The sequence below is a fragment of the Calypte anna genome, chromosome 1 (assembly GCF_003957555.1).
Source record: "Calypte anna isolate BGI_N300 chromosome 1, bCalAnn1_v1.p, whole genome shotgun sequence".
Classification (NCBI taxonomy): domain Eukaryota; kingdom Metazoa; phylum Chordata; class Aves; order Apodiformes; family Trochilidae; genus Calypte; species Calypte anna.
Window position 1 is genome coordinate 124,261,051 of NC_044244.1, and position 288,358 is coordinate 124,549,408.

Consider the following 288,358-nt stretch of genomic DNA (forward strand, 5'->3'; position numbering starts at 1 on the left):
TGTACTGGATAGGCAGACTAAGGGTATGTATGTCTGTCTGCTGGATGTGGAGGTGTGGAAGCAACATAGCTCTGAGGGCTATGTTTATTTTAGGTGCAGGTTTCTGATGCCCACCTGCATATTGCATACATAAAGCTTAAACACAGGCAAATTAGATGTGCCTGTGTGTGTACTCATGCCATCTCCCCAGGCTGTTTGTCTCCAGTCAGTCTTTATTCCTGGTCAGTTGTGCTTGCCCCACTAACAACTGAACGGGTGGAGTGAGACACACAAGTTGTCTGTGTAAGAGATGCAGAACTGGCCCCTTAATACTGGTGACTTTTTAGAAAATGGTACCCTGAACACTTCCAGGGACTCTCTGCATGCTGAAGGGCTACAGTTTGTATTAATCAGCATTTCTGTGCCAGGGCAAAGGAACTTTGCTCTGTTTTAATCGAGACAAACATTCATGTCCCTTGTTGGCAACAGATGAAGGTCACAACTGAAATTCTAACTCCAGTTCATGCCTATTGTGTCTGTTGTATCTCTGTAGTATGTGTAGTTTGTACCAAACACCAGGTGTTGCTGTGCTCTCTGCAGCAGCCAGCTGCACCAGAGCAAGGCTGTGGTGCAGTTTGGAATATCCTTGTTTTTTGCTAGTGGTTACTATGTGCTTTTAAACAACATTTCCATTGCTGTACCATTTCCTTCACTTTAGATGTGGTGAGATGGAGTTAAATTGAACACTGAAATTGAAAGTCTCTAGTCTACAAGACTCAGTACTGGCTGGTGTGATTAATCTGAAAAACTTGCATGAGACAGGAGAGGGATAGGGGTTATGAACAATACAGCATTTGTCTTCACTCTTGGTTTTGGTGGGTTTTGTCTTATATTCAGTATTTTGTATGCATTTCCTTTTGTTGACCTAATAAATTCTCTTCATAACACCCTGTAATTGTTTGGGTTGGGTTTTTTTATGAACAAACCTCCATACTTCAGCACTCAGTTGTCAGCTGCTAAAGCTTTAATTTAGTTGCTGCATGCTGTCTAGTTTAGTGAAGATGGAACTTAAAGCAAGGAGAGTTTTAACATATTGAGAAGCACATAGAGTGTTGACAGGGCTTCCACAGGAATGCCAGTCAATACCACACACTTAAGGCATGGTACAAAATGACTGGGAGAGCTGTTGCATCTGCTGGGGGAAAACCCTGTCCCAGATTGACATTCATAGATCTCAGTTCCTATTTTAAGTGTTACCACTGTGGTGATGGTGTCTCCCCTGTGCATTTCAATACAGAAGAAAAAAAAGATGGGTGGAACTGCATTATTCTTACTTTCCAACCCAATTCCCACTTCATGCTGTGGTTGTTTCTGCATCCAACTGGTTGTGCTAGCAGAAGCAGAAATTCTGGTCTCCAGAAGTATTTGTAGAAACCTCATGCAAGACAAAGATTTGATTCCTTTCCTACTTAAGATAAAACAAAATGAGAGATTACTTTGCCTGTGGTGCTTTGAACTATTTCAAAGATGGTTTAATCCTCTTCATGAGATTGGAAATAGAACCAGATGAAATGTTCCCTAGGAACTATGTGCTAAGGCCTGAAATGGAGGAATACACTACTGCCAATTTAGAGTTGCTGCCAAATAATCTCTATACTGTGCCTGAATTTTAGGGGATGGGGCTGTAGCTAATAGTTGGCCAGATGTCCCATTTTTCTGGTAGTTCAGTGGTACTTTGAGATTTTATGTTGCAGTTCTTTTACTACATCTCCTGTGTCACATTATCTCTCTAAGAAAGATCTCCCATAAAAATGTGATCATGGAAGTGATACAACTGAACATAAAAATGTCTCTTAAGTCCAAATATCCAAGTGTCTGTTCACCTTTCTTGCACACATGTATTATGCTGCAATCTGAGTAGACTTCTTTTTCCCCCAAAATACAATGTGCTGCCAGCCTCTTGACTAGAGGCTGTGATGCTGTAGACTTGATTATTCTTTGCTCAGAATGTTGCACCTTCACTTTGAGTTAAACCAACTCCTTGTATATTCCTGCTCAAAGGGAATTTTTCACTTGCTGGTGGTTCTGTTTCTCACAACCTTTTCCCAGCTCCAGCAGAAGGAGTGACACCCTAAGGCTGCAAATAGAAGTTGTTATACCAACTATTAGTCTTAATTTCAGAAACTGTTCTCCGGTCTGTGATTGGTTGAAGAGGCTTTGAAGAATAGAGAAAAATTACAATAGGTCTTCTTTACTGAAAGTATTCTTAAATTTAGAAAATAAATAGGAACTGTCAGAACTGTCCCAGTACAGATATAAAATACAAACAGAGCTATGACTTCTATGTGTCCTACTGAAAGAAAAACTGCTTACTCTTATGCATTGGTGACACTGTCAGGAACACTCATCCTTTTAGAATCATTTCCCTATAAAGCAGCTGATAGGTTAGTATGCCTGTGTGTACAGGCAAGCTGAGAAAGAGATTAAGCATTTTTTTTATCTTTTCATCAGCCTCACTGGTAAGTATTCATTCTTCATGATGGTAGTCTTGTAAAATGGCTATCTGCAAACATCTTGTACTTACAAGATGCTTTAATAAAGATGCTTTAATAAAAAGTACCTTAAATTTCTGTAACTGCCCTTGTGAAATATAAAGGTGTATATGATCCATATGTATTTGTTCACTCAAGTCTTCTTCTTGCAAAAGCTGCTCACTCAGCCATTGTATGAAGTACATTTCAAATATGGTTGCCTCAATAGGAGTGTAACTCTTCTGAATAGAAATTAAGAAAAGCAAGACACTTTGATTCAGCTGCTGAAATTTGGATTTTTTCAGTATGATTTTTGGCATGCTGTTCTGAATGGTTTTGCTGAAAGAATTATAGAGGGGCCAAGATTATTGCCCAAAATGTGAAATAGAATATGTCAAAAGGAAACATACAGAATCCCATTTTCCTTCTGGTTTCTTAAAAGTGTAAGTTACTGGGGAGTATAGTATTTAATCAATAATACGTTCAAGCTGCCACAAAATTCTGTTTTCATGTTTGTGTGCTAATTCTTAAACCACCTGCCCTGTCTAACCCGCTTTGTTGTCCCTGTGATCCTGCCTGGATACTCCAAAGGAAAGAAATTCTTATGGGCTTTCTCTTCAGTAGAATATCAGCCTGTGAGGGAGCATCAGCTGCTCCTGAAGGGTGGTTATAGCCAAAGCATGAAGTTCAGGGCCTCTCATCATCATTTCACACATTCCTACATAGCTGGAATTGCTGAGCTGATAGGCAGAGATGTGTGCAGGGGAGCTCTGGGTGGGTAGTTGATAGACCATGACATTGCTGTTTGGGTATTCTCCTGGTGCCCTGCCTATGGCAGTGGGAGAATTGCTTGGACTTGGTCCATACTTTGAAGTAGGTAAGCACATGTGTATCAGCCTCAGCTATTAATTTTGGCAGGGCAGAAGCAGCACAGAAGTCCTGCTTGACCTGAAGTGGTGAAAGAGTTGTTTGTCTTAAGCTTTGAGTGTGTCATCAAGATTCTCTGTGCATGGATTCTGTTAATTACACAGTCACAGAAAGATATTTTTTCCCCTTTAACCACAAATTATTTTCTTCTGAGAAGGCAAGCAAGCATAGTAAGTGAGAACAAACACAGTTCTTGAAAGGAAAATACTTCTCAGCCTAATGATGCCAATACTACTGCTGGTTCCCTGAACTACACTAAGATCTTTTGCCTACAAAGCTTTCTGAAAAGCCAAAATACACAAAAACTACTGTTCCCCATAACTGTTGTTTACAACCATCCCAAAGAAATACCTTTGTGGGGATGAGAAAAGTGGAAAAGATTGGTTGGGATTTTTTATCCATGTAGAATTCAAAGTGCTCCTTCTTAATTTTCAGACTAAATTTTTAATTAAAGCAACAGTTCACCAAAATCTGGAGTCAATAAAGATGTGAGGCACAGGTCTATCAGAGGGTGTTAAACATTTAAGTTACACCCCGGTCTTGGGATGTCCCTAAGCTTCCCCTTATTGGAAGGTGGGAAAGGCTGTCAGAATAATGCCCTCTAACCCTAGTTAGAGGAAGCTAACTAGATTTCTCATTTTTAGATTCTTTCCAGATGCTATACTGAAGATCAAGATTGGAATACCAGTCCTGAGATTCATCTTTTGGCTATACCATGCATCTTTGTTCCAAGGTACAAAAATCACCCCTGTGGCTCAACTGCACCAAAGTTTACTGCCATCAAGGTCTGCCAGTAGTTCTAAAGTGTTTGATCACTTCCTTGCTGAAAGTCAAAAGGAGTCAAATTAGAAAAGCCCTACTGCTAAGCTCTTTATTGTAACCCAGTTTATTTGTCTCTAAAGGGCTTAAGGGAATTGCACTCGCTTGTGCAATCAGATGAGCAGACCCAGAGGTAGCAAACTCCACAGGCTTCAGCATTCATACAGCAATATTGGTACCACTAGAAGCAAGTGTAGGAACACATTTTTGTAGTACTTGGATCCTTCCAGGATTTTCCCTGCTCTGGTATAAAACCAATCACATTGCATTTCTTCCATCAGCCAGCTTTCTCTTATTATGAAACATAGAAAAGCAGGCATTCCTTTTCCTTGCTGAACATAGGAAGGAAGGGATTAGCCCAAGATTTGTAATTATTTTTTCATCACTACATTCTCTATAAAAGTCTGGAGTCTGCAGGTTTGCATATACTGTGCCAAAGAGCATAATTGCACACATCAGGTTCATACCCTTTGCTTCACAGAATCAGAGTGTTAGGGGTTGGAAGGGACCTCTGGAGATCATCTAGTCCAACCCCAAAATTCCAACTTTAGCAGGAATCATATGACCAAGATTCAGACAGCCCTTTTAATCTCAATATATACAAACATCAGCAAGAAATCCAGGCCTGGTATTTTAATTAATTTTTATTCTTACATAACTAAGTCTCATTTACATCCTTTGCTCTGGACAGGAAAAGATTTTTGGGGTCATCATGTCCAGTTTTTGCTATTTCCAGCAAAAACATTGTCTAATCCATTTCAGAAACTAATTAGGTTCCACTTTGAACCAAATTCCATTTCTTGTCACCCTCACTTCTACTAGCTAAGGCTGTATGGCTTACTTCTCGTTTGAAAAGCATAATAAAATACCAAGATTGCCACAAGTTTAATTTGTCCTTTGTCAAAAAGCTCCAAAAATCTAGATGCAGGTACAGATCATTTTTTTTTCTTTTTTTTATATTTTATTTTATTAATTATGGTTCCCCTGGGCAGAAGGAAAGGAGTTACTGTTGCCACAAAAGTAAATGCTTGCAGTATGTTTTTACTTAAAAAAATACACCATTGAAGGCCATGCCTCTGGTCTGTAGCATATTCCATGAAGTGGCTAAGTAGGTTCCCATCCCACTAGCCTGCTTTCATGCAAAGTGATGAGGTTGAGCTAGAAGTTCAGTCAGTTATTCTGCAATGCACTTGAAACACAATTTTGATGAGTTGCTCCAAACAGAAGAATCTTTTCATGACTGCAGAATATAAAATGCAAACAGACTGTAAATAAAAAAATAGTAGACATTACATAATTATTACACCTGGGAAGACAGTAGTAATCATGACTTTTAAACAATTTTCTATGCATCTGTTGATGAATTTATCATTTCCTGTAATGCCAGATCACTGTGCGATGGAGACAAGTATTTCATTTGTAATCATAGAATCACAGAATTGGCTGGGTTGGAAGGGACCTCAGAGATCATCGAGTCCAACCCTTGATCCACTACTGCTGTACTTACTAGACCATGGCACTGAGTGCCACATCCAGTCTCTTTTTAAATATCTCCAGGGACAGAGAATCCACTACTTCCCTGGGCAGCCCATTCCAGTGTCTGATCACTCTCTCCATAAAGAAATTCTTTCTAATATCCAATCTAAACCTCCCCCGACACAACTTAAGACCGTGCCCTCTTGTCTTGCTGAGAGTTGCCTGGCAAAAGAGCCCAACCCCCCCCTGGCTACACCCTCCTTTCAGGGAGTTGTAGAGAGTGATGAGGTCTCCCCTGAGCCTCCTCTTCTCCAGGCTGAACAACCCCAGCTCTCTCAGCCTCTCCTCATAAGGTCTGTGCTCGAGTCCCTTCACCAGCCTGGTTGCCCTCCTTTGGACCCGCTCCAGGACCTCGATATCCTTCCTGAACTGAGGGGCCCAGAACTGGACACAGTACTCGAGGTGTGGCCACACCAGCACTGAGTACAGGGACAGAAAATGAAATGTTGAAATGTTCATGATGGTTTCATTTGTACTGCTCTGCCACAGAGCTGTCTCAGCAATGCCACAGCAAGTTGGTGGTCCTGGTTTTGGGGTCACCCCCCTGGATGTTTTATGGGCAGACATGAAGTTCTTCTTTGGCAACCCCTTTTAGAAGCCCTGCAACTGACCAGCACTCATGGTGGCTGGTTTATCATTATATGGAGATCCTGTGGTCTTCATTATGTTGTGGGGGTTTGGGGTTTTTTTTTGTTTTATTTGTTTGTTTTCTTGGCTATTTCAAGGCTTGCTCGTGCTCTGAAAGCCATGGTTCCAAGAGGTAGTGTGTGTGACATCACTGGGTGCCATGGCAACAAGCCATGATATCATAAATGCCAGGTGATTAATTCATTTCAGGGACACACCAGAAAGAACAGCTGCACTGTGCAATGTGAGAGTCCTGACTCCAGAGCTGCTCTATCTACCATCAAAGAAAATAGGGAAAAGGACTGACAAAACAAGTGCTCAGTGCACCCTTCTTTTCTTGTTTTGTTGAGCAGATGCCTCTTGAAGTCATCCACGGTTCCACTCTCAGCACATAAACGTATCTCAAGAGTGCAAAAGTGCTTCTATAGAGAACCCTTAAAGAGATTAGTTATTTGCCCTTTACAGCTGTGTTTTACAGCAGACCTGCTCCAGGAAGATGCCCTATACTTTCCCTGTCAGCAGCAGTTAAATCTTATTTGGAAGAAGAAAAAGAGCTGCCCTGCTGTAGTCCCTTCCCTTCAATAGCTCTTTTAGTCTCACAGTGTTCCTTGCAGTATTCAAGTCTAGCAAAATGAAATCTGTTTCTACAGCATGTCTGTGCCTGAAGTTTTTTTTTTTTTTTAATCAGTAAATACACTGATTATAATTAACTGCACAATTGGCTTGTGTTACAGTGTGGAAACTGTCATTCCAGGCATAGCCTGCAGTGTGGTAGCTCCCGTCAGCAGAACAGAATTGCTCCCTTCAGTCCAAGAGGATACTACATCCTACTAGAATGAAACATAACAACAGTTTATATTGTTGAAAACTTTAAAATACTGTATTAAAAAACAGTACAATTTTGAACAATTTTGGTTTGCTAGTGTAACTTCCTTCATGCCAGTCTTTTGAAGTGTGAAGAGATGTAAAACCACTGTAATGATGGAAAACATACAGGTGAATCTCAAGTACAATGCAGTTGCTTTTTTTTTTTCTAGTATGGTGCCCAAAATTATAATAATAATTGTGAAGAAAAAGTGTCAAAAAAATTGTATTGCATTTGCTGATTTTCCAATATTATTTTAATTTTCTGCTTTCCAGAAATAAAATTTGAGGGGTAGTTTTTATACTTCACAGCCAAACAAAATGTTGAAGAGCTTAGCAGCCTTCCTTTGCAGGGCTTGAAATAGCATCTGAATGCATGCTGATTGAAGGAGTAACACCTACACTGCCTCTCCCACTGCTGCCATCCCCATGAAGCTACCTGGAATCAAATGGATATGCACTGTGATGCATTTCTCTGGCATTTGGATATCCAGGGATCCAGCTGAGCAGTTTCCAGGGTCATTTGCTGTCCACCTGTGCTCCTTTCTTTCTCCCTCATGTTCTTTTTTCACAAAGGCTCTGAGACTAATTTGTATCCCTCCACCCCAAAGCAAGCTCTTCTGCAGCCCCATTCTGCTCTCCTATCTCTCAGCTCCTACACTCCTGTCCACCTCCCACACCTAGACTGCAAAATGTTTCCTGGACACTCAGTAGCCAGCAGAGCAAATGAGAAGGACTAATACAGATGACCATAAAAAAGTCAGTGCCTCTGGCACCCTAAATGCTGAAAGCAGCACTGAGGTCCTTCCCTGAGATGTTGGTGGCTAAGGATAGATCAGTCTCCCCTCTTTTCCTGATTAAACCACAAAACCTCCTCACTGCTGTGCAATTGATGAAAAGACTGTCACTGCCAGTTTATCTCTCCCCGCTCTGGGTGGACTCCAGTCAATGAGTCACAGTAAATATCCCCACTTGTTTTGACCTAGCTATTAACCAAAGCCTTTCTAAAGTCTCAGAGCAATGAAACCACCATGATCCTGTTGAGCACCAGGGGAAGCTTTTGTAAGACTTTCCCCTAGTGGGAGGCACAATTACTGGATAGAGAGCCTAGGCTTCACAATCCATCTGTTTAATTTATAGTCTGTCTCAACAGTATATCTCTGTCAGCTCCACCTCTCCAATGGCAAAGGAGCTCAGACGTTTGAAAGACCAACCAGGCAACCATGGTCTATTCCCACCCAACAGATGAGGATGTTGCTAAGGCAGTTTCTCAAGTTAAGAACCATTTTATCTCTTTTTTCTCAGTTTTCAGTCCCTTTGCCAGCTGGCATCCCATTTTCTACTTTTCCAGCGGGCATTGCTTCAGCTCAGTGTGATCCTTCAGAGGGGGAGCAGTAGCCTATTTAGAGTTTAAAACACAGGGAGATTTACTGGCTGGAACCCCGGAGAACAACCTAGCAAGAGGCTGATGAGGGCACTTAGCCAGATCATCTCCAAAATGCTACTGTTAGGAGAACCTGATATGCATGTTAAGTAAACATCAAATATGCAAAACCCAGCACAAGTAAGATGCAGATAATGGCATATGGTAATGGGCCCTATCTCCAAATAAATAACAGGGCTCTCATAACCACAGGCAGTTCCAGGATTTTCTGTTCACTTTCAATGTCCTCCGAATGGGTCATATCTCTAATGTAATGAAACTCCCACAGGCTGCAGCAGAACTAGGATTTAGTGTTGAGCCCTGGGTAAAATGAGAAGAAGAAATTTCTCCTGCACACCAACAAGCAAAAACTCTAGAATAAATGTGATCCAGGAAGCAATTATATAAAGGCGTTGATAATTTCATTTGCATATAAAATAATAGCAACAGGAACGGAAGCTAATTTATCCCATATATACAGAAACCTTGGGTGTTCAGGACTGGCTACTCATTATTCTCTTGTCATATAAAGCAATTCAGTCTGCAGCTGCATTTCTCTCTTACAAATCCAATTCAATCAAGAGAACCGAAACATCATTAGCAAACCCACTGATTTAGCTACCAGTAAAGTGCTGATACAAGCTTCTGTTCCTGCTGCTAATAAATTCCCTTCGTAGCAGTGTTTGTTCTCCCTAGGGATCTCCCATTATTCTAATGGCTACAGGTTTCTAACTTCATCACTGGCATTTTTAAACCTGAAAATCTATAACAGTAGGGTCTAAAACCTGTAGGAGTCACAGGAAAGAAAGACAGACACCAGGGGAGAACATGTACCAACTTGCTACAGAGATGCAGCTACATGGAACTGCAGGAGAAGCAACAGATGATGCCTTAAAAATTGCTGCAGTAAGACCTTTTTTTCCCCCCTTTCTGAAAGACAGCCATCGTCTCCTCTTCTGTTGGTCACTTCCTCTCCCATTCCCCTCAGTGGCCTTGCTTCCAGAGCTTTGCCTCCTTCTCTGTACCTTTCCCTGGCTCCTGCTTGGTTTGTTGCCTTAATTGGGAGCCTGCCCTGTTCCTTTACCTTGGCTCCAGCCTCTCTTCTCCTGCAGAAACGCTCCTTGGAATACTGGAGGTCAGATTCCATTTTCTAGGCTACTTGGCAGGTAAAAAACATTTGGGTTTGTCCTGAATTTTATTTTTTTTAAATGGTACAAAAAGTAGGAATCCAAATCCACCTATGGCAGTAACCCACATTTAATGAAGCTTTAATAGCAATTTTTATTACATTCCTCCCTTGGAATGGAATTTCTACTTTCTGAACATTTCTATCCCAGATAACAAGAATCTTAAAAAAGAGAACTTTATTTTGAAATACAGATTCTACAATTTGTCTTATATATACTAGAAAAGAAAGATAAAATTATTACTAATGTAGGATACTTGATGCTTTCACTTATTTACTTTTTGATCTCTCCTAGTTGGAGAATGAATATATATAGGTGACCAGTGTGTTCTGCTTTTTTATTTTTAATCATATGTACATGTGTTTACAAAAATTCAGTGACTGGATTGAAAGCAGGAGGAAATTCTTATGTTTGGAATAGCTATATGCATTTTTTTAAAGAAAATAACTCATTTTGTTTATTAGTCTAGGGAATAAGATGGGATGAGAACATCATCTCATTTTTATTTTTCAAGCTCCTTAGTTGCATTCATGCTGGTGGGACTTTCCTGACTGGCTCTCTCTTATCCCACCAGAGTGCCTCATGCCTTTTTGTATTCCTGAACGTCACAGTTCTGGCAGGTCTAATGCCTTAGACTTTTTATGAAGTCAGAAAGAGGTGAAGTGTTTCCATGATGCCAGCAGACCTGAAGCTTCCAAAACCACACCTCACAGAGCTGACAGAGGATGTCTTGGCCCTGTTTCTGTCACCTACCCACCAGTGAAGAACCTGTAGGGCTGCACCAGCCCCCATCGCTCCCACAGCCCCTGACACCCATCCTCTGCAGCCTGTTTCTCCAAAGCTGCTGCAACTTTGGGCACACTGAGTGAGTTACACAGCTGCTGAGTCCCTGAGTCATTCCAACCCCTTCTCCAACACATTGCATTTTTTGCCACAAACCACAGCTCTGAGCATAGCCGTTTGCTAGAACTGGATCATGCAAAGAGTGAAGTGCAGCACAGAGGCAAGAAAGCAACCCACCCAGCACAAAACCCTGACCAGCATTTTGAAATATGTAATTGTACAGAACTAAAGCTGGGTAGCTCATTATGAGAGAATTCAACTCAGCTTTATGACTTAGGCACCATTTGTGTTTACAGAGCAGCATTAAAATCTGTAGTAAGTTACGAGCTTGTGCCTATTGACACAAGTGAAAAAACGAAAACTAAAATGAAATCATCTGGCTGTTACTCAGCCTCCACTGCCCAGCTGGATCAGGAAAAGTGTTAAAATGAGGCCTGCAATTTTTCTTCCTGGTTCTTTGAGCTTGATTTTCAGTTTGCAAAAAAAGGCACCTGAGAATGTTCTTAAATGCTCTCTGTGCCTCCCATCAAAGGAGTTTTCTACTTCGGAAAAAGAGAGTGAGCCTTGTCTCAAAATGTGCTTTTGCCAGGAATTCTGTCCTGATTAGGCTGCCTTGGAGCACTTTCTTGGGTGGGTGCCATACTGAAGTTATTGGATGGTAGCCATGTGTTCAACACTCTTAAAATACAGTCTATTCCCTTAATTTGCAACTCAACATAAAACTTAGGATAAGTCTGTTGATACTACTGGAGGGTGGGGCTAACATACATATGTATACAATTACTTTCAGGATATTGCAATGAATGCATACGTCCCACAGAAGTTGCTCTGAAATTGAATACTAATGAACCTTGGGTATGCATTTTGCCCCTGTCTGGTTTCTTCATTTGCAAATTATTCCACATTCAGTTCTCTCCACTGGTACAGATGAAAATGTTGGATAATCCATACATTTGAGCCAGTTCCTCCAGAAGACAGGCTGGCCTCTCCAGACCACAAGATCCTAGCCCACAACATAACAAGAACTTCATGAAGCACTTCAGTAAACCTTTACAGCCATGCCTGCTAGGCTGAACCTATCATCTCTGACCAAACTCAAGTTTTTGATCCTGAATGTTTCAGAATTAGAGGTGTGGAAAAAGGTCTTCACCAGGATCCTTTTATTGTGACTGGCATAGCAGGAGGGAAGACTTATCCCTCCATCGCTTTTCTCATCCACATTTCATGGATCCATAGGGGCAGATGAAATGAGGTGGGCCCCTCATGAAAGGAACTGTCGTACCAACTTTTTTTCTGTGTATCAGGCATCCATTTTCAGAGATGTGAGTTTACTCTTTCTTTCACTTACAAGCTTTCTGCTATGTATAATGCTTTGCTGAGACCATCCACCCTTTTTCAGACCTTACTTTTCCTCCTACATGGTATCAAGTGTGGGTTTACCTACGTGGCATGTAGGAAGAGAAAGACACAGAGGCAAGTGTGTGTGTACAGAATAAAAAGAGCTATTGTTATTCTCCTCCTTTTCATCCCTCCACAAACCCAGATCCCTCATGGATGCTCACAGAATGGCCTTGCACGTGAGTGTAAAATACTGTTCTTTGGGTAAGGTCCCTCATGTAGAGCTAAATGAAAAATTATTTTTTAGTTGCCAGAGGTCCTAATCTAAACATTAATCCTTCTTTTTCAATGATACTTCTAATTAAGATTTTTTGTCTCTTTAAAATCACAGTGACATTGCTTACTCCACAAGTGACTTGAGATCTATGAAACAGAGAGTAATCTATCTTTAACACTGTAGATGTATTTAGTACTCTGTAATTAACAGCAAAATGATAATCACTAATTTTCATATAAAATTAACTGGTTCATTGGAAAAAATTATGCATTCTGTTGAATGCATAATTATATATATTCTAAAGCAATCACTGCTCATATTTACATATTGAGAAACACTTGCTAGAAATACAACCTACTCGGTAATAAGAAACTGGTGTTGATTTTGAAGTGTATTTGTTCCTTACACTATCATACCTGAATGTTAAATTCCAGCAGGAGTACCTACATGCTGGCTAAACTATCAAATAACTTCTCATTTTTTATCTTTTCCTTTCTCTCTTTACGCACAGAGCACGGAGTACCAGTGATGTGAACATTTTTGTTCAGCATTTTGCTGGATGAACTTTGCAAACATCTCTTCACACTGAGCACTGAGACACAGTTTTGGTAGCAGCAGTTGGAGTCCAATGCCAATCAGCTTCACATAAAAGGTACAAACGACATAGGAGAGCGTGAGTCATTCTCCTTAATCTACACCAGGATGCTGAGTTCAAAACATGGGAAGGTCACCTCTTCTTTGCACATAGATGACAGTACAAAGTGATCCAATTGTCATCTTGTTTCTCTTTAACATCCATGGTCTCTGTAATATGGCTTTGAAGAGAAAATCACATAGGAGAGAAAAAAACCCTGCATGCCTCTACTGTATATGGAATCACAGAAGCTCGAGACAGAGGGGATGGAAAATCCCCCTTGAGAAAGGCCACAGAGAACACTCACTACAACTAAAATCAGATTTTATCACTTCTCGTTCCTTTAAATCCAAAATACATTCATGTTAATATTGAAAGGGAGGCTGGTTTATGATTTTATAAGGTTTTGGAGATTCACAGGGTTTTTGCAAAATGAAGTATAGGAGTGACACTCTAAACACTCTAATCCTCTGGAAACCTGCAGTGACTTTTACACGTTGGCACTGCCCACACAATCATCAGAGGTTATATTCTCAGTTAGCTTAGCTTCACTAATTCACTAATCACCTTAGCTTCACTATTAGCCAGGGGCAGGGGACTTACATACAGCCATGGTAGGACACAACATGAGCTAAAATCATGAGCTAAAATCCCACCAAAGAAGGTGTCCCCACTAGAACATGTTTTTATTAAACTACTGTCTCTAACCTCACTAAATGTTTAGTCAAAGCTAAAACATTAAGCAGAAGCACTACCTTTGAATCTGTTCTTAATTGGGAAAGTTTCTATATCTAGGGTAATCTGTCTAGTTAGAGAGCCTGAGGAAAGACAGCAGAAGTGGAAAACAGAAATGAGCAAACAGGTAGCTGCAGCCACCATGCTGTTCCCTCCACTAAGAAAATGGTGTCCAGTGAAGAAATAGGAAGACAGATGGAGCCTGGTAAATTGAAAAAAACAAAACAAAACAAACAAACCACTATATGCAACCAGCCTTCATTTGTTTTCAAAGTGTTTCATCATTGATTGCTGGAAAAGATGAAATATACAGGGAAATACGATGTTTCAGACTGAAACGTTGCCCTCAGTCACAGCTGATGAGGCCTTACAGTTGCATTTTACCTCTCATGGAATACTCTTGATGTTGAAGCTTATCTTCAGTTTTCTTCTGCAGACCAGATGTCCCCTTTAAATCATCTCTAGAGAAGAACACACCATCTCAGACCATGTTAGGAGAGACAGCAAGTATATTGCTACAGGGAGTGAAAGTGTTTCATGAAATACCTGGCATCATCTCACTAGCATTAGGGTAACACTACAAATAGAGAAATGTTTGCAGGTTGTTACCCAAACTATGGAAAAGGCTTTGAGCACCTGGCATAGACAACAAATGACATTAATTAATGCAGAATTCTAACTCCCACCTTCTCTTGGCTCTAGGTGGCTTTATAATTCCTTGATGTCAAACTTGTCTTCATCAATCAGGTTTCCAGCATGATTGATAGCTGGCCTTAAGCACCACCCTAACTGCTAGAGCAGCCAAGGAGCCATTCATAGAATCATAGAATCATAGAATCATAGAATTAGCCGGGTTGGAAGGGACCTCAGAGATCATCTAGTCCAACCCTTGACCCACCGGAGCAGTTGCTAGACCATGGCACTGAGTGCCACATCCAGTCTTTTTTTAAATGTCTCCAGGGACGGAGAATCTACCACCTCTCCAGGCAGTCCATTCCATAGCCTGATCACCCTCTCGGTAAAGAAATTCTTTCTAATATCTAACCTAAACCTCCCCTGGCACAACTTAAGACTGTGTCCTCTTGTCTTGTTGAAGGTCGTCTGTGAAAAGAGTCCAGTTCCCACCTCGCTACAGCCTCCTTTCAGGTAGTTGTAGACAGCAATGAGGTCTCCCCTGAGCCTCCTCTTCTTCAGGCTGAACAGCCCCAGCTCTCTCAGCCTCTCCTCATAGGGCCTGTGCTCGAGTCCCTTCACCAGCCTGGTTGCCCTCCTTTGGACCTGTTCCAGGACCTCTACATCCTTCTTAAACTGAGGGGCCCAGAACTGGACACAGTACTCGAGGTGTGGCCTAACCAGCGCTGAGTACAGGGGAAAGACTAAGACTCACTGAATTCAGCTAAGACTCACTGAATTGCTGCACACTTCAGCCTTTATCCTTTCTGTTTTGTACTAGATAAAAGAGTAAGAGCATGGACCAGAATCCAGTCATAAACCTTTCCCAAACTTGGGAAGTACCCGTATCTATAGACACCTTAGTTCTGAAAATAAACCCATTAGTTTCTCTTCCTACTAGAATTTCCAGCTAAGTATTCCTGCCTTCTTTACCTCATTTGAGTACTGTGATGTATTTTCACTTAATGAAACATAACTGCTGACATCAGACCTGTCAACTTCTCTCTTCACTTGTGAGAGACTCAGTATCTCTGTGAGTGGAAATCTCCATTGACTGTTGAGCTATATCCAATATTTGGACAGCTGTTCTTTGCTTTACTCTTTGGAGAGAAAAATGACCTGAGCTTCTGAGGATAAGAGAAAGATAATAAAGGACAATGAGTCATCTTACTGCATATGTGTTAATATGGACAACTCCTTCTACACTCTCATAGGAATGTTAACCCCATCATTTGGTGTAAGTATGTAAACTCAATCCAGACAGCACTGACCGTGTTGACCAACTTCTCTTGAGCAACCAGTCCCACAGATTTCAACAGTTCAAGTTACCCATAGGTGCAAACACAGTCAGCATCAGGGACATATTTTTCAGCTGATCCTAATATTAGTCAAACAGTATGCTGCAAGAGGTTTGCAGAACATAAATTTAACTGAAGAATTTATTAAAAAAATAAAATTAATTTATACCTTCATTAGCACACAGCATGGTGCTTTTGCCATTTGTCTTCAGTTCCTACCATATTTCAGAGCTATTTAGTGCCACTCTACTTAAGGGTTATGTGCTATTTCCATAATAGTTCTAATTTTTCAAAGGTATGGAGCTCGTCAACTTTAATTCCCAGTGGGGACTGGAAACAGCTTGCTAGTGATCAGCTTTTGTTAATTTTTTTTCCCTATCTTTACAAAATGGCTTAATCAATCCACTTACTACCTCCTAGAGAACAGGCATTTACTCTCTGATTCTGCAGTGCTAGCATGGTGTTGGACCCACAGTCCTTACCAGAAAAATGTGTATGTTCCCTAATCTATGTGAAAGCCTTGGATGATTTTGGCCCAAGAGACTTGGATTTTTCTTTTAATGGAAAAAAGTCCACAGTTTTAACATTACAACTTCATATATGGGTGCTGACACTAACCTACTTGGGGAGCAGGGACTTGAAATTGCAAAGTATAAACTAATTTCACTGAAAGGAAGTGTTTACACTTTTGTCACTCTTTGTGTTTTATTAATATGTTCTAAAGTAATTGATCTTATTTACAGGGGAATAATATGGGTACATAATGTAATAGATCAATTTGTTAACAATTGTGGAAGAAGATGAAATACATTCTTATATTTTATGTAAATAACAGAAAATTAGGGTGCTTTTATTGTGACAAAGGTAAAGGAAACGAATGCCAAGAATCCGGTTAATGTAAATCAGCAAAAATTGATGGATATTAGGCACTGCAGATGCATTTATCATGACTAAAGAGATGGCCTTCGCAGCGGAAGCAATCAAGTCGCTCTCATGATAGAAATCTAACTTAGAAAAGCAACTAAAGTGAAAAAGGCAATGTCGAGGCTCTCTTCCATACACATTGTCTGCATTTAGGAAGTTCTTCACCATGAGGGTGGTGAGACACTGGAACAGGTTGCCCAGAGAGGTTGTGGAAGTTCCATCACTGGAAGTTTTTAAGGTCAGGCTGGACAGGGCTCTGAGCAACCTGATCTAGTGGCAGGTGTCCCTGCCCATGGCAGGGGGTTGGAACTATATCATAGAATCATAGAATCATGGAATCAGCTGGGTTGGAAGGGACCTCAGAGATCATCAAGTTCAACCCTTGATCCACTACCGCTGCAGTTACCAGACCATGGCACTGAGTGCCACATCCAGTCTCTTTTTAAATATCTCCAGGGACAGAGAATCCACTACTTCCCTGGGCAGCCCATTCCAATGTCTGATCACCCTCTCCGGAAAGAAATTCTTTCTAATATCCAACCTAAACCTCCCCTGGCACAACTTGAGACCGTGCCCTCTTGTCTTGCTGAGAGTTGCCTTGGAAAAGAGACCAACCCCCCCCGGCTACACCCTCCTTTCAGGGAGTTGTAGAGAGTGATGAGGTCTCCCCTGAGCCTCCTCTTCTCCAGGCTGAACAGCCCCACCTCATAGGATCTTAAGGGTCCCTTCCAACCCTGGAAAAACTATGATTCTACGACCTGCAATGACATACCCCTGCACAACACAATTACTTTTGCCGTCAACATGTCCTGGTATGAAGGGGGTTTACGGGTAAGCTCCTGGTGGAGAAGCCACGCATGAGCCCTCAGTCTGCTACTTCGGGGTCCCCTCCTCTGGTTTGCCCCAAATCGATGCATTTCGCAGAGTGTTTAAAGAACACTGCAAGTGCAGGTTGTGTGCCGGAACACCACCGAAGTGGCAGCTACCGCAGTGCTATGTAACGCTGCACAGCGGCGGCCGTAGGTGCAGGGGAGGCTGCGAAGGTAAGAGCCGCGTTGTTGGAACACGAACAAACACATCAATGAAATAATGTTATGTTCGGGCACCCAGTGCCCTTCCCACTGCCACAGACAAACAGTAAGAAGCGTTCACTTCTGAAGGTCAGGGATGCCCTTCGCCCCGTGTCCCGAGCAAGCTCCTGAAGCGGAGAGCGGCCGGAGTCGTACCAGGGCCCGCCCGGGGAGCTCCTTCTGGGAGCCGCTTGAGCACGGACCCTCTGCCCTCCGCCGGGATCCCTCCCTCCAGGCCGCGGGGCGGCGCTCCGCCACCCCTGCCCCACGGCGGGCCGGGCCGGACCGTGAGGGCTGAGCCGGGCGGGCCGGGAGCCCCTCGGGCGGTGCAGGCAGGCGGGGCCGTCCCCGCCCCCTTCTTTCCGCGCCGCAGCCGCCGGAGGCGAGCGGAGCCCGGCAGTGTGAGAGCTGCCGCCGCTACCCTCCGCCGCGCCTCCCGCCCAGCCCGGCGCACTCCAGCTCATCCCAGCTCAGCCCAAGCCCGGCGAGGCACGGCAGAGCGAGCCCCTGCCCTCCTCCCCCCTTCACACCGCCCGGGCGACGAGAGCCAGCCATGGGTAAGCCGGACGGGATGAGGGGGAGCCCCCACTCCGGGACCGCGGCCGTGGGCAGGGTGGGAGGGGGGCAGGTGCGGGGCAGCCCCCGGGGTGGGTGGGGGGTCCCCGTAGTTTGTTGAGCGGGTCGGGGGCGGCCGCCTCTCCGCCCCCCTCGGTCCGGGCCACTGCCACAGAAACTCGGCGGGAGTGGGGGGCTCCGGGCCGGCAGGGAGAGCCCGGGGAAGGTGGTGGTGGTGGGAGATGAGGAAGGGAGAGGAAATGGGACCTCGCCATCTGCGAAGCGCGTCCTTCTTTTAAGAATAAATGAGTAATAGTACTACTACAGAATCCCGGAGCGGTAGTTTCTTGGGGGAGGTTTGTAGGCAGCCGGCCCGTGGTGTGTCTGTCTTCTGCTCCTCCGGTGCCGCTTGAAGCTGAGAAAGCGGTGCTGATGGGGGGGCTACGCCGGACGCAGGGGCGGCCTTTTGGGGAGTCGGACCGGGCTGAGGCCCCGGGTCCCGCCGTGGGGCTTGGAGTCCCCAGTCGGTGACTCGGTTTCGCCCCGGCTATCTCTTAAGGTGAAGCGGGGCGGAGGGTCCCGCTCAGCACCTCTGCCCCAAACGCGGGTTCCTCCGGGAAGCGGTTCAGGTTTTTCCCGGGGGTGATGAGCGGTTCGGGAGAGGGGGGATCACCTCGGGAGCAGGGAGGGGGCTGTTCGTGCCTTTTCCAGGTGGGAGGTGTTGAGTATCCCTGTGTGCCAGGTGCGTTTCGGCGTGAACATTGGGGAATCCTGTGTGTGGGATTTTGGGATAAGGTGGCGAGCCTTTCCCTCCTGGAGCTTGGGGTCTTCACCATGGAGGGAATGGATGGGAAGTGGCAGCTTCTGTTCCCAAACTTCTGGGGAGGGGAACACTTGTGTGGGTGTGTTAACGTGAGCAAAAGTGGGGCCCTGGTTTGAGAAGGACTCATCCTACACATGGGTCACTCGGTGGTCAACACACACATTTCAGCATTCCCATCCTTTGAGTGTGGGCCTTTTAGCATAGGCTGCTTCCTGTGAGCTTTGCTTTCAATCAACAGGAGACCCAAATGAATTAAGCAGTAATGAAAGTTGTGAGGTTTGGGAAAAACAAAAAGATAGAAAAAATACAGCTGTGTCTTTGGTCCAGTTTTCCAGCAGTGTATTACTGCTCACAGGTTGCAGCTGCTAAAGCAGAGCTATCGGTGCATGCCCATGTGTTAATATGCACATACTGATGCTGGCACTGTCTCTGGCTTTAATTAAGAAGAAAAAAAAAAAGAAAAAGAAAAAAGAAAAGAATTAATTACTCAGCCAAAGGAAGCTGACAGAATTCCTATGGTTGCTACTTTGTTAAATTAATTCGCATCACCTAATTCCTTAATTTCTAAATGCTTATTAACTGGTTTGTGCCTTGGCTTAGTGAAGATCAGGCTTTTTTGAAGTTTCAAACACCCTTTTCAGTGCATGTTAAAGTACTGATTCCTGCTGCTTCTGCAGCTCTGAAGGCTGAAACAAACCAGCCAGCCGAATTATTGGCACCAATACGCTTTCTTTTTGCATGCATATTCTCATGCTCACTTTTTAGGCTATGCATTCCCTATGTGAACTTTTGATAGTAAATGAAACTGAAAAGCTGATGGCTTCTCCCATGTATGTATCTTAGTAACTTTTGCTTAACCTGTACTTTTACTTCCATGGATTGATGTCAAATAAATCTTGGAATGGGGATGGAAGTGGGAAAGAGAGAAAGGAATGTTTTCAAGTGTCTTATATGAAGAAGTATATGAAACACTTTGTACGCACTTTGTTAGTCTTGCAACAGGGTGTGAAATATATGTTTTATGACTGTATAGAATGTCTTGTCCTGAATGTAACAGTTGGGAAAGGGGGAGTGGAAAGAAGAAAATGTTTCTTGGGTATTTTGCTGCTAGGTGACAACAGTGCAAAACTCCAAGGTTCGTCAACTTCTTTGCTTAGAAAGGTTGTTGGATGATCAAGCCGTGCCTGACAGGGTGACAGTGGTGCAGTCAGTCGAGAGAAGGGATTTATAGCCCAAATTTCAGATTAAATACTTCAAAAAAGAAGTCACAAAAAGGAAGTCTTTGTCAGCTGGCCATGCAGTCCGTCATGAATACAACGTTTTGTTTATGCCATTGCATAACTGCTGCCTTGGCATTGGGTGTGCTGAGGCTGATGTGACCATCTAACCAGGACTTGTGTGGAGTCCTGGCACTTTATCCAGAACTTCCTGATCCAATAGGAAGGGTGCGTTTGACTGATTCTAATTTGGACCATTTGAATTGCCCTTGCTTGCATAAACCTTTTGTGTAGGACTTGCTCACTGTGGCTGAATATGATGCGGTTGTTGGGTTTTTTTTCTTTCTGGAGGTGTTGAAAGCCCAATGTGGCCATTGATGTTCACTGGGCTTTTGGCTCCCTTAGTGCTTCTGGAAGGCAGGAACATTGTGTTCAATGCCAGTTTGGGATTGCATCAGCTGGAGGGGCATCAGTAAATAACCTGGTCAGTGTTTTGTGCATCTTTGTGAGAAAACCCACCTGTTGGTGTCTTACATCATGACCCACACTCTCTCAAATGTAGTGTCTCATCTAGGGGGTGAGTAAGGGGCTGCTATTTTACAAAATTAACAAAAAAATGCAAAACATTTTTCTTCCTGAAAATTTGAAAAGCATGATACAGTGTCATTTCTTGGGAGCAGCCTGTGCTCACAGTGTTACACCTTTTCTTCTTTGTATTCCCACAATCTGTTGCTTTCATATAAGAAAAGTGGTTGGAGCAGACAGTGTATTTATTATGTTTTGGTATTTATTTTGTTAATGAAAAAAATACTGAGGAGAAGAACACTGTGCACAAAGAGTGGATGAAATTGATGCCCAGCTTCATGGGGTTTGTGTCCCCTCTCTCTGCAGTACAGGTGGAGGAACTGCTGCCTCACAGAGCTGCAAACCCAGGGGTTCCCAGAGGCATCACACTGTGCTGTTGCCATCCCCCTGTCCTTCACACCTTCTGCAGCACATCCAGCTCCCCCAGCAGCACTTGCTTCTGAATCCCTACAGCTCTTGCCTGCATCCCAGAGTGAACTGTGACCTTCCCTTAGGTAGTAACCTAAGGGGTTCCACCTTAGGGGCTTCTACCACCCATAGAAATGGTCCTCACTTTTATGTAAAATGTGTCCAATGTAGGTTCAAATATTCCCAAAACCAGGCTTTCTTCTTATAAACAGCTGGGGGCAAATCCTAAAAGAGAATCAGTCCTCTTTCTTTCTGTTCAGCTATATGCTTTGTTCAGGCAGGAGCTGAAATCTTTTGTGTGTCACAGAAATAGTAAAATCTGATTAGTATCAGTCATTAAGGGTGGCTAGATTTCAACTGATAAGTGTTGTAGTCCATAATCTTGCACCTCTTAAATATGATTAACCTTGTCCCTTAAAAAAAAATGTGTATATATATATTAAGTTTATCTTCTCTTAAAACCTGTGAAATATAAAGTTTTATACTATTACCCTTCCAGTATTTCCACAAAACCTGCTTAGGCTATTAATCAGACATACAATCACAGAATGGCTTGGATTGGAAGGGACCTCAAGGATCATCTCATTTCAAGTCTCCTGCCATGGGCAGGGACACCAACCATTAGATCAGATTGCTGAAGGCCCCATCCAACCTGTCCTTGAACATTTGAACACTTAAAAAGTACGTGATTTTGCCTTCTCACTGTAATCCTTCTTAGCTGAGAAGGAGGCGGAAGAGAAAATGTTGTGCATTTCAGATATTTCCCAGTGTCCTAAACAATTGGTGGTTTCATCATATTTATAGATTCTCCCTCTTGCTCTTGTTCTAAACATTTGGTTCAGTAACATAGGAAATCTGCAAATCTGTTGTCCTGTTTACAAATTATGATATATATATATCTGATAGATCTTTAAATGATGCTATGTTTCAAAAAAACTTTTGGGATTAAAGATTATGTCCCAGGGAGGGCTGATCTGTAGCAGTGCTTGATTATCTGTCTTTTTTAGAGTGTTTCCAGAATTTTTTGAGCCAATTGACATCTGCAAGTCACTTTCAGTGTTCAAAGGACAAAGTTTTTTTTTTATAAGTTTTCTTCCATGTCTTGTTATTCTAACAGTCATCATGTTGCAAGCATAATTTTTTTATTTTTTCTGCAGCCTTTGTTTTCCAAGATTAGTGCTATTTAATCACAGAATGGTTTGGGTTAGAAGGAACCTTTAAAGATCCTCTTGACCAACTTCCCTGCCATGTGCAGGGATAGCTTTTCACTTGCTCAAATCCCTGTCCAGCTTACAAGTATCCACAGATAGGGCATCTGCAACTTTAACATTTAGTAATATCTAAAGTTGTTGCTCTAAAAAGTAAGTCAAAAGTCCATTTCATTATAAGATTAAAATAAACTGAAAATTAACCCAGTGAAGCCCACTTGTGGTAGCCTTATTATTCCTTATGCAGCAGCATCTTGTCCTCCTTGAACGGGTACACATTCTTTGTGAGGGTTTTCTTTTCTGTGAGATACACAGCTGGTACAGCCAGACATAGACTCACTGCACATACTGTATTTCCACTAAAGGTATTTGGATATAAATCTTTCTACAAGTGCAACAGCATTGTATCCAGTGAAATTTCATTGAGGTAAAGCGTTTGGAGAGGGAGCTGCTGTGGGCTGCTACATCACCAAACTCCCCACAGTGGCTGTTCTTTTTGGATCTCCTGGTTTTCTCTTTTTTACCTCTCCCACAGAAGCTGTGTGTGCCCTTCACCTGTCCTCAGACACACATACAGGTGGTCCCCATGGATGCCTCCCCAGCACCTGCCTAGGCTGCATGGCACTTTGTTTCTCCATGCAGCTCTTTGTGGCTGTTCCTGCTAGGGCACCGAGAGCTTGCAGAGAGCCATGGGAGCTGCCTTTCTGCAAATCACTCAGGTCCACCTGCAAAAAATTGGAACCCTTCATGACATCACAGTGTTGAAATTGCTGAGGATGCATTTATTTGCTTTTTGTGTACTTTATCACAGGAGCTTTTTACCGCAGGCTGTGAGATTGAGGTTTCCTCCTGATGGAGCACACAGCATCTTGGTGGATGTTTTGGGGGTCGTTCTCCAGGGTTTGCCTCAGCTCACTTGTGGCCAGATTGGTGTGAGCCATCCAGGAAAATCAAAATCCTTTCTATTCTGGCTGATTCCATAAAGTGTGTTTGGGTATACGTGCCTCTGGATTTGAGTTGTGGTGAGCAAATGTAAGCAAAGATAGCTTAGTCTCCATGTGGGACATCAAAGGTGTTTGTATTAAAATAATAGTTCTCAGCCCGTGGGGCTCTGTACAGCTGCAGAAATGTGTGTTGGGAGGATTTTCTGGTCGATACCCACAACAGGCAAAGGACAAAACAGAGCCCTGGTGGCTCTGGTCCATCTGTCTTGTCTGTAACTGGTTCTAGGTCAAATGCAATGTAACCTGTGGCCTGGAGGAAGCAAACTCAGCAGGACAGCACCAGTGGAGGAATCCACATCTTGTGATCCTTTCTCAACTTTTCTTGCAGGTGTGAACCTCTGACAGCTGGGGTGCTGGGATGGCTTTCCTTGTCAGAATTCCCTGTTACCCCTCTCCTGTAAACACCATGTACAACATTGGAAGAGATTTCACCATTCAGTGCAACAAAAAGATAGCATAATATCTACCACTTAGTTCTCAGCTGTCAGATACTTTCTATTGCTTCCCTGTCTTGGTACTTTGGCAGTCGTCCTCTCCATAATTATTTTGTCTCTTGGGTTTTAGGCTCAAAAGCTTGCATGTGGAATTGTGGCTTGGGAAACATTTACAAGCAAGGCAGAGAACTGTGAGAATTTGCCACCTTTTGTTCTCCTGGTTTTTGGAGCAGTTTGAGTAGCAGCAATTTCAAAATGTGAATGGAGCTTATGTTTCATGAATAGGAAGATGTGCCTGATGTGGAACTATTGAGGGGTACAAACCTCAGTGTGTTGCTGTGCATCAGTTCTGTGTGTGTTCGGGTTGTTTTTGTTTTGTTCTGGTTTTGTTTTTTGCCTAGGGGGAAAAGGACTGTGATTCAAAAATAGCTGGGACTTGGTCATGAAGAGGACTAGACTTCTTGAAATATTGGACTGATTTGGATAATCCAATATAAGATACAGCTTTCAAGATATTGTGGGTTTTTTAAATGTTTTCTTAAAATCATAGAGTGATTGTGGCATATTTCAATCTAAAACTCTGTCTTTGTATACATTCCTTCAATACCAGTGAAAATATAAGAATTGCCCTGGTGTAAACCATGTAAAAATTGGAGAGTTGGATTGCACTGAAGGCAAACAAGACAAAACTTGCTCCATTAAGCAGGGTAGCAGTTCACTTGCCCTCCAGGTGCTGGTTTGTCAGGCAAAAAGGACACCTTGTGGGCAGCTGGTTGGGAGTTCCAAAAAATATGGTATAAGATGGGAGTCCAGCCAGGGCAGGATTGCATTTTGAGTAGTGTGATGGTTTTCTTAATATTGAAAACATACATTTGGGTTTGTTTGGTGGTTTTGCTGAGCTGGAGCTGTGGAGCCTGCCGCTGATGGCAAACCAAGGAGGAATCTGACTCCCTTGTGTTGCCAGCAAGGCACAGCTAACTGGGACTCTCCAGAGTCTGTTTTTTGTTTAACCTTTTTTTATACATTTTTGTCAGCTTGCTTGCTAGAAATTTCATGGAGGCTTTTCAGTTCCAATGCCCAGGGTGCATCAGTGAAGCTGCAGGGTGAAGGGGAGCATTGGCTGCCTGCAGGTGCCTGCATGTGCCCCTTGTGAGCCTGCCTGGGAGGCTTTCTTCAAAAGAGATTTCCCACCCTTTTTAAAAAACTCCTTGGGTTTATGTGTGTTTTGCTTTCTGATGGGATGCAAGTGTTTTGCAATGTAAGAGAGTGCTTTTGTCAATTTAAGATGTCCTTTAAAAGCTGCTTCATTTCTAGATTGTGGGAACCTCCATCAGGATTTGACAGAATGAAGTCCTGAGCATGCGTCATACCAACCAACACCATGCAAGTCTGACTTAGTGCAGAACTCTGGCTGGATCTTAAGTACTTTTTCCTAATTATTGATGGAAGTAATTTCCATTTTCTTGTTGGTTGTGTTTTTGTGATTGCTGATTTTTTTTGTGATTGGGTTTTTTTTATGATTGCTGTTTGTGTGTAAACCTGCACCTTTGTTACCAGAACTGTACTGACATAAATGTCAAGCATTTTCTCAAACAAAAGTGTCAGGTGAGTTGTATTTGTTAGGCACACAGCTGAAAACAAGTTTACCACGTGGAACTTCCCTTGTGGAAAATCAAACGCGTTTCTTGAATTGCTTAAGCATGCCTTTCAAAAAAAAAAATGTGAAGAAGAAGAAGAGATGACTAGTGGGATTATTTGGAGCTGAGAACTTTTGGTGCAAGCACAGGGATCTGCTCCAGCACAGCTGTCAAGAGCCCACAACTTGCAAGGTGTGATGAACAGTAACACTTCAGGCAGCATCTGCTTAGGCTCTGTGATGGGTACTGGTACAAAAGCCTTGAAATCTCTTGAAATATCTGACATATTTGTCATGTCACACCAGGGGAGCGTAAAAGAATCTTAGTACATCATCTATTACTGCTCATTCCCCAGCCAGTGAAGTTACTAGGTACTAAAGCTAATAACTGTTTCATTGAGCCAGATTTTTACATAAGCAAGGAATGCAGTGCAGAGGGAACTTCTGCTATGCGTGACTGATGTAGTCCTTGTTAGTAATTATTTCCCTTGTGCTGTTGTGTACCTTCACTCCATAGAAGTTTTTCCCATTCTGTGCTGAAATTAAAGTGCCAATTTCTCATGCTTGGCAACTGTTCGATGAAAATCCTCTTTTTCAGATAATGTCTGGAAACTTTAAGAAGTAAGGATATGGAATGAAAAATAGCTGTTTAAGTCGTTTTGGGTTTTATAGCCTGTAATTTTTAGTCCCTCCCTATAAATTGTTTCTAAGCAGTTTGAAAATACCTGGTTTCTCTTCTCAAGCTTGAGCCATGAGAGCCATATAATAGGTACTTAATCCTTAACCTCCTCCTGAAATTCTTTGAGGTTTTTCATCCCATCTGCCTGTCTGCTTGCAGTGCCATGTTTGAGAAATTGTTGTAATCTACCACATATTAAATTCCTCTTACTCCTCCGTGGAAATCCGTGAAGGCAGAAAAGAACCAGGAAGGAGAAGAAAAACTCTTGAAAAAGCTAATTTAAAGTAGGCATGGCAGACTGGAGGTAAGTATTTGGGGAGTGGGTGGAACTGAAACAAAACACAAATGCGGCAGCAGCGTGAGTCAAGACTCAAATGATATTTTAACCTTAAGCAGCCTGCAAATTTCATTAAAATGTTTCTCTTTTCCTGGAAAACTTTATTTCTGGATTTTCTTAAGTTTACCATGTCTATTGTCATAAAAACTACTGAATGTTTCCCTGTTATGGTCAGCTCCCCAGTGCACCCCAGCATGGCTTAGGCCCTTCTCATCATCCTCACAGAGAGGCAGTGCCAGACCTCATGGCTGGACCTTGTCCTTCCTAAGCTGTTTTCTACCAGGCTTTGTGGGCAGAGGTATGTGTGTGAATAGGTTGTTTGCTGCCTCCCCTTTTTCTGTTGGCATTTGATCCTCCATTGGAGGCTTTCTCCTGAAAATGGTGGCCAAGAGCACTTGCCACTTTTGCCCATGTGGTGAGCTGTGGCACCATCAGCTGATGCACTGGGCATGTCCAGGTGTGTTTTCCACAGACAGTGTCTCTGTGTGATAGGTGCTAGCTTTTTTCTATCTCAAAGTAAGCAATGCACATCTATTTGAGATAGAAAACAGAGGGGACATTGGGAAAAACAGCTTTAAAAAAAAGCAACAGAAAGTCAGGAGGCACTCTATTAACGCGAAATGCAGTGCTTTACTGGAAGGAAGCTGGAGGCTTGGCTGTTTCCACAGTGACAGAAGGGCACAGCACACATGGAATATTAAATGTTGTTGCCAAAACTAATGGGAATGTCCCAGCTGCTGTTGAAGCCTAATGCATAAATGTGTTAATTACTGCAAACTGAATCTTTCTTCTGGTTTTGTAAAAGCATAATAAAAAATGCAGGAATATACCCATGTAGCTAAAGTCAGGGCTATTAACTTCTTCCCCTTATAAAATGTGTTTAGTTGGTGAAACTGTTTTGTTTTGTGCTTGATTAGTTGGTCTTAGGTAGCAATGCTATTTTTTTTTATTTAGAGGTACTTGCCAAATTGGGCAGTAAGCTGGCTCTGGGATGGCAATCTACTTTCTGAATGTTCAGGTACCCTATTAGAAAGAGTTCTGCACAAATGCTTTAGAGAATTAGGAGTATTCCTTGTTGGAATATGATTGAATTTAGCTGAGGGATGAGAATGGAAACAGTGCCTCAGTTTCTGCTCAAAAAAAAAAAAAAAATCCAAAAGAAATCCTACCACCTTGGAAAGGTGGTGTCTCCAGTATATCTCTTCATTAGTTCTTCCTCTGACATGCTAAATGGGTCTCTGTGCAAGACTTCCAAGGAACGTCTTATGGAGACTTTTTAAGAAGATGCAGAAGGAGAGAAGCAATTATCACAGCCAAAATATGAGTTCCCAAAGCATTCCTTCCTCTTTCCCATTTAATAAAGCAGGTTTATGGATAAAAAAAATGACATAATGTCTGCTTTAGTTCTCATCCACTGTAAACCTTAAAATACATGATCCTTAACCCTTTGTTTTTTTTAGGGAAGAGGGTGGTAAATTTAGTAGGAGGGAAGCATGCCTTTTTCCTTCCATATGTGCTTGTGAGCGTGACTGCTCTGCCCACTTCCCACATGGTCAGTAGCCTGTCTTCTGTATGTGTGAAATATCCCTTATGTTAGGTCCTGTACTTTGTAAATAAAGTAAATGTTTTCTATTGCCTTACTCATAAAATATGTCAAGCTTTTCGTTGCATATGCTTCATTGCCCCAACACTTGTGCTTTGCATTTGCATCTGGTTATTAGATCTCTATGGAGAGACATTTCTTCTCCTTACCCAAGTTTAAGCAGAGGAGAGAAATTGTAGAACCACAGAAAGGTTTGGGTTGGTAGGGACATTAAATAAAGGTCGCAGAATCATAGAATGGTAGGGGTTGGAAGCATCCTCTGAAGATCATCTAGTCCACCCCACTGCTAGGGCAGGATCATCTGGAGTAGATCATACAGGAACACATCCAGATGGGCTTTGTATGTCTCCAGATATGGAGAATCAACAGCCTCTCTGGGCAGCCTGTTCCAGTGCTGTTACCCTCACAGTAAAGAAGCTTTTCCTTACATTTTGGTTTAACCTCCTGTGTTCCAGTCTGTGACCACTGAACCTTGTCCTGTCACTGCCATAGTCTGGTCCTATCTTCCTGACACCTGCCTTTTAGATGTTTATAAGCATTAGCGAGAAACCTCTTCAGTCTCCTCCTCACCAGGCTAAACAGACCCAGCTCTCTCAGCGTTTCCTCATATGGGAAGTGTTTTAGCCCTCTGATAATTTTTGTGGTCCCCCTCTGGACACACTCCAACAGGTCCATGTCTTTCCTGTGCTGAGGACTCCAGAACTGGACACAGTACTCCAGGTGGGGTTTGGGCAGACCAGAGGGGCAGAATCAGCCTGCTGGTCATGCTTTGTTTGATTCAGCCCAGGATATAGTTGGCTTTCTGGGATGTGAGTGCATATGTCTGGCTCATGTCCAGCTTTTCATTCACCAGTACCCCTAAGTCCTTTTCCTCAGGGTTGTTCTCTATCCACTTGTCTTGCCCAGCCTGTATTCCTGTTTGGGGACCACCCTGTCCCAGGTGCAGGACCTTACGCTTAGCCTTGTTCAACTTGCGTTTATTTGTCATTTTAACAGTATGTTCTTGTGTCAGGCTAAATCGCTGACATCGCAGCAGTATCCCAAAACTGAACTGATCCTGATCTGCTGTTCCGTGGAGTCCCAGAGACATTCATGCTTTTGCTCTTGGGCACTCAGATGACTTCCGCAGTCATGCTCTTTGGTGGCAGATACGGCTGGTGCTGTGACACTGAAAGCCTTCATGCTTGGCAGCTGCTCTGTGCTCCCCTTTGTCCTGAGGGGGACAGCTGGAAGAATACCCTAGTGACCGCCTGTATCCCAAGCCTCCCACAGCACTCAGGATGTACCATGCTGGTATTTCCTGCTAGGAGATACTGGCAATTAATTTAAAACACTTCCCTTGGGTCATCACGGCTTTTAAGCTTTTGCACTTATTATCTCAGAAACTGCCTTTCTTCCTTGAGTGTGACCTGCCAAGACAGCTGTGTTTCTTTTAAGCACTGAAGTTAATGATGCAAAACATGAAGCTTGGGAGGAGGACAGCAGGATTACAGCCCTTAGCTGCGTGACCACTTCCAGTGTCCCTCGTGTGGGAAACCAGCATGATCAGGGACTTCTGTGGCTGCAGGGCAAAGTGTAAGGCATGGCTTGGGCATCTGTCATCCTTTCTGCAAGGAGTCTTAGAGGATGGTGCTTCTATGGCCTTTCTGGGCTTCGTGTTAAACAAGGGAAGCTTTTTTTCTCTTGTTTTGTTTTTTAAACTTGTGTTCGCGTTCCTTGTTTATTTGTTTCGTTGCTGTTTATGGAATGCAATGGGTGCAGTAGAAAAGACTTTTTTGCAGGTGTAGGAGTAATATGGCATAAAAGGGTCCTTGTGTTTGTGTGTACTGCTGGCATACACTTTGTGTATGATAAACCCAAATGGATTTGCATTTGAGGGTAATCACAATGCCCCCATATTCACTTGGGCATAAGTTGGATGTCAGCTAGTGCTCTGACTGGGCTATATAGCTTCTTTCCTATAGGGGATCACAAACTGTTCACCTGACCTTAAATTGGCTGTTAGCTCACTCTCTCAGACAGGAGCAGGCAGACTTTCTCACTTTCAGCTTTGGTTTGGTGCTCCCTTTCCTGCTGTCTCTTTTCATGAGACTGCGTGTGGTGCTTACCTGTATCCTGTGTAGTAAGAGTCTGCACCAGGAAACACCTTCCCAAAAACCAGTGCTGGCTGCTGTATCCCTGTGGAGGGATGTGAAAGAGGCAGGGCACCAGTGCCAGCAAGCTTCACCACCATCTTTTGTTTCCCTCATAGCTATGGTGACCCTGGATGTGAGATCAGGAATGTATGCAGTGGAGATGATTTAAGGAAATGTACAGCACTGCACACTAATGAATTCAGGTCATGATGCTCATAGGATAAGCACATCAGCTTCCTGCCTCCCAAGTAGTTGCTGTGGTTCTGATGCGAAACCCTGTCAAGAAAAAACCTGCACGGTAATTAAAATGAACTGCTTTAGAGGAGTCTGGTTTGAATTAAGGCATGATGATTAACTCTGTCAGTATTTAGCTTTGCTAAATCTCTCCCTTTCCTTCCATGCCCTTCACTCTTCTGCCACTCCATCAGCTCAGTAGCCTCTGCTGAGATAGTGTCTGTTTAGAGTAGACCCTTCATCTCTGTAGTGGAAACAAGGGCTTGGCTAACATGTACCACAAGCCTTGGTAGGACTCTGTCAGGGATGTAGTGCCCACTGCAGAGCTTGCTGGTGGCTGGCAGGGTCTCCAGAAAGGCAGGACTATGGGATTAGAAAATGAGGGTGGAAAGGTAACTTTATTGTGTGACTAACTGTATTGAATGCTGCTTTACTCATGAGCATCTGAAATATTTAACAAAATTGGACTGCTTGGATTTACTGCATTAAATCCAAGTCCTCTGGGCTTTAAGGGCATTGGTTTTAGTATGCATGTATGGGAAATTCAGGAACAAGCAGGAGTACAACAGTGTTTTAATCTCAAACCATGGAAGTTCTGTCTGGTTGAGGGTTTTAAGTCCCTTTGTTCTGGTTTTCTTTCACATAAGGTGAAAGATTTGCTGTTTGTTTGTTTTTTCTTTATATGTAGAAGAGTATCTTCAAGCCCTCTTGGTGGGTACAGTAATCTCTGACCATGGCTTTTCATCAAGAAAATGCAATAAACCTTTTTTTGAGAAGAAGCATTTGTATCAGGTTATCTTGTCCTCAGGTCACAGCTATGGAGCACTCGCTTCAAAATCTCTCATTACTGCTGTACTACTTGTTTTCCAAGGCATTTTTCAGACAGGATCCATTGGGAGCTGCTGAAAGTTCCTCAAATTCTTATCTAATGCCCCTGCCTTACTCTGATGTGCCATTCAGTGGGGTGGTAAGCCCCTCCATGTCTGTGGAGGTGACAGAGCATATATTCTTATTTTTCACCATAGTTTGTTTTTAGTCTTCAAGAAGTTGATGTTGGCTGAACAACAAAAAGACATAAGATTTTTTTTTTTTTTGATACAGACAAGCAGGATAGTTATACTAGAAGGGCCTTTCTCTCATAAGACATTGAACATCTTTTGTGGAAAAATTATTTGAAATGTATATTGTGATATGATGCCTTTTCTTTAACCTCTGAAAGAATTGTGTATAACATGAAATTGAATCAGTCCTTGGTTTGATGGCTTGTATTGGATGTCCCCGTAGTTTGGGAGTGATTTGAAAGGAAAGCAAATGTATTATGCAGAGAGGCTGTGTTATGGCCTGTGCTGATTTTCCATGTTTCTTCATCTAAAGTTCTAATTTATCTTTGGAAAGTCTGATAAATTAGAGGTCACTAAACATAGTTTTCTTTGGTCCTCCACAATGACTAGACATTGACAATCTCTAAAATTGACAGTACTTTCTCCTTTCTTAAGAGTGACAATTTTGCAAGATGTTATTAATCTCTACTACCCATAAGATATCTTGTGCTCTTTAGAGGATGTCTCTCTGCTGTCTCATTACTTCTGTGCAGGAGCTGGATCAGCATCCTTCAGAGAACTGCAGGCATCTAATTCTTAAGCATCACAAAATTTTACTTTTGGTTCTTGCTCCTATCCAGCCATTGTCTGTTGTAGTCTTACAATACTGAAAAAAAAAAAATCACAAGACCTATTATTTTGGAGGCTTTTGTTTACTGTTTGGTTTCTGAGCACTTAGTGGCTGGTACTTATTTGAAATTCTTCCTTTTCCCTTTTCCATGGTTATGAATAGAAATCTACTCTTTTTTTGAATGGAAATCTACTCTTTTTTATTTTTTTTTAAATTTTTTTTTTCTTCCCCAATCTACCTATCCCTGCTTTTTTATGCTCTTGTATAGGGCTTATTGTTGCATGTCTGTAACAAAGTGCAACCCCTGAGCCAGCAAGACAGATGAAAGCTGTATATTTTAAGGAAGCATAGATGAAAGAAAACTGTGGAAAAAAAAATGGGAACTTTTTTTTTGGTATGTGATTCCTGTTTGGAGACACTTAGGAAAAGTGCCATCCCATAACATAGGGATGGTACATTTTAAATTCTCAAAATATTCTGTGCTGTTTTCCCCATCTTTTCCCTGTAGTGAAAAAACCATCTAGCTGTAAATTTATTGTCCAGTGTAATATGTCTATCTGATACTTCCATACGTTCCCTCTTCAGTCACTAAAGAGGCTTCAGAATTTATTATGGCTTTCTTCCAAATATCTAGTTTTAAAACAATGAATTTGAGGGTGAGGGAATGGGGATTTTCACAGTAGTGTCATTAAGGAAATGTTGCAAAACTGATGTAAGCGTCATCTTTTTTTTGCTCTGCAAGCTCTGTATTTTTCAGACAAACTTTCTAATAACAGGGCAGTGGTTAGTGGGTCAGACAGGCCCAGGGGGCTAAATTGGGTTTTGTTCAGCCAAATGTTAGTGCTTTTTAATCAACACTGAATTCTGCATGCAACACTCTCTTCTTTCCCCAAAGCCATAACAAAATAGAAATGCGTAGTCAATTGGGTCATGCACAACATCTGCCCTTTACTAAAAACAGTTAGGGAGTTATCACAACAAGGGGAAAGAAGCTGCCTATAGCTACTTTTAGAGCATCGTTTTGCCACCATTGCTTTGCTGGTCTGGTACAAGCAGCTGTCCATGAAGATGTACACAAGTCCTCCAACACCCTTTAGAAAGAAGAGAAGAATTGCCTTTTGTGTTTCTTGCAGGATTTTTACAAGAAGGTGCAAAATTCTGGTAAAACTGTGTCTGGGAATTGGAAGTGCGATCAATTTACAGCGCTGTGAAATAACTGAGTACATCATTTTTTTTGCCCTGTACAATTTCCATGGGTGTTAGGCTATTTCACATTAAGGAATTGTTTTTCAAATGTTGCTGCTGCCATCTGTACAGTCTCCAGTAAATGTAATTAATGTGACAGTAGCAATGCTGGAGGTTTTGGACTTTCTTGTTTAAATGGCCCATATGTTCTCTACTGTAGACAATGTTTTAGTTAGGTTATACTGAGAAGTTTCAATTTGCCTTGATGTTGGTCTTTTTTGGCAAAAGGCTTCATGCAGGCCAATTTTATTAAAAGAAGCCCATTGGAATGAAAGATCCTCAGCAGACATCTTATGAAGATGCCATTTGATTTGAAGATTTTTACATCCAGCTGAACTTCCATGTAATAGGACTTTATTAAACTCTTCACCTAAAGCAAGCTGAGTCAGTCTTGTATTTAAAGTTAAAAATTAACCATTATTTACTGGATACTTAGAAGTGAGAAGAAATAGGAGGATCTAGGACCAGATGATGGTAATGCTTTAATGTTGGAAAGAACAAGAGTTAACTTGTCTTTGCCTTGTTTTGGGTGAAGAGCTTAAAAAGAAAAAAGAAAAAAAAAAAGTGCATTTCTTATTTTTAGAGGGCTGATACCTCCAAAATGCTGTATTAGTGGATGACTTTCTTCTGAAACTTCAAAATACAAATAGTTTTAAAAGCGAAAAAGATAGGTTTGCAATGGATAAGTCATGTCTGGGAACCTAGGACTAATTGTCTTCTCATAGTGTTTAGCATTGACTTCCCCCATTTTAAGGCAATCTTCAGAGAGGCAGGGGGTGCAAATGGAAGGATGAAGGGGCTGCTTGGAAAAAATAGGCTAAAATAAGCCAAGTGCACTCTTATTTAAAGAACTAACTCTCAGAGGGGAATTGTGTCTCAGAGTGCAATATGTTAGTGACTCATAGGCAATACTAAATTTTGTCCTGGTTCAGAAATGCCCTAATGTATGTGCCTTGTTCCTAGACCCCCTGGCAGTCATCCTGGTGAGCTCTAGAGGCAATGCTTGGTGCACTTGGCTGGAGAACACGTAAGCGGTCTGCTAGATCAGGGTCTGCATGGACATGTTGGTAGTACAGACACTTTGGAAAATACACACAGAGAGCAGACCAATTTAACACTTTTCAGCAGTGTTTTTTTACCATTGCAAATGCCTGCATGCTTTAACTGACAGGAAAAGTCATATTTTGTATTAGACTTGGAAGCAGGAAAAAATGGTTTGGAGCAGTTCACAAAGCATGACTTGGAGTAATTTTGGTTTGGCTGGCACATTGCATTACAGACCAAAGGAAATCTTTCAGGTAAGCAATTACAGAAATATGTGCTACTCTTTCATAATCCAGAAAAAACTTTGATTATGCTATAAGCATGATCTTGGAAACTGTGATTGAAAATCACTACTGTAGTAGAAGAGAGGTCTCACGGAAATGAAGTATATTGCAACTTGGCAACAAATGATTAAAGTTTATTTCGAGAAATGTCAAGTGAAAGCATAATTACTGGCTTCTAACAGATGACTGAGGCTAGCAATGGGGCAACATATGTCAAAGCTTTGACTTGGAATTTCTTTTTCCAGAGTCACACAATATTTGGTTTGTTTTCTTTTTTTTACAAAGATGTTGTTACCACTGTTACCTATCTAGCAATCTGTCCTATCTAGCATTGTAATAAGTAAAAAATTTGGTATATGGTGGATATAATTGCAAAGTTTATCCTGTTTTGTAGTTGCAAAATATGTTAAATGTGTTAAATGTAAATTTAATTGAAAACAGGGCTTCTGACAGAGTCACGGATGTGTTGAGAAGAGCTGAATTGATTGGGCTGTGGGGGATCATGCTGGTTGTGCTTTTCTGAGTTTTGTTTTTCATTTTTCAGGCTTCCATAAAAATACAAACACAGCCTTAAATGCCAGTTAACTCTTTCAGTAACGAAGAGCCAACAGCTACCTCAGCTGCACCCTTCCTGGGTGATTCCTTGTATGCTTCCCTTATTACATGCATTCCCTAATAACTCTCTATACCATTCCTTTAATGGTATAAATGAACACTGTAATACATACACTATTAAAAAACTGCATTGTATTATGAATAAACTTGAGTCTCTGAAATGCTGAAACTCCTTTAGCTATAGGTGTACATAAACATACATGTAGCAGCTAGGTGGCAGAAACTGTGCCTTTTAAAAATAAAGTGATACTATAAATGTAGTAGTGTTACTTTGTAGTGAAAGTTCAGTTTCTTTAGAAGAAAGAATTCTGATACCTTTTTATTGCCAGAAATGTGTCCTTTGAGAAGATAGAATTAAGCCAGTTTTTTCTGTTTTATTGATGTCATATTTTCTCTGGGTGTCTAAATGGTCAGAAGTAGATTCTTCTGCTGCCTGTCTAAAACCATCTATGTGGTTTTAAAATAAAAATAGCTCAGAGATGTCTTACCTTCTGTCAATTCACTTACCTCTTGTACCTTGTAGAACCGTATACATAAATTAAACTGCTCTTGTGAAAGAAGGCTTGGTATGTGTGTGTGCCTGTGAGAAAAGCAAGTTAAGTTGTTTGGGAGCAGGGACTGTGTTTTGGGGTTGTGTATCACTCATTAGAGTTGAAGCTGACCTTAATTATATGGTCTGGGGCAATTATGGGAAACAATATCAGGGGCAAAAGTTTTCTCTGTTTTAAAATATGCTGCTGTCTCAAAAGGAATGCCTTTTCTTTTAAAAATAAAACAACCTAAAATGGAAATGCAACTAGTAGCATACATTATGCTCTGCTGGGAAATTTTCTAAACTCAGTTACTATTGCAATTCTGTGCATGGCTTGTTCAGTCCTTGCCCTGCTTATCTGCAGAGGTGGCAAGTCATTTTGGTGTGCTGCTTGAAATTCTTTGACCTTCCAACACTATCTTTTTAGTACCTGACTGATGTCCTCTATGGGTCACGTAGGAAGCCAGATAAGACTTAAACTCAATTTTGTGTATCTCGCTGAATTTCGAGACTGAGTCGTCATTAAGGCTGGCAGCTATTGCACTAAAGTGATGAGGGTGAAACCCTGGATTTCTTGACTTATAAAATTCTTTAGGTTTCTTCAGTCGTTTGGTCAAAGCAGTAATACAAACAGAATACAAGCACAGAACTGTCATGTGCTTTGATTAGAGAAGCTGTTGGAAAATAACATAAGAAAGCCCTCAACAGTTTATGAGAAATGGTGGCTCAGTCTTCCTGGGTTTTTCCTCAGTGAAAAACATCGGGTCAGCAATAGAAAAAGGGACTGTCTGTCTTCAGACTGTGTTCATTATAGCAGATTTGTTAGTCTGCAAGCTACCCATGCTGTGTCAACAGTGTAAAAAGTACTTCTGAGTCCACCATGTTATCAAAGTTAGAATGCAGTAGAGTTACAGAAGAAGAACCAGGTTACTTTGTGTCACAGTTTGGGAAATAGATGCCTTGTTGCAGAAATGAGTTTTTAAGAAAATGGCTGAGGGTACAGAACTTCTGTCATCTCTAAATGAACATTTTGTGTACAACAATTCTCTTAATTCTGGAGTTACCATCAAACTTGATTCCCTAACATCCAGGTCTGTGGGAACTGAGAATGTGAAAGTTGTGAGATGGTACATTTGTTGTGACATTTAACTTTCATTAAATGTGACACTAACTCAGAAGACAACATGAAAATTTTCCTAAGAGATAAAATTGTCCAAGAGCATGGTGTCCTAAACAATTATTAAAGAGTACAGTGAATCATAAGTATATTGAAAATCAAGGAACACAGGTCTCACATAGCAGTTGCATAATTTGTAGTGTTATTGTAAAGCTTTCAGCCACTCTTGCTTTTTAATGTCAATTTGGCAATTTTGTACATTAACATTATTGAGAAAGCATTCTGTTTTTGACTACAGAAAGGACTGTCTGATGAAAATGTTCTTGATTATCTACCCAAATGTGTATTTTACAGGAACAAGCATATTGACTTAGCAAAATGCTAAGCTATTCACTAAGGCAATGTGCTGAAGTGGCAAACATCATGTGATTTACAGGAATTTAAAGTCGTATCTCTACCTCTTTCTTGGCTTTAAGCAAATGAAATTAATTCTTTTAGCTCACTTCTCTTTCATTTGTTTATGTATTCAGGATGCTTAGTTGGTAATTGGTGATTGCTATCTTCAAAATGCTCTGGTGCCTAAATGGAGGAGTATGCTGTGGAGGATTCTCTATGGAAAAAACATGACTTAGAGTTGCAGGTTTAATTCATACTTGTTCTTTGCATTCTCAAGTAGTGTGTGTGTCTGCACACTATGGAAGAGTGGTGTTGAAAAGGCTCATAAACCCTGTCTCTTTGGCTTCTCCTGTTGCCTAACCCTCATGCAGAAGATTGGAAAAGAAAACGGTCTGGGAGGAAACAGGCATTGCCTTGCCTTTCAGAAACTAATGTCAATTTTTTCCTGCAGTTTTAGTGTCCTTCCAGCAGTCTCCTGGCATGTTATCTTTCCTCTCTTGCAGGTTTTTTATCATTTCAGAGAGGAAATAGATACAAACCACAAAACAAAACTCCAAAACTAAACAAGAAAAAACCCTGTGGAAAACAAAAACAAACAAAAAAAGCAAAAAAAGCCCACAAAACCAAACCATTGCTGTTTCAGGTTTTTGATTTGGTCTCTGTGTCTCTCCCTGGAGCTTCAAAAATAAGAAGCATGCCCTGGATGCAAACCAGTTGCTGACTTCTGTGATTACATGGGAAGGTGTGCTTGTTGCATGGTAATCCAGAGTGACTTCTGCCTCAACTACTTGGCTGAGGAAGAGCTGGCTGACAAGGTTTAGGGTTTTGAGAAGAGTAACCACATTTCCTAGAGTTTGAATGCTTGACAGCTCTTGAATGGAGAAGCTCTTCTATTCTTCCCTGGCCTTGAGATGAGCAGTCTCCCCCTGCTTTGTCTATCCTTTTTTAAAGATTAATTTTTCCTTCCATTCTGCAAGTAAACTTAGCTGTTCCCTGTTAGTGGCCATTCAAACAAAGGCAGAGATCCCACAGCTGGAGCAGAGGAGCAGCACATCTGCTGTGAGCCCTTCTGAGAGGTGCTAATCCCTGTTCAACTGGTGACTGTGCGACCTGGGTTGCAGAGGAGAGGGGGCAAGCAACATGCAGGGAGATATAGGAAAGGGTGTACACAGGGGGGAGAGTGGAAAGCTGTGGGAAAAGAGGCACTTCTTCCATTTGAGGCTAAAAAAGAAAAAAAATGGTCTAAATGGAAAGCGAGTTCAGATGTGTGCTTGGGACCCCATCAGTCAAGTACTGATTTATCTCTGCATGCAGCTTGTGTATATAGTTTAATCTATTACTTCTATGGGTGTCAGTATACATATTTTACTTTGGATATGTTATCCTAGTAATAGAATGTGGCGTAAATCAAATGGATTTTAAATTCACGTTGTGTCTGTTTCACTGTTAAGTATTCTATTGTTAAATTATTATGAGTTATGGTTTAATATCTATTGGGACAGATCAGGCTACATGGCAAATTGTGAGAGAGAAAGTGTCTGTGACTATTACTCATTATGATTTTAATTAGTGTCTCTTTGTCTTTCTTCCTCCCCCATTTCATAAACCCATCTCAGTCTTAGCTGCAGAGTCACCAGTTTACATGTGTGAGCACCTGAGCAGACTCTCCTCCAGCCTCAAGTAACAACTGCTTATGAAATAAATATGGGATTCACAGTCTGTTTCAAAAGAATTTGGGAAGCTTTGTCAATACTTTACATTTTCTCAAGGACACAGGACACAGTATTTTTCAGGCCAGATTCTGCTGTCCCTTCTTAATGAACAATTTTTATTGTTGCAACAGGGTCCAAATCCAAACGCTTAATGTAGCACATTGGGAAAAAGCAGCAGGATTTGACCCCTTTTTTGGCTCTTACCACGTCCACTGTGAACTTCAATAATGTTTTTTCATGATGTTTGTGAGATAATCCCATTTTTTCGCTGCTTGATTTATTTCTAACAGCTCTGAATGCCAATGAATATGGTATTTTCTGGAATGAAGTGTGTGTTTGGAGGCTGGGGGGAGTGTCAAGCTGTTTTTTGTCCTTTTGTTTTTAACCCCTCTTCCATAGAAGACACAGTGTCCTACAGACAAATAGAACAATGCTATATTCCATTTTAGCATCGAATCACAAGCAGGGTCTTTGGAATTAAATTTGGCAAATTGCCTGGATATGTTCAGTTTTTAACAAGCACTGCTTTGTGCATTAGCACCCTACGCTTCCTCCCTTCCTCCCCCCGACACTGCCGCTGAAGAGAGGAGGAGAAACAAAAAAAACCCCCAAACAGAATAAAAGCATCTGTTAGAGTGAAAATGGGGATGAAAGAAGGGATGAAAAGAGGAGAAAAGATGTATTCCAGAACAGCTGTCAAATTTCTCAAAAGAGCTGGACATAATTTTTAAATTAGTTACACTCCTGAGTATCTGATTACTTATCTTTTTTTCCCCATAACATTAGCTGCAATGCAGAGGCAACACAACTTAGTGCACAGACTGCAGATCCATTTTCCATAGAATGTCTGAATGCTCATTTATCTGGACTTTGAACAGAGCCATGAGCATGTGAATATTTGATGCAAACTTGTTCTTTTTCTTGTGTGTGCAGTTGGAGGGATAGATTAGTATTGAGAATAGTAGCAAGGTAAAACTTGGACAGACTTTAAGGTACACATTTACACTGTGTTTAATAAATCTTATTTTTAGTGTGCTGCTTTTTTTTTAATTATTCTTTTTATTTGCCAAAGGATAAATGGAAGTGTCAAGCTCAAAGGATTATTTTCCTTGAAAGAGATATGTGAAAATATATCTCATGACCTGAAAGAAAGTAACCTGTGAAGAAAAGTAGTATTCTGCCGTTGGTAGGTTGTTAACTTATTGACAAAATGGTAGGTGAAGACCTCCTCTCCACCCTGTTTTACTTAAGTCAAGCAGTGTGATTGATTTTGAATCACCATTAAGGTACCATTTTTGCTTGGTTGAAAGACTGTTTATCTGCTACACTTAATGCAGTGTGCTGTTTCAGTCTACCTACAAATAAGAAAAATTTCAAACAACAAATAAGAAAAATTTCTTATTTAAACAAGGATACATTCCTAAAATGAACTGTCCTGCAGTGGCTGTACCTATTACTGTATTCCTAAGAGGCAGGAATCATGGAAAAGAGTGCAAATAACCTACCCCTTTAATGAGAGAGGAGTGCAGAGGAAGCCACCTTCTCTGTTCTCCAGCTGTGCTGCACTCATAGGAGCTGGGGTCACCAGGCAAAGCTGAAAATTGAGAGCTGTGAAGCTGAAGGGAATTCTTTTGAACTGCAGGCAAAATTATTTCACAGTGAAAATTGTACCAGAGGAATGTATAAGCTCGAATATTTTATAGAGAGAGAGCAAAGGGAAATCCATAGTCAGGTAAATGTCCATAACATATGGTGGGTGTTTCTTCATTTACGTCCTATTTTTGACCCAGAGGTGAGGTGCTAAAGCAAGTATCATTTATTTGGAATCTCAGAGCAGTTCTGGACCATGTGAACTGGGTTCCTTTTGGATGAAACCAGGCTGACATACCCTCCAGTAGGGCGCCCCAAATGTTCCTACCACTGGGAACTTGCTCATTTTGTGGGATCAGGCTGGTTTGAGCTCCTCTCCTTTCTCCTTTCTCCTTTCTCCTTTCTCCTTTCTCCTTTCTCCTTTCTCCTTTCTCCTTTCTCCTTTCTCCTTTCTCCTTTCTCCTTTCTCCTTTCTCCTTTCTCCTTTCTCCTTTCTCCTTTCTCCTTTCTCCTTTCTCCTTTCTCCTTTCTCCTTTCTTTTTCCTTCTCTCTCCTCTCTCCTTCTCTATCCCCTTTCCTCTCCTCTGGAAGTGCCTGCTCTGTGGGTACTGAGGCTTCAGCAGCAATTCTCTGCCCTGCAAGTCAGCTGCTAACATTTTGCAAATTTATTTCTTGGTTGGTTCTCTAGTGACCACTTATGTTGACTTAGCTACAGATAGCCTTTGCACTTCATTTGCACGTGGTTTAGTTATGCATACAATATGCAGTTCTATTTTAAGAAGTTTCATAATATGAGTTTCTTAACTTATTAGAGGATGGGGGGTGGCTGTTTTTAACAATAAATCCATTTAAATTCAGTTGTAGTTTGAAGGAAGAGCACATCATTGAACGAAATTATGATGACTTCAGTATTTGTTAGTTGACTATAAGAAGGTTAAATGATACTGTGTACCAAACCTGCTTTAGAAAGCAACATATGTAACTAGTAAGTAGAACTAGTTACATCTGATCACTCCTGACTATCTGTATGCTGTGTTTTAAACTCACCTGTGGTCTCCCACATGCTGCCCACAACCCACCCTAGTTTTGATAAAAGCCAGAGAGGTGGGGATCCCTCCCGTGGAGATGACAGAGCAAGGGGAGGTCATGGTTGAGCTCCGTCCTGCTGCACAGGAGGGCTGTGTGCTCCAGGGCAGGGGCAGGCATGGCCTTATTAGTTGAAGTGAGAGAAGGAAAATAAGGATTTAAAGAAAAAATGCATTTGAGTAGCATTTAATTCTGAGTGCTTAGCTAGTGACTGCTGCTAATCTGATTCGGCTGTCTTTGAAACCTGATGGAAAGAGTAAACTACTTAGGGTATATGGTATACCGGGTAATCATGTAGGTGATGTATTGATGTAAGCCTCAGCACAGGTTTTCAAAGCTCAGTAGCAGTTCTGCAGAAAACTCAATTATGTCTTCAAATTAGGTTTTGAGTTTACTTTTGTGGAGTGTTCCTCCTCACCACCACGCAACCTCCCCAGTCATGGTTCAGGGTGAGGTTCAGAGTAGTGTTTGTGCAAAGGTAGTATGAAAAGTCAGAAGGTAAAAGGTAATCCACAAGGGAGTGAAGTTACTGTGACTAGTTTTGCCTTGACTTTCAGCTATTTGATGCTTCTTTTGTTTTGTAGTAGTTTCTGTAGTTTGTTTAAATTGTGTTAAATTTGACAGAGCAGACTTCAGGAAGAAGTGAAGCAACAAAGTGATGGTAGAACTGTGGTGCTGAATCGGCCATGGCACAGTTTCTCAAGTGCTTATTCCGGCACAATATTGCAGGAAATATATCAGTATTTTTAGTCGAACAGACATGTACCATACCTTGCTGCAGCCCAGTAGGTGAAACCCTTGTCTCTTGCTGAGCTTGATGAGCGTTGTGGGTCTCTTGCACCAGGTCCAGGTCTTCATGGAGTGAAGGCTGTGCACAACTGGTAGACACAGCCTGAGGGGACGGTGTCCTAGGAGAGCAAGTAGTGTGGCTCATTAGAGTTGCATCTGTAGGATGAAACAGATGTTGATAAGGATTCAGTGTCCTTGCAGAACATCTTGGTGGATCTTTGTGTCAAGTTAGCTCTGGTCTGAGCCTGAAAGCTGAGTGCATTTACACAGTTGGGGGTGCATTAAGTGAGCACATGTTTTGGTTTAGTTTCATTTAAAATAAAGCCATTTTGTGTGCTCTGAGACTGCACCACCATGTAGGTAAAGGTATGGTAATGGAGGATAACTCAGATGTTTATGCAAGAAGTGCACTTGTCATCTCTTCTAAATAGTAATTTTTTTAGAGTTTTGTAGTATAGATGCACCCTAGCTGTTCAGTCCCTGTGTGTTTTTGTGAGAGGACAGTGCTAATTTCCCCTGTTCAATATAGGACTGATGTTCTTTGGCTATTGAATGTGTTCTACTTTTTTGCTTGGGTATTTTTTTTTTTTGGTTGTTTTTGACTGGAGCATGTAACTGAGCTATAACTCAGATGATACTGTCCATCAGTACTAAACCGCAGTGTTGCCCTTGTCAAAACTTGGCCCCAGCTGTTCACCACAGTGGTGTGAATGGTGTTTGAGTGCACACATCTGGTCATTTTGGAACAGGTTTAGTACATTCCTTTTAGTGCTAGAGTTTAATTTGCAGCTGGACAGCAGACTAGTACAACACTAAATTACTCAGTTTCAGATAAATGCTTTCTTTGTGACTGCTTTGTGAAAATGATTTATGGGAGTACTCTGTATCCTGGTATGTTTCTTCCCCTTTTTCCACCACCTGCCCGGAGTCTGACATCCCACAACTCTTGTGTTGGTCTTTGCATTTGCTTGCTAAGTGTGTAATCATGACATAAGCTGACAATAGGGACCATGTGATTAAAGCAATACACTGAAATAGAAATTTAACTTGCATACCTTTTGGCAGTTGTAGTAACTGAGAAGAATGAAAAATGAACTTTTGCAGACAAGTGCCAGCAAATTGTCCCGCATTTGACGGATGTTTTTGTAATCTGTTTCAATACTTTTGAAAGAAAACTATTCTGAAGTAGGAAAAGGGACTTTCACTGTCTGGGAGAGCCAGAAATTGATTCTGGGAAAGCAAAATCAGGTTGTTTCCTATAGAATTGCACTTGAATGTGATTTGATTAGTCAGGCATTTTCCAGGGGGAGGATGTGTGTGAACATAATAACCGACGTAACAAAGATCTGTGGTAACAGGACTGTGCTCCCTTATATCACAGTTGTTGAAGCCTTATTTCTCAGTGCCACTCTCATGAAGCACATTAGCTAGCCAGTAATGGGAGAAACCAGGGAGTTTTGGAGGCATCTTGGTACTCTGCCCTCCCCTGTGCATCACAAAATTGCCTACACTGCAACTGCTTCCATGTACAAGTGCTCATGTGCAATGTAACCTATTCTGTAGGCACACCTAAGGTGTTTGAAATGGCTACTCAATGTTTTTGGATTTTCAAAGTGTTTCCTTAGACACTGAATTGGCTTTTCTGACACTGAATAGAAGCATTGAATGTTTTGAACCCTTGAATACTGGGGTTTAATTTCTTGTAAAAAGTGAATTCAAAATATACCTGTTGATTTTCAAGCAAGATGTCATTGAAACATATTGTTTCATGGTTAAAGTTATTGTATTGCAGGTTTATAACCAAACCTTTCCTGAATGGAAGAATTGCTTCTAAAAAGCTGATGCAAAAAAAACCCCAGAGCAAATACATATGTTGAATAGTTATGTTTGTGGAGTGCAGCCAATACCAGTGTATGGAAAGAATTGCATGAGTCCTAGGAGACATTGAAAAGATCTGGTCACTAATGAACTGTAAAAGATGTTTCAGAAATTCCTGTTTGTTGTGTGGGGTTTTGTTTTGTTTTTTTAATTTCTCTTTCTTTCTATGACAGCTTTAAAGACACACATGTCAAAAAGCTGTGGTTAGAAGCTTCTATGCATTATCTAGACCATTTCAGTACAATTTATTTAACTACATCTTTGAACAAAGAACAGCAACTTCTACAAAATTTCATATCGAAAGATTAATATATGCGAGTATGAAGAAAGAAGAAAAGAGCTTAGTTATACTGTCCTTGAATCAATAAAAAACCCAGACCCTGATTAGAGTCTCTCTTACTGACCTGGAGAAATAATTCTTATGCTTTCAAAATAGTGATCTTTATGACTGAACGAAAAAAAAAAAAACAAACCCAAAGAAACTATTCCGTCACTTACTATCCAGTAAAAGATGGGTAACTGAAATTCGTAAAAGAAATTTTATTCCCTCTCACTCCTTGGATTAAAAAGGAAATTGCCATGTTCCTGTTCCCAAAAACCTGCCAAATTCCCTGGATGGGCCTTTGCATTGCTTTGAAATGCAGGATGTGTTGTCAAGGGGATAGTTCAAAGTCATGAGTCATGGGCAGTGGTGAATTGTTGAAGGTAAGAGCTTCTCCTCCCTTCACACCTTTTTAAAAGCTTAAATTGCTATTTGCCTCTAGTGAGTGCAATTCCTCTAAATTGTACTCTCCTGTCAGCTAATAGATACGGGACTGTTGGTGAAAGCACTCCTAAGACAAAAAGAAGAATCATTAAATCTGGTAATCATGACACTGAAGGAGAGCACACTGATATCTGTCATCCCCTTGGTTCTCCCCCAACTCTTCAAAGTCTCTGTGCAAGTCCCAGCACACTCTTGTTTTGCCTGTTCTGAGAGGTCCCCAGGGACTGATGCTCTGGGCACGTCTGGGTGACCTGTTCTGCTCTTTACACCTGAGCCAGGGATTTGTCTTTGTTCTTTCTGTTGTTCCTCTTCCCTCAGCCACTGCCTCCCCACAGTTTCCTAATAACCAGTCTAAATGTCTTTTTATTGTAATTTTAAGCCAACTGTACTGTCTGTCCCTGGTGAATAGGGAGGATGATACGCTCTCATCCTCTTTGCAGAAACCTTTCTGATGTTCAAAATCTTTTGTCACGCTTCCTTCTTTTCTTTATAGACTGCTGATCTAATGACAAAAGGAGGTCTATCTTGAGTCTAAAAAAATAGAGATATCTAAACCTATGGGTGTGTTCAATAGCAAATACGTAGCATAAGCAGTTGGGAGCAAGCATCTGTGTGCTTTCTGTTTATCACTCTAACCTCGATTCATGTGGCTTTAACTGGTAATGCTCAATTAATAACCCCTAATGCTCAGTAACACCTAACAAGACAGCAGATAGCAGTGACTCAGAAATAGCTGCCAGCAGGAGTTAGCTGCACTTACTGGGTTATTCTTGCCTGTAAGGTCCAAGCACTGCCTGTGGGTGAACTGGAGAGTTGGGCTTGCTCTGTGGTGGCTGGGTTTTGTGACTCTGATGTGTACCCATCCCAGATCTGAGCATCTCTTGGTGCCTGAGCCAATCTCCACAGAATCCATGATGAAACACCCCTCTGCTTGAGCCAGAGTAGGGGATTTTAATGTGACCTCGCTTGAAAGCTCCTGGTCTGATTTTTATGGAGTTCAAAGAGAAGTCTTTTGACTGCTTTGGTTTAAAAGGGCCTGCTGGTTCTGGTAAATGCCCCCATCCAAGATCCAAAAGTGGTGCTGGAGAGCCAGGGTTGAGAGTTTGTGGCTTTTATGGTTTCTTTTAAAAGTATATTAATGAGGTGAACTGTACACTCTGCTAAGAGAATTTCTAGATTGCATTGCCTGAAAGCCTTCCTGTTAAGGAAATAAAAATCACTTTTTAATGAAAGCTTTTGGATTAAGCAAGAGCTTAAGATATTCTTAAGGTTCCTTTAAGCCTGATGAGCTCATATACGTGCATTCAGTGGAGAATGCTTTGCATGCAGTGTCTCTGCAGAATCTGCCACTGATTTTGTGTAGCTGCATGGCTGATATTTAAACAGGTTTATACTGTTGTGTTTTTACTTCTCTTTTTTACACACACCTTTAAAAAAACAAAGCAAAACAAACAAAACCCAGCCTTGCAAACGTTTTATAAGAGGTTGCTGGTTGATGCTTTCTGGCACAAATCTATTACACAATTTTAGGAGTTTCTGTGTAGTGGTCCATGGTAGGAAGAGACTTTAAGGTGTTGTGTATGACCAGTCTTGGGGCTGTGCTAGCACAGGAGTTGCCAGGTACTAAAACTTCTGGCTGTGAGAGGAAATGGTCTCCTTCACACTAATGCCACTGTGGGCTGGTGGATGCTGAGGGGAGGTCTGTCCTACCATAAAAAGTGAGACTCCCAGAGAAGCCTCTGAACTGGCACTTCTACTTGCCTTGGCACCTACACCTGAGCCATGTCTTGTAAGTGGTGATTATACCTGCAATAATCAGCACCTGGCTGTATCGTATTTGGGACCTATAGTCAATAATGTAGTAGGAATAAAAAATACCACTACTAGGAAAGGAATGTGTGAGTAATGTTATGCAAAGGAAGTAAGAAAAAAGGACTAATATTCAAGTGTAGTGCTAAAAAAAATTGGTTTGTGTAAACTTACAGGCATGCCCTCTCATCCTCTGACCCTCTCTCAAGCCACAACATGGGAAGAACACATGGGTAGAAAAGGAAAAGTTTGAAAATGGTCACCATACTTATAATTGCATTACATCTTAAATATTTCAGTAATAGCAAGGACCTGGTCAGCCTGTTTGCAACCAGTTAGTTTACTCTTTTTTTTTTTTTTTTTTTTTTTTTTTTTTTTTTTTTTTTTTTTTTCCTAGCTTTCCCCATGCTCTTAACTTCAGTTAAGGAACTACAGTTCCTTCGAAAGCATCAGGCAAAAATACTTTCACTGTCTGTATCTCCCTTCCACAACTCCTCACCTACAGAAATGAGCTTTCATTTCAGACTGGAGTTTACCTTGGTGTGTATAAACTCTGAAACAAGTCTTAGCTTGAGCTGGACTGGTCACACTGAATTTATTATTCCAGTGGGAATTTATAACTGTTGCATTGAAGCAACTTTGTTTGGTGGTACAGATGTGGCTCACTGGATGTTTTTTATGTACTTTGTTTGGCTGGTAGCAGTTCCTAAGAAGGGAGTGGGTATAATGAAGGGGCCTTATGTATCTACAGAAATTTGAGGTGATGGAATGAACTTGGGAGGAAAATTAGCTGTACTGAATTAGTTTCTCCTACCAGAAGAGGGATTTAACATCAGCAGATGAGGCTTCATTGTGAACCTCAAGAGGATACAGGGACAACAGCTTAACCCCAGCCTCTTTTGGTGAAGAGAGGTTCATTGGAATTTCTCCTTGCTGAATGCCACAGTACTTGCTATGATGCCCAGGAAATACTGTTGTATTATTTGCCATTTTTTCACTTGTGCTTTTCTGCGTGTAATGATGAGCTTCAAACTGAAGAAGAGGGGAATAAAACCTGTGAATAATACAGTTTTATCAGCCTCCTGATGAGCTTCTGATGGCTAACAGTGATGAAACTCGCTTTGATGTCTTGTTCACACTCTGGTCAAGGTGTAGCTGAAGCCCTGATCTCATCTCCATTCCCTTTTCCCCTCAGTGGGGCTGAACCCAGGCACATGCCTCTGCAACTGGAAGCCTGCTCGGTTGGGTTTCTGGTGGCCTCTACTGGTGTTCCTCTGCAAAGGAAAGAAATCATGAGCTCTGCTGTTCCAAATCTGCTCCTTCTTCTAGAAACCTAATAATCAAAGAAATACCTTCTTTCTAAGTGAAGGTCAGAGGGGAAAAGAAAAATATGGAAAAAAACCTTTCTAGGGCATCTGCTGTTTTGGGGAGCCCTTCAAAACAAGACCTACCACCTCAAAAGCTGCATGAATTTCTCTGCTGAGCCATTATGGTTTTGTTGCCTCCTTGAGCAGATGTGGCCTGAGAGAAACATGTCCTGAGCTTCAAAGCACAGCACAGCTTCTCCTGGCTTTGGATCTGGGTTGCACCTGCAGGCTTACTGGGATCAGGCAGCTGGGGTTTTTGGGGGGCATGGGCTTGTGGGCTCCTTGTTGAGGCTTACTTGCTTCAGTTCAGGAGTATCTGTAGTCTGGTTTAGCCTCTTCCTGCTCTTTTAAAATAATTCAAGCCCACGGATAGTTAGAGCTACTTTTAAGGCATCCAGCAGTCACAGATGAAATAAGACAAGAAGCCTTCTTGCTTCAGGTTTCAATCACCCCTCATGTGCTTCTGAACAGCAAACCACAGCCTGTTTGTTAAGGCCTTTTGCCATACATTGTCACTGGGGGAGAGAGGATCTGTGGGTGGTTTGTCCATCATGTTTAATTTTTGCTCTCCTAGCAGTTGTAGTACCAGGAAGGGGTATGGGCTTTTGGAGTGTTTCTTTCCCCCTCAAATGGCCAAAGTTGAGCTCTGGAGGTGGTAGAGCAGAGGGTTAGGCCTTGTCAGATCACTCCATGAACTCAGATGGGTTTCCAGCTACACTTGCTTAGCTGATGAGGATGGCAGACTGATGCAGGTCAGGCTGCCGGGAAGTTGTGTCCCAAAAGCACACGTATTGGTTTTGTGTTGTGTGGGTTGGGTTCATCAGTTTTACCTGTTTGTGAATTGTTAAAGGTTATGTTCTCAGGCTCTTTCTCTGAAAACATGGAGGCTAGAAAATTTGTTTGGCTTGTTTTGTTTGGCTTTTTTAAACAGCTGATCTTTAACAGCTAAGAAGCTGAAGCTCTGATTAAAGCACTGAATATCATGAGAGTTGAAATAAAATCATGAGATGGCAGTGTTGCTTCTAGCAGCTGATCTTTTTGGCTGTGCTTCATTTTCTAGGTCTCTGTGAAAATGCTTTTTTTGCTTGCTAGAAGCCCTATATCGATAAATTACAGCCAAGACTAAATGCATAATTATTTCCACTATCTAACCTGTTTATCACTTATGTGTCACTTCTGCTTTTGCCAGTTCAAGTTCTCAGAGGCACAAATTAGTGCACTTGTTTTCCTGTCAGCTCGCAGCTTTCAAGTACTGTTAAATATGCTGAAATTAACCTGACATCTGGAGATGTGGGTAGTGAGAAAGCGTTTCTATGTTACCAGCTAACTTTAGCCTCAGCTTTCTCTAGGTAACGGTGATGGGTGTCAGGAGGGAGCTCTCACAAGAGCCCTTTGGAGATGAAAGGTATGCTCTGGCAGTGCTGGCTTTGAGACAGCCTGGAGGGACTGGCCTCTTGCCTGATGTGCTTTAATTTAAACCAACCTATTTCAGCCACAAGGGCATCATTTGCCTAGCAGCAACCAGGGAGCTTTTCCTGACAAGTTCAAGTCATCCTTCAGCTCCTTCTGACTTTTTCTCTGCTTAGCTTTTTGCCTCAGTCTCTTCAGGAATGCTGCAAACAGCGTGTGTGGGTCTACCCTTGACCTGGAGCAAGAGTGCTACATCAGGCTGATGCAGGCAGTGTGGTTTTAAGTGTTTGAGATTAAAATGTTTGAGACCCTGCCTGCATGGGCTTGCCAGGTGTATTAACACTCAGCTCATGCTTGCCACCAGAAAAAGGTTTCTGTGAAGCCAATGTCACATGTCACTAGCTTATCGTGGCACTGGAGTAACACTGCAGTGCTTCCATATCAAGCTTTAAAAAAGGCACCAATATACTGACACATGGACCTGACTGGACTAGGACCCAGTCTCAAGTGAGATCTTTCTCTGGGGACCAAAGGCTAACTGTACACTTTATGTACTTGTTTTTCTCCTGAGCTTTTATTCTCACCCGAAACTTTCCTACAGTTTGTATACCCCAGGGGTGGCATCTTGTTGCTTTCAGCCACAACAGTGGCTGCTCTAACTAGAACATATTGCTCTAACATTGAATAATGCTGGTGTCTCTTAAGCTCAGGAAGGCAGAAATATTTGCTGTCAAGGCAGTAAACCAAAGTAGAACAGGAGTAACAGCTTGATTGCCATGTGGGTAACCTCCGTGGACTGCCAGGGTGGGAATTTAGTTTCAATATGTGTCTGGTTTTGCACAGAAACTAACACTCTTTCTATACATGAATGTGTACATTCTGGAGTTTATAACTTGCTCCTGACTGAGGCTGAGTGGTAGCAGATACTTCAGAGCTATGGTAAACCGAGGTTGCTTTGTGTAATACAGTGGCAGCAGCCTCCTGGTCCCTTGTAATGCTGTTACAAACGATGAAAGGTGCTCTAAGAGTATGAACTCAGGAGGAGCAATTACAAAAATTGTGGGTTAAAATAGGCCAATGAAATGTAGAATTACTGTTTCCTGGAAAGGGCTTTGACCGCATTTAGGAAGGACATAAAGATGGTACCTGTGGTCTTCTGCCAAGATCTTCAGTGCACATTGGCTTTTAACAGAATTTAATTTAACAGAACTCAACTTTAAGTGCTCCTAAATAAGCATACAGGAATTCAATGAACTTAAAGGTGGGCTTTTTTCTTTTTGAAATATACAGATAATAAAAGGAAAAATTATTTTAGACATTAATTAGTTGCAGATACCTGCCAATATCTTGTTTTGAGGGTTTTTTTGATTCACTGAAATCTGTGCACTGCTGTTGATCGAACTGAAGCATCTAGCACAGTGCTGGTTTAATTTGGGAAGCTGTAATTTATGGGTAGGAAAGGCTTCAGGATTTTAGAGAAAATTTCACTCGTAAGTTCCAAGTACCCACTAGCTTTAATACAGCAATTCTAAATCCTCAGGGAGTATAAAGGGAAAGAACTGCAAAAGGTGGCCAGGCTCTTTCTAAATAGCATCTGTTTTTGTAGTTCTCTGAGTCAGAGCACTGGGCTAGATAGATGGCTATTGCTCTCACACAGCTGGGCATCGTTACTGACATTTTTAAGCAACACTAAATTCCTGTTCCCATGTTCCCACAAACATCATGCTATAGATATTTTTTCTGTGTATATACATATGGACATGTTTATTTCCTGGGGGATGGATGCACTCTCATAGTGCTTATCTTCCCATGCTATTATTTCAAGTCTAGCTGATGGCTGCAAAAGATAATTCCCCAAACAGGAAGGTGTCGGATCCAGCTTCTTTCAAAGCTTGTCTCTTGCACACTTATCATTAGTTCAGGGGAGGTTTCTTGTTGAGTAACGTGGGGTTGAGGAACCTGAAGGTTCCTCAACACAGCAGAATGTGTTGTTCCACATAGAAGAAATTAATTTTCTTTACCCAGTTGTTACACCTATTTTTTTCTGTCAAGTATTTGCATCAAAAGCTATATGGATATCATCCATACTGGAGATTGGATATAATCCCCATGAAAACTTTCTGGTTTTGTACAGAGTACCTTCAGTGATAGGTTTGTTAAAACTTTGTCACCTTGCTCTCAGGAGTGTCAAGTGAGGAATTTCATCTTGATTTTCTTAAGTGGATTAGCCCTGGTGTAGCTGTGATGCTACTCATTCTTCAAGGTGCCTTCAAGGTTGCAGTGTCACAGTGGTGACAACAATATTGCTCTCAAAATACTCCTGCTAGCAATCTTCAGTATTTATAATAAACAGAATTAAGTGAAGCCATATAGAAAAGCTTTACAGGGAGGTTAACCTTCTGTCACAGTGTAGAGACTTAGCAGATGTGCAACTTTTTGTACTTTAAAAGTTGTGGATTTTTTTCTTTTTTAATTTTTTTTGCAAAAGCCTTGTTTTAGAAACTGTTGCAGCTGTTTGACAATCAACGTGTCTAGTTCAGTTACTTTTGGAACCATAATTCTAGTTTAGTGCTGTAAGAGCTAAGACACAGCAATATTAAGGTGGGCTCCTTTTATAACTTACGGCATTTGTGGTCAAGCAGGTGGAGAGGAGTGAAATCCTGTGCTCAGGATGGAAAATCAGGAGCCTGACTTGGGTTGGTCTCATGGGTTTGTGTTGCCTTGATGGTCTCTATTGGTCCTCTCAAAACTGAGGCTGGATAATACTCATTTCACTGATAAAAAGGAGTTTTGAGCATGTGTGAAGCTTCCACAAACAGGTTACTACAGCATCTGTCAGACTGTTTCAGGTAACAGTTGACAGTGTGTTGCAGAGCTTATATAAACAAAGTTTATACCTCTCTTTAAAAGCTGTTAAAATTACTGTTGTTCTGGTGCAGATGTTGGCTGTTGCAAGCCTATTTTGGCACTGCAGCATTATGATTCAGAGATGCCGTTGTTATCTCCTGCAGTGCTGTTTATCCATCTGCTTTGGCAGTTGTCTCCTGACTCTGCACAGGGATGAAGGGGAAAAAACCAGAAGTCTAGATCTGCTCATTGGCTCTCTCATTCTCATACTTCAAAGGCTACTGCTTGCTCTCCTCACCTCCTGCACCATTTATGTTGTATGTAAATCATCTGATGCGTGTTGTGTTCCTAATAGTTCTCAAGTTATGTGCCAGAGCTGCTCATCACATATCATGGCTGCTGCCATGGAAACAAATTGTTCCTAGTTTCATAGGAAGAATATTTTCTTTTTCTGTGACAGCTTTGGTTATGATGCATCAGAAATTGAGAGACCAGGAGTCATTCTCTTTAACCAGATGCTCTTAGAAGTTTTTTGAGAAGTAAGGAATGGGTGATGCTACTTAACATTTGTTGTTTATCCTGTTCAGAAAATCAAGACAAAGAAGCAGGGGGTGGGGCATTTGATGGTATTTGCTGAATTCTTTTAAGGAAAACACTGGCCAAAAGTCTTACTGCAACACATCATTTTAAAAAATGAATGACTGCCTTTGTCTTTCCCCCAGTCCTCTGAGTCTTCATTACAGCATGACTACTGTGTTCCCATTGACTTCTGTGATAACACTGAGAAGTTGCTACTTATTTAAACCACATTTGACCTTTACATCCTTGTGAACAAGAAGGGATGAGGGGACAAGCTCACATTCAGATAGTGGCAATACAAAGAACCAGAAAGTATGTGCTGAAAAATGCATGATGAAACTCAACAGAGCTGTTTGAGCAACAGTTAATATCCAGACCAAGCTGGTGTCAGAATACCTTCTCCACTTGCATAAAAGAGGAAAAATGCTTTAATTAGTTTTTGTGTTTTTGGGAATCTACTTGATAACCATCCAGCAGCAGGTTAGCTCACAATAGGCAAAGTCAGACTTGGTAACAATGTATGGTGGTAACATTGAGAAGTCGCTAATTATTTAAATCACATTTGACCTTTACATCTTTGTAAACAAGAAGTGGTGAGGGGACAAAACCAACTACTTTCCTAATTGCACTATGCTGTGCACAGGGGAAAGATCTTCCTGCTTGGACAAGTGATGCTCAGCCATCTCATCCCTTCCTGGGGTGCACCTACCTTGGTATTTTCAGGCAGGCTGTGATCTCAGACATCCGATTGAAGTCTCAGGTTTTAATAAAACATGCTGTGATTTCACTACTGATTTATCCTTTTAGTTGAGGGATATTCCCTCCCATCTGTTTCATTTGTTCTGTTCCTGCAACTTTTCCATGGAGCAGAGAAGTCAGCCTAGGATTACAGCAGTTTGCTCTCTTAATTTCTGACATGCCTAGCACAGCAGGAGCTTTTTGTCTACTTGAGCCATGCAGGTGCTCATGCAGCAATACTTTTGCTTATCATAATAGTTTATAGCATATGGTGGCTTCTCAGCAGGACAAGAATACCCTCAGGTCAGCTGCATTTCTGCATTTCACCACATGGAGCAAACATGCATCAAAATGGCTGTGGATTCCCTCCATGCTGCCTTTAGCTGATTTTTATTCAGGCCTTTTCCTGCTGATCTGTACTCTAGGTTCTACCTGTCAGCAAAGCTGCAGCAGTGTTTGATTTGCAGTGAGTGAGCTCCCTGACTTCTGCTCTGTCTCCCTCTTTCAACAGTTTGGACATTAAAGGTACATTGTTTTGAGCATATCTAAATTAAGTACTCAAATTTTCATCCTGTCTTACAGTCAGCAGGAAATGTTCCAGAAAGAATACTTCTTTTATTTTTCAATTGAGGGTTCCAGTGTAAAGAAGAGAGTTCTAATGAGGACAGAAAATTTGCAAGTAAATCATTACATTACATACTAGATAGTGCCCTGCTCCTTTCTCATACTCCTGCTGTCATGAAAGTAATCCTTGATACTGGATGTGGAAATGAAAATTACCTCTTTCCGGTCTTGCTATGATTTACAGCAAGCGAAACTTGACATTGGAACAAAAGAAGAGAAAACTATCAAAAATACCCCTTTTGTCTAACAGCATAAGGCAGTGAGAGGTGCCCAGTGCCCTTCCTTGGAGGACTTGGGCTGCAGGGCATGTGCTGTGCTTCTCGGCCCTCCCATTTTGAGGCAGCTGAGGTGCAGGGCCCAACAGGCACTTCAGAGCTCAAAGTAGCTGGGGGCGAGCAGGTGAAACACTGACTGACTTGTGTTGGCAGATGGGAATTCAGGGATTCATTAGTCATGCTGTAGGCTCTTGTTTTGCAGTTTGTCATGATGAAAAGAGAGAAAAGAGTTGCCTCTCCATAGCTGAAGAGGACTTTTTAAGTTCTGCAGGCTGATCAATTAGGTGGCTGTGTTGCAGGTCAGGGAGATGCATGTGATGGGATTAGGATTATTGGGCTCTTTTAATAATGGAGTGTAGGTTGCTGGACCTTATTTTGGAACAAGCAGAGAATAGTCCAAGGAGTTCTCTTAAATGTGTTTTCTGTAGGTAGAAAGATCTTTTTCAGCTACAGCATAATCATACAGTGATACAACTCCTGTCTTTTCAGATTAGGGTCTATTCCAGGAAAACTCAGTCAGCTGGGAAATAAACATACTTTTTTTCCAGTGCATCTTACATAATGGAACCTTTATAATACCCAGATTTGGGTTCTGTGTCTATTTTATGTGGCTTTCTCCCCAGAAGGTTGTAGTGTGCCTACTTAAGAAAAGATTTGCCTTGCCATCCTTCAGTGATTCACTTATTGGGTGGAAATTGGGTCTAGACCTGTGCTATCTGTCAAAGAAGTATAGGATGTGTGAGGCATACTGTCCTGGTCACATTATTTTAATTTTAGATTGCAGGAGGGAGGAGGAAGACAAACAAGTCTTTCCAACCACCTACATCTTCAGTATTGAAGTCACAAATGTCTAAAAAGGTGTTGGTAGAAATGGTTAGCAATTAAATCATCCATGTAAGTGAATAGATGGGTAAATATATGGTGAAGTGAACGATGCTATAAAGTTAATAGTTGGAGAGACATGAGTATTCATAACCTTACTAATGTCTGTGGCAAAATAAAGGACTCTTGAATAAACTGAATGAGAGCTTACATAAAGTTTGAAGTATGTTAAAAATTGGACAACCTATCTGAGAGGTACACTTCTGTCTGTGGAAGCATGGAGAAGCCTCTGACAGTTCATCCAAGAGAAAGAAGCAGAGCTAACAGGCACCAGGCCATTTTGCATGGGTTGCTTGGTAAAGAGTGGGAAAGTCTTTTAAGCAGTGAGACCAGTCTAAAGGGATTCACTGCTGGCAGCCCCTGGGCTAGAGCTCTCCAAGCTCGGTTTTCACACCTTCTCCTACTGAAGTGTAGGTAAACAGAAGGATTTAAAATAAGTGCTCCTCAGTGTAGCAAGTGCAGTTTCACCAAAGTCCTCCTGTATCTTGGCTGCCTCTCAAGACATTAAATATGATGCTCTGCCTCTTCTGTCCTCAGTTTGCTCTGCAAGCACTGGAAATTTTTCATGCTAGCAGTTAGCCATTACTCTTTGGGTTGTAGTTCTGGTCAAAAATACTCTTCTGGGTCTTATAATAAGGGATATAAACTGCCCTTTTTTTGACAGTTGCTATAAGCATGATACTTCAAAGTGATCCAGGCCCATGTTGTTCTTGAATTAAGAAGAATGAACATTTTTTTTGGTTTCGTTGTTAGCTCTGAGTGTCCAACACAAGCTGCTGACTGCTGAGCCTTTCTGAGAATGGTGCCTTTGGGTTTCCCAAATACAAATAAAAGGGCCAGGTTTGTGCATCTCTTAGGGCGCTGCTTTTGCACAAATATCACCAGTGTCCTTGCAATGCTATGGAGAACCAGCCTGATAAAAACTGAAGCCCCATCTTTGAATAGCTTCTGGATGGATGTATGGTGCAGGAACAGCTTTTGTACATGTGAGTAGGGGGGAAGAACTGAAGCATTTGGTATTTCCAAAATGTTCCAACCATACTGTCAGTGTTGCTTAGCAGCAGAGGGTTTAAAATAGTGGTATTACTCAACAGTGTGAGCCACATTTGCACATGGTAATGTTCTGTGTCCTGTATTGACTTGCTGCATTATAAAAGTGCTAAGTTAATGTAAGGAAAGTGAAGATAGCTCACCACCTCCTCTCTTAACTTGATGAACAAATGGCTGAACATATCTTACTTACATTTTCAGCAAGCTGATGTCCAGTACAGGCATGCCATGGTGTTTTGGTTCCCATAGATGTGTGCATGAAGGCCTCACTTGGATGTAAACACCTTTCTCACTTCTGTGTACCCATGACCAAGATTAACTCTCAACCCAGCAGTCAGTGCTGGTGCCAGAGAGGGCTCTGCTGTAAATGCAGGTGTTTGGGGGATGCTGGCAACAGTAGGGACAAGAGCAAGAGCAAAAAGCACTTGCTGATCTTTCAGCAGCCCGACTTCTTGGCCCTCACCAGTGCATGTTCCCACTACTCATCTGCTTCTTAGGGGGTTTGGTTCTCTGCAGTGATACTGGGAGTATCTGTGGTGTAGGTGCTGGAGTCTTAGCCTCCCACAGAGTAAGCTGGAGGACTTGCAGGACTGCAGTCTACTTGCTGTCTGCTCCAGAAGAGTGGAGTTACAGTGATGAGGGCAATAGATCACAGTGACCAAAGTGAAAAGTTTTTATACAGGTATCAACGAGTTCAAGAGTTCTGTCCTCTACATGATAAAACTAAGTGTGGATGGTGGTAAAGTTGCATGGTAGCCTACTGAAAAATGTTATTTGCTGATATAAAGATGAACGGCCCAGAAAATTATAAATTCAGCTCCTTTGAAGAGCTTCAACACTTGCTTTAGAGCTATAGAAATACATTGCTAATGATCTTCCTAACAAACATGACTATGTATTATTGTATCAAAATATGACCATATTTTAAAGCCCCAAAGTGAATTAGAATAACAACTGGATCTGTCATTAGTGTTTTGTATACCATTCCGTGGAAATAAATTGCTTATCAGATGCAGATGTTTGAAAGATGACCTTAAAATAAGGAAAATATGCTTCTTGAGCAGAACTTTGTTTTTTTTCACTGTTTAAAGCCATGGCCTATTTCTTCAGTGAAGGGTCTTAAACAACCTATCTTAACTACACAGTACGAATATTGTTTAAATTTATGTTTATTTTATTTGCCCTTTCCCTTAACTGTGAGCCATTTTACTATAGGTATTGCCTCAGTACACAGTATATGAACATCGGAGGAGTATGGCCATTACATTTTAATCTAAGACTGGACTGTGTGCAAGGAAATTACTTCATCCAGCCACTTGCAGTTTGCAGGATTATATTTCAAAAAGAAATCTGGTAGTGCTTATGACAAATACCACAGTATAAATTGTGGGAACTAATATTAATTTCAAATGCTGGTTTAATGTTTTTGAGGAGGAGAGCCAAGCTCAGTGGAAATATAAGTGAAGTCAACTGGCTTGGTTTGGGAATTGCAGTGGATTTAATACTTCCTTAGACTTATCTGCTATTGCTTTACCTCTGTATAGACTTAAGATACAAGGACACTGAAAAAAATTATTATGTCACCAGTTGCTTGGAAAGATGATTTTCAGTTGTTAAAAGAAAACAAATTAGACTTCACATTTTAGTCAGAAAAAGGACACCTGGCATGCCAATGGCTGATGCATTGTTTGTTTTTTTTTTCTAAAATTATTATTGGAGACATGGAGATTATATGACAGACCTCATGTTTCTCTGCACACATGCTTTGTGCTTCAGAAAGCAGTGAGTCTCATGAGATGCCAGTTGCTAAGAAAAATACGCTTCTGTTTCCAGTTAGGCAACTGGGGTCTTGTGAAACTTAGAGAATCATAGAATGATTTGGATTGGAAGAGACCTTAAAGATCATGTAGTTCCAACCCCCCTGCATGGGCAGAGACACCTCCCACCAGACCAGGTTGCTCCAAGCCCCATCCAGCCTGGGCTTGAACACTGCCAGGGAGGGGGCAGCCACAGCTTCCCTGGGCAACCTGTGCCAGTGTCTCACCAGCCTCACAGGAAAGAATTTCTTCCTAATGTCTAACCCAAATCTACCCTCTTCTGGTGTAAAGCTATTACCCCCTGACCTGTTGCTGCACGCCCTCGTAAAAAGTCACTTCCCAGCTTTCCTGCGGGTACTGGAAGGCTATTATAAGGTCTCCCTGTAGCCTTCTCTTCTCTGGGCTGAGTAACTCTAACTTTCTCAGCCTATCTTCATAGGAGAGGTGTTGTAGCCCACTCTATCCCACTCATCTTCACGGCCCACCTCTGGATTTGCTCCAACAGGTCTGTATCTTTCCTGTGCTGAGGACTCCAGAACTGGACACAGTACTCCAGGTGTGGTCTCATGAGAGCAGAGCAGAGGGCAAGAATCACCCCTGTGACCTGCTGGCCATGCTGCTTGTGATGCAGCCCAGGATATGATTGGCTTTCTGGGCTACAAGCACAAATTGCTGGCTCATGTTGAGCTTCTCATCAACCAACACCCCCGAATCTTTTTCCTCAGGGTTGCTCTCAATCCATTCTCCACTCAACGTGTATTTGTGCTTGGGATTGGCCTGTCCCAGGTACGGGACCTTGCACTTGTCTTCCTGGATCCACCTCTCAGGCCTGTCAAGGTCCCTCTGGATGGCATCCTGTCCCTCCAGGGTGTCAGCCACACATTGCTTCTGCAACCTCCTGTAGCTTTGTTTCAAAGCTCCTGACTGTGGAGGTGCATTCATAGAAGCCCAACTTTCAAATTCTTCTGCTATGGAGGAGATGGTGAAAGTAATTTCTGCACTACCAGCTTTTTATGTTTGGGCTATATGTTACCCAGCTGATGTAGAGGGTACCACATGCAGACTGAGGATATTGCTGTCCTGTGCTGGCTGCTATACCTCTGAGCTGGCAAAGATTTTTAGCGAGGGTTATTCAAAGGTAGCACTGTGAAGAGGAGAGAGCTTTTTCAACTGGGATCCCTCTCAATTTATTACTCTGAAGAGATCCTGAACTGGAGAGGAAGAAAAGGGGAGAACTAGTAAGGGCTTGGACCAGCTGAGTGCTACACAGATGTTATTTAGCACTTCTAATTGTTCCCTCAACAAGTAATTTATCCATACATGTATATGCATAGGTGCTATAACAAGGCCTTGAAATGTTTATCCTGTATTTCAGAAATACCTTGTTCTTGTGGTTTCTAGTAACAGTGGTTATCTATGACCTGTTTCCTGGATACTTTCCAATGAACACACATTTTGTTTAGTTTGAAGAAAGAAGCTGAATGAAAATTATCTGGGCACATACACAATATTGTCCGTTGTAAGAGTGCCTACCCTTGCTGATAAACTTCACACTGAGATGGGCAGGATTTCTTCCATTTGCTGTAGATTGAAATCTTGCTGGAGCTTGAAGTTGTTTGCAGGTGTTCAAAATTAGCTGTTAGCAACCTTACAGGAGTCACCTGGGATTCAGCAGGGCTTGGATCTGGTCCTTTGAAAGTGTCCTTTCTGTATGTGCTCGAAGTGTATGTCATCTCAAGGCTTGCATGTTGCTTTAGATTGTCAGTTCATTTTCTCTGAGACCTGGCGAGTCCGTGCAAGGAGGAGGGATGAGATGCCAGTTCCTTCTGCCACCTTCAGTAACTGTCCTAAAGGTTTGTTTCCTTCTTCTTTTTTTTTTTTTTTTTCATATCCATACATGCTTATGGTGTTGAATGTAAACCTCTCAAGCTGTTTGCTGTTGAAAAGCGGAAAAAGCTCCGGGTTTGAGCTGCTGCTGGCATGAGCTTGGGTTTGCCATGAGTGTCTTGCATTAGGCTCTGAGGCCAGGCCAAGCAAATAAATATATTTCCAGGTTCTCTTTGGCTTTTGAAACTAGTTTTACATCTGGAGAAAATGCTTGCATGAAATGCTCATTCCCTTTGTGTGGAGGCAGATGTGGACGCTGCACACAAGCCACATACCAGCACCCGGATGTTTGTTCCTCTCTCCTCAGCTGCTTGTCTGAAAGTTTCTGGCTCCTGTTGGGTTTGCAGTGGCAAAGCTGGAGGAACAGCACCCCTTCCTTCTCAGACATGGGGTGATGAATGCTTCAGGGCAGGCACCTCTTCTTAGTGGGACCCAGAAAGCGGACTGTTGTCTGCATGTTCTGTTAGCTCTAGGTAAGTGTAAGATTAATTTTCCTGTCCACCAGGTCAATGATGCATAGTGAACGTGGTGATATTTCTATTTTTAAGTAAGTATTACTTAAACTACTGCATAAATTACTTTGCTGATAAGGCCTATATGAACCCCCTTGGCCCAAGTGCCCAAGGTATATAAGGTCTCTTCTTGGGATTTCTCACCTTGACAGTTCAGGATCTAAATAATGGGAAACATGGCTGCATAACTTTGACTTCATTTCTCTGAAGTCTGGTGCTTTCCCATGTCAGGCTGGTTTCACTCTCTTTGCCAGCCCTGCAGGTAGTCATGAGCTGTGGGGAGCTTTTACGCATGTGATCCCTCCTCTGGGATAAGCTAATCTTTTGCTGCTCCTGGCTTTTCTTTCATCTTTGGCAGGGAGTTTTTCTTCTTAAATTTCTTCCTACAGCCAAATGAACAACGTGGTTCCTTTACTTGTTTTCATTTAATCCTGGGGCTTTGCTCTGTTTCACTACCCTGGAGCAGCAGTTGCTGCTACCTGAAGGGGTATTGAGCCCTGAGTACTTCATTAGTGCTGTCTACATGTAATTAAGGGGCAGGCTAGAGCATGGCATGCTGTGATTTGTTTGTATTCTGTCTCTTTGCTGGCTGCCCAGTAGAAGTTTATGTTCAAAGCACCCATCTTGGTCTCCCATGTCAAGGGAGAGCTTGGAGCGTCATGGTGTTGCAAAATCTCCCCCTCCAAGTGCTCTGAGCAAGTGTGCCTATCTGCAAGCCCCTTTCTGCAAACCAGTTGGTAGGAAAAGCTGAATCTGACCCAGAGCTGAGATCCACACTTTTAACTGCTGGCCGGGGTGTGCTGTTTGGTGCTCTGTTCCTTAAGCCTCACTTTTGCTGGGTAGAAGTGTCTAGGAATCGATCCAGGAGAGCTGGTATTTGCAGAGGTCAAGCCAATGCAAAGTGAATGAAGTGTTTGATGGATAGGTTTTTTTTGATCTGTCTGCATATTTCCTGGTGGTCTTTCATCTGCAGTTGAGGTATCTTGGAGCTGCCAGCACTTAGTGGTCTGCACGAGCTGGGGGATGGGAGGGTGGCAGCAATGCCATCCTAGATGCCTCCTTGCAGCTTCCTGCCTCCTCCAGCCTATCTCATGTTGCTGTGGCAACTCAGAGCACCTACAGGCATGGAGCAGTTGTTGCCAATCCTTGCTTTCACTCTTCATAGTCCTTATATTTTTATGCCTCTCAGTTTATTGCATGTTGTGGGGCTTGTGGGGTTCTTTTGTACAAGGCTAGAAAGTGGTAATTCGCCTAAGACAAGATGCCTTAGGTTACTTTTGGCCACGCTGCAAGTTGTGTTGCATTTGTGTCTGATTAAAATCCCCTCGGGTTTCATTTCTGAGTAAAATAGAGTTTTCCCAATCACACGGTAACAAAGGACTCCATTGCAACATTTCATTAGGAGCCTGTGTATATCACAGTTACTCTCATTTCCAACAAGCAACTCACAGATGACCCAAGGGAAAGTCAAATATGTGTACGCTGTTGTCCAGCTATCTGCAGCTGGCTAGAAAGTGTTTTCCAATCTTTATTCTATGTTCTGTTACATATTTTCTTGCGCTAAATTTGACTTTCTGAATATTGAAAAATTTGAGAGTTATACAGAATGTATTTTGCTGTCATTTTCTTCAAATTAAATACTTTATCTTCCTCTAATTAAGCTCTTTATCATGAGCAATTACCGCCGTCTTATAAAAAGCAATTGCCAAAAGGTTATCTTCCTTGAGTAAGAGAACAGGAAATTGTGCTAGGGATTACAGGCTCTGTGGAGATTTGCCAATAAATCTTCCACATAAAATATTTGTAGACATTGTAATTGCATACTATGCTTCATGCTTGTGCAGGATGCCATTCTTCCCTTGAGTTCATTGTGCTTAAGTCTCAGGGCTTTTACAGTGCTTATGTGTTTAACGTGCACTTGCTGCTGTCATCCAAAAGTAGATTTAAGTTTCCAAGGAAAGAAAATGGTCCATATTTTTCTTATCCCTATTACTAGTAACACAGATGCAGATATAGGCCAGTGGAGGACTGCATGCTTGAAGGGCTGTGGCAATCCCTGCTGCTGGATATGACTGGGGAAAATGCAGACCAGCCTGAGGGGTAACAACTCAGGCTCATCAAAGTAGGTTTGTTTTTAGGGGGCTGCAGTGAAATTTTGGTGTTTTGCTCCTCATTCCAGATGAAATGCCTGTGTGCTTGTATTCGTACAGCTTGTTCTTCTCTCTTTCCTTGTGACTTGGCTTGTGGTTAATAACTATGCTAGTTAGAGGGAGTCTAATTTGGGAATGTCTTCCTATACTAGCTTCATGCCTCTGACAATGATGTTGAAAAATGTATGAAAACTCTATGGGTCAGTATGATTTCTTCCAGTTTTTCTTCCTCCCAGTTCACTCCTGTGATGTTCTTAGCTTGGTTATTTTGTTCTAGCCAGGAGTTTCTTAAAAATTAACATTGAGTATTTGAATACAAAGATTTTTTTGTTTTGTTTTGATCCTTTTTGAGTGAATGGGATGCCCTCTTAATTATTAAGATTAATCAGGCATATCTGTTAAAGGTGTCTCTGGAATAGATGGTGACCCCAAAGGAATAAGGATTTGGTTCAGTGAGATCTTTCACTAACAAACTGCTTTCCCAACTTTGCTAGTTGTGCATCCATCTACAGGATTATTGTTTGACTCCTAATATTTAATTGTATTTGCAGGCATGCATCCGAGTTCTGTGTGTTCTCTTTTGATTTAATGTTTAATTTTGATTTAATGTGTCCAATATATTGAATCAAACTATTAAACTTCACAAAACTGGTGTGGCCAGATTCCATACCAGAAGAGGCTTTATCTTCCTTAGGCTGGATTTATGAATGTGAAACCTCCCTTCTGGGTTAAATTCAGGAAACTTGTGGGGACCCCATCTTTGTGCAGGGGAACCAAGGGTGTTGTCTTCTGTTTTAAATCTGAATCTCTTCCTGGTCCTGAGCAGTGTTATATCAAAGGCAGGGAGGGAAAGAGAAGAGTTTCTGGCATAATGCACTGATGGCAACTCTGTTCTTATAGAATGTCAGGGAGAAGAAGGGTATGGAGGTGAAGCTCCAGGCATGGCCCATGCTTTCACACACGTGTGCTCCCCAGACAGTTTCTTCCTTTCACAAGGCCAGCAGATTTCAGAAGAGAAGCTCTCAAGAAGTCTTCCATGGCCAGACTTTTGGAGTGTGCAGAAATCCTCACCTGAGCTCTGGAAAAGCTTAGACTTCAGGTTCTCATCTTGTCCCACAGCATGGTTGTGCTCCTGGGTCACAGCCTGCATGCAGCAGCCATTCTCTGCAGAACTGCGCTGCCTACCTCAAAGTACAGCTGGGTACCTAAAATGTGTCCCACTGCTTTTTCTAGGCCAGGATGGACCACCTGCAGCTGCTAGCCATGGACAACAGCTATGCATCTTTCACTGTCCAGTTTGTTATGTTCCCAGCAATCAGGCAGTGCTAGGAGCAGGGGTGTGCAGTGGGGAGGTGTGGAGAGACCCTGCTGTGCACCTTGCATATCCGGTCCATTCTGCACAACCCTTTGGTCCTGTTGTCCATCATCTTATCTTTTCCTCAGGTAACCTTTTGCTCTGGTGCAGGTAGGATGTCCTGTGGCTCTTGAAAGGTTAAGGATTTTAGTAGGCGAACTGGATTCAGGAGTGTTGTCCATCCATTGATCCAACTCATGTACTTCAGTATGCAAGAAGCTTTCTTCTCATGTCCCTCTTACTTAAAACTAAAATAGAGCATTTAAGATTGCCTGCAGTGATCCAACTGAATATCTACCTCTACCTCTGTCTCTACCTCTGTCTCTACCTCTGTCTCTACCTCTGCCCTGCCTCTGCCCTGCCTCTGCCCTGCCTCTGCCCTGCCTCTGCCTCTGCCTCTGCCTCTGCCTCTGCCTCTGCCTCTGCCTCTGCCTCTGCCTCTGCCTCTGCCTCTGCCTCTGCCTCTGCCTCTGCCTCTGCCTCTGCCTCTGCCTCTGCCTCTGCCTCTGCCTCTGCCTCTGCCTCTGCCTCTGCCTCTACCTCTGTCTCTACCTCTATCTCTACCTCTACCTATCTCTATCTATCTCTGCCTCTGCCTCTGCCTCTGCCTCTATCTCTCTCTATCTCTATCTCTATCTCTATCTCTATCTCTATCTCTATCTCTATCTCTATCTCTATCTCTATCATCTCTATCTCTATCATCTCTATCTCTATCATCTCTATCTCTATCATCTCTATCATCTCTATCATCTCTATCATCTCTATCATCTCTATCATCTCTATATCTCTATCATCTCTATATCTCTATCATCTCTATATCTCTATCATCTCTATATCTCTATCATCTCTATATCTCTATCATCTCTGTCTCTATCATCTCTGTCTCTATCATCTCTGTCTCTATCATCTCTATCTCTATCATCTCTATCTCTATCTCTATCATCTCTATCTCTATCTACCTCTACCTCCATATCTCTATCTATCTCTATCTGAATATAGAAAATTAAAATAAAAGCTAAATTTGAAGTTTATAGTGTGTTCCTTAAATACAAAATTAACATTTCCCAGCCCCAGTCGCAGACTTTGGAGTCCAGTTCTTCAGTGTCTCAGCAGGCTCCCCAGTCTGCACAGCTACAAGCAGAATGAAGCTACCAGTTACTTAGAAGCCAAAACTGGGCATTACAAAACCTCTGTAAGCTGGCTGCCAGCCTCCGAGTTCATTATGAGGGAGGTCATTCTTCCTTACAGAAATGAATGTAGCTTTTGAGTACATTTTAAAAGTTTCATTTGATCACAATGCAGATGAATTGTTTTAGCCGTGATCGCCTGATGGGAAACTAACTTCTTTCTTCCTGGAAGAAGAAATACCATGTTGATTCTTGCAGCAGCTTTTAGAACTACAGGATGTGATTTCCTTTTTTATTTAGAGAATTAAAGATTTTGGCACTAACAAAGGAAATTTTTCTCCTTCTTGGCTTTTTTTTTTTTTTTTTTTAATACTGAGTAGTCAGGTTTCTTTTGAAATCTGTGAATGTGCAGTATAAGATCTTTAATGTGGCTGTTTCTGAAGCATCCTCTCAAAGCATGTTTATTTACAAATCTTTTCAGCTCTCCCATAAAAACGGTGTACTTGCAAAATACTTTGAAGACTGTATCAGTTCTGGATTTGGCAATGGTTTAAATGTGGGAAAGAAAGAAACTATGGTGGTTTGTTTTTTTTCATGGAGGATAGACTTTCATGGACTAATGGAAGGGTTTGGAAAAGAAGCCATGCTCACTTTGAAGGTGTGTGGTGTTAGGATGAAAAACCACTTCCTCAAGTGATCAAGATCCAAGGAATGATTTTTTTTTCTCTGTGAGGATGGAAGAGGTTGTCCAGAGAGGCTGTGACCATTCTATCCTTGGAGATACGCAGTATGGAACTGGACAAAGGCATGAGCAACCTGCTGTAACTGACCCTGCTTTGGCTAGGGCATTGGACTAGAAACCACCAGGAATCACCTCCAATCTAAATTATTCAACAGTTTTGTGAAATCAATCTTCCATTGTTTGTGTGATATCTACATGAGTTCGTCATTCTAGCATATGACTGGATTTTCTGTATGATTGCTGAGAACTGCGAAGAAATGAGAGGGGGTGGTTACTAGAGGTCAGTAGATGGTTAGTAGAGGTTAGAAGTCTACAGCAGCAACTAGTTGGTGAGTACCTGTAGGCCAGGAGTCCAATGTAGCAAAATACTGCATGTTCAGGTTATTATCCAGCATCATGAAATGGAGGGGAGTGTGTGTATCCTCCTTAGTAACTAACTGAGGATTGTCTTGTTGTAAGTAGCTGTGAAGAGGTATGCCTCGAATTGATTTTCATTATGTGCATAAAAATCAGTTGGTAAATGAAAATGGTAAGTTTAAAGAATTGTGTAGCTTTACTTTCCCTCATACAAAACCTTTCCCAGGACCAGTTTAGAAGAATCCAGTCTTATAGCGCTAGTCCTTGAATGCTGAGAAAAACAAATAGCAGCAATTTCAAACACATCTGCCCCCAGCCAACCTCCAGGACTTTTTCCAAGTAAGTACTTGTTTCAAAACATGATTATATGTTAAAATTTTTCACATGGCTTAAACTAAACACATAAAGTAGCAGGAATACCCACTTCTAATCCTCTGTAAGCCTTTAGATTTACTTTATGGTTGTTGGAGAGGATATCGATTGCCTGCTGCCAGAGAGATTCAAGATGAGCAAAAAGTCATGGTGTTGTAGATGCTTTCCAACACAAGAGGTCAGAAAGGAAAACTAACCTTAAATGCTTCAGCAGAAAATAGATACAGCTTCCAGAATATGCTGTGCTCTTTTTTTCCTAGATGTTTGTTTTCTTGCTATTCTAAAGTAATTAATTCAGATATCTTAAGTTTGTGACATGTATGTATCAGTGCTATCCTGTTGTGGGTCCATAGGAATTCTGGGCCATCAGTGTCAAAGAAATTATAAATCAACTAGGGGTGTGGTCAAGGCTGGAATGAGATAGGTAAGTAAATTTGTTTCCTAATACATTCTGCATACTGGTTTCCTTATGCTTATTTTTTTAAATGGCAGGTGACCCCGGGAAGAGTGTAGGCACTTTTCACTAAAAGTCAAAGTCTCTTGTTTTGAGATACTTCTAAAGAATCATTTTCCTTCTGGAAAGAACTCATCCAAGTGAGCTGAGATATATCTTCTGCGTTGTGGAAGGTTGCAGAAGCCATAAAAAACTCAGTTCACTTCTGAAATGAGGTGAAAAATCTTTGTAGCTGTGATTCAAAAAGCCGTGACTGGATTCTTTTCCTCCCAGACATCTCTTCTAGAAGTGGAAAAGTAATTCACTTCATGTTAGTTGTCCCTAGAGTACCAGGTCTGCATAGTTCAACAAGTCTGATTAAGGTTGACTGTTAAGAATCTTATTAACCAATAAAGAAGAAAAAAAAAAAAAAGGAAAATCTTGGTAGCACCATTTCAACTATAAAGAAATACTATTGTGACTAAATTATACATGACAAAAAATAGCTAGTTGTCTTAAAGTAGATGTTTTTTTGGGGAGAGTAGATGGGGGAGAAGGATAATCTGTTTTATAATTAATTCAACTACCCATAGGTGGTGAAGATAGAGTATAGGAGCAGTTGAAAAAGAGATTGACCTACATTTAGTTTCTAGCTACAAATCCAAGAGAGGGAAGAACTGCAGCTTGTGAGGCACATAAAGTTTTTGATGGATAATGAAACATGAGCTCTCGGTGTAGTGTACTCCATAAAGGAATGCAGCTGATCTTTGGCTACAGGAGTGATGAAGATTCAATACTGCTTGAAAGAGTTTGATTCAAAGAAGTTGCAAGGAGAAGAGTAAGTCTAGAAATGCTGTGAGGGAGGAAGGAGTGAGCTTCTGATCTGATCCAAGAGAAGTTTAAAATATTGCCAGATCAGTCTCTGCGTGGGAGAATACTTCTACCAGTGGACAGAGATTTGATTCATAAGACATGGGCATAACAACATTTGATGCCTGGAAGTTGGAACATAAAATGCATGCTACTAGTAAGTAACACTCTTTATTATGCTGATGATTAATTTATGAAAGAACTGAAGCATAGATTTGGTAGATTCCCCATCTGGCCAAGTTTCTCAAGACATCAGATTAGCTGTCTTTCCCTAGAAGAAACGGTGTAGGTTTGCAGCAAAGGTAGACAACAGTGAGATGGTTCAGGACTCACTGGGTGAAGTCTTGTGGGCTATAATAATCTGGAAGCTTTGTGATCTGGAATAAATCTGTCAGGAACTGGAGTGAGGCCATCAGGTTTTTTTCAGATAGGCTGCTGAACAGCTGTCAGACAGGAGCTGCCAGTTAACATAAAGAATGTGTCCTACGTTGCCAAAATGTCTAAGTGATTTTGGCAGTGGAAGGAAATGTGGGCTTGCTTTGTAGTCTTTTCACCACAGGAATGGATGGTGCACGTTATAATCTGTTCTAGCAGAGCATTTGTTTGGGCACCAAAGGAAAAGTGGGAAAATATAGAACAAAAATCCAGATCAGTGCCCTGTGGAGAAGAAATGGCAAGACTAGATCTTGGAGGCTTCTACATTCAGTTAAGTTCCACTTGTCAGAAAGTTTTAGAAGTAGTTTACTAAATCATGTAGTATTTTCTCTTGACAGTTTTGATTTTTTTGAAGCTGTATGTGTCAGTGCTTGAGAGTAGCTTCTGCTGAACTCACCAAGGTTAGAGATGGGAAATGTGAATTGTATTCCTGTTGTCCAGCAAGCCTTCATTCTCTTTGTTTAGACTGTGCCTATCTGGGGCTAGTGCCCTTTCACAGGTGTCAGACAGAGCTAAGTGTTGTCATCCTTTATACCCAAATGACTGCTTACTTTGTGCTGATTTGGGTGTCCCCTTTTCCCAAACACAACCTCCTAGGGGCTCTACTGCTGTCATGGGAGGTGCCTGTGGTATGAGATGCAAAATGTAGGCCATAAAAATGCTGACAGGGAAACTGAAATCTCTTCTAGTCCAAATCTTTTAATTTTCTTCACTACCCTGTGAAGCATATGTCCTGGAGGTTTGGGGAGTACCAGACTCTGTCTAGCTTGGCAAGTCTCAATGTGGTATGTATTACCTCCAATGCAATGCCAGTAAGAAAGTTATCTCCTGATGTTGCAGTCTTGTCCTCCTGCTTGTGTTGTGATACCTTGACCTGCTGCAGCACTTTACAGCACCGGGTGTTGGGTTGGTTCTCTGATTTATCTCCAGCCTATGACAGCAGACTGAGATCTTCAGGTGACAAATCTTTCATTGGAGCCTTTTATGAGACCATTGTCATTACTCTTTGCAACTTTCTTTCTCAAAAGGGATGGAGATTGCAAAGATGTCAAACTAACCTTAAACTCCTCAGTTTGTAGAGATCTTTAAGTACCCCAACAACACAACACATTCTATGATCTTGATGCAGTTTGTGGACAAAAAAAAAAAAAAAAGGAATCCTAGGTTGTACTTAGACCACTGAGTTCTGCCTTGCTTCTACTTGAAGATACCTCGCTGGAGAGAGGCCTGAGGAAAATACCTGTGCTTGGCAGCAGTGATCAGCTGACAGCAATTCCTAAATTTAGAAGTTGATAGTGAGGAATTACATTAGAATAGTGACTGCTAAGCAAATACTAATCAATTGGAAATTGAGAATTGAGAAGGGGTGACTATACTACATAAGCACAGAATTATTCATATACCATAGGTGTTAAAATGCAACTTTTCTAGTAACACTGAGAACCTGCTGGAAGTCAGTATATTGCAATAATCCATTGCAATGAAGCTCAAGAAAGAAGTTAGAATTAGTATCTTCTCATAATAATCAGTATATATGTGTAATTCATGACTACTCAGCTCTGTAAGAGACATATCTTTAGCAAAATAATTTAGTGAAGCTGACAGGGTTCACACAGAAGAGGGATTCAATGCACTTTCAATTAAGTTTATTTGCTCAGCTAAAAATAAGCACATGCAAACATCACAGGTTCAAGAGAAAACCAGTGAACCAGCTAGGTTCTAAACCAAAGATCTTATTCCCCATCTGTTTCCAAAAAAGGAGCCTCTACCCATCACTGTATTTTGAAAGATCACTATTGTTGGGGATCTTTTTGTTATGTTAACTGGTATCTAATCAAGAGCTACTAAGAGAAGTTTAAAAATTCTTTTATAGGGATTCAGGGATAGTTCAGTACCATCAAAGAACAATAATTGAATTGGATGCAATCACTCATATACTCGTATGCCCCTTCCTTGTTGCTGCTAAGTTATCACTCCAATCTGCAAAAATACCCGAGAGTGTAATATGAAGTCCTTCTTCACATGTGGGTTGATGAGGAAACCCCAGTGAGGTTCTCACATGCTCTGGTTACTTCTTAGTAGTCACCCAGTCTGTGACTCTGTGTGTGTCTTATGCCCTTGAGTTCTGCTGTATGAGAAAATGAAGCAGTAAGGCAAAACCTATCCAAAATTTTACCCTCTTTAACCAAAAATGTGGGTTTCATACCAACGTTTCTGAGTCTTCAGCCTTAATTAATGCCCTTTCTGGTTACTCATTTAAAAATAAGCTAACTCTGACAGTTCCCCAAAGTCTTCTTTGGTGTATAAGAGGCGTGAGGTGTTTCTGCATATGAGATAATTGCTTCCATGAACTCTCATTGAGTTTGAAGAGCTCTCTTAAGCCTGGCAGCATAACTCAGTTGCTGGCATCATAATGTCTTGCTGGACTGGGATGGTGCTCTTGGAGAAAAAACTTTAGGTATTTATTGTGTGCTGGAGGGAGAGAGGGGGGTGCTTTTCTTCAGCTTGTGGGACAGCTTGCTCACCAGAATTAACTGGTGAATTAACTTCCTCACCAGATGAAACAATTCACAAAGAGGGGAGTTTTCACAGCACACAAGCATTTCTGACAGAGGACAGGTTTTTGTATCGGATGCATTGAACAGGCTGAAATTATATCTAATTAATGACTGTATAAGCTGGCCTTGTGCTAGAAGGCCATATGTTCACTCGTGTAGACACAGTGAAGACAGGAAAACAGCATCTGCAGTGATTATGGGTCTGCCTCAGAGCTGCTTCCTCACTGCAAAGCACTTGAAGAGGAAGGCAGCAGCGGTGCCAACCACCTGAAGTAGCAGTGATGCTCACTGATGACACATAAGCAGATACAGCAATATATGAATATTCACCTGCTGCCTGCAGCAGTGTTCTGTCACTGTGGGATGAGGTCCTTAGTTTTGTTGACTAGTTGGAGGCACTTCATATGTGGAACTGTTGGATCATAGTACAAGTGCTTGGATACTCCAAGCAGCGCTAGCACGGCTCATGGTGTATAAGTGAGGGCTTCACTTTAAAGAAAAAAGGCAAGTTGGCATGGATAGGAAGGGCTCACCTATGTGGAGTTACAGGTGGAAGTTTTTCTCCACCCCATGGTGGTTAAGTATCTTTCATCACCAGGTTCACAAATCCTGAAGATGTGTGCCAAAGCTAGCAGGATTGTGTTCATGCATGTACCTACTTTAAGTATCATTCTTTCCAAGGAGGGAAAGCATGGTGTGTTTTTAAGCTGGGCAAATGTGTACTTATATGGAGCTAGAGCCTCTGAGAAAGTACTATGAGTGCTTTTTAGCTGGTTTTCTACTTGAGGACTTCGATATCAGCAATAGCTTGAGGAGTCAATAGGAGAATGTGGGAAGGACCATAGTGAAAACCAGTTTTGATCCATTTTGGTAAGGTGAATGGTGACCAGTTATGTTTCACCAGAGTTGCATTGCTTCGGTGGGGACATGATGCCTTGGATTGTGTAGGCAGAGTTTGGAAAGTTTTTATTGAGCTAGAGGAAAAAAGGCATTTCTTTTTCCTTGTAGTGTTCTGTATTTTGTCCTCTGAAAAGAAGGATAGATCAAATTTTGGAAAACTAAGAAGACCTGTCAATTTTCTTCCCCTGCCATTTTTGCCATTTCAGACAGCTCTGTCTAAATCTGGTTTTGCTGTGAGTGTTACTTTGCTAGAGACCAGTTCCTGAGCTGATGGATTCCATCAGTCTTCTGCTCATGAAGAAGTGTTAGCCAGAGAAGGAGGAAGAGGAGAGGAATATTGCTCAGCTTTGTGGCCACACATACACTCACTTTCTCCAAAGAGAAGCATTCAAGTCCTCCAAAAGGGAGGGTCTGCACTGGAAGATGGGAAGGTTTGTAGTTACTTGTAGTGATCTGGAACCACTTTTATATCCACCTGTACATGGTCGATGGACAAGCGGGATTTTCTGTTGAACTGCAGAAGAAATTGGAGAGATTTTAGTTGTCACAGTGTCTCTGTAGGTTTAGTCCTTAATTATCCTTTTGTGCCATTCTGCTGAAACGCGTTTGTTAATCACTCCAGAGTACTTTAGCTTCTTTCAATATATTGAATTCCACTTGGATGCTTTTAAAAGTGTTTGCGCAGCATATGCCTTTCTCAGGAGTATGGGAAATATCCACAGTGTGAAACAAAAGTACAGTGTTCTGAACCCGGCAACCATGTTGTTATCCCATAAATTAGTACGGGCTGTGCCGTTACGTAAGTTTATCTCTTGTCAGAGTAATAAAAGCTGAGTGTGCTAAAAGACTGATAAGCCTGCCATGAAGGATTACGGTGTTCAAATTCTTCACCTCAAAATAACACTTGTTGCTTTCCTGACTGGTGCTGGCAGGGTAGTCTCTCTTGAGACCTAGCACAAAGCATGAAATAGGAAAGGAAAAAAAAAAAAAAAAAAAAAAAAAAAAAAAAAAAAAAAAAAAAAAAGGCATTTTTTTCCAGGCAGGTCAGGTCTGAGCCTTATACAAAAGGACTATGAGAAAGCACAGCTGTTCTGTATTTCTGGCTATCAAAAATGAACAAAGTGACTTTTCAGTAATACTGTCAGAGCCTCGAGAACCAAGTGCAAAAAACAAGTGCTCCTTCTGTTGGCAGGTGGGGGGTTCAATCCCTTAAAATCCAAAATAAAAAATAATCAAATAGCCAGTTGTGCAGATTCTGAGGGTAGCCTGCGATGAGGGCGAAGGGACGAGCACCCCACAGCTGCCAGCAAAAATGTCTGCTGGCAGAGTGTGTGCATAAACTATCAGTGCCCTTCCAGCAGCCCTGAAAGAAATGGTGAGGGGGAGAGGGGAAGTTCATCCCTGATACCACAGTTCTGCACAATGGGTCCCTTTCTGGGTGTCGGGGTCACAGCTGCTGTCTGGAGATTATGTACAGAAGCACGCTTCTTCTCGGGAGAGTGAGGTTTCCTGGAGGATTAAGCACAGGCTGAAAGCAGGAGGAGTTTTTCAGGAGGGAGACAAAGGAAGTGAGGCCACGGCCATGACAGGCAATGAGCATCAGGGGAGAAGGACTTTGAACAGCTACTGGTAGTTCCTGCTCGAGTGGGTGAGCCTCAGTTGAGGTTTCTGAAGGGGTCCAGTTATGGGATGAAACCCACTGTGGTTTTGGCGTTACCCTACTTGCTTGCAGAGCTTGAAGTGCTGCTTTCCTACTCATGTGGGAGGTGGATGGAGTCTGACAGAGTTCTGCTACCTCCTGCATCATAACTGAAGTAGAGTCATTGCTTACCAGCTCAGGTCCCCTCTAGTAATTCATAAGCAGTGATCAGTGTGGTAATCTGAATCCCCGTGTAAAAGTGTTTTTGCATGCCTCATCTGCTCAGAAAGCAGTGCTTTGGGCATTTTCCTCTGTCACAAACATGGTGTCACGGTGCCTTCTGAGCCTGCTGCTTTGGTCCTTCCTTCTTCCCTCATCCTTCTCAGCTTTGCTTTCTTCTTTTCTCTCTTACCTTGCTATTTCACCTCTTGAGTCCACATAGGCCTGGGAAAGTACCCAGAAAAATCCTGCTACCCATTTATCGTGTGCCAGCAGCTCTGTTTTATGTAGGAAGGTCTTCTATATTTGAAACCAGGGCCATCTGCCTTGTTCCAAAAAAAAAAAAAAACCCCAAAAAAGAAAAAAGGTTTCTTGCAGTTTTCTGTAAGGGCAGTGGCTACAGTTCTTCTATATAACTTTAAAAGGAAAATCCATCTCATCCTATAGTAGTAGTATTTGAAAATTCTCTCCTATTCGTCAGTTACTTCTGAAGTTCAGACTGATAGCACTTACTGCATCAGGTTTCTCGCAGATTCCATATGCCAGCTACTTCTTTTTAGTGGCTTCAGAATCCACTAGTGCTTTTTATAATCTGAAAGAAATGGGTACTGCACATAATGTAGGAAAGTAGAGGTGGAGGCAGAGGAGGTTGACAATACATGCATTCAAATGATGTGAAAATGAAAGTGGGGAAAAATTGACTGTGTCAGTAGAGTTTGTCAGAGGGGGTATTAAGACACATCATGTATTAGCAAATCATAGCAATTTTGAAGGCAAAAGAATGAAACTTCTTAAAAGGAGCAGAAATCCAGAAAGACATGAATCAGTAAGTACTGGGTACCAGCATTTAAATGTAATGTCATAGTTGCTGGTTATTTTCCCTGTTGCATGGGTATTTCTTAAGTGCAGTATGACTGTTAACCTTTAAAACTGCATTCTAGCCATTCTTTGATTCTGTGTATTTCCATTTGCCCTTGGCTCTCTAAAAAAGAACATCATCCAGTAACCTGGTAAAATATAAAGTAATTCTCCTATTGCAAACAGAAAATAGTTCATGCTTTTGATGTTGCATTTCGGCAAAAGCATGAATAAATAGTAGCTGATACAAAAGATGTTGAGAAGAGAAACTTGGTAATGGATAGAAATGGATAGAAATGTACTTCTCACCTCATTCCTGTGTTGATACTTTCATTAGAGCAAAAATGCTGAAGAGCGCTCCCCTGCCAAGGAACTGAAGTACTTTGAAATTTTTTTTTTAATCACAAGTCCTCAATATGAAGAGTACTGATGACTGCCCACACGTGATGAATTGGATTGGAATATAATTAGCATGAAGAGTTCAGGAAACTTTTTTAAAGTTTCAAAAATAGTATATGAGAGAAAGAAGTAGCCTAGCTAAAAATTCATAGAAGTATTACTGCAATGTTCCTTATAGGTATCTTGAAAGTAGCCTTCCTGCCTCTGAAAGATGTAGCACACATGAATGGTAGCCTATTTTATTTGTTAGCAATTTTTGTTCAGATAATTTATGTTTAAAGATATCTGTTACATGTAATTTTCCCCTGTTGTTTAGAGTCCATCTAGAAATCTGGACACATACTGTGAAAGATCAATTAAGTGATTTTGGTGTTTGTGAAAGTAATTTTTCTGGCCTAGCTTATGCATTAAAAAGGTAATACACCTGTCCTACGTTTGTGAAGGATCTTAGCAAACATAAAAGGACAGTGTAATGTTTTACAGGACAGGAAGTTTATGTACTTCTTTTTCCAATGCTGTGTTATAATTACATCTTTCCAAGCATAAACATAACTTTCCTTTCTAAGCCCATTCACTTACATGCACATCAACTATTTTATACAGTGTAGAAAGGTTAAATTCAGGCTGAAGTGTGGTCCAGAGAAGAAGTGAAAGAAGAACTCTTTCTATAATGTTTGCTGCAGAGGAATAGAAATTTTTCCCTTTGTCTCTAAATTTAGGGATTACACTGGCACTGACAAGCAAGGACTTTTAAAAAAGAAAAGAATGAGTTGTGCAGTAGAAATTAGAAATACTAGATTGAAATATCTGCTTTCGCCTTCTTTCTCTGTTGCAGTTCTGACCATACGGTTAGCTTTAAGTGTGCAATTTCTTTTTTCTGTGGGACTGCTCAGGGTTAACTTGCACAGCATATTCATAACTGTGCTTCAGCTTACAGGGGGAGGAAATGGGACCCTGCATGTATTGTAAATAGGTATTTTGTGTCTTGAGGAAAAATCTCAAACAGTTGTAACCAGGATGCCCCAGTATGTATAACACTACATCAAATGATTCAAAACTGTGGAAAAATTACATTTTACTTCAGCATGACATCTCATATATCTGGTTGCTACTTCTTGGATTGGAAGGTTTTGTTTTGGTTGTTTTTTGAGAAGGTCTAAACTCTTTATCTCTGGAATATTCAGAAGAGAGATTAAATCTTTTTGACATCTGTGTTGATGCTATATTGTGGGCATAGCATACGTAGGAAGGAAAGAGGAGTATGGCTTTTGGGCAGAGAAAGATTTGTCTGTTTTTAAGCTTGCCGGGACTTGAGTGGTTCTGGAGTTGCTGTACTTCAGAGCTACATCTCTGTGAGGAAGCCTCTCCGTAGCAGAACATGGGATGTTCCTCTTCAGTTTGTGATCAGCTCATGCAGCACTCCTGGGACCACAAAGAGTCCCTGTGGGAAACATCAGTGCTGTGAATGATGCCCTCCATCCAGGCACTGTACTCCAGCTAGGATGGAATAGGATGAGTAGGATGAAATCCCTCACTGGTCACACTGCTCTGTGCATACTTGCATTGATCTCCTGATCTTGGTCACGGTGTGGCTGATGGCCCAGATCCACTGTTTGCTATTCCCAGCTCTCCAGCCTTGGGACTCAACTCCTTCAAGGGAGTCCTCTGTTTCATGGGGCCCTGTGTCTTGAGAGCCCATGATGGTTTGTTTATTTGTTTGTTTTTCATTTTTTTAACATCTATGTGCTTTCTTTACCATCTATGTGGGACTCTCACATTTAGAGCATAAATTTTAGATTAGCAAATTTCCACCATAGCCTAAGATATCACTGAAAATCATCTCTGCCTTAACTTGATACCTTCAACCAGATTCCCCAACTCAGGGTAGTGTTTAGAAAGTAGTAAAAATATCAATGATCTAGGAAGTCAGTTTTGTTAGACTGAGTTAAAAGGTCAGGAAAGGTGACATGAGGGACTTGTCCTACTTCATAGCAAATCAGTCTCTGAGTGCCAGTAGTTTTGGGTTTTGTTTTTTGATGAGATTAATATAGAAGGCTAGAATCTATTTCTGCCTGTAGGAGCAGGCATAGTATGTCCTAAACATTTTCTGTGGCTTGCTTTTCTCTCTGAAAGCTGAAGTGTGAAGCATATTTTGAGATACTTCTATGTTGTTTGCTTGCACAGAAGAACATGGCAGTAGGTGGGATACTGGAAAAGTTAATAGCACTCAATGTGGAGGTGAGAGATTTGTTTCAGCAAGATAGTGACTCATGATGCCGAAATGAATGCAATGAGGATGATTTTTTTTAGCTTAGATATCATACATACTTCTTGAGGTCTAAGAAAAAGCCAATCAACCTGTGGTAGGAATACTGTCAGGGTTCAATGTCCTGTAGTGATCTGAGCTGTAAAAGCTTGTCTCATCACATGAGAATACAGAGCTCTCTTTCTGGGGCTTTTTGAAAGCAGAGTGCTGCCGTTGTTGGTAGGGTGCTGCCCTGTGCCAGAACACCACAGAGGATGGCAGCATGTGCTGTGTATTCATCGTTGGTCTGAATCCAGTGAATCTGAAGAAAAACTGAATTTGGGGATGTTTCTTTGGCTGTTCAAGTACCATGGTCTGGGGCTCTGGCAACATGAAAGGCAGTGCTTCACACTGTTCTGACTTCTGTCACTTCCTTTCTCCTCTACACCCCAACCTTCCTGAAGAGAAATTGCACAGGTGAGACTTGATACTTCCTAACCAGTAACCAGTGGAGGGCTTTTTTTTTTTTTCCTCAGCCCTCTCTTTTCTTGATCTAAATTCAAATTTGTGACTCTTAGATATCTACAGTTTCTGTTGAGAGATTCCATCCCCAAGAAGCCTGAAATCTCATTGCTGAGTTCACTGGAACTTTTTCAGTGGGCGTTTCTCTTACCACCTTTTCATGACCCATAAGAGCTGCAGGGGTGCAAATACATCTGATTATAAACAGAGCTGAAATGTGTTTTATTACATTTTCTGTGTCAAGCTATTGTGGCAGCTGATTGAACAGTGCTTCCAAAAGACTCATGTCAGAAGGAGTGCTTACAATGTAAAGTTCTGCTAATCCTCATATGAGCAAAAAATCCTGATCTCCATTTTGGTCTTTAATTTTCTCCTGCCTAGGCTGCTTTATTATTCTCATCCATCTGTTAATAACTGCATGAAGGCCCCTGAAAAGCATCATGAGTCCTTCCTCCTTTTCCTTTCACTTGAGACCCTCCTGTGATGACATGTGAAGATCTCATCCACTATTTTGGTACCAGGTTGTGAAGTGCCTCAGAGCATGGAAAAATGCTTGTGCAGGCTTTAAAGGCAATTTACCAGGTGGTGGTAGAAAAATAACTGCCAAGTGATGCATAGTGCTCTCTCTCCAGCCAGATTTCATTAGCCCCCTTTGGTCAGAAAGATGCCTTCCAGTCACGTGTGGCCCCGAGTGCAGCACACACATTATTAAAGTGAAGGTGTGACTATTGGAGATGATGCAAAAGTTTTCCTGGGGGCAAAGTTTACTCGTTACTGGCTGAGCCAGTGCATCAGAGGAGAGTGAGAATCCATAGCAGATGGAGCCTTGGGCTGTAGGCACTTGACACTGCAGAGGAGGTTTTGGTGAGAAGGGTGTGAGAACATCTGCCAGAAGGAGAGCTCTATTTATTGTTAGACCTCAGTCAGTATTGTGCAGTTGCTGTATGGATACCATACCACATCTCTGCCACGAGCTCCTTGGGTCTGGTGGAAATAAGAAGGTGAAATGCCTCTCCTGACAGATAACACAGATTTGCAAAACCCACTGGGGTTGGCGCTCTGTGGGAGGGAGCATGGCACTGCGTGGGCCGCTTGGCACGTGGCAAGGGAAAAGTAGATGGTTGAGAGCGAAGTGTTTATGCACAGCAGAGACTGATAAGTATTTTGAGAATTGCTGATAAAGACACCAGGGGAGTGGAGATGGATCCTGATCCTGAAGAAAAATTCCTGAAGCAGAACGGGAGATGAATCTGAACAAAGCAGACATGTCTCCTACAAGACTCCTTTTGCAGGCTGCATCCCTGGCTTTTTTTCTGAACGGTTTTTACATCCACCTTACTTGCAAGCTGCCTGCCTGGGATATCATTGGCATTCTGCTTTGCTGCTGTAATCTCATGCTGTTAAGGAGTGTGATTTTTCGTTCTGAGCTGTGCTGAATATAGAAGATTACATAAATACCTTGGAGATCTTGGGAGCGGGAAAAAGAAGAAACTGCAAAACCACCAAACCCTTCCTCTGAGAAACATTTTGACAGTGTAACCTTAGGTCTTCCTTTCAGAGAAAATCCTGCTCAATGTAGAAGCAAGGCAGACATGCCTCTTTTAACAAGAAAGCCACAAACTGGCTTCCTAGTGGTCCAGCTGTGCTAATAAGCAATTGCAGACCAGCACACTGAGCTGAGATAGATTTGTTCTCCTGCTGGTTGTTGCCCAAAGATGTTTTGATACAGGAGTGCTTTGCCCTCCTCTTCTCCCCGTGTTGAACTCCTGCCACTTCCATCTCCTTCCTCCTGCCCTCCTCCCCCTGATAAAGATCTGTTCACTTTCTAATTTGAAGCCATTTCATAAAGGCTGTACTTCTGAGGTTCAGCTTTCCTCTTCGTAACCCTCACAGGAAACCAAAGGATAATCCCAGGGGTGGGGGGACTGGTTCGTTTCTCTGTGCAGCAGTACTGCAGTGTAGTTCCTCCTTGAAAACTGGTGTTTTCAGCAGCGTGCCCCTGGTACAGGGGAAAAATTGAGCTGTGGGTACAGGACCCCTTTCTATTTTGTTACTGTGAATGTGTTTGGGTTCTCAGGTCCTCGATGAAAGGGTCGGTGCAAGTGCTGGGGTCAGCCAGACAAGCTCACCAGGAGGTGGACCCCGAGCCAGGGGTTCTGTAGGGACGCTGCCCAGACGCCGTGTTGCTCTTTGCCACACGGGAAAGAGTGGCTATTTTCTTGTAAAGTCTGAAATATATCAAATAATATAATGTACTAGAAAGATTTAATCGGTCGAGTCCTTCTTTTCAGAAAGTGAAAATTTGCTAAATATGCTTGCAACTCCAGAGAGAGAGAGAGAGAGAGAGAGAGAGAGGGGGAGGCGGTGGGGGGAGGGAACAAAACTTCAAACAGCGCTGCTAAAAACAGCCCGGGCTGCTTTTGTTTGGACTTTCAAAAACCCGCAGCAGCTTAATGCCTCCATTGTACGCGGGGGGGAGAATATGCTAATTCGGAGCACATTTCCCATCAGAAGCCCTTTCAGCCCTGTCATCGTTGAGATATGAAGGATGCTAAAAGCGGGGGGAAGGGGGAGGCCCGCGTTACGGGAGCGCGGCGGCCGCCGCATTGTGCGCGGGGAGCGGTGCTGAATGGGCCTGACGGGACCGCTCACCCGTGAAGCCCCCTGGCCCTGGGGCCGCGCAGGTTCCCATGGGCGCCGGATGCCCCCAGCCCCACCGGGACCTTCTCGCTGCCACCGCCACCACCACCACAGGGACGAGCATCCTCGGGGGCACCCCTCGGGGCCACCCCATCCCCGGCCAGGGCAGAGGGGCTGCCGACAAGATATTTCAAGCGCACGGCCGTCGTAACCCATCGTCTCTCTCTTGGTGATGTGGGCAGCTGCTTTCTGCTCCCTTTTAGTGTCGTTTAAGCTGAAATAGCAGATTTTTCCCGACAAGGCTGCCTCCATCGTTTCCCTTCCAAATTGCTGGTGCTGGAAGGGTGCTCACTGGGTGCCCCGGGGCTGAGCTCCCTCAGTAAAGAGACTCCTTCAGCTCAGGAAACGGGTGCCGCTGTGACTGAAGTGGTTTTTCTTCTTCACAGTTATGGAACAGAAGAGAATCTGTGAAATCCTATTGAATCTGTTACCACTCACTTATATGATTATATTTTAGGTTTAAATAAATACATTCATTAGTGTTTGATATATAGTAAAAATCTGTAAGCACTATTCTTTAAGTACTGTGATATATATGTATCTATACACACACTCTCTCACTATATATATATATAGATATAAACTGAGTAGTTTTGTGTTTGGTTTTTCTCTTTTTTCATCTTCTTTCTTCAAGTCACAAAAAGGTCTTAACATGGTAAGTTTTGCCTCAGGTCTCTGACCCTTTAGTTTGGAGCTGTGGAGATGCTTGGTGTACCCAGGAGGACTGTATTTTCTCTTTTTTAGCAAGTGCTGGTGTTGTTTCATTGTAGAGAATTTGGGATTAAATGAGCTCTGATAATGTTGCTATGATATTTGCTTGGAAACAGTTTGAAATAGCAGTGAGACTTTAGTTGAAGTTGCTTGTTTGGCTCTATAAACCTGCAGTGTACTAATGGCAATTTAAACTAAGAAAATGGGCTTTTGATTGCATGTGCAATCTGGAGATGTTCTGTCTGCTATAGAAGTATGTACTATGCTCAAAAACACAGTTTAAACATTTCAGAGGGTCTTAGATGAAATTAAGCACTTAGAAGTACTTTTAAATTAGTAGTTGGCCATCAGTTTCTTCCCTGTACTAATAAACTTAGGAACAGGCAAGTTGGGCTGGTTGATTTTGGCTGGGCATGAGAAGCTACAACCTTTTTCTGCAACCTGTGGGCAAGTCTCTGATCTACGATGAAAGGAGCTCTATTCCACATTCAGCAACATATCTTTGGTCACCTTCAGGACAGTGGGCACATACTTGATGTAGTACAATTTTTGATGCAGAGACACAGTTCCTCCTGTGGACCAAAGAAAGAACCTAAGCTAGAGGCTTAGGTGTTTTTTCTGCCTTTTGATTTTCTCCGATGTTTTAATGATTTTTTTTTCAGTCTATTTATCCCTTCTCCCTTTCTCCAGTTCCTCAGCTCTGCTTTTTTCCCTCTCTAAATGGTGCAGAGAGGTGGAACAGATGATGGTACTTCAGGAATCAGTGGTGGTGATAGTGGCTGTAGTACTACTGAGAGCAAAAATACCCAGTGCCATTCTGAATAATGAATGTAAGGGTCTCCAGAGCAAATATATACTGATAATGTTTAGTGTTTAGTCTTGGGAAGCTCTAATTGCAAAAGAGATGGTTATGAATCTGCTGGAACCCAGAAAGTAGAAATAAAATGTGATGGGAATGATACAAGGAGCAGATGAAGAAAAGTAGATGCTAAATTAATTTAACTCTGACTCATGTCACAGTGCAGAAATTATGCCTTTCAGCTTTTTAAAACAAGTGAATGTCATATTTCGAAAGAAATGGAAAGATAGGAATGTAATAGGCAGTGTCAGGGTGGGATTGCTCAAAAGAGAATCTGGGTGTTTTTCAGGCAGTGGAATGGGAAGCCAGTCCAGAGGCCAGGATCCCACTCTGGCTCCTTTTGGAGAAGCTGCTCCTTCTGCATTGGCTGCAGTGGGATCCCAGACATTGTGCAAGCCCTCCTTTGTGAGCCTCTGAGCCTCAAAACCTGCCAGCCTGCAGAATGCCTTTTCCCATGAAACCACCGAAAGGCTCCAAGCTCAAGACACTTAAAAAAATGAGGCAAGACAAAGTGATAGAAATGTATACTCTAGGGATTAATCCTGCCCTGGCAAGGGATTTTACTTGACAGCCTATCTGGGAACCCAGGCTGAAAGCTGCTACTTTGTCCTTAACTCACCCTATAGAGCTTTTGTCTCAGAGCTCACTTCGTATTCAGGATTACCCACTGCTGAGGTTCAGCAAAAATCGAGTCATGACATGATCCAGATGGAGCTCCAGCCACGCTTGTTGGCAGGTTAAGCCATTCCCTGTTTATAAGGTAGAGGGTGATGTTTTGTTTTTTTAGTTACACTGAACTCCTTGAGTGCACACAACTTTTTTATGGGTGCAAGTGAAAGACCTGTTAAACACTTCAGTGGCTGCTGTGTGTTGTCCAGCAGTGGTGTTCTCGAAGGCACTGTAAAGCGTGGAGAGAAATGCTACTTTATATATGATTGGGATCCCAATTGATTCAGCTAGGAAGAGGTGATTGGAAAAGCTTAGGCCAGTCGAAGGTGCTTGGCACATATTTAGTCAATGAATTAATTGGGCACACTCACAGTAGACCTTATTAATGTCCTGCCGCTTTCCTAATGAGGATATCTGCTATTGCAAAGAATACAATTAATTAGGGACCATTTTGTTGGTGTCTTAACTAAAGATTGTATGACTGGTGTCTTGTGTGTGAACAGAAACTGTATTTGCAATTCAACAGGTGGCCCAGGGCTGCATGACAGCCCCAGTCCAGGATCTTTCCCAAAGTATAATTTAATTACACTGGAATGGGAACCGATAGTGGGGAATGAGCTGTGGCATCACTGACTTACAAGGGACTGGAACTTTAAGCAATGAATTTCAGTACCTGGTACCAATCATTTTGATTCTTTCTTTTATGTCAACATTTTGACTGCTGAATTACATGACCTTTTCAAAACACTGACACACAACTGCCCAATAATCCATCATTGGGTCTTGGAGTGATGTACGGCCAAGCCTGGTGTTGGTGGGGCCAGCCTTCCAACCCAGGATACTGATGTGTTGCATTTAATGGCACATAAGGAATGGTGCTGTGCCTGTGTGGTTTAGCTCTGCCCCAAACTGCAGTTTGACACTGGGTAACTTGGTTCTCCTGAAATCTTGAGCTGGAATAGACCACAGTGCTGAGAGGGCACTTAGTTGTTCATTCCCTATCAAATTTATTACCAACTGCACAACTCTGCAAATGAGTTTGCATTTTTCATTGAGGTTCCTATCATGCTGAAATGGTTTCCTGCTCAATAAAAATGTTTATTATCTTACACATATTTTCTTAATGTACTTCTGTATATAAACACATACATGTTTTCTGCTTAGGCATACACGCACATCAGTATCTATGATCTATGTATGGAATCCCTTGTGAAACTCGGGATGTGTCTTCATCCCTGTCTCTCCCCATGCTTCTCCAGTGTGGGGTATGTTTTATAATGAGTGCCCCTGTTTTTTTCTAAGAGGACTGTTGGATTTTCTGCTTCTTTATAATTCCCTGCCTTTTTTCCGTGCTATGTGAAAAACTGGACTGAGGCCAAGACTGAAGAACAAAACGAGCACTGAATAGATGAGAGATTGTAGGTGGGATGCTGAAGTCTATGCAAAGAGTGGGAGGGTAATTTTGAAAATCAGAACTGGATGTAAAGTTAACGGGATTGTCTAATAAAATCTGACTTTGTGGAGCCAAAGAGTAAGTTTTTGTCAAGGCTGAACTCTGTGAAGTTTGGATTCATTTATATATAGAGAAAAAAACCCATCAACAGTTTCCCAATACCAGTCCTGTCTCAAACTCCCATGTGTTTAGAGACTATGCAGCTGTATCAGCAGAATTGTACTACAGTGATAGCTTTGCTGCCTTCTAAAAGCCTGGGAGAAAAAGCTCTTCTGCCAGTACAAGGGTCAGTTCTACTTCAGTGCTAGAAAATGCGACATAAATGTCTAGGATGCTATTTCAGTATGTCCGAGCACTTAGGGACTCCTGTTAGTCTCATGAGATGGTAGGAGGCTTTGGCAAAACTATTTGAGAAGAGATTCTTAGCAAAAGCTAAGTAGGTTGGATTGTCTTCAAGGCACAGAGTTAAGGTAATGAAGACAAAAGAACTGAGCATATTGTTTTCCTGCTGCACTGCAGCGTTTCTGCTGCTGCCAAAAGCGTGACTCATGGTAGGGGGATGGAGACACAAGCATGACAGCTGAGCATCTCCTCTCTGTTGTGAAGGTGACAGAGAAAAAAAAAAAAAAGGTGGTTACAAGTGCCAAAATCAAGAATTTAGTCCTTCAAATGCTAGAGGAGCATTTGAAGAACTGTTGTTGGAGGACGTCATGTATGTGAAGATGTTGTCGGTGCTGAACAGAGAATGTATACAAGACTGGGGAACTCAAAGCCTTTTTTTGCTGCCTGATTTTAAATTTAAAGCATTTAAAACTTGTCATGCATTGCACTTGTAGGAAACTGTACATACTGCCATAAAATTGTTGAGCTGGAATAGAAGTTGAAGACAACCATTGGGGCTAACACTCTGAACATTGCTTGCTGAATGAAAGCTGCTTCTGGGGGGGATGCTAGGATGTCTTTGCTTTTGTTCCCTCTATTTCCGTGATCTTTCAGCAAGCATATAAATGGGCTCCAGTTTGTCAGCATTTTTCTTTCTGGCTTGCCAAGAGCATGGTGCTGCTCCAGGCAGCCTCACAGGAGGTGATGTTGCTTCCAGCTCAGTTTCGAATGTAACCTATTTTACTTTCATTTGTATTGCTTTTCCTCAGAAGTCTTTGGCATGGTTGTGATTCCTTTATTCTGTCTGTTTGCATTCTGAATTGTTTTTCTCAGGTCTGTCTTTTAAATACAAGTTTCTTGCACCCAGAAATACCTTACTAAAGCCATTAGTTAGGATAAAGAAATAATATTTAGCATTTTATTAATTACTTCCATGTTGTTGACTGACTTTTGTAAACAGAAATGGATCTCCCAGCTGCTTAAGAGTATCATTGATTTCTGCTTTCATTTTGGCTTTGATTATAGCTCTTCAGCCTTTTTTCTTTGATAGCTTCCACATTTCTGCTGTTTGAGTCATCTTTGCAACTAGGACTTGATGAGGCTTAGCTACTGGAAAAGCTAGGCAGAACCATCTATTCTCTCTGTAAGGGATTTCCCCCATCACCACCTTTATATTCCAAATAAAGGTTAGCCATCCGTGTATGTTCTGGATTTGGGCTGTTTATTGCCTTTGATTCTCTCCAGTGGCTAAAGCCATGGTCCAGCTGGAAGCTATCAGGCCAGCCAGAGCAGTGTATGAAATCCAGCAACTGAACAGCATCTACTTCTCCTGCCTGATTGCTGCCAGGTGATCAGCTTGACAGCAGCTTTGGCCATCTTTATGTGGCTCTATCAAGGGAGTCCTGGTGGCTTTACACTGTTAAGGTCTGCTCACCCACCTAGACTTACCTGCATCAGTTAACTTTGTGATTCCCTTTAGTTGCAAAGATAATCACTATCTATCCATGCTGAAACTTTTTGTTTGGCCCTTTCTGCAGAAATCCAGCTTTGATATCCCTAAGAGCAGTGCAGACACATGTACTTTAATACTCTAGATTTTATACTGTGGTAAAAGTGCAGATTTTTTTCTACTCTTACTTGTTCATTAATTTGGAATTCATTTTTGTAGTAATTTTGTGTGTTTGCAACAATGGACCTTGGGTTTGTTTTTTGCTTTTTGGTGTTTTAAAGGACTTGCTGGGTATATGACTTCTGTCATATAGCATTCATACTTAGCATACTGTCATTCGAACTAGAAGTTTGATTTTATGCTTCAATTTAATCCACAGGGAAAATTTGCCTGCTTTTGCATAAGAGTTCGGAGTGAGTTTTAAACTGCAGTCTGGGATAACTAGTTTAAAGCTGGTATGAACATAAGCAATTATGTTGAGAGACAGACAAAGTGGCTGCATGTGAATATTTTTCTCTTGAATATTTTTTGCGTATTTCCTAAAATAATAAAAAAAATTTAAAAATTAAAAAAAAAAAAGAAAAAAATGTACTCTACAAGCTGTCATTAAAATTAGTTGTTTAAAATACTCGTCAGACTTGTTTGAGGGGCAGTCTCTGAATTTTAACTTCTGAATCTCAAATCTGGTAGTCTAATCTGCAGTTACTCTTGAAGCATGTGCAAGCACTCTTTACTACAGCTCTGTGAAGCCTCTGTAGAAAATGGCAAGTGTGTGTTAATCTTCTAAAAGCTTGTGAAGAATTTTCTGTAGCTTATGATAGAGCACCTCAGCCTTTAGGAATGTAAACTAGATTCAGTGACATTAAAGATGTTCAAAAGGAATTGGCACATGAACAGAATTGGGTTTTTAATACCTTTTTAAAAGTTTTTACTTGACTGAAAAAAATACTAAATGTGTGGCGTTTTTTTAAATAGATAAAATAGATTAAAACTTTTTTTTAAGTACTCTTTTGCAGTGAATGTCACTTGGACTGCTGTTTCTTCACATACTTTGCTCCACTGTTACTCTTCACAAGGTTTGGCTGTAGGCTTTGAACTGTGCTTTAGAAGTGGAAAACTTTACTGCTTAGCTGCTCACCTCCTTTTCATTTTTATTTTGGTTTGCAAATAAAATTTTGGCCTGAACTCCTGAAATGTAACTAGCTGCCTTCCCTGGTTTCTGATTATCTGAATCAGCCTGGTCTGTACAGCAGGTTTTTGCTGAATTTCAGTCTTTAAGCAATTTTTTTTTTTTTTTTGTTATCTTGTGGCTATGTATTTTTGTTGTAGACATAGACTTGATGTCTCCTACTCTGATCACATACTATGAAAAGGATGTATCTAATTAAGTGAAGAAGCACTGGATGAGACAAGTTACAGGCTAAGATTGATGCTCGAAGTGAAAGATCAGCACCTATATCAGCACTGGAGGAAATAATGTTTAGTTTGTTTTGTCTGCTGTATTTGTCATTTATGGGATAGGCGTTTGAAGATTAGGAAATTACTTAAGATGATAAGTACCCATCAAATATTACAGCAATCTGGAAAGTAGTCAGAAAAGAGGGGGAGAACTTTACACTCATGCATGACTTGAAGTTTTTAGAGGATGATTTAGTAGGTAGAATTGATGCTTCGAACTGATAGCTTCTGAAGTCTTCAATTCAAGCTCTTGTGAAGTTAATTCTAGTACTGTGTGCTGACTTCTCCATTGCTCATTTGAGGAAGGCATTATAAAGAGAGAAAGCAAGGAAAATAATCATGGAATCATGGAATGGTTAGAATTGGAAGGGACCTTAAAGATGACCTAGTTTTAACCCCCCTGCTGTGGGCAGGCACACCTCCCATTAGATCAGGTTGCTCAGAGCCCATCCAACCTGGCTTTGAACATTTCCAGGGATAGAGCTTCCACAGCTTCCCTGGACAACCTGTTCCAGTGTCTTACTACCCTCATACTAAAGCATTTCCTCCTACTCTCTAACCTAAACCTACCCTCTTGTAGTTTAAAGACATTACTCCTTGTGCTATCACTGCAAGGTTTTGTAAAAAGTCCCTCCCTAGCTTTCCTGTGGGTCCCTTTCAGGTACTGAGAGGTCACTATTAAAGTGCCCCCGGCACCTTCTCTTCTTCAGGCTGAACAACCCCAACTCCCACAACTGTTCTGCATAAGAGAGATGCTTCAGCCCTCTCTCTGATCATTTTTGTGTCCCTCCCCTGGACATGCTCCCACAGGTCCACATCCTTCTTGTGTTGGGGACTCCAGAGCTGGAAACAAATTCCAGGTGAGGTCTCACCAGGGCAGAGCAGAAGGACAGAATCACCTCTCTCCATCTGTTGGCCTCACTTCTTGTGGTGAAGCCTAGGACACGATTGGCCTTCTGGGCTGAAGTTGTCCTTCTGCAACCTGCAGTAGTCTCCTAGCTGCTAGTTTTGTGTTTGTAAAACATCTGCTTTGAAGTCCTGAGCCTGCCTCACAAAATCTGCTTGCCAGCAGCAAAAGTATGCAGCTGTTTGAAGGAGTAGTTCATACTGATGCAGAGCAGAGAACTTTGCTCATGGCTTTCTTCCAGGGACAGCCTGTAACCAGAGGTTCTGTCTAATGTATTTTCTGTTTAAAGAAAGGAAATTCCTAATGACATTTGTGTTTTCTATGTATTTATACTGATAAGCGAATTAATATTATACCACTCAAATTAATTTTTGTACAAGCCTGTTGTAACTTGGAGTAGTCAGAAGAAAGGTTTCAATGTTTTAAACTTTTAGTGCTTCCAGAGTAAGCAAAGTTCATTATGAAATGGAGATCTAGGCTATCACAGCAGTGAGCAGAAGCACCAACTAAACAATGAGAAGTTCGAAGAAGTGTATTTTAAAGTCTGAAGCAATCAACTGCTTGGACAAGTGACTAAAAGTCGTGTAGCTTTTGAGGAACTAGGGTGTGTTTGCTGTGGATTTTCAATCTTATTGATGTTAAAAAAACACTCTTTATAGAACATTTGCTTTGTATAATCATTATTCCAAATGTAAAGAAGCTGTATTTCCTTTCTTGACTGTGGTATTTGAACAACTTTTAGTAATGGTAAAAAAAATACGGCAAACGCATCACTGATGGTTTCACCTTTCAGCTGCTTCTCTGAGGGGAATGCATTTGCAGTACGTGGTCTTGCTGGGCAGGGATTTCAATATCTCTATGGACTGCTATGTGAGCATTGGAGGAGACTGGAATAATACCCCTTGCATCTGGGCTGAGGTCTCTGCTGGGGCTGCTGATTTGATAACCTGCAGGAACCCATTGCCTCACAGTGTTTCCCGAGGATAACTTGATCTCCTCCGCAAATTAACTTCACCTTCCTTGTAGAAAAGGTCTGCTGAGGTGGGAGCGTCAACTGTAGAACTTTTTGTGGACACCAGGAAAGCTTTTTTGGCAAATGCTGGATATATTTTGATGTTTTGATGCTGTGGTAAGTGATGCTGTAGGGTAAGTCCAAGACCTCTGGGCAGCTGGCTTAAAGCATATGTCTGAGCAGGAATGCCAAAGCAAAGTAACAACTATGGTGACCATAGTGAGAGAAGAGGATTTGTGCACTGATTTCATGTAACAGAATGGAACTTTCTCTGAAGGTTGATTCTGAGCATTCTTGTGCTTTTCCGTCGGCATCTACAGAAACAAAAATGCACAGCAAAAACTGTGGGTGTAGTAACTTCTAACCAGAAGAGGCTGAATTGCAGCTACAAATCTTTGGCCTGCTTCCCTCTTCCCACCTTCCCGACTGAATCCAATACATGGAACAAGCAGAGTAGAGGTTTTAACACCCCCAGCATGTGCTGAATTTGCTCGGGTGTCTTTGCAGCCTCAGAATCAGCTGCAGGGTCTGGACCTCTGAAGCCTACCAGACCGCAAAGGCCATTACTCCATGGATGCTCCATCACCCTATAAACACCAAGAGGTGCCCTTGGGCACATCTGCCCTGTTCAGTGGGGCACACTGTGAGGCCAGTGCGACAAGCAAAGTGATAGGCAAGGTTAATTAGCTGCAGTACACCCTTAAATATGTTGGCTATCTTGGGGGTTGGAGGGTGAATAATAATACCCCTACGTGGTGTCACCTGGTCTGTGGCTCACTGGCATGGGACTGCTCAGTGTGGGCTGAGGACACCTAAAGTCACCTGGCACAGTGCAGTGTAGATGCTGTCCTGGTTTTGCTGCTCCCAAAGCCAGGTTAGTAGAGTTTGTTGGATCTTGCTGCGGTCTGTCTTGATTTGACCAAACCTGCTTAACAGCAACTCTGCATTCACTTTTAATCGTGGTTTTTAGGACTCTAGTGGTAGACATCCTTTTAAAAACCCAAGCTGTGTTTTCTTAAACATTTTATCCTTTAAAGTATCGCACGTGTGTTTTAGGTCGCTGGAGCTTGCTTCCTTTTTGCTTGCTTGGATCTTTTTGTGCTTTGTTTTGTTTTTTTGTTCTTTTCCATCGTGCTTGCTGGTCAGAGAGAGAATTTAAATTTTCCATGTATATGTATGTACATATGCCCACTTCTGCTTTTATGCTTCTCCCGCACAGTCTTTTGCCGTGGGTGAGCGGAACTTCCTCGGCGAAGAAAGCAAACAGGGAGAACAGACCCTTGGCCCCCCTGCCCCTTGAAAGAGCAGAGGGCATGTGGAATAAATCAAAACGCAAAGCATAATAACAAGGTCCCATGGGAAAGGGAGCCGTGTGATTGTGTGCCGGCGTGCACTCCCCTTGGAGACGGCGGCCAGGGGGCTCACCCCCCCAACCCTCTGGCAGCTGGGGGGCTTCTTTTTTTTTTTTTTTTTTTTTTTTTTTTTCCCTCTCCTCTTTTGCCTGCCTCCCCCTCCTGATGTCACCAATCCATTCATCGCCGAGAGAATAGATTAAGATTTGTCAGGAGCCTTGGGAGGCTTGAAGGGGTGGGAAGAGAGAGGGGGAGAGCAGGGGGCGAGGGGAAGGTGGTGTGAGCTGGTGATGCCGGTCCCCCCGGCGCGGCGATCCGGGGCACGGTGAGGGGCAGGATGGCAATTTTATAGCTGGGGACCGCGGTGACGTATGGCTGAGAGCTGGCTGGCACCGCTCCTCGTGGACCAGTCAGCGGAGCGAAATTGAAGCTGACAAGAGTTTTTCTGGCGTTTTGGAAAGGACTGTAATCTACTGTAGGGGAGAACAGAGCCGCTCAATCACCGCCGCCGTAAATAGGAGACGGAAGGGGAGTGAGAAAGGAGGCGAAGAGAAAAAGTGCTTGGTGGGGGGGGAGGGGGGGGCGGCATTTTTGGTGGATGGTATGAAGCCAGCCATGGAAACTGCAGCGGAGGAAAATGCAGAACAAAGCCAAGAGAAAAAAGGTACCCAGGGGTCTGACAATAGCCTGTTTAAATCTTTTCATTCAGGGGGCTTGAAGAGGTTTAGGCCAGTTTTGTCACTTTTCCGAATAGCTCTTAAACAATCATTACTGCATCTTTGGGTTTTCAGCCGTCCTTTCCTGAATGGCTTGACAACAAATTAATAGAGCAGCGATCTTTCTGTCTGTGTCTGTATTTGCTCTGAATCTGTACTAACCCTAACAGAAATGATGCTTGCAAAAGAAGTCTTGTTATTGCTATGTCTCTGAGGGATTTTGGTAGATTTGGTTTACAGAGGTAGCCTGTGCCTGTGCCTTTGCATGTCATTTTCAGAGCCATAATCTGGTGTTTTCATCAAGACTAACCATGTAGCAAAGCTTTGCAAATGTAGTATGGGAGATCTAGGTTGTAACAACATCTAATAGAGTATAATATCACACAACCTTTGTGTAGCTGTCTTGGTGCCAAATGCTACTCTGAATTTTGAATTCTTTTCCCATGGTGTCCTCTAGCAAATTTTGCTCCTGTAGAGATCTGTCTGTGCTATGGTTATGGGGAATAATGGAATGAGTTTTGCAACATCAGGTTTCAGGATTTATTAATCACGGAGAATTGCTGCTTAATGGAGAGAACCATTCCATGGTAGCTGTTCTGTGGTAAGGTGATGGCAGCGCAAGAGGAGAGGTGCTTCATCCATTCCAGCTGTAGAGGTGATTTGTTTGGTCTGGAGTGCTGAACTTCAGAGGGTAAATTCAACTAGCAAAGGATTGTTTTGTTTCTGCGTCATATAAATCATGCCAAATAAATGTCTGTCTTCAGTGTAGCAGCCTACCCTACAAATCATACAAAAAAATTTTGCTAAATGATACAGCAGTAACAAAATTACTAAAATTTCCACTGCCATTGAGCCTGTTTCTGTCATTTATGAGCAATCTGAGCATCTTGCAGGTGTAAGCAGCTGATACATATTTCCTCAAGTAGAATAGTGTCATGTATTGTTAAACAGGTGAGATATGAACAGAATGACCAGTCCTGGTACTGTCCAGTACCAGATTTTGTTTTTCTACTTTGCTTCTGATTCCCCCTACGTGCTTTGTAGAATTAAAACCTATCTTCAGTTTCAAGTAGATGAAATTTGTCAAGTGATTAGACATAGTACTACATAATCCCTTAGGGATTTCACAAAAGGAGGTCCACTGATGAGAGATTAAACTCTGAAAGCCATTAGTGTGTATAGACAAAAACCCACCTTGATGCAGATATTGAGTAATTCACGTACAAAACCTCCTGAATACCTTGTCTATGAGAAGCCGTCTTGACCTCATAGATCATTCTCCAAAAATCACAATTTTTCCTTTTGATTGATGAGTTTCTTATACTCTGGTAAAACTCATTTACAGTAAACACCAAAGAAGTTAATCTGTATGCATTAGCAGCTCTTCCAAATGAAATATGTTGCTGACTGTGTTTATGACAAGTTTATGGTTTCCCTTTTATTTTGGGAAGGATGAAAGCATAACATGTAGAACAGTAAATCTAAGTCAAGGTGGTTGAGCTGTTGTTTCCACAGGATGCAGGTGGGGGAAATGCCTGCCTTAATTTTACCATAATTTCCTAGTTTTTCTGGGATAATGTTATACTTTGGATCTGTTACATGGGCATGTGTATGTAACACTTCAAGGCTTTATCCTTGCCAGTTCCCTAATTTCTGAAGTTAACACATGGTCTCTCTCACATTATGTTTTTTATTTCTATTCACTTAAATTGCCAATATGTTTCACAGCAAATTAAAATGCAGAAAATTTAAACAGTCCTACCTCTACTTTCAATAGCAAAATAAGCAACCCATATTACCCTGCAAAATGACTGCCATGAAGTGGTGATGTAGGAAGCATATTTGGTTTGGGGGGAAAGATTTTCCAAAGTGCTAAGACTGCCAAGCCCAGTTGGGTTTCTAGATGGCCTCAGTGGGCATCAGGGATCTCTGAAATAGCAGGATTTTTCAAAAGAGCTCCTTCACCAGCAGCTCTCATGGAGAAGAATGAGCTTTTTCTCTGTGAAGAAACTTCCAGGAAAATACTGCTGCTTTTCTTTGGGTTTAAAATGGAAGCTGACCCCTACAAAAATGTGTCCATTTACTGTCTGGACTGGATCTCCTTACATGTTTACTGGGCTTGCAATACTTCTTTCTTTCCTCAGAGATCCCACCTGGGCTCAGTGTAATGCCCATACTTTATGAGATGCCCTAGATCCAATGTGGTTGCAAGGCAACCACCACAGCTTGAAGTGATTGAAGTGCTGTCACAAAGTCTTTTAACTCTTCCTTCTAGAAATGAGTTGCAAATTCCAAGGAGATAAACCAGTGTCAGAGGGACATTTGGGGGATGTTGATACTGTGAAAGCTGGATAAGATCCTGAGCATTTTGCGCTGGATATTCAGATTCACATAGAATATGCTTTATGCTACAGCTTCTGGGGAAAGTATCTGTATTTTGTTATTACCAATTGCACTTTTAAGCTAAAAATTTTTTTTTCCCTTGACCAGAATTTCTGGATTATATATGATGTACTGTAATTGTATAGAATAAATACTTGGAGAAAGTTGAGCTAGGACTACATGCTATCTATATCCAGAGCTCCTTGTGCTTCTGAGGAGAGTGCTGGAGAGCAATGCTGCCTCGGCACTTGGGAAGGCCAAAGAGAGCTGAGTCCTATCCAAGCACCCAATACAGTCAGATCTGAACAGTAGTGTCACATAGGTACCAGTCTGTGTTTCCCATAGTTTGTGTTTCCCATCCCTGTGGCAAACACGGATGGCCAGCTATTTTTCATTGCAGCTTAGTTGAGACAGTTTGCACGAGCTAGTGTGCTTTATGAATGCTTTCTGACTGGTAAGTGGAAATGCTTGTTCTCATTTAGATTTTTAAAGTTTGCAAAATTGTATATGACTTCTGGTTTTGTATTTTAATAATTGTTATCGTGAAGGCCCTGCCTGATTTGGGCAGTGGTAATACCCAGCTGATGGATTCAGTGTTTATCAGACATTTGTTTCTCTACAGCCAGATGAGTGGCTGCTGCCCCACTTTTTTTTAATCAGAAATGGAACAACACCCATGTTGATGGAGATAAGAAATAAGTCAGCTTTATACTGTGTATCAGCAGCCCCTTATCAGAGGAGAACACCATGAGCAAGCTGAAGCAAAATGTTTAACAGATACTTTACTGGGCTGCAGGACAGATTGGATGCATTTTAAAGATGAAGGTTTACAAATTATTACAAATGACAGGATTTATCTTGCAGGCATTAAATTAAATCAAAATGTGAGGGCTGGGCAGGCGGATTTACTGAGGTGGAATAAATAAGAAAAATGAAATGCCGTTTTGCATCAGCAGTGAAGGATGTAGATCTTTATACACATTAACAGAGACAAGAAGTTCCCCTTTGCATTTAACTACGATTCTATAAAGCCACGTTGCGCAATTCAAAAAAACCCAAACCAAAATAAAATCACACTGGGGATGACCATAGTGAATTCACCAATTACACATGGGAGAATGGAAGAAAGCCATTATAGTAGGATATAGTTTCCTTTTATGAATGCATATGATGTTCAAATTGCATGTGCTGTGCTGAGGAATAATGAAAACCAGCCTGAGCAGCTGTAGCCAAGGTTCCTTTTAATTGGCTCTTCCCTACTAATGTGCTCTCGATGAAAGGAGACCTCGTGCTCAGAATGGCTTTGAGCTTTGATTGTTATTTTCATGGTATACGAAGCATTATTTTCATGGTATATGAAGCAAAGTTTCTGATTTTAAACTCTAAATACACAAATACGTGCTAGTCAAAACCTGAAAAAAAGCACTTCTCTTAAACACAGCTGTACGACTGCAACACTGCAAATTAAGCTGCTAGCCTGCAACATGAGAAATGAGTGAATTAATGTGCAGTTTATTTCAGTTTTATCAAAGTTCTTTCTACACGGTCATCTTGTCACATTTTGATAATCACAGGCAGATGTCTTCTTCGTGACAGCAAATTGAAGAAAATAGCCTTTTCTAATACATGTTGTGGTTATTGCTAAAATTTTAAAAGATATCCCCTTAATGTTATGTTCATACAGTGATTTCAGAGCTGTCAAGATGTTCAGAGATTTTCAGAATCCTGCATATTTTTTCCTGTTTCAAGCAGTTTATTAGTATTTCAGATCCTCTGGAAACAATAACTGCTTTAAGTACAAGTCCCTGGAGAATATGACCATAGGAAGAGAGGTCCAGCCCAGGGAGAATCTGGGACACACGATATGCCGGGGATAATAATTTGGCAGGCTTAGTGATTTAGGTTTTAATGAATAGGATTTGGTTTCTAAATAGGAGGGGGTTGAAAAACACTTGGCCAACATACTCAGGCTGGTCAGAATGACCTCATGAAAACAGAAAGGCTAAACATATGTGCCAGAGGATATGGTAACAGGGGCGGAGAAACCCAGATGGCACTGTACGTGCACAATGGACGCTGCAGGGGGAGCAAAGGGGCTAAAGAGTGCAGGGCAGAAGGATGGAGGCAGCCCCCTTGGGTTCCTCTGACCTTTCCCTGTTCACAGGCCAGCCTTGCTCCTAATTCAGTATTCATCACCTGATCGCCAGATCATAGGTGACCAAATGACAACCCCTCTCTTTGCTTCTCTGAGCTGCTTCCTCGGCTGCGACAGATGAACGTTGTAACTGTTTGCTTCCCCTAAACTGCATGTTAAAGGCAGCAAGAGTGAGGGTGTTGAGAGCATTGGGAGTTTTATAACAGGCGTGCAAGATGATTCATCACAAATTTACACTGAACACCACGGTCACCATCAGTGTGCCTGCATGGTGTGACATGACAACCTTGTCAGTCCTGCAGCGGCTGCGTCTGTGCAAGATCGAGCGTAACTTGGTTCAGACCAGGAGTCCTGCAGCTCTGGGAGCTTGCCTGTGCACAGAGGGTCTTGTAACCCAGACCTGGGACTGCAATGTTTGTAGTTAGTTCCTGGAAAAGTATGAGATGAGGTCATTTAAACCAGTTTCCGTTCCTAACTATTGGGAGTACAGCGTTAAACTGGTTCATGTGTACTGCATGCAGTAGTTGTTATGCCACTGAAACCTGTGAGGCTTTTGTCCTGGTGTTGGTTTTGCCTAGGTGGGTGCCTGTGGAGTCACCAGAAGGTTACTCTTCATCTTCAAAGGCTGTGCTGAGCATGAAATGAAGGCTACCAAGCAGCCATTGCTAAGTGGCTCTTTGAAGAGCAGTGGAAAAACTGAGGTTCCTTATGGAGTTTGAACCATCTCCTAATGAAAGGAGTCCTGCTATTTCAAAACCAAAAATTACTACTTAAAAAAAAAAAAAAAAAAGCAACTTCATAGAAAATTTTCGCGTTACAGAAATGGTGCTGCAAAGTTTGCATGCTATCTCCACATTTCAGGGTTTGATGTTAGTCCCAGAGCAGACAGTGGTGACTTCACCATCATCGCCTCAGGCTAGGGGAGAAAGCCAGCTGCCTTCTCTGAGAAAGGGGGTTTTTAGATGTTGTAGGAGAAATGTGGAATTGTGGGTTCAGGCCGGCTAGGATAAAATCCTTTTGGTGCCAAGGGTTTGGTCTAGATGCTGCTGCAATGCAAATGAAGAATTTTTTTGTTCCCTGAAGTCTTTGCAGCTAGTTGTTTTTAATTTACTTGTTTTTAAGTCTGTTACCCATGTCCAGTAAGTGGCTTCAAAGAAGCAGGGAGCAGGCAGTTGGGAGGGCGGGGGAGATGGTGTGCAGGACCAGCAAAAAATTCTGTTCTTTTCCATTTTATATCCAGTTCAGTTATGATGGCATTCCTTGTGATCTCGTAAAGTGGATTGTTCCTGTGCAGAGAGGGAGATGGTATCATCCTGAGCATGCACAGTCATCCTGGAACAATGTCTTCAACACATTTTGAATGTAGTTATGTTCTTAAAATGTAGAACTTGCCTTGCCTAAAAGGAAGGATAAGATCTAATAAGTGGAAAAATGTCTTTTAGAAAAAATATATTACATGATACATGTTTGTTGATTTGTGTGTGACTGACAGAGAAATTCCCAGCCACCCTGTATCCTTTAGAGAGCCATTCATACAAGGTTTGCATCCCAAACGCCAACAGACTTCTTTAATATTGGAGTTCATACACTAGGGAGTGAGCAGAATCTTGTTTTGCCTCTAGATCCAAGCCCTGGATTCAAGGCTAAGATTTTTTATCTTCTTGAGATATGCAAATGTAGCCGTGATAAACTTGTATTGTTGCACCAGCAGCAAAACCACATGGGAGAAGGTCCAGGTCCAGGACATTCCAAGCCCCTCTCAGGGCAGACATTTTATGGCATTCCTACTTCCATTGACCCCTGAAATTTGTCTCTGATCTAGTACAATGATAGATGGGTTTTCAGCATCATAATGTTCACTTCCCCCAGCTGCCGAAATGCTGCTTCAGTCAGGTTTATTTCAGCCAGAGATGGTGGTTACTTTTTCATTTAGCCCCCACAGAGTGGGACTCTGGTACATTTTATGTAAAGACTTGTCTGTCTCACCCTGGCAACCCTTACAAAGCTGTAGCAGTGCCAAGGGGGGGGGGGACATACAAGTTTTTATTAATGTAAGAAAGTAACAGCACAAATTTGCTTGTTTGCTCTAACTCTACACATTATAACAACCATTTTTTTTGACAAATCTACAGCCTCCTAAAAAAACAGGTAACTTTTTTTGTTTTTCAGAACTTTGCCTTCCTTGACTTCTGGAGCAGAGCTCTTTCTCATAGCCAAAGAGAGGGAGATGTAAGAGTGGGTGGGGTGAAGGTACATAGAGTCCTGCTTTATGTGGTTAATTCAAAGTCTAGGTGGAGTTTTAGCTATTCAGCCTTTCTTAACACCTGTCTGAGTGTCTCCCCGTCAGTGTCCCTCCCGACCTCTCCCTTGGTTTGGTAAAGTTATGTAGTTTCAGTTCTGAGATGTGTTTGTCTGGGCTCTTACTTTTTAAAGTTAAATGACTGAAAGTACTGAACTAAAACTTGCTGGTGACACTGACTTTTTACCACCTAAAATTGGCAGTGATCACCAGACCAGAAATGGAAATTGGCAGGTACCACTGGATGTACAGGAGTTCAAGGCCACACCAGTACCATCATGTGCCAGCATTGAGAGGCAATATTAGTCCTTTGGGGATTCAAGGTAAATAAAGGGCTGGGTGAGAGGGAAGTGGAGAGTTCAGAAATTATAGTAGCATATACTTAATGCTTTGCACTAGTCCTAATGATTTATGATAAATGTTCTGCTGTTTTTCTTGTTTTGTTTGTTAAGGCTGTAAGGAGTCTGTTTTTTTCATATTAATATGTGACATAAATTTAAGTCTGGTTGTTAATGTTTGAAGGGCAATGATGCGTGGTGAGGGACACCTCCCTTTTAACTGTGCTGCCTGGTTGCTTCAGAACTGTTTAAAGATGAGACAACGTAGTATGGGTTTTGTATGGAGATGAAACTATCAAACTGACCAGCCACAAATGCAGTAATTGACACTAAAGCAGTGACAGCACATCTGATTTACTCATCTCCTGCAACATGCTTCCTAGACTATTCTGTGGTTTTGTTTGCTTTTCCCTTGCTAGAAGCAGTAAATGTCTATGTTAGAGTCTAAAGGAGGATTTCAGCTGAGGGTTTAAAAATTGTTTGGTGCTTCTACATGCCTGTCCTTTCAATATCTGGCTTGAGTCCGCAAAAACATCCTGGTTTGTTTTCCTGAAGCTTCATTTGAAGAGGTTGGGGGGGGAATTTAGTTTTGAAGCATCTCAAACACTTGAAATCAAGCACACAATTGATCGCATTGGAAAATTCCAGTCTGACTGAGGGTTAATACAGCAAGGGATATAAACACTCAGATATAGCATTTGCAGCCAGCTCTATCTAGCAATCCTCTTCTCATTATGGAGCTGATTGACGGAAGCCTGCCTGACAGCTTGTTTGCTGGAGATGCCTGCCTACGCATCAGGGACTCGAACAGCAACTGCAGGGAAATATTCACCAAGCTTGCTGCCTGATCCTTCTCTTTTCCATTACATTTTTCACATGTTTATTCTGTTGGATTCAAGCAGTTTTGTATTTCAGAATGGTTTGGTTTGTTGTTCGGTGGGGTTTTTGTGGTTTTTTTGTTTGTTTTGGTTTTGTTTGTTTTCCTCATGAATACTTAAGCTGCATATCATGATCTCCTTCTGCAATATCAATATTAATTTTGGCTGTAATTTGTGATAAATGACCTGGGTGACAGACTCGGTGCTGCCGGAAGACATTCCAAAACTTCAGATCTGTGCCCATGGGATATTTTATATGAGGGAGAAATGCTCCAGGAAGGAGCAACAGATTATGAATACTGCCTTCCTGGGAAGGAAGGCACGGAGAGAGCAGGCCAGGTGCCTGGTTATCAGGATATTGTGCCCCATCAGCTGTCCCCAGTGATGAGACGGGTCCGTATGTGCGGGCACAGATGAGCCAGGGCGCAGAGGGGACGCGCAGCCTTCTGTCACGGCAGCTGGGAGTCTGGCACCTAAAATGGTGCTAGAAACCCCTGTTTAGGCAACTGAACCCCATGCAAGCTGCCTTCAAAGGCTTCCTGAAGTAACATGCAAGTGAAAGTGCCTCTCTTCAAAGAGTTAATGATGAAAGGGTTCTTGCTGATAGAGGGGGAAAAACCTCACCAACAAAGACCACCGATGCCAACTCAAGGAAAGGTGCTTTAAGTAGATGCACTGAAAGAAATTAAAAGGTTTTGAGGCAGCAAGGAAACTGCTCTGAACAGGGCTTGAGTACAGTGAATCTACTGGTGATGGATTAACCACAGTGAAAATATTGGTCATTGCTCCTTTCCCATAAATTGGAAGGAAAGTGCCACTTCAGTCACAATGCAAGTCACAGCTGTAGCATCCCTCCCCTCAGTACTGACATACAGCTCCCTGCTGTTGGGTGATGTTGGCTACTGGGCTGAGATAAGCTCTGTTTCTTTGACAAGCCACATTATTTCTTGGGTGCCTTTGCAGTACAGGTATTTCTACTTTGCCTCTTCTGTCAGTGTCCAAATGGCCATCGCTAGCAGAGCACCTCTGTGCAGTCCTCATAGCATCCATCCCTTTTCTGAGGGTCTACACATATGACACGATCTCCCCCATTTTTAGCTTTAATCTGGCACTTTAGCAACAAGAGAAGAGTCAGCTTGGGGTGTTCACTATGGTGCTGGAGCCAAGACATCCCCAGAGTACGTGCAAACTTAATAAGCTTTTCAAAACCCCTAAAACAATATTTTTTTTCCCGGTAAACGAAGTACCATCTTTTTCTTTAGTAAAAGAAACTTCACAATGATTGTTTAACATGAGTTTAACGCCCTGTAGGCATGCTTCCAGGCTGGGTGGGTGTTGTTTGCTTTATGAGACTTTTTTTTCCTTTTCTTTTCTTTTCTTTTTCCCCCCCCTTAACTTGCTTCCTCTAGATGCTGGGAGGTGTTTCATATTTTGTGAGTGCATAGGGGCATGTAAATATGAAGTGTCTCACTGAAACAGCCTGCTCCCTTACCAAAGCAAACTTAGATTTTGAAAATGGTGTGGTGGAAACTCAACTGAGAAAATACCCACATGAAAACTGTTGCAGGGCAAAGTACTTCTGCAGTTACGGTTTAGGTTTCTTACCCCTTCTCTAGTTCCATAGTTGCATAAATGTCTGGGAAGGTCTTGGCAGCTTTCATTATCTCCAAAATGGAGAATTTCCCTTCCAAATCTTATATCTGCCAGGTTGAGGTGTCCCCCCACGCTGGTTTTTGACCTCATCTCCAGGGAGAGAGAAGTTGTGTTTCTGTTTGCTTCTTTGTAGCTAGGGAGGTGTCAACTGGGGCAGCAGTTGGTAGCAGCGGCTGAAACCCAGTGTGGCAAAAGTCTTGCTCTCCTGCTGGATGCTGAAGGCTGATGGAGAGTGAGGTGAGTTACAGCTGCCAGAAGGGTGGAGCTGAGAGTCTCAACTCCAGTCTTCCAGGTAAGGTGCTCACCCTCGATTAAAGTACAGTCAGCTTTCAAAGTAGTGTCAGACAAGTACGAGTGGGACTGGAAAATGGTTGAATCTAGGAAGCCCAGTTGTCCTTACAGAAAGCTTCATGAAACTGCTGAAGCAGCCCTTGGGACTGAAGTGCTTAGGTGCTTATGGACCTCCCACAGAGAGCCTGTCTAGACCTCCAGGCATTTTAGTATCTTTGGCAGTCTGCCCAGTTTTTCATCTGTTTTACCTCTGTGGGTTGAATTTGTCCAAAATAATCACCTGGGCTGGCACCTACTAAGCAGCAATTCTTGCATGTTGACCTTACACCTGTTTCTTCAAGAAGGCAAAAATAGGTGAAGCAAAGGAAGGGAAGTCAGTATGAGGACAGAAAGGAGGAATGTCTTCAGGCATGTTGAGCAGCAAGTTGTTGAAATGAAAGTTGCAGCCACAGTTTGGAGCCAAGGCTGCCCTTGCCGGTGCAGTGCGTTGGCACTTTGAGCCCTGGGTGCCCAGAGAAGGGCAACAAAGTTGGCGAAAGGTATGGAGAACAAGTCATGTGAGGAATATCAGGAGATTGGGGTTGTCTAGCTTGGAGAAAAGGAGGCAGAAGAGAGATGGTATCACTCTCTGCCACTGCCTGAAATGAGGCGGTGGTCTCTTCTTCCAATTAACGAGAGGTAGGATGAGAAGAAACAGCTCAAGTTGTGCCAGAGGAGGTTTAGATTGGATGTCAGGAAAAATTTCTTCACCAAAGGGGTTATCAAACATTTGAAGAGGCTTCCCAGAGAAGTGGTTGAGTCACAATCCCTGGAGGTATTTAAAAGGTGTCTAGATGCAGTGCTTAGGGACATGGTTTGGTGATGGACTTAAAAGTGTGCTAGGTTAATGGATGGACTCAGTAATATTAAAGATCTTTCCCAACAAAAACAATTCTGTGATTCTATGGTTCAGTGAATCCTTCCATATGCTCATGCTGTGCAAAAGTCCCAAGGGTTACTTTGATAGTAAAACGCTAGAACCTGTTTCCAGGAGGAATAATGCCAAAGGTTGTATCAATACTGCTTGAGTTACTGTTGATGTGAGAAATCTCATTTTTAATCACCTAACTAATTTTTTTCTGCAGAAACAGCTTATAGCTAAAAAATATCTGTTCTCAAGGACAGATAAACCTCTTTGAAGTAAGGCCTTTTCCAAAGTATAAATTCAGTATTTTTCTTCTGCTGTGTTTTCCTCTGTTTTTTTGGGCCAAAAGTCAAACAGAGAAGACATGAATTAAAGTAACAAAAAAACCTTTTTGCCTGACCTTTGTACAAGAGCACTAAAGCTGGACAAGAGCAATTCTCTCATCCCAGTGTCTCCTGTGGCAGCAGTGTTCTTCCATGCAGGTCTGACTCCTTGCTCTCACACAGCAAATGCCTAGGACTGGCACTTGCAATAAGCATGGGTGTAGTGGTTGATATTTCATAGATTTCACTGTCTGAGAAAGATGACTTCAGAACACCTGTGAGCTTAATGAGCCTTGCAGAGGCTGGGAATAAAACAGATAGGGAGTGTGTGTATTTTAATAAATTTGAAGAAGGTAAATTAGATAAGGCTTCTGGAAGACCATTTGGATCATCTGTCCTTGCATGAAACAGGTTTGATTCCTGCAGTGGGAATGCTATTTTTTTTTTTTTCTATAAAAAGTGCTGGTTTGGGCCTGAGATTAGAAGAGAGAGCAAGGCTATGTTTCCTGCTATCTGTTCTTACACTCTTTGTGTCATCTAACAGCATCCAGAAGAGAGAAATCTTGCCTTGGTAAAACAACCTTTTTTCCAACTTGAATGTCATTTTTCCATAGTGAAAAAAAAAAAATCAGCTTTTTTCTGTTTATGAACATTGATAACCTCTTCAGGATGTTATTTTTTTTGTTGTTGTCACTATTCATGTTAGAAAAAACATGTGTTTAAGAATATGTGTACTATATTTTTGCAGGACTACTGAAGAGCAGCTTACTATCATTATATATATATTATACCATAGAGGTACTGGTGCTTTGTGGATCTAAAAAGGGGTCTGCTAATGGTGCTTTCAGGCTGTGAGTGGTTTGTTCTTAGTGTTTAGCAGTTCTCCTGGTTTCTCTGAGCCCATTAAAGCACAGGAGGCAAGAACAAGTATTTTTAGTTTCCCTGCTACACAGGAATGTGGAGGAATCTAATGAAGTTTAAAGATGACAGGCTTAAAACTGATAATGGACAATAAGTACTTTCTCAGAGGTGGAGAACTGGTTCTATGACAGTGCTGAAACCAAGTGTCTGTATCAAGAGTATCTGGAGAACTTGTAATTAATGCTGGTAACCTTCAGAAAGGAGCTACTTGTTCTTTGAGTAGCTCTAAAATAGTGGAGAATGGGGATGAGATTTACTAGATGGACTGGACTACCACAGGTCTCCCTGTTTCACTTGAGTGAAACATCTTGTGCTAGGCACTGGCTGTGAGCGGTGGTCTTGGGGGATTTCAGCAAAAAATTTGTCACAATCCTGATGGCTGTGGTCTCCAGTTACAGATATTGTACTGGTATTTATGGATTTCCAAATCTGGAAGATGGGGATGTGAACACAGGGCGGAGGTTATCAGTTTGGGTAGACTACAGTGCCATTGCATTAAATCTTCTGTCTCTCATGAAGAGTTCACTTTCAATATAGGTATCACAGCTTCTGATTTGGAGAGGACAAAAAGGAAAAATTAGGAAAGGTGGAACTTGAGAGGAAGTGTTCTGTGGAGGAGCTTTAAGAGGTTTGTGGGAGGAAAATAAAGAAATTTTCTCTATTTGAGCTCATCGCTTTTTTAGTCTTTTTAATTGACTTAATCCAAAAGTGTGGTGAGCATTTATCATAATTAATAAGGGGTTTTAGCTTTGTGTCGTGTCAGCAAATTTTAAAATAAATGGGAATAGGTAAGGATAGAACTTCAGTAAAGACATCCATATGATTTAACTCACAGCTTTTTGATTTTAGTGTCCCCTATTAAAGTGTGGAGAGAAATTTATCATACGCTTTAAACTTATCCTTTTAAGATTAAATGTTATATCTTATTGAACAGTTGCCTCTGATTCTTGGCTTCTGGTGTGGGTGATAGATGTAAAATTAAAATTATTTTAGTGACAGGTACTGGCTTATTATTACACAGGGAAGGATGAGGTAAATTGCATTTTTGCTTCTGAGGTATTAGTGTATTCCCTCACTGTTTCTCCCATAGCCATCAATCATGCTGTAAGGTATGAAAATTTACATCCTGGCATGCATATGCCATTCAGAACGGAGATTTTAAAAAATACAGTAGGTGGCAGCAAGTAAAACTGGCATTTGCTTTCATTGACATAAAGTTCATTTTCTGACAAAGATCCGTGATGGTTTAGGAGTCTGATGGTATTATGCACACTTTGTATGGGGAAGTCTTCAGCACGGACGAGACAGGAGGTGAGTGTGAACTATTGAGTTTTCCCCTTAAATTTATTTTTGAATTGCGAGTAACAGTCCCAACACGTCTCCTGTGCATGTATGATAATGAGCCCAGTTTACATGCAATGGCTGCATTTAAAATGTTTTCTAGTGCTTTTTTTTCCTTGGATCTCTTGAAACCTTCTAACCTTCTTTTTTTGTTAAAATACTTCCTCTACATGAACTCTCTGAGCTGTGGTGCTGGAGACAGCGGAGGTCATGGTTCTGTGATGGAATATGCCCTGTGATTTATAAGACATATTTAATGGATAGATGCCCAATATGCCACGGTTTCAAAAAATTCTTTTCACAGGAAATTACAGGAAGTGATGGGAAAAAATGGTGCCCATTGCTTCATCTTTCAGAAGAGCAAGACAGATTTATGTGAGGGAATGAAATTAAACTTCTAAGAAAAAGAAAGTGGGAGCTAACTCAGAAAGCAACCGCAGGAGCCTGGAGGTTTAACGTGATGAAATTGAGAGGTTTTCAAATCTTCCTTGAAGTTTTCTGTGTTTGCTGGGTTATTTTTGTTGTTGTTGTTGTTATTCCATAGTGACCTTGACTGTGGGATCAGTGGTTTGTGTCCGAGATAACATTGAAGCACTAGTTCAACCTTGGAGGAGTTCTTAACATTAGAGGACAGGCTAACATTTTCTCTCCAGGGGATGTGGACGCTAATTACTTACATCATGTTTTCCAATCTTCACTTTTAGGGACAGCTTTGAGTTTGTCTCAGCTTTTCAAGTCTGGGCTTCAAGAGCTGCTGTTTGAACTTCCTTGGGCAAGCCCTGGGACTCCTTCCAGACAGCTACCTAATCCCATTGCATTGTTTTTCATAATTGCTGAAGTACCAGTTTTGTCATTCCACACTTCTTGAGCTTTGAGCTTAGTAGTATGAGTTAAAATCTGAGAGAGAACTGCTTTTTTATTTTTTTAAGACCACTTTCCATTAATTCTGCATTACCTTGCTTTTCTGAGTTTAAATCTTAAAGCCATACTTAAAGTACCAAAGAAGGTTTAGCCACACAATTGGCATTTGACGTGGGAAATTGAACAGCTAAGCCCCTGAATATATGCAATAGCTTGTACACTGCTGGGTAGATTGTATAATTCTTCATATATTAAGCAACCAAGTGCTGATTTGTGTACATATGTAGGTTCATCCTTTACCAATTTCCTGTGACTGATAGTTTCCAGGAGATTAAAAGAATAGCTGGTTCCTGTTTTTTTCTTTTTCTCTTTTCTTTATTTTTGTCCTTTAGCAAGAATATTTGTGTGTGTGTGTGTGTGTTTAATAGCATTCATTCCCTAGAGAATAATCTCAGTCCTTGTTTTAGCTGGCCTCCTTCTGAGAGTGTGTTAAATCTGTAGCCAAGATCACAGGCAGCTCTGGGCAAATCATTGGGCTGTTATTAACCTGCCTCCATGGCAACTGCTGCTCGCCAGCCTGAGGACAAAAAATGTTTTTATTCTGCTGAGTTGCACAAAAGGTTCTAGTGATGCCTTGCACAAAATGGCCATTGAAAAGGGAGATGCAGTGATATGTATTTGTGCTGTACAGTTTCATATTTAAATCGTTTTATACTACTGTGCTGGACGTGGATATACAGATGAAAAGTACAGCCTGATGGCCATATGGAAAGTAAAAGCTGGCAGAAAATTGGAACTAAATTTATTTTAATGCTACTTAATTTTGTCAACTTAAGGTCACAGGCCTTCTTCCTGCATCAAGGCAAATTACTTTGTGAGCATGAACTTGGCAAACATCTCATAGGTTTTCAGCTGCACTGTGGGAAGATACTTGCTGACTTGGGGTTACAGAGAGAGACAATGGAGTGAGTTGCCTGAAAAGCTTTCATCTTTTGAAGAAATCCTGTTTTGCTCAAGTGATAGGTTGGGAAGCTTAGTAAGCATGTTTGAGTGCTTGATGAGCTTTGAACTTCAGATGGTTTTGGAAGCTGCTTCCAGTGATACTGTTTTAGCCTTGTAATAAAAGAAAATTATCAAACCAGTTATATTGCTCAGGCTAGGCTTGGATTTAAGCTTCTTATAAAGAGTGTTCACAGTGGGATCTCTGGGAGGGTCTGGCAGCCCCAGTGCTTTGATGAGGTTGCATCCTGCAGTTAGTTGCCCTCTGGCAGGAGGCTGTGTAGCTCGGCTGTCAATTTGGGTGCAGAGTGACTACGGATCAATGCTGTGTCTTGGAAATGTGCTGGTTTGGGTGCTTCCTCTGCTTGCAAGCTGGCAACACAACATTTCCCTGTGGGCTGAAATCCCTCTCCTTCCTGCTTTAGTCTTTGTGTGATGATGAGTGTTTTCTGCAGTCCCGTGTTTGGACAGTTTTCTCTGCTTTGGTCAAAAGAGTGTGGTTGCTTTAGAGGTCTCTCAGAGCATCTTTTGGCCTTGGTTTGCCCTGATAAAATGAAGGCCACGCAAACACTGTGATGCCTGTGTATACCTGGGCTGTAGACATAAAGAGACATAAAGAGCATGGCCACAGAGGTGCTGTGTGCAGCTGGGAGGTGAGGGAGGCTTTGCCACTGTCAGTTTGTCTTCAAAGGTCCCTGTATTACTGGCAGATACTGCTATGTGTTCAGGTAAGGGAAACAAGAAACTCTCCAGGCCAAATGTTCTGATGGTGGCTTGGAAAGCTAGCTGTGAGGTGTATGGGGTACCAGAAGGACAGGTGTTTATTTGGGGGGTGTTAACTGTCAGTCCTGGGTCTACATCAGTTTTGAGTTCTGTCAAGCAGGCTACCCCCATTTTCTGAAACCAGCAGCTTTTATTTTGGACCCCAGCAGTCCCTTGGCTTTGCTTCCTGCTGTTTTAATTTTCTCTCTCTGATGGGAACCTTATGTGAAGCAAGCTGTGTATCAACCTACTCCACGCTGAGCAGTGATCTGGTGTTTAGTCACCTTCTTCTTTAGGAGCATGGCCTGAAAGGCCGTTCATTTTGTGCTGGGGTGTGGCCACGTGTGTGCTGAGCATTATCTGCTGGACCTGAGTGTGGTTACTCTTGGATAATCCTTCTCTGATAATCCTGTGCCAGGTACAAGTGTTTCTTGAATTAGCTCTCAGAGGTTTGGGCCTGACCCGAGAGCAGGTGCTGCGGAGGCGAGCCAGCCTCACGTGTATGATTGACGCTGTGTCTGCCTTATGTGCTACACTTGGGCAGATTCCCCAAAGCAAGGGATTGCTCTGCAAGATCTGGTGTCTGAACTCAGCTCTGGACCTCTGTGATAAGATGAAAACCAGAGATGATTTCCTCTGATAGCACGCATTTGGATTTTGTTTGCCCCAACACTGCTGAGCTGCAGTGTTTGTTCATTTGGCAGTATTTTTGTCATGAAGATAGTTCCTATTGAGTGGACTCCAGCTGTGGGCTCGACTATAAAAGCTTCCCAGGCTTGTTTCTGTACAATTAGGTCTTGTCTGCAGTTAGTGAAGTGGCATTTCATAAGTCATTTTGGTGGTGATAGCTGCTTAAGTCCATCTGGGACACTTGCTAGTGACTCTCTAAAAAGAGAGCTTCCCACTTATGAAATGGGAAAGCTTTCAATTATTGGATGCATTATTATTCCCCAGTGTTTCATGGAAACGCCTGCTCTGCAACTCCTTTATTTGTAGGAAAGGGAGGGCGGTAAAAATAAACTCATCTTATGTGGTGGATGGAGACTTGCAGATCTTTGTAAAGGAATTTTGGGGGCAGGAAGATGTGTGGTACCCACCTGCCAGCTGTCTCCCTGCCTTCAAATGTTCTGTCCATTTACCACCTTCCTGTAGAGGCAGCAGGGCTGTTCCTGCAATGTGCAAAGCTGGTCGCTCCATTAAGCGTTGTCTTAATGGCTTGTGTTTTGCACAGTTGTATGAAATGCACATTAATGGAGACAGCTTAATGCCATCGCCCTGAAGTAATGAATTGGTATGGATTGCCATTACCATTAAAGCGCAGTTAAAAGCTGTGTTTGTTTCCGATTTACATTTCCCAGCTCTGCAAGCAGATGGGCTTTCAGGCCACGCAGTAGGGAGGAACCTGGCAATTCAGCTGCAACCTTCTTATTACAGTGTTTGTAGAGCAGCAGTTCTGGGGGGGGGGGGTGTTTTGTTAACTCAGACTGCTTAAATGGTATATTTCATTAAAACTATGATTATGCTACTGCGGGCTGTATTCAAGGATCACTGTAAAGCCAGTGTATAAAGCTGGAAATGTATTGTCTGGGCAATACAGCTTCATTTCACTGCTCTCAATAAAAATTGCTACTCTTTGGCCCCCATTCAGTTTTCCCATTGTTGGAATATCTGTATGCCTGTAACCTTGTACAGATCTATCTATACAAAAAGATACTCAGAAGCCATGGGAGAATATAAGGTAGTTAAGTTCTGTAGGCCTAAATGTGCTCCTCTTCCAATGGAAGTGCAAAGTATCTTTTACGTTTCCAAAAGGCTTCATCACCTTGAGTATTTGCTTCTCCACCTTCCTGAATGGTGCCAACATAGCTGGTGCTCCTGCCATTAGTTGTGCTGAAACACAGTGAGCTTTGTATTGAGTGCCTGAATTGCAGTGGATTGCTTTAGATAAGTGATTTTTTTTCTTTTTTCCATTTCATAGCCTGCTTATCGATCTCCTCTTGATCCTGTAAAGACAGGAGCACTCAGCCCACTTTCTGGGCTTCGAGTCCATACCAGGAGATCTGTAGGTCATTGCTTTAGAGGGTGATGCTGTCTTGCCCCACCTATAGATTTTTGCTTAGCATGTCAATACCCGGGCCTTTCAATCCCTGTGGCTTTTCCAAACTGGAGGTAAAATAGATACTCTTTTCCTCATAATTTGCTTTTTTTGCTCATAACGTTTCTTTTGCTTTCTCTTTTCTGCTTAGGTTGCTTTGAATGTTGCATTAAGTGCCTAGGAGGAGTGCCATATGCTTCGCTTGTGGCAACCATTCTCTGCTTCTCGGGGGTAGCTTTGTTTTGTGGCTGTGGCCATGTGGCACTCACAGGAACCGTGTCTATCCTCGAGCAGCACTTCTCCACGACTGCTAGTGACCATGCTTTGCTGAGTGAAGTGTAAGTATGCCTTCCATTTCCATTATGCCTCATAATACCCTCATGCTAAATGAGTAGCAGTGGTTTTAAACCTCAGTCTCCATCCATGAGTACTAGATCGCTTGTTTGACCAACAGCACTTAGTGGGCTTTTGGTATTGACACACAAAGAACCAGAGTGTTTATCCTGCTTAGCCTGTTTATATCAGGACCGATGCTGTTTTGTATTTTCATAAGTGTCATAGGCAGTGGGATCGAGAGCATCCTCAGCAGGTTTGCAGCTGACACCAAGGTGAGTGGAGCAGTTGGTATGCATGAGGGACAGAATGCCATCCAGAGGAACCTGGGCAGCCTTGAGGAGTGGGCCCCTGTGAACCTCATGAGGTTCGACAAGGCAAGTGCAAATTCCTGCCCCTAGGTTGGGACAATCCCTGTTATCAATTTGGGATGGGGATGAAAGGATTGAGAGCAGCCCTGAGGAAGACTTGGGGATACCAGTGGATGAAAAGCTGGACTTGAGCTGGCAATGTGTGCTCACAGCCCAGAAAGCCAACCATATTCTGGGCTATATCAAATGAAGCATGACCAGCAGGTCAAAGGAGGTGATTCTGCCCCTCTGTTCTGCTCTTGTGAGACCTTACCTGGGGTACCATGTCCAGCTCTGGAGCCCTGGGCACACGAGATATATGGACCTGTAGGAGCAAGTCCAGAGGAGGGACACGAAATGTTCAGAGGACTAAAGCACCTCTCCTGTGAAGAAAAACTGAAAGAGTTGGGGTTGTCTGGAGAAGAGAAGGTTCAGGGGAGAACTTCAGTACTTAAAGAGGGTCTATAAGAAAGATGGAGAAACACCTTTCACTAGGGCCCGTAGTGACAGAACAAGGGATAATTATTTTAATCTGAAGAGGGTAGGTCTAGTGTTTATTGGCGATACAAAGCTTGAAGGGATGGCAGGAATACCAGGGAAGTGCTGTTCTACCCACCCCCCCTCAGAGGAATGTGGACTGGTATTGTACAAATGAGAAAAAAAAGAGAGGCAAAAGACTGGAAAGAACTCTGTTGGTCTTTGCAGTTGCAGCATTTGAATATAACCACCAGTGAAGCAGGCAGTGCTTTTGTGCTACCAAGGCTTCTCCACCATAGCAGAGGAGGGCCTGGAGGGCACGGCAAGGCTCAGGGGCACAGCTCCCCCAGTGCGGAGCTCTTGTTGCTCAGTGTCAAGGTGCGGGCCCCAGGCTCCGAGCGGGCGGTCCAGATGTGCTGGGCCTCCCTCCATTGCCCCTCCAGCTGGAGCTCTGGGCTTTGGAAAGGCTTTGTCTGTCGGCGGTGAGGAGTCCTGCTTGGGTTGCACTTCACGAGGAGTGCCATGGGGATGTCTGTCAGGGGTGCTGCCTAGGCCCGGGCTCGGTCTCTCGCCTGCCGTGTGCCCCAGGCCGGCACCCTAGGAGACGCCTCTGCCACAGGGCATGGTGGGTGGCATGGTGGGCGGCATGGTGGGCAGCCAAAACCCACTAAAAGCCTCCCGAAGGCTCAGTGTCAGGGGTCCTGCTTCAGGCCATGCTGCTTGTGAAGAGGGGGCCCATGTGGCAGTACCGGTACTGGTCCCACAGCCCTGTTCTGGGGCATCTCCCCCCTGGCAGGATGCCCTCCTGCCCAGTCCCGCCATGCGGCTCCGGGTCTGCACCTTGTTGGGGTCCTGCGTCTCCCCCCAGCACTAGGATGTGTCCAGGCATTGCATCCCCAGCTCCAGGGCATCTGAGCCACTGGGACCCTGCAGCTATAGCCATGGAATTTAGCAAGCGGGTCAGCAGCTGTGGTCTTCAGTGACCCAGTCGCAGGATGTCCTCGTTCTTCCATCGGTCCCCCTTTGGGCAAAATGGCAGAAATTGCAAAAGTAGCTGTAAGAGGCTGCAAGTTTTAAATTTTGGGGAACTGCTGACAATGTTTCTTGTCAAGTCAGTGTAGGCAGCTGGGCAAATGTGTAATTCCTACCAAAGCAGCTGAGGTCTTAGGCTCTGTGGGGTTCTAACAAGGCAAAGGGAGGTGCTAGAAAGGGGCAAATAACATAAGGCCAAAATGCTATAGAATAAGTGAAAAATACACCAGTAGTGCAGCTTTTGTGTAATGGATTTCTAACCAGGTTTCATATTACTAATTTCTAGTAACGTGTATCAGGTTTCTCCTGTTAATGATGGTGAAATGAATCCTGCTATTCTCTCTCAAGCTGTGACTTAAGCTTTTTCATGCTTTACAGCACAGGTGCAGCAGATTTATCCTGTTATTTTTAATCAGCTTGTTAAATAAACATAACACTTCCCACATACAATTCTAAAATAGTAGTATCCTATTTTGATACAGGGGACGTGGTATGGGTAATGATAGTCAACAATTTTCTTCAAGCTGAACCGTGCAAGATTGTTGGAGATCTGTGGTAGCAACTATTTAGTGGAGAGTGGTAAAAGTTGAAAAAGATATCTGAGGAAAAATATGTTTATTCATAGAACACTGGCAATATAGATGTATAAAATAATCCTCTCTGTTCTGTGAATAGCTTCATCTAAAATAACCATCCTAACAATCAGCTTACTTCTAAGAAGGTATAAGTTCTGGAGGAATTGTGCTAATAAGCATGACTTTTGGAGACCAGAAGCATTATATGGAAAATCTAGCATTCTGGTCCTCCAGAAAATTAGCTTCAGGTCCTTAATCTGTCTGATAAAATTTGAAATTGTTCTTTCCAATTACCTGTTGTAGCCAGAGTAAAAATACTTTAAGAGTGTCATTGCAGATGGTAGATTTTTAAGGAATCAAGACCTTTTTCAAATAATATCTGAAGGAAGTGCCTATAGGATGTGGCCTGAGATGATCTTCTTCTGCATGGTTCCAGTGTACTTCAAATGGAAGTATTTCCTAAATATTACTTTCTATTTTAAAAAATTTAATTACACTTTGGGGAGCTCAACATTGCCAGGACTTCAGGCACTGAAACTACCTGCTCACTCAAAAGTACCCTCCTGGGCTGTAGAGAAAACCATCCTCAGAAGAACTCACTGCTCATTTGCCAAGTTTGTATCAGACAAGTATTTAAAGTATTTTAAAATTTTGAAGACATGTATTAACTGGATTTTACAAGTGGAAATGATGAATTTCAAGGACTGCTCCCTTTCCCTAAGCCAAAGGAATCACCACAGGAATGTGATAGTTCAGCCAGTAGTTCAGCTCCGGCCTTTGCTGTTTCAAAACCTTGTGTTGTCTCTGTCAGGCATACCCCAAGTTAGGTGTCAGGATCAATAACAGGGAAAAAAATATTTCCATTGTGGAGGCATGACATTGCAGCTTCAATCTGGTGGCTAATAACCAGTCAGTGTAAGAACTGCAGCTCAAACAGGGGATGCTGGAGCAGATGTAAGACCTAGTGCACATCAGTATTGCATGGCTGTAGAAGAAGGGTAGTTGTGCTGGTGCTGTCCTGCAGCCTGCTTGATAAAAACATTAAGGAGCCTTGAAACGTGTTTCTAGAAGAGAAGTCATCTCTATTACCATTTGGGAGCACAAACTTTGTTTTTAAAGGGCTGAAATCTAATTTTTTTTCCTTTATTTTCCCTTTTAGAATACAGCTAATGCAGTATGTAATTTATGGCATTGCATCGTTTTTCTTCCTATACGGAATAATCCTTTTGGCAGAAGGTTTTTATACAACAAGTGCTGTGAAGGAGCTGCATGGAGAGTTCAAAACAACAGCCTGTGGCCGCTGCATCAGTGGAATGGTGAGTGGCATCAGGAATGGGAAGAGCTATCTTGGCTTGCTAAAACTTGTTGGGCTTGGTTTGACTCCTGAGTTTTCTGACTGGCAGCATCCTGCTGCCTTCTTCGTTTAAATCCATGAGTGGTCAGGGTCAATCCCTGTCAGTAGACCTTCTCTGAACTTTGAGGCTGCTCGGTCAAAACTAAATTCTGAGGTGGTACCATGGCCTCCCCTGTCATGCAGGCAACCCACTGGTCTAAATTAGGTTGATGGAAACTGCTAAATTTAAAACACTGAACACAAGACAAAATTAAATTTGTGCTTTCAAAAAGACAGAGCACGCTAACACTGCTTAAAGGCAGATTGTAAAATGTCTGTGGTTTGCAGAGCTATTTAAATAACAAACTGTAATGCCTCTGACTTCCAGAGTCAATTCTGCTTGAAGAAGCTTGGATCCTTCAGACAGTAATGAATGAAGCTTCACAACGTTTTTGCACTTGAATCAAGTATTGCTCTCTTGCTTTTGCAGATGGCAAAAGGCATAAAGATATAATAGTGAGTCTTTCTTGCAAAGCTGAAACACTCAAATCCTTACATTTACAAGCCATCTTCCCTTCAGTATGCTTCTGTATTAGAACAAGATTTTAACCAAAGTTTAACTAAAAATAAAACTTCAGATTCTCACCCACGTTGCCCCCTAGGGCGCATTCTGGGAGAACAGAAACATAACTATGTTTCTGAGACTGGATTTCAAAGCTATTTCTGAAAATCTGAATTCAAAGCTTGTAGTTATGGAGGAAGCTAAGCAGTATGACAGATCGCCCACGGGAAAGTGTGGGTGAAAAGAGAAGAGGCTTTTGATGTGATTGTTGCATTTTAATATACAATCTATATCCTGTACTTAAAAAATAGGTACTTTCAGCTGGTTAAATACAAAGGAGATGCATGTTTATTTTCAAGGGGGTTAACATTTTTCTGCTGTTGGATGCCGACTGAATTTTTCAAGAGCTAATAAGACATCCCATCATTTTCCAGTTAAGCAACTATTTGCTTGCTCTTTTCCCAGTAAGTAAGCTTCACTGCAAAGCAAAATTAATCTATAGCAGTGTTTTCCAGAGATCCAAAATACAACAGAAACGTCCAGATACCTGCATCTCATTAGTGCAGACAAGCTCTTGTGCAGCTGAGTAGTTGCAGGCACATGATTCTCAGCTGCTCAGACAAATTACCAGTTCGACAAATGGAAGTATGCAGAAAAATGTGTTTTCATGCTTGCCTATATTTGTTCACACGATGAAGGAGAGAATTTAGCAGCTGAGTAATGGCTTGGAGCTCTGGTGAGACAGTCATGGCATAAACGTGTCTGTGTGTCGCTGTGTGGTGATAGAGCTGCTGAAAAGTACCAGGCTTACAGCAAGTTTTGTGAGGAGATACACTATCTGAAATGGCTGCAGCTGGGGTTTTTTAGGGTTGGATTTTTTTTTTGGCTTTTTGATCAAGAGCTCCTCTACTTCTTCCTCCATTACATTGTTGATCAGTGTCCTGAAAGGCAGTCTCTTCCATCTTGCATAAGGTTATTACAGAAGAGAGACTTCCAACTTTCCTAAACTATTTCTGTTAGCTGTGGTACTGCAGAGTAGCCATTTCCCACAGTTCTCACATTAAATGCGAGGCTGAGTTTGTTTTCTCCTGGCTATTTTAAACAGCTTTGTATACTTCCTCTCATGTACACTTCCACATAATGCGTATGCAAACCCACATTTTACTACAGATAATATATCCATAGAAATCCTTTAAACTGTTCCACTTGATCCTTATCAGAATCCAAAGAGACAATTCTCACAGACAATTCAGAAAGATCTGAAGATGAAAAGCACAGATCCTATGAAGAGAGGCTGAGGGAGCTAGGGGTGTTCAGCCTGGAGAAGAGGAGGCTCAGAGGAGACCTCATCACTCTCTACAACTCCCTGAAAGGATGGGGTAGCCAGGGGGGTTTGGTCTCTTCTCCCAGGCAACTCTCAGCAAGACAAGAGGGCACGGTCTTAAGTTGTGCCAGGGGAGGTTTAGGTTGCATATTAGAAAGAATTTCTTTACAGAGAGAGTGATCAGGCATTGGAATGGGCTGCCCAGGGAAGTAGTGGATTCTCCATCCCTGGAGATATTTAAAAAGAGACTGGATGTGGCACTCAGTGCCATGGGCTGGTAACTGCAACGGTAGTGGATCAAGGATTGGACTTGATGATATCAGAAGTCCCTTCCAACCCAGTCGATTCTATGATTCTATGATCTGCTGTATGGCACTGTGTAATACAAAATAGGGTATTTCAGTTCAGTTGTGTAAAAATGAGAGGCTGGCTGGGTTTTCTGAGGGCCCTGGTTTTCCAGGCACTTTCACCTCCCCACACAAATCACCTTCGTTGACTGTAAAACCTAACCAGTTGCTCAACCTTTGCTGTGATATTTGCAGCATAGCTCAGCATGTCTGAACAAAAACCTGTTGGGGTGCAAACTTCCACCACAGCAGCATGAGCTCAGTCTGTCAGTTTTGGGTCAGGCTGAGACCACCTTCTCCCTTAGCGACTTTTCCATCCTTGCTGTTCTTTTCTGACACACAAGTTTCAAGTGAGGCAGGGCAGCATCAGTGCTTTACTGGAAAATAAAAGCTTTTCCAGTTCACCAGCACTTAACAGTGAAAAGGGAAGACACAAGATGTAACAGCATTCCTCTGCTTTCCAAATAGGATCCAAATCCTAATCTTACTAGGAGAAGGGAGCTCGGCACCAGTAAAATGAAGAAGGAAAAGGGATAAAGTCCAGTGGGAGGGGAAATCTGGAGATTTCCAGAGCAATGCATGACCTTAAAATCTAAACAAAGAAAATGCAAATAATTTTTTTTAAAAAAAGACCAAATGCAAACCAGCAAATTTCAATGGAAAAACCATGATTCTCTCAAGTTTAAGTAACTTTTCTTCTCGTGTTTATTGGATCAATTGAAACTTTCTGATCTGCTGTAATGTTCATGGTGTGTTTTCAAAAATAGGTGTTCTTAAGTGTTACATCCACAATTGATTCCAATAAATCAGGGAGTACTGGAAAGCTCTGTGAACATTGATTCACTCTGTTGTTTTGATTTGCAAGTTGTATAGAAATGCTAGTACATTACAGTTAATTCAAGAAGGTTTTTTTTTTAATTAACTTTTATTGCAGTTTTGTTTTAGTCTACAACCAGCATCCCTGCTTAGCTGAGAATCTGGAGGAATTACTGGACTGCTCTTTTCAGCAGGGCAAGATGAAAGGGCCTGCTTAAGCAGGCTGATGAAAAAGCAAAGGTTCAAATTATTTTCTCATTAGCACTTAAACTACCAAAAGTATTTGTAAGCAACAAGAATAGTGATTTTATTTGTGCTTGGAAATCAAATGGTTTATTACATGATTTCTGAAAGTATGCATAAATGTTATTTTGAAGCATTTTTCAGGAATATTCAAGAAATATTCACTCTTTTCAAAGAATAAACATGAAGTACTTTTGTTTTCTCTGCCCAGTTTGTTTTCCTCACCTATGTGCTTGGAGTGGCCTGGCTCGGGGTCTTTGGCTTCTCTGCTGTGCCTGTCTTTATGTTCTATAACATATGGTCAACTTGCGAAGTCATCAAATCTCTTCAGACAAATGTGACAGTTCCAGGTGACCAGATCTGCGTGGATATCAGGCAATACGGTACTTATTTTAATCCTGATTAAATGCCTTATCCTTTCTCCTTGGTCTGTCTTCAGTACTTTTGCCTCAGCCTTATCAAGTGAACCAAATGCAAAAGCACCTTGCATCTCTGAATGTGCTTTTACTTTTCTAATTAATTCAGATTACACTGAACTCTTTCTAGATGCAATCAATTTAACTGAACTTGCAAGTCATTTATCTCAAATGATTTTGTAGTGGTTTCCAATACTATAATATTAGGTTTAAAAATAGATCAGCATCAAAATAAGCTGCTTAGGAAAAAAACACTGAGAAGCAGGTAGCCAGATTCTGGTTTGGTACCCATGTGCATATATTCTTTCTTTTCAAAAAGCTGGTTTGACATTTAAATGCGAACTGAACTCCTGAACTTTGCTCTCACAATTAATCATTTAAAAGACCAAGAACCTGCAATCAAGAGTCTGATTTAACTGTTAATAAATTAATGCTGTCTTCTGATGACACAGAGAAATCCGAGGGGGCTGCAGGTAGCAGACGAGTGGGGACAACAGCTTAAAATAGGGTCGGGCTTTTCAAGTAGTTTGTTTCTTGAGGTGAACTTTTCCTGAAGTTAATCTTATCAGTTTCCCTTGTGCAGAAGAGCTTTTGTCACTGTTACTTTTGGCTTCATTTTAGCTAGCATTTTCTAGGAGTGTTTCATTCTTTGGATTAAGTCATTCGAAGCTGAGAGAACAGACTCAAGAGCTGAAGAAGTAAGAAAGGTTGGGTTTGCTTTCCTATTCAGCCTGCAAGTCCAGTAGCAGAAGATAAGATATACTGATTTTAAAAACATGAAGTCCCAAATCATTCAAATGTTTGCATCCTATTTTAGCAGCTGGCAGCAAGAGGCTGGGAAGACATTTCCTTCAGCAGCAAAGCCCAGGAGTGCAGGGAGGAGCTGTGCTCTCATGCCTTTCTGCTCCTCCTGGCTGTCCCCTGGCTGTAGGGGCAAGCACTGCGTGGGGCTGTGCTGTTCCTCTGATCAGTAAAACCACTTGGCTTCCCACGAGTGATGAGAGAGAGCAGCTCTTTAGCAGGCAGCTTGTGTCACTGAACTGTCCTCGTGTTTTTGGGTGGGAGCAGTAGCTAAAAGGCTCCGAGTGGATATTGCAGTTGTAGAGAAGCAGCTGGGTTTAATCCTATGGAATCTTTTTGAAAGCCGTACCATCCCAAGATGATTTCAGTGACCTGCCCCTTACAGAGCTGCTAATCCAAACCAGCTGGGTTTGAACTGGAAGTTATGTGGTGGAGACAAACTGGTTTTCTCCTGTTTAAAATGGCTTTTGCTTAAGGTTTACATCTGTTACAGGCCTAAACATTTAAGGTTATTTTAAACTTTCTCAATCCTGTTGACTTTTCAGATTTTCAGTCCTGTCAGAAAAATAATTGAGAGCACATGAGGGACGGCAGACTGAATTTTCTTGCAGAAGTGTTCCTTGAGGTTTTTTCACCTAGTGGAACTAAACCAGAAAAGAAAATCCCTTCTGTAATTCTAGCTTCACATTCACACTGTTCTACAGTAGTTACTTGTTCAAGTAGAGCCTAATTGAGTAAGTGCTATCCTGAAAGATGCCAAGTACCTCTGAAGATGCAGATTATCCCTCTTAGTGCTGAGTGGGGGAGTAGGCAGTATGTGGCTGGACCTGAGGTGCAAAAACTCAACCAACCATTTGGCTGCCATATGGGAGAACCACATCTGAGAACAGGCCTTGGCAGCAAGCCTTGGTTATAGGGAGAAAGCACAACCTGCATGAGTTGTTTTAATTCCTCCTGCCAACTCTAAGCTCTACTGGTCAATGCACAGATGCCAAAAATGGGAGCACAACTGGAGAGTGGGCGGAAAAGATGAGGGAGGAACAGAAAACATGTGTTGATTGCTAAAATTAGTGTTTTCTTTTGCTGTGGTATTTCAGGTATTATCCCTTGGAATGCTGTACCTGGCAAAGCCTGTGGCCCAATTTTAGAGAACATCTGCAACACAAATGAGGTACAGAAGTATAACCTGTGCACAGCTTTTGCCTCCAAGTAATTTGGACACAGTGTAATAAATAAGTTTTGGAGCTGAAAATTTCTGGAGAAAACTCATACTTATAGTACAAGGAGACTGATTTAAATACAACACTGAAATTATTCTGTGTTAGCTCATGCAGAAAATGAAGATTATTTTTGAGCATTTTTATTTTCTAAAGCTTTGAGTACCTTGTTACAAAGACAGTTTTATTATCCGTATATAGTTGAGATGCATTTTAAATTATCCTCAAATACTTCAATGTCTTTAACACATTTTTTTTCTCTAGTTCTACATGTCTTACCACCTGTTCATTGTGGCTTGTGCTGGAGCTGGCGCCACTGTCATAGCATTGGTGGGTAGCATCTTTTGTTGTTTTTTTGTATAAAATGTTCTTTTCAGACTTAAGATGCTTTAAGATTAAACTTTGTGTATCTTAACAATAGTGATACTAGACATGAAGGAGGGCAAGCTGTAATCACTTATTATTTGCTACTAAGGTTTGGACATGATGGGTCAGCAGGTCCCAAACTTTTGCTTTGAGAAGTCATCTTAACCCACCTCCCCCATCCTTAGAATAAAATTCTTTGCATGCCCTTTGGAAAACCCTACTTATACCCACTCTTTCTGTTTTTACGTCCACTGTGTCTTTCAGTTTTTGCAGTTTATTTGATCGATTGCTTGTAACCTCTTGTTTTATTTGTCTGGACCCAGGCAGCTTGACTTAGGAGCAAAATCAGGCAGCAGTTGGGAAAAGGGGCATTAAGGAGATGAATTGCTTCTAATGTCTAACACTTCCCCCAGCTGCCAGCTTCTAACCCTGTGTCAGCCAAATCCAGGTGTAATAGTTACTATTTCTTGACGAAATAGCCTTAGGTCTGTGTGTAGATTATCCTCTGCAGATAAACAGCAAGTTCTTTATCTTGCATCTTCACCCTGGAAGAAGCTCAAAATAACATCTCTTGTAAAAGTATCGACAGTTGCCCACGTGGGCTTGAGCCGTCACCTTGTTGTGTCTTACTCTCCTGTATTTTGTTCTCTTCCACCAGCTGATCTACATGATGGCTACTACATATAACTATGCTGTTTTGAAGTTTAAGAGTCGGGAAGATTGCTGCACTAAATTCTAAATTGTATAAGCCCAGTAAAAGAGCTGCATTGCGTAGCTTGAAATACCACTGACACCCTAGGCTAAAAGTCTAGCTTTCTGAATTTTGTTACAGTAATTGTAAATAGCTTCAGTAAGCATCATTTAGCTTATCAGATTAATAAAATGACTTCTTGTATATGAACTATGATGTGGATGAGATCTGGCTATTTTTTCATGTCGAGAGGACTCAGTTACTGGTAGGGGTGTTGATAAAGCATCCTTCTGAAGAGGGGATGTTTCCATTTCAAGTCCCCACTTGTTTTCTATCAGTCATCTCTGAAACAAATACTGGAACAGTTCAGGGTGAGAATTATTAATTTATACGTCATCCTGAACACCAAATACAACCTCCCCCCCCAAGCATACACAATATGTATGATATGAAAGAAAAGGGATTAGTAAAGTAGTGCCAGTCTCTTTTGGCAGAAAGCAGGAGCCCAGGCACCATGAACGAGTTGGCTCGTATTTCCACTGCATGGATGATAAAGCTGATTGTTTTCTTTTTACTTCGTTTTTAAGTAATTGCCAAATCACTCTGTCTCTAAAAGGAAATACATCCTTGATTTAGCTCTGCGTAAAACAATCACCTTTCTTTTGGACCCTGAACTAGTAAAAAGACAGCCTATCAATAACTTCTGTTCCTGTATGGCTTGCACTTTAGTAACTGATTTCTCAGTAGCCAGATCTCAAAACTGTAAGTATTGACTGCACGGGAAGCAAAACCATGCATAGATCATAGAGACATTTTTACACTGTTGGGATTTAAAAAAGAGACGTTGAATCAGTGTTTTCAGATGTAGATTTTTTTGCATGAAGTATGGTGAAAAGAAGTTGGGAAGAGATGAATGCACAAACTAGGAAAAATCCATTCAATATTAATAATAACAATTTTTTAAAAAGAACCATTTGCTATATATGATTTAAAACTCTTCACCTGAGGTTGGACAATGGAAGTTTAAAATGTAGTTACAAAAATATATGATTAAGATTTCTTAACCCAGAAATTGCATGCTTTTGCTTAGTTTTGGACTCATGTCTTGTTGTTTAATTTTTTGATATGTTAATGTAGCCTTGTTCACATAAATAAAACTGTTTACAGTTTCAGGCTTTTTCCTAGGGGGAGGGTGGAATTCTCAATCTGCTTGTTTGGGGGCAAAGAATGACCAGGATCTGGGCGTGGATATTCCTAAACACCACAACCTTAGGAAGCAGTTCTTCTGAGCACCTCCTAGTTTACAGATGACATATATTGCCATGTACAAATCTTTTTTCTGCTTCCCCCCCATTCTGCATTTTAATTGATCCGTACAACTCTGTTGCTCGTTTTATTGCTGTTACACTAACTTCCTCTAAATTGTCAATAACCAACTGAAATATTAGCATGCCAAATTCTAGAGATCTTTGGAAATAGCCTCTGTGCCTGTTTGAATAACAGAATGCTTATTAACGTAGAATAACTATATTTTGGTCATTATTTTAAAGAGCGTCTATTAATCTAACTAGCAGCTTGCTTTGCCTCTTGACATGCTCACTAGCCATCATGCTCACCCTTCTCTTCCAGATCCACTTCCTCATGATACTGTCTTCTAACTGGGCCTACTTAAAGGATGCGAGCAAAATGCAGGCCTACCAAGATATCAAAGCAAAAGAAGAGCAGGAGCTTCAGGATATCCAGTCTCGGTCAAAAGAGCAACTCAATTCTTACACATAAATGTTTGCCACAGTAATTCAGCAGAAGAATTCTGTAGCTCTGACAAATCAACAAATAGCTGCTCTGCAGTACAGATGTGTGTCTACCAAAACAAAATTAGAGAGAAGCGCAAAAAGCTTTGCATTCCAGCTCCTGGAACACATTCGTAGGGAAACCTTCCCATGGGTAATCTTCCATCCTTTCATACAGAGAATGGAGGTTTTATTCCAGGCATTTTAAAAGGCAACACTTCACAACAAGTGACCAAATTTACTCTTCTTCCTTGAGACTTTTGCTGTTCAGTATTTGAGGTGTTCTGCAGCGTGACGTCCTGCACAGAAGCCTGGCAGGTGCTCACCCCCCAGGCAGTAGCTGTACAGACCTCTCTGTACAGACCTTTGGCAAAGGCACGGACGTGTTACCGGGGCGCGGTTTCGGCTCTCAGTTGATAAACCAAATGGGGCCGTGGCCAGGCAGGATTTCTGACAGCTCAGGCTGACCTGGCAGCACAGTTGCAGCAGTTCCTAAGTTGCAACAGGGCTGCCTCTGACCACTCTTTTCTTTTTCTTTTTTCCCCCACGGGCCACAGGAAGAGCGCTCTTATTTCTGTGCCACGCTTTTTTTTAACGATGGAGCAGTCCCGCTCCTGTGCTTATGTGAGTGTTGAGCAGTTGTCCCGAGTTTTAATCTTTTTTATTAACTATTTAATGGAATGTAGATCCCCGGATCTGGATAATGATCCCCTTCTTTGAAAATAAATGTCAGCTTTGCCTTAATGTTTATTTTCTATAAATGTCTTAGCATTTATATAGTGGCAGGAGACCATTATCCTACATTTTACATAAAGTGAAAAGTGTTACCTTATTAAAATGACACTGATCTGACCATTCCAAATGAGCGGATGAGGAAGTTTGCAGAGTTTTACACAAATGATAAAAATTACAGCCATAAAACAGAACACAGGATGTCCACCTTTCTCTATCTTGGTGCTTAGCAAATTTATAGTCAGTGCTTATGTGTTTTCCTTTTTACAAATTAATTAGCACATTAAGAAAACGTGGTGTTCAGAAAAAAAAAAAAATACAAACCACAAACTGGTGCCATTTTACAGTCATTTCCCATAGAAGTCTGCCTTCTAGTTAATGTTTTTTTTCAGAAGCATTCAGTGATATCTTGAGTATTAGTGATGGTATATTTGGTGTTTGTTCTATATGATATATATATATAAATGTTGGGGGGGGGAAGTGAAATACATCAGTCAGTTGAAAAAAATTAAACCATTCAAGTCATACCCATGTTAAGCTGACATGTGGTTTGATAGTTTTGACTGTTTGCTGAATATAAATTAAAGGAAGCACAAATTTCTTCAAGTCAGTATTAAAAGAAAAGGCATTTGGGGTGGGTGTTAACTTCAAGTCTAATTTCTTTTGTTAAATATTGAAGTCTAATTTGACAGTTTCAAAAAAGGGGCAAAGTTGATCAACGTAGAGCAAATATGACAAAATAGCCTAGTGTATGTTCTTACCTATTGCATGAAGGAGACATTTCTACAGCAATGCAGGTGATGTTCTAGCCCAGTGTTTGCATAAGGGTAATAATGGAGGCAGTGTCTTAAAGCCTAATTCTTTTCTAATTCAGTGTAGCTATTACTGGGAGTTTTTGAAGTTTTGTTTAAGTAGTCTAATATTTTTATGTAAAGAGCATTAAATTTTGCTATGTATAAATTTTTGTAACCTAACAGTGAATCAATATTTTCTATCAGTGCCAAGGGCTTCCTGTAGTTACATCCAAGTGTTAAAATAAATATTTGTAGATAATAGACAACACTCGTGTTACGCTTATTTGAAAACAGACCTACAGCTACTCCACACTTAGTGCATCTCTAGGCTTTATGTCCCTATCTGAAGGTAAAATAAGTTGTGTTCAGTAGTGTCTGTCCCTTTGCTCATGTTCCTGGGAAGGGATGCTGCCCCCCAGCCCCCCTAGGTGTGCGCTTCAGCATGGTAAGGCAGCGAGTGTTCCTAGCATGAAGTAGTGGTAGTAATCCCAGGCCAGCATAATGCAACAAGCACTTATCCATCCCATTCCTGAAGGAGTCGCTGGGAAATTGTGTTAAATGCCAACTTTGCTGCAACACCAAATTTAAGCAGCGTGTCAAATTTGAGTAGCCACCAAATCACATCTTAATTTCTGGAAAAAAAAACCAAACAAACCAACAATGAAGTTTACTTCTGTCATGTTTTTGGTACATTGTGTTTCAAAACCCAATGAATTCAAGACAGAGCTTTGGTTTTTGCCTCTAACTTCTGTCAAACTTGGCTTCATGTTCTTGGTAGTTAGGTCAAGATGAGCAGCCTCAAATGCAGTGCAAGTTGTAATATATGCTGCCACCCATAATTTCTTCCTTGATACAGAAAAAAAAAAAGCAACTGTATTTTATACTGTAAATAAAGTTTAATGATCTTGCCTATAATCTACCTACAAAAATACAAAGCTTAAATAAAGATGAGTTAAATAGCATTTTTATCTGAATCTCTCCATTCTGGGCTGGTTAATACCAAGAAGGTGATACAGGAGGTAAGGCTGATACTTAAAGCTGTTGCTTCCTCTGCGACAGCCCTCGGTCAGCAGGGGTCAGGCACAGCCCTGCTCTCTCACCCTGCACAAGCCCTGGGCCACCACCAGGGCACCTTTAAAACTCCTGATGAGGGCTGAATGGGTGCTAGCGGTGCTCAGACTCCAAGCTACAGGTCAGAAGAGTTGCAGGGGGAGGGTTTGGGATGTGGGGGGTGGGAAGAGCACAACGTGAGAAGCTGTCCAAGTGCCAAAGCCAATCTGCCTGAGCATCCTGATGCGTTTCTTTGCGCTGCTTTGTCCTTTCTCTCACCCTGCTCAAGGGCCTCCTTCTGGATTAGTGACACATCAGGGCTCACCCTTTGAATTCAAGCGCTGAAGCGATGAGACAACTCAGAATCAGCTTTATTAATTTATAATTATACAGCCTGCAATCGTGATGGCTAACATTTATTACAATTTTTTTTACAAGCAGAAAGCTGCTTTATAAAAATTCTTATTGTAAAAACATAAATTTAAATTTAAAGATCAGTAGCTATCGTTCACCAGAAGTCTTCATCCATGTCTCCATGAGAAATGTTTGCGATGCTGTATTAAGAATAGAAGGGAAAGAAAGTGATATGAACCTAAAGTGGTTTATCTTCAATGTAAATGCTTAAAAAAAAAAGTAAAAAGTTAAAAGATTGCTGCAATTCTCTTGCTGTGCCAGTGAGCTGAAGGAAATAAGCAGTCCTTTAAGGGTGAGGATTGAGACTGGATGTGGCACTCAGTGCCATAGTCTAGCAACTGCAACGGTGGTTCAAGGGTTGGACTCGATGATCTCTGAGGTCCCTTCCAACCCAGCCAATTCTATGATTCTATGATTCTATGATTTGGGCCTTTGTGAGTAGAAGACCATCCATCAGAGCAGTACCACCTCTCCACTGCTTCTGCAGTGCCTACCCAGCCAGAAGAACACTACAAGGGCACAATTCAGAAGCACCACTGTAGGGATTGGTGTGTAAGAGCACAGCTAATACTGAATCACTGCTATGGTTAGTGTGAGCATTTAGGGTTTTTTAACCATTCTGTATTTTTTGCTTATATATATACATATATTTAAGTCTACTTCTTCAAATAACATCTCATTTCTATGAGATTTGATAGACAGGGGCTTGGGTTTGTCTTTCCCTTTCGCCTCTCAAGCAACTAATAATTACATGTCCTTACTGATGTGTAAGGAGATGCCCGAGGTGTGGTATCTCAGTGCAGGCAGCCAAAGTCTCTGAAAAAAGTGTGTGAACTAGTTTGTTAAAAGTCCATGATGCTACCTCTTAGATCAAGGCTAATAATGCTAATTAACAGACTACCTGCAAGGTGCAGCACGGACAAACCTTCCCACAGCATAAAGAAGAATCCCTCATACTGGAACTCACTGGGAAGGAACAGAGGAGCTGCTCAATGATAGATAAAAAATTTTCATTGCCATATTTTCATTGAGACAGATGATTGATTATAGTTCCCGGATCCAAATGCCATACAGTGTGTAACTTACCTGTCTATGAATTGGAAGGATCCTCAATTTTTCCAACACATTTCCTTTGATGACTGTTTTATTTTGCTTTTCAAGGAGGCAGGTCTCTCTTAACCATAATTCATCCCATAACTATTTATTAATATTGGGTAATAGAAGTGATTAACAGTATTATATGAGCCTTACCTGTCATCCTTTTCACTAGACTGAAGTCCTCCTGTAAGTGATACTTCTCCTATTTCTTCTTTCTTTGAATCCTGGCACCCAAGAGGAAAACACACTTTCTGTAATTGGTTCTCAGGTCAAGGTTTAAATAACTCTAATAATTAGTACCTGTATTTTAAGGCACCCAACTGAAAATAAAAAATCTTCTGAAGGAGCCACCTTCTTTCTGGCAATGCTGTTTTGCATCTATAGTAGTCATGGTATAGAAAATCCCCTTTGGATAATGTCTGACCAAAACGTGCTGGATTCTTCCATTCAAGCAGCAGTCACCCACGTCCATGTACATACTTTAAAATCAAATTTTCCATATTTACCATAATAATTCCATCAGTTGTGTTAGTGGAACACAAACTGACCTGTGTAGATTAAAACTGTATTTAAACCCAGTTTAAACTAAAACTTGAGAACATTTACATTTAAATACTGTTCCAGTACCTAAAAAAACCAAATAAACACCCTTCCACTGGATACAGATGCAAAAACCCCTATGGAAGAAAGTTTTCAATTTTTTGTTTTGAATGAACACATTTCTGCAATACAAATCCAAACAGTCATCTCTGCAGGTTGTTATATAAGGCTTCTGAATGAAGTAAAAAAAAATGAAAAAAAAAGGAGGATATTGTTTTCATTCTAAGCATACTTAGCAATACAGAAATTCAACCAGTAATATTTTTGGGACTCAGTTTTGAGAGTAATCACCTTGTTTGTGAGTTCCTGCTCTCTGCTCTGCTGAATTATTCTCATGTATTTTTCTAATGGATTTGGAGTAGAAACCTGTAAATTATCTCCAGCGCCAGAATTCATGTTTTCAGGTTTTGGGCCTTCCTTATCTTCTTTTTCTTCATCTACTTTCATTGAGTCTTGGGTCCACTTTAAGACACAAAATCAAAATAAATTACTCATCAAGTCTAGAAAAATCACTTTATAGTTAAATACCTGCATTACACTGCAGGATTTCACATTAACCTCAGCAAAACACATCAGTCTAAGCAGCACTAAATTTGCTACAACCAGTTCAAGATGAAATGTTAAGTTATTGTTTAAATTCAAGAAGTGGCATTCCAGAAACCCCTGTCTGAATGCCTGAGGTGCTGTGAGGCCTGAGGCCTCCATGTCTCCCATCTAGGTGTGAACTGAAGCAGAGGAGCTGACACAGGTTTGTCAGTTCCTTACAGAGCCCAGTTCGATGGTGTGAAGTGCAGCACCACTAAACTTAATCAAATTAACCAAGGTTTAAGGGTGGGAAGAGGAAGTCTTACACAGAATCACAAAATCAGCCAGGTTGGAAAGCACCTCTGAGATCATCAAGTCCAGCCCTTGATCCACTACCTCTGTGGTTACCAGACCATGGCACTCAGTGCCACATCAGTCTCTTCTTAAAAACCTCCAGGGATGGAGAATCCACCACCTCCCTGGGCAGCCCATTCCAATGTCTGATCACCCTCTCTCTAAAGAATTTTTTCCTATATCCAACCTAAACCTCTCCTGGCAGAGCTTAAGTCCATGCTCTCTTGTTTTACTGGGAGCTGCCTGGGAGAAGAGACCGACCCCTCCCTGGCTACCCCCTCCTTTCAGGGAGTTGTAGAGAGTGATGAGGTCTCCCCTGAGCCGCCTCTTCTCCAGGCTGAACACCCCCAGCTCCCTCAGCCTCTTCTCATAGGATCTGTGCTCAAGTCCCTTCACCAGCCTGGTTGCCCTCCTTTGGACCTGCTCCAGGACCTCGATATCCTTCCTGAACTGAGGGGCCCAGAACTGGACACAGGACTCGAGGTGTGGCCTCACCAGGGCTGAGTACAGGGGCAGAATCCCTTCCCTGGACCTGCTGGCCACACTGTTCCTGATACAGGCCACGATGCCATTGGCCTTCTTGGCCACCTGGGCACACTGCTGGCTCATGTTCAGCTTCCTGTCAATCCCTAGAAGGCACTAGAAGTCCAGAACACTACTTCAATACATGCTATGTGAGCTCAAAGAGACTTCAGCAAACTCCCCACCCAAGGTCTCAAAAATTTTACATCCAAGCAAGTACCCTGGGTACCCCAGTACCAGCTAATGAGCAGATGGGCATTAGCAGGAACTAGGAGTATCCTACCAGCAGTGGTCCAAAACAGAGAGACAGCAAACGTGCAGCTTGTTCCAACAGCCTGGTAACAGCTGCCTTCTAAGTTCTGACCATAGAACTGTAGTTTCCAGTTACATAAAGCATGGAAGAAAAGATACTTTTTCCAGTGAAAAAGTTACTTGGCCTACGGAGAAATTCTAGAAAGACTCTGGCTAATCGCACAAGTACATAAAAGAGAGAACAAAATCTATTTTTAACCAAGTGACACTCAGCAGTCTGAAAAAAAATGGCATTACAAAGCTGCATTACTGGCAGAAATTAAAATTCTAAATCACCACCACTGTGTTAAGCTTTTCCACTTCTTTTTGCTCCCTTTCCAAAGCTCCCTGTTGTTCTCTCTCTCCACTTTCTTCTCTTGCTTCCTTTTCTTCTTCTGAGTTTTTCTCAACTTCTTTATTCCGTTCTTCAAACTGTCTTCGATCCAGCACCGCTGTGAAAAATCATTTCAAACATCTGTGATTTATGCAAATCATAACCATATAACACTAATTGTGAATGAAAAGCAACTGGATACTTTGCTTATACACATACCAAGGTTATTATTAGGTATCTTTTTATGTTTCTTTCTATCTTTATACATTTTTTGTCTGGTATATCACTCACTAAGACTTAAATGGTAGAGCCAAACTACAGGCCAGAGAGTGGACAAATCTCTCTATGCATGTCTCATTCCTGCCATGGACATCCTCATTAAATCTCTCTTATCCCTAAGTAAATGGTCTGATATTCTATTTCTCTCTGCAAAATGGTTGGATTATTTTAAAAAAGCAAATTATGTTCAGAAAAAACTTTGACAATTATTGCAGGACGCAGTGTGGATGTGCTGTGTAAGTAGAACAGCTTTCAGATAGCAATTAGATGGGCAAAATAAATACTGGGAATTGTTAGAAGCTAGAGAGCTCTTCTCTAAATAAAAATACACATAATGCTTCCACTTAGAACAATTAGAAAAGTGTCATATACAGCTATGAAATAATCCTCATCTACCCAAGGAACTAAAGAAGCATTGTGATCATACAGTTTGCAAAAGGTTAAGAAAAACTTTTAAAATCAAGACAAGCAGTACTTAAAGTACTTTTAAAAGCAAAGTAAAGTCTTCCAAGTTTTAATTCTATCAATAGCAGAAATATTATTAAATAATCATCCTAAAGAGAAAAGAAAAAGCCAGAATCATCTCTCCAGAAGTGGGACAGGGAGATGGGACAAGTGATGAAAGTGTTTAAATTAAAAACAAATGTAACCCAAACCAGGGTGAAAACTTTATCCTCATAAAAAAAAAAAAAAAGAAGAAGAAGAAAACATTCCTTCCTCTTTATTACACGATGAGCACTTTTGTGCTTCACTTGTTTCTGAGCTGAGAACTCACTTAAGTCCTGAGACAAAGTGGCTGTTGCTGGCACAGTGGCTGTGACATGATTTCCATTGATGATGTCCCCAGATGGATGCAAGGCATCACTTTCACACTGCTCTGGAATGTCCCCCTGATCTGGAGAAGAAATTTGAACAATGGCTTCATTATTTTGTAATTAGAATAGTAGAGCACAATCGACACAAAGTGTGGGAAAGGCTGAATTAGAACACATAAATATCAGCACTAATTGAGCATTTTCCCTTCAACTTGACCATTTCCCTGAGGATGAAGAATTACTGTAGGCTGTACTTGCTTCTTTAATTACAGAATTGTTAGTTTTGATAAAATAATGAGTGCCCTCATTCTAAATTAGCTATTGGAACACATCTGTTTACAAAGCCCAAAGAGATTCATGAATAAATATACAACAGAAAACCAAAATGTTTTAATTTCTTTACGGAATCAAGACATGGGACTGAGAAAAATTACATGTCCAAAGCCTAGCTCATCTTTTCCATGCACATAAAACAATCTTTAATTATTTGATCCCATACTGTTTCTTTAGTAGTATCCTTGAATTCTTCTGTGCAGAGGATGGATAACTGCTAACTTAGATATTCTAGGTTACATTTTCTTTTTCTAGCACAATATGGTCCTAAATTTACAAAAATGCAATCACTGAGCTAGTTCTGTGATCATTGCTACCATACTCAACTGCTGCCTAGTTACTATTTGCAAAGTATGTAGTATATATTATACCTAACTTCTAAAGGTCTTCTAACAACACAAACAATGAAAAAATCCAAACCCCCAAACCCCAAGCAATATAGTACAAAACATGTTAGCAGCAAGAGACACACCATTTCCTTAAGGCGAGCACATCATCTAAAAGCAGTAACTGCCAAAAGAAACTCCACTATTTACTTGCTAGAGCTCACTCACAACAGGATTAAAAGGCTTTCCATATTTTCTGGTATCTCCTTCACCCCATTTTTTTTTCTACTCTCATCAAATTCTTCCTTCATTATAGTTTACTTTACATTTAGGTTTTAGATTCTTATTCAAACATACCCAAAACCTCCAAGGTTATTCCCTCTCTTTTTTAGGTTTTCTGATTTCCTTCTACACACTAAGCCTCTCTTTTGATGCAGTCTGACCCAACAAAATTCCTGTTGATTTAGAAATCATTGGCATATGCAAGCTCTTGAAATTCTTCTTTTTAGTACCACACATTGCTCAATGACACACTGGTAACTGACTTGAGGACAGCATTTACCCAGGTCTAATTGCCAAGGGAAATGCTGGTCTGTTCTCATGTGTGATAGAAGTGCAATATGTAATGTAGCCCTAGAAGTCTCCAATATGAAATTAAATAAATAATCTAGCTAAATATGAGTAGAAACCATTAGCAGCCATAGGCTGGGTTCATACTCAAATAATGCATTTAAAGTTCATAAAAGAAAACTAAGTAAAGTAAATCAGAAAAAGAAAAAAAGAAAACTAAATGAAGTAGAACAGGAAACAACAAATGCACAAAGTAAGACTTCACAGGGTAATGCATAGGTGAGTCACCAGCTTCTGTTAGTTATCACTAAACACTACCAACACATCTGTTGTTTAAACAAATAATATCTTTTCCAGTTGCTCGGTTTTAAAATACTGAAAGCTGAAAATTCTCACAGATTCAGGAGAGTGAGCAAGGGCATCACTCTGTCTTCCATACAACTTAACCAAAACCAAAAGAAAAAGTGAGTTTTGGACCCAGGAAAACACATCAGCTAGGAGTATTTTTTTTTAAATCAGTGATTTGAACTCTCCCCATACAGTAGTGATAATCTCTTCACCAATTATGAATTTAGTTTTACCACTCAATGACATATTTCCACCAGCCTCAGACTTTACAGACCTTAAAAAATTTTGGAAATTGTAAAGGTTTTCAGATAAAGCTTTTCTCACTCTGACTCTGAATTTAAAGAGAAGAAAACAATTTATAGCATGCAATGCAAAGCACCCCATAATGAAGTTCTTCCTGCAATCCACAGAGTGCAGAAATGTAAGGAAATAAAATGCTGACCTCAGAAGAAGAAAAAAAAAAGGATAAAATACCTGTTTCAGTAACTCAACCATATGTTCCAAAATTACTCAGAGATGCTGATAAGTGCCAGTATAACTGCAAGTGTTCTCCACATATTTACACACAATTCTAAAGTAACTTCTATTTCATAATACTATTTAAGCCTCAATTACTGAAGGAAAATCACCAAGACTATATGTAATGGTTGCAGAAATTTATCTTCAGAATTAAAGAGCTCTTATCTGATACTGGTCCACGATAAACATTCTTTGGAGTTTTAGAGTTTTACCTTACGCAGCAAATATAACAGAGCTTCAAGTTAGTTCATATACTAGTATTCTTTACTGTATTAAAAAGACTAACAAAAAAACCCTACATGATTTTAAAATATTCTGAAGCAACTGTCAGACCTACATGCATTTATCCCATGGTTATGCATGATTTCTGAACAAAAAAAGTACAAGTATGTTCACAAATTTTAGAACCATCTCAATTTCAGTGTCTACTTATTATTAAATACACTTATCCTCTAACAATGCAAACACAAATAAAATTAATCCCTCCTTTTGTGAGACAGTATGTTCTTCCTATTTCCAACATCAGTTGGAATTTTATATCTCCAACAACTATCTTAAACTATCAAGAGAGTTGCCTTGCAACTTGTTAAGCCTTAAGTGCTAAACAAAAGTCTAAAAAGCACCAGAACTTACACTCAGGAGAAGAAATGCGTTCTTCAAGTTCCTCATACTTTAGTTTCTCTGGTCTGGGGATATCACTGAAATCTTGATTATCTCTTTGTTGATTAGGAGGGCTGAAGAATGGAAGAACATAAATAATTTAATAAATATAAATGTTCAACTTTTAAACAAATAGTGATCTGAAGTTTAAATACAAGTATTACTTACACACTTAGCAACAGGAAAAAAAATAGGAAAAAAAGTAAAAAACATGCAACCAAAATGCTGTGACTTACTGAGTGAAAAGTTAAGGTATTTAAATACAGATCTCTAACTTTTACCAAAATTCACCTCCATCTGATAGCCATCTGCTTGCCCAAAGCCTGTATTTGACATAAAGGCATTACATTAAAACAAAATACATTCTCAAAAGGCACATAAAACGGAGTAGGGGGGAAAAAAAGGAAAGGAAGGAGAAATACAATGAAATGTGATGTTTAGTCAACTGAAATCATAACATTTGCCTTTTTGAGCTCAGTGTTACAGTCTCATTCCCACTTTGCTGTCACCTTAACAGATGCATTTGAAATGTATTAGGATTAGATGTCTGGCAAAACATACATGTAAGGGTGAGAATCTGAGTGCTATGAAAAATGGGGTTAGTGCCCTCATTCTAAATCCCCGTTTATCTCAAGAGAAAGATAATGTGAAAGAACAATATCTCCCACATGACCCAGCCACTAAACTCTGACCAGCACCACTGTAGCAAAAGGAGTGTAGGTCACTAATGAAATTCAACAGCAGCACTTCATAAAGGAGCTTACTTCACACCAGCTGGTGCTCTTAGCCCTGGCATAAATATGTTTGTGCTTACAATTTCCAAGGAATTCAGGCCTTCTATGGGGCAAAAGTCCCACAAAAAGTGGGACAAAACATACCCCCTCGATGAGACATGTTAAATAAAAAAAAATGCAAATCTGGGGACAAACCAATAAATCTGGATTGTCAGAAAGATAGTTCAGTCCCATCACTGGGGAAAATACCCTGTAAATTAAATACAACAGAGTAAATGGAACGTCAAGGTTTTAGAGGTCTACTTTGTTTTTTTGTAATTTCTTAACAGAAATGGTTAATAGTTAAATGATTCTTAAGGATGTGAAGTTAAAGAACTTGGCACTTTGATAGAGTGTCCTGCCACACTGCTAGAAAGATACTGCCTCAGATTCAGGACACAGAAGTCTGCCTCATGAAAATCTGTAAACCCTGACAATGTGTATTTCCAAACAGGTTCACTCCACTGGAAAAAGCTGGCAACCAAACCCTGGACAGTACCTAATGCCAATATTCCATAACACAGTACTGTTTTGCCAATCAAACTACAAATTATTAAGCTGCATGAGTTATGCTTAAAATTACTATCAAAGATTAAAGAAAAAAACAACCACCACAATCTAAACTACTTTGATAATGTCTTAAATGTGTGTGTGGGGGTGGTTTGCCTAAAACTGGTAATAACCTTCACAAAAAAGGAATGGTTTAGATAAAAATCTGCCTTATAATTCCGGTTTTCCTGTCTGTTTATTGGCTTCCTTCATACCACTCATATCTTGAAACATAAACAATCATAAAAGCAATTGTTCTTCCCCACTGACAAAGGTCTAATCTGTAATGGCTTGCTGGTGTTACAGCATCATCTTTTCTTTTTAAAGAAGTTCCCATTGCTACTTAAAACCTACAGGTCATAAACTAATCCCACAATAGACATCAATGATGTGGCATTTGCCTAATAATGAGAGCAAATAGCTGGAAAAGCCCACACATGCATTTTTCAAATATTTTATGCAACAGAAAACAGTCGGAGACACAAGAAATTTAAAAATACACAACAAAAGGATAGTTTCCCTGTAAAAAGTCTTGGGAAAGCAGCAAGTTCAAGAGAATTATTGGGACCTCATATCCTTGCTTTGTCACAAGGAACCCAAGAAAGCAATCACAGCCCATAGCTGCCTGCCCAGCTTCTGGCCTGTTCTTTGTAACACAACTTGCTCACCCTGGTCACTCTTCAGGCAGGGCAGACTCTACAACATTCTTCAAAGTGGTACAGCCCCTCACAGTATTAAGAGCAATTTCCCACATCACCTTAACATGCAGGTTAACACTCAACCTTCACTTTGTAGCATCTGTCCCAGGAATACAGGAAATCTGAGATGCAATGTAGAAAATGTGAATGAGCAAGGGAAGGAAGAGACAGCCACTTAAACTAACCTCACAGTTCCTACAAATCCCAACAGCTTCTTTTCAAAGTCAAGAATATAAAGGCTTTCTCTAGATCCTAGCTACAAAAGAGGCCCTCTCTACATTTAATGCATACTGAGGAGTTGATAACAACAACAACAGAAGGAAGACCTACAAATGCCTCTAGAGCTGCCCTGGGACAAGACATCTTTCTTCAGCCATCAAATCTGAAACAATGGCTATTGGGGTAAGGCCAATTTAGGAATCTCTTCGTAGGCAAGAAACAGTGAAAATTAAATACTTGACTTGTACTAAAACCACCTACTCAGGATTCTCAGTTTTGGAGAGAGCACCACAGACAGTTAGGAACAGAAAAATTTGATAGACAGAAATAGGAGAGAGGAAAGAGAACTATATTTTATGTAGCTTAATTAGCTTAATTTTGCCACGTTAGTCATGTACTTAAAAGACATCTTAAAAAAAAACAAAAAAGGAGAAAAGTTCTGCCATCCATCACCTTCCCACATGCAAGAGAGACTGGAGATTCTTATTCTGAAAACAGTTATACAGACACATGAACAAGCTCTTTAGGAAAAAGAGTTAGCAATACAGCTTCCTAAAGAATTAAGCAAGAATGTACAACTGCCTTGATTTTAAATCTCAAACAGCTGAAACTACCAAACTTCAATCAGCAAAAGCTCATTAGTGAGGTCACAGATGTGAAAAATAGACACATTTGAAAGAGACATAGCTTTTGCTCAAGGAATTAGTGGCCTTTTTCAATTAAGGGGATTTGCATTCATCAAATATAGCCTAAATGTATTTTGAACATTAAGGATATGCAAAAGGCCTCTTCTGGTATGGAAAAGACAAGACATTATTACTGCTTTGGACAGAAATTTGTGATGAGCTTGTAGTTTTACCTTTTTCTTGAAAAATTATTTCAAGTCATGGAAACATGAAGTTTAGCCCTCTAAAGACCCAACAACATCTTCTGAAATTAAGTTTGTTCTCAAATTAGTTTACAATGTCAGCAAGAGTTCTTGTTAGCCTTCATGTTTTGTGGTACCTTCATGTTCCCATTTGTAACACAGTACAGACATTATGCTTACTAAAAAGTAGACAGTCTAAATTTTTAAGTTATCAATATGGCCCAAAGTTATGAGATATCTGAAGAAGTCAGATATATCTTTGTCATATGCTTGGACACATGCACTGTCAACATGTTTTAAAAAAATCACATTTTTTTCATAGATACACACACAGGTATGCAAGTGAGTTATTTAACTTAGATTTAAAATCCATTTTAGGAATGGATTTTAAATTTTTAGGAAGCTTTTAGGAAACATATTTTCTGAGACTGGCGATTAACAGAATATTTATTTATTTATTAACAACAAACCTTTCATTCAGCTGTCTCAAAGTGCTCTAATATGTAAGGAAATACAATCAATGAGAAAGTCTACTCTGACACAATAGATTTCAGGTGCTGCAGAATTTGCAGCTCCCTTGAAATATGAGTATCCCAAACACACCTTGCTTTAAAGTAACATCATCTAGTGCTTTCAAAAGCATTCATCAGAACACTGACAAATGAAAAGTAGAAAAGCAGAGAAGGGGAAAAGCAGAAGTTCATTGTCATATTGAGAGCTATATCTCAGGAGATACCTACTACAGCCTGAAAACCAACACAGTAAATCAGCCTGGCCTAATGAAACCTGACTTAAACCTGACTAAACTTCATATGACTTGTATTGTCATGTGTGCCTTAATGCTGACACAATGCACACCAAATGAACCACCTTCTCTCTTCAAAGCCAGACATGGTAACAAAGCAACACCTACTTTGGTTGAAGTAGCACAAATGTCAAGTCCTGAGAAGAGTCCCTATGTGTTTTAAAGACAGAGGAACAAATACCTCTAAACAGCATGATTCAAGCAAAGTTTCAGTGATGGTATGTATCCATTTGCTATATCTGCATGAAACTAACATGCACTTAGGATGCCTTATACTTTGCCTCTCCAGGCTTTTTAGTGTGTTTATTAGCACTTTTCCATGGCAGTGGATTTTTTAGACTTTGGAGTTAGTGCTATGATTACTGTTTCTTCTCAGCAGAGGGAATCTTTGGAATAAGCTTTCATTGTTGCACAACTACACCAGTGAAATGAGTTTACAAAACACTTAATAAATAAGAGCTTTTTGGGTTTTGGTTTGTTTCATCTTTTTGAAAAACACTGCGTTCTTCTGAACTTTCCAATGCACCTGAGGTTTAAGTATTTCACTGCACCTAACTTTGCACTGTAAGGAAGCACACATTTATCAAAAGTCAAAAAGTCAAATTCATATTTGCAAAAGATATTTGGATTTGAGGGTGTGGATGTTTGGTGTTTTTAGAACTTTAGTAGCATTCCCCTTGAGGCATGCTACTGAAGAATTACAAAATCAACAGCTTTCTGAACTGTAAAAGCAGCTCTCAACATGAACAATTAAATAAACGTTTCTTTAAAAAACAACTTCGTAAGCAAATATTGCTTTGTAAACCATATTACCTGATTTTCTGGCCACAACTGGATGGTGAGGAAGGAACAGAGTCAGAAGATGAAAGTCGATGTGGCTTTGAAATAGGAGAAAGCACCTGATCAACACTCTGCTGTGAAGAGGCAAGATATGGGCCATTGATGTCTGTGGATAAAACCCCACAATTTGCATTAGTCAGTTATTTGTCCTACCACTTCTTAGACAAGGCTGATTTTATAACACATGCATAACTGGACTGTGCAGGCATCACTATACAACAACCAGCATCAAAATTCTTTCTTCCCTTGTTTCTTTTTTACCCCTCCTGTATGGCAATTCTTCTCTTCAAGACTCTTCTCCATCATAAACTTACTCCTCACAAAGCCTGTGATTATCATTCCACAGAAACTGCAGCCCCCACTGCCAAACACCAAATAATGTCTCCCATGCTGGGCATTAGAGAAAGTAGTTACAGACTCAGCTTTCAAGCTAGGGATGTGCTTAGTAGCCAGAAAAAGATAATGCTTGAGGTCACCCAAAGGCCATTCTTCACTAGGAAAGTTAACCTGGAGGTTTTGTTTTCTACAGTTTTGTTAAAATGGGTGCTGAAAGAAAGAACAAAATCTTTGAAGATTTTATCCTCTTATTAATAGCTGTAAAATTATCAGGAAAGAAAAAACACAGTCGTCTCTGTATGACTAAAGAAATTTTGAGTTTCCTAGGAAACCAAGATGAAGAACAAAACTCCTGCATTAAAAAGCCCTTTAATGAAACTTGCAAAGTCCAGCACTTTGCTTAAATTTTGCTTTGCAATTTTGAGTTTACTTTTCCATATAGTTGCACAGGTCTTTCGTTACTACTCTATGAATTATTATTTTTAAAATAAGACACCGTATTCAGTCAATAAGCCGGTACTGTTGTTTCTCTTTGATCAAATAACTTTTACTGTAGCCAGTGCTAATTTGGCTAAAGAAATAGAGGAAAAGCCATTATTAGTACTTCCATACCTGAAGTTCTCTCAGGTGGCTGTATAACAACGTACCCTGTTCATGAAGCACATCACACAGCAAAAATCAGCACGATTCAGACCAACAGGTTTTTATCTCCAGACTGTCCCTATATCCCCATGCAACACAGACAACCACTGTCAAGGAAGCTGTACACGAACACTACAGGACCCAGCAGTTATTTTGTACTCCTGTATCAGCAGTACCTATTCCTGGAGGGAACTCTTAGCCCACCCAAATCCAATCTTTTGTAAAACTTTTAATTCTGCTCTTGTGAGACCCCACCCAGAGCACTGTGTCCTGTTCTGGAGTCCCCAGCATAAGGACACAGAGGTCCTGGAACATGTCCAGAGGAGAGACACTATAGTGATCAGGGTTGGAGCACCTCCTCTATGAAGACAGGATGAAAAAGTTGGGGTTGTTCAACCAGGAAAAGAGAAGGCTCCCAGGTGACCTTATTATAGTGACTTACTAATAAATGAAGGGGGCCTACAAGAAAGCCAGGGTAGGGTTTTTTGCACAGGTGTGTAGCGAGAGGACAAGGAAAAATGGTTTACAACTTCAAGAGGAGAGACTTAGATTAGACATGAAGAAAATATTCTTTCCTGTGAAGGTGGTGAGATGCTGGAACAGGTTGCCCAAGGAAGTTGTGGCTGCCCCCTCAATGGCAGTGTTCAAGGCCAGGTTGGATGGGGCCATGAGCAACCTGGTCTGGTGGGAGGTGTCCCTGCCCAAGCATGGGGGTTGGAACTACATGAGCTTAACCCAAACCATGCTATGATTCTATGAAAATGACATGTTAAATATTCTCATGGAGAACAAATGGATCAGACACCAAGTAGTACTTACCACATGGACTTCCTTGGCATAACACATACTACAGTAAAAGACACAGATATCACACCAGATATCTCAAGAGGTAGTTTACTACAGCCTACTACTATTTAAAAATTATCTAGATCTAATCTAGATCTAAATCTAATCTCATCTAAAAATTATCTAAAAATTATCATTTACTAACGTTCTACTAAAAGATGAATAGTTGAGGTCTTTAGCTCACAATATGAAAAGTATGAAGACTCACCAACCTCTCTCTCTCATTGGAATGTATGAAGATTGGTAAAGCAATGATCAAGATGAAAAGTATTGATCAAGTAATAGGGAGCATGGGTGAGATGGCAATCCACATTTTTTTTTCTCATTAACTATTTCCTGATCTACGTTTCTGCCCAGAGACTGGGGACAGCATGAAATCAGAAAAGGGCCCTTTCCTACTTTTAGTTACTCTCAAAGAAACAGGCTTACTCCTTCCCAGCAGAAAGATAAAGCCTAAAGGATGTCCAACACTCATGGACTTGGAAAGGGGAAGTAAAATACATGAGATAATTTCAAGAAACAGGGAAAATCAGTAACCCTTTGTCCTGGTTGGGCCAGGACAGAGCTAACTTTCTGTCTTGTAATTTTGCTTTCATCTAAGTCTCTTCTAAGTAGCTGCACTTGCTGAAATTAACAGCAAGTTTCTCAGTCAGTGTCTGCTTCTAGGACTGATAATGCTCAATGTTTATAGTTACAGCCAGAGACTGGCGTGCTAAACCAGAAAAGAGAAAAGGAGCTCCAGAAAGAGAAAAGGAGCAAAGGGAGGAGCAGACAAGATAAATTACCAAAATTGACTAAACAGAGTATTCCATCCCGTACACATCATACTCAGTATAAATTTGAGGGATCACAAGGGTCAAACCATTTCTTCCTTCCTTTAGCTTTTTGCCTTCGCCCTTTTTTTGCCTGTCCCTGTTTGCTTCAGCATCTGCCTGTGGTTCTGATCCATGCCAGCCCATGTCTGTGTGTTCCTGCCTCCAGCTCCCGACTGCTGCTGACTCGAGGAGTCCAGCCTAGACTTTCCCAGGGCTGCCCTGCAACCCTATGAGTGATGTGAGCATTACTGAGGAACATGGTATTGTTTTTCTATATATTTGTATATATTTAATAATTTTTCCTATTTATCATTACTGTTTCACTAAAGCTGTGTAGTTTATCTTCCAACCCATAAGTCTCTTTCCCTTATTCTCTCTTCTTTCTTTATCAGGGAGGGAAGGGGGATTAATAGAGAGCATCTGTCATTCAGTTAATTGCCAGCCCAGCCATGACACCCTTCTACTGGCAGACGATGTTGCGAAACAGCTGCCAGGTCTGTCAATTGCAAGTATTTGACATGAGGACACATTTCTTCCTTCCACCCTTTGAAGACTGGTGCTGACAACTGAGCTACAGTTTGTCCTTACATGGGTTGACTGTGGTACACCTCACTTAAAGGAAAATCCAATCCCAGGCTCATGTGCATGGTATCTTTTACCTCTTAAAATTTATTCTGACCTGTTCAGAGTGGCATCTTCACCGGCACTGAAAGCTCCATCAAATCTTCCTGAATGACTTATATTTTTCTAGCAAAAATACATCCGGTGCTTCAGCCATCTCTAGCACGAGGGATGACATATATACCAGTATAGAAATATTACTTCCCAGGAGACTCTTGAAACAGAGCTGACATATCAGTGGGGGAAGCAGCTAAATCACTCCATACCACATTACCACTGAAGCTACAGCTCTTACTGGGACAATGGCAAGTACTGCATCAGTTCACGCTCAGAACATAGCATCTGGCTGCAATCTGCTGTTCTACACTACATACCATTCAATTTCTGTAACACATAAGTCAGGCAATGCCCTCCTTTGTTATTCAATTCTCATCCCTCTCCAGAACAAGTCACTCTTGTGCATTAAGCACAGAACTGATCCAATGGGAAAATTAGATCAGCCATCATGTCACAAGCCTCTGACAGGCACAAAGATGAGAAGGATTGTTAGGTTATGCACACAACTTAAATTTTGACATTTCCTAAGCTGACAAAAAAACCCCAACCCAACTACTTCTATGAAAGATTCTGTAAATGTGCAGTTTTAAATGAGTAGTCTGGAAGCAGTTTATACCCCAGTGAAGAGAAAAGTTAAGCCTTGGAAGACTGCTTTGGAAGTTAAAGTTTTTCAATATGTTTTCAGTAACAGAGCATGACATACTACATGCAGAAAAAGAGAGAGACACACATTAGATCAGGCTGTTTGTAGAATGTTTCTAACAGTGTCTATTACCAAACAGCACTAAACTAATATTCAAGAAGGAGAATTCTTATATCTTACTTCTGGCAACATTCGCCCCCACCTTTCCCCAGTCAATACTTGGGCCCTCCTGGCAGGGAAGTCTTATTCCTTCATCTGTGCCTGTTGCCACAGAAGCAATAAATTCCACAATTTACTCATGGTATGCCATAGTATATCCCTCACTCTCCTTTCTATTTTACAGAATTATGGGGGCTGTGAAGCAGTGACTAATCAATCCCTTTCCACTTTCTCCACATCATTCATTGTTTTCCAGATTTCCCACAGCCCACCTCAGCAATCTATTATCTAGACTAAGTTGCCCTTCTTATTTTAACCTTGCTTCACACAGAAGCTGATCATTATCTTTTTTGGTTTTGTTACTATTTATTTTTGCATCCTATTAAATCTACTTTCAGCTAGGGTGACAAGAACTGCAAGACTTAGGATGCAGATATACTACAGAATTAAACCAACATATTTTTTTAAAATTATTTCTTTTCCCTTTTGCTGGCTTTTCTGAGTAATGCCCCGTTATAAAAAACAACCTCTACTACGTAATTATTAGATACTGTGAAATTAATAGCAAATTACAATTTTCCTATCATTTTCCAAACACTAATTTCCTCCCTCTCACAACTGCTCAGGAATATTTGAGAAAGATGTCACAGCAAAAAGAACAAACAAAAGCAAATCTGGACCTTTCAGATTAGGAAACCTAATTTAACAGAAGCAAGACAAAGCAGTCTTCTGATGCATGCTATAGCTACAGTAGCTAAAACACAGAATCACAGAATGGCTAAGGTTGGAAGGGACCTTAAAGATCATATACTTCCAACCCCCCTGTATGGGCAGGGACACCTTGCACTAGACCAGGTTGCTCAAGGCTCCATCCAAATAAATGAAAAGATAGGAATACAGAGGGAAAGTTGTTAAAACTAGGAAATTACAATAAAGTTGAAAAGTAATTATGGTTGAATCACAGAACCATCACAGTTGAAAATGACCTCTAAAATCACAGAGTCCAAATATCAATCCAGACAAAAACTGCCATGCCCACTAGAACATGTCCTGAAGTGCCATGTCTATGTGTTTTTTTAATACCTCCAGGGATGGTGACCCCACCACCTCCTTAGGCAGCCTATTCCAATGTCTAATAGCACTGGAATGAAACTGCATTTTTTTTCCTGTCTTCTCCTGACTCTTGGCAAATAACAAAAATGAGTGGAAAGACTATCACTGCTAAGCCTTCCTCTTCCCATAGCCCAAGAAGAGCCCTAAAACACCACATTAACAGCTGTGACTTACCATCTGAAATTTTCTTGTTCCTGCAATCTCTTTCCAGTTTGGAGATGGGAGTAGAAGAAAGGCGTCTTGAGGAAGATGTTCTTCTGTGTGGTGGGGTTAAGGGGTCTTTCATGTCATCAACTTGCTCAGTTCTTCTGATGTATTCTTCACCTCTTGGGCTGCTCAGGGGGGAATTCTGGGAGCTAGGACCATCCTCTAGAGGTTCATGCTGAGCAGACAAAGGGTGCCCAGTAACAGCACACTGTAGAAGTAAAGGGGACTGCGTAATCCTTGGTGTTCTGCTTGCAGCAGAACCCTGCATGATTCTGTGATGGCAATTCCTGTAGGCTTCCTCCAAATACTCTGCCTCTCTTTCCAGTTCTCTTATCCTAGCCCAGGTTTGTGCAATGTCAGGATCTGGAGAAGCACTGCGTGGCTGTAGCTGGTCCTGATAGCCAACTCTTGGCATGGCATTTACCTTCAGCACATCAGTCATAGCCTGATTCTTCAGGAATGTGCCATCCACATAAACATCATGAGGCACCACTGTGTCACCAGTGAAGTCAAGGACAGAGCGATTGACAAGCGAAGGCTTTGGATTCCGATACACTTCATTTTCCAGAGCTAAATGATAGCAAGAGAAAATGAGTGACAGTGAGAGAGGGACACCCATAATGAAACAGAAACATTAAAACACAGCATTTAAATTCCAGTTTGATCAAAATTAATTTAAATTGGAATTGGCTTAGATTTTAGCAATGTAATAGACTGCTTTAAATGTATTTTTAATGTAGCTGCATAGCTGCAAATTATCACTGACATCAACTTGCTTTATATTAAAATTCTCCTGCATAAAACTACATCAAGTATGCACTCTACAATGTTATTTCTTAAATTATGCTTAAATAAATAAAAAAACCCAGACAACATCACCACTTTGGACCCTGTATATCCAATCATTCTGCTGAAGGTAGGCCACAAGTCTTAGTACTTTCCTTCTACTTAGATCAAAAAAGAAATTTGGAGAAAAAAAACATAGCACATAAACAATGTTGCTTTTTAAAAAAAAAGTACTCCAAAATTGTTGGTAAAATTTAATGTTTTGGGGCTGTCTGCTTCTTGGCTTGCACTTGCATGCTTCAGCAAGCCTGTAAAAACAATCTATAGGGTTTATATAGGGTCTATTGATTTTTCTCAGCATAATTACAACTCTGCTTGTATTCTGCATAAGTGATTCTTCAATGACATCCTTAACTCTGATTCAAAATAAAAAGTCCACGTAGTACCTCTAGTCATTTCACTAAAAAATTTATTTGCTGTTTTAACACTAACAGACTTTCAATTCCACTGGTGCAAAACATACTTCATGTAATGCATAATCATTGCAGAATTTAATCCCAACACCTTTATTTATCATATTTGATAACAGCAATTTGACAGATAGGCATCTTTAGAACTATGTTTCAGCAGACTGAATTGCTTTACACAAGTCCCTCTGTCATTCTAATGCCCATTGGAAGAGCCCGAGTTATTAGCCTTGACAACAACTGTTTAAAAGTTAAATTTAAATCTGTGAACTAGGCAAGACAATTTCAAATCGATTATTCTTATTATGAAAATTAAGGAATCAAAATGCATTAAAACAGAAATTGCCTCCTGAGAAACAGAGATGTTATCACCAAACATTATTTATCTTGAGGAAAACTGGACAATAAAAACGCACGAGTATTCAGGGGGGAATGTTTCCCCTTTCTTCTGTTTGTTCTCTGAATGGAAGAACAGCTGCAATCAGTCTGCTTTTATAAACAGAATTTAAATAGATTTTTATTTTAAACAGATTTTTATTTTAAATTTGAAATCTACTCACTGGTGGTATATTAGTTATATGGAACTTTATTTTTTTTTAAGCTTCTGGAAATTCTTACACTGGTGAGGTTAGTGAATTTCATAAAGTACTACTGTGGTTTAAGATACAAACCTGCCTGTGATTGTTGCACTTGCAGTTTTAGTTCTTCAACCTGCACACTTAACTTCTTAACAGCAGCTTCAGAATTCAACAGTTGGGTCTTTAACTGGGCACAATGCTCAACCTAAAGGAGACAAAAGAAACAAAAAAAGCATAATTGAAAAGACAACCCCTGTAACTACATAGTTAAATGTGAACCAGATGACAGGAAGAGGAAAGGATTCAAATTATCTAGAAAGAAAAATTTACCTCACTTTGTAGCTGCTTTTCCAAAATCTGCCTATGACTTTCAAATTCATCCAGTGCCAGCTTTCTAGAATGTTCCACTCTCTTCAGCTCCATTTGGCAGGCCAGGTGCTCTGCTGATGGCTGAGAGAGTTCTACTCAGAAAGAGAAATATTAGACACTTAGCTGTCAAATAACAAGTGTGCACTTTTCTACATGACAGCCCTTCAAAATGTAAAGCTCATTGTTTTTTAGGAACACAACAAGGCCTTGTTTTTATAAAGTATTTAGGGAATTTTTTTCTTCCATTTAGAAAAAGGACAGACATTTTCATTGGCTCATCACTTAAGAATTAGACCCAGATAGTCCTGGTCTGGAAGAAAAAAAAAAAATCCCTACCTTACATAACTGGGTGTACACCTCTACTCTCCTGAAATCTCAAACACACATTAAAAATCGATGGCACTTTATAACTATAGTTATAAAAGCAGGAAAGCAGTTTAAAACAATAATGTGTTGTCCTTTTATGATTATTAACCATACTGATGCTATGGTTAGAAATACTGCATTTCTTTTTTTCAAAGAGTGCAAAAGATATTCTTCATATTACAGCTACCACTTAATTCAGAATTTCTACTATGGAGACATATTAAAAGAAATAAACCTATTATGTCAAGGACTGTTTTATTTTACACAAACATTAGTTAGGGTTTAGTGCAAACTACTAGTAAACATAAAGACTGTATTGCAACGAAAATGTATTTCTAAAACAATACTTGTAGGAAAATGTCAACAAGAAAATTACTAAATCATTCACACTGACTGTCTCGAAGATGCTGGTCCTCACTGCGAGTTTCATCCAGCTGTTGCCTAAGTAGCTTATTCTGCACTTGGAGCTCCAATTTCTCCTCCTTTAGCAAAGCATAGTCTGATACTTCTTTCAGTTTTTCTGTCAACAACTGGTTCTGTTTATTTACCAAAAGAACCTGGGCCTTCACCGACTCCAGTTCCAGCTGCAGATAAAGAACAGTTTAGAAGATTATGAACTGCTGTGCTACTTCACAATTATTTTTGTTTCAGATTCTTTTTCAATTTAACCTCAAATACACTAATTAGAATACAGCTTCTTCAAATTCATGTTTCAATTACCTCAAGCTCTTTTGTGCGTGATATAGCTTGCTTGAGTTCCTCCTTTTTTGAATTAACAGCCATGGCTTCCTCATGCAAAAGCATAGCTTTCTCTGCAGGGAAGATTACAAATGCTGAATTAAAATTAGTAGAGTGTCACAATAAAAAAAATGTATCAGCAAAACCCAGCGTAAGCACTAAGCCCAATACTGAATTTAATTCAAGACGTAAAAATCACTGTCATACACACTCCTTCCAAATTAATTAAATCACACTGTATGTACACACACATGTTGTGTGTGTATTTATATACATATACACACACACACAACATAGTCCCTTAAAATTTAACAAATTGCATTCATATGCACATGATATATTGTCACTTTCACATGTCCCTAACTTAGGAGTCTAGATATGTTATGTGTCCCAGCACCCTTCCTCAAGATCCAGTTAACCATATTGCTATGCTTAATAAACTTAGAAACTGGCAACCATTCAAGGGTAAGGTACCAAACTGTACTAGAATTCAATAAGAGAATGAATGAGGTAGTAGGACTTTGGAAGGAGATAGGAAACTGAAAAAGCAAAATGCTTTGCAACCTCTGTATGATGCAGCAGCTCACAGTTTCCACTGCATTCTTAACAACAAGGAGTTGCTGCTGTGTCACAGAATACTGCTACATGCTTTCAAAATCTATTTGGATGGCTTTTCTTTCACTTATACCACTGTTGCTAAACACCAGCATGTTTAGTAACAATGTTTTGATACCTGTTAGTACAAGACCTAGAAATAAAGAGATACTTTATTAATCTCAGAGAGATTGTTACCTTTATTTTTTTTCTCATCTTCAGTAACTTTATTTGCTCTGGCTACATATTCTTCTTTTAATTCAAGCTGGTATCTAGGAGTAAAAAGAATTATGTATTCCCAAAGTATGTGTGTGAGCACGTTTTATGTAAATTCCAGTCTTTCCTAGCTAAACTACAGTCAATTACTCATTGACAAAATTAGTTATTACAGAACCACTGAAACAGTTGGCAAGAGACCTCCTAATCACCTCAATTCATCGACCTACTCCAAAAGCAAGACTGCCACCAAATCTAGATCAGGTCAGATGTGGCCTTAGCTAACTCTTGAAAAACTCAAAGGATGTATATTCCACCACCTTCCTGGACCACCTGTGCCAGTAATGCTCTAACCTCCCAGTAATTTATTTTTTCCCCATGTCTAAGCTGATCTTCCCAAGCCATAACTTATGCACCTCACCAGATGAACTTAGAGGTCATGTCTGACAGTCCCAACAATTATCTTGACAGATTTTTACTTGGGGCTACAGTTCCTTTGTTACTTTAATGTACTGGGGAGCCCGAACCTGGCCATGGGATTCCTAGGACAGCCCTCACCAGTACCTGAAGGGGACAGTAACTTCCCTCAGCCTGTCAGTCATGATGCTACAAATGTCACCCATCATGCTATTTGTCTGATTTCCCAGAGTGTGCTGCCAGCTCAGAGTCATCCTGGCATGCACTGTAACTTCCAAGTCCTCTGCAGAAATGTAGCTACTCAGTCAATTCCTTTTCCCCATTCATGCTGCTTAACAGGGATATTCTGCTCCAAGCACAGAACTTTGCAGTTCTCCTTGTTTAAATTCTTAAGACTTATGCTGACACAATCCTCAAGTGTCTCAAAGTCTGCCTGAAATGAAGCTCTGCCACTGGTTATGGAAGCCATTCCCCTGATTTAAGCCTCATGTTCCAAGTTACTGAGGATGCCCTGTGTCAACATCCAGATCATGAATGAAGGTGTTGGATGGTATGGATCCCAGTACTGGTCCCAAGGGTTCTCTGCTCATCATCAGCCAGCAGCTAGACACCAAGAACCACCCTGACACACCACTGCTCACAGCTCAGCAGTCATCCAACTTTACCATCTGATTTTACTGGAATTTACAGGAGTTAAGAAATGGGTATTTTGCATGACTGGGACATAGATATTACTATATCTATCCTCTGACATTTCCTGAAATGGTCCATGCCACTCAGATCCTTCTCCCAATTATGGCATTTAATGTTTACCATAGAAACAAAAAAAATATTAATTTTCTAGCAAGCATCATTATTTCTATAAAATAAAGAGTAGCTCTTTGCTACTTTTCATCAAGGATTCAGTTCAAAAGGACGTGGATTTTATCTTTCTGGGCATTTGTAGTACATCTAAAAAAATAGTTTGTCTGTTGGTAAAATAACCTAAGCAGCAATTAATTCTTAAAATGATTTGCTTCTCTTCATGAACCAAAAGCATTTTACAGGTAATAATTTTAAATAGCTGTTATGGACTAGGTAAAATAAAACATGCAGGTGGGTGAATTAGTTGCATTTCAGTGGTTACTGACAAAGCCCCCAAGTCTACTCAGTTCCAGCTGGGGCATCATTCTTATCAAAAGGTACTCTTCACATCTTTCCACTGTAATTTAAATACAGGCACACTAGCACAAATAATACTTATTGTTCACTGCATTGCAATAAAAAATAACATGTTAGCCTAATTAAAGACCAGCTCATGCCACTGAATACATGAGTAATGACATGCTATGAGCACCTGCCCATGTTGAAGCAGGATATACCGACTGCAATGCCTCACATCCAGTCACTGATGATGTCTGACACTTTCAAAAAGCATTTCTAAGCAAATTCTTTGATGCCATGTTTAAGTAGATGACAGTATAAAAGAATATGATCTATACCAGAGAATTCTTCTCCAAAAATGGGGAAGAGTTAAGATCCAAATTTATCTGTATAATGTGCTAGTATGCCTCTCATCCTTTTTCCAGAAAACCTATAAAATCTTTTTAATGCTAATTCTCCTCCATGCCATGGTCAGTCTCATTCTTATAATTGTGGTCAAAGGAAGACACTAATATTGCTTCATATCCTTTTGTCTAAACATGTAATTTATATCATATCTCTCCCAGATAACAACAAAAAATTAAAACTACAACAATAATATCACCTACAATCAAAAGATAATCACTTGCTATGGTAAGTCTTCTGAATGTGAGAGAACAGTTTGTTTCACTAGCAAAGAGCTAAGCAAAAATGAAACTAATTCAAACTGTTTAAAACAAAAACATTTTCAAAATCCTCACTTTGTTACATTTTTCAAAAGAAAACTTATAGAATTTCTTGTTTTCATAGGCATTAGTATGTGTCCTATTAGAAACAAAAAAAGAATTTACTTTAAGAGTTCTGTCTTGAGCTTCTGGTCATATGTCTCCTCTATGTTCTTCACAGCAACCTCCCGACGTCTCAGAGCATCATCAAGAGCTTTATTTTTCTCTTCTTGAAGTTTCTGAGTGCTGAAATATACATAAGTATACAGACAATGATCAGTTATAAAGCAAAAACTTAAAATAACATTTTGAGACATCAAAAGATAATGTGCTTGCTTGGAACACTGCAGCAATTTAAAATCATGATCAGAATCTATTATTGTAATTCATTAAGAACAACGAGATGTGACAAACCAAATGGCCCTATTGGAAATCGAGTACCTATCAGACATGCAGCTGTCCCAGGTTCATCTCTGCTCAGTTTCCCTCAGAAGAAAGGCTAAAGAGAAGATAGGGCTGAACATGCAATTCTATCAGCACCCCCTGCTGGCTTGTAAAAAACAAAATAAAAAACAACCCAACACCTGGATTCTGCTATAAAAAGCAGATGTCAAAGTAATGACACAAAGTAGTATTGAGAACCTGGCCAAATATGGTTTAATTTATTTTTTTAACCAAAGAAAACTAATCTCACTAAGGACAAGTTTTAAAAACCCATAACAAACCAGGACTAAAGAAGCAAAATATCATCTACATGCCTTTTGAATGTTAGGATTACATACTATGTTATTTGGTTGGTTTTTTGGCTTTTTTTTTATTTTTAATTCAAGCATATCAAAACAAATATCTGGCCCATTGCCTCCAAAATGATGCTGCACTGTTTAGTTTGAATGAGGAGCAGTATAAAAAACCCCAAAACTTCTTTTTCTATTGGGTGTCCCTGCTAATAGAGACAGACTGTACATAATACTGCTCAAAATGCAAAACACAATTCATGGGATATAAAATCTATTTCAACATCACAGAAACAGCAACAGCTTGAAATGTTTTCTACATGAAGGACAACAACATTTAGCATTCTACATGCTCTTCAGCAACTTACATTTCGAATGCCTCAATTCTTTGCTTCAGTTCCACTTCTCTGGTCCTTATGACTTCAATATCTTTCAGCAGACTTTGCCTCTGAGCGTATACTTCCTTTGCTTCTATCTGAATCAAAAAACAATATCTCTAGTTTTATTTCACCCTTTATACAGTATCTACTATTATAATATTCAAAGTTTCAAGGATCTGCTTCAGTAATTGGTATTACTCCAATAAACATTATTTATACAATTATAATTTATAATAATATCAAGAAATTATTATTATTTTTATTATTATTCCCATTTTACTCTGTGTAAAAATGTTTCAGACAGAGTCACTATTGGCTACCTGTTAACCCTTCTCTTTCAAATGGCTTGTTTTTAAAAACTCACAGCCTACACCTATTCAAATAACTGATTTTTTTTAATATACAGTAGTTTTGCAGGGTTGTCATAAAATTGTCATGGTGCTTGTACCTTCAAGTACAACCCATGCACTTGAAGGTGCTGAAGATTTTGCTGCTGTTCCTAGTGCAAAAATTAGGTTATCAAGCCGTATTTCCTGTGCATAAAGTTATCTTAGTAAAGGGTTAAATTACCTTCTCCTTCAATACAAATATATTTCAGCTCAGTAGAGCTGCTGGTCTCTGTTAAGAGAGGCCCCAGGTAAATGAAGCATATACTTTTTAGTAAGTTCAGAAGCTCATGAGCAACAAAATATCCATGCATAGACTGTGACAGGTATGCTGGTCTCATTCTTTTTTTTTTTTTTAATTACTTAATTTCCTGCCCACAAAAGAAAACTGGTAGCATAAAATAGATGGTTTTATTGTAAGATTCTAAGGACATAACCATTAAATAATTAAATAAACAATTGCAAACAAACAAACAAAAAGACCAAACCAAAAAACCGTACCACAGCACAGAAGAAAGGTGGACAGCATTTATGGCTGACTAAAATATTTGAACAGGAAAGTCTACTGCAGAGAGCAGGGAGATGGCTAGGCAAAGAGGCAACAGAACAGCAAGTAATCTCTTCTTCCAAAAACTTAAAGGTAACAGAGCCTGGGAGAAGCAATTTAGAACTACATACAAATAACATTTTGCTGCAGTAACAGTTACTACTATTCCAAAACACTAAGAGTTAACAGCCTGAAAGAGTAATTCATTACCACAAAAAGTTTTCAAAGAAACAAAGTAAGATGTAAGCTACAGTAAAGACAGAGGTTATTAATAATATTCAACTTAAAGATACACCATACCATACAGCTATATATTCCATTTAGTTTAGAGTCCTTAGCAATTCAAAGAATTTAAACTGTAACTAAAAACTAGGTTCTGGAAACAGAAAAGTGAAAGTCATATCCACATTCTGTTAAAAAACTCTTGGTGATGTGAATTCAGCCAAGTCATCAAAACAGGTGAAGAAATATTTGTCACATTTAAATTCTTCAGTCCTAGCCTACAGAACAGTTCCTTTTCTAGCCAGCTCTATTTAAATATTTACTCATACTAATTTTTGTTGTTGCTAAACATGTTCCCCTAATCATGAGAACAAAAATAAATTCAATGTTTACTGTAATAAGCCAAGTAAGATCTGAAGAAAAGAAAGAAAAGTTTCATCAACTCACTGAAAAATTTTCTACTATATGAAGAAAAAAATACTTAGAACTTTACCTCTTGTTGTTTTTGAAGCCTCTCAATAGCATTCTTTTCACGAGAAATCAAGGCTTCAGCCTTTGCTTGATGTGTCCTCTCCAACTCATGACGTAGCTCAGAGATTTCCTTCTGGGTCTGCATTTTCCCCTCCATTTTAATCTTTGCTATTTCAACTTCTTTAAAATGTTCCAGCTTATTCATAAAGGGAGAAGAGAGGATTAAGTAGAGCCACCTTGAAATCAATAAAGACAATGCCTTCTCAGAGAACTCTAAATTTCACTCCAAAACTCCTTTCGGGAAATAAAATTTGAGTTTGATGAAATTAAACTACTGTGATAAAAGTATCTTGGCAGCACACGATATTTGCATATCTCACATAGTTTCCATATGTTTACATCTTACACAAAACTAATAGCTTTAGATACAAAAGAGCAAAACAGAAGCTGATGAAGAAAAACACACATATTTAACAGAAAGAGAACTGTAAAATTAACATATACTATAGCATCAAATTAACAACTGATGCTAGATTAACAGCCTTTTGTGTTTGACATAACTCTAACTTCAATTTACTTTCAGTATTAAGTTTGCAATGTAAAAAGTCAAAATTGATAAATGCGTCCCTCAGATTCCATGACCAGAGTTATACCTTTTGACACATTTCTGCTTGAAGCTGCTTCTCAATTTCTTTTCTATATTCATGAAGTTTTAGTCTTAAAGATTCATGTTTCTGATGCTGGGGATAAGAGTCTGCAAACTGTTCATCAATCAGCTGAAGCTTCTCAGCTATAAAAAAAGCAACATATCCATCATATTTTTAAAAGTCACCTCAGTTATCCTACCAGAGTTCCTGCAGGAACCCATCTCCATAGGAAGTTAGTTTACCTAAATGAGATACTTGGTTTACCTAAGTATCACTGTCATAGACTGACCTGTGTGATACAAAAGCAGAGGCAGCGCAGAGATGCCATGAATCAGCTTTATGAGAGACAACTTGTACCTAAGAGGAGGCACATAGCTGTTTAAGCACTATTTGTGGTATCACACAGTCATTCATCCTCTTTTTAATGAATGGACAAGGATTTTCTTTTGCATGCAGCTTTCAAGGTTTTCTGTATCAATAACAGCATGCCTATTAAATACAACAACTCCCAACCTATGCCTGTCACTGAAATATTATTGTCAAAAGAAAAGCAAGGCACTCTTTTACACTTACGTTTTTCAGAACATAACATTTACAGTCCATCTAAGATGTTAAAACTCTTAGCTAAATGCCTCAGAAAACATGTGATTGGTTAAAATAATATTAATAATAATAATAATAGTAACAGGACCCTTGCCTTATTATAAGAAAGGTTAGAAAATCAATATACGAGCAATACGTATAAAATTTACTTATTACTTTAGGTTGCATTTGAGTAAGTGATGTATTAATACCAGCCATACAATTTAGAAATCCATAGCACTTAGCAATATGAAAATATTTGGGGAGACTTGCTTGCAGAGATAGCACTTACCAAGAGATTCTCTGTAAGGAGGCACTGAGTTTGTCTGAGTTTCTATGTCATGAGTTTCCTTACTTAAATGATGTTCTGTAAGTCCGATTAAAATCCGCATAAGAAAACCTATCAAGATCCAATGCATTAGTTAGTTCCGAGCTCATACCAAATTTTTGAGCCTGTAAATTACTGAACACTATCACTTACAAAAAAACCCTGCTCACTTTATGGAAAGAGCCAAGTTTTTAAGTCATAAGCAGTGCTAATAAACTCTTAAGGTTTTTATTATAAGCATATTCCAGTCTCATTCTGCACAAGCTGCCCTTGTGAAACTTTTGAGAGTGCATCTCATTACTACTCCAAATATGAAGTCATCAGGCAACAGGGGTTTCTGAAGATCAAGCTACTTTAGCCTGTTTAATAGTATTATGTTTAATCATGCAGACATAAGAATTGTTATATAAAACAATGGAAAGTCAGTTTAATCTTTAACTAGTTTTTTAAGTACATTATGAAAGCTTATGCAGTCAGTAATAAACACAAAACAAAATCTGATCTTGCCAAATTAGCATGAAAAGATTAAAGAGCATATTTATACTCAATTACCTTTTTTTCATATTTCTGAGTTTTAAGTTAGTTATTTTGTAGGTGAATGTTAACACAACTCATGCACAAAGAGGAGTTGGATAACCCTGAAATACAATATTTATCATTCTAACATACTCCATGTTGAGTCCATATTATTCTATACCAACGAATACTAGAAATTTTTGAATTTCTATTGCTTGCATCTTAATAAAACCAAAACTGTCTGTATTATGTATAAACATCTTGTACCTTTATTGTCCTTCTGAGTTCCAGAAGTCTGTAAGAAATAAAAAAATGTCTTAGTCTGTTTCATCACAACAGTAATCTGAGCTTATTTTCAAAATCCAAATAACTTTACCAGTGATTTGTAAACACTAGAGTTTGGATTGATCCTCATTAATTGAAGAAGATCTTGCAGAGTCCACAGCTTTGGGGGAAGAAAAAGGTGAGTTAGAAAAGGTTAGCTCATTTAATATTCAAATAGGTAACAGGCACTATTTTACAGTTGTAAACTGTTTTTTATTATCTATTTATTACATTGTAAAACCATTTTCAAAGGCTTGCTGTTCTAGTCCTACATTTGCTCCACAGGAGCTATACTACCAAAGAAATACGTCAGCCAGCATTTAATTCCATGTTGAACTGAAGCTATGAAAAGAACTTGGTTTTTCTCCTCCCCACCCTGGATTCTCTTGCTATGTTCCTTGCCTCTTTTCTTGATTTATCATACAAATCAGACAAGCTCACTAACCCAATTTATGATTACCTACTCACCACATCATAACATTAATTTTCAGTTAGAAACAACCTCACCCCACCACACACTCACAGAGGAGAAACAAAGAGGGGGCAAGGACTGACCTTTTCAGCAACAGCTTATTATTATAACAGTTTAAACTGACTACAAACCACAATTTCAGGCAACTGAAGAGCCTAACAGGAGGCTAGCTTTAACTGGGATCAGTCCCCTGAGTGCTCTACCACACAGCTTCCTGGGCCAGATGGTCACACATCTGGTGCAGGTGAAACAAGTGTGAGCTTAAACTAGGGCTTTCCAGAACAGTGTCATTAGCTTATTGCCAATTTACAGTATTCATTAAAATGGTCCTGAATAACGAATCTTTTATAGAGAAGAAAGGAAGCTGCACTTGGGCTTTTATTTCACCTTCAGAAAAGGGGATTTTTTTCAGTTCTGTTGGAATATGAAAACCCCAGAAGGCAAAGCTCCTAGAAGTCTTAAAATGGTAAATTACCCAATTTACCTTCTTTTTCTCTAGTCCACTTTCTGGAAAGAAAACAGAAAGTGAATACTCATAGCCACATCTCTCTAGATGATCTGCCACCAAACTGTTGGAAGCTGTTATCAAAAGTGTACTTTCTTCACTTGGAACTGCCTGGGGCTGAAGTTCTCCATTCAAAATTGGGTGCATCAGATCATGGATTAGCTGGTTTCTGAGCTGTGTCTGATTAAAAAAAAAACAAAAAAACCCATATTCTCAGTTTACATGTTATTGAATTAGAATTTTTGCTTTTCAAAATTCACAGGAAGTCTCATTTTATTTGGGATGAATACTTATCAAACTGAACAAAGCCAAATAATCAGACTGGCCTGAACAGAACAAATCAGAACAACTGAGATGAGCAGCCTCTTATACATTTCATTACAAAGTGCTGGGCTACACTTCTATCCCTAGGTACGGGAGAGGAAGGCAGAAATCAGAGGAAGACAGAAATTATTTATTTCATGTTGGCCATTCACCATACCTGTAGCTCTACCTATTGCCAGCAGGGGCAGTGAGATAAAACCAGGAGAAAGTTGAGAGTATTCTCATTAGGAGATGTAATCCATAGGAAATCCAAAAGAAACTCAGGTGTATTAATTCTTTATCTCAGAAAAGCTACAAAATCTTTAATATTATGTTTATTCTTCTAGATAGGGAAAATCAAGCAGGAAAAATGCCTTAAATAGCATGCTACCTAACAGGTCAAACAAGACAAGAAACACTTCAAGCATTGCAAGTTTGGTACAGAAGTCACCAAGGGAGAAACAAGTTGTCCTGAAGAGAGACTTTCTGGCCATGAAATTAGCAATGATTTTTTTTAAAATATCGACCTTGTGTTTATTTTTATTTTTTTTAACTTCAATGAATTTGACATAAAAAGAGGGAGCTAAAAAAATTTGCTGGTGAGACAGACATGTATAGAAGTATAGAAAGATCAAAGCATCATAAAAAAATGCAGTCAGATTATGTTTAAAGACTAGCAAAATTGAAACTGCGTGAAATACAACATTTCACCATTTAAGGCCAGATATAAATTTCTGCTATAACACAATGGAATTATTTTTTAGAAGAAGTAAGATGTGGATGTGTCAATGAATGACCAGCACTACAGGTGTAACATCTCTCAAAAAGAGATACAGGCTGCCTCTTACAGACTTTCCACAAAAGAAGAGGAATTAGTACCATCACAAACTTTGCCTGAAAGTTGCTCTCAATGATCGTGATCTACTTCCTTTAATAAAGGGGGAGACTTTTAAGTGGTGCAGAAGACTACATAGGTAAAAAGGAAGTAACTACTTCACCGAGGCTTGCTTAGCATCGTGGAACAGAAGGCTGGAGAAAAGGTATTGCTACTGCCCGTAAATCCTCAAGAGGACAAAGAGCTACTTAAGCTGAAGGGTACTTCCAGCCCAAGACAAAAATACCAGAGCAACCATAAAGAAACACAGGCTACAAATCAGAACAATGTTTTACTCCTGAATGAGCAGACAGGGAGAAAACAGCTTGAAGAGTTTTTTGGTATTCTTTTGTTTTAATAACAGAATTAGAATATCTGAGGAGGATAATTCATATGATGTGCTTACTTATAGAGGGTAATAAACACTCCGGACCCTTCCAATCCTCGACTCCCCTTTATTCCTCTCTTCCCTGCTTGAATTTTTCCTCAAGTATGGAAAGTTTCTAAAGCTCGATATAGACCTACAAGCTTCCTGAAAAGGGGCTCCTGAGACTAAGCCACAATGAAAAAAGGAAGAACCTCCGATAAAAATAATATTTTGGGGGAAGGTTGGGAAACACATTCATTCGACACGACTTTCACTGCTTTCAGTGCTAAGTAGTACGGCGGGATTACAGGTGAAAATAAAGCACACCTTCAGGGTGTCCAGTACCCCTCGGTTCTTAAAAGTCTGATAGAGCCGTTTCCGCAGTTCATCCTGGGACAGCGTCTCCCTTTCAACCGAAGCCATCTTGCCCTATACTAGGAGAATAAAAACAAACAAACAAACAAAAAGGAATATTTAAAAAGACATTATTGACTCCCAGCTCCATCCCCGGCGAGCGAGACAGCGAACACTCAAGCGGCCGCAGCCTCCCCTTCAGCCAGGCGCAGGCCTCCCCCCTACCCGCAGAGTGGGTGGGTGGGCGCCAGCCCGCAGCCCGCACCTCAGCGCCCGGTTGTTGGCTGAGCAGCGGCGGACGCTCCCCGCAGCCGTCAGCCCCAGGCCCTGCGCCTTGTGCCGGGAGCGGCGGACGCCATTCGGCCACCGCCAGGGAGTGACGGGGGGGCCGGATGCCGGGGCGGGCGGAGGGCAGCGCTTCCGGGCGGCCGTTGGGGCGCTGGCGTCGCAAGGTAAGCGCAGGTCCGTGTGGGCACAGGTTCTCCCCCTCCTTCTCCTTCCCCCCTTATCCCCCCTTCACGCCCGCCTGTTCCCCGGGCAGCTCCCCGCGGCGTCCCGCCCTTCCCCTGGAGACGGGAGTGCACAGCGGAGCCGCGGATAACCCGCCTGGGCCTGGGCGGAGGGGTTCGCTCCCTCCGGGTAATTAGAGAGGTTTGGGACGGCCCCAGGCCCGCCGTGTGCGAGGGTGCCGGCCGTCTGCCAGCCTTGCCCGTTTTAGGGTCTATCTGTTGGGCCCCCGGGGAGAGGCAGGTGAGGGGATTCTTCAGAGATGGGGACAGCATGATACTTCAGGGGTTGTTGCCGTTTGGGTCACCGGGAGGGTTTTCAGGGGTTAAGTGAAATCATCAGTCAGTTGAAGAGTAAGAGTGTTTAGGTAATAGTACCTAGGGTAGGTTACAGGAGATGTTCCACTTCCTAAGGATATTTCCCCCTCATTTTGCTATAAGTGTGGTTACCAAAGAGTGTGTTTGGCTCTCTTTAGCCTGCGGTAAATACGAGTAGTAAGCTCGTTTTAGGAGTGCTTTCACACGGGTTAAGAGTTTGTATATAGACTTGTCAGTAAAATCTGTCTCTCTTTTTTTTATAAGGAACAGCATATTGAAGTATGTCTGGAAGTTTCTACTTTGTGATAGTTGGTCATCATGATAATCCCATATTTGAAATGGAATTTCTGCCTCCTGGAAAAGTAGAGTCCAAGGTGTGGTTTTTTTCCCCAGTGATACCCCTATGATGTAATTGTGGTGCATTTTCTTTGGTAATTTTACAGTGCATTAGAAGTATGACCAGCCTGTTGTTAAAAGTGTTGTGAGTGTCCACTGTATTTTTTTACAGAAGGTTTGTTACAGGGAGTAGAATTCTGGAGTTCTTGTCTCATACTGTTTTGCCAGATCCTACTAGTTCTTCTTAAAACATGGTTTTCTTAAAATTTGGATGCTTTATGGTGAAGAGTCTTGCTCTTAGTGTGTAGAGCTTTTATAATAATTGTTCACTATCTAATGCTGTTTACTGTTATTTTTGATTTTAAGAGATCCGTATACAGTAATACGGTAGCATAAGAAGTATAAATTTGAAAGCCCTAGTTAGTCCTTTATCTTTTATGCTATAAAGAAATATTTAAAAATAATATTCAATAGTCATGCTTGCTTTTAAGTAAAAATCATTTTAAACTTATATAGATAAATATGGGCTTCAGAATGTGTGAATTGTAAGACTGCTCAGTAAGTAGTGTTTTCAGTGGAAAAAGAATGTCTCTACCCATTGTGCTATTACATCAAATGGAAAAACAGACTTCAGAATAGAAGTGTGTGGATCTGTGAGTCCATCCAAACTGGAAATATACTCAGTCATTGATTTGAGGAGCATGATGTCATCTGTATTTTGAACTAGTGTCTCCCCCAAAAAATCATAAATAAAACTAGTCAGACTAGACGTGATGAGTGTGAGGATGTGTCAGATAGTGGGAAAGTTAATTTTCTACATTCTTCTAATGGAATTAACTTAGCTTGGGTAAGCTTCTTGTCTGTCGAGAGATTGAAATATTAAATTTTCTAAGAATCTAAACTTCATGTGCACTGAAGGAGAACTAGTAGGCATTGATGTATTTTGGGAACTATTGCTTCTGTTTCCAAGACATACCCTTTAAGAGTGAATTCAGTGCAGATGCACAGCTGCCTAAGGTTATTTGCATAACATGCAGTAAATCAGCACAAGCTTTTGCACTTTCAGCTCTGCTTCTTATTTGTTATGGTGTAATGGAACTTGCAAAGCTGTTAACACCCTGAGTCAAATCTGATTAGGTGCAAAAAACATAGTGCACTGAGAGGTGTGAGAGTGGCATTAATAGCATCCCTATATTTTGAGAAACACTGCAAGACTACTTCTGTTGCCAGTTTAACAAAAGCATACAGTATGGTTTAGTCCCATGTTTCTGCCCTTCAGTATTCCAGTTAATGTACAAGCCACAGAGCTTTTGTAATGTTAGGGCCAAACACAGTGATCACTCTTTGAAGGCCATTTGTGTTTATTGTAGGAAGAGGTGCAATTTACATCTGCAAGCATCTATTTAATACCAGTTGCAGGATGTTTTTCTGAACTAGGCACTCATGAAAAAGAAACTGCCCCAAAACAATAAAAATTCCTGCGTTTCTAGGCAAATAACTTGAAAACACAGAATTTAAAGTGATGTAATCAGTGTTATCTCTCCTGTGACTTTGACACACTGTAGCCTGTCGTTCAATTTCTGCCAGATTTGACAAAGAAAAAGCTAAGCTGCTGTAAATTTTGCAAAAATGGGTGACTGGGAAGCGGAGAAAAAGATTTCATCAGGGCCACAAAAGAGCTTAGACTTTAATTCATTCCTGAGCTATACATAGAGGCTTTATTAAACCTGCTGCTTTCAGGACTGTATTTGTGATGACCTTTTTATTACAACCCGTTTTCTTCCTTGAAAGCAAGTATTGTGACAATATATACTAGTTTCATTTAATTACAGGATGCTACATGTGGCAGAAACAAAGGTTGTATATAACTTTACATGGACATAAATTGAGCACTAGTTATTTAGGAATTTGAGCAAATAACTTTTTGTATTTCATTCCTTTCACTGAATTACTAATCTTCTGTCTTCTGGAAATAAATTAGGATGATCATCGCCATCTCAACCAGTTCATTGCCCATGCGGCTCTTGACCTGGTAGATGAGAACATGTGGCTTTCTAACAACATGTATCTGAAGACTGTGGACAAGTTTAACGAATGGTTTGTTTCTGCTTTTGTCACAGCTGGACATATCCTTCGCTCTTTTCTTTCCTTATATTTATATACAAAAATCTTTTTGCCAGAAAGGAAAAAGTCAGATGAAATAAGTGTGGAATAGATTTCTCTTGCTATTCACCACTGTTATTGGTAGAGAGAACCACCAAGATAAAGAAAGTTGGGGGGCACGGCTGTTGAGAAGTGGGACCAATTGGAAAGATGGATTTTTCCTTCTGGAGGATCTGGAATAGGCTAGTGAAGTGTGGAGCTCACATGGCTCAAGGATTGAGAGGGGAATAAAAAAAGAGGGTCTGAGCAAGCTCATGTGATTCTGTGTTACCATCCCTTTGATTTAGCTAGAGAGAAGAAGCACGCATAAACATGCTTGGTGTCTGCCTCACCCATCTTGAAAATGTGTTGTCAAGGCTTGATCTTATGATGTACATATAGTCCTAGAAGTGTTTGAAACATTTGTTATACATAGGAGGTGAGTTTGAATGTCTTTTAAGCTTCACAGGTATATGACAAAGGTGCTAAGAGCATTGTCCAAATTCAGAATTGTTTAGCTTTAAAAATAATACCCTTGAAGAGAGGAAATTAGTTTTATTTTCAGATAGGGGAATTTTAAAATATGAAGGTAATGCTTCCTGAATTTCACTGCTCCATTTACTTATTTTAATGCTTCCTCCTATAGTCACGGCTTTTTTATGCTAAACATCTTAAGCATATGCAAGATCAGGTTTAAGTGCTTATATGTCTCTCTTCTTCTTAAAAGTTACATTTTCCTTAATTGCTTTACATATGAGATTTATAATGCTTCATGATGTAAGGCAAGAAGATGGAATTAAGAACTTCTTTAATGATGTATATGACTTGTATATAAAGGTAAGAACCCACTTCTTACGGTCTCACCGCAGTACTTTTAGGTGTGTTCTGCTGTACATCCTCAGGTATGCCTGTGTCAGCATGTTTTCTTGTGTAAAAGGAGAAGCACTCTGGCTGTCCACATTAGCCAGAGTTGACAGCATGTGACATAAAGGCTGTGTTTTCCATTAACAGAATAGATTTTGATAAATTATCATATAAACAGTGGTGTTTCAGAATTTATTTTCATTTTAGACAGTGATTTTGGGCAGCACTGTGACATTAATGGCGATAATGAAAGCAGAGAACTGTTCTGCAGTAGCTTGGTCAAAGTGCTTTGCTCTCAGAGCCAGCAAGCCAAGTTCTCACAGCCTGGTGATCCTACCACTGACTAGGAGGTGGTCATCTCAGCCTCCCACGAGAACTCAAATGGTGCTGAATTCCAAAACAGAAATATCCACCCAGCATCCTGATGGATTAGTTCTGAGGAGCTGGTGCTGAGGGGTGGCAGTGTGCATAGATGAGAAGAATGCAAGGCCTTGAAAAGAAAGTGACTGTTGAGGAGCTTAAGTGGCACTAAGTAAGCTGAAAGATAATAGTAATCTGAAGTAATATTTTTTAGTACTGGAGATTGTGTTTATTGATGAGTTTTTATTTTCTCTTCAGTTTGCAATGAATCCATTTTATGAACTCAATTCTCCTATTCGATCCAGTGCCTTTGAAAGGAAAGTACAGTTCCTTGGAAAGAAACACCTTTTGAGCTGAATAAATAACTTTCCTGAGTGAGTGTTTTTTCCCTACTCTCCTAATTATTAGTACTGTAGTTCGTCTGGTTAGTTCTCTGCACGTTTGATATTCATCTTTCTGAAGATTGAGAAATTGGATGCTGAAGAAGTTTTTTGTGGCTTTTTTCTGATACGAATAATAACAACTAAGCGTCTCTGGTTAAAATGTGTATCAGTAACTTTCCTTTTATGTGTTATGAAAAGCAAGTTCAAAAATGTCAGGGCTGAACAAGTACTAACTGAAATATGGATGTCAATGGGTATGCAAAATACAAGCTGCATGTACAGGGTGGGAGGAAATCAGATCTAAACACAAAAGACATCTCCAGTCATGTGATTAAATATGAGCAAAAGGGGACTCTTGACTGTTCAGACTAAATAGCTAATTGTGTTATAAAGCTTTCTATTGATAGTCCTTTGCTAGGCAATTAATGCTGTAGACTAACCAGGCTAACTTGACACTTGGTGGTATTAAATCAGGTCTATATTAATATTGTAATGTGTAGTATATGTATTATGAAGTGCTAAATAAAAAGGAAAGAGGCTGTATCAGCAAAGCTTTGTCTTTAGTATTTCAGGAGGTTTCGAGAAAAAGAACCCTTACTTTTAAAACTTACATTTGCAAATAAACTAGATGTTCAGTGCAATACAGGTTTATCTGCAGTGCTACATCAATGAATTAATAAAGCAGATCAGAACAGCTGTGTCTTGTCCCAACTTTAATTCTAATTAACTCATGAAAAAAATCTAAACTAAATTTACATGTTTAAACCAATTTTTTCCTTTCTGCAAATGCAGAATTTTTCTTTTTCAAAATACATTTAGACTAGGACCTTTGAACCATGAAACTGTTAGTTGAGGTTACAGAAAGGCATTATTTGTTCTGGCTGGCTTTTATTCTGTGGTGAAATGAGGTTAGGGACCCTTTCACAAAACTTACACTCCAAAAATAGTTTTTTTTAACAGGTCACTTGGCAGACATATACCTAGCATTTCATGTGGTTTCACCATGTTTTAAGTAGTCAGTTTTCTTTTGCAGCAAATCTGTATAAGCTATCTTCTTAGACTTCTAATTTCTAAAGGAAGTGGCATGCTGTTCTAGGAAGTACATTTTGCAGAGTCTGGATAATTAAAGGGACCACCAATGTATGTGCTTTAAATGTAGTCAGTCACTGTTTCTTTGTAATTTACACTTACTGCTGAACTATCACTGTAAAATATTCCATGAGAAAAAGAACACCTTAAATAAAATGTGAAAAGATGCTGCATGGATGCCTGTTGAGTATACTTGAAATGATTTAGAAGAAAACTAGATAATCACAGTAAGGCTATGTTTATTGGCAGGGTGGCACATGAAGATGGGGAGACTTGTCTTTGCTGTGTTACTTCATAAAAGTGTCATTGTCCAGCATTTTGATGTCATGCAATTGTATGTAAATCAGCTGAGGGTTCTGGGTTGGTTATTTTTTGTTTTATACCTGAAAGCAACAGAAACACACTTCAGGTAAAGCATTCCCATTCACATGATAAAGAGCCATTACATTGTCACCCTTATGCTGTTTTTTGCCTCCTCCCCAGTAGCACTATGGTTGGAAAAATGCTAACGGTTTAGATTCACCGAGGAAATACTTATATTAAATAATCATACATGTGGCAGAATGAAAAGTTTTGGCAAAGATAAAAAATGAGTGCTAAGATAAAAAATGAGTGCTTCCACTTTTAGAAACTGTGGGATTATTATAATTTTATTCTTTTCTGACAGCACACGAAGTTACGTAATATGAAAGCATTTTGTCTCTTGCCTGATCTCCACGGGCAGTGAGCCAAATGGTGCCTGTTCTTATGCCCCTCATGTGTTTTTCCCCTTCTTTTTCTGAATAGAGGAACTGTAACTGGAAATGCAGTCCCATAGGTCCATCTAGGCTTTATGAAAGCAGACTGACTGCTACAGGCCGCAGGCAAGGTAGCATTATGTGCTAACTCATTAAATTAACCAGTACACTCTACAGTGAGGAATGCTGTCTCATGACAGAACTCTGTAGGATGTCAGCTAGGTAGCTGCGATCTCCCAGTGTATGGAAGAACACTTGGTTATGCTTTGGTTTGTGACTTTTTACTTACACTCAGTTGAAAGACTGCTGTATGGAGTGACATGTGAAAGTTACCTTGTGATCAGCTACAGTCACAAGCCTGCTCTTGGGCTGAAAGATGCAGGTCAAGCATGCCTCAGACAACAAGCATTTCCAGCAATACAAGGGCCAATGGAAAAAGCTGAAGAGAGGTTTCCTTTGCAAGTATTATGTTCCTATCTAACCCCAGAGGCTCGGGAATAAGGATTCAAATGAAGTCCATTGCAGTTTTAGAAGCAGGAGTTGTAACATGAGCTGTTAGCTGCATCCTAGCTATAGTTGTTTCTGCCCCAGCCCCTTTTGCTATCTGTCCTAATATGCAAAGCTTTCATCAATCCCACCAGTTTTCCATGAAAGTATTTGTGCTCATTTTAAAGGACATCAGGAACTGCACATGTATCACAAAGCATGCTCTGTCACTCTAAAGAAATCTAAATACTGCTACAAGGATCTTGAGGTATGTTAGTACTTGAAATACCAAGTCAGTTGAAACATAAGCCAGAAGTGCTTATCTCTATAGTGGATGATAGATACCAAGTTTTCACAAAGGGCAAAAAACGCCTGTTTGTAACTAAGCATTATGAAGATTTTTTTTTTTGTTAACCTGTCATCTACATCTGCTTTTCAGAGGACTTGAGCTTCTTTCCAGTACTTGACAGTCCCCCTCAACATAATTCCTGTACTACCTTATGACTGCATATAAACCACCCTTTTGTCTTCACTAGCTACTTTTTTGATTAATGTACAGTCATGGTACAGCAGCTCCCAGGGAATAAAGTTTTATTCAACCTGCTTCTCAGAGGGAGGCTTGGTAACAATGGTGTTACATGGTAAGACAACAGATGGGAATACACAAGACGACTTTTAGGCACAAGAAAAGACCACAGTGGTTCTCATCCTTAACTGTTTCTTTTAGCATTCTTACTTGAATGGTATCTTTGGTACTCACAGAAATCACAGTAACTTCATCTCCTGTTGTTTCAACCTTTTGCTAAAATGAATGTTAAAGGAAGCTCGAAGCAGGCAGTAGTGTTTTGCAACAAGTTCACATCACTAGATTAGTAGAACTCAACAGAAGCAATCTTATTTTTTGAAGTTTTTTGCTCTCTCATCCTAAGAGAAATTTATCCAAGATTTTCTCCATTTCTACTCAGTGAGCGAAAAGATCTGTGAATACAACAAGTAGCATCTTAGCCTGTGTTTAACTGCTACGTGACTGACACTTAAAACACTTCTGTTGCCATACCTGCAGGGTGGCAAGAATGAATTAGACTTAGAAAGATGTCACTTTTAAGCAGGAGCAGCAGATCAGTGGAGTAAAGGTATCCTGGAGAGGTTCAAGCAAGAATACAGTGCATGCAGAAAACCGTACCGAGAGCAACAAGAAGGGTTTCTTTTGCAAGCTTTACTTCCAAGTAATTACACCTGGTACAGAGTAAACAGGTAAGGAGAAAACTCTTGCTGTTAACATACTCTCAAAAATGGCTTGTCTATTGGAACGTTGCTGTACAGAAAGCAGTCTGTATACTGGTGAGTAACATGGCCTGTTCTATAGGCCTCAGACTTCCTTTAGAAGTCCACAGTGGGTGTATGTGCATGCCTGTCAGCAGTCACATTATGCCCTGAAGCAACTGTGCCCAATCAAGTTTGCCGTTTTTAAGACAGTGGATATGCTGAGCATCAACTTTCAACAGCTTCTCATACAAGAATTGTCCCATCAAACTGCAACAGAGCACTTCCAGTACACCACCTGTGCTTTCACCTGCATTACTGCAGAAATACTGGCCATTAAATACAGAATTTGCTTCTGTTAATCGTCATGTAATGAATACAGTAATATAAAAGACATTGCCTTAAATGTGTAAAGTACATATCCCAGAAGAGCAAATTAAATAAGGAGCAAATCCTCAGCTCAAACAATAGCTGTAGGTATTTACTTGCTTTAGGGCTGAAAGCTGTCACCATCTACTGTAAGTCAGAGGCTTCCTGAGTTCTCTACATATTGCCAATCCTTAAGTTTCACAGTGCAGAGATTACTGGCAAACACATTCATAGCTCAGGTTAACAGGAACAAGAGGTTTGGAATTTTAAGGCTATATACTAGAAGTTCTCTTAGAAATTTTTCATAATTTGGATCCCTTCAAGTGCTATTAAAGCTGACTGAATAAAGCGTAATTTTTTCACATCTAAAAATAGTTACACTTCAGTGACTCTGATTACCTTACTGAACAGAAACATGATAGAATGGGACTTAAGGCAATGACTTGTATTAACTTAAAAATTCATCCCTGTTTTGCATTAAAATAAATTTTTTTTGCTGGAAAAATTAGTACAGCATTAGAATAGTAAATGAAAGGAAAATGGACATTAAATAAGTAGGAAATTTATTCCTACTTAAAAACCTACACAAATTATAGAAACATTAGAGAATCAGAAGACCTGAAGGTAATTTATATTAATTTATAATAAACACATTAGAGATAAAGTACCACTGAAAGCAAAAGGAATGTAGTGACACTGAAGTTTAATATCTAGCATTGTTAAGAAACCGACTTCTAGAGAAACAAAAATGGAATGCTGATTTCATAAAAATATACACATATAAAAGTATCTTTGTGCCTGAATTCCACAACAGTTTCTCCAAGTAGTGCTTCTAGAAGTTTCAAGTTTTAGTTATACTCAAAGTATTTATCATTTGAATATGGTTGGCAAATTACATTCTTATATTAATGTTTTTACTTGACACCTTCCTAAACAGAAAGCATCTCTAATTCAATGATGGGTCACTCATGAAAGAAAATTTTTCTTTTGCTCCCCCAAGAAAGCAGCAGAATATTAGAATTTTAATATTAGAGTGAAACCCATGCATTACTTTATTTACTACACCTTCCCCATCCTTTTATAGAGCAAGCTAGTCAAAAGTAATTTGGCAAAGAAAAACAAGTCAACAACAAGATGAACTGGGTTTTGGTTTCCGATGAAGGTTTACTGTATCTGTTTGAATAAAGTGATCTGATCTGTCTTCAGAGGCTAGGACTCTTCTAACAGCTTCTTCAAAGGCTGCTGCAACATTAGTGGCATCTTTTGCACTGGTTTCAAAATAGGGATGGTTGCCATTATTCCTGCACCAGTCTTGAGCTTCTTCTGTAGACACTTGCCTTTCATCGATATCAACTTTGTTACCCAGTATCACAAATGGAAAGTTTTCAGGCTCCTTGACATCTGCATAATAAATGAATTCTTTCTTCCAGTTGCTTAAGTTTTGGAAGCTTTGAGAGTCATCCACGCTGAAGGTTAGCAGGCAACAGTCAGAACCTCTATAGAAAGGAGTCCGCAAGCTCCGAAAACGTTCCTGACCTGCTGTGTCCCATATCTGCATTGTAACAAAATGTCCATCAACTTCCAACTCTTTATTTAAGAATTCCACACCTATTGTATGAAACAGCTGTGCATCAAACTTGTTGGTGACATATCTGTTCATAAGGGAGCTCTTCCCAACTCCACCATCTCCTAGCAGTATTACTTTAAGGAGTGATGATTTTGCAGCCATTGTTACAGGAATAGATCCTTGTGATTTCCCAGACCTGTAAAAATTTTTAAAAATAATTAAAAAGGTAAGAGTTGTGATCAGAAAAATTTACAAACTTGACTATATAGGAAGTGTTAGAGCACACCAAGTTTTGTGTACAACAGCAGAACAATGCCAAATAGGTGAAGCAGAGATACTCCTAGTAAGAATACTCACTCAAGAATACCGCGTGTCTAAGAGTAACCTCTCCCAGACACTGTATGGCAGCCTAAGCAATATATGGACGAATTACTGGTCTGTCACTTAAAACACTTAACCCCCCCACGCCCTCCAGTGTTGGTACAGAAGGGGTATATCATATCATATTCAGCAAGTGCAATGATTCATTTATGTTAGCTGAAAAAGATCCATGGAAGGAAATGGGAGATTTTTATAGAGCACGTGCCTTGAATTAGTCACCTCAGTGCTCTAGTTCATAAGCAAAAATATTTTTTAACATGCAAAAGTGAAGAGGAACCTTTAGAATAAAGTGTGATTATACTTGAGTAACTGCTGCACTTCACCCAAAATTGCAACAGAACACAGTTTAAAAATCAGCTCACAGGAAGCATTGTTATCCACAGAACAAATGCAGATGTTGCAATTTTATTTTACAAGGCAGGTGACTAGGTACTGGTACACAAGCATTCAGTATTTTATAGTTTACTCCTTGCAGAACAGCCATGATAAATTGATTACAACTGGTACAAAAGCAAATTCACTGTTGCTACTTCAAATGGTACTCCAGATGCCAAATACTGAGGGCCAAGCCTACACTGACGGTTCAGTTACCATCAACTTCCTCTGGTAAAGCTGTCAAAAAGCCTGGATGTGCTCCTGAACAGCCTGGATGCCAGCACAGGGGAGGTGAATTAGTGGCACAGATGAAGGTTTTTTATGGTTAGATTTTAGTTTTCACGGTTTTGTTTGTTTTGGGTTTTTTTAAAGTAGCTAGCTCATTAGGGTTTTGTGCCAGCCCAAGGTGTGCCCTCATTACAGTAGTGTCATCTGCTACTGTAAAAAAGTGTTTTAATTGCTTGGGGGGTTGAATTTAAAGAGCAGAAACTTAAGTTTTTATATGAGAACGGTTTCCTAACCATTACTAAAAAAGCTTTAAGTAATTCAGTCAAACAGGCTTCTCTGAAAACAGCACCTATTTAAAATGCAAATGGGTCGTTAAGTTTCCTGGTCCCTCTCCTCCTCTGAAGGAAGGAATGCAGTCTAGCTAGTTGTAATTAGTCTTATTGGCATATACATCACCACAGAGCATAGTTATGGAATTAATACCTGATACAAGCTGGCATGAGAGTCATATGACTGTGCTGCCTTAGAATCAAAGCCTATATTAGAAGCAAGAAATTTCAGGAATTTTTTCATCTCTTAACTTTTCATCTTTGAATGTTTATTTATTAGACACAATCTACAGAAGATAAAAGAAATGCTTTATGCTTTGAGAGCAGCTGAAGCCTCAACACAAACAGATTTCAAAATGTAGGGAACGCTGGCTGCTTCCATTAAAAATCTGGTTAGAGCAAGTAATTTTATTCATCCTTACTGTATAATTAAAGCAAATTTATAAATACTTTTGTACAGGTTTGTATCACAACAATGTTAAAACTGTGTAAGAACTACAAGTAGTTTATCTGTATACCTTCCAAAGAGGTGCGAAATAATTGCTATGGCTCAGGATATGAACATATATATATTTAGCTATGTGGAAAGCCTTATTAGAGTCATGTGACTATTGCATCAGAGGTCCAGGTTCATGCTGAAATCTTTAAAAGGGACTACTGTCTTAATTTCCTAATTCCTACTGTTGGATAACAAAGAAGTTATGTGAGCTATACCATTTGACAGGAGCATCTTCTTAATAAATAATGCTTTCATGAGAACAGAAGGTACTGAATGTTCTCTTGTTCTTCCACTTCAGTAGAGGGAACAAGTTACAATTAATTTTTTTTCTGTCCTACTGACATAATGCAAAAATATAAAGACAATGTGAAAAAATAACTGACTTAAGTAGTTCTAACTGGTACTGTGTAATTGTTTGAAGAACTGTAGTTGTTAAATTGTCCATAAAGCCACATTTTAACCAAAATACAAGTAAGGAAACTGAACGGTGCCTAGTACTGCTGTGCATCTAGAACCTCAGAAGTGAATTTGCCCAGCTTCAGCTCCATGGGCCATTACAGTGTGGCCAAGAAGACTGATGACCATAAAAACGCTTTTTCTGGTTAGACAATTATAGAGCAGCCACAGAGCATTTAAAGTGTCTTTTCAACTAGAACCAAATGGGTACTTTCTCCATGAAGGCTACAGAAAGTTTTCCCAGGACTGAAAACAAAGTATCTCACCATGATGTTGCAAGCAATGTAAGGTTCAGGACATTCAGCTTCCACAGTAGAAGTTGTCACTCTTAGCTAGGATATGGCTTTGTGAAGTTTTAATACAAAATAAACTGAGTACGTGTTCAGTCATTTAAATATGAGCTCATTAGCTGGATCTGAAGCACCAAGAAAGCACATTTAAAGACATTAAGAAGCATTTTTGTTTTTAGGCACTGAAGACTATACACTTACAGGTATTTTACTATAAGGGACTCATCTGCAGCCCCACTGATACATGATTTAAAGGCCTGCAGAACCAGGATGTTTTCAGCACAGCAGGCTGTGGCATTTTTTCCACTTACACATCTTTAAATAAAAACTTCCAAGAGCTCAATTTTTGTGACTGGTTTTTTCCATGTTACAAAGCCTTGATGCTCCAACAAATAAAACAAAAAAATTCTTAAGACACTTAGAAAGTTATATATTTCTGTTGTTACATACTTTGATCTTATCTGTATGATATGCTTTTTGACAATGTTTTTGGAAGGAATAGTCAGTATTTGATCTAATATTTCTGAAGATGCTACCTTAATTGTTCAGTGTAAATCATCATTCAGCATCTGAAAACAAAAAGTTTCCACTGTGCATATGATTGTTTTAACCAACATTACTGTTTGTTCCAGTTACTTCTTAATATCAGTTTAATGTAAAAGTAGTCTCAACCTTGTACACAGAGGAGTCTGTAAAGAGAAGTTTTTCCTCATGTTTTTCTACCATTTCAACATAGAAGTAAGTTCAGATCAATAAAAAGCAGCCCCCCACTCAAGTCCATCTTGATAACTATTCCTGAATTGCCTCCACCAGCTCAAAGGACTCAAAGCTCTTAAACCACTGCTATCAATATTCCTGTTAAAAGCAGGTAACTGTTTCTGCTAAATAACATTTCTAAAAAGATCACAAAATACCATATACAAAAAGTAATTTGTCACGTTTCAGAATCTCCCTTTAAAACTGTGAACTGAATTACAAGTCAGACATTTCTACTAGCAGCCTAAACATTTGCTGACAAGACTAAAACCAATATACTAAGCAACCTCAAAAAACCTGGTGTGCATTACAACATCTATGATTCCCAGCCCCCCAAAACTTAAAGACTGCCTTGTCCAATCTATCCATCTGTATTTTCTTAATTGCATGACTGTCAGATTCAGACCCAGCTTTTTATTTTATGTGCAATTACTTCTTTTAACACTAGGGTATTTAAGCAGCATTCAAAGAAAAGCGAGATTCTTAGTCTAGAGAACCATAGCAGCAATATCTAAACTTCATTTTGGAATTTGCCTATTTTTACTATAAAAGTCTTGTAATACATTAAGAAGGACCCAAGTACTGAAGGCTGAAGATGAGTCTTGAACTCAAGTTTTGTCAGCAGTGTTAGCCAAGGCAGTACTCATACTGTATCTATGATGTCAGCAAGCTACAACCACACATAACTATTAAACAGAGCCACCTGGACTTGTAGTTTTCCATTTAACATGGTGATACCAGGCAGAGCAGCACACCATAAAGAAAAACCAAAATAATAAACAAAACAAAATAAACCCATACACAGCAACTGAAATCTCACCTCTAAACCTCCTCTTTTAAAATAAAAGACACAAAACCTGCATCTATTGCAATATCACCACTGAATTCCCTCCATATCCTTGAAGAAAATGATGTAATGTCGAAGTGCATCCCTTTGATTTGGAAAAGGAAAAAAATTACAAGGTAAGGCAGTTGGAACAAACTCAAGTTTGTCCCATGTAATCACACTTAATAAGCTTTCAGCCAACACTTTTTAAAAAAAGGTCCATCTTTGTTAAAGATTTAAGAAAAAAACACTGCCTCAAAGTTACTGGCAAGCAAAATTAACCATTCCATAACTAGTATAAGAGTAACACTAACCATGTGTCATAACTTCCTATCCTCAAATGTACACACACACAATACATACATTTAATCTCTTAAGTTTATTCACTGTATGTTTTGCTAAGTCATTGTTAGACCACAGGTATCAGACATTGATAGTTTTAAAAGGCACACCAGCACCTAAATACCATACCTGACAAAAACACTTGCCTTTCAATAACATAACGTAAACTTACTCTCCTACTTTTAATCATTTTTTCTTAACACTAATAAAGCACTTTGCAGTATCTACAAGTCTATCACCAAAAAAAAGTTGCTTCCTGTGGTTTGATAGTTGCAGTATCTTAAACTGCAAACAAAAAAACCTCCATAAATTGCTTTTCTGTAAACATCTGAAAAGTCCCAAGAGCTATCAGAGCTGCAGAGAAAGAGCAAAATCCAGAATTCTCTCATTTTGAATACTTATGCTTTGTGAAGTTGTTGGATCTTTCAGCCCTCAATCACTACAGAGTAATTACACTTGTCGCCTACAACAGATCTGCAAGTTTCCAGAAGTCTTCAAAAAAGGGGGAAGAAGCAAATTTCCTCCTCTTTCTCTGCTTAACAATCTTTGTTCTTATATTTAGAAGGTACTTGGCCAATTAAGCAGCACAGTGCTTTTTGTTCATGCATAAGAGGCCACAAGCCTGCTTGACCTTGAAATATTTTGCTCTCAACTCAAAGGCAAACAAAAATCTCAAGTCAATATGTTACCCACTTTTATACTTTTGAATGCATTACAAGTTCATATATTAATCAGCCTCCTAAATGGCCTTCTCCTCCCTGGGGTACCAATGTGAGAGCTGTGGATCTGCTGTGGATCACCCCTTTACTGGCAGCCCCCTGTAAATTGCCTTGTTCTCTGGAAGCCTTTTAATTCTGTGACACGACCTACTGAGATTTTAATCATCTTGCAAGTCTTCCTTTATCTATGGTTTCACCACTGCACTGTGAAGGAAGTGTGTATTTTCTGTTGGACACATGTTTTATAATTAGATGACAGACTGTGAAAAATGTTTCCAGTATTTATCATTGTAGACACATCTTATCTAACACTAGAATTTAGTCTTCATACTTTGTAATACAAATAAATCCCAAACTTAACTGACATATAGCTGTTGCCACTCATTTCCATACCAAAAAGTTGTATTGGTTTTTTTTATAATGTTATTTTAACTCCTATGTAGTTCAGAACTCTAGTTCAAACAGTTACCTAGCATGACTCAGGACTACAAAAGAAGCAGCAGCCAAGGGGAGGAATCAATAAGTCCGCATAAACCCTGGATCATGAAGTTAACCTAGTCCCTGGTGCCAGAATTACTTAATTTATTCTTAAATCTAGCTGCAAACCTGAAAGGCAAAACTTGTCAGGAAATATACCTACATTTATACCTCTGCTAGGTTAATCTTGCAGAGACCTGGCATTTACTTTCCATCTCGTTCCCCTTTTTCAAGTAGAATGAGCAAACTATTGTTTATTCTGATTTAATAACAGCTATTTCTCAGCAGCTCACAGTTGAGCATCTTCCAGCTTAAATATTCTATTATTTTAAGCCAACTTCAGAGCACCCTTAGGTGCTGCTGCTCTTGGCCCAGCATTTCTAACAATTCATGAGTTAACCAGCATTCTCCTCACAACCTACTTCTTGGTGCTTCCACTCTTTCAATAACTTACAAGGCAATCATTTCTGCTCGTATGTGCTCACCTTTATTGCTTGTATTAGTATCCTTCTTCCTCCAGGACCCTCAGCAAAAGCAGTCTCTATTGGTCAGTCTACACTGTGTATTCATATTCTCCCAAATATCACTATGTTAGCAAAGCTCATCCTGACGGGAGTAAATGGGTTACATAGTATGAGGTGAAACACTATCTGCTCTTGTGGAAAACCAAACCAAAACACACCAAGAAGAGTGAACTTTAAAAACAAAATGAAAAACACCAAAACTTAAGGAATTCTTAAAAGCCTTTTTCATAGAATGGTTTGGGTTGGAAAGGACCTTAAAGATCATCTTGTTCCAACCCCCTTGCAAGGCAGGGACACCTCCCACTAGACCAGGTTTCTCAAAGCCCCTTGCAACCTGGCTTTGAACTCTTCCAGGGAGAAGGCAGTCAAAACTTCACAGGAAATCCATGCCAGTGCCTCACCATCCTCATAGTAAAGAACTTTTCTCCTAGTGCCTAACCTAATCTACCCTGTTCCTGCTTAAAGCTACTACACCATTGTCCTATCACTACACGCTCTTGTATCAAGTCCCTCCCCAGCTTTCCTGTAGTCCCTTCAGGTACTCGAAGGCTGCTCCATGGTCCCCCTGGAGCCTTCTCGTCTCCAGGCTGAACAACCCCAGCTCCCACTATCTATCTTCATGGGACAAGAGCTCCAGACCTCTGATCATCTTCATACCCCTTCTCTGGACTTGCTCCAACACCTCCATGTCCTTCCAGTGTTGGAGGCTCCAGAACTGGACCCAGTACTCTAGGTGGGGTCCCACAACAGCGAAGTAGAGGGAGAGAATAACCTTAACCTTTTTCAGAACAGTCTTCACTCGTGAATACAGCTTGAAATCTAAATACTTCATTCTGACCCTCTGTAACTTGTATCATATTTTCAAGAAAACTGGTGGGCTTTTTGAGCACTCAAAAGCAAAACAAGGAGAGCTAAAGCTTTTTTTTTTTTTTTTTTCTCAACACGGTCCCTATTTTTAAGTCCATAGGAAAGGCTTTACTAAAATTAAGGCAATAAAAAGAGCTCTACACTGTCTGAAAGACAGAGAAAAAAAATTCATTATAAATTCTACCTTAATACCAAAACACAGGTGTAGCTGTACCATCCTTTGGCTAGGTTTTTCTAGAAATAAAAGTGTTAGGGAAAAGTTTTGGACTTATTTGGGGTATATCTGAGAAACAGACCTCCTCCCAGTCTATTACACCTTGTTACCTTATAAGCTACTAAAAAGTCATAAAAAAATAAAAATAAAAACCAAAAACCACCACCCTAAAACATGCAGCCACAGACAACCACTCTTGCTCTATAAAAAACACTGGCAACTTCAGTGCTGTACAACCCTTTAAAAGTAAAGACAAATAAACCCCACATGCTTATTTAGTAGGGCTGTAAATAATTGTGGACAAGACTGGAAACAACATGTAGGGCGGCAGACTGGATGACAGCTACCTGCAGACAAGAGTTTTAATGCCAAAACAAAATGTAGCCAAGAAGTTTCCTACTTGCCTATGCCACCCAAGTTAATGAGTGCTCTTTATATTTCTACTTACATGTAACTTTGCTATAGAAGTCACTAACACAAGTTTTTAAAACTAGTTTTTTTGCACTGTTCTGTTAACCATTCAATTATTTTGCACAAGTGACATTAAACATGGAATACTGGCGCTGAAAACTGTTCATTAACCACTCAGATGCAAGCGACTCAACAACCTTAAACTAAACCTTTCTGGTTCTCCAGCTATCACCACATTTAAATTTGCACAGCCACCTGCCACGACTAGAAAAGCAACCGCCCGTTGCAGGAGAGAGCTAAATCGAGTCACTGGTTCAAAAAAAGAAGAACTAAGCACTACGTTGCTCAGGCTCCCCTTGGGAACCCAGAAGTCCCTCCTCAGCAGACAGCTGAGGCGATCAGGCGAGTCTTTGGAGTCTTTTTTCTTTTCTTTTTTTTTCCCTCTCTGAAAGGTGTTGAGAAACGCAGGTACGAAACCGAGTCTCGCCCCAAGAGATCAGAGATCTCTCTCCATCAGCGCTGAGGGAAGGGCAGTGGAGGAACCGGGAGACGGACTACGCGCCGGCTGGGAATCGCCTGGCGGAGCCGTTTCCCGAAGGAGCCCCCGCCTGCCCCGGGAGTCACGGGATCCCCGATCACGCCACACGGCCCCACCACCCACTCGCGCCGGAGGGGGGGGGGGGGGGTACTCGCCCACCGCGGCCACGGCAAGGGGCGCAGCAAGGGGCAGGGAGAGGGGCGGGCGAGACTCCCCCCCCTCCTTCTCTTCCTCCTCCTCCCCGTAGGTCAGCAGTTACCGAGCAAGCACCAGGGAGCGCGGCCGGGAGCCGGCAAGCTCGGAGAGGGAAGAAGCAATGAACGGAGAGTCAGGAGGAAGGAAAATAAAACGAAACCGCCGACAGCTCCTGAACGCAGCCCCGCTCCCCTCCCCACCACTCCCGCCCCCCACGGCTGCAGAGATAGGAGCGCGGCCACGGGGAGAGCGGCCCCCGAGGGCAGGCGAGGAAAAAGCCCTCCCCGGGACACCGGGGCGGCCACTGCTCGCCCCGAGCCTGCCCGGGAAAAGGGAAGGAAACGCTGCGAAGAGAGGGAGATCTCGCCACGACGACCGATACCTGCCCACGGGAATGGGGCTGCTGCTGCCGCCGCAAATCCCGGTCCCGATCCCGGGCTGCGCCACCACCGCCACCGGGCGCCGGGGAAAGAAGAGACAACATGGCGGAGCGGGCAGGGGGCGGGGCCTGGGGATCACGTGAGCCCAATCCCGAGCAGCAAGCACGGAGGGGGCGGGGCCTTCACACCCCGCCCCTTCAGGCCCTGCCCCTGGCCGGGCACTGGGGTGACAGCGCTGGGGTGAGGGGAAGGGAAAAGGGAAAAGGGAAAAGGGAAAAGGGAAAAGGGAAGAGAAGAGGAAAGGGAAGGGAAAAATGAAGAGAAGAGGAAAGGGAAAAGGGGAAAGGGAAAAGGGGAAAGGGAAAAGGGGAAAGGGAAAAGGGAAGAGAAGAGGAAAGGGAAGGGAAAAATGAAGAGAAGAGGAAAGGGAAAAGGGGAAAGGGAAAAGGGGAAAGGGAAAAGGGAAGGGAAGAGGGAAGGAAAGGAAAGAAGGAAGGGAAAAAGGAAGGGAAAAGGGAAAAGGGAAAAGAGGAAAGGGAAAAGGGAAAAGGGAAGGGAAGAGGGAAGGGAAAAAGGAAGGGAAAAGGGAAAATGGAAGGGAAGAAGGAAGAGAAGGGAAGAGGGAAGGGGACGGGGACGGGAAAGGGGAAGGGGAAGGGGAAGGGGAAGGGGAAGGGGAAGGGAAGGGAAGGGAACAAGGAAGAGAAGGGAAGAGGGAAGGGGACGGGGAAGGGGAAGGGGAAGGGGAAGGGAAGGGAAGGGAAGGGAAGGGAAGGGAAGGGAAGGGAAGGGAAGGGAAGGGAAGGGAAGGGAAGGGAAGGGAAGGGAAGGGAAGGGAAGGGAAGGGAAGGGAAGGGAAGGGAAGGGAAGGGAAGGGAAGGGAAGGGAAGGAAGGGAAGAAGGAAGAGAAGGGAAGAGGGAAGGGACGGGGAAGGGGAAGGGGAAGGGGAAGGGAAGGGAAGGGAAGAAGGAAGAGAAGGGAAGAGGGAAGGGGACGGGGAAGGGGAAGGGAAGGGAAGGGAAGGGAAGGAAGGGAAGGGAAGGGAAGGGAAGGGAAGGGAAGGGAAGGGAAGGAAGGGAAGGGAAGGGAAGGGAAGGGAAGGGAAGGGTAGGGAAGGGAAGGGAAGGGAAGGGGGCTCGAGGGGATAGTGTTTGTTCATCAAAAGCAGTGAAAGTTTTGGGATTGGGGAGTAGGGTAATGGCAGGAGCATTGATGGCAGCGGGCGGGCAGTAAGGATGTGTCCCTTGTAGGCCATAACCTCACTGATCACTGGCACTTATAAAGCAGATGCACTACTCCGCTGCGGGAGGGTAAGAATTTCACTTGCTCTAGAGTGCTCTGAAATATGAAGCTTTAAAAAGCCTTTATGCACAAGTTACAGATCAGATAAGGGCAGTAGTTCCACTGTGCTCCACCTCAAGGACCCCATGTAGGCAAAGTCTTGACTGTGAGGCGGCTTCCTTTTGCAGGCAGAGGCTTTTATAAATATACATGTTTCAAGTGAAGAAACTACCCAAAATCCAAAGTAAGGTGTTTAAACAGTTTGGTTAAGGTTATTCTGGATTCCTACAGAAAGAAGTGCCTTGACTACTCCTTAAAGTCAAGATGACAGTGGGAAAAAAGCCTATAAAGAAGCTGGTGATAATAAATTTGATTTTTTTTTTCTTAGAACTTTCAGAACTCATCAGGAGGATGGGGTGAAATGTAATTAAAATGAGAAAAGCACAAATTATTTAAGCATATTTGAAGAGGTTCCCACATCATCAAGCGGAATAGGCAGTGACTGGCTTAAGGAACAAGCGTTTGAAATCCACCCGCTTGCACCAGCAGCCATCACATGCTCCCCATCACAAGGGAGATGCAATCGGACTGGAATTACGACTTGCAGAGGCATTTTGTTTTGGATTGAATCTACAACACGGCCCAAGGAATGGAAAATAAGAACTCGGTATTATCAAAAGGAAAGGTCTCCCAATGACAGGAGAGGGATTAGTAAAAGGCAGTCCATGCTGGAGGCAAATCTCATCACACTAGACCCATTCTGAGTTAACAAAGCTGGACATTGAAAAATTTGAAGTTGTCATTTTCCTGGGACCTGCTTTCATCCAATGCTATAGTAAAAAACAACTAAGTTCTAGAAAAACAGCCTCTTAAATTATTGTAATTCTAAGACATAGGCTCTGATAAATTATGGCATTTTTTGTGATCTGAAAAGAAAAAATATCTCCATTAGAAGCAGAGAAAATAATAACTCTATTTTGCACTCGATACCTGGTGGAATGAAGCTACCATCTCTTTTGCTGGAGACAACACTGGTTTTCAGACACTTGGATACATTTAAGGAAATACAGAATCATAGAACATTTTGAGTTGGAGGGGACCTCTAAAGGTCATCTAGTCCCACCACCTCCAGTGAGCCAAATCAATCTTCAATAGATTAGTTTGCACAGAGCCTGGTCCAACCTGACCTGAAATATTTCCAGGGATGAGGCATCTACCATCTCTCAGGGCAACCTGTTACAGTGTTTCACCAACCTCAGTGTGGAAAACTTCTTCCTTATATCTAATCTAGATCTAACCACTTTTAGTCTAAAACCATTACCCCTTGTCCTGTCACTACAGGCCCTGCTAAAAACTTTGTCCCGATCTTTCTTATAGGCCCCATTTCAGTACTAAAACACCAGCTTCCAGGAGCCTTGTCTTCTCCAGGCTGAATAACCCCACTTCTCTCAGCCTGTCTGCATCAGAGCTGCTCCAGACCTCTGATCGTCTTTGTAGCCCCCCTTCTGGACTCACTCCAACAGCCCCCATGTCTTTCCTGTGCTGAGGACTCCAGAATGGACACAGGACTCCAGGTCGTGTTTCTTGAGAGAAGAGTAAATGGGGATAATCAACTTGAGCTGCTGACTACAATATTTTTGATGCAGGCCAGGACAAGGTTGGCTTTCTAGGCTGCAAGTGCACAGTGCTGGCTTGTGTCCAGTTTTTCATCAACCAACAGCCCAGGTCCTTTTCCTCAGGGCTGTTCTCAATCCTTTCATCCCCCAGCCTGTGTTTCTATTTGGGATTGCCCTTGGCCATGTGCAGGCACTTGCACTTGGCTTTGTTGAACCTCATGAGGCTCACACAGGCCCTCTTGTCAAGCTTGTCCAAGACCCTTACATTTTTAAAATTCTAGTTAGAAACAAAATTCTTAAACTTGTGAGATAAGATGTATTTTTATTTCCTTTACATAGGAACATAGAAGAAAATAGAAAAGGCCATGCTGTAACCACAGCTTATTAAGTTTATGATTTTATAGGCATAACGGAGCTATTCTTATGATTAAAACATACATGTGTGCTTGAAGATAAGGAATCAAAGGCCCTTTTCCCTTGTGTCCACCATGTTACTATTATTCATGTATGTAACAAAACTAATAGTTGCTGTAGAATTACAAAAATCTGTAGAATGGATAATAGCATTGATAGGGCTGGCCATGGGAAGTATACCTGGCCAGTTCTTAGGAATAGACAGAAGAAAATGCCCAGGTAAGATATGGTTTAAAGCACCTGCTTCAAATTAACTCCTGTTTTAAATTCTGCAGACAGCACAGCATCCCAACAGTGGGTGCTGTGGGCTCTGCTCCTGCCTGAGGCAGATGTCTGACCAGAGCCACGTTTCTGCTCAGGCCCTGTCCAAGCCCAGTGGCCCTGGTTCTGCACCCTGTGTCCCAGCTCACCACTTGACACGCAGCCCCATGTCAGCATGGCCTCCCCTCCCTGCAGACTTCTCAGGTTTGGACAATTATTGGCATCAGACCTGCCCTGCTCTACTTGTTTGGGTGCTGTGGGATGGTGACCCTTTTTCCTGAAGTCACTGTCCCCGAGCTCGTCACCCCCTCTGTGCCCCTGGTTTGCCTCCTCTTGCACAGCAACCCATCCTTGCTGCTCCCTCACGTGCACATTCATCTAAAAGCTTACCCCGCACCTTGAGGATTTTATTCAAGTGCTGTGTTCATTAAGAGATGATTGATGTTATGTCACATACTATCAAAAGGCACAAATAATATCACAAGGGCAAATAAAGGGGATTTTTTTTTTTTTTTGGTGTGTGTGAGAGTTCTGTATCAGCAAAGTTCTCATATAATAGAGCTTGTGAATAATGCTTTTTACCATCTGTAGTTGGCAAGAAGACTTTGTCCCATCCTGGCAAGTGATGACATGGCCTCAATAAAACATGACTTCGTCACCTCCTGGCTGAATTACAGCAGTACAAAATAAGGGAATATGAAGTCATCTGCCTTTATGGCTCTGCTAATACCAGAATGCAGCAAGCCATCTCCCAAGTAATCCAAGAAATTACCAAAGTGCTCTTGTTTCTTTCCTTATCGTCAAGGCACTCGACAAACTCTGAAGATTCCCTGAAGGACTGTAATTCACCATATTTGCTCTGTAGCCACAGCCTGTTACCAGGTAACTTTTCTTTTTGCCAGAAAAGGAGATGTTCTTCTTTTATGTAAACAGTTGCAGTTCTTGGTTTTAGGAACAAACGTACATAGCATAGCAGACTGAAAGGAACACATTTAAAACGAACAATAAACAGCACAAATTTCCTTTTGGCTTGGAAAGGAAGGAAGATTTATAAAAAACAAATGGCAGCTGAGTACCTCCCTGCTACACAGTAGGAGGGTTGTGAGGGAGATACAAAAGGCCCTCAACAGAATGGAATGAAATGGATCCAGCAATGGAACCAGTTTTACCACTGGTGTTAAAGGAGCAATGTCGACTCCAGTTAAAAGAGCACTTTTCAGAACAGTATCTTTGCTTTTACATTTAAAGTTGTTAATTCATTGTTAATTTAGCTCTCATTTTCCTAAGACACATTTTACAAGTTCTGCAGCTTGCTTGAACTTTGAGTGCAATTGGTGTTCAAGACCTTATTGCTACTACTAAATCAGAGGATTCAAGAAACAGCTGAATATACAGGATCTGTGGAAAACCCAGTGAAAACAAATAGAGACTTTAGCCTTATTCAGAATATATGTCTGTGTGGATGACCTCTAATGTCATGCTCCTTTCTGGAATAGCATCATGGATATACTCAACATCTTACCAAAATTAATTGCTTTAAAAAGCTAAGACATTTTTTTCCCATCTGGAACAAACTGAAAAAAAATATGATTTCAACAACATAAAAGAATCTCACTTTTCAAAGCTTTCCTTCTCTTCTTGTTTCTGGACTCTGACACTCTCTGTACGTCAGTAACCTAAGTCCTCCTGCTGGTGTATGCACTGTGTATCTGACTTTCCAGAGCCATTTTGAGCCAAAGCATACAATCTTATCCAGTCAAACATTTTAAGCTTGGGCAGTTACACAATCTGGGTAGAGGCAATATAACCTATTGACAAACTGCAGCCTGGAGCAGTAATTTGCTTAGGGAAACTATGGCCACACCTTCTTAAATAAGAGCAGTCTCTTAAACTTGGTGGTTCATATCAGTAGAGTGTTCTGGTATGTAGTGGCACATGACACTACACATCTGCTTTCTACTAAACACAGATTAGATACAAACACAGGTGGAAAAATGGCCAAAGTAGTAATGATCTGTGTTTGGTAAAAATAAAGAATGGCCTAAGGTAATCAAGACAGTAATAAATCACTGTTGTGTATACAGTTTTACTGTTATGTGAAGTTGCAGGCAGTATGTACCTCAGCATGAACCAGGCATAAAGTGAAACTAAACCTAGATGAGCTTTCTCAAAAGCCCTAGAATTACAAAAACTCATTTCCTATAGATTTGTCTCCTCAGCATACTTACAGTGGGTCCAGCTCATGGTCCCTACCTCCTAGTACTTCCAGCCAGTATTCCCAGAGGTCCTCCTTGTCCCAGACTAGTAGCTTGGCAAGCAGCAGTGTATTTTGTGCCTGGGTTTTAGGTAATACTAACAACCTAACAACTATGTGTGTCTTGAACCAGTCGCTAGCAGCTTAGAGTAGGTAACTCCTGAATTAAGGTAAGAGCTTAATCTCTTTCAAAAGGAACAGAAATTCTTTTTGGGATTACTGGATTTCACAAAATTTACAGATATATTATCATCTTCTAATGTCTAGCTCTCATTGGATTTTTTACAAAGCCAGCTCTATGGTTCAACTGTTCTAGGGAAGGAAGGCAATGGAGGAATGCCTGCTCACAATCTATTACCATGGAAAACTACTTTAAAATGCTGAATTTACAAAGTGCAAGGGGGAGGATTTGTGGTTAGAGTTCTGACTGTTCTTGGGTTTAGACAGAAAAAACGTTAAGGTACAGCTGTAAAAGGAGCACAGTTACAATCCACTTTTTTTTTTTTTACTATTTGTAGTTATTGACAGTTGCTTCTATACCATGAACTACAACTACAGTTATTAGTAAAGGGGTTTTATTATTTCCCCATTTTAGAAGAAAGGGCAAGATGTGAAAGGCTAGAATGAAACAACCCTTTTGCGCTGGAGGTACAGCTCCCTCAGATCAGCAGTGAGGCAGCCTTCCTTGTTGATTTGAAAAGTTTTAAGATAAAACTTAAAACACCTACTCCGTGTCACAGTTCTAGACATATGCTAGGTGCAATTAGGTGACAGATGCTCTCTGTTATTCCCCCACTACTCTCCCAGGGATAGATGAAGAAGGCAATAGGAGAGAGAGATTTTAAGGTTAGAAGACAAAACTATGGTAGGTTTAATGCAGTAGTAACAGTGATAGTGGATTACAAATGTATATGGAATATGTAGATTATGGAACTGACTCTCCTCAGTTGGGAATTGTTTTCCAACTGGAAAAGCCCCACACCAGACTGGGCAGCAGATGAGGGTATTGAAGTCCAGGGTCTCAATGACAGCTCACAAAAGTCTTAAAGCAACCAAGCTGGACCGGCCTGGGAAAGTAGAAGGTGATCTGTCTTGGTGAATGATGCTCTTCTCCAGGGAGCAGGAGCAGGAGCAGCCCTAACCCAGATAACACAGCAGCCAGGAAAGCCCCCAAAGGGCTCTCTTGGGAGCCATTTTATACTGGGTACCATGGGAAGGAATACTGTGACTGGTCCATTTGGGTCACCTGGCCCATCCTCTCCTCCCATAGTCTCTGCTGCTCCCCATTATCACCGCCACAGCAACAGGCTGGCAGCTGCTGGGGGGTCCCAGGCAGGGCTTTTCTATCCTGGTCCTCTCAATCCAAGACACTTAGTAAATACAGATTTGTAGAAAATCCCAGTCATGTTGAGGCATATAGCTTAGCACTATACATTTAATGATGGGCAGTTCTAAAGTAGATTATTTACATATTATGCCACAAATGCAATCAGTAGCATGGATACAAATTTTACCCTTCACATATATTCTACCAAAAATACTGTCCATGCCTTTTAGCATTTCCCTTCACCAAGACAAAACTTGGATGACCTGTACATTACTGGGATGGCTTTAGAACCATCTGCAGGCAAATTATTTATTATTTATGTCAATTGTTCACATCTAAAATAAAGTCTCCTGCTACACGGTGTTCTGACACAGCACAGTACTGATATACAGCTCTCAACAGAACCATGACCTCCAAAATGAAAGCATGCAGCTCTGTGTTACTGGTTCCCAGTAAGCACAAAGTGTTTGCTTTCCTATGGCTTATTCAAAGCTAAAAATAACACTTTTCACTAAAGTACTTCCACTTAAACTAGGACTACTTGTAAACAGCAATTTCAGTACCCGGGCAAGGGCTGGAAAGGAAGGTCAGATATTAACTGATTGATACTGAGGGCCTGGCCTTATATTTTAATATTTGTTTTACATCACTGTAGTTCCAATAAATACTCATTTTTGTATGATAAAAATTTAGGGAATATAACAGTAAAGCACCTCCCTGAATGGAAAAGATTTTTCTTGGTGTTTTGTTTTTTCCCCCCAGTAGAACAACAATAAGTACCTCTTTGTAACATCAGGTTACACACCATTTTCACCATATTCTATAAAGACCTGTCTTCTTTTTTACTTCTAGTCCTGGCTGGCTTTTAGTTCACCAGTAGCTATGTTGTCATCTCATGCCTGTAACTCCTTTCTCTTACAGACCATGAGGCAGGAGAGCTGCAGGGCAGTGCTGTAGCTCAGAGAAGTTGAACAGCCTCAGCTATGTTACAGCCAGATGGGCAGAGGAACTGTCCATTAATTCCTCCAGTAAATATTCAGCTTGCTTCTCTGCTCAGCTGATGCACTGTAGCTTTAACTGCAAAACTCCTCTTGTGCACTTGTAAAGGATATTTCCATTAATGCCAAGTGCAGTTTTATTGTGTTTGTACAACAGAGTGAAACAAAACACTTTCCTCTGTGCCTAAAGCATGACTTTTGACAATTTCTTGACCTATTTCACCATCTCATCCATAATCCAACAAGTAAACTCATTATGAAAGTTGTGTTTCCAAAGACTACTATTGCTTTGCCGCAGGACATAACCTCTTGGGCAGGGCAGGCTTATTCTTTACTGCATTTCCCCAGGTCTCTGATTTGGCACATTCATGTGCTCTGAAAACTAGGACTCAGTGCAAGACCCATTTCCTCTCATATAAACACAGCAACTCAAAACCAGTGAAGAAACCAGAACAGGGACACATTGCATAAACACAGTCTTCTACAGACTATGAGGCAACTGTGAGAGATCCCCAAACTCTGATGGTTCTCCCAGTTCAGTAAAGACACAAATCCTTGATACATACTGATATATACTCAGACATCCATTCAGTGTATTCAGACAACTGATTTTTCAAGTTTTCCACAGAAAAACAAACCACACCAAAACAGGGCTATTATTGAGAAGAATGCCAAGGTGATATTTTTTGATTAACAAATGCTTCCAAAGTACAGCTGGTAGGGATCCTGTTGACTCTGGAGCAAAAACATGTATAAAAACTTCAGCTACTAGATTTCATTCTATTATTTTCTGCAGGGTAACCTGCACTATATAAAAACATCAGTTTGTTCAGTTCAGGACAGATGTCCTAGTTCAAGAGAGGATATCCATTCAGAAAGTGATTAACTCCTATCAACTTCATTCCTTTATTAAAGATAGATTTAATAATGTATATCTATAATTTTATGAAACAAACCATTACCTGTTCCTGAATAAATTTCTTAACAGCTGCAGGACAGACCATCTTATATTGGAAATCTGAACTGCCAAGTGATATATTGTCACCAGTCATATTTTCCTCCTACTAAGTATAAAGCTAAAGAATTTTATTTTTGCTTTCATTTGCTAACTGCCTTTTCCCCCTTTTCCATTCTATTTTTCATTTGTTTTTTTTTTCCCTTTTAGGTTCTACCTCTCAACTGACTTATTCATCTAACACTTACAAAAAGTGATTTAATTAAGGAGTGAATCCATGCTGAACATTCTGCAAGGCAAGCAAGTTCGTGAAAATGTTTACTGTAAACAAAATTTGTTCAGTGAAAAGAACTCCTGCTGAAGATAATGAAAATTCCAAGTATTCAGTACCTTGGGGAAAAAAGTTTCAGCACATGGAATATTTTTACTAGTGAATATACCTCTCTCAGACACAGTGTTACCAATTTTTTTTCCTTTTTTCTTTTATTTCTTTACATATTGACATTAAAATATATATTTATTCTCTTTACATATTGACATTACTTTAAAATAGATATTTATTCATCTTCAAAAGCAACACAGCAATTTTTAAAACTGATTTTGTATTTTAGTGGCAGCATCTACAGAATCACAGTAGAAAATTTTTAATTATACAGTTTCAACAGAAATGCCTTCTCATACCTATTCTTCTAAACCACTTATTAAAGAAGGAGAGCATTAGAAACAAATCCATCTGCTGTGATACCACTGCTCCCCACAGTGATTACAAATAACGTAAGTCAACATTTGTTCATCTGGATTCGTGTTCCGCACCCAACCTGGAAGAAAGAGAGTTCCTCTGGCAATCATAGTGACGCTGCAGTCAAATTTTTCACAGCGCCTACACTTTATTTTGTTTGTCTGTGTGCCATTAATTATTTGTGGAAGCTGATGTTCCCGAATAGATGAGTCTGTGTACAGAGCCCTGAGCTCTTTCAGTTCCTTGCTGGCCATTTCCATCACTGTCATCTCAGCAAAAGCCTTTGGACTCAGAGTCCCTGAAAAAAGGTTATGTTTTAAGTGACAACTTCTAGGGTTCTTCAGGTTAGAGATTTTACTTCTGACACAGTTTTTATACTTTTTGTCATTTTTAGCATGAAGAGCAAAAATATGTTCTTCAATTTCTTTAGCTAGCTCTAGCCACCTAGGGGTTTCTTGTTCATCTTTCACAGAACCAGTCAAAGCTTTATAAAGAAGATCTGTGCATTTACACCTCAGAGCTCTCATCGGATCCTGCTGTACACTTGCTTCACTAACCAGAGGTTTAGAATCTTCATTATCAGTGTGCTGTTCCTCCAAAGAAGAAAGTTGATTCGTGCTGTCTTCTGCCTCATGCACCACATTTTTAACAGTTTGCAATGGGCCCAAAATTTTAGGACTAGTACCAACTAGTGCCTCCTGATGACACAGTCCTTCAGACAGTGACTGCTCTCTAGGAACCACACTGAGGTGCTCAATTTCTTCTTTCACATACACAGAGTCTGACTTTTTAATTTGCATTGACTGAGCACAGTTATGCTTGTAAAGAGCTTTCCACCTGGATAATAACTGCTTTGCTTTCTTTTTCACCTTTACTGAAGGGCAGTTCTTGAGTACTAGGTATACAGCTTTGGCAACATCTGTCCCCTGAAGATATCCTACAGTCATGCCAACATCTTCCAGCTCTTTAAGATGATGCTCAACCTCTTGGAAATTGTTCTCGGACAGTAGCTTCTCAATACAATGGGCTCTGTGTACAATATTTTTCTGGTCAGACATTTTTAAACCTGAAAACCAAAAGATTTTAAGATATTTATTAAAGTTATGACATTAGGTCACTTTCTCTGCATTCTTACAAGGTTTTCTTGCTATTCTACACTATTTCACTTATATGTATTACTAGTTTTCCAACATTTTCTTGAAATTAAGCATAGTAGAGTTAGTGGAGCAAATGTAAAATACAGAGGAGGTTGGGTCCTGGGAAAAGTGCAAGTCAGCATGCTAGTCTAACTCATGTAAGGAAAATACTGGTGGAAAGAAGAGCCCAGGGACTTCTGCCAGGGTAGGGTTGATAATTCAAAAAGTAGGATAGGAAACTATACGGAAAAACACAGTGTTTTGCCAGAAAAACACGCTAACAAAGACACTGCAAGCATGATAAAAATGTAGTCATATTTGTTATATATATGTGCAACAAAACAGAAGTTCACAGGGAGTTTCTCCACTGCTACAAAAAGGGAGGTAACCACACAAACACTCTGAAGCCTAAGATCTCATGTAGGCTTGGAAGTGTTTCATGCATTAGTAGACTCCAGTACCACTGGACTACCAAGAAGCACCCAGTTCTGAAATTCAGCATTTTTACCAAAAGCACTGCTGATATTTCAAATCTAGACAGTGTTTTCAAATGACATCCTCTAAATGAAACAAAACAAAAAATCCACAAAAACAAACAACAAAAACAAACAAAAAAGCTATATGAGGCCCCTTTGCATATATACACAGATACAATAAAAATACCTTGACACAGTATTACTGTCAATAATTTCAATTTAATAAAATGTTGTTTTAAGAGAATCAGTTTGTTTTTCTATTACACACATTTAAAGCCTATTAAAAAGTAAAAGTCTATTAAAAAACATGCCTGAGAATTTTTCCTGTAACAGCTATTTGAATAACCTAATGCCCTTATACTGCTCTACAACACATTCTGTACTTTCTTCCCAATAATCTCCAAAGATAGATTTGTAAGAAAACATCGCACTAATTTAATTTAGAGTTGCAAAGACATGAAGGTTTTCTGCAAGACTATAAACTCAGTGATCACTGCCACTATCTTTCCAGAACGCAAATGCAAAATAACCCTTATCAGAAAATCACTCACATGTCAACTTTTGTAAACCTGCATTTAAATTGCTTTTTCCATTTTTCTACAGTTTCCAAGAATGTGACTACAAATCAACACAGTACAGGTTACAATGATAAAGTATAACAGAAAAATCAATGTGCATCCAAAAACTCTGCACTGTAAGGTGGGGTTTTTTTAGGTGCTATTTTTGGGGGTTTGTATGTTTGGTCGCGGTTGTTTGTTGGGTTTTTTTTGTTTGGTTGGTTTTGGGTTTTTTGATGGCTTTTTTTGCTTGGTTAGTTATTCTTTTTTTTAATCAGTAATTCTTGTAACTATACCCTAACTTAGAATTTTTTACTTTTTTTTTTTTTTCTCCACAAAGTCTTATAATAAATTCTGAATGTCTGGCTGCCTGTAGTTTTGTTTTTAATAAAACCTCCAAGTTTCCACTTCGTTTCTAAGAACAATTTTTTTAGTTAAAATCAAAGGAATTGATTTGTAAATTACAAAACTAATCTGCAGTAGGAAATAAAGTGCAGCACAGCTATATTTTTCACAGATTTGTTTGGTTTTGCCACTGTTGTGTCTATGTTGCAGCCCGTATAATGGCGAATCATTGATAGATGCAGGAATTAGCTCTACACATTAAGAATGACTCATAAAACATGTAAAGTTAAAAAGTTTAAGAAAACTTGCAACATTGGCTTAATATTAAATTCTACAGCAGACAGATGTGATACTGTGAATTGTTGCTGGTTTTGTTTGGTTTTTTTTTTTATTCAAGTCTTTGTTACTTCAAAAGAATAAAGTTAACCAGCTAATGTGGGCATGGTATCTGATAAGAAACCACTTACCCAAATTACTTCTTCAAACACCTGCTGTGTATGTCACACTTTGTGGCCTATTGAGGAACTTTTTTACATATATATATATATGTTAGGGATTTAACTGAACATGTTTAATTCAGAGCTAAAAAAATTAAGGTTTGGGGTTACTCTGCAGCAAGGTTAAGCAAGCGAGACTGAGGTAACTGTGGATATTAAGCCAAAACCACCATTTTGGTTCCCACATGACCCTCAACCTTTCACTTGCTATGCATGGGATGATGCTCTGTCTCTTCCAAAAGTTCCTGTTTACAGCTACTAAGGGAGAAGCAACTAGGATTAGTAAGCTTTTAATTCAGTTCCCTGCCACTGCCCTTTCTGTTTTTTATTACTGTTTTATTATCAAGGCAGAGCAGCTAAAAAATGGTGAATCTGAAAAACAGTTTCAGTACAGCGACATGTATCCTACGACATACCTGATTTCCCTAAGGCCTTACAGCCATAGCCTTATGACAGTGTGCTCCCATACATTTTGACTAGTGTTAAAAGGGGGATTTCAGAAGGCAGTCTCATGGCTTGAACAGGATTTCCTTCCGATTCCTTTTTATCATGCTCTTTGATCAAAAAAAAAAAAAAAAAAGCTTAGTGCTATATTTACACATACACAGAAGTTAATAACATTATTCTCCTGTTTCCTGAAAAGGAGAATTAAATGTACAATGCAAAACTTAAAGGTGTATTGTGAGACTAAGTGCTCCTCTTTTAGGAATTAATCTATACTTCCACTCAAAACCAGTGGTTTTCTTGAAGCTGCATTCATTCTGATTATGCTCTAGAAAAAGTCATCTGCCTGATAGAGGCTGATACAAAGCCAGCTACACATTGCTACCTATATATTGTTTAAAGGAATTCATAAGCAGATTTCTTGAGCCATCACTGTTTCTATGATGAAATGTTCTGAGAGCAAGGGAGAGAGGAGGTCCAAGTGATAAAGCTGGATAACTTGCATGCTCAGTTGCTTTCAAGGATCACCAGCCCAGCCGATTTTTTTGTGTGATAGAAATAAATTCAAGCTTTAGGTAGGGCCAGCAATCCACAAAAGAAAAGAATGGGCCCAGAGAGAGTGCATACACCTTCACTTGTTTCCATAATCATGAACCACAGATGCTTCCATAATCATGAATCCCAGACAACCTGACTGCCACAGTGAATGCTCTGTGCATTTATTGCACCTGTCTTTTAATAGCTCATTCTTGTTTGACATTTTGAAGTCCTGTGAAACCTCAAAAATGGCTATTAGAGAAACTGATTTACTACTTAGTAAGTATCAAAACCAGGGAAACAGGATGGCATTTGCCATCCAGAGGGACCTTGACAGGCTGGAGAAGTGAACCCATGCCCATGTACTTATCCAAATGCAATATGACTATGAATTCTCAATTATTTACTATAGACTATGCAAGTTTTAGTATTAAGCACTATGAACATGCAAAGAAATTACTACATATGGAGTGCTCTGCTGATAATTTGATGATCTGTATACTTTTACCTTGAGACTAAGGTGAAGTATTCTGATCTTTCCTTGAGAGCTATGCTGCACACAAAGTTTTCTGTCTCATATTGCAGGATGAAGATCTGTACATAAGCAATTATGCATAAAGCTCATGGATATCATCTGCTCTATGGTAGTGGTCCTTGCTCAAGGTTACCCACCAGCCCATCAGCAGCCCAGCCAGGTGACAAGGTGAAGATGTGCCTGTTTCCATGGCCAGTCTTGCACAAGAAAATTACATGGCTGAAAAAGACTCCTTTGGCTCCACAGCCATGAACAGGCACTGACAGCTGGGATACTGAAAGGAGCTGAAGCTCACACATTGGCATCTGCAGCAAGAAAGCAACCATTCTGCCACAAACATAGGGAATGACCTTACACCTACAGCTACTGAGAAGGATGCTAACTCATCAACCCACACAAAGATGCCTTTTTTTCCTAATAGGCAAAACTAAGACAACCTGACAGCCTTTTCTTAAGCCTCTACCATATATATAAATATGGTTTAGATTGGATTAAATGCAGTATTTGTGTATTACCTTAGGACTTATTTCCACACAAGCACTAAGGCAATAAATTAAATTAGACATTTTAAGGTATTCTTAGTAATGCATTGGATTTTTCAAGTTTATGCAATATTAAATTCAAGTACATAAACATTACAGCAGCATAAAATAAAACTGAAAACAGAGTATGGACACCATAGTATGAACAATTTAAAAAATAATTCTAAAATAATTTTTGAAATTCAGGCACCTAACAGACTGCTCACATTTAATTTTAAACAATCACTTCTAAGGATTGTTGTACTCAACATGTACAACATACAGCAAAGAGGCTGTAGGCAACAAGGACTTACTAGGCAAAGCCAGATAAAAGTAACAGAAAACAACTCATCAAAAACATATGACAACAACATAACCAAATCTGTAATTAATTAGTTCAGAGGAGTGGAATATTCACTACTGAATAGTAGGCGCACAAGAAACAGCTAGCAGAGAAAACACTAAGTAAGTGTAAAAAATATGTTTTTATCAGTGTCAATAGAGAAATTTCTGTGTGGAAAATATTCTTGGAATGGCACTGGGCTTGTTGTGTGTACCAGGATCCTTCAAGAGGAAAAGTAATATATACATCTCAAATACTATGCTAAATACTTAATAAATTTCAAGGTAGCATGGTGAAAAAAATCCCAAACTAACCAAGAAACCACAACAAAACCCACAAAAACCACATTGTACATATTTTGCTCTGTAAATCATGCAAGGCCTGGATTTATCACTGAGGTTGACACAGACTATTACTTTACAGGATCAGAAATTAAACTGAGATTTCTGAGCATATAAGAACATGTAAGTGTATGAAATTGTTCATTTCACTACTGCTGGCTTCCTTCAAAGGATGAGGCAGAGCTCCTCTTTAATGCTCAGAATCCTGCTTAGCATTTCATATTAAGCCTGGATGTCAAGCACCTCATCTGCTTCTCTAATCAAGGGACAACACAATTTCTACAGATAACTGCAGAAAACATGTTTTTCATATTCTTACAGGCAGAGACAAGAAATTATTGATGCAGTGGCATTAAGCGCATTTTCTAGCCAAAGTTCACTGGGAACCTACACACAGCGAGCCTGAATTCTTTCCTGCTCAAGCTTCTGTTCTCTTAACTTTGATGTTCCTGCTGTAAATCAGGGTTTTGGTGTTTTGTTGAATGAAGGCAAAACCTCCAAGTATGTGTATGCTTGATTTTGTTACTTTGTAGGAAGAACAGTGGAAGACTGATACCAGAGACAACTGCCAGATGACTGCCCACTGAAAAAGGATTTTTGAGTTTTCTGCAGTGTCAGGTAAACAAAATCACTGCTTGATATAATAGTTACTTTTAAAAAGAACTGATAAGTAGGCGTTAAAAACACTCTAGACAATCTACAAATTTTTATTTCTAGTTCTCAGATGGCAGAAGTGCTTACAGGGCAGACTCATCTGCCCAAGCTGGTTCAATAGGTCAGCTTCAGAAAGAAGATCATGATCTAACCCTTTAACCCACAGTTCTCCTTCTCTGATAACCCCACAGCCCTAAGAAGCTTTTCATAATGTTCAGTATTTGAGGGGGAGAAAAAATCCAAGAGAGACAGAACAAAGAAGTTTTGTGAAGCCTCAAAAACTTTCTGAAGAGAAAGCACGTGTTTCACAGACACCAAGATGCAATTCCAAACGGGAAATCATTTCACCACTTGAGGGAGCTGTAACATAGCAAACACCTGGAGTCCTGCAAAATGTGCATAACGAAAAACTCCCTTCTGCTAAGAAAATCATTTCCCTACGACCTTTAGAAGACTACATCTTTAGAGTACCTATATGCCTAACTTTGGCCAAAAATCCCTGAAAATTCAAAGCTGCTGGGATACAGACAGGAGGGAAAAGGTGCATCCCTTATCCAAACATTGTCTGGATATTATTCTCTCATTCAACATTTTTTAAATTTGGATTTTTACCACTTTTTTACATGACTCAATGCTACCTGGCAAACGCTGGACAAATACTTATAAAATTAACTGAAATGCACTCATTCAGCACTGTTCAGCTCTCTTCCTAGTTCTGACACTTGAGAAATACAAGAAAAAGGAGTTATGAATCCTACACTTTTGTTACTTTTGTTTGTAGAGATGCAAGAACAAAAGTTACAAATTACAGTATCACAATTTTGTGCCGTACAAAGTGAACATTCTCAGCCCTCCTTCAACTACACAAGGCATTGCCATCCTGCTTAACTTTAGCAGTGTATGACACCACTCATTTGTATTCCAAGTGCCTGCTGAAGGTCACACCGTGAAGACTGACTGGTATTTACAATGAGACTCCGTAATGCTCTGCTGATGAGGTACTTTGTAGCCAAATCATTAGCTCAGATCCTGACTGCAAGGTATGAGTCACTTGTGCATACAAGAATGAACGACAGCGATCAATAAAAACCCAAGTCAGTTTGCTCCTAAGGAAAAAAAACAGGCTACCTCAGGTTTGAAATATGGTCATCCTGTAATAATACCAAGGTGAATCAGAGCTCTTTTAAACAGTGAAAGGACTAAGCAGGAGAAAACAAACAAAACAACAACAAAAAAGCCCAAACAGTCTAACATGCCTGCTGCTATCTGCAAAGCCAAACCCCGGGAAAAAAACTGGCCTCTCCACAACATTTGGGGCTAATGCTTTCTCTCTGATATGTTTGTTCCTTAGATGTTTCAGTCATAGCCTTAGCACAGCTAACTTCCACTAACACACCAAGGCAAACTCGGAATGCATCCAGGTAAGTGTGGATGTACACCCTGGAAGGGGAGAGAAGGCTGAACACCAATCCTTTTCCTCATCCTAACTTTATATGTAGCTGTTTGGTTTGGTTTTTTTCTCCAAGGAATTCTATGCTAATCAGCAGAAAATCCAGACCACAGCCAAGACAAAGACCAGAAGAAGCCAAGTACCCCTAGTGATTTACCTTCTGTCAAAAGATGTGGCTATTTCTACAGCACAGCACAGTTCTGGAAACATCAGATTTCTTGCTTTGGGCAACCTAAATTGAAGAAAAAACAAGGGAAATAAGAAAATGCTATTTTAACCTCAGAGCCTAAGAGGAAATCAGAGAATTCTCACAGTAAACTTCCAGATCCTAATTTAGAGTTGCTTCTCCGAAACCCAATTTTTAATTAAAATTTTTTTAAAAAATTAAATATCAATAGATTGCATAATGAAGCTATCACACCTAGGACTGTATCTCAACTGCTCCCTCTTACTCAATGCAAGTGCACAAGAAGTATACATAACGCTGTCCTCCAAACACTGGGAAATTGTAATTCAAAATGCCCAATACACTGAGAATGGCTTAGCCACTATAATTGTATAGAAATAAAAAACTGAAAGCTGTTCTGCACCTAAAGGCTTTAAGCCTCTAGTGCTCCCATCATTCCTCAATAGAAAAACTGATTAGGAGTTCACTTTTTTTAAAAAAAGAAAGGTTATACTATCATGTTCAACATGGTTCCAAGTACCAGTACTTGAAGAAATCAGTTTTGAGCATTCTCCAGTAACCGTAAAAGACTAAAAACACTTTCCCTGTTCCTTCTTGGTTTTATAGTTTTCTTCCACCACTTTCTGACTTCTTTTTGAATTTATTGTTCATTCACCTACATAGATTTCATCAAGTGTTCAGGGTTTTTTTTTTTATATTTACTAAAGTACTTGTGAGCTGTGGGTTTAAAACTGGCATTGAAGTGACAATTCTAACATTCTTCTGCACCCACTTTCTCTCAGTCTCCATAAACAATGTTTATACCCTCTGGCAGATGCACTGACTCAAAACCTGGACAGCCTCTATTTAAATAAAGTTTTCCTAAGATGAATGTCACATCCTCCTTCCATTTAGCTTCTGCATTGTCATGGAAGTCCAACAAACAGGCCTCTTTGCAGACAGGAGTCTATATCAACAAGTAAAACTGTACTTAAGACATCTCCATTCCAAGTATATTTGGTCACTTAATACTTTAAAAACAAGATATAAATAATTTTGGAGAGAAATAAGCAGTTCTTTCTTCTTAATATATTTTCCTGATAAAATAGCTTAAAGATCAGACTTCAACTGTAGCATGCTACAAACTAAACGTTCAGTCTGTAATGTCTTTTTATGGCAAACTACACTGACAAATTAATATAAAATGGGACATGTAATAATAAAAGCATGTTTCAGGAACTTTTGTGGGTTTTTTGATCTTGTCAGATGAATTGACTTTTTACTGCTGTAGTGTTCAATTTCCAGTTAAGCCTTGGCTCAATACTATTTCTATTTTTTACTCCATTGTCAGAGACATATTATATATTGCTTTACGATTCTTTTACAGATTTTCAACTGAAAAATGATCTTTCTCCTTCAAAAATAAATCCTTCGTATGTAGAAAAGCACATATGTTAATGACCCCTCTACAGAGATAGCATATGGGGTATTTGTAAGATACTGTTAGTGTTTACATTCCTTGAGCTAAAACATGACAACTTAAATATGAAAATAGACAACAAATAAATATTTTAAGAGCTTCGATGAAGTCACCTGACATACTGGTTGAAATAAGATATAAAATACACTTGAAATAGATTTTTATATATTTAATTTTTTAAAACAATACTACATTGAAAAGTGTGAACTAATTGCTTTCTATCATTTATACCAGTGTTTGACTTCACATGCATGTCACATAGAGACTAACATAGGAAATACCTAAAAAAATTCTCATAATACTGCTGTCACAGGCATCCATCCTGCAGTTTTTCAAGATCAGCTGCTTCTGCCAGCAGGAACTACAGCCCCTTATGACAAATAATCCGCAGGATAATTACAACAGCTTGGAGAAGCAGCTCGGCTACATGCATTTGCCTGCAAACAGGTGACATTTTCATGACGTGGAACCAGCCGCAGATAACACTTCTCCTGGACGAGCTTTGGAGTCGGCCTCAGGACTCAGCACTTTCATGTGCACCTCGGACACCAGACCAAGAAACTCGGAGCACAGAAGCTGCAAATCTGCCCCAAGTCACTCCCATTGCGTTCCAAATCGCACCCTGAGCACGCTGGCTCCATGTTCCCTTTTTTCAAATCCTCCATTAAAGCCTCCTCCTGCCTGCTCCTCAGACCCTGTCTAGCTTAACTCTGCCCCGCTACTGTATTGCTTAGGGGCAAAATGTCGCCCCTCCTCATACCCGGGGGGAGATGGAGAAGCAGCCACCCACCCAGCAACCCCCATACACACTCCTCAAGGAGCTCTCTCTTACGGCTTCACCCGTCCCCCCTCGCACTCCCGGCACTGCTATAAGGGGCAAGCGGCACCGGGGGAGCCGCGGGGCGGTCGGCGCTTCCCGGGAGGTCGAGGCCGTGCATGGATCCCCTCCTGCCGCGGGGCGCCATTTCGTGGCGGGGCAAAGGAGCCCACCGAGCCGCTTCGTCCCTCCGGATCTCACCCCCCAGTGCCGAGGCACGGGGAAATGTCTCCTGCGCAGCACCTGACGGGCATCACCAAGAAAGGGGAGCTGCGCGCCTCCCCCCCGCTGCCCTCGGCGAAACACACAGCGCTGCCATCACCCTCCCCGCCACCCCCGTACCCCGACAGCCAGGCTGCCGCCGTTACCTCCGCTGTGGGCCTCAACATGGCGCCTCCCTCCCGCCGGGCTGCGCCGCCGCCATCCCCGGCAACGGGAGCGCCCGATTGCGGGTGAGAGCGGCTGCGCGCTGGCCCCGGCTGCCGGTGAGGCCCAGTGCGGGCGTCGGGCTTGAGGAGGGCACTCGCTGGAGAGCACGAGAAACCCCGCTTACTCCCGCTATGGGCGGGGGGGTAGGGAAGGGAGCTGCCTTTGGGCTGAGAAGCCATGTCCCATTGTCAGAGGGCCAGGGCTGGCATATTTGTTGTGAAATCCCAGGGAGGTTGCAGGGCTGACAGCATCCCGTAGTATGCGAAAACCGTGGAAATGGCTTTCCCAAGCAGCGTCAGGTGTCAAGGCACAGGTTCCCCTCAGGCTGCTGCCGCGTTCTGGGCAGCGCTCCCTCCTGGCACCTGACGGGGCCGAGGCGTGAAAGGGGCACTGGGATCGGCCGTCCCCCGACCCGGCTGCATCTTGCCGGGCTGATGGAGCTGGGCACAGGCCTTGGGAAAAGCGCTCTGCTTGGGAAAGTTGGAAAAGCTTCTTTGGCTCCTCTCAGCCCGGGAGAAAAGCCGATGACACTCCATGGATAGCTCAGGAGTCCCCATTAAATGATCTTTGATATAATGAATAAGGAATCATTGTTCCAGTTTCCCATTTATAAAACAGAGGCAATAATAATGTTTCCTCAATTACCCGTGACTAACAAAATAAAAATATGATAAAAACTATCTATCCGTACATGGAACTGTTGGACTGAATCCAGAGGAGGGCTGTAAAGATGATCAGAGGGCCAGAGCTCCTCTCCTGTGAAGACTGGCTGAGAGAGTTGAGGTTATTCAGCCTGGAGGAGAGAAGGCTCCAGGGAGCCTGAAGGGGATACAGGAAAGCTGGGGAGGGACTTTTTACAGGGACATCTGGGGCAGGGCAATCCCAAGCACCGATATAGGCTGGGCAGTGACTGGCTTGAGAGCAGCCCTGAGGTAAAGGACTTAGGGGTGCTGGTGGATGAGAAGTTCAGCATGAGCCATCAGTGTACACTTGCAGTCTAGAGAGCTAACCAGATCCTTGGCTGCATCAAGAGAAGTGTGGCTGAGGGAGGTGATTCTCCCCCTCTGCTCTGCTCTCATGAGACCCCACCTGGAGCACTGCATCCATGTCTGGAGCTCCTATTACAAGAAAGACATGGATGTGCTGGAGCATGTCCGGAGAAGGGACACAAGGATGATCAGAGGGCTGGAGCTCCTCTCCTGTACAGACAGACTGAGAGATTTGGGGTGATTCAGTCTGGAAAGGAAAAGGCTCCAAGGAGACCTTATTGAAGCCTTCCACTATCTGAAGGGGCCCACAATAAAGCCAGTGAGGGACTTTTTAGGATGTCAGGTAGTGATAAGACTTGGGGGAATGGATTCAAACTAGAGGAGGGTAGATTTAGATTGGATGTTAGGAAGAAGTTCTTCACTGTGAGGGTGGTGAGACACTGGAACAGGTTGCCCAGAGAGGTTGTGGAAGCTGCCATCCTTGGGGATTTTTAAGGCCAGGTTGGACAGGGCTCTGAGCAACCTGATCTGGTGGGAGCTGTTCCTGCCCATGGCAGGGGGGTTGGAATGAGATGATCTTAAAGGTCCCTTCCAACCCTGAAAATTCTATTTTTCTATAACATTTTGGATATACTATAAAAATCCAACATATCTTGAGTCTAAATGAGGTCTGAGTTTACATCTTCTCCTTGTCATCTACATAAAACATAACATTAGCATAAAAAAACATGTGAACAGTTTTGTGCCATTACGTAGGACACAGCCTGCAAAACCACCACAACTACTGTTCATTTATTAACTTATAACCATATCTATGAAAGTGATGACAGTAGCTGAAAGGAGGACAATGAAAATGTTTTTTCTTTTAATGAAATAAAAGCCTTTTCTTACTGACTTTTGAAGATGATGCTTATTGATACTGTATTAGCAATGAAATACTGCAGACGTACTCCTATTCACAAAATAATTGTATTGTACTTATTTAAAATAAAATACGTGAGTACTCTTGAAATCTTTTTTTCTTCAATTTGTTTTACAAAGGATTAGCTTTGGTTTCTCTTTTTTATTGCCCATTCTTGGAATTGTAATTACTGGCTCTTCAGAATAGCTCAGGCAAAGTGTTTTGGGAAGTGCTGTGTCTTTGGAAGTACTGTCAGACAGGCATTTCCTCTAAAATCCCTGGGTACAGGCACTGGGGCTGTGGTTTGAACTTTCTGAAACCTTGTTCACAGGTAATGTTAGCAGCTGCTCCTTTTGTAGTGGAATCATGGAAATTGTATCCTCCCTGAAAACCTGAAAAGGAACTGGTAAATGCTCACTTGCTAAACATGGTCCTAGACAGGGAGGAAAAGTCAACGTCAGCTCTCCAGAACACTGGCATAAATCAAAGTGTCAGTGGGGAAATCAAATGAGTAAAAGATTTATATAACATGACTGCAAACAGAATGTGTTTCCCTATCTTCAGCAAAAAAAGCCTGAATGCCAAAGTTGTGATAAATAATTAAAAAATGTTCTTGCCTATTGACAGAAAATCAAAGAAAGGCAGAATTACAAATTTAATTGTTAAAGGTACCATCAATCCTATAGAAAAGCATCATCTTTTTTGATTTATACATCTTGCAGTCTTTTTTTATAGGTATGTAAAGCACTGAATTAGTAGTTTTATATTAAATCTTCATTATATGACTGTAAAGATGAAATGAGAGGTGGCAACAGTTCAGAAACTTTTTACTAGCATGGCTGAAATATTGATTTTTTTCAGAATTATGGACATTTTCTGGCACTGACTTTGAACCATTATTCTTAATACTGTGTTCTCAGCCTAGGAAGACTTAAATCAAATTGTCCTTGAAAATCTACAAAGCCAAGAATAATTAATCACGACACTGACTGACTAAGGAGAAGGGCCCCAGATGGCCTAGTGTTTGGGAGAGGAGGTTCCCGTAGCAGCAGAGCAGCAGCAACAAGCAGAGACAGATCCTGCAAATAGCAAATTAGTAAATTTGCAGGTTTAAGAGGCTAAGAAAATATCCTGCAGTGATTTTGAAGACTTCTTTCAAACCGCTGGAATTCCCATAAGAGTTCTGAGTAGCCAGTATGTTCATGCCTCGGTCTGTTACTGGCTGGAGATTTCACATCTATGCAGTTGTGTCAGTCCCCCAAATCCAACAGACCCTCACTAGATGAAGCATGTGTCTCCTGGCAGGGTGACAGAAAGAAACCTGAATTTATCTTTGATACAGACTATGATTCAGTTCATGAAAAGGCTCCCTACCACTCTGCTAGGAAGTAAGGAAAAAAAAAAGTGACATAATGCACACACTATTAAGTGAATCATTATAATTAAATGACATGAGGACCAAAGTGTTTTAAACAATCATGTCTGCCTCCATCTTTAATGCAGAATAGAATATTTACAAATTCTACACAAATCTCTAGTCCCTAGAGATCTGAAAATCTGGAACTCTGACAGATTTCATTTTGTGATTTTTTTTTTTTTAAAGAAAGAGGTCTTGAGTGGCTATTTGTTTCAGCAGTCACTTTCACCTTTTTAGGCTCTGATACCATTTTTTTGTGATCAGGCCCTGAATTTCTTTAGGCCAGCTGTGAACTGCTGCTGTTTATCTGTGATTAGACAAAAACCTTCAGAACCCAGCAATGGATGAGCTTGACAGTAACGCTGCTTGCCTCTTTCTGGCTGCTTGTCGGGTTTATTTCCATGTTCCCCAGCCACTGTAGGTTAAACCCTCTCCAGCTCATTGCTGGGCACTAGGAGGGACACTCACACAACTGCCCCCCACCAACCAGTCTGTGAAACCAAGGGTAATGCCTTCATCCCTTCATCCCTCATCTCTACTGCAGCGGTAGTGGTTCAAGGGTTGGACTTGATGATCTCTGAGGTCCCTTCCAACCCAGCCAATTCTATGATTCTATGATTCTCTTCAAAGATGAAGTTTCTTCCCTATCCTGTGTCTTGGAACAGCAGCAGCTTGGGGGTTGACTGCCTTGAGCCCTGAAGGCAAACGTTGTCACTGTTGTTCACACTTTCACTGGCATTTTCAAAAGCACACATAGTTGGGCCATTCACCAACTGGTGAATGGGCCTCCTTGCCTCTAGAAAAGGTGGCCATGTAGAGAAACAAGATAAACCAGGTGCCTCGGGTTGCCAAAGAGTGGGTGTGAGTCCACCTGTGCCTGATTAGGACAGGCCCCTATTGGGCATGAGCAAGACCAGGGGGCCAATAAAGGTGGGACACACACCCACAGAGCAGAGCTCACTCTGGTGCGAGGCAATGAAGAGGTCAGCAGCTCACCGAGCCTCAGGAGCAAGAAAGGCTCCTCCCACTACATGGCCCCTTTAACACTCTGGCAGTTCTAAAGATGACAAAATTAGGACCACTGTATGTTTACATCCTGGGCAAGAGAGTGATGTTAATGAGTAATACACTGTAAGTGCATGTGAGGCTTTCTTCTGTACATGATCTGTCTAGCACTTTCAAAATCTCCTGTGAATGTTACTTAGTTTAGGATAAAATTAGTGTTTGAGGGAAGAATAGTTGTGAGTTTGGTTATTTTTTTTAGAACTATGTTATTTGTGATCAGCTTATAGCATGATTTCCCAAAGTTTTAATCATTTTCTATCATTTTATCAAGTTTGTGACTCTGTTTTTTATGGTCTAATATTTATATATATATATATAATTGTAAATTGAGTCATATTTGCAGGTGAGAAGACAAATCCTGCTAAGGACACAGATTTTATGTATTAAGCCATCAAGAATAACAAAAAGACACAATAGTAAGTCAAAACACACAGATCTAATGTTAAATTTCTACCAGCCTGAAATCAAGGGCCAGATTCTGATTGCCTGGTTTACCAGCTGAGATCAAATTTACTAACTCCCACCAGAAGTGTCCAGTTCAGCAAACAGATTTTAAGCATTCAATTTAGCAGTGATTATCCCAGTAAAACCAGGAGAAAGCAATGGAGCAGAGCAGTCAGCTCTGGAAGATTTAAAGTGCTTGAATGTGCTGCCAGCTTTGCTATTTTCTGTATACAGGATGAACAGGAGCAAATTAAATATGCCACCTCCTCTATGCTACAAAAAATGGGGTTGCTGCATGCAAGCTGCCTCCTGGAAGTGGTTCCTGAAGAATTTTGACTTAAAACAGTGCCTGGGAATCGTTTAAGAGAGTGCTTGGAGCTGGACCTTAATGAACCATGTCTGTGGAGCTATTGAGTGCTCCTGAATACCCTCCAGCTTGCTGGTCTGCATGGAAGTTAAAAAAAAAAAAAAAAGTCTATGAAGAAAAATGAACAAAATGCTATTTTAAAGCAAGTTTAGGTAGACACTGTTTCTTCTACTTGAAATTCGTATTTCTATTGGCATCAAGTGCACTGATTATTTATAATAAATTGCATTGTTCCAGATGATATTTAGCTTTGAAATACTTTCTTTAATTTTAAAAGGAATTAATAAAATATTTTAAGTGTGGGAATAAAGTTCTCTTTAATCTGACCTTTAACCTAAAAGGGTGACTATTCAAATGTTTCTCAAATCCGCCTAAGAATATTCTTCTCAGCTATTTCAAATAGAAATTGGTATAATGTATTACACATTTGTTAAGATATTGAGAATTTTTCAGAATATTAGGCTATTTCCTAAAAAAAAAAAAGGGAAAAACATGAAAGAACCTTTTAAAACATTCAGTCATGCTTCAGTGAATCACTAAAGACTAAATATCCCCCAAATACAAAATTAACATTCAGTTTTCTTTCAACAGTTCTATACTGTTCACTTCCTGGAGACTGGGGCTTGGAAGGGGGAGAAGAGGGGTGAAAGACTGAATGTCAGACTTCATTGAAATGAAAATTTAAAGTCAAATGAGAGTCTATTAACTATCAAAATCAGAAATTATTTTCCAGTAAAAGTCCTTAGCTGTTATAAGCTTTTATGTACAGGTATGTAACAGCACACATATGACCAAATAAATTACCATTTAAACTTCCTTTTAATTTTTCCTTTTCATTAATACATTGTCATGAATTTTAATACTTCTCCTACATGCAGGTGTAAGATTCTGTCCTGAAAAATGTAGCAATTAGGAAGTAAATATGAGAAGCAGTCAGTCATTGAAAACAACTCTCCATTATCTTCAGCTTTATGATTCTTAAAAATTGCAGTGGGGAATCCTTATTTAATGTATAAAAATAACATCTAATAGCTAGAAAATGTTTTATGTTCCTTTCAATTGCAGGCTACAAGATAATAATTTTGTGGGAACATGCCTCAGCATTTCCACGTATTCAAGCCTGACAAAATGAAATGTCTTCTGTTAATTTTTTTAGTGGTTGAAGAAAGGTGATTGAAAACTTTTGTTATACAATCTCAAAGATTAAGTGATCGCATTTGTTGAGTAGTTTTTGAAGGACGTAATATAGACTTGGGTTATTAGCTAGAAGCAATTCTTTTCCATTAACTTGTAGGCAGAGTACTGTCTCCCAAGTTTATGATCATATTTAAGGGTTGCAAATTTCACACCACTTGATTATAGCATACTTTTAACATCTTCAAATACTCCCAGTGCATTTTCCTTGCTGTATAAAATAATCAAGTAGATAATGGATTTCACATTTCATAGTGATGGAAAAGTGTCAGGAACGTTTTGAGGCATTAGGGACTGGGGGCATAATACACCCTTTAACTGTTTTCCTCTGAAAGAGAAACACAGAGCTTTTGCCCTGCGCAGTTGCATCTTCTGAATGAATGTTGCAAACGATACCAGTTAAATTGCTGATGTGCTGATGTGGTTTGCCTGAATGTCTGTGCATGCTGGATTTATTTTGTTGCCTCTGCAGAAGCTAGCTTTGAATTTATTCACAACAACCAAAAAAAGTTTCAGTTTTGCTCTTCAGCTCTTATTATGCTAGAATTATTTTAACAATCTGCTGTGATGCAATCTATCTTGTATTTGACTAACCACTGCCAGCAAATGAGAAACAACTTCTGCATTGACTATGGAAAGCCTTCTGGCAACTACTGCCATCAGTACTGATCTCTGCAAATAATTTTCGTATTCATTCGATAAGACGCAGTATCTTTTCCTTTTATTTTGTCTTTCGGATGGAATGGTGATACTAAAGTAATTGCTGCAGTCATGGTCCATGGTGGGCTATGATTCAACCAACAACAAATTAATACCAGCAGATCTGGCTCCTTATCAGATCATGTTCATTGTGTTTACTCTCTGTTGTCTGTGGATCGAGTAAACAGTCTTTAGATGCTATGCCTTCCACAGGCAGTATTTATCTTATCCTGCCAAATAACTGCACATGCAAGCAATGCCCAGATGTATTTCTTTTAGGTATACTCAGTTAGCTCCACATAGATATTTCAGCTGTATCATTTGCACTATAATGCTCAAGACTGTAACAATTCTCAGGCATCTTGGTACTCTGAGTATAGGGGTGCTGTGTACAAGTAAATTATTCCTGTTTTATTTGAAGCTAGACACAAAATTTGATTTCAATAAAATTAATCTTTTTTTTGTCTTCAGTAAGGGTACTTCAGCTGCAGAGAGCCAGAAGAAGAGTGAGTCCAGAATAATATTTGTTTCTTGTTTCTGCCTCATTGTGACCAGGTACTTCAGGCATCCTGAGATCACAGTACACATCTGATCTACAACTGAGGGAGCTTTCCTCTGGCTTTGAATCTTGCAAAGACTTTGCATTGAGATTAAAGAGCCTTTGTTTTTCTCAAGTCCCTTTTCTATAATTTCATCAGCACCTCCAAAGACATCAGGAAAGAAATTCATATGTCCAAGCTGAAGCCCACGTACAGTACTCTGAGTACTTGTTTCATAACACTAACCAGTTCTAACAAAGAACAAGCATTTCCTGATTACACAGCTATTGTAAACATTCCAGACATTTCCAGTCCAGGGTGGCAGCTCCTGGTTTGTGGAAGAAGGTTCTGCACATATCCCTGCTCCTGCAGGTGGTGGAGAGTTTTCATTCCTTTTGATGAAATTTGAAGGGACTTACAACAATGATTATTTTTTCCAGTTGTTTAAGAAGGAACCTTATTGTGTGGCCAGTAGGCTATACTGTCTACTGGAAAATTAAAACTGTTCTTTCACATCTCAGGGGGGTAAAGTAGGCCTGCAATCCATCAATAACCAATTTGTTCCTGAAGGTCACTATGTAACATGAAGTTTCTTAAATGTTAAAAAAGGGTCATTCTTTGTGTTATTTTTTTCAGTGCCAGTTGGTAATATTATCTGTTAATGATTAACACTAAATACTTATAAAACTATAAAAGGACTGTTTGTAATCAATTATTTCTCTGACTTAATGACACTGATGACAAACAAGGTATTTTACATACTTTATTAGTAATGAAAATATTCCTTAAAGCCATAACTCCACTGAAAGCTTAGCTCCATCAGCAAAGAAATAAAGCTCCTCTCGTTCTTTTTATTGATTAGATTGAATATCTACATAAGTAAGAGGTAAAGAAGTTAAAATTAAGTCACCAGAAGTAGTAGCATCCTCTTAAATACTGCTTTATGTTCTTGTGGAGTAGAAGAAATTAAATAGAAGACTTAAGAATAGCTTTGAAAAGGACTTTAAGGAATAAAAGCATGTAGAATTTGTAAAAAAGTTAGACAAATACTACTTTGGAAACTCCGACCTTAAATTATAAAATACAGTAGTGCTACATTCAAAGCATGTGTTAGAATAATTAAAATAACTCATTAAGAAATTCATTCTCCATTTTAAACATGTCAGTTTTTCTGTTTCCATTGCTGCATTAAGTTCAGGGCACAGTTATCATGTTTTGTTTTGTTTTCTGTTTGTTTGGGTTTTTAATAAAGAAAATGATAGAAAAATACACTAGAAGTAAGGCAAATATTAAAAAATAGGATTAAATCCAACATACTCAACTATCCATTATCAGATATCTTCTGGGCATAGACCAGAAATCAGTATAACATTATCCACTCCAATTTCTCCAGTTTTGCCTTTCCCACGTTCTGATTCAAAAGTGACCTGTCATTAGAAAAGAGATGTGTTAATAGTGAAAATGTAGTTTATCCAACCATTCAGCAACTCTTAATATGAATTAGTTATAATGCTATATCTGAGGAATGTTTTATCCCAATAGAGGACTTAATGACTTAAATCCTTGCAGTTTTTAGAGTTTTTGTAACTAGACTGATAATTCTCTGCACAGATTTACAATACCAAATGGATTCCTTTAATAAGATTACTTATTTTAATTGTACAAAGAAAATGCAAATTGAGTGAAATCCAATTATAGTAATGTAGTTTTATCACAGTATGTGATGCTAGTGCACTCTTTTCTTGAAGTCATTACAATTGTTCATTTTTTACCTATTTGGATCCTTAGATTTTGGGTGTATATACTATATTTATACTTTCCCAATATATAGTTGTATATATATAGTATAGTAGGGAATAGGTTCATTTTTATGAATAGGATGGTTGGACTTTCGTTTTGTAGTCTGATTCTCATGTATGTAAGGGCTTATCCACATCATTCCAGCAGTGCAAAGAACCTTGAAAAGGGCTTGCATTTCATTTACACTCACAGTGTTCAATTACACAGTCGAAGCCTTTACACAGCACTGAAAACTTTCAGTCACATAAATGAAAACCAGGCCCTGAAACTTCAAGGAGAAACTTGCTGATACCCCAAAAGGGGCAGTTTTCAGGCATACATCACTGCACAGTATTGCCTGTTGGCTAGCATGTCCTGCTCCTAAGGTGACTGACCATTCTTGATTGTCTGTGCTGTCTCCTTGAGCTCTAAAATGGTCTGGTGTGGTGTGGTTTGAGAGCATCCTCCTCTATGAAACTGAGAATTTTCATTTTTCCAGGCATGTATGTATGCTTCTGTTGCAGGAACTATTGAGGAGATATTTAGATTCATTGTGTTAATTTACGATCTGATGCAATTCTTTTACAAAATTATAGGCTTACTGGTATCAGTGTCCTAGCTGACTGGGGTAAATCAGTTCTGAAATGACAACCTAATAACAACTTTTCTGCCTCCTAAAATATGTGTTCTTCTTTCCCATTTCAGCTAAGCCTTTCCATTGCCACCAAGTGATGGCTACAAAACAGTTGGAGGAACACCTGAGGATTAGGAAATTAAGCTGTTGTGTTGGTTAGTGTAGTTGGCATATAAATAGTGTAATACTTACGCTGTTGGTCGTTTCAGCCCCCTGAAATATCTCTATTTTTCCAGTTCTCCACCTTTCATCATTTCCATTGTTCTGCTCCCAGACAGGAGCAGTTCTTTTGTTTGCCAGGAACACTCGAAGTTTCCCCACTCTGTCGCCAGCAAGTCGGTAGCTGAAAACCAAGCAGTAGCTGCTCTTTGGTTTGAGCTCAGTGAGGAGAAGTTTCAGACGCCCCATATCCTTCTTGTGGCCCACAAAAGCTGGAACTGCCATGTAGTATCCATCACCTTTTAACAACAGGAAAAGAGGAAAAGGCATCTATAGTGGTCTTGTGTTCGTTACTAGCAAATTGTATTCATATTTGCTAGGAAAATACGTGGAAGCCGTGTTACTTGAATTATTTAAAACCAGACTGGAGACACGCAGCAGGGAGTGCACTTTGCAAGGAATAAGCTTACACTGTTGGAAGTCAGATCTCTTTACAGAGGAGATGAGTTCATATTTCACTGGCAATTACAGTCATTCTTTCTTGCAGTATCTTTCAAAGGAAAAAAACAAATCAGTTTTTCAAATGCAACAGCCTGAAACATCCTGCTGTGCCTGTGTAGTCAGACCATTTCCAGTACTTGAGCTAGATCAATACTCTTTTCACTGTCCTCTGCAGTGATGACAAACTCATAAAGGGACTGATAGCTTATTCCCCAGATCCTGGAGAAGCAATGAAAGGACAGAGACACACAAAGTGATAAAGAGATAAAGCATCTGGGCCCATAAATAGTCATCATCAGCAGATCTAAGTTTGGGGGCATGGGCTGTGGTCAGGATAAGGTCTTCCTGAAAGAGGTAACAGAGAAGGGACGTGGGAAAAGGGAAATATATGGAACAGGATAGGAAGAATTCGTGAAGAAAGACTGGGCTGGAAAAGCTGTGAGGGAAGAAGGAGAGACTGTGTTTGTGTAGAAACTGGAGCAAGTGGCCTGTAGAATCCGCAGGATTCACTGGTCCATTACTGCAGCAGCTTCTGCAACACTTTCATGTCACAAGGGAAGAGACAGTTTTAAAAAGTTTCTTCAGCCACAGATTTTGACATACATCAGCAGAGCAGTTACACATAGCATTTGTGGTGTCCCTCTCAGGTTTTAGCAGGCTTGCAGGCCAGGTATTGCTTGTTCTTGAATAATCCCCCTGCCCTTGCCTCATTCCAAGGAATACTGTCACTAGTTTGTCTTTCAGAGTTTGAGATTTCTGAGCAGTTACCACAATGATGTCAAAGCCGTGTGACTACATTGCCACATTCATCTATACAACAGGTATGTGGTTAAATGCCCTACCAGTCTTGGAAAGTCACAACACGTAGCTAGTAAGTTTTCCATTGCCTTGTAAACTTTGTCATTTTGAACAGTTACAGTGTAGTAATTTTTCTCATCTTTTGACTCATGTTGAAATAAGTTGCTAATTAGCAGTTGTGACTGGAAATTTCAAAGAAACAATTGCCACTCAAAGCAATCTCTGCTTCCTTTTTTCTTTTATAAAGATAACCCACAGATAGGAAAAGGGAACTTCTTGAAAGAGCCCAGCACAGAGCCACAAAGTTGATTAAGGGAGTGGAACATCTCCCTTATGAGGAAAGGCTGAGAAAGCTGGGTCTGTTCAGCTTGGAGGAGAGGAAAATGAGGGGTGACCTCATTAACATTTATAAATTTGTAAAGGGTGAGTGTCAGGAAGATGAAGCCAGGCTCTTCTTAGTGCTGCCCAATGATAGGAAAAGGGGCAACAGCTGCAATTTGGAGCATAGGAGGTTGTGCATAAATATAAGGAAAAGCTTTTTCACTGTGAGGGTGACAAGGCACTGGACCAGACTGCCCAGTGAGGCTGTGGAGTCTCCTTCTCTGGAGACATTCAAAACCCACCTAGATGTGTTCCTGTGTGACCTCCATGAAGTGACCCTGTTCTGGCAGGGGGGGTTGGACTCAATGATCTTTCAAGGTCCCTTCCAACCCCTATTTTTATGTGATTCTGTGATTCTGTTTTCCTCTCCTGTCCCCTCTTTTTTTATAGGAGGTGAGTGGTCAAATCAAAGCACAGGCAAAGGACAGATATTTAAATACCTCTATCTCGATCAGCAGGATTCCAGTCAAAGTCATCATCAGCCTCTTGTTTCCAGTCACAGACTCCTCGGCTGAAGCTGCAGTCAACTGGAAAAAATAAAACCCATACCTGACAATGCAGACTCAGAGAAAATAGGAACATATATCATAAATACTGCTAAAAATAATTTACTCTTTATGTAACCAGTCATTCTAAAATTATCTACAATCCCAGTTCAAACAGTGTTGACCTAGACTAAATTGCAGAAAAGAAAAATGTCAGAATTTTGGTAGTAATTCTTTCTTTAACTCAGAAAAAATATATAGTGTCTTTTTACTGCCAATTTTCTATCTACACATGAGTTCATATGCTATGACTTCTGTATTCTGAGTACTTGCTGATTGCCACGTATAGTTGGAGGTATTAGTTTTGTACTCTAGCAGAAGAAATCATTTGGGATCTGTCACCCTGAGAGCTTTCCTCTCTCCATTTGTTACACTGCTGTAGTTGTCATCACTCAAAATGCTCAAACTCCAGTTCTTTCCATTGAAAGAGAGAAGCTGGCCTCCCATGAGAGGAATCATTTACATCAGCACTTGATACTCAAACTACATAGGGCTGATGGTCCAGATAACTTGACCTTTGGAGCACACTGCAAAAAGGGTATCACCCACAGCCTTCATGACTGTGAAGATGCAAAGCATTATATATTTACAAAGAAAGAAACACTGTGCAATGTGTTTTGCACTGTGGAAAAAAAAAAAAAAGAAGAAGAAATATAATGCAATCATGACAGTTCAGATTAAGAATAATACATCATCCATCTGAACTTTCTCAGGAAGGCTGAACTTTCTTTTTCTTTTCATGTATTGTACCATGACACAGAGAAGTGTGGTACATGGCATTACTGTGTAAATCTGTTTTTTCTGTCAATACAGCTTTCTGCATTGCAAATAAAAATAAAAATAAAAATAAAAATAAAAATCAGCATTTCATCCTTAATATTAGCCAGCATGCTTGTATATTTTGTTTTGGTTTAAGACTTGGAAGCACTTGTGGGTTGTTGTCCTAAAAAGAATTTTAGCTATGGTGAATCCCAGCATTTCATTCCCTGCCTGCTTGGCTCCCCGGAGAATGCTACTGGCCTCTAAATGCATCAGCTCAATAGAGTCCCTCAGTCTCCCTTCTGTTTTCTGCTTTTTTCTGTGGTTCTGATAAGCAGGTCCTTATGGGGAGCTTCTGTCTGTCACAGAGGAACTGTTTCCCACCAGGAGAGAGGAGGAGAGTGCCCTTAGATCTGGTTTTATGCTCTACTTTAACACAAAATATCATGCAATCTATCGCAGTTCCCAGCAGGCAGAAAATGTATGAAATAGTTTCCTAAGGCATAACAAGAACTTAAGTGGTGTACATAAATTGGCATCTCATGGAGTTTGTATGCTCCTCTAACTGATTTTACAGTTATTTTTTAAAGTGAGAAAGAACAGGCAGCAACATCTTACTCTGATATCTATAGGACTTAGTAATGAAATAGAGAAGATCAGAAAATCACGGGCAGGCTATTTAAAATTTAGGGTAAATATTTGTTCTTTTTTGTTCAGGGGAAACTCCTGTGGATTTCTGATAGAGGATCAGGATTAAAAAACAAGAGAAAAAACAAGAGAGCATTAGAAGGATGTTAGCATATGGCTGCGTGCTATGCAACACTCTAACATGGTTTGATTTTATAGACAACCAACCAGAATTACTGTATTTTTCAATGACACTGAAATTAATCACGTGAAATTCAATTGCAAGCCAAGTTTCAATGAGGGGGGACATTGCATAACTGGCTTAAAAACAGTTAAAGTATGTTGTGAAAAGAAAGCAAATAAAGCTTCTCACACTGAACTGTCTCTAGACAGTTTCATAGATTCCTTTGGCCAGATGCTGTCTCTAATGTGTTCACCAAACCTTTCTTTTATATTAAAAGATTGTAAACTGGCTTTGGCTTACCTAATACAGGTTGTAATGCAAACACACAATACACAGGAAAATAAATGTTGTATAAAAATAATTTACCTTCTTGCTCTGGTCTCGACACTGGAACTTTCCTCTGTGCTAGGAGTGGGCCAAAGATAGCTGCTTCTTTCACCTTGGGAACTAGAGGAAAACAACTTGTCAAGTGCCAAGTCATCATGGGAACAGAAAATGGAACTTTATGCTTTTATACAAGTTGCCATCATTTCTTTAAATCCCACTCCACCAACCAAACTCACAGTCCTAACCCTGGTTAGACACTAACTCTGAATTTAAAAACTCGGTTTAAATTGCTGTTTCCACATCACTTTGCCTTCTAATCTAGGCAATGGAGCTGCAAGATTCACATGGTCATAAAATTTAACATTGAACATCATCTTTCTTTGGTGTGGTACCTACTTTCTTGTTACAAAACCTCAACTAATGATCGAAGTACTGAGCTCTACCAGAGAGCAAAGACATCAGACTCAATAGCTTGGCAGCACTTTGCCAACAACAGCCTCGAAAACCAGGTAATGTCAGAGACTTTGTAAAAGCCATAAACTCCAAGGTATCAAAAGCCCACTGCTCTGTATTCAGGTAACTGATAGCTGGTGCTGCTTTGACAGAAGGCCCAGGAAAGTATTTCCCTGAAGCCACGCTCTCTGCTGGAGCACACCTTCTCCTGAAAACCTGAAGAAGCTCTGCTGCCTGCTGGGACGAAAATGTGCAGTGAGTCCCCTGCCCCTTCCTTACCCTGCCTGAAAGAGCTGGCAAGCACAGCCTTATGTTATGGGAACTGGGCTTGGTAGAAACCTTCAAACAAGTTCTTTTGTAAAAATTGCTTGAGCATCTTGTGCCAAACTGGAAGAACTGGTATGGCAGCACAGCCTAGGAATGTTAGGTGCATTCTCTAAGATACTTGCCTCAAGGAGGTACTTACTACTACTAGAAGCACTACTTTTCAACAGCAGCCTTAGAAATCAAGGCAAAACCTCTCCTGTCTGATGAGCTACAGAGATACAGAAGACTGCCATTCTTACTTACTCTAAGTACCTAAAATACTTGAAATATTTTGAGAGTCCTCTGGTTAAGCTTCTTTTGTACAATTTTAAGTGATTATAGAGAAGTTCACACACTAAAACACCCTGGTGAGCTGGCAGTGTGCCCAGGTGGCTAAAAAGGCCAACTCCATCCTGGCCTGCATCAGGAACAGTGTGACCAGCAGGACCAGGGAGGTGATCCTGCCCCTATACTCTGTCTTAGTGAGGCTGCACCTTGAGTACTGTGTGAAGTTTTAGGCACTGCAGTATAAGAAGGACATCAAGGTGCTGGAGAGGGTGCAGAAAAGAGCAACCAAACTGATTAAGGGTCTGGAGAACAGGACTTAGAGGAGAGGCTGAGGGAATGGGGATTATTCAACTTGGAGAAGAGGAGGCTGAAGGGAGATCTCATTATTCCCCAACTACCTTAAAGGAGGTGGTACCAAGACAGACCTCTTCTCTCTGGCAACCAGTGATAGGACAAGAGGAAATGGGGTAAAGCTCCACCAGGGTAGGTTCAGGTTAGATATTAGGAAAAACTTCTCCATGGAACAAGTGGTGAGGCACTGGAACAGGCTGCCCAGGGAAGTGGTGGGGGCACCGTCTCCAGAGGTGTTCAAAAGACAGGTAGGTGAAGAGCTACAGTGGATGGTTTAGTGGTTAGGGGTTGTTGGGTGAATGGTTGGACTCAATGATCTTAGAGGTCTTTTCCAACCCTGATTATTCTATGACAATCTCAGCTTCTTTGTGCTGAGTCCATGTAAGTAGACAGTCACACATGAGATAAGGGCAAGGCCTGCTTTCACTGGCAGAGGATTCTGTCCTTTTTGAACATATACACAGATGATACTTGTGATATATATATATCTATATATATATACACACACACCTCTGAAAAAAGGAGGAGCTTATATGTGCCACCTCAGAGGAAGAGTGAGGGTGGATCCTTTGGATTACTGCTTACAGAAGGTGTTGGTGGAAAGCCTGATAGAATGAAGTTCACTTTTCAGCCACACAATGTAGGCAGCAGAGCTAACAAAAGCTCAGATTTCCTCAACAGCGCCAGATGATAGGAGCTATGGAAATGCAAATTACTTTTCCCTACTCAGCATTGTATCATTCATGCTATTGGAAGGTTGCAAAAGCCAAATATTTTAAAGAAGTCACTACTTTCACATGCATGGATATTCAGAAGAGAGTTTGTTCCAGCCAGTTCCACTGAGCTAGTAGGGCTTTTCATCTAAATACTCCAACATATCCACTGTTGTAAACACATACTCAGTTTTAAGAATATACTTACAATCCACTGCAGTCCAGGGCCTCCTAGCACCATAAAGACTATGCCACCTACTTAACCTTTCTTCTCCTTCAGAACTGTCAAAAACTGCTCTGTGTGTACACCAGAGAATACACACACCATCAAAGAGGCCCTGGAGGCACTTCCAGAGCTGCAGAATTGAGCTGAGAAAAGAGACTCCTGCAATCTTACAAGATTTCTGATGAATTGCCACGAGCGTGTCCTCTCTTGTTGCCCTTGCAGCCTCCTCCTCACCCAGACCATTGCTTAAATCACCTGGATAATATTTTTACTTAAGGCAATGATAAATATATCTTTCTCCAAATTAATATATGTCTACATATTCACATTTAGGAGTAGGCATATAGAGATTAGGTGTTAAGTTTATGTCATGCCATAAACTTGGCCTTGCGCTTAGTGAAAGAGGCTCAGGCTATGAAAACCCTTGCCAAAATGAAGAGAGGTATTAAAATATGATCAGTTCTGGAGAGAGCAGAGTGCTTTAGCAGAAGATAACAGCTGCCAGAATGATTTATTTACTGAGTTATTGAATTACACTTGAAATCACTTGGGAGATATACATTCGAGTGTAGCTGTGTGCTGCAGAAGCTTCAAGTGAAGAACTGACATGCACATATAAAGAGCCAAATTTCGTATCCAAATCTATTTTGGTTTTCAGTGTCAGCATCACACTCAGGTTCACCATTACTGGAAGATATCACCAGTGTATTATGAGAAGCTGTAAGATTTAGGTTACAGAGAGATTTCCAAGAAACCTTACTTCTTGGAATGTGCCTACATTTTACATAGAACCATCACTGTATGTAGCCAGGATCCAGGTTTTCCCCTTCCCAAGTATGAGGCAGGAGTGAAGACTGCTCTTTTCAGCTCTCCTACTGTTAAGTGGAGCTTGCAGAAAGGCAGCCCTCATTGCATGTTCCCTGAGAACATACTCTCACCAACAAAAGTTCACATACATCCCACTCTAATCACAGCAGAGTCTATCCTTCTTTCTGTACTTCTGGTGCCCACCCATCAATTTATCTGAAGCACTCACTACTGAAAGATTTTTACTTACAAAACCCTTTGTATTATGGTGCCCCTCACATTTTTAATCATTGCTATATTAATGATATTCTTATTAATTATGATGGGTTGAACTTTTGAACAGGAATTAGTGGCAGAGAGAACTAATGCCCAGGTCTTCAGAGGTGCCTATGTAACTACCTACCATCAATTTCCTTAAGAGCTATATCTGTGAATGTCTGTGATGAGCTGAGCATAAGTAAACTGGTGATGTTCTGGTCCTGAGAGCAGACACTTTGTTGCTGACAGAGATTCTTGTATTTGTAAGAAAATTCAGTGCTGTAACATGTACCTGACTGAGTATTGCACCTGGTCTGAGGAGTGGGAATCTGAGCCACATTAGGTGCAGTTTGTTGATTGTGTTATTTATCAGGAATTACAGCAAGCAGACTTTCTGCTACACAGAACAGGCCCAGACAGCTATAGCAGGCTGAAAGTACTTCTATTAAAAATAACAGGGCTCATATAAAATAACTCTGAAACTACTGTGGATGTCTGCAATCGTGGGAACACTTCTAAGCAATAACCTCAGAAAATGAGAAAGTAGTGCTGGAAAGAAGCATTGAGATGTTTTTCCAGTGTAAATGTGCCTAAACAGAATGCCATGAAGAGAATTTAGAAATTAGTTTAAACATTAAACTGGACTTCCACTTTAAAAACACCACATTTCCAGAGTGCACTGCACATAATAAAATAGATGAGATCTGAAGCCACCTCCTAGCCTAGACATCACCCCTGGTTAGAGTTCCTGAATATAGCTAAGGAAAGAAAAATAACAGACTGCCATTAAAAGATACAGCAAAAGAGCTATTCAGGTTCAAGCATAACCTTTTGTACAGTGCACAGCAATGACTTCCTAGAAGGGGAGGCAGACACCAGTTAACTCTGCCTGTCAGACAGGTTTGTTGGCACTCAGCTGCCAGTTGTACCAACTCTGACTACTCCTTTGGAGCTTGCTTGCACCTGGCTTGCTTGGAGCACAACTGAAGTGGGCTCAGGTCTGCCTAAGAAGTAGAATCATAAAATTTTTTGGGTTGCAAGGGATGTTTAAAGGTCATCTAGTCCAACCCACTGGCAATAAGCAATAAGATCAACTAAATCAGGTTGCTCAGAGCCCCATCCAACCTTGAATATTTCCAGGACGCATAGTATCATGTAGATAGAACCTCATGTCAGTCTACAAGTTAAGGAAGGGTCAATGAGTCACAAAAGCAACAGGAAGCTTCAGAGCACCACACATGGAAAAGCACTACTTGGACTAGGCTGCAATATTAAAAGGTTCAAAGTAAAAAAAAAAAAAAAAAAAAGAAAAAAAGAAAAAGCCAAAACCCCAAGCCCAGCTAGAATGGGTCTGTGGAGCACTGCTTTAGGGCACCCTTCAGAAGCAATACAAAAGCACTGATAAGCAACTGGTAAAGCAGCTTACTGAAAACACCTACAGATTTTACTTTATGTGCCCTTGGTTTCACTTCTCTTCTTTTCCAACTGCTTTATATGAAATAACTTACAGTGCATTTGGAAATGACATCTTTGAAAAAAAAGCTTTGGTTTATAACTTAGAAGTAATTTTCAATTTGTCTGCAGTAAGGCAGGTGGTACCCTTAAAGTGGGCCTGTTTTTCTTATACATCAGCTGTAGCAACACATTGAGCTCTTGCTAAAAAAGATATACTGGAAGAATAGATATACAGCAGAATATAAGCAGCCATGTATTTAAGTGTGCTAGCTGTGGGCAATGTGGTTTATTTTTATTTCTCCTTATGACAGTTTGATTTTCTCCTCACCTGGAAAATGCCTATACCTGGTTTTGTCTAGGTAGTCTAGCTAGTCTATGTGTAAAAATAACACATAAAATTTGGGAAAAGTAACTCACTAATGGTAATTCTGACACATAGAATCCTAAACTGCTTAAAACTGCAGCCCATGAGAACTCTCACAAAACGTTACTCGCTGTCTTTCTAACACTGCTGTCTGATGTTCAAAGCTCATTAAAAAAATTAGAAAACCACTGGGCATTGTAAAAAAATAAAGCAGTATATATGGTGGTAAAATGAAGACTGCCTTCCTATATGTAAGTACAGTATATTGCTTTGTCACACTCAAATGAAAATGCCACATTTTGGCTGCAACATCCTCCTCTGAAAGAATATTTGCCAGATGTCTGAAATTATTTTAACCTTTTATCTGTATCTGTGGTCTGAGCATTATTTGCTCACACAGTGGTCTAATTATTAGGAAATAATAAGCTTGAGAGCAAACATCCTGATTAACTGAGAGAGTGCTCTTGTTCAGAATGAAGATCTTAGAACACATAAGGGAAACAGCCCACTTTTACTATTGTCAAATAAACCAGAAAACCAAAACCTCTTTATCATTCTTAATGCTATGAAAGGAGCTCTGTAATTAACATGACTGGTTTTGTGATACTGTGGGAGTGTTTAAGCACAATATGAGTTTAATGAGTGCAGTGTATGGAATCTATTTGCAGTTAGCAATACAATTCTGGGCTAGGAATGGTACGTGAAAGCACTGCAGCATTAGAAAATGACAGAAATGAGGCTGTGCAGTACAAGTTCATCTCTTGCTTGAGTTTAACATCTGTACAGACACTGCTTAAGTAAACAAGCACTTTGCACACACCTCTGTGTCTTATTCCATGTACAAGAAGGACATATCTCCAGGAGTTTTCCAGTGTTTTGGTTTTCTCTCACTTTCTATACATCTGGAGTTTTTGCAGTCAATAAGACAGAATCCTTTTTATTAACTGCACCTTTCACAGCTGGACAGATCCTTCACATTGAACAAGGTAGGGACCCCACGGAAAATAGTAATTTAAAGTCATTACAGACTTTATAGTATAAAACTAGAAGAAAAATATAAGTTTTCATAGATGACCTTAATTTTGACATTTCTTAAATCCTGGAAGCCTGACTTCATGATCTGTAACTATTGTGCTCTTAAGAAAACAAGGTGATGAATAGTATTCATGAAGGCCCTGTATTGTAGCAGTTGGCCTATCTTAATTCAGTCTGAATTAATAATATTCAGACTGAATTTATAAATAAAAGAAATTTCAGTCTCTATATAATAATTCCTTTTTTCCTACAGTATTTTTTGTGGCTCTCTACATATGTATTGTATAGTAAAACTACTAGGATAAAACAATATGTATATTTAAAAATAATAATTAGATATTTTTTAAATTAAATGCTTTTCCTGGTAGACAAATAATACTAATATTAATCATGCAAAAGGCAGATGAAATGAGGATACTTGAGGGGATTATATGGGGGAAATTAATGTGGTAGTAAAAGCAGAGGGGTAAGAAAAATAATGTGTAAATTTACCAGCCGTGAATTTGAGCTAAGCATGTACTCCAAAGGGTCATTCACTATAATTAAAAACAAAAGTGTTTTTTGAAGCCAGAATTTAAAATAATTGAGTGCATGAATCATGGCTGAATTTTTAGAACAAAAGGGATTAAGTATAACCTATGAAAATTTAAAAAGAAAGGAAATACACTTAATATATGCAACACATTCTGAAAGAAAAATATAAATGGCACAATGCTGTAAGTCCTATACATTGTTGGCATCAGTCAAGAGAACCATAATAATATAAGTTCACAGACTTGGTGAATCTTCATCTTGGGCATACCAGTATTCTGGTGTAAAGAAGCACAACAAATTTCTGTCAGAATCATCTGGCAAAATACCCTCTAGCATGCTCAGCATATAAATCACCTATATCAGTTGTGGAAAATTCCAGCTAAACTGACTGGAACAAAGACAGTATAGGCAAAAATACAGATGAAACACGGTGCTTTGTTTTCAAGCAATATTAATGGACACTGCTGTCAGTTGTAGTGTGCTGACACTGCAATTTTGTAGGGACAAGTAGTCTCTGCCTAGCCCATGTATATGGTATTCAAATGCTGGCCTCTTCTCTCAAGAAAATGATAGGACTAGAGAAGATGTCTTGGAGCTGTGCCAAGAGAGGTTTAGACTAGAAATTAGGAAGAATTTCATTACTGAAAGAGTAATGACTTGGCATTAGGTAGCTGGAGACAGCTAGATCTCCCCTTACTTGTCTCCTCCTAAGGCTGAAAAAAAGATATTCTCAACCTGTCCTCATATACCATATTCTCCAGTAAGCCCCTAAAGTTGGTGGAGCACTGCTAGGGTGACTCCAGTAAGTCCACATCTGTCTTGTAATGAGGAGTCTGAAACTGGACAGAGCACACAGATGTGGTCTCACAAGTGCCAAAGAGAGGGGAAGAACCACTTCCCTTTTCCTGCAAAGCTTCTTCCTAAGCAGTCATCCCATGTCTGTAATGTTGCACAAGTCTTTTCTCTCCCTTTGTATTTTTGAACTGTTCCTGTCAACACATTTCAACAGCCTGGCCAGGTCTCTCTTAAGAGCAGTGCTGCCTTTTAGTGCTTGGGTCACTCTCCACAGTTTGGTATTGTCAGAAAACTTCAAATATGCCATAAGCACAAAAGTTGGTGAACAAAGTTGGTGTGAAAGTTAGTGAACAAAGATCTGACTTCATCTTCTATCAGCTTGTGACTTCACTTTGTTTATCAGCTTTTAGCATAATTTGGTGCAGCAATATTAGGCTATATCCTTAGCCTGAACTGAAAGAGGCCAACTGAAAACAAAAAAAGACAATTTTAAAAGAGTGCATTTGTCAAAGAAGTAAATGCTCACTAAATGGCTACAATGTTTCATGACTATTTTGTTAGTCTTTATATATATATATATTTAAATTGTATTAAAAAAAATGAAGAAACTTACAGAAGACATCTCCTCTAAGGCTTTGCTCTTGGTCAATCTGATTCTCAAAATCTTCTTTCTCCTCTTCATTTGATTCTTCTGACTCCTCTTCTGTAGTAGTTTCTGTTCCTTTCTCTTCCTCAGTATAGGTCACACCAAGGTCAACACCACCTTCATAGTCTAATAGTTGCAAGGGGGTTTTAGAAGCTGGTGTCACAGCTGCTTCTGGGATTGTGTTCTTGATTGTTTCATGCTTTTTCACACTGTTTTTATGTGCAAGAAGTTTCTTAATTGTGTCCTTAGCTGTTCCAGGGACTCGTGGAATTTCCTTCACTGACTTTCCGGGGATAACTAAAACCAAGAATTATTAAATTGTCATCTAAGGAATCATTCAACAGTCACAAAACTCTTGTGGTTTTCATAGTGTGCAGAGACCAATACAGCCAAATTCTCTACCATGACATAGAAGTTCAGTTCTGCCCAGAACTGTGTATGCATTCACTAGTTGCCCACTTACCTCTCTTGTTACCCATTTACCCCTGTTGTATCAACAACCCATCTGAGAATACCAAATCTTGCTGCAACTCCAAGGTGGACTAGAGCATAAAATTAAAATAACCAGCCTTGCAGTATCTTGCCACTTTAGATTCTGCTCAGAAACACAAAGTCTGCCAGAAGTGAAAAACTATTACTGTGGTAAAAGTCAGTCAATTTACACTTGTAAAACAAAAGGGAAAAAATGATTTGGGGGTTTTCTCTATTACAAATTGTAATGAAATCAAATATCCTCTACAGACAGGCAAAAACTTCAAAACAATAATTGGTAAGAGAACATTTTTACATTTTTATGGCAGCCCTGATTTTCAAATCATTCTTCCTTGTCGATATATTGATTTTCAAGACACGAGCCTTTTATTAAGGGATGGACTTGATGATCTCAGAGGTCCCTTTCATAGAATCACAGAATCATAGAATTGGCTGGGTTGGAAGGGACCTCAGAGATCAGCCGATTCTATGATTTCTTGTACAATCACTCTTCCTACAATCACCAAACCACATCTGGATGCTTAAATGAGGGACATTTTTAGGAATTCATTTGAACATACATTTCTAGGGGTGAGGTAAGGCAAGACTGACTTCCCACCAGTGGTGGGACTCAGTTGCAGCACGAAGGGCTTCTTTGAGACAGTCTGTTAGCCAGCTATTCTCTGTGTGCTTTAAGATAGGAAAAATATCAGTTTACATGAAATGATGAGAGATTTTAATTACATATTATGAAAAACTCGCTTACTCTCTTTGCCACAGGATAACAAACCATAGCAGTAAGACACTTAGGTCATTTGCACTTCATCACTAGAAGTTTGAAAAATTGCCAGACTACCATGTATCATTAGTATGTTGGATATGATCTTCCCCAGAGCAAAATAACAGACTAACTGATCTTTTTTAGTTTCTTTGAGATGTACTTTTCTCTCATCTGACAAAGACAGATGGCTTTTTGTGCTGATTGCCAAGTCATAACTGAGGGTTAAAGCGGGGACTACTTTGGATAAGGTTGTTCGAGGTATGTGTACAGTACAAAGCAAATTAAAAGGAGAAATTATGGCAATACTGCAGGTGTTGCTTTTCATCAGCAACATCAGTTGCTGATCAACATCAGTCAAGGAACACTACTAGTTTTGTGCCAAAACTTGGTCTGGAAGGGCTTGTATGACAAATATGTAGGTTTTAGAGAAGATACAAATCTGAGGAGTTCTAGTTTATGAAATGATGGCATCCCACCCTAAGGATTTCACTAGAGTCAACTAAGTCCCTACCTGTCATAATACCAGAGCTACTGAGGAAGAGACTGTCCTTGAGGTTTGAAGTCCACGGCAATGGACTTTGAGGCTTGACACAATGAGGGTTTTCTCGTTCATTTCATTAATTTTCATTTTTTCATTTATTTCATGAATGCTATGTCATCACCAGTCAGCATGAAATTATATACTCAGATCTCTAGTGGTGGTCACATCCTGAATCTGTGTGGGTGAGGAAAAAATATCTGTAAGTAGGATAGCACAACTATGTCACAGGCTTTGACAGCCTTCTCCAGTTGAGACCTTTAAATGAAACATAAAAGGGAAATAATGAGAGCTGAGCAGTTCCAGTGTGCTGTACAAAGGCTCTTCCACAGGTGGAGACCATGTCCCCCAAAGGGACAGAACAATTATAGACTGCTTCCTCTCTCTGATTCTCAACCAGTACTGGTGTTGAAGCCTTTTGGGACTGCAAATGATGGGAAAAGTCAGCTATTTTTATTTCCTTCTGCTTTTGCTGCTTAGGGATTGCATTACTGGGGCAAGAATATCTTTCTACTTTTCTTCTCACTTTGTGATAATAAAAACTTTATAGTAGTATTTTGGGACAGATGGACTGGACTTGCAACATTTAGTAGTACTTTTTTGTGTGTGTTCCTTTTCATAAAAACATAGCAGAGTAAGAAGCACCAGCTAATGAAACAGAATCATAGCCTCGTAGGAAAAGGGGAAAGTTCTCTGAATTCATATTCACTACAGAAAATACAATCCTATCACTGTGAATTAACCACATTTTATTTATGGCAAAGGCAATTACATGCTAATTAGTATCTCAGGCACAAAATCAAACTCTCTTAGCGTGCTCACTGGGGCATTCAGATTTACCTGAGGCTACAGTTGAAAGTATAAAGCAAATGGATGCCCTTAAAAATTAAATCCAAATTGAGGTGGTTTTCTTTCTTTTCCTTGGATAGAACTTGTAATCTTGCATCTCAGATAAATGCAAGTAAAATCTTTAGTAATATGTCATTAAAAGTGAGTTTTCTCTGGAGGATGATATTATGAAGGATGTAAGATCTAAACATAGCATGCAGCAATAAAAATTAACAGCAGAGTTTCATTCCAAACAAATTTCCTCTTGCAATCAGTAACAAGAAACTTCAAGCTGTTCATAAAGAGTCTATGGAGATTTTCAAGCCTGGGTTGCCTGCTCAGCAAACCTGAACACGTGCTTTTAGTTCCTGCTTTGAAGTCATTCTAGTTAAATGAAAAATTCTTACAGATCAACATAACAACCTCTGTGGTGTCAGAAAACCAATTTCCTTGTATGTGCAAAACTAAGCAGTGCAAAAACAACTGACAGGAATGACAAAAATAGGGGGATGGAAGTCTATAATCCCTACATTCTTGCAGACTGCAGTATGAAAATATGCATGGGCATGGGGATGGAGAGAGACCAGACACCAAGCATATTTTAGGATATATCACTAGTATCCTAATTTACATTCAGCTTTAGAGCAGCTGAAGGTGTGTATTTAATCCTTTTTATGTACCCATAAATTGCTGGAGGAATAATACAGTGTAAGGATAGACCACCTTAAACTCAGGCTTTTTTGTTGAATCCACTGCCTGTAGACTTGTTTGAATGAACAGCTCACCTTCTCTGACAACCTGGGATGCTACAGCTGAGGCAGTGATTTTTCAGGACCTTTTGCTCCAAAATGTGTATATAAATGCACAGGTGTTGCTCACAAACAGTTATGCATTTATCCATCCAGATGACTGCACAGAGAATTTTGGAAAGTGAAAAGAAATGTAGCACATTTCATGAAGGCTTTTCTTTATGTACCTTCCATCAGGAAGCATTTACTTTAATGCCTTACACAATTTATGCTTATTGCATCTCAACTCTCAAGGGTATGTTGGGTATTTAATGTCTTTGAATTAGGAGAAATTAAAGCAACAAGTGGAAAAAAAAAGATAAAAAAAAAAATCAAATGGTAGCTGAGGGCTAAAAGCAAATCTTTGCTGTCATGAGTTGCTGTGTAAGATTGTAAGACCACAGAAATTTGGTGTAGGCTGTCTAATGACCAAACTTAAGTTGAAAAAATATAGAGAGAGCAGAAGCCATAACCCTCTCTGCGTGCTGCATTGAATAAATGGAAATACTCAGGGGATGATGCAGGAGAGGGATGGGATCTCTTTTCCTCTCTCACACCTTCTGACTGCACTGGGCTGGCTGGGGCCTGAACATAAAGGGGCTGCAATAGGATACAGCTTGCCCTGAACTCCAGTAAACACTGCACTTCTTCCCCCTTCACACCTACCAATATATTTTAAAAAGGTAGTGAGACATAAGCCCAGGATATTGGCCTACAAGTTCTTTTTAAGCTCCCTTTATAGCTTCTGTATATAAAAGCTGAAGAGGGGATGAGGCATACTGACAGTCATTTGCCGTGTTTAAGGAGAGACTGTAGATTTGAGTAAAGATTAGATCAGCAGGACATGGTTTCAGAAATTATTCTAAAAGTTCTCAACCTTTTTTAGATAATCTTAAGAGAGTCTGAAAGTTTTCATATATCGGTTAAAACAGAGACTCTAGACTATTAATCTATTTTATGCACCATGGAATATCATCTAGCAAAATGTATTTCTAACGTGTTTAATTTCTGCATTTTTTTTTACTATCTTATTTAGGAAAGGATGCTTTCAGAAATCAGAGCCAGGTCATCATGCAGGACTGTGCTTAATACATGACTAAACAAGCCAGTAATAATTCCAGTAGGAAATGTGGTATGATAGAAGCATGTTATTCATTAAAAGCTGACAGCAGTGCTTGGCCCCATACTGAACTGAATTGTAAGGATCTCACCAGTGATATCACCAGAATTGCTTTTTAAGTTTTGAAATTTTATGTCAAACTTAAATTTTCTCAGGATTAGCAAGATAATAAGAAAGCAAAATTGTATCTGGATTTTAGAGATTACCCTATGAACAAAAAAGAAGCCTGAGTAACACAAAAGGGACACAAAGGGAGTTGTCATGATTCCATATTGTGATAAGGATATCCAGCAAAGCATACTGAAGAACTGTAACCTCTGCCTCTAGCCAGGGAATAACAACATTGCCATTGTTGAGCTCCTTAGAGTGACACCTGAATGTCACTCTAACATGTGGACTTTAAGTCAGCACTGCTTTCTCCTGCTGTTTTGTAGTCTCCTACAAAAAAAAAAAAAAAAAAAAAAGCAGCTAATTTTCCCCCTAGGAATCTTAATTGTTTATAGAACCTTGTGCACTCTATTTTTGAAGCTGAAATACATATAGAAGCATGTGGTTTTTCAATGTGTTTTGTCAATGCACAATAGGAAATCAGGAAACACATGAACCTGAGAACACCAACAGATTGCAGCAAGATAAAGGCCAGATGTGTAAATGGCTTGGACCCTTTTAGTGAGTATTTGTAAGGCAGCACATCTGTGCATTCTGAAATGAAATGTATGCTAAAGACATTTCAGAAAGAGCCTCCAACATTACATGTCTAAAGTGTAATGTGTAAGAGTGTAATGTGTAATGAGTGTAAAGAGTGTAAGTATAATGTGTAAGAGTGGTGAATGGCAAAAGGGTGCCTGAACAGTCACATCAAAGCATACATACAAGCAGAACTGTTTGCAGCCTGATGTTACAGCAGCTTTCTCCTAAGTGTATTGATACACAAATCCAATCAAACGATTTCCCCCACCTTCTGTACAAAGCTGAATTCTACTTTACCTCCCTTATTAGGTTATTCAGTAGTATGAGGAGACCTCACCATAGAAGCTTCATTATAAACAATGTGCTTATTTACTCACACTTCATACTCTGAAAATTAAGCTAAATATTAGCATGGCTTTCATTTGTTATAAATAGCTAATACTGCTGGCATGGTAGCCAGCTTGTTATATACAAGAGAAAATTCCTATAATGGTTCCCTGTGGAAATGAGATTCCCACTCTCTGGGAATAATGGAGTACTGAGGGTGTATTTAAGAAGCCTTTCTTTTAGCTGCAGCAAAACCCCAGACCCATCTCTTAGGCGCTGAGATGGGCTGCAGGAACTGCAGTTGCTGCCACCAAAAAGAAGTGTTGTGAGGCCACAGCCCCCAGCCCCAAATGCCCAGGATGGTGTTCTCATCCTATTAAACCCAACAGCCAAACTTCCTTTGACTTCAGTAAAGCCAACAGTTTTCCGCAAGTGAGATGTGAGATGGAGAATACTTTAGTATTTCAGTGTAGGTTGGTGCATCTAATTGGTGTCACTGTTTGTGTCCCTGTTTGGGAAAACATTTTCCTCAGTAGCAGCAAAACACGTCCTGACCCCTTTCAGTTACCCTGATCTGACTTTTTTGAGGACTGCAGTAAAAATCAACTACTAAAACATTAAAGGTTAAACAGCCTCCTCTTCTGCCCTTAAAAAAGAAAGGAGGTTTATATCAGACTCTTCTTAGCACTACTGCTTTTCAGGTTTTGCCTGCCACTGACTGTGTATTTTGCCTCCCTTTATTGCTGTATACATTCTTCCAGATAGACCCTTGCCTTTTGATCTTCTGCCAATGGCTCTGATTTCTCTCATTACTGTATGTTATTCCTCTATCCTCCCTTGCATTAAATCTCTTTTCCATTTAGTGCATTCTACTAAATTTATTAATGCACAGTTTCTTCCTCTTCTAAACAAGTAATGGACTTCAGTAACTAGAAATATGTCCTGAGGAAGCATGCAGAGAGAGAGAAAACAATTTAAAAGAAAGACCAGTGAGAAGATAAAATCAGTGCTGCAGATAGATGATTTTTTTTTTCTTTTACAGGGCTAGACATTAAAAATGCATCATAGCCTCTCCATAACATAATTATTTTCTTTGTTCACATTTAAGGCAGCATTTCTGTTGAATCATTTCTGCTTTTATACATAGACTTGGTCAAAAAGCGTTTTTTCTTTGAACTGTTCAGCTATTCATTAAAAAGAACAAACAAACAAACCAACCAACCCCAGATGCTTTTGCTCGGAGATGTATTTGTTTAACATTTCATCTGTGGTACATTTTGTTTTAACAGAAACATATCAAGATGTGTCATACAAATTTGCTTTGATATTGAGTCAGGTCTCAAGCCCCACTGCATCCTTCTGCTGCAGTAAGCTGCACTGACACATCAGAAGGGATGTGGTCTAGCAAGGAAACTGGCTTATAACACTGAATTTAAGCATAAAACCCCTTTTGAACAGCTCCTCTGAGCTGATCTGCATCCAAATCAGCCAGGTTTTCCTCATTAAAAGCCATCATTTTCCACTGCAAGCAGAAATGTGTTTTTTTATTTCCCAGAATGTAGTTTTATCCTTAGTAATATATGGAGTTGCTTGGCTTTGTGTTTAAGGTATGCTGGCATGCCCAGATTATATAGTTACAGGTACTAACAGTAATTTCAAACTCTAGCAGTAGGTTGAAAATGCTTGACTGGGTTTATCACTCACTCTATTTTTCACTGAAATATCCCATTTTTAGCCTAATATGGGGTTTAAAAAGCTACATTTACATAACTCCAAAGCAAGTATGTATCATTTAAAGTCATGTTTCAGTGCTGCACCAAAAGCATGACAATGCACAAGAAATATTCTAATAAACTTACCATACTATACTTACCATACTATAAATTCATAAAACTTATTAAACCTCTGAAGGAGTGCAATATATGTATTTCTGTAAGATTCAGCAGTATAGGGCAAAAGAAACAGCATACACACACCTATATATATATGTATATGCATGGATATATATACACATAAAATATGTATGTGTATATATATATATATAAAGATTTTAGCATAGCAGGCAATTTCTTGATCTATAAAGCAACCAGATTCAAATCACATGTTTCGTGTTTGATCCTGACAGTGATCTCCATGATTTTTAATAGTAAGTAAATTACTGGAGTATAGAAATGTAGAACACTGTAAAATAATCATACCTGAGATCCAAAGGGTACAAACGGCTTTGGAGTTGGAATCATTGATTTCAAACCAATGCCCATACTGAATGAATAGATTTTTAAAATAAAGGCAGAGAGGGTAATGGTTGATAAACTATAATAACAATAAAGCACTATTCTAAATGCAGCAAGTGTCAACATCAATGTCATATTGGAGGCTTCAATAACTGTAGTAATGGGAACATGAATATGAATAATAGACTCATGGAACATCTGTGACAGTGAAGTATAATCATAATTCACATATGATCAAAGATTCCTTGAAAAAAACAGGAAAACAGGTTTTTATGTTATGTAGACTTCATCTGCTGTAGACAAGAGCTTTTAAAATGCTTTCACAACATCTTTTGTTAAAAAAAAATTTGAACAAGCGTTATATGTCCTCTTGTAGGAAACATCTACATTGACATTGAAGGAGAAATGCTGTCTGGTTTAATACAGGAAATAAATAGGTTAACATTTATATATAAAAACAAGACCAATCTTCTCCTCCTTTCTTCTTGATAAGCTAAACCAAGGCAATGACATCCTTATAGGAAATCTTTAACATTCAATAGGCAAAGGTAAAATTGCAAGTAAAAAGGCTTTAGCATAGAAGTCTTCTCTCTTTTTTTCCTGTTTTTGCTTGAAACTCTTCTAGAAGGGACTGTACAGCCCTCCAGGAGTCTAGCATTGGGATTTTGTGGAAAAGACACAGTAGATTTTTTGAAATTATTTTCTCTGTGTCTTCAGGCCAAATTTTCTTGTCTGGTCTACTGCAATTCCTAGTGATACTATGAGACTTGTGAACTCATAGGAAAAATGAATTTGAGCTAATAATAGTTATACCAGCTCTTCAAAGACTCATACAATAAATGAATTGTTGCATGGAGAAGTTTGCCTTGACTGGTATTGCAGCCCAGGTGAGCATGGTCTTTTCTAGAAAAGATCTTGTAACCTACTCCAACTATTGGAGAAAACCAATATAGCACTATTGCTGGCATCCAGTGGTACTCACCATCACAATCAAATCCACTTCCTCTGTATCCCTGTTTACATTTGCATTTGAAGGAACCTTCGGTATTGAGACACTCTGCGTGGAGGTTACACCTGTGTGTGTTTGTCACACATTCGTTGACATCTAAGGGAAAGACACAAATGTTTTAATGAAAACTGCCCATGTGCCCATGCTTCATGATGCATGCAGGTCAGCCTGCTTATTTGATGCAGATATATCACAGAATTGGCTGGGTTGGAAGGGACCTCAGAGATCATTGAGTCCAACCCTTGAACCACCGTTGCAGTTGCTAGACCATCTGCTTCCAGGTGTTGTTATCAGTACTGTTAGACTAAGATGACCCAGAGACCACCAGAGGTAGAAATAGTCACACTAATGTAAACTCCCACTGCCCAGCTACTGGCCTGTGCATCCATGGAAAATGCAGAACGTGCTGTGATTTTCTGCATGAGAACAGGGTTGTACACTCTGTTTCATTAGCAAAAAGCAAAAGGTACCAAGAGAATGTCTGACATCAATTAAAAAAAAAAAATTCACCAAATTTATGTCATCCTCTCACCCACTCTAGAGGAAATGCAGTGGAAAGCAATCCAGAGCATGTCAAGACATTGCCACATTTTATCTACCTCTAACATTTCAGCATACATATGATGCTATATGAAAAAAGTAAAATCTGGAAAAATTCCATAGAGAATTCTACATTCAACTGACAACAAAATGCTCAAAGCACCTAGAAAATTGATCTGATTCTCCTTTTTGTTTATTTTGCTACATCACAAAGGTGTTTCTGGTTTCTCCCACATGAGGGAGCCAACTTGTTGCACAAATATTTGCACCATGTGTGCTTTATCCAGATTGCTTCATTTTTAGCAGCTGACAGGTCCTCTTATAATGTAAGTCGCATCAGAGACAAATAGGAGGAAGGCTGACTCCAAAATATACATCCAAGAATGAGATTCAGGTTTGCAAAGACCTCTCCAGTTATTCCCTCATGGACACATACCGTATGAAAAATTAAGTATTTTTTCACTTTAAGACTCTCAAAGTTTGCACACAACAGTCTCCAAAACCTGCCGCATGATCTCCCTCCCATCCCTAACTCTCAACACCAAGCAAATATAAATAAAATGCATTAGTTCTCTTTTTAAATGCACTTTTTGTAGTAGTTCCAGTCCTTCCAGGCTCTCATGAAGTCAACTGCTTGACTAAAACTGCTGCAGTGACTTATACTCTGCTGATCTTCTACTTTTCAGCTAATGGATTGAAACAGATGTAAAGGTAATTTGAGATTTGTTTTAACACCTGGGCATGTCAAAATAGCTTTTTGCCTGTATTTGGTTTTGTTCGGGATAAACTTAGGCATGCAAAAGAGATCTGAAAAGTAATTGAAATATACTAGGTTCATACCTCTTTTTCAAACTTCTGTACTGTCCAACCAAACAACTGCTCTTAAAGTCATGAAGGCCCTTGATTCACATCACCAAAAATAATTAAAGAAAAGATTGGGAGACTGCTTGCTCATACAAGTTTAAAGCAAATAAGACCAAAAAAAATGGCTATTTAACTAAACCTATACAAGAAATAGCACTTCTTTGTAGTCAGCTGTTGGTAATTTACAACAAGCCCTTGTACATCTTGTCTTGGTACAATGAAGCAACTTAATTTGCAAGTGCCTATGACAAGGTTTTTAGTAATGCTACATGAAAAGCCCAGAGAAAAGTTCCAGGTGTCCCAAAGAATATTTTTAGTGGCATCTCTTATCCATTTCTGAGGCAGTATCCCCAGACTAGGCCAACATACTTCTGGTGATGACAAGAAAGATACACAGTGTGGGAATGAAAAAGAATGAAGGAAAATTCATGGGCTAAATCTTACCTACACAATCATAATGGCCACTGATGTATTTGAGCTCATAACCAAGCTGGCACTTGCAGTAGTAGCTTCCAAATGTGTTGACACATCTGCGGTTGTAGGAGCAGAGAGCTTGGCCACTGGAGCATTCATCAATGTCTACAGCAGGAGAAGGGATACTCATCAGATCCATGACAAAGCAAACTGGGAAAGCAAGAACTGCTTGGGATTTGCAGAGGAACTGTTTGGTTTGGTCTTGTCTATCACATCTTGTTTAATAAAAAAGTCCTATAATTTCACACTTAGGGGTGGCTGTTGCATGTAGTAATGTGAATGAAGCAGCAAAATGGGAACTAATTTTATGAAAGATTTTGAGACCTGGCACAGTAAATGTGTAGCTGGCAGTGGGGGTTCTCTCCACTGTGAGCAATGATTTGCCCTAAGGTCATGGAGCAGGGTCAGGAGGAACTCCACCAATGCCACAATTCCTCTGAGAAAGGAAATGCCAAAGAATAGTTTAAGAGAAAGACCCTGTAATGTAGTGAAATGAGGCAACCAGGTGCCACTAATTGCCAAGGAGTGAGCATGAGCTTGCATCAAGCCCACCTGTGCCTAATTAGGGTGGGCCCCCACTGCGCATGAGCAGGACCAGGGAGCCAATAAAAAAGACTCCTCAAAGCCTCATCTGACGGTGACCCTTTTATTGGTCCCCTGGTCCTGCTCATGCGCAGTGGGGGCCCACCCTAATTAGGCACAGGTGGGCTTGACACAAGCTCATGCTCACTCCCTGGCAATTAGTGGCAGCTGGTTGCCTCATTTCACTACACTGTAACATGAAACTGAGAGCAGTAGAAGCTCTTCTACTGAATCTTTGCACCTCCTTGGATGGGCAATGTCAAGACTCAACAGGGAGAGAGTTTCCAAGCCATGAGCAGTCTGCCAGCAAGGCAGAGGACAGAGACAGATGTTTTTGAGAGAGAAGGAGGAGGCTTGGTATGGGAAGAGCCTAAGATCATTACAATCACTCTTTAAATGCTACTAATTTGATTTATTTTGTCGTAATGCCAAGTTTTAAATAGTGAAAATTATGATTTGTCTTTCCCTATCACACTTAAGCACAGAACAGTGACTTTTCATCCAATTCATGGTGCCACTCTGCTTCTGTTTACAGCTTAGAACTGCTGTGAAGTGCTGTTGGACACCACGTTTATCTTTTTATACTGTTCTTTAGGTGCTTAGGTGATCAGAAGAAAGAGGGCAGCAACAAAATATTTTAAAAAATCTGTAGTCAAAAATCCCTCTTTCTGCCCATGTTAAACATTTCTGATGTTGGTCTCTGTTTCCTAGCCTCCAGGGCATTCCAACGCCTCTCCAGGTTCTCAGTTCCCAGTGCCCCTGCCAGGACCATGGTGTCCTGGTTTGGGCCAGGATAAAGGTGATTTTCTGTTTTGTACTTTTACTTTTAGCTAAGTCTCTTGTAAGTAGTTGCACTTGCTGAAATTAACAGCAAGTTTCTCAGACAGTGTGTGCTTCTAGGATTGATAACACTTGATGTTTATAGTTACTGCTAGAGACTGGTATGCAGAGCCAAGGACACTGCTCAGCTCTGAGGAAAACATTTTACCGTCCAGGAGGATACAGAGGTCCCACCTGAGCCCTCCTTTGGGGAGGAACAGACAAGATAGATGCCAGAATTGACCAAACAGAGTATTCCATCCCATATACGTCACACTCAGTATAAATTTGAGGCATCACGAGGGCCGAGCCAGATCTTTTCCGGATTTCCAGATTTCCTGATTTCCTGCTTCCCTTCCTTCTCGGCATCCTGGAAGAATCCCATCCGTTCGTTTGCCTGTGGTCCTGATCCGTGCCAGCCCATATCTGTGTGTTCCTGCCTCCAGTTCCCGACTGCTGCCGACTCCAGGAGTCCAGCCTGGACTTTCCCAGGGCTGCCCTGCAGCCTCGGTGGTGACGTGAGAGTTATTGGGGGAGAGGGGGGAGGAATGTGGTTTCCATTTTCCTGTATATTTGTATATATTTAGTAATTTTACCTATTTATCATTACTGTTTCATTAAAGTTGTGTAGTTTAGTTTCCAACTCATAAGTCTCTCTCCCTTATTCTCTCTCCTTTCTCTATCAAGGAGAGAGAGATTAATAGAGAGCGTCTGTTATTCGGTTTAATTGCCGGGCCAGTGTTAAACCGTGACACAGGGTCTGTCAAAAGCTAAAGGACAAGTCTGCTGCACTTGATCCCAGTGAGAAATTTATGTCTGCAATGAACACTGAAGACTCGCTGTTCTCTTAGAAACAAGTTGTTTTTTTTATCTCTAATTGCTAGTTTTTTCTTTCACCTATTTCACATGTAGAATAAGCATTATTCAAACCAGTGAGGTGAACTATTTATTAACCTTTCACCAGACTTAAATTTTTCAGGATGCTATAGAAAAGAAGCTGAGAATGAGTTTCTAGCCATACCAATGCATGTCCTCTTGTTCGGTCCTAGCTGAAGGCCACTTGATGGACAAAGACACTGCACCTCCCCTTTGACTTCTTCACACCCATATTGGCAATTCACCATGGCACATGTCCTAGAAGCTGAAAACAGTATCAAAAATTAAGCCAAAATCTATGCTGGCAATTAAATTAAAATAAATCACAATTAAAATTAAGTCAGATTGGGGTAAGTGCAGAAAATTAATCAGAACAACAAAATTGCATTTATCATCAACCAAGTTCTTCATACGATAGATCTTAAGTTGCTCTTCCCCTTCACTTTTCTTCTTCTTTTCTTCTTTGCTCCTACTCCATTTTTCTCTGGCAATGTTTCTGTGACTTCTACTACTTTTTAGATTCAGATTTACTACCTTTTATATTCAGAAAAAAACCTTTTCCAAGTAGAAAAAAAGTTTTTTATGTTTTCCATTGCAATAGCTTTACTGCACAGAAAACTGTTAAGTAGTGAATTGCATTTAGTACTTAGTGTTAAACATGCTTCTAGTATGGCATTTCGTTAAAAAAACTATTTAGCCTGATAGACTTAAAAACTGCCCTTGAGTTTGATCCCTTATGGAACGTATACTTAAACCTAATGAGGCACTAGAAAGAACAGATATCATAGTGGCTATAGATTGTTTAAGAGTGTGAAGTGTTGGAAATTACTTTGATTAGCCTGTAAAGAGAAAGTTAGGTGTCTAGATCTTGTCTGAGAGACATATGAGAGGCTAGAAAAGTAGGAGAAATGTATTAAATATGTAGGGACATAGCTCTGAAATCCTGGAGATATCCAGGAAGCATTAGTGTTATGATGCCAGGGATAGAAGTAGTTTTGGGAGCGTTTACTGAAAGAGGTGAAGATGTATGCAAAAAAAAAAAAAAGTATTTCTTGCTCCTTCACTCTGGTTGTATTCAGGGAAACAGAACTGTATACAGGTTCTTTGTAAGTGGATAGCCTGGAATGGACGTAAGTTTGTTTCAGACAGAAATCAACATCAATAACTCAAGTTCAAGAGAACTCAAGAAGTAGCTCACCACTTAGGTAGAAAATGGTATCAACTCTGTTTAAAAATTCAACATGTTTATTGTCAGAGGTACTTGCACTTTCAGAAGAGTGTATAATAACAGAGGGTATATAAATGACAACCATATATACAAGTGCCTACTTGTATGTAACTTGTAATACTTTGCCACATCATCTACTTCCTAAGTGGTAATAAACCAGACATTATTCTTCTCTAACTGCTACTGGTCTGTTTTTTTCTTGTTTATAGCTCCAAGGGTTGGACTCGATGATCTCTGAGGTCCCTTCCAACCCAGCCTATTCTATGAGCCTATTCTATGATTCCTACTCCAGGCTTTGGCTAGACATACTACTGGCTTAGTTGAACTGCTAACTGTATCTAGTGTAGTAATTCATGCAGAGTTTAGCTGATTTTGTGTTAGGTACTAACCTACCATTTATTTTAACCAGTGGTTCTCTGTGGCCCAAAGCCACATTTTTCTGATACCCTTCTTCCAGGTCCATGGTCCCTTGCTGTGGCTGCAGATAATTCTGACACTCAGACTAGATAGACTTCATCAGAGACTCACGTCATAGAGAACTGGATTCAAAAGGAGCAACATAATGCTCAAAATGTTTGCTTGATTAAGATGATGAGAGTTCCAGAATTGGCTAAATAACATAGCATTTCATCTGAGTGAAATTGGAGGATAGTAGACTTAACCAAGAATGTCTACTTGAGTATATGACTGACTATAATTTCTGCTTAAGAAAATATAGGCTCTTTGGAACTTGAATGTGTATACAGGTTGGGTTAATGAAGCATAAGCTGGGTGAACATTTTTTGCTTGCTTCACCAGAGCTGTGAAGAATGAAATCTTCCCTTCAATGGGAAATGTGGTTTTCACCCCATAATTTGGTGTCATTCTCTGCCAGTGTTTATTGCAGTTCCATGGTGTGCCAAAGTGAAATGCAGGCTCCAGGACTCACAGCTGCTCAGGCATTTTTTCATATATAATCAATACTGGCCACTACTGATGCTGAGAAATTCATCATTTTCTGCTGGCTTAAGAAAGAGCTGGTACAACTGCATATTTGGTACAAATGCAGAATTTCTTAAATCAGGAAACCCATCCTGAACAGACTTAAAGCTAAGCCAGAAAAAATGGCTAGTAATAACCTGGACCTAGCATTCTTGCTGGGTTCAGACGTGTGGCTACAGCAAGAGGAGTGGAAGTGAGGGATGGATGGGACAAAGCTGCTGCTGGGTTCAAAAGACATTTTCTGTGCACTGTAGTTCTGGCTTCTGCCAATTTCAGCTTTCTGTAAGACAGTGGCCTTAATGAAAACTGCTCAGAGTATGATGTCAGCAGATACACAAATTATCTTGGAATCAGTGACAGGAATACATACCAATCCCTTAGCAGCTGTTGTCTGCTGCTGATACCCACCATAATTAATAACTCAGAGCCCTGTGCTGCACTGTAGGGAAGGGAAATCCTCCAAAAACTCTGACCCTGGGCACCTTTAGCAGCAATTTCAGTCTTCCTGCTATGAGAGAGAGTAGGAGCTATGGCTTTCTCCCTGCCTCAGAGCTGCAGTGTGTTTGCCAAGGCTGAGTATTTTTCCAGTTACCCCAAAACTGACAGCACACTCACTTGCTGGACACCCTGCATGGTTAATAGTTGTCTCCAAGGTTTGAAGACCAAAGCTTTTGAGTTTATGGTTCTCTGTCATACTGATGCGAAAGGCTGTGCTGCACCCCATATAGCAAGGTCCATTGCTTTGGGATGGACCTCTCAAGCATATAGCTCCAATGCTAGGACCGGCTAGCTTCCTTATCAAACTGATGTATCTGCTTCAGTCCTGTAGACTCCAGAAAGGGTTGTCACCATGTTACATAGGCTATTGGGAAATTGAAAGCTAAAAAGCCTGTACGAGATATCTCAGATGGAGAAAAAAATCTATTTTCTACAACCCATACAGAGCCATTAAAAAACATGAAGCTTCCTCAGGTCTGAAAAATCAGGTTGGTTAAGAAAGTGCTTACACTGCCTGTTATACAGCTGGCTTAAAGACAAAGAAAATACATAGAAGTACAGTTTAGATAAACCTTAGCTCAGTGAACAAATGTTTGCAAGAAGCTAGTGGCAAGTTTGGGAAGCTATCAATCCTGACAAAAGCAATGAGCCAGGAAACATGGCATAAAATTCAGCACAGTAAAAAGTAGTCTATGTCAGTGCTTTGCTTGGATAGATTAATATATCCTTATTCATCAGATGAACGGGCAGGACTATACACCAAGGTTATACTCTCTGTCCTTCATTTGAAGTAATGCTATGAAAAATCAGAACAAAAATTCCACTGAACACCAAAATACAAATATAACCTAGTTTACTTCATCCATATAGAAAGCCTCTTTCCCCTGCTGACAGTACCAGAGAGCTGAGACAAAGAACCTATCCGGAATAAATCCATTCATCACAAGAAGAAAATCCACAGGGATTAAATGCAATTACACACTTTTGGTGTCTCTGTCCTATCAGCTCTATTACTTACTTGCACATGTGCCATCTGGCATCAGCATGTACCCATTGAGACAATAGCACTTGTAGCTGCCATATGTATTCATACATCTGTGTTCACAGGGTCGTGGTTTCAGTCCACATTCATTCAGATCTGCAAAAGTCATTGGAATGAAGTGAGTGGTGGGTTTATAGACATATACTCATACACATAGGTGGATAACACTGCCTAATGCCTTCAACTCCCCACAGTAAAATTGCCTGGACTGAAAATGAGCCAGCCTCTTGCAAGACGAGATTTTAGCAGACCATCTGGCTGAACGACTGCTAGCAAAGCTAACAGACTGACTTCTGCACCTGAAAAACTAATGCAAACTCTGGCCACATCTGGCAGTTTGTTAGGAAGAAGTGAAGGGGTGGGGAGAGAATTGCAATTACTCTGCTTTTTTGGAAACTATTTTTCTGGATTTTTCTATCTCCAGCTAGAGATTTCAATCTTCCAGCTGACCTCTGTACTAGCAAGGCAAAAACGTGAAACCAAGAACAGCAAATCAGCTTGAGATAAAGTGAAACAAAAACACATTTTATTTCTGCACTCTGTGCAGATACTAAGGTTATCAGGGCAAGGCTGTCTAGCAGAGATGAAATAGCACATAAATAAAAGTCATGTGACTTTAAGAATAAAAAGAAAAATCTAAAAAAATATCAAAATTCTGAAAATAAAAGCATCCTAAATATTTCTTAGAATCCAGGATTTAGAAGGCTTGGTGGGAGCCAATCTAATTTCAAATTTGAATAGCTGTCCTTCACAGGGGGGAAACCAAAATCCTAGAGTCAGATTTGTGTGGCACAGGCAGAGCAGTGCTGACAATGGTATTGGTCCTGTGACAAGGGGACAACATCCATGCTTGTGACTTCTGTGAACTGATATTTCTACCTCTCGTATTTTGAAACCTTATTAGTAAACACATTAAAGAACACATAAAATAGAGCAACAGCTTATGCAGACCATTCGACATAGGTTTAACAGCATAACATATGTTAAACATATCCAAGAAAATAGATTCAGTAAAGAGGCAACTCTCCAACCTTGTGCAGCTCCACTTCTAATGGGAGAAGCTTCTGTTCTCATGTCTATGCACACTGCAGAAACTCCTGACCATTTAAAGCATATACTTGGTTGTTATAAACAAGCAGAAGTGTTTGTAGCAGCTTAGTCCATGGAAGAAAAAGAGGTTTGCATTGTATTACCTAAGCATAGTGTCTGTTTGAAAAAGGGTAAACTATCAGCTTACAAATCACATTGGATTTTTGTGCACAGGATTTTTTAGTACAGAAACTAGATGAGAGCACAAGTTATTACACTGAAACCATACATTTTCAGAAGTGCTTATCTGCACCTATCTTGCACAATGCTCAGTAATGCACAGAGGACATACACAGGTCTAAAAGAGAACCTGTGGAGATCAGGCTAATTTAGCTCAGATTCAGTGGCAGACTTACATGGTCCCCTTATCTGTGTTATTTTAATTTCTTTCCTCTGTAGTAGTACTGAGGAATAGACTTTTTTTTTTTTTTTTACATCAAAAGTGTAAAAGAGTTTTCCAAAATACTTAACAGTATAGCTTTATAGAAGACTGTTTGAAAGTGAAATAAATGGGTTATTTTGACTCTGGAAAACATGGTTTTAGCATGTTAATGCAACATTTTCAAGAAAAGACTGTAGGTGCTTAGGAAGGTAGCAAGGATAGACGTATCCCTTCATGTGGCCTTTAAGTCATTCCTCCCTCACAGCACCTGAAATTCACCTCCATGCAGTGCAGTAGGATGGCCTCTCCCCTATGCACAGTGGGGGGAGATGCTCCTTCCATCTGATCCAACACTGGGGTCTCATATATTGAAGAGGAAAAAAACCTGAGTTCTCACCAGTGTCTTAGCTGAAATATTTCCATGTCTCATTACAAGTTTACAGAGGGGAAATGGTGCCTTCGAAATTTCTGAATATGCAGTTCTAAAGACTTCCAATCCTATGTTCTCAAAAAAATACCAGTCAGAATATGCAAACATGGCATTGGCCCAGGCAACTTGAGAAATTACATCTAGCATATGATCATGTCTTTCTGATGGAAAGGTTTGTTAAAAAAGTAACATGGGTTGCTACTTAATAAAATGACATGGATTTTGGATTTGGATTCCAACTCTTAAATTAATTTCCTATATAACCTCTTCATGCCTTAGTCCTCTGCTTATAAATATGACAGTTTAACTTGTCATCAGCCTGCAGGAGATACATGATACAGATTCAAACCCCTGTGTGCTTGGAAGAGTCTTAGAGCTTGTCTGGGATGCTGGAGATACAAAAACCTTAAACTCAAAGCTCTTTTATGTAAACAGTAACTCATCCTGTTTTACTATTTTAGAAGATGACATAATCCATAACACAAGATAAGAAAACAGAACATCACTCTGCTTCCTGGAGTACTATCCCCATGTGCACAAACCTTGATTACAGGTTTTCCCTGTAAATCCAGGAAAGCATTTGCATTTGTTTGGTCCCATACACTCGCCATACTTGCAGCCATGTCCACAGACAGCTGGAGGAGTCAGGTAGAGAAAAGAGAGAGAAGAAGTTAAACACTTTATTTGAGAACTTTCCCCATCCTTAGTTGCCTAAAAACTTGTAGCACAAGTTCAACATCCTCTGTACCTTTCCCTCAAGTTTGGGCATGGTAGCTACTGATCTGCACTTAATTTCTGATGCAGAAAAATGGCACTAGCCAGGCTTACATGAATGTGTGCTTTTCCACATTTTTTTTGATACACATTTTGATACACATTTTGATACACATTACCCCATAGCACTTTTCCAGTCTTGGATGTCCTCAGTTACAGACAAGGAACATGTGGAACACCCAGACTACATCTGTCAGACAATTAGGCAACTATCCTTACCACAAATCCCAATAAGTAGAATTGCATCAGGTTTACAAATACTTGAGAGGCCCATGATTAGCATTAAAAATAAAGGTTTTCTAATTCTCAGCCCTCTGGATCACTCATCAGAAATTAAATGGTGACTGCTATATGGCTTAAGGCTCCTGAAGTCAATGTGATTGCCAGCATGAGGGGTTATTCAGGAAATGCAAATCAAACATGCATTTAAATCAGGGCTAGCTCTGAAAACACAGCAAAAGATTATGCACCGGGATGGGCACATCTCTACTTTGTGTAATTAAACTGCTATGCAAACTACAGGAAATAGGAAAGTAACAGTATTAGTTAATAAATAGAAAAATTCTTAACTAAAATTCATATTGCTGAATTAAATTATCTTCCCTACCTTTCAAAATTTATTCAGTACTAGTTCTGCAGATTAAGGCATATTTCAACAATACTGATATCCCTGAATGCAGTGTGGCAGTGTGAGACCAGCTAAGTATTAACACATAAGCATAGAAAACCACTCACTGCATCTGGATTTACAATTTTACATTATAGTAGGCTTCAAGAAAGCAGCTAAAGAAAAATCTTAGAAGTTTATGAAAATGAATTTTGCTAAGAAAGTACTTTATTGTTTTACAACAAGGTAACTAACTCCACTGGCTAACTGAAGTTACATTTGCCAGTTGTCCCTCATGGTATTCATTTGCATCAAAACTAAGGTGCTATTAAGTGATATGTAAATACTAATGAAGGTATTCATCAGTTTTTCCTTTTTCAAATTGTCATGCTATATATGCAGAGCAGAGATGTTTGGTATCTTTCTCTTTTGGACATCAGTCTGTTGATTTTCAGAGATGCACAGCCTTAAGCCTCTATTCAAAGTCCCCAGATAAGCATTACCAAACTCTGGGACAACAGGTGTGACATCTGAGAAATTTCTAAGACATGTATCTTATAACTTCATTGTATTTTGCTCAGGTACAGCTAGAGAGAGAGATTCCACCTTCTTCTTGGGATATATAGAGCTTTAAGAAATTTGAAATGTCTTGAGATATCAACTCTTCATTGGAATTGATCATTGAGCTAATGATCCATATACCAGAACACTGGCTGGCTACCCATGCTCAGGTCAGGAGCACTTATTGCTTGGGTTTATTTCTATTATTAGAGAGTTAAAAACTCCTGGTTCTCAGAGGCTGTGTGCTTCTGAAGACAAAAGATGCCAACTGATATAAAAAGATACTACGGGGGTCCAGATATAGCATTAGGCGACACTGCATTTTTGGCACTTACTTGAGAGTTTCAACAGTAGATGCACTGACAAGGGCTGTTCAGGATCTACAGACAGATGGTCCCTTCTGGACCCAAGAATTTTTGATTATGTATTTTTTTCCTTAGTGTTATTTACCCAAAGCTCTTCTTTTTTGAAGAGATTGTATCAAGTATGGTTTATTCAGTGTCTCACAGAAATGGAATATTTTTTTTAGTCAGTTTCTCAAAAATTTCACTCCTCAGGTTTCTATAGCTTCTGGCAGACATACTTGAAATCCCTTTATCAGTACCCAGTACACGGCCATGGAGGGAAAGCATGAAGTGTTAGTGTTACCTTCACAGTGGCCCTTGCTGTTCTTTTTCCAGCCATAGCAGCAGTCCAACCTAGAGCCATAGCGACACAAGCCAGGCTGGCTCCCACTCACCAGCTGCCCACCAGCTCTCGAGCTGTGTAGAGAAGGATAAACACAAGCACACACACTTTAATTTATTGCTCTATTTTACTCCTTTGTAAATTTCTCTAGTGTTTTATCCCCTGTCAAGCATTTTCATTTCACCGGACCATGAAGGATTTGACAGGGTTCTGAGACACGAATGCGAAGTTGCATTTGCTTGGAGAAACAGAGGAGATGGGAATGTTTTATCTGCAATAAATTAACCATACAACGTAAATCCTTTTTAATGAGAAAAATGAAAAAGGCATAAAAATAAAGCCAGGTACCGTGCTAGAATGAGTAATTTTTAATATCAATGAAGTCAATGGGGCTACTCCAATTTGTGGCATATGAAGGAGCTGCATGGCACATATGATGCCACACCTGACAGCACTATTGCTTTGGATGAAGAAATACTGATTCTACAGGAAAGCAGCTTTCTGAATATCAGTCAGCCCAATAAAAGCTAGTGACTTTCAGGCTAATAGCCACTGCACATGTGAGGACTGATTGTGTAAATGCAGGCAGTCCCGTGCATTCTGTTTTCACAGGACTCCCTGACTGTACAAACTAACCTTAATTTAATTTGCCATTAATGCATGTCATGGCTGTAGGCTGGACAGTGCAGAAGGGCCAAAGTCACTGTGCAGATCGACAGCTGCAGGAGTTGGAAAGCCTGCATTGTTAGTTGCCAAAATTACAAAGCTGATGGAAATCCATCACTGTGTAAGTCTTCTAGACCTATACTTTGCTGCCGTGACTTGACTCTCTTCTCCCTCTGCTTGCTGTTACTTAAGTTATCCATGACCTCATGCCTGCCTCCTTTATGAAATTCTCTTCTTTATCCAAAATTCTCTGTCCCCACTGATTTTTTCCAAGCCATAATTTAAAATGCACAAAAGTACAAAGTGTAGTCAATTCAGTCCAAAGTGTTGTTTCTGACAGAGAAATATCTTACCTGCAAGAGCTTCACAACATATCTGGGGTATTGAAGGGGACAATATATAGTAACAAATACCCTCATGGTGGGGAAAAAAATGGAAGGGGAAAAAAGTAACCAGGTAATCAACTTTTTCAGTTTTTAGTCTGATGGACAATAAAGGCATGCTTTATCACCTTACAGCAATGCTTTGCACATGTCCTCCTTTGCTTAACTCTCAGGTTGGCACTCATACCGGAACAGTTACTGCAAACATCATTAAGGCAAACTAATAAAATTACATACACTTCAGAGATGCGAGGTGTTACTTCAGATTTTTAATCAGTAGCAGAATCAAGAAAGTGAAGGCAGTTCAGAGGAAATGCATAAGCTCAGGTATCTGAGACACCTGGATGAAGAGATGGTTCTTATGTCATCTGTCAAGTAAAAAGACATCAGTGTTGGAAAAGGTTGTGCTAATTCACACAGCCTTTGCCATCTACCCAGCAATGCCATTTACAGGGCTACGCATACCCCATCTTCGGATAGGAGGAAAAGCATACTGAACAGCTATGACTCCTGTGTGGGTATATATTAGAAATCAGTGCCCTGCCTCTGGATTTATAGGCAGTAAAAGAACCCTTTTTCCTTTCCTTCATCAAAATGCTGCTGGGTTACATCACTTGCAAGTATACACGTTAAAGAACATATGTTCTGCTTACATGCTAGAAACAGCCCTTGAGTTCACCTAGATAGTAGATGTATATTCTGCTACACCCCAAGATAAACCCTTGGACGCAGTTGGATAGTGCTGTGACTCTATTGGAAGGCTAAAACGCCTAAACTTAGGAGGAAGCAGGATTTTGATACTTTCCAAAGGGTGTTCATTGCCACAGGAAGACAGACTCATTCAGTAATATCTTATTTAATACTTCAAAATGAAATAATGAAATTGTCTTTACGAGCTACACAATATCTCGCAAGATTTCAGTACAAAGTTGCCTTCAAACTAAGAAATGTTCCATAAAACTGCAAATAAAATGATCACAGCTGAACTTTATAGATATCCCTCTGGGCAAGGTCTTTAATTTGTTCTGACTTCCACAAGAAACACCAAGTTAAAGCCTATCTTTGGCAGTGGGAAAGGTCAACTAGATCCTTGAGACCTCACCTGGATCTCAAAATCTGGGAAGAAAGCAGGTTTTGCCAGGTTAGTGAAGACTTGTGAAGAACCATCAGGCATCAGCTCAGCTGTTCCTGCCAGGAGTTCAGCATTTTGTGCAAGAGAAACATTATTCTTTAAGAGGAGGTCCTTTCAGACATGCAGACCCTTTCTGGGAGAACATCACACGGACCCTCCCGGAGAGTGAGGAAGAAGTAATGCAAACTGGAGCAATAGGATGCTGATCATTCCCTATATGATATTCATGTAGAACTTCACAGCAAGTAGCTAGAAGCCTGATTGAGATTGTTGTGCTTGTCACCATCTGCTCAGTGTACAAAATACACTTGGCCTTGAAGTACCCGTAGCCTAAATATGTGACCAAAGAAGAAAAGCAAGAGAGGGTAGACTGCACAGGTCACATCCCTGCTAAGGTAAGAGTGGTCTCCACATTTCTAGTGAAGAGCTCTGTCCTCTGAGAGTCAGCTTGTTAAGAGAAAGGCCAATTTACTTCCTGTACTCTTGTACCACTCTCAATACTCTGAGGGGGACACAAGTATGAAGAGAGCGACATGAAAGGTAAGAGTACTGATGATTATTGAAGAACAGTTCATACCTAGTTTTAAGATACAAAGTCTCTTTCACAAACTGAGAAAATCCTAATGTTGCCTGTAGAGAGACATTGTCAACCAGGTGCCTCGAGTTGCCAAAGAGTGGGTGTGAGTCCACCTGTGCCTGGTTAGGACAGGCCCCTATTGGGCATGAGCAAGACCAGGGGGCCAATAAAGGTGGGACACACACCCACAGAAGGCACCTCAGCTCACTCTGGTGTGAGGCATGGAGAGGCCAGCAGCTCGTCGAGCCTCTGGAGCAAGAAAGGCTCTTCCTGCTACACTTCTACCCTGGAAGCGCTGTGTGGTGGCTGGAGTCCTGGAAGAGACCAGCAGCTCGTTGAGCTTCAGGAGCAAGAATGGCTCCTCCTGCTACAGTTGCCCATAACAATGCAAGCATAGGCATGAATTAAATAATGTTCCATTTACGCAGCTGCTATTAAAAAAAATTGTTTCTCTCTACATTAATATGTCCCAAAAAGAAGTCGGGGCAAAGAATTCGGATACTGGCCAGGATGAGATAAGTACGTAATTCCATAGCTACAGGGGCAGAAGCAGCAGACAAAATAAATTGAGTGTGTGATGTGAGGACAGACCTTAAACTACTATACAGTACCTTTGACTTCTAGCAGTGATTTACTTAATTTGATGTTAAAAAAAAACTTAGGTATTTACAATAAAACACGCTTAGAACGTTCATTCACTCCACTGGTCAAGTGTGTGGTAAACTCCACTTCTAGCAGTGTGAGGTAAATTGATAAGGTAGGACTGATATCCCCAACAGCTTAAATAAACAAACAACTGCAAAGGAAAATATTACAAGTACAATAACTGGTGAAAGTTGGGGGAGAACTGAACACACCTAAATGTTGGGACTTACCAAACAGGCTTCCCCTGCCATACCTTAATATTTTTTTCTGTTTTGTTCCATAAAATAAGAAAACAATTTTACACTGCATCCAATTCTCAAAATCAGTTCTGACCTAGTCCAAACAGAAGCTATTAAAAATGAGTAGCTAAAAATTTCAAATATAATAATTGAGCTGATAGTAATAATGGACTGGGAAACTCCTTAGCAGCCATTTTACCAGTAATGGCTACAATAAAAAGAAGTAAAAATCGCAACAGTGAAAAAGTTACTTTTCATGTTCCCTTGACCAGTGACCATGAGCTGTGTAAGTCCTGCCGGAACAGACTTATGTGACAATAAAAGCTGCAGAAGATGAGCAAGCAAGCCTTCAAAAGCTTGACTTAATGAAGTAGGTAGATAACAAAAGTCTGGTATGACCTTAGTTAATGCCGTGGTTTCTTTTCAGGTCCTATTATTTTTCTGTCTTTTCCTAAAGTTCTCTATGGAAAGGAACATTTATGAGTATTTACTTTTTTTTTTATTTTTTTTTTTAATTTTTTTTTAACTTTTTTTTTTTCCTGAAGGCACAGCTGCTGAATAGATTTAGTGCACTGTTTCCATTAAATCTCTACAGGACACTTGTAGTTAGTTAGCTCTTGCCCATACAATAACAGATGCCTTCTCTGCTGCTGGGGAGAGGGGACAGGAGGGAGTTTGTAGGGGAAGGCCTCAATTACATTATTAGCAGCTTCCACTTAACTTCAAAGACAGGATATTGTCTCTTTCTTTAATTTCCTCTAAAAAAAGTCCTGGGCACAGTTGCTAGCAAAAATAAGTAACATCAAACCTAAATTTTTGGTATATGCAGAGGGACAAAAAAGATGGAATCTCACAGCTTAACAATTCAAAACAAATACCTAAAAGATCTATTATTATATGTCATGCAGAAATAAAGTTGAACAATTTGCCAGATGAAGGCATAGGGCTGTTTTTGTTGTGGTGGTGGTTGGTTGGGGTTTTGTTTGTTTCTTTTTACACAAGTTCATGTGAAGTGTTACTTCCTTCTAGAAAAAAAGTTCTCCTATAGTCATATTGAATAAAAGTATCACCTACTATCTTTTAATAACTGTCTTAGCTATCCCTTCAGCCAGTTTCATGCCCTCAGCATGACAACAGCTCAGCTTCACTGCGAGTCCCTCCCAAAAGACCAAGTGAAGTTTAGTTTTGGCTTGCAGAAATGCTCACAGCAGAAGTCGACATGGAGGCCACACTTCTGTGAGACAAAAATGATCATAAATAATTCTTTTCTCCAAGATTGTTCTAATTTTTCCTGTTTCCTGTTCCTTCTTCCTAGCTGTTCAAAGCCAATAGGATTTCTTCATCCTCTTAAGCTAGAACCCCTTGTCATACCAGACTTTCATCAAGATGTTTGTAAATCTCTTATTTTCCCTTCCTCCCAATAGAAAAGGCAGAATGACAATCTTGGTAGAAAAGAATGATGCCACCACCATAATCCAACATCAGCTTGGACAAGATAGGCTGTAGAGCAATCAGTCTTAGGTTGTAGGTTTCCCATAGGTTTCCCAACTTACCATCAAGTAACCAATTTTACCAGACACATCCCTCTTTGTTTCAGTTAACTCCAAGTCCTGCTTTTTCTGAAAGGAGATAACGCTCTTAATTTGCAGTTTTACACCTTTCAAAGTGTTTGAAATGCAAACGCACAACATCAAAAACCAGTTCACATGAGCATGTAAACAGATCTGCTTTGAGAGCAAACAATGTTTTCTGTAAGAGCAGGTCTGGAGTTGATAAACTTCCAGATCATGAGGAGCAGATGACTTGACAGTCCTGCATCTGCAAGAACAGTGCACTGCCACTTTTTGATCATGAACATTCCCACTCACAAATCTGATACTAAACAAATAAACCACACAACATCTTGAAGGTTTCACCCCCAGTTACTCCCTCGCTGCAGCACTTGTGGATTTTTACTTGTTTCTGGAGAACTGGAAGAGGGAACACTGGAATGGCTTGGTTTGGGATAAAGAGTTCTACAGAATTCCAACCATCATCATGGTTAGAAAAGGCCTTTAAGAATTCTGAGTCCAATCATTAGCGCTATTCTACTGTCCCTGAGCACCATGTCTACACAACTTTTAAACCACTCTGGGAATAGTAATTCAACTGCTTCCCTGGGCAGCCTGCCCCAGTGCCTGACAACCCTTCCAAGTCAAAAAGTTTCTTCTGGTATCTAATCCAAATCTCCCCTGGTGCAACTTGAGGGGAGTTTCCTCTTGCTCTATCAGTTGTTACTTGGGAGAAGAGCCCACCATTACCTCACTACAGTCTCCTTTCAGGTAGTTGTAGAGAACAATCTTTCCTCAGCCTCCTTTTCTCCAGGCTAAACAACCCCAGTTTCCTCAGGTGTTCCTCCTAAGACTTGTTCTCCAGACTCTCTCTCATGATCTTATTCTGTTGCTGGAGAAGGTAACATTTGTCACGGCAGGGTGATCTGATTTCAGCACATCTGCTTACCCAAGCAAACCAAATACTAGAGCAGCTCACACCTTGCTGTAGGAGGTGCAGCTGCTCTCGCTGCTTGATTCTCCGCTAGCGCACTCCAGTTCCCCTTTTTTCCCTGGGCAGAAAATCTTCACAGCACCGGTGCGATCCCTTGGCGGGACGCGGTACACGGGCAGCATCTGGCCGGCCCGCACCGTTCTCTTCGCGATCTTCAGTACCAAGCAGCCGGGGGACCCTGGGCTCTGCGGCCCGGCCCCCCCTGCCCCACCGCACCGACACGGGCGGGAGAAGGGACTCCCTTACACACAAGCGAGCAGAGAAGCCCCAGACACCCGAGGACACGGACCCAGCCTCAGCCTGCGCGGACCCTACGGGAGGGGGAGTATCGGTTTCTGGCTGCCCCCCTTCCCACCATCCCCGCTCACCTGCTCGCCGCGGCCAGCCCGGCGGCGATGAGGACGGCGAGCAGGGCAGCCCCGGGCACCGGTACCATCGCCTGGCCCCGGAGAGGCGGCCCCGGCCCCGCTGCGCTGAGGCGGCGGCTGGCTGGACCAGGGCGGCAGAACCGGAGAGCGGGTGTGCGGCGGGATGGGTGCTGTATAACCTGGCGGGGCGGGGTGCGGCGGTCCCGCCTCCGGCCGCGCTCGCCCTACGCGTCCCACACGCCCCGGGATAGGGCGGGCAGACACCTCCGGGGGGACGCGGGGCTCCGGCGGCCAGCGGGACCGGGGAGGGGAGCGGGAAGGGAGGTCCCGCCCCCCAGGGTCGTCTCAGCCGGGAGGAGTGGGGGCTGCAGCCCGGGAGCCGCAGCCCCACGGGTACGGGCGCGGAGCCACCGCGGTGTCACCCCGGGGAAAGCCGTGTCAGCCCGGCAGGCGGTATTGGCCCACTAACCCGTCCTGGTACCAGGCCCGTCCCCTGCCCTGGGCTTGTTCTCTGCAGTGCATTAACAGTAAACTATATTCTAAACTATGCATTCCTTTTTCTTTATTATATATTTTATTTTTATATATTTTAAATTTTTTTTTGAGGGAAAGGGGTTGATGGTTGCACGTGGTGACAATTTTGTGATTCCTCATACCCTAAAAAGAACCACCAAGAGAAGTGAGTCTTTTTTTTTTTTTTTTAATGCTGATGCTCACCCGCTCACCTAATTGCTGAACACTTCTGGCAATAAAGGATATTGTACTGAAAAACATTGATGCTTTTCTCAATTTCCAGATCCTTCAATGAACCATATTCCCAAGCCCAAGCTCTGGAAAGTTTCTCCTGTTAAAAGCAACTCTGCTGTATTGAACATATGAAAAGTGCAGCCAGAATCAGCACAGGTAACACAGCACCCGTACAAAGCAGAAGTTACATGGGTAGATTTAGTGTTCTTATCAAAAGTATCTGAATATTGGATTCTGAGACTATCTTTAGCTGGACACATCCAGAATTAGGCCAGGGAGTATAAAGAGCAGCTGTTACAAAGGCCAGCTTGATGGAAGGTTACAACCTGAGTAATCAAAAGAAAGTGGTAATTCATACTTAAAAATCTCAAGTTCTGACCATACATGTGTGATGCAATATTCAAAATTAATGAGTTGCTTCAGAAAGCAGAAATATATCTAAAAGTAGTGTTGAAAGAAATTTAAATGTTGAAGTTGAGAGAATTCTGACCTACAATAATTCTGCAGTAATGCCATTCTGCCAATGACCACTGTTGTTTGCTGGGTAAATTTCTTAGGAAATATATACAATAGCTCTGATTGCAATGATAAGGTATCTAACACAAAATAGAATAGGGAAGGATTTCTCTTTCTCGGCTGTTTGCATTTGAATCATATGACCCACTCAGTCATCTCAAAGACCTTGTGAGCACGTGTTTAGTTCCAGAACATGGCTGGGAGTTTGAAGGGACTAGTTTGGGTTTTTTGACAGAAAGGAAAGCTGAGGAATAAGTGAATTATCTGGGATCATCCAGGAAGTCTGTGGTAAAAGCAGAAAAATAAAACATCTTCTCGCAAGGTTACTTGCCGTGGATCACCCCACTCAGTTTGGTGGGTACTGACAAGAATGTCTCAGCATCTTAGGTTGGGATGGTTGTCACAGCTGCTGGCTGTGGTCCCCAGGGATTGCCAAGGGTGCTGCAGGGGAGCATTTGTATGCTGGCATATTGTAATGCAGGTTTTTAAGCACAAGCCTTTGGGCGGCCTCATTTTCTGTTGTCTTTGCTTTCCTGTCATCCAGAAAAGCTGGGATGTCAACTCTTCCAGTCACTCCAGGTTAACCCTCTGCTGCATGGTATCAGCACCTACACTCAAGAGAGGTATTTGAAATAGCAGTGCCTCTACAATGCTTATATCAAAACCTTTCAAGTAAGTTTGTTGTTTTTATTTCCGGTGGTATGAAATGAGTCAGATATTTTTCTGTGCTGCTCATCCACTCATGGTTTTGAATGTGTACCAGGCTGTAACCCACTGCTGATTTCTTCAGACTCCTGGAACTGCAGATACTCCCTCCTCAAGCTAGGTTTAAGTCACCTTGGAGGTTGGAGCAATACAAGCTTAGAGCTACCAAAAGCTGGCAAATTTAGTCCCAACATTCAAGTTGCATTTAATTTTTTTAAAAAAGTACAATGCTGATTATGCCCTGTACAGTATAGTAAATACACTTGTTTTGTTTATTTGTTTGTTTGTTTGTTTTCCTCCTGGACACAGAAGCCATTCCTGGTTTGCAGCTGTTCTCTTGTCTTTCTGAAATATGGTAGTATCTTGAGACTCTTCTACTCTCTTCAATTAAACTTGTCTTCCTGTAAAAGAGGAGATCTGGTTTGAATACAACTAAATTAGGGCTTTGTAGAAAGCATTCCAATTACTTAAGCCTGTACTCAAAAATGCATGGTTTTCATTACACACATTTATTCCAACAAACAGGTACAAATGTATCATTTGATGCTGGGCTTGCCATTAAAATACTGATTGGTATTCAAGAAAAGTTTTATTCATGAGAAGATAATTCAGTTCTGAATTGTTTATTTTTTTGTAAAGAGTGGCTTGTGAATAGATAATAAAATTATTAACTGAAACTCTGTCTTTGATTCAGAAAAATAATTAGAGTGACAAGAACAATGGATTTCATAGACCACATTTATATTTACAAGGGTATTAATATTTGCATACTTTAGCCCTTCAAGCCTGCAATATACCAAACTTTCCTGAGATCCCTCAACACCCAGTGTTTTGCTGTATGATTCCCAAGGTGAGAATTGGCAAGTTTCAGGTCATGATCCATCCCTGAAAAGATGGGACAGAGTGAAACAGGACAAATATCCACACCTGGTGCCCTCTCCTCTTAATTCACATTTCTTGGCCAACTGTAGAATATGTTTTCATTTTTGTCAATGCAACCATTTTTTACCAGTGAATCTGCACTGATTTTATAGTAGCAAATTTCAGTGGAAGAACCTCTCATTCACCCTTGTATCCATGAGGGGAAAAATCCTGTAGCTTGGCTCAGGGGAATACATAGCCTTCCTGGGCTTCTCCCAGAAATCAGCTTGATCCTCTCAGCTATCTGTCAGCCCTGGTGGTCCCTGCGAAGTAATATGTCACAACAATGGAACAAGACAGGCCCTGAGTCTTCCCCATTCCATGTGATTTATTAGGAACCCAATTATTGAGGCTGTAGTCATGGCTGTCTTCTGAGTGACAGCTAATGGACAGTTTTTGGGCCATCCTCCCAGTCCTGCCCTGGGATCTCAGAGTGGCTGCTTCATACCAGGCTGACATAAGAGTGACTCTTTATTTCTGGAATCAAATATAACATGTCTTAAGGTCAATTCCCTCAGCTTTTAGGAAAACCCTTTTTTACTTGATATAATCCTATTGTCAAAGCAGAGCTCATGACATTGATGGTTGCCCATACATTTTCCTGAGAACTAGAATGCAAAATGTGAAATTATTGGTGTGTCATTTTTTAATCCCTTTCTTGTGTTTCATGTCTATGACAGAACTGCTTTGTGCAGTGAGGGTGCTGTGTCTCAAAAATGGGATGAATGAAGTTAACATCTTTGAATTTTTTTAATTGTGTGTGTGTGTGTGTGTGTGTGTGTGTGTGTATCCTCCTCAACCTCCTCATTTTCTCCTTTGCCAGACTCCCAGCCACTGCTGAGATACTGGAGAGTGTCTAAAGAAGGGCAACATGGCCAATGAAGGGTTTGGAGTGTAAGACTTAATGAAGAGAGGCTGAGGGAGCTGGGGTTGTTTAGCCTGGAGAAGAGAAGACTGAGGGGAGACCTTATTGCTCTCTACCTTAAGGGAGGTTGTAAAGAGGTGGGGATCGGTTTTCTCACTGAAGTTACAGTAATAGGTCAAGAGGAAATGGGCTCAAGTTGTGCCAGGGGAGGAGGTTTAGATTGGGTCTTAGGAAGAATTTCTTCACTGAAAGGGTTATCAGACATTGGAACAGGCTGCCCAAGGCAGTGGTGAAGTCATCATCCCTGGAGATATTTAAGAATGTGTAGACATAGTGCTTAGGGATATGGCTTAGTTAAGGTCCTGTCTGTATTGACTTATGGTTGGACTTGGTTTGGAGGCCTTTTTCCAACCAAGGTCATCCTGTTCTTTTAGGATCTTTCAGATTGCTAACACTCACTGCAATGTATCTATGTGAAAAAATAGTAAAAAAACCACCACCAACAAAAAAAGTAGTCTAATAGTCTGCAATTTTGGTTAGTTAAATTGGTTTAGTAAGAGCTCCAGTGAGTACCAGGGGCCAGCATTAATGCTGGAGGCGGGAGGAAGGAGCAAGGGAACAAGATGTCTTTCTCCTGGCAGCAAACTAAATCCTGTGGCCCTGAATGCTATGCTTATGCTAAACTGAGAACATGTAAGCAGACTACTGGTGTGGAGCTGTTGACATTCACATTAAAACCTCTGATCAGGTTTATGTCAGCTTGGCTTAAGTACTGTATCTCTACAGCTGCCTCATCATGTCCTCCACTGAGAGATGTGTGAAAATGAGCTGGGGAAAACAAAGAGCCTGAAAATGTGACACAGGCTGCAAGCCCATTCCTGCTCTCGTTACAACATTGCAGCCCTTTGCAGTTTATTTCATCAGTTTGGACTTTGCAAGAAGAGGTTAGAAAACACAAAATTTTAAATTGCACCTTCTGTAACTAGGTGACCTCTCTCTTGCTGAAATGGTACCCCCTGTTCACCACAGGTGTGAAACTGTTCTGTCAGGGTTTAGGTCCAGCTGGTACCAACCAGGCCTCTACCCTCTCACCCCCACTGTGGGTCAGGGAGGAGGAATTCTACCCAAAGGCTCAGGAATGGAGACAAGGATAGGGGAGTTTGCATTCCCCAGTTATGTTAACAGGCAAAAAACAGACAGGTTCATCTTGGGAAGAAAAAACCTAAATTAATCTACAAGGATTAAACAACAAGGATTGTTAGGACTTTTGGAACCAAAGGTTCTCTTCAGGTGAGAGGTATGGAAACTTATTTTTTAAATAAGCTTCAGCTACATCTTTTCATAATCACCTGATATTTTTGGGAAACTCTCAGTGGTCATGAGGCACCCATGATGGCAGGAGTGAGAAGAACAGAGCATCTGGGTTCTGCATTTACAGGAGGAAGCCAATGGTCTAAAGACTCTTCTCTGCCTGTATTTTCTGAATGACCATACCTAGCTTGAGAGCAGTTGTATTTCTGGGAGTCAGGATGCAGAGTTACTTTGCAGAATTTATCACGCCCCCTCTGCATGTTAAAGTACTCAGTTCCAGGGGCAGATATTTTCTCATGTTGCAGCCAAAGTTACTTGTAGGCAGAATGAAGGTTTATATCTGTCAAAACAGTGAAATCCCTTTAGTCTGCTGAGATAATGAAGTTACATATAAAGACCATCTGCTATGTGTATGGCCGTGTAACCAGCTTTGAACAGAAAGCTCTGTCTGTCGCAGGGTAAGTCCAGTTTAAGGGTGGTCAGACACTCATTACCACATGCAATGATTTATTGTTTTTGAGGATCTTTGTGGTTTTACATTAAAGGCATTTGGTCCTGTATTTTCAGCTGTCAGACAACTCAGCTGCAGTTACAACGCTAATTGCAAAGACTACACTGCTGGTACCATGTGAATTGCAGGCTCTCTCTCTGTTCTTATTATTGGGAGTAGGTGTTCTTTTAAGATGCCAGCATTTCTTGCTGCAAATGTAATTTATCTAATTTTTAAGAGTCACAAAGGGCTGATGAAGTTGAAATAGATAGCTAAGACATTTCCATCAAGCTTTGGATACAGTGAGAAATAGCTCAGAGAATTAAGGACAGAAATATTGCTATAATAGCAATCCTGACTGTATCCCTTTTTTTAGGTAGCTGAATTTTCCATTTGTATTGCCAAATAGTTTCAGGTCAAGTAATTTTATAGCATTTTTGTGCAGCAGAATAAACAGAAGAATAAAAGCAAACAATTTTTTATTCCCATAAATCATCCTCTTAGCTTTAACAGACCATTTGAAGCAATAAAAATTGATGAATGAAACTTCTGAATTGAGTTAGAATAATGATTATAAAATGAATTGTGCTTAGTTTTTGTTTTGGCTGGTTGTGTCTCAGAAATAATTAATTTAGTGTTTCTTCAGGCTAACTTGTGAAACAAAATTAAGATGAAAGCTGAAATTCATGTGGTTATTTAACTATAATCTGGGGCTTCAGGAAAACTATCAAATATCCAGATACTTATGAGACCTTGTAATACAGCTTTACTGAGACTACGTGCATGAGGAAAAGTTGGCAGACGAGGTGGTTAAAGGTTGAGCACTGGTATTAATGAATCTCTGCCACTGGGAAAGTTTAGTTGGAGCCTCAACCTTCTTTTCTAGCTGTTAACATGAAATATCCCACGAAGTGAACTGTTTGCATCCTTTTCATAATTGATAGCATTTACCAGATTGCTCCAGTGGTTTAGTTCACATGACAATTCTTGCTCTCTTCTGTTCAGCAGAAGGTTTGGATCCATTGACAAGATCACCATAGATCCTGGACACCCCAGGATGGGATCAGTACATATAGCTGAATTCTGGCTTCTATGAGAGAATCCTTACTTCTGGCCAAAATAATGACAAGCGTGAAGGCTTAGTGTTTAGTAAATACTTAGTAGTTTTTAATTATAATTAAATAATTTTAAATCATGTGTTCAAGATGGTGGATGGCCTAATACAACATTACCAAGAGCCTGTTAAAGTTGTACCATTAGTCAGTAGTTCATTTTTCTAAACATATATGTAAGGGTTTCACATACTAGGTTTCTATTCCACAGTCTGGATTTCTGAGTAAGGTCATAAAGTTATTTGGCAGTAGTGTCTGAATTGCAGGATATATATTTATTTTTGATGACTTGTTCAGGAGAACAAAAAGAACTCATTGAAAGCTCACAAAGTTTATTTTTTCAGCTAAGACAAAGGTTGTTAAATGAAAGAAAGACAATATAGAACTAATGAAAAAAATGAGGGAATCATGAATAAAAATATGTGTGGAAATGTCTAGTCAAGGTTTCCTTTGCTGTAGTCTGGCTCTATGGCTTGGACTTTCATTACTGGTTCAGTTGCATCAGGTATGCTTTTGGAGTGTGTCTTATGGTTTCATCTACAATCCATGAAGTCCACAAGGTGTGTGTGACCCTAAGAATGCTAGGCAGAATTAATAGTGAGATTTGTTTAAAACCTGCAGTTTTATTTGAACTAAAAGTAGGTGCAGACACACCACTTGTGTATGCATATGGACAGTACTGGTATAATAAATAAATACATACTTGGTTTCTGGAAAAAAAATTTCCAAAGGAACTCCTTCAAACCCTCACCCATTTTATTTGCCCTTCTACCCTTGTCTTTATGTGACTTTCATAAACTCTTTTCTCTTCCCTTAATTTTCAATGCTTAAAAATTTGGCTATATAATTTTTTGGAAAAAAACCCCTTCCTGATCTCTGCTTCTGTAAAAACTGTCTTGTCACATACCTGTGTGGACCTGTGTGCTAGATATACTCTTGGTGAACATTTGGACCATTCTCATTCTTTGTCACAAAACAGAGTACACAGTGCATTCCTCTGAATTACAGATAACTTCTTGCTTTGGTGTGCTTCTCATGCTGGCCAATAAAATCTTGTTAAGGCTTTTATTAGTAGTGATCCATTCCATTCTTAAGTGGAAACTGGCATTTCCACTAGAGCATTGTACTTGAAATGAGGTTGTGTATCCTTTCTGTTTCTGATCTTCTTATATGTCTATAACATTCTCTAGAATGGGATGTTTCATTATTTCTGATTTCTTCAGTTATCTGGTTTCTAGCCCTTTGCTTTGGAGACACCACTCTCTTATGGAGTGACTCTCTGTTCTTCAAACTCACTGATACAGCTCTAAAAACTATAGTTATCACATGAATCTTTCACTCCTGCAATCAGATTTTTGTCATTTGCTCTTGGTTCTTTCCTGATATTACTAGGGTCATCCCAATCACCAGGTTAGAAAAAGTGTCTGTCTGTGAGATGATTTTGGTGCGTTGCTCTGATGGGTACTTAATTCTTTATTTGTATTTATTTTGGGCACAACAGAAAACAGTGATTGATATTTTGTATGCTTTCTTCTTCTGATTTGGCTCTGAAGTATTTTTTTTAAAAAAGGGAGGGGGGTGACAGGGTGGGAGGGAAAGTCAGACAAAAGAAATTATGTTTTCTTCTAGATTTCTGGTCTCCTAGGAATTTCTGAAAAAATCTCTCACCCCTAAGTACTCTATGACTTTCTAGTACAACATTGTAATCCCTCTTGAGGCTTCATCTGATGCTTATAAAGCTGGCTATAAACTAACCAAACATTCATGCACTATCTATAAATTATGAGATAGAAAAAGACAAAAAGCCTGCAAACATTTTCTGATTAAAATTATACTTGGAAAGGAAAAGCCTCCAGAGATACTATTGTCTTAATGCTCTAGCCACTGCCTAGCAGCCAGGCAGGAATCATTCAGCAGTCTGGAGTCCAGCGGAATAAGATATTGAAATGTGAAATGAGAGTTTTGGAGGAGATATTCTTATTCCTCAGCTGAATTTTCTGAATTCTCTCAAAGGTAAAGGATCAGTGTCCTTTACCTCTTTTTCCTGACCTCATACAAATCTTAATACAATCTAGAGAAGGACCAACAAAAATAAAAGCAATGGAGAATTAAGGCAAAATTTAAAAATGTCCAGAAATTGAATATTTTATACAACTTTGTCATCCATGACTGCTCAGAGTTCAGTTGATACAGTTTCATATTTACACTTGTTAGCATTTTTTTTTTCCTTGTTGTGCCAGTGCTTTTGAAACTGACATAATTTGCTTTGGTCATAGGTATTTGAGTTATGTTTCATGTAGAAACAGGACGGGCCTCTCAGAGTTGATCATCTTTCTTGCTAGAAGTCTTTACAGGCTTTTGGAGTTCAAACCTATTAACTTGCTCAGGTAATACAGACACTTTCCAGAGCTTAGCACTTTTGTGGTGCATCACTCTGTCTTCCAGAGTGACAATCCCACTGTTGTATTTGCAGAGTTGAGTATACATCCATCTTTTTGGTCTTAACCACTTTGTCTTGGAACTTTTGCCTCCAGTATGTATTCTTCTCCTTTAAATTTTGCATGTGAGCCTGTTATTTCTTAAGCCTCAATGTGGAGATGTATTATTATGGGAGTTTTTACAAAAAACATCTGTTTAACATCTAGCTGTTGCTAATACGCACAATGTAAAAGCTAAGCCTATGCCTTCGGTCCCTCCTGGAAAATATTTTCACTGCATTTTTTTTTCTTCTCAGCTGTGTACATACCGTAAATAAATTTGAACTCTGAAGCCACAGTGTTTATGTCCAACTACTTTTCTCCCTCTTCCATCCCTGTTCTCCTTTCCTTAAAGGTGCCTATTCAGAAACATCTGCTTTATATTACTTTCTGTGTCAAACAGAAAACAATTGTAGCACTCATTAAGAAGTTTCCATGTTTAACCTCTGCATGGCAACTTTCAGAGAAAAAGGACCTCCCAGATTTTTTCTTGAAGAGCTTTGTTATTTTCTCACCATAAACTCAAGAAGGCTTTAGGCATTTCTGCCATGATGCTCGGTTGCTTGCCTGGAAGCTTGACCTCCTGGAATATCCCATTCTTACAGTCTTCCATCTTCAACTCACATTGGGTGGTGTGCTTACTATAGTAATTTGGAAATGACTGCTGTTAAAACAATAGCAGTTGTTTTAAAAGTTATGCAATATTTCAGAACCTCCTTGTTCACACCACTAACAAGCACTTTGTTCCCATGAATGCATAACATGGTTCTAAATCAACACAGACTGCTGAAAGCTTGAAAGCAGTCAGTAGTTCAGCCTGCTTGGTAGGTGTTCTTTCATTTAATCTACAGTTACTTGTGCTCTGGATTCAGGAAGATGGAAAAGCTCTTTGCTTTCCCATTGTCCAAAAAAAGTGTTAAGGAATGTGTGTTAATGGAATAAGTCCTTAATAGAAAGGGAAGTTAATAACATTATATTGGTGAATATTTCTAATTTCTATTAGAATATTTCTATTAGAATATTTCTAATAGAATAGAAATATTTCTAATATTTCTAGATTATTTTATTATCTGGTATAAAGTCTTCAGAACTCTTTAAAATCCTTATAGGACAGTTTACCCTTGTGTACCTGACTGTACAGTGTTAGTCTAGATGCTCATACAGAGAAACTTGTTGGTTAAGAGATGCAGCAAAACATCTCAGATCTGAAAGGATGAGGAAGGTGAAAGTTATCTGCAGAATAATTTTACGCATATTCATTCTCTCACTGGCTGTCTTCATTTACACTCTTCCACTTAGAAGCACCAAGTGTGTCTGAGTGGTCTGGCGCTGTGTGTGACATTGAAGGACCACGGACACTGGGTACTGAGTCCTTGTCACAGCTCTGGTGATCTTAATGACTGACAGTGCTGAACCAGCTTCTGGATAGATCTCTCATGTCCCTTTAAGGAAGAGTGTTTCACCATTATCCTCCTGTTGTGATAATAGGAGGGAATGGCACATGTGATGTTTTGCAGCCTTGTTGCCACCCATTCTCCTGTTCTCAGGGCATCTTCCATTACTGAGTCATTTCTGCTGTGGTCTTATCCCACAGCATGGTTTTGGGATTTGACACATTCCTCAGTGTGATTGACTGGGAACTTCCTTCCTCATTAGGCTATTTTTTTAACCCTTCTTCTGCTGCTGCTTCTGGTGCTTTCTCACTCACCTGCACACATTTCCATCCATATTTAATCCTTTCCAACCTTGATACTTCTGTTAAAAGTCCCTGCATCCTGGTAACAGTTCTAGGAAGAACTTGGAATTGCAGCTGTGCAGGACTCAGGCTTTGTGCATAACTGGTGCTCTCCCCAGAAAAGCCAAGATTTGTATGTGGTTCATTATGGGAATTTATTATGGCAAACACCACAGCTCAGAAAGATGCATAACTCTAAAGCTTATAAAAAAGCAAAATATAACCAAAATCCACACCTGCTTCTGCTTATAGCCACTTAAAAAAGAGAAATGAACCAGTGTGAATGGAATATTTGACAAGGAGAGGTTATCTCTGTCCCATTCAACTACTAGAAGGTCAGATGTGATAGTGCTAAGACTGAGAAAGCTTTTAACCTCCAGCTTAATTTTTTTTTAATGGAAAAAAATGATATCATTCTCCCATGAGTGTAATGGATCCTTTTTGACACTTTCAGCACTTGGCTGTTTCAGAATTCTTACTCTGTGAAAAAAGTTTGATTTATTCTACCGAGTAGGTGCTTCCTCTGTGGCCTCATTTATATCCTCTTCCACTAAATTGTGGGATTTTTATGCCATTGTCTTTGGGGAAACAGGGGCCTTGGAAAAAATAGACATTGTAGACTAACAATGGGAGGCAATACTGACTAGTGATAATATTGTGCAGACAGCTGTATACTTGCTGGTTTTCTTTTGTAATATTATATCCCACTGGTATCTGCTGTACTTAAGCACATAAGAGAGTTCAGCTGTTCGGGTCACTCTGTGGACTGTATTCCCTGCTTCTCTAAATGGGAGTTGTTCCATTTTGAAATCTAAAGTACTTTTCCATAGCAGAGTGTTTAATACTAACTCTTCTGTAATTCAGTGCAGGTGGATTTATATGCTGTCTGTTTGTTTGGGTGGTTTTTTTTTTTTTTTTTTCCATTTCTGATTTGTCTAAGCAGACAGGTGGAGGTGGGTAAGTAGACATGCAGGCTGAATGGATGCCAGATATAAAAATAATCTGTATGATGCAATCTGCAGAGCTCAACAGTGCTAGTAACAAAACCAGACACACAGGCCTCATATCAGCAGTTAAAATTGCCATAGCATGATATTACTGGATGCCATGTGGTTGGGTATCATTCTTGACCATGCATAGTAACTTCAGGTGGCTTGTGAGAAAATGTGGTTTTGTTTTTTTTTTTTTCTTGTGGCCTAAGAAAAATGGTGGATGCATACATGCTTTTGTAAATTTACTGGTTTCACTTCTGTGCTTTTGGTAGACTTTAAATTAATTCAACTTTCTCATTCATTTCATTTTGGAGAGACACTGGGTATGGCAAAGATGTAACAGAGACTGAGAAGAGGTATCAAACTATTTTTCCATTGTTGCCAAAGGGAGATCATTATTATCTATTTTCTTCCTAATTACTCTCAAAAACGCATTTTTTGGGTTTTCTTAAGGATGCCATCTGTAACAAAATACACTTGAATTTTGAGAAATACTAAGCTTAACACATACCTTTTTCTTTTTTCATTCCTCTGTTCAAATTAATGGTAAAAGGAATAAACAGTGTTGTTCCCTCAGCTTTTGAAAATGACCATTAAATCTGTCAAGGGAATTATGACAACTACAAAACAATCACTTGCAAAATCAGTTTCCACAGCAAATGTTGCCTTTGTAAAATTGGAGTAACTTCATAACATCAAAGCTACAACACTTGTCAAAGCTTGTCAAATCAAGATAAACATTCTATTAAATCAGGACATTATATATTGAATATATGTTCCACATTTTGAGGGTATGTGTGTAAACCTTCTACGTTATTACTACCTCTGTGTTGGTTATTTCTAGAAAGAGCTATAGGGCTGGAATTAGGAAACAAAGGGTGACTATATCCAGCAGACTATCCCAGGCTTGTGGGAAGACCTTAAAAATAGTATTTTCTTCATATTAGAATTGCTTGCCACAGCAAAATTGACCCTGTGCTATTATGGTATGAACAGAAATCAAAATCCAAAAGCCTGATCGGGTGGCTTACAAAAACACCTGAATCTGGTCTGAATTCAGAGTGAAGGGATGCTCAAGCCCATATCTAGTTTAGTAAAAGGTAAAGTATTTCACTAAAAAACTTTGACTGAAATGTGGGAATGTTGTTGTGTTAGAAGCTGGCTCTGCCATTTCCTTCTGGTGTGATGCTGGGTAAGCCACATGAGAAAATTATCCCCTATGTGGTCCCAAAAATTCATTCTCTGGTAATAATGATAATGGCGTGGTTGCATCAATGGTGTTTCATTATGCCTAAAATCTACATAAAATGATGTTTACATTTTTTTTATTCCTTTCACAGTGATAAAATAATGTTATCTCTGCCTTTTTAAAAAGGAAACCAACTTGTCTGTTTTAAGATCTAGTCTTATAGTGATGAGCCTTCAGAGATTAGTATCCAATAAAAAGCCAAGCTTGGGGGCTTCGGTTATGACTAAAAAAACTCAAAACAACCAGTGAGACTTTTGTGGCCAGAATCATTGTAATTCTTAGCATCCAAAGTATTTAGTAGTAAGAATATAATAAAGTTAAGAAATCATGAATCGTGTCTGAAAACTTTAAAACCTAAGATAACAGCAAAGCTTTATATTCCTTTTCCTGTCTGAACAAGGACAATAGAGTAGATCTAGATTAAAAAAAATATTTTCAATAAAATTACATGCTTGAGTATGATTGTTTTAAGGTCTACAAAGCTGCAAGTCTTCTTGACCCTCTGTCAAATCCAAGCAGATACCCTCACTAACTCTCCTGGCAGCAGTGTGTCCATGGCACAGTGAAAATGTACTGCAGATAAAAAGCTAAAGGGGGACCCTGCATCCTGTTCTCTGCTTGGCTGAATGGTGGATATTTGGCCACCGTGCCTGTGTATATTCAACTGAGTGACACTTTTCAGGCTGAATCTGACCTGAGACCCATTAGTTTTTTACTGTAGACGGAATTACTTTACACACATAGAGCTTTCTGAGGGGTGTGCTATGGTGACACTGTTCCTGGTGGTATCTAAAACTGGATGCATAGATCTGTCCCTGTTAACTCCTGCTTCTCCCTGCTCTGTTGGACCACACTGAGTCTGTCACAGTCAGGGTTTGCCAAAGTTCTTAATGGGTCTTTTGGACATAGTCTTTAAACAGAGTGGGATGCTGCTTTCCTCAGCTACAAGAAAACCACATTTCATGGTAATTGTGAGCACATGAGCACATATTTAATACCACAAATATGTATGTTGCTGTGTCTCTGTAGTAAAACACAAGTCTCAAGGTGCCATTTACCCTCTGTTAAGCACCAGAACAGGAAGGAGTGTGTTCAAAATATTATTGAGTTGGGGATATAGAAACTCACGGAGCCTATTTCAAGCACATTCATGCTTTTGTGCACTTTCCATTTCTTGTGATATATTATACTGGTCAAGGGTGTCATTAGATTTGTATCTTTGTGTGCTTGCTTCACCAAGATAGGGGTTAATTTGTAGCTAACTTTTAAAGTAAAAGAAATGATGCATTATCATTGAAATGTATTAATTCCACAGAAATCTGGCATGTAAGTAGGAAACTTTGACAACTAATAAGGGGTGTTCCGGTTCTAGTCCACTCATTAATAGCTACCAGGAGACCAGAGAGCAGAAAAGGATCAGATCTTAGCCTGGGATGTATTATGGTTTGTCTTCTCAATGGGAACTAAATATGTGCATCTAAGGGAGGAACTTGGCCTTGCAGCAAGTTTTTTCAGACCTGACTTTTTGGAAACGTTTATCCATCCTTTCTGAACCTAAATACTTGCCTCCTTCTCCTGTGCTTTTTCTAGTAGATTTCTCAGCTAGTGCATGCATGAGTATGCTTTTCAGGGACTGCTTCCAGTCTAAGTGCAGCAGTCTGATTTCAGATAGAACATTCAAGTGGCTGCATGAGACTGAATAGTTTTTCTTTTATACAGCTAGAGGTACCTGACCAAATGTTAGAGAAAACTGCACTTTACAACACATAGCCTCTTTCTGTGAAAATGTAAGGAAACAGAAATATTGCATAATAATTGGGATGAGTGAGATTTTATTATTAATCTTTCTTGATATGGTAGTGCCTGCAGACCCACCAAGAATGGGACTCAGTTCTGTGCAAACACACGAAAATGAATATTTTGCCTTTCTTCTATCTTGAACCAGCTGACTGTCATTAGGAGAGGTGGAATATATACTTCCTCAGGTATTGGTCCTAACCCAAAGCTTATTAAAGTCAGCAGAATGACTTCTATATAAACTCAGTTGAGTTTGTCTTAAGCTTATGATGAGACTGTGTCTTCACTATTCATGCTCTGAGTAAAAAGCTGAACACATCTTTATTAGAGTGAATGTTTTCTCCCAGACTCCTCCATGCTGCTCCTCCTTGGCTTCCAGCATTTGAGAAAGTGGCTCACATGTCACTGGACCTGAAGTCACAGAAGTGGTGAACTGGGAGCTACCAAATATTGACCTCTGTGACACACGCAAACCACCTGCTTCTTAATCACCTGTTTATTTTTTAAGCTACCTTGGCAGTCCATCTGCTCAGAGTCATGCTCAGAGGTGTGGATACCAAAGACCCTGTGAGATGTTAGTGACACTATTGTTAGCATCCAGAAAAGAACTGCTGGCATTAAGTGGAGAAGATAAATCTAAAAATGGACCTGGAAATTTTGCATGTAACTAGAGATGTGGTCGAATAAGAGAAATGTCAAGTAATTTAAATTTCTCACAGCAATCTGTGAATGTCCCTTTCTTTCCTTTACATTGCTGCTTAATAGAGGCTGGATTCCTGAGAGGGAGGAGAATGGATTGTTAAATATTTCACGTGTGGAAATACATGGCATAGGTTTCAATTCTGTATCCATATATATATGTACATCTCTTGCAGATGTAAGATTAGCAGTTGTCAGTTACTCACAGGCACATTCTTATCTTTATCACTGTTCACATCATGAAATTTAAAGCCTGGAAAGAATGTATTTTGTAACAGCAAACACCTTTTCATCTCCAGGTGCAGAGGAGTGTGTCCAGGAGTGCTCAAGGCTAAGTGCTCTGGAAATTGCAGTTTTGTTGAACTGGAAAAAAAGTACTGACCATTGCTTAAGGGATTTGGCTAGAAATTGTCATTGGTTCCTACTCTTCTAAATGCCATGGTATATAATTCTGGGCAAGTCACTGGGAACCTGTGTCCTGTGTAGAACATGAGAAAGAGAAGGAAAGTCATACAGTGATTCATACAACTTCACTCAGTACTAGACCTGGATGATATTTTAAATTTTTCACAACTTAAAAAATGTTGTGATCAGCATAAGCATTGCTTAAGTCTGTTTCCTCAGCTGGTATGCAGTCTCAGAGTCAGCCAAAAGTGCTGTAGGTGGGTCAAAGCAGCAGTCTGGGAGAAATTACACATTCACAACACTCAGCTGATGTCAGAAGAGCTGCACTGATTTACTCTTGCTGAGCAGCTGGCCAGTTTCTTTGCAAGTAATGTGCACATTGTCTTATTCCAGAAATAGTGCTGTGGAATAAGTGAAGTAGAAGTCACTTGGCTTCCACCCCCAGCCCCCCCTTACTTTTTTGCACTTTTTTAATTGGCCAGTAATAATATTTATTTTTATCACCTACCTTGTTTTCCTGGAATAGAAGCTAAATCCATAGTGATTTTATCTGATTTTTTCCCTATTCTTTTATGCTAAAGTAATTACATTGTTGTATAGAGCTAGAAATTTCCTGATACCTCCTAACTTACAATAGCCATTTACATTAAGTTCTGTCCTTGACTATCATTCTGACTTCTGCTTTGTAGCCATTGTGACTTGCTGAGTCTCAAAAGATCATCATTTACATAATTTCTATAGGCTGTTACTCTAGGAGTTAAAAATTTTAAACAACATGAGAATTTAATTACAAGTACAAAAAGAGAGCAGCTATGGTCCAAATAACAGGACTATTTAGAAATTGTATGTTAAAATTGGAGTTATATGTATTGATATATTTGTTGATTCTTTTAAGTATTGACTTTCAGTTATTTTTGGGAAAAAACAGTATTGGGTAAGATTAAGATAAACCCCAGTTATTGTCTCTTGTCCCAGAGGTTTTTACCACCTCAGTGACAGCGTGGCTATTGAAACAGCAGCACTGGGATTTGGTACATTTGAAGATGTGAAAACATTTGCAGTGGAAAGAGAAAAAGCGGGCAAAGTCAAGGGAGTAGAGAGCTACCCTAGATGGATCTCACATTAATAACTGAAATCTGAAATATCTCAGAAAATTATTTGATGTTAGAGTTTCTGTTTTCTGTTTCTGTACTTGCCCCCTGTGCTTAATCCCATATATGCCCTGAGGGAGCAGAAACATCCAGTAAGGGGGCAACAGGTAGTATGACAATGGCTGAAAATTACTATCTAAAGGCAAACTGGTGACCATCCATGAAAATTCAAATTAGGAGAATAGATTCTTGCTTACAACTCTGGTTGAAAATCTGTGTTATAACAGAAAAAAATAGTTTCAATGCGTCTTTGTAGAGTTTTGTTGAAAGCCGGAGTATTTCTATCATAGTTCTGAATATCTGAGTTTTGGAATTTCTGTCCCCAAGCGTACATTTCTTAGAGAATTTAGATGCATGTATTTACCTGGGGCTGTCTGGAAAGGGGCTGTCCTTGACCAGGTCTACAAACTACAGCAAAGTAGATCGTAATTACAAATCTAATTCCCTAGGAGGAATTCATATGGCGCTATTAACAATCCTTTCATGTTTGGTTACAGTTTATTATTTTTAACTCACCTGTGCTAAATTTCTGCGAACGATGGACCTTTTTTGCTGGTAGCTGGTGTCTCTGACAACACTGCTTATAAAAAATAGAATATTGAGGAAAGCAACACTGACCTGAATTTAACTTTCAAAAGAATTTCAGTCAGTAAGCCAGATCAAATAAATGAAGGCCAGCACGTGGCTTGCTCTGTTATTCTAAAATCACCTGTAATATTACATCCTCATCAGAAACTCTTTCATGACCTTGGCAGAAAAAGTAATAAATGGAAATAAGGAGGTAGCATGCCTATGTGCCTGTAATGATTTAATGTACTTATTACATGCAATGCCAATATGCTGATGGTCTGAATCCTATAGCAGCCATGCCAGGTCAGAGCAAACCCTGTAACCTATTTTCTGTGCTTTGTTGCTCATTTTTCAGATTGGGAGTAATTTTTACTACATGGAAAGGAAATTGCTCTTTTGCTGATAATCTGGTTTTGGTATGATTCATCTTTGGTATTTATTCAGATTTTCTTTAACAGTTCATCATTTTCTGCTCTCAATACATCCTCAGGAATTCTTAAATGAAGGATTCCACAGATTATAAGAGCCTATCTGCTTCATCGTTAGATATTACCTTTTTCCCCATTAATGTGTTTTGAAGCTCTTGATTTCTAGCCAAATATTTGACAGTAAAATCAGTATGATGCTCCTATCCCATTTCTTTAAATCAGTTAGACTCCCTCAGGGCTCCAAAGAAAAGCCTCTTATCTTTTCTCATTTTAATTTCTGCTGTATCTGTTTTTGTCAGTGCTTTATGAGAGAATATTCCTATTGCTGGTTTACTTCACTCTTTTTTTTTTCATTTTTAGTTGCTCTTCAGAGTCTTTAGAACTTACGTTAAGAATTCATTTTAGACCAGAAGTCTGAGAGGAATTATGAAAAAAAAAATCTTATTTCTCCTTATGCTTCCTTCTTTCTCAAAGTCATGATACCGTCTATGGCAGGGGCATATTTGGAGCAACAATAACCTATTACAGTATAAATTATATGAAATTGAAATTAATATGAAACTAGGAGCATAAAGCCTCCTCCCATTTACTCAGTCAACCTTCTTTCAATCTGTTTTTAGAGGATGTGTTGAAAGGAATATCTGTAAAAGAAATATGTGAAAGGATTTGGCTGTGCAGAAAGGAAGAATTAAAGTACATGCAGAAGATAGTAAGTAGTTTGCTTATAAACATGTCTTTTATGCACACATGCTGTTATTGTGCTACCTCTAAAACACTGAAATGCTAATATGGTGAAACATTTCCACATGTTCAAAATTATACTTAAGATTTAATTTTGAAAGCCACTATTAAAATGTGAATTCTGAGTCTGCTCCCATTGATATCAGTGTCAGCTTTATTTGTTAACCAATAGGAGGTACTTTGGGATCCCAGTTAGGCAACTTGACAGAGTAAAACAACATTTTCTGGGCTCCAGTTGCTCACAATATTCTAGAATGTTCTTGTTATTAATTTGAACCTCTAACATTCTCAAACACATTGGGAATGAAGAGGAATGTTATGGAACTGGTGAGAAGAAGGATTAAGCTTGACATGAAAAAAGGTTCAGGGCTTATTTCTTCTTTGTCAGTGATTACACTGAATCCTTGGTGCTGCCATTCTGTAGCTCAGTACCACCTCTTGTCAAAGGATAAACTGGAACAACAGTAACAGTGACTTAAGCTTATTCCAGAGACAACTGTGAGAAGTAAAATATGCAAGAATCAAAAAGTGTGAGAAGCAGGAGAAAAGGAAGCTCTTGAGTGTTAGTGCATGCTGTCATCTAAAACGGTGCACAATTCAACTCAGAAAGGTCTTTTTTTCTTTCTTGTATTTATGCAGCTGCTCCCAATTTAAAATGGTCATTTGCTGAAAACTGATCTTGATAAACTGAGTGTAATAAGGTTTCAAAAAAATTACGAAAGGACAGCTAAAGAGCTTGAGCTGTTCAGTTGCTTCATTCTCAGTCACTCTGTACTTTGTAGAAAAATGCACAGTACTCAGCCCTGGTGAGGCCACACCTCAAGTACTGTGTCCAGTTCTGGGCCCCTCAGTTCAGGAAGGATATTGAGATCCTAGAGCAGGTCCAAAGGAGCACAGCTAGGCTGGTGAAGGGATCCAGCACGAGTCCTGTGAGGTGAGGGGTGAGGGAGCTGGGGGTGTTCAGCCTGGAGAAGAGGAGGCTCAGGGGAGACCTCATCACTCTCTACAACTCCCTGAAAGGAGGGTGTAGCCAGGGGGGAGGTCGGTCTCTTCTCCCAGGCAACTCTCAACAAGACAAGAGGGCACGGTCTCAAGTTGTGCCAGGGGAGGTTTAGGTTGGACATTAGAAAGAATTTCTTTACGGAGAGGGTGATCAGGCATTGGAATGGACTGCCCAGGGAAGTAGTGGATTTATTTAGAGATATTTAAAAAGAGACTGGATGTGGCATTCAGTGCCATGGTCTGGTAACTGCAGCGGTAGTGGATCAAGGGTTGGACTTGATGATCTGAGAGGTCCCTTACAAATGAGCTGATTCTATGATTCTATGATAGCTCCCAGGTAGCAACATCCCAGTTCAGAAAGGACAGCACCTGCCATGCCAGTGATATTGTTGAGAGTCAAGAGGGATGTAGTGCTCTTCTGTTTCTTTGTTTGAGGAGGAACACCAGCATTACTTGCGTTTCCACGTAAAGGTCCAGCATTGGAAGTTCTGAAGATGCTGGCAAGAATATGTTGTTGCAAATACTGCAAAATAACATTCTGGGAATACAGCTGGAATGGTATCTGGAGCACTGGTATGATTCATCTGTTTTAAAGTAGGTTGTTACAGATTTAATACAAACCACAATTGGATTGGAGAGTGCTTGTTCAAATACTACCATACACATATAGTTCTACTTTTGATGGTGTCTGCTATGGGCAGATAATTTTTTTAACATTTTAAATATGCTAATGTTCATGTCATACTCTATGAATTCTTAAACAATCTTTTGGCCTCAGGGATGAGATTTTTGGGGTAGATGTAGTGAAATGAGGCAACCAGGTGCCACTAATTTCCAGGGAATGGGCATGAGCTTGTGTTAAGCCCACCTGTGCCTGATTAAGGTGGGCCCCCACTGCACATGAGCAGGATTAGGGGGCCAATAAAAGGTAAGGCCTGAACTCACAAGATCAGCTCACTCTGGAACTCACAACCTTGGCATGCTTGGTTTTAACTGCTTCTATGAGCACTGTGCTAATCTGACTGCACCCCTGGAGCTTTGTCTCAGCACCTCACTAACTTGGTTGCACCATCAGAGCTCTTCACTGCTAGGGTGAGGCTTGAGTGGTGCAGCTGGTTAGTGCGCAGTACTTGTACAGCAAACCCGAGCAATGCTGAGGCCGTGGGTTTGAGCCTCTGAGACAACGCTCCAGGGGCACAGTCAGGTTAGCACTGTGCTCAAAGAAGCAGTAACAAGCCAAGCATGCCGAGGTTGTGAGTTCCAGAGTGAGCTGAGCTTTTGAGTTCAGGCTTTACCTTTTATTGGCCCCCTAATCCTGCTCATGTGCAGTTGGGGCCTGCCTTCATCAGGCACAGGTGGGCTTGACACAAGCTCATGCCCACTCCCTGGCAATTAGTGGCACCTGGTTGCCTCATTTCACTACAGGTAGACTAGGTCATTTAATATAAGGATTAAACTTTCAGGATGCTAAAACATGGCAAGTGTAAATCAGCAATTCATATTTATAGTCATATTCTTGGCTCCAGAGGCAACATGATTTAAGACCATTAAAGCAGAATTTTTAATAATTAGAATCAACAGATTAAAGCAGAGATTATTTTTTTATTATTTTTTAATACCAAGTAAAATCATTCATCGTAGTTTAATGGAATAAGGAGTCAGGTTTTTAACATTTCCAGTCAGCTTCCACTTTTTTACACTGACGCTTTTCTTCCTGTGGTATGAACATGACACCAGTTTAACTGAAATGTATCTTTGTTTTGTGGGTTGATTTCATGTGGAAGAAAAGGCATTATCACATTTTTATTTGCCTTTTCTATCTTGTACTCAAATACAGAAAATTTTTCCTTATTTACTCATTCTTAATTCACTTAATGCAGCACACCATTGTTTCTGAAGATAATATTTATATTTTTCATGGCTTTTTAGGTCTCTCAGGTACTTTACAGAAGTCAAAGATAGAATCTTTTACTGAAGAGGCTGAGGGAATATGAGGGTTTGTGTTAACAGATAACCTGCACAGCTTTAATTTGAATCATTCTTGACAACATCAAACATCCAGGTGCAACATAATCTGATATCGCAAATTGAAATTGATTTATGAGAATGAGGCTGTAATATATTCAGGTTTTTCCTAGTTTTTTAATGTTTTTTCCCTACCCAACATCTTTTTGAAGCTGTATTTTCAATTTGTATGTGTACTGAGAGTCTATTTATCCATTAACACAGAGCAGTTTACTCAGTGGGATTTTGCATAGATTGCAAAGTCAGCAGTTGTAAAACTGTACCATGTCTGCTGTAATGGTATGACTATATATGTAGATGAAGCTATAGGAGGCAGAGGAAATAAGAGAGAAGGTTATGGTATGAGTGGATAAGAAACCAATACTCTATAAAAAAAAAAGGCTTTTGTCTATATTCATGACTCTACACTTCAATACAGAGCAGCTTTGTAACGATTGCTATATTTATGGTCTGCACTAAGTTAATAATGTAAAATACCCTGATTTAGCTTTCTGCAAGCTAAATTCAAGGAATTTTTTCATTAGCATTGGTAAAATGATCTTCTGATTAGGCACAAGAGATTTTACAGTATGCCTTTTTGCATTCACAGAACATGTTCCCATGTACTTTTAAAACCAGTTCTCATCTTTAGACTGCAGTAAATCAGGGAAATATCTTCTCCTCTTGCTTGGTTGTGGAATAAATCACTGCTGAAGAATATCTGATATCTTTCTATTGTAAATTATGACATACTGTTGAAACAGTCGGCTGTGAGGACATAAATTTGGAACAGTAATATACCTCTAGTTATTGAGAGGCTTATTCAGATCCATCTATCTTCCACAACAAAACCTGGTGAAAAGTAAGAAACACTGCTGATTGGTGAGTCCTGGGAAACAAAGAAGCAGTATAGTGATAAGGATGGAGCAATAATAGACCTGTACCATTGCATTCACTTATTTGATTACTAATACTCCTTCTAAAAGGCCTGTGAACACAACAAAAAAACGTAGATGTTGAGTTTCAAAATAGTTATTCCTAAGTATTAGCTTTGGTCCAGGGAGGATTTTAGTCTTTGGGTTCTGTTTACAGTCAAAGCTGACAGGCAGATTACTCTTAACCAGCTGCTAAACTGTTAATTGTCCAAGATTGTAAGAGCCTCTTCCCAACAGTGGAGCAATGCTGTGCAGTCTGCCACCAGGCTGAAGAGTTGGTTCATTTCCCCAGTGGAAGTCTGGACTTGAGTATAAGTTACAGCCCCCTAGCATTAGGCTTGCTCTCCTCAGGTGTTTGTACACCTGTTTTGAAGCATTTCACAGAGCCTTGGTGCTCCTCAGTCCATATGCTGAAAACCTCTGCTGTAACTAGAAAAAAGGAAGACTGACCTAGCTAAGCTGTACTGAGCCTTTCTGAATATTTCCAGAACTATTTCCCTTTTTGTGTGTAGACAAGAGATGCCATGGAATACAACGGCTTGTGCATTTCTGTGTCTGGTGCCAATGCTGATTAGTGTTGAGCATCAGGATGACTTCCTCTATCTGACCTTAGTTATAACTTTCTCTTTTGCTCCACTCTCTTCTTTTCCAGTGCCTTGATAAAGAATGAGCCTTTGATTAGCTTGTCAGTGATCATTTTTATTTTAGAGAGATTCGGGAAAGTAAATCAGGGAAAGCTTCTTCCATTTCTTTGAGTGATTCAGCTCTGAAAGTTTGGGCAGCAGCCAGTCTGTAGTCACATGAAAAATAAACTGTAAAAGGTAAGAGGATGACTACTGTTCCCTTGCTACTGGGGAAAAGCTATGGTGCAGAGATGTGATTTAGCAGTTGTTCTGAGCACTGCCATAGCAGAAGACTGTGACATCAATTTTTGTTTCTGTGTGAGAAGATATTGCCAAGATATTGAGCTATTCAGGTGATTGATATAAGTCTGGATTGCTTAACGATGATTTTGTAGCTGTTTGGTTATAACCATCAACAAATGCAAAATGAAATAGGTATTTATATACTCGTATTTCACTGTAGCATTGTGTTCTGAGGATGCTTATTGACAGGAAGCTGAACATGAGCCAGCAGTGTGCCCAGGTAGCCAAGAAGGCCAATGGCATCCTGGCCTGTATCAGGAACAACGTGGCCAGCAGGTCCAGAAAAGTGATTCTGCCCCTGTACTCAGCCCTGGTGAGGCCACACCTTGAGTCCTGTGTCCAGTTCTGGGCCCCTCAGTTCAGGAAGGATATCGAGGTCCTGGAGCTGGTCCAAAGGAGGGCAACTAGGCTGGTGAAGGGACTCCAGCACAAGTCCTGTGAGGTGAGGCTGAGGGAGCTGGGGCTGTTCAGTCTGGAGAAGAGGAGGCTCAGGGGAGACCTCATCACTCTCTACAACTCCCTGAAAGGAGGGTGTAGCCAGGGGGGAGGTCGGTCTCTTTTCCCAGGCAACTCTCAGCAAGACAAGAGGGCACGGTCTCAAGTTGTGCTGGAGGAGGCTTAGGTTTAGACATTAGAAAGACATTTAGACATTAGAAAGAATTTCTTTACCGAGAGATCAAGCATTGGAATGGGCTGCCCAGGGAAGTAGTGGATTCTCCATCCCTGGAGATATTTAAAAAGAGACTGGATGTGGCACTCAGTGCCATGGTCTGGTAACTGCAGCAGATCAAGGGTTGGACTTAATGATCTCTGAGGTCCCTTCCAACGCAGCCAATTCTATGATTCTATGATTCTATGTGTGTAGGGAAATATATTTTTAGACTACTTGTGGTCTCATTGGAAAATCAGAGGAGCTTTTGGGGACAAAATCTCTTGTAAAAATCTCAGTGTAATAGATAACTCCTACTCAGGGAATAGCTCTTTGCTGAGCTATAAGAAAAGAAATTTACAGCCACGGTCTTTGTCCTTCACCTCAAAGTTTTGCAGAGGGCTGGTGAATCTAACAAATCCAACTTTGTTACCTACTCATTTGCCTATTTTGAGAATATTTCTTAATGAAGTAACAGGAACTGAAGTGGTGACCTCTGGTTTTAGAAAACAAGCACTTTTGCTTCTTTGCTTTCTAAGAACATAAGAAAATGAGGTCTATAAATTGTAATGGTTTATTGACCAGAATAAAATAATGACTGACTGATCTAGTCTGATTCTCTGTCCTGCCTAGAGTGCAGAGATAGGTGCTTATAATCAAGAAATACCTATTAAATACATGCCAAAATTACTGTCTTCTTTGGTTCAATCTCCCCACTATATGATAAAGTGGTAGTGAAAAAGAAAAAAAATAACCACAATCCACTGTTTGCTTCAGTATTTTGTGACCCACCAGGTGAAATAATGCAGGACTATGAGTTGAGTTTCAGGCAGGCAGGTATTTTGAGTGATATTATAATTTAAAAAGCCCTACCTGCTTCATCATAAGGACTTCTCTGTTCAAAAGCAATGAGACCAAGGTTTTCTTAACCTGCGTTTGTGAATATTGTTTGGGTTTTGTTAAAAAAACAAAACAAAACATTGGGGTTTTTTGGGTTTGGTTATTATTGGTTTTGGTTTTTGTTTGTTTGGTTTTTTTTGCTTTGGGGTTTTGGTTTGGTTTTTTTTAGAAAAGTACATGCAGTATGTGTCAAGTAAGACACACTAGAAACAATCTTTTATTTCAGTGCAGCCAGTTTTCTACACAGCACATTTAAACACGTATTTAGTATTTGTGACAGGATCAATGCCAGTTTGTCCTTAGTTCATATGAAGGGGTTTAGAGCTCTATCACTACTATGGCAACACCCCCAACAAGTTTATATGTTCACTTGTTCTAAAAAACATGGTATTTGAGTGCCACTAACCTTTAACTGCTTCCATCTTTAAGTGGGAGATATTTTGTCTGCTAGCTTCAGGTTCCTGGACTAAGTTCTCCAGAGGAAAGAGCACTTGCATTTCTCAAAGGTCCAGATCCACTGAAAATCTGAAAGCAACACCAGCAGCCCAGCAGCATTCAGAGACACAACTTTGGCTTTTATCTGGGCTTTTCTGCTTGAGCTATCAGTTGGAAGTTCCCCTTGAAGAAATTTAGAGCCTGGATATAGTCTCAGAAATTAATAAAAGTGCTTGTTTTAACTTGCTTCAAAGAAGGCCGAGGGAAATTCCAAGTAACTGGAAAGATAAGGGTAACTGAAGTCTTTGGACCTTTAAACTGTTAAAGCTTTAGCTAATTTTATGAGCCTCAATGTGCACACTTTCACATCCCTTAGAAGACAGGAACTGGTAAGCAATCAAGCAAGTCTGAAATATGTTCCTGCAAGTCAATGATTTCAAAGCCTATCATGAAGTATTTTTATAATCTACTTTAGTGCTGCATGCGAATGGGTGATGGCCTGTCCTCACACCATTAGAGGTTGTAATTTCTTGTTCTGATATCTGCTGTTCTTTCATAGAGTGAATTTTAATTTAAATAGATCTGAAGATGGAAAGCACTTGGGAAACTTGGCATGGTTGCAGAGTGTAGAGTTGAAACTTGGAATATTTTTAGGGTGCTTTGTTTGGTTTTTTTTTTTTATTTTATTTTTATTTTGCCAATGTGATTCATGTTTGCAGACACAACTCAGGTTGTCTGTGACACACTTAAAGACAATATTTACAGTTGTGCCTGTTCAAGAATAACTACCCTGAAGATTAATCTGATGCTTGAGAAAAAAATCTTCATGAATTTGAAATAGAAAGTAATTTACTGATTAGTATTTAAAGAGTCTAGACAATCTGAATATAAAATTTATTCTTTTTTTTGAAAGTACAGTTACTGGTTATGCCATACTGTTTATGGATATACCTTAAACCATTTCAGTTTATTAAATTATCTTTGAAAGCTCATGTCTTTAGCATGAATGTGAAATATTTTATAATATTTCCTATTGCATGGTGGGTAAAGGTTAGATTTCTCAGACTGTTGGTCTTGGTAACATCACTACCACAAAACTGAGCTGAGAGAAAAAGAATTTAATAACTTGGAACAGATTTGAAGAGCAGCTGTCTGGAACTGTTTACTTGGTGGCCATGCAAGTTTTTCTGCAGTCTGGTATTTAAGCTGTACTTGTGTGAATCAAGATCGCCATCCCACGGTTGCTCACAGACTCGTTTTTCAATACCATTCCAGCAAATAAATGTCTCCTCACCATCTCTGTTTGCAGGGTGCTTGTACTTTAATAAAAGAACCCTTTGCCCATTCCATATCTTAAATATTCTTTTTTTCCATGCTGTACATTGTGTTAAACTTCTTTCCAGCTGGTAAGACTCTGCAACTTTACTTGCCTACCACAGATAAATTATGAGATAGGAGAAGTTACCACAGGGGAGCAGAGCACAGGAAACAGATTAAAAACCAAGTATTGCATAGCCAGATTAAAATGAACCTGTTTTATAGTCCCCCAGGCTGAAAAGTAATACTTATTTTGGCATCTTAAAAGAAGCATTTTGGATGCTACTTCATCTTTGCCTGCCAATAAAAATGCTATAGCAGAGCTATGGCCAAGTTCAATCCCAAACCTTAACTTTACTTGGTGAAAAGACAAACCGTGGGGCTATGGTAATTGCATATTATCCTAGTGCCTCAGTATCCTGTAGTTCCTCACACGACATTGTCTAATCCCTAATCCTTCACAGACATTTTTACAGATGCTTTTATAAAATAAGCTGCCATCAACTGCTTGTTCCCCAAGCCATTGTCTGTAGAATGGCTTCAGAGCTCTCTTAACATAAGATTACAGTTTCTGCTTTCAGTAGAAATCCTCAAAGTAAATCCCAACAATTGGAGGAAAGGACTGAGCAGTTTTCTGTTTATAAAAGTTGAGTAAGAGTTTGTTTGAGACTGCTTGTTGGTATGTGTCCCACTTGAAATGCTGACTGTGGCTGCCAATTTTTACAAGGCATTTCTGTAATTATCTGATACAGATTTCTGCTGAATATGCATTTTCCTTGACTGCATTGTGCTTGCACTAATGACATCTGAAGAGATGTCCATATGTGAAATTTGAGAGGGCTGGAACAATCTATAAATGTCAGGAAATCAGCAGAACATGTAAAGTCAATACAATGAAATTACTGTATTGTAAACTCCTCTGTGAATAATTTCATTCCTGAGTAATTTTACTGTAATGCAAACTATGCCAAATGTTAAAATTACTCCACAACTGTATGGGAGCATCCACACTATGTAATAGGCACTAATTTAAGGCATGTGAAAACAACCTTTTGTGAGTCTGGTTAGACTGAACTAAGAAACTGCTTTTCCTGAATAGTCATCACCATTCAGTGGGCAGAGGCTGCTGCCTTATTTGTACAGTTGGATGAGCATTTTCTGACCTGTTTCAGTGCAAATTTAAGCAAGCCACTGTTATACTTTTTTTTTTTTTTTTTTTTTTTTTTTTAAACTGGGTCATGTAATTGATATGGAAGCTTTGAAAAGCACTTCACTGGCTAAGTTGGTAGAATAATGGTCTTTACATGAAACAGCTGGAGGAAGGCAGGAGATAAAATCTGGAGCTGCTGTGAATGAAGGTGTGTTTCATCATCACGTATAGTTCTTGGGTTTTTACTAGCAAAGCTGTGGTTAGACCACTGTTAACAGCAGCCTTTCCTTGTAATTTACTAAAATGCCTTGAAATACATCTTATTCTACCTGCTTTGGATTATCCTGGGAAAATATTGCAGATATGATTAACTGTGTTCATATCATACATTTTTTCCCTCATAACATGGTGCTAGTCTTCTTTGATGCTGTATAGATGTAGAAGAATTAGAACTGCTTTGATTTCAGTTACATTTGTTGATTGCTAGGGGAAGAAATGATGCAATATATTTATTGATGCATACCCATTCTTCAGGCAGACCATGATCCCAGCCTTGCTTAAATATGGTGATCTTTCTAGCACTTACAACTAATCAGAAATTTGGTATCCACCTTGCTTTTGGCAAACAGACTAAAACTATGGCTTCCTGCCTCAGACATCCCATGTGTCTAAAGAGGTGGGCACAGGGCAGACCAAGACACTAATTACATCTATAAATAGTCATATTATACCGTGTATTACAGCCAAATATGGCCAAATGATGGAATCTCTAAATGTACAAAACTAGCGATATATTTTAAAAAGAGAAAACACTGTTGAGTATCATTTCCTCCCTGGAAAAGATAGAAACTATTAATTAGTGTATATAACTTCATACAGAGAGAACACAGGTGGTTGATTTTGTATGTTTGAAATCACCAGTGTTACATTAATATTGCAATATAGCCAGCAGGTGGCAATAGCTATTTAATTTAGTAATCTAAGCCACCTATCCAGCTCTTGTTCTGGTGCTCATGTTAGCTTTGAACCTCAGAAGATAACTCAGTCCCCAAGAGCCCTACCCAATGTATTCTCAGCTTTATAGCTGAGGAATCTGTTGTGCAGGCAGTCATTTGTCAGAAGAGTGTTAGAGCTGGGACTAAATTTAAGTTCTAGTCTCCTATTCTATATATTCTGTATGTTATCTCATTTGGACCTTCTGAATGGTTTTCCTTTATGTTGTGTACAAATTTATGATGTGTTCTAAGGCAGGTATAAAGCATGTGAGGTGGCATTTCACATAATGTGTTCAGTTTTGGGCTACTCACTACAAGAAGGACATTGAGTTGAGAGAAAAGCAATGAAGCTGGTGAAGGGTCTGAAGCACAAGTCTTATGAGAAAACTGGGGTTGTTTAGTCTAAAAAAGGAGACTGAGGGGGAGACCTTATTGGTCTCTACCAGTACCTGAAAGGAGGTTCTAGTGATGTAGGAGTGGGTGTCTTCTCCCATGTGACTGGTGATAGGACAAGAAGAAATGGCCTCAAGTTGCACCAGGAGATGTTTAGATTGGATATTAGGAAAAATGTCTTTACTGTAAGAGTGGTCAGGCATTGGAACAAGTTGCCCTGGGAAGTAGTTGAGTCCCCATCCCTGGAGGTTTTAAAAAAAAGTGTGGACATAGCTCTTCAGGACATGGTTTAGTTATCATGGTGGTGTATCAACTCTATGACTGTATGAACCACGTATCTCAAGGCCCCTCTTTCTCATGCACACCTTTGTACTTGTATTGAGAGACATCAGAAAGATGTAGGTATGCATGTGCATGCACACTGGGAGTATCTTTCCAACATCATGTAAGATGTAAAATTACTTTTGTTTTCTGTGCATGATGTGGAATGCGATTATCTATAGGGTATGAGGAAGGATGGGTTTGTGTAGTGCCCTTAAAACTGATTAGAGTATAATGGCTGTAATGCTCAAGAGTTTTTTTCTTGGGACAAAGTCATGTGGTAATTAGTAAAACATCACTTTCATAAAGCATTATGTCTGGAGGTTTTGGCAATGCTGCTGTCAATAACTGCTCAAAAGTGCATGAAAAAAAAAATCTGGTCCTTGACTTGTCAATAATTTGCTTTTGTTTTCTGTAAATAGACATCAGGTGTCTCTGCTGTTTGGACCAACTGTTCAGCATATCTTCAGCCAGAAATTTAATATGAGGTGAGAATGAGAGAGAATGTCCACGAGAGAAGAGGATAAACAGGAGGCAGATGGTCCATGTGTGAAACTTGAAATGCCAGACAGTGGATTAAGATGCTCTTTTAAAAAGCTACTTCACAACCTTAAAACAATCAAGAAAAGTTGCCTTAACTCTAGCTACAGAGTGCCTAATCAAGAAGTGAGAGTGAAAAAGCCTTCCTTAAAAAAGTGGAAGAAGTCTCCTGCTCACAGCCCCTGCTTCTCAGGAGGTCTTGAACCAGTCTTACATCAGCTGGATGAACACAATGGAAGGGTGCAAAACAGTGATGAGATTTCTGGAGCAAACGGAGGACACATTTTTGATAGACCAACTCAATGAGGCGCTTTCCTGATCTTCTGGTACAGAACGGGAAAGCACACTTAGGCAGCTGCAGTGACCATAAAAATAACCCCGTGGACTTAAGGAAAGTGAATAGCAGTCTAAGGACCCTAGACTTAAAGGGCTCGTTCAGGAAACTAGTAGGAAGAATCTCATGAGACACTGAAGGGTTAATAAATTTAGGAGAAATTATTGATCAGAAAGAATATTTTCCTTAAACCAGAAGAAAAGAAAAAAAAATAAAGAAAATGAGCAGACATAAAAAGAAGTAATCTAGGCTGAACAGGGAAATCTGGACTGAGCCTAAGGAAAAAAATTGAATGTATAGAAGGTGGAAGCAGGGTCAAGCTCCCCATAAGGAATATCGAAGCATCACTGGGGCATGTAATATGGACCTGCTACTGAACAAGTTGGACGATCTTGTGTCAAAGGACACAAAAATGTTAAATGTCTGCTTTGCTTTGGCCTTTACTAGCAAGATCTTCTCTCAAGCTTTTCTGATTTCTCTGCCTAGTAGCTAATCTTGAGAGTGGTATTACCCATGGTAGAGGATGATAAAATTTGAAACTGCTTAAGCAGACTGAATGCACACAAGTTCATAGGATGGGATGAATCTGAAGCTGCTGTAGAAGTTGTTGCATGTCCTTGCAAGACGTCTCCCTCTTTAAAAGGTCATGTTGATAGCAGGTTTCGATGACTTGAAAAGGAGAAATATCATGCCCAGCTTCAAAAATGGTAAGAAATATTACCTGGTAAATTGCAAGCTGGTGAGCCTTATCACAGTGCATTAGAAAAATAAGGAGAAAAATAATTAGAAAACTAATCAGAATAGAAATAGAAATAGCAATAGAAAAGCACACTGCAGACAACTTAAACATGAGACAGCATTGCACATTTACAGCAAACATATATTGGGCTACAGCAGCTAAAGTGTAGCCAGCAAGTTGAAGGAAGTGATTACTCTCCTCTCACTTGTGAGAGTGCATATGAAATACTTTTCCTAGCTTCAGGTTCCTTGGTACCAGCAAGACATTGACAAAGTGGAAGCATGTGACATACAAGGAGAAGTAGAGAACTGTAATTGCCTCACCTGGACAAGGGCAGAGGTCAGTGAGCCCAATTGCTGTCTTGAGCTACCTACTGGATAGTTACAGAAAAGGTGGAGCTAAACTATTCTTGGAGATGCACAGTAGCAGGGCAAATGACAATGAACACAAACTGCACCAAAATATTCTGGCTGGATGTAGGAAGGAGTTTGCCACCATGGGAGAGATTAGGCACAAAAACAGGTGCCTGAAGAGGCTTATGAAACTCCATGCTTTGAGATTTTTGAAACTTGACTTACCTAACCTGAAGTTGGCCCTGCTAGTAAATTGCACTGGGTGACCTCCAGAAATCCTTTTCAATACAGCTTTTTTCTGTAAATGTGTGGTTAACTTAATATAAGTCCTTAATGAAATTCCTGGTGAGGTTGACATATTTTATAAAAATGATTAAAGTTAAAAAAAAAAATTAATTCTCCACAAAAGTCTCCGGGTAATGAAGGCACGAAAGGTGTGCAATCATTAATCATGCTTCCCTATGCTCAGAAAGGAGAAGATGATTTCAAATCTGTATTAGTACCTTTAGGCGGCACTGATGGCTCTGCCTGTCCCTGCCCAGCCCCTCCAAGCTCCCCTCACCCTGCCCACACCCAGGACCCCATATCAGCCCCCCAGGGCCATCAGCCCCTGTCCTATTGGTGCCACAGCAGGGCTGACCTCCAGCTCCCCACAACCTGCCATGTCCCAGCCTGGATCCATACCCAGGGAGGTGCCTGGTACCCAGGAATGAGACTGGCTGGGGCTGGGATAGGCTCTGCCCCAAGACCCCACAGGGAGCCCATGGTCCTGGCTGTAGGGAGTCTCTGTCTCGTTGGGGCTCTGAAAGCCTCCTGCAGGACTGTGCAGGTGGCTGGAGAGCTTTTACTTACTTAACAAAAAAAGGTAAATATTTTTTTTTCAATGTTATGCAGGACATAATGTGAATTTCAGACAAATTTCAGTCTCTCCTGAGTCCAAAAATTGCACCTTCCCAAACAGAGGGTGGCCTTGAACTTCTCTCATCTTATCAATGGCCACATTGTGGCTGCTGCTCTGTGCCTGTAGGGATCAGAGCAACAAGCTGATGGGTTTGTGTCCCAGGAGCTAAGCTCTCCTTGGGGATGGTGAGAGAGTAGAGAAGGTACCTCCCACTGTGGAAAGGGGAAAATCAGTGTGGGAACAAAAAAATTGGAGGAGAGGACATCAGAACTCTGAACAAATTTGGTTTCTCTTTATCTGTGCTATGTGTAACAGCAAATGTTCAACGAGGTGGTGGTAGAGCTCACCCAGGGCTTCTCTTATAAAAACTGAAAATGGTGTGCACCTCAAAAGAAGCGTTTCTTGGGAACAGGCCATATTTTTTTACATGTTTAGCCAGGGAGTATTTCCTCATTTCATGCTCAAATACCCAGGTAGAAGCAAGTGTCTCTCAGACACTTTTCATAAAAGTCACTGATACGTTGAATAGGACATCTGCTTGGTATAGGCCCTGTGCTCAGCACTTGATCTGATGCAGTTTGCAGAGAGCAATGAAAATTTTCTTGACTGTGAAGGCTACAATTTTTTTTGTGTGTGTCAGATTTCTTTTACTTCTCCTGCTGGAGCTCTGTAACTTTAAATAATTTCAATACACATTGGAGCAAAGTGTTTGATGTGACTCTCCTGTAACCTATGTGAAGGATCTAAACACGGGATTGTAAAGACATTTGGAGAAGGGGAGAAGGAAAAACAGTATCCAAAATCTCCTTTTCGGGACTAAACACTGATAGCTTATATCCCTGCGTATGTCATAAACACAAAGCTTGCTTCTGTTCCAGGACTGTACCTCAAACTTACCATTTCCTAATTTTCCTAATTTTATTCATTGAAAACATCGAGAATTTATTGAAGAGAAAATCTCAAATATATTAAAAAAGTGGGAGTTTTCTTCCTCAGCCAGCTAGTCCTGCAGAAAAGATAATCTCCCTAGCTGAGATGTGCTGCCAGAGCTCTTACTCATGAAAGGAAATCATGATTTTTGCAAAAAGTGTCATAATTGATGGTTGGCAGCACAAAATCATTGCTTGCTGAGTAAACATGTTCAAGCAGAGAATAAATAAATCCTCATCATAAACAAGGATTTGGAGAGGGTTAATAAGGAACCATGTTCAGGGTATTTTTACTATGTTAAATGTGCCTAATAGTAAAATTACTATTGTGACTACTTTTCTCCCCACAAAGAGTGGATCACAGAATGGTTTGGGTTGGAAGGGACCTTAAAGATCAACTTAAGATGAGAGTGGGCAGATGTGTGGTGTCTGTGTTTAGGGAGGGGGGAAATGTTTTATGTCAGGAAGAGATGACAGGTAAGGGTTTATCTTCTGCTTTCTGCTACAGACTGCACTGTGAGCTGTCAACCTTAGGATGAATTCAGCTGGTGAAGAAAAGACCCTTACATATGTTATTTCCAAAGGCTTTCATTGCCTTTCAATACTCGATGGTACTGAAATATATATATATACACATAAATATTATGAAAGAATCATATCCTATGTTCTGTCATTGAAGTGAGCTTTCTTTTATTTTCTCCCCAAATAAACACACTATTTGGGTGTTTGTTGATGAGTGGTATTTCTGGCAGTATGACAGTGAACTTCTAGCCTGACCTTAAAGCAGCTGCCAGATTGTGTGGTGCAAGTTCCTGCTGTATGGTTAGGAGTTTTCATGCTTGAACTCACACTTTGCAAAGCTTTGTAGAAGGGACAGTTTACACAAGATTGCAGGGGATGGCAGATGACCTTCAAAAGACTACACAGCATACTGCTGCTTGACTAAGAATGAATGTCTATGTAGACAGATGACCTAGAGGTAACACCCCAGATGTCTTGGGCTCCTGATAGAAGAATGCTGTCAGTGCATGATCCTTGTGTTTGGGATTTCACTTTCCTTGGGGTCATTAAAAATTCAAAACTCCTGGCTTTAAGGTATGACTAAGACTGCAATTTTTCATTCAGGCTTTTGCCTCTGGCAGTGCAAGGTGTCGGCTTTTTAGATGAAGCTTTCTGTAGCTTTTAAACAGAGAGCAGTAGACTGATGGTGCATTTTGCTCCCTTGTGACACTAATGCTCTGGGACTTTCATTCTGAGCTATTTTATATGGCAAGGAAAATAAAAACATAGACTACTGTGTCTATTTTGCTAAATAAAACGTGACCAGATTTCTGAACCTTGGCTCTGTGACCAAGAGTGTGGACAGGATCACATTCAAATGGCTTAGTCAGCTCCCTTCAGGGGATGTGTCTTGGAGTCAGATAACTAGGTAGGTGCAAACCAGAGCAGACAAAGTGTCTGCTAGGTAAGCAGTGTGAATTCCAGTGCTTGAGCTTGCTCAGCCTGTTTTTTTCTTTTATTTAGAAATGTTAAAACAACTTGAAAGAGCAGACAATATCTCTGTGACAGGCTGCAGGCTCAAAATGCCTCTTCTGAACGGATTTCTCCTTCTTTCAATGAAGCAAATGTAGAAAGCATGGATCTGTTTAAGCTCAGTCAGACTATTCCAAACCAATGACTGTTGTATGACTAGCACTTTATGCTTAAGGACTATGGTGATGACTGCGTGTTGGTTTTGTTCGCTTTTTTTTTCTTGATACAAGAAAGTCTTTCATGTTAAATGAGAAGGTTAATGTTGTGGATTTTTCACCAAGCTGCAACATCTGAAAAGTAACATTACAGAATGAGTAAGTTACATTAGGAGCCAAGACCTGGAGAGATGTCTTGAGCCCAAGTGTCTTCCCTACAAGTGAGTGAACTGTGGTCAGTTTGACTCACGGCAGCTGCTGCTCCCCACAACCAGCTCAGAAGGAGTCTCCAGGTATCCATTAGGATGTGTGCCATTAAACAATGTATTCTATTTGCTTCTCTAGTAATGAATGAATTCTTCCCCATTCTTCTAGAATAAGGTATTTACTGAGCAATCATCTACTTAAAGATGTCACTTCTCATTGCAGGGAAGCTTGAACTGACTAGATGACCTCTAAAGGTCCCTTCCAACCCAAACTATTCTATGTTTCTATGATTTACCCTCTTGCACCACTTCCAGATTTGGGGGCTTTGTAAAAACCTGTATTAGAACTGCTATAATTTGCAATACCTCTATAGTGCACAACTCAATTTCTTCTGTTTATGATGGAGTGTGAACTCAAAGCCAAGCAGATAAAACTATATTTCAAATCAAAGAAATCAATATATGTAAGTCAAGCCAATTAATGCTAAGGCATAATCAATACTATCTGACCAGTGAATAAACTTACTAAGCAGCTAACAGCAAAGCAACTAGATTGCCCTATGCATGCAAGAAGAAATCTATCGCATAGTGATTATGGAGCTTTTCTCCCTGTGGATTGGTGGAGAAAAAGCCTTACACTAGCATCACATATGCTTCTGAAGATCAACATTTTGTGGTTACTTCACACATTTATTTTTCCGTTCTCAGAAGAGGCAGTTTAAGAAAATAACCCAAGAGGTAGATCTGGGCAGGGAAACACTTACCTACATGTCAATCTTCTTCCACAGGAATCCTGGTGATTACTGCTTTGCTAATGCAGGAGGTGAGCTAGAAAACCAGCTTTGAGCATATGTATGAGATGACAGTCACCATTTGCCCTTGCTTGGGACAGTCTGATCTTAGCCTTTTAATAACCACATTCCCAGGGGAGCAGGGGCTAGAACAGAATATTTTTGTATTCCACAGATTTTTTTTTTCCTCAGGTGTTTTTCTGTTTGTTTATTAACAGTGCTTTGGTTTTCCTTCACTGTAATATTTAAGTTTCTCAGTCTTAGATGATTGTTTTTCTTTTGGCTTCCTTATTAAAGGGGGAAAAATTTTGTGGTTTGTTTTGTTTTGTGGTTTTTTTTGTTTTCAAAATATGAGGAGAGATGCCCAGATCTCAGATGCCCAGAGATTCTACCACTCAGATTCTCAAGCCCGGTGAGGTGCCCACCTCCTACACAGCAGAAATTCCTCTGTGTGTTGGAGGGTCTGAGCATGGCTTTGTTGGAATCACACAGAAAGCACGTGGCCTGCCAGGGAATGTGGCCTGTGAATTGGCCTCCTGTATTTTCAGTGAAAAAGGGCTTGTGAACAGCTGTTTGGAGGAAGCAAGTAGGAAAAAACAGTGAGCTGAAGGGTTTGGAGAGTGCTACATCTCAGCCTAGGGTCTTTCATGGGTCTAATTTTATCCTCTCAAGAGTGGCAGTGCCTTACAGAATAAATTGCCCTCATAGGAGGCACTTAATTTGAAGACATTAAAATGAAAAATAGAAAAATAGAATTACATTTTCAGGAACTGTGGGGCAAAGGGAAAGGAAACAGTTTTCATACCAAACATTGTAAAGATATATATATATATATATATATATACAGGTATCATTACTTCCGCTTTCTTACATAAGGACAACAGTGTCTGTGGGTGAAGTGGTGAATTTTTCGCCAAGTTCACTGTTCTGACTGCACTTGCTGAATGGGTTTTGTTAATTTTCACTTTAAGCATAAGAAACACATCAGCTAGAGTCTCCATACATCTTACTTTTTCCTTTTGAACCACAAAGTATTCTGTTTAAGTGTATACTCCACTTAGTTGGACTGTTTTAATTCTGAAGACTACAATATCGGAAAATAATAATAATGAGAACATAGCAAGTTTTAAAATACCTTTCTGGAGGCTTGAACATGGGAATAAAGCCACAGGGGCAATTGGACAGTTTGCTGGAAAAGAAGGTTTATTAAAAATATAATGTAATAACAAAAAATGATAGAGATAGTCTCAAGATATCTCTGTTGTACTTCTTTGATTCTTTAATTTTTTTTAAATTTATTTTTTTAAAGTTTAAACCAACCTTTTGGAAATAGGATTAATTTTCTGAACACTGGCTCAGGGTATATAGTCTTTATGTATTATAGAATAACAGTATTAAATAGACTCTAGGCATATTAACAGAAGCTTCACTGAACAGAATCTGGCTTATCATATATTTTAGTTGTTTCTACCTCTCAGCTAGAAAATGTGAATGTTTATTTGCAGAAATATATTTGATGCTCAATAATTTTTTTGGTTTGAGAAGATCCATCTGTCTTTCCTTTTATTTCATGCATCTTACCACTGAAACTGTTCAAGGAAAATCAAGTTTCATTCTTCAAAAAAACTGAAGCCTAGGAATGATTATGTGGCTTGGGTTGTGAAACAGGCCAAAAAAGCAGCTGATTATTAGGTGTATTAAGTCCAAAATTCCCATCAGTGTTATAAAGAACATGGCTGGGTTTAAATACTGCCTTAGTACTACCAAGATGATGTAATAAAGTTGATCATTTTGGTGTTTTCTATGACTTTTTTTCTTTTAAATAAAAGCAAAAAATATCCTCCAAAATTACATTAATATATTATTTTAGTTACAGACCACTTCAATTAATTTCTTTATAAGCTCTCCTATAACTAGCTCAAATTAATTCCTGATCAGTGCCCATAACATCTGGAAAATACAGTAGTGTACAGGCTTTATAAAACCTTATATTTAGATTTATCACATCTCAATGCTTCACATGGTTAGATCAATATTCTGTCAAGAAAGAGAAAAAGGTAGATATCTGCGCTGATTCCAAATCATGCACTAGGTGTGACATTAGATGCTTAACAAAAGACACAAAAGAACACTGTCACATTGGGAATCCAGCCCACGGCTTTGATCCTTTAAATGCACTTTTAAAAAAAATCCATGTGCACTAAAAGATGAGTAGTAATATTATTCCTGCAGATTAGGAAAGCTGAAGCACAGAGGCTGCAATATCTGAGTAATACTGTGGCAGAACCAGCAATGAAACACAAAGACCTTGCTCTGTCACTTTACTATATGATTTATTCAGGGTTTTTGGGTGGGTCCTTCAGGCTGATAAAGGTTATGTCTGCATTAAGTGCAAACCCCAAAAGCCCATGACACCCCTTTGCTTGCTTTTGGAACCCTCCTAGAGCTCTGGAGGGAGCCAGCTACCTGCCTGGGGGTTGAATGGCAAATCCCAGCTGAGAAGGGGTCTAAGGAACAGTTTCTTGCTGCCTCTCAGCTGCTTGCTTCCTGGATGAGGCTGGAGCCCATCTGTGCAAGCATCCTCCTTTATTCCAGTCCTGGCAACAGGCATCGGTCCCTGCTCAGGAGCGGTGCCACTAGATGCACCTTCCAGGAACCGGGGAGGATGGTTACAAATGTGTCCCTGAGGGTGTCAGTGTCACCCTTTGGGCCCCAGACACAGAAACAAGATTAGCCCGAAAAAGAAAGCAGGAAAATGGAGTGTCCGTGGTGAAAACATGGTTTAACAGCCATGAACTAGTCATATTTCAAATACTGGTGTCTGCATTCATAATAGGATCTGTGTTTTCTCTTTAATATAATTCTCTTCAAAGATGTTACTTTTAAGAATTTTTTTTTCTCTTATTGGGTTCAGAACTTAAAGTTGCCTTAAAATAAGCATGGATTCTTCTGCTTTTTTTTTTTTTTTTTGGACAGGATGTGAACCCAGGGACATGAACTCTTGTGATAGGCTCCCCAAATGACCTTTCCAATGTGGCCTGTAGCAAGGGCGTAATGGAAATTTTATCAGGAAGCCCATAAACTTTTCAACTTTGGTCAAACCTGTCATGGTCTGTATTTTATTCATGTCAACAAGCTTCCCACCAATCTTAGCTTCTCCTTCACCTCACAAGCCAACACTTGCTTAAAAATACCACCCTTCGAGAACAGTCTGATACCACATGAGAGCTCTTTTTATTTTCCTCTTAGCTCTTCAACATGCTTCTCTTCTGAGAGCCACCAGCAGTAATAATTATCTCCTCTCCAAGACCATGTGTGTAAATAGCTCTAGGGTGTTGCTGTTCTTTATGTGCATGAGAGTTGGACCGGGGAAAACCAGAGGGAGACACTACTTAATCACAAGATTGCTAGATTGTTTTGGTGAATCCAGGGCACTGTGTAGCTGCCTGACACCGTCTAATTTCAGGGGCAGTTTCACTTGTGTCATTGTCATACAAGGCTGCATGGAAAATGGCTTCCCTGCTCTCAGCCGCCTTTATGTATCTTGTCTTCATCACACCGCATATGATGAGGGAGGGGCACAGGAAAGGCTGTCCTATTTTCCCATTTTCCATGAGCAAGGGGAGGTTCCTGTTTTTACTCAGCTGGGGAGAGTTGCCCCAGGCCTTCCTGGGTCTCCTGCTGAAGCGGCACCTGGATGCAGTGCTCAGCCCCGAGGCTCTCCTCACTAGGAGGAAGGTGGTGGCAGCTCCCGCTTTCCGAGGCAGAGAAGGATGTTTTGCAGCGCAAAGAACAAAGCAAACAAATGAGTATTCAGAGCCAAGACCAGACTCTTTTCATGATGTTTGTATTTGCAAAGAACAGTGGTGTTTCACAGTCTTGATGCTCTTTG

The 288,358-nt window shown here is 40.3% G+C and overlaps 6 protein-coding genes across 17 annotated transcripts; 2 read left to right on the top strand and 4 right to left on the bottom strand.

The window, feature by feature from the left end:
* Positions 1 to 17,764: 17,764 nt before the first annotated feature.
* On the top strand, positions 17,765 to 124,579 carry GPM6B (glycoprotein M6B). Of its 3 annotated transcripts, XM_030449715.1 has the most exons (8): positions 18,055 to 18,241; positions 98,952 to 99,071; positions 110,266 to 110,452; positions 114,041 to 114,197; positions 117,718 to 117,889; positions 119,821 to 119,894; positions 120,205 to 120,270; positions 122,627 to 124,579. In XM_030449715.1, exons 1-8 carry the CDS (start codon positions 18,238 to 18,240, stop codon positions 122,774 to 122,776), a joined length of 930 nt encoding a protein of 309 aa, XP_030305575.1. In that variant the 5' UTR covers positions 18,055 to 18,237; the 3' UTR covers positions 122,777 to 124,579. The 3 variants fall into 3 exon arrangements, with proteins under 3 accessions (XP_030305566.1, XP_030305559.1, XP_030305575.1); XM_030449706.1 differs by lacking the exon at positions 98,952 to 99,071 and having other exon boundaries at positions 17,765 to 18,241; positions 120,965 to 124,579; XM_030449699.1 differs by lacking the exon at positions 98,952 to 99,071 and having other exon boundaries at positions 17,992 to 18,241.
* A 1,136-nt stretch (positions 124,580 to 125,715) lies between these two features.
* On the bottom strand, positions 125,716 to 158,334 carry OFD1 (OFD1 centriole and centriolar satellite protein). The gene is made up of 23 exons (XM_030449666.1): positions 158,198 to 158,334; positions 157,906 to 158,007; positions 156,014 to 156,214; positions 155,110 to 155,178; positions 155,001 to 155,028; positions 154,182 to 154,289; positions 153,314 to 153,450; positions 152,683 to 152,856; positions 151,023 to 151,129; positions 150,047 to 150,166; positions 147,639 to 147,712; positions 146,829 to 146,920; positions 146,503 to 146,692; positions 145,704 to 145,834; positions 145,467 to 145,578; positions 143,510 to 144,112; positions 138,077 to 138,209; positions 133,325 to 133,425; positions 130,556 to 130,675; positions 129,465 to 129,619; positions 127,767 to 127,937; positions 127,029 to 127,099; positions 125,716 to 125,917 (listed from the first exon to the last, which is right to left on the bottom strand). Exons 2-23 carry the CDS (start codon positions 157,999 to 158,001, stop codon positions 125,872 to 125,874), a joined length of 3,039 nt encoding a protein of 1,012 aa, XP_030305526.1. The 5' UTR covers positions 158,002 to 158,007; positions 158,198 to 158,334; the 3' UTR covers positions 125,716 to 125,871.
* TRAPPC2 (trafficking protein particle complex 2) lies at positions 158,319 to 164,023 on the top strand. Of its 6 annotated transcripts, XM_030449784.1 has the most exons (6): positions 158,423 to 158,571; positions 159,021 to 159,130; positions 161,074 to 161,218; positions 161,986 to 162,071; positions 162,717 to 162,832; positions 163,875 to 164,023. In XM_030449784.1, exons 2-5 carry the CDS (start codon positions 159,038 to 159,040, stop codon positions 162,813 to 162,815), a joined length of 423 nt encoding a protein of 140 aa, XP_030305644.1. In that variant the 5' UTR covers positions 158,423 to 158,571; positions 159,021 to 159,037; the 3' UTR covers positions 162,816 to 162,832; positions 163,875 to 164,023. The 6 variants fall into 6 exon arrangements, with proteins under 6 accessions (XP_030305620.1, XP_030305627.1, XP_030305644.1 ...); XM_030449760.1 differs by lacking the exons at positions 158,423 to 158,571; positions 163,875 to 164,023 and adding an exon at positions 158,319 to 158,384 and having other exon boundaries at positions 162,717 to 163,456; XM_030449767.1 differs by lacking the exons at positions 158,423 to 158,571; positions 163,875 to 164,023 and adding an exon at positions 158,341 to 158,394 and having other exon boundaries at positions 162,717 to 163,456.
* A 3,448-nt stretch (positions 164,024 to 167,471) lies between these two features.
* On the bottom strand, positions 167,472 to 195,067 carry RAB9A (RAB9A, member RAS oncogene family). 3 transcript variants are annotated; one of them, XM_030449735.1, is made up of 2 exons: positions 194,999 to 195,067; positions 167,472 to 168,548 (listed from the first exon to the last, which is right to left on the bottom strand). In XM_030449735.1, exons 1-2 carry the CDS (start codon positions 195,049 to 195,051, stop codon positions 167,909 to 167,911), a joined length of 693 nt encoding a protein of 230 aa, XP_030305595.1. In that variant the 5' UTR covers positions 195,052 to 195,067; the 3' UTR covers positions 167,472 to 167,908. The 3 variants fall into 3 exon arrangements, with proteins under 3 accessions (XP_030305595.1, XP_030305587.1, XP_030305603.1); XM_030449727.1 differs by lacking the exon at positions 194,999 to 195,067 and adding an exon at positions 177,166 to 177,300; XM_030449743.1 differs by lacking the exon at positions 194,999 to 195,067 and adding an exon at positions 177,162 to 177,260.
* On the bottom strand, positions 186,747 to 197,848 carry TCEANC (transcription elongation factor A N-terminal and central domain containing). Of its 3 annotated transcripts, none has more exons than XM_030449675.1 (3): positions 197,673 to 197,752; positions 194,999 to 195,073; positions 186,747 to 188,071 (listed from the first exon to the last, which is right to left on the bottom strand). In XM_030449675.1, exon 3 carries the CDS (start codon positions 188,061 to 188,063, stop codon positions 186,984 to 186,986), a length of 1,080 nt encoding a protein of 359 aa, XP_030305535.1. In that variant the 5' UTR covers positions 188,064 to 188,071; positions 194,999 to 195,073; positions 197,673 to 197,752; the 3' UTR covers positions 186,747 to 186,983. The 3 variants fall into 3 exon arrangements, with proteins under 3 accessions (XP_030305535.1, XP_030305540.1, XP_030305548.1); XM_030449680.1 differs by lacking the exon at positions 197,673 to 197,752 and adding an exon at positions 190,433 to 190,570 and having other exon boundaries at positions 186,841 to 188,071; positions 194,999 to 195,075; XM_030449688.1 differs by lacking the exon at positions 194,999 to 195,073 and having other exon boundaries at positions 186,841 to 188,071; positions 197,673 to 197,848.
* An 8,831-nt stretch (positions 197,849 to 206,679) lies between these two features.
* Positions 206,680 to 248,115, bottom strand: EGFL6 (EGF like domain multiple 6). The gene is made up of 12 exons (XM_030456795.1): positions 248,048 to 248,115; positions 241,455 to 241,567; positions 239,407 to 239,499; positions 236,940 to 237,059; positions 233,360 to 233,479; positions 230,908 to 231,042; positions 229,033 to 229,155; positions 220,241 to 220,570; positions 212,082 to 212,162; positions 210,041 to 210,127; positions 207,954 to 208,219; positions 206,680 to 206,775 (listed from the first exon to the last, which is right to left on the bottom strand). The coding sequence occupies exons 1-12, from the start codon at positions 248,113 to 248,115 to the stop codon at positions 206,680 to 206,682; spliced, it is 1,632 nt and encodes a 543-aa protein (XP_030312655.1).
* Between the last annotated feature and the right edge of the window lie 40,243 nt (positions 248,116 to 288,358).

Bases quoted from the DNA above. Each gene is read 5' to 3' on its own strand.
- GPM6B (XM_030449715.1), top strand. The intron at 99,072-110,265 runs GTAAATAAAGGG...TTTTCTGCTTAG, and splicing joins TAGTCCTTTGGGGATTCAAG to GTTGCTTTGAATGTTGCATT. The intron at 119,895-120,204 runs GTACAGAAGTAT...TTTTTTCTCTAG, and splicing joins ACATCTGCAACACAAATGAG to TTCTACATGTCTTACCACCT.
- OFD1 (XM_030449666.1), bottom strand. From the start codon at position 158,001: ATGGCTTCGGTTGAAAGGGAGACGCTGTCCCAGGATGAACTGCGGAAA. The intron at 145,579-145,703 runs GTAAATTTTTCT...TGTCTCCTTTAG, and splicing joins AAAAGCAGCTACAAAGTGAG to GTTGAGCATTGTGCCCAGTT. The intron at 127,100-127,766 runs GTGATTACTCTC...CTTGGGTGCCAG, and splicing joins AGCAGGAACTCACAAACAAG to GATTCAAAGAAAGAAGAAAT.
- TRAPPC2 (XM_030449760.1), top strand. From the start codon at position 159,038: ATGTCTGGAAGTTTCTACTTTGTGATAGTTGGTCATCATGATAATCCC. The intron at 161,219-161,985 runs ATATCCTTCGCT...TAATTGCTTTAC, and splicing joins TGCTTTTGTCACAGCTGGAC to ATATGAGATTTATAATGCTT. The intron at 162,072-162,716 runs GTAAGAACCCAC...TTTTCTCTTCAG, and splicing joins TATATGACTTGTATATAAAG to TTTGCAATGAATCCATTTTA.
- RAB9A (XM_030449727.1), bottom strand. From the start codon at position 177,263: ATGTTGTCTCTTCTTTCCCCGGCGCCCGGTGGCGGTGGTGGCGCAGCC. The intron at 168,549-177,165 runs GCAGGTATCGGT...AAATTTTTACAG, and splicing joins CAGCAGCCCCATTCCCGTGG to GTCTGGGAAATCACAAGGAT.
- TCEANC (XM_030449675.1), bottom strand. From the start codon at position 188,063: ATGTCTGACCAGAAAAATATTGTACACAGAGCCCATTGTATTGAGAAG.
- EGFL6 (XM_030456795.1), bottom strand. From the start codon at position 248,115: ATGGTACCGGTGCCCGGGGCTGCCCTGCTCGCCGTCCTCATCGCCGCC. The intron at 212,163-220,240 runs GTAAGTTTCTTC...GTTTTCCTCTAG, and splicing joins CCTTAGAGGAGATGTCTTCT to TTCCCAAGGTGAAAGAAGCA. The intron at 210,128-212,081 runs GTAAATTATTTT...TATTTTTTCCAG, and splicing joins GTCGAGACCAGAGCAAGAAG to TTGACTGCAGCTTCAGCCGA.